We start from the raw sequence: 288,358 nt of genomic DNA, 5'->3' as shown, positions 1-288,358 counted from the left end.
TGTCTCGACAGAGGATCACAGTAGTCGCGCCAGAATGTAATGTAGAGTTTGACCGTAGCTTTGAGGTAGGAAGGAACGGTTCCTTTCACCACCCTGAGGGCCAGCACCAGTTTGCAAAAATCATATTTCATGTGGTTTTCTGCTGTCCAGACTTCCTGAAGTGCATCTGGATACAATCTGGATATGCTAAGGACCTATACTTGGTTTGGCACATTAACCCTCAAGGATTACATTTCATGTCTGGCACCTGAGGTGATCTACTTGATGAGTTTCAAACCTTTTTGTACCTGTTAGTCAGTTACACATCAAATTAATCAAAACATAGGGCACAGGTTAAAATGAGAGTCCGAATGACTGAAAGAATAATTAATTTTCATTTACACGGCAGTCCGTCTAACTGGTTGACATGCTTAGTTTACCATAATCATGTTCATGAGATTATTTTCTCATGATTAAAAGTTTAATTTTGTCTTATTATTGTGACAATGAGAATTGGAGTGAAGACACAGAGACAAAAGCTTTCTCATTTCTTCTCTCAGTTAGCAGTACGGTGGGAGATCCATCTGTGTTTGAAGCACCGCAGTGTTTTTCACACATCTTCTATTTGTGGAAATTCATATTTAGATTTGAATATTTCCCCTTTTGTCTAAAGACTGGCTCGGCTGCTGAACTTGAATACTGCCTGAGGGGAATCAAGGTCAGAGTGCTGATTTGGCACACAGCAGCCTGTCGTTTCATTTTATTTTGTTTTCTTTCTCCTGCCATTAATGTTTTATTTTTTATTGCATGATGTCATCGTCCATCCAACCTCTGTGTCATCATCCTTGTTAATATTAAACTCTGCTCACGCTGCCAATTTGGAGCTGAACAGGAAACAGCAGTCAGAAATCTGAATTTTAAGGTCCAAGTTCAAATCAGTGGCTGCTGCTGATTGGTTGCTCGAAAAGTTTTGAATCTAAATAGTGAGGTCACTGATTAGACCAGGAAGGAGCTGCAGCGTTGAAGCCTCTGATATCCTCACTCTGTTCAGTACATTTACTCCTACCCAGACCTGAATTTGGTAAGCAGTATTTTGCATTTTCTGTTCCTAATCTTTGCTGGTTCTCTGTCACTTCAGCCACCGCTGTGTGGTTTTGAAGCTACTGTATGAGCTCAAAGGGATTCGTTTCACTCCAAGGAAGCTTTTGTTCCCTGAGTATAACTGACAGCCTCTGTCTTTTTGATGGGATTTAAGAATTTGGCCACCTCTGTGCTATTTAACAAGAGCTAATTTGGGCAGTCTTTTGGATTTGTGAAAGAGGGAGTGTATTGTACATGTGTATGTTTTTTGACTTGTATTTCTTCCAGCTGTGACACTGTAACGCACTCAGTGGCGATGCTCCACTGGATGTGCTCCTTGTGCCCCACACAGATTTAATTATGTGTCCCAGGGAGGCACCATCACCCGTGGGAAAAGAGGAAATCCCAGGGGTGGGAGGGTCATCGTCATGTGAAAAGAGCAAGTGAGAAGCTAAAGCGATGGACAGTCTTTGAGGGCCTTGTCTTTTTGTCTTTTGGAACAGCACAGAGGGACTCAGACAGAGCGAATGAGAAAGGGAAAGCTTTTTTTTTGTGTCCGATCTAAATGGTCATGTCTGGACATCATCTGGGCGTTGTAACAAGCTGATTTCTCCCCCACAGCTGAGAGTGAACACTGATGAAAAAAGAGGAAAGGAAATGAAAGACCAGAGAAGTGGGAATTGAATAAATGCATAATTCAGAGGAGAGGAAGAAGAAGGCAAGGTAGAGAGATCACCTTGATCTCACCACCTCGGTACCTTTTAATGTGACGCTGATGCCTTTACTGTACTGTCACAACCAATAACAAGAGAGGGTGGCAGGCAGAGAGATGGTAGGAGAGGCACGGCAATTTTATTTATTTAGCTCACTTAGACTAAAATCAAACACTGGAGATGAGGAAGAGTACTTAAGAATACATTGAGACACATTTTCTAAACAATTTCTTTATATATATTTCTACTTTGTAGCTGTACCGTCTTCCATGATCATGTCTGATAAGGTTTTCAACATTCATATCACGACTGCTCGTCAAGTTAACAAAAAGTCTATTAAGCATCTGGCAGCGAGCTCAGGTGTCAAAAATGAATCCCACTTGGCCTGAATACTGTGGAGTGGACTGGACTAATGATACAGGAGTTATATCAAGAATTTATTATTTTGAAAAAGAGCCCATGTAGACTTTCCTAATTTGACTGGCAGTGGATATTTTATAAATTATTTCTCTGAGAGAAAAAAGGCAGTTTATGGAGCCCTAATATATCTCATCATTTGACTCATAAAAATGGTGCCTGCTTACCCTGTGAAGAATCCATAGTGCCTCAGCCCTTTGTGATTTCAGAGTTTATGTGAGATTCAACAGCTTTCACCCCAACAGTCTCTCTTTCCTGTCGGCGCCAACCACATCGAAAACTCATCCTCCTTCAACCATTTGTCATTAAACCTCATCTTGGGTCATTCCTAGCAACCCTGACTGACAATTACAAAGTGATGATGCGCAGCCAGGTGCCTACATCTGTAGCTAGTTATCATAAACGAAATGTAAAACTTATATTAATGCTGTAGTCAATCAAACAAATGCACATTATTTGAGGTTTTACTGTAGTCTACAAACCCTGGGAACCCTGTAAAAATCACTTAAATGGTTAATCGCTAATGCTTTCAGTTTTAGTTCCAACATTTTTCCATTTTGCCTCTATTTTAAAGGTTTTTGAGGGGGACCATGCCTCAAATGCTTCCGTTTTTTGAAAACTGCCTTTGATCGTCTGTATTTTGGTCATCTGTGCCAACCATCCTGCCACAGCAAATCCACTCTTGATACCTTGCTTTTTATGAAAATTACACAAATCAAAAGTAAACCATAAAACGAAAGCTTTGATGTAAGAATATTTTCTTGATAGTTCAGTAATTATACACATTTTATCTTTAATCAGTAGCTGTACTAATGTAGGCCTGTCTGATTTTGAATCAGAATGCTGTAGATTTATTTTAACTTAAAACTCAGACAGCAGACTAGACAAACGAGAAAAAACAACCTGTCATTCTGCTTCTCTGCTGATGTTTCACCGCCTGCCGTTCATACTTGGCTGCTGAAGTACCTTGGCCACCTTGTGAAAATGTCAGTCTTCACAGTAGTCAGTGGAAAGAGGGAACCTCTGTGTTCTTATTTAAGCAGACACAGCTGATGGAACATTAAAGATAATTTTATTAGAGAGCTACCTGTACCTGGAGGGGATCTGATCTCTCCCCTGTGTCCCACACCTACACATCCCACCCACACTCAGGCTGGAGGCTGTGTGTTTGTGTTTGAATTTTACATTTCTGCATATGTTGGCACAAAAGCGCATGTGCAGACGATGTCCCATGTTGGCCAAAATCGGCGGGCTGCGCCGTTGTCTCCTCTCCCACTCCTCTTGATTGGTTTTTCGGGGGTTTTCTCTTCAATTTTAGCTTTGCTGGAGGTGCAGCGTCTGTGTCTGTGTGATCTTGAATATAAATGAGTCCCCCCCCCACCTCCCAGACGCCGCTTTCCTGTCCCATTCTCCACGTTCTGGTTGCCTGGCTGGGACCCCTGGCAATGCTCATAAAAAGATTCAGCATGCAAGGCAAACTTCAAAGGTGAAAGTGTGCAACATGATGAGTGTGTCTGAGGATAGATGGGGTTCAGGGGTTGATAAAGTGAAAATGGGGGTTGCAAGCAAATTCTCAGGTGAGTTAAAGACTTTACAAATGTGTACTGGCAGTCACATTATTTCTGCCTGCTTTCCCTTTGTCTCTGTGTGTCTTCAGATGTCTTTTCGTTGCCCCATTTCATCATCTCTCTCATGTCCTCTATAAGTCATATTTGATCTTTTCAGTAAAAGGAATGACAGTCTTTTATCTCACCATGTTACCACTTCCCTTTTCTTTCCCCATGCCTCGCTTTTTTTGACATTCAGCCATCCTTGTGCTTCCCCCTGTAACCCCTACTTATTTCCCTGCTCAGACGGAAACGTCCTTTGTGCCACGCAGATGAAATAATGGACGGCATGTCTTCTTCTGCTGTCTCTATGTACTCTCTCTCTCTCTCTGGCAATCTCCCTGTCAAATGTCACAGGCTTGCCGGCTCGGCCGTTCTCTGCTTTGTGGATGCAGGCAGCAGGGAGCTGGAGCTCTCATGTGGAACAGCCTCAGGGAAACCAGGAGGAAACTGGTTTTACTTCCTGGAATGAGGAGTCCTGACACCGCTGCTCCCACATCCACCCATCATCCATCACCTTTGCTTTTATCTTCCTACTCCTTGTGTCTCTTGTGCTTCAATTCCTCCTGTCCTGGTCTCTGTAAGGACGAGAGGGTGTTACTTTTATGTGCATCGTCTTCATTTTCACCTCCAAACAAGTCGTTTATATAATCCCCATCTGTCACTTCCCTTTTGTGGTCTTGAGAATGCAAAAATTAATAATCACTACAGCTCTTCACGAAGAAATCGTCAACTGGAAGAACACTTGTCAAATTCCCCAATCACTTCAGCTTTCTACATAAAATAAAAACATTTCTGAACTAATTTTATTAAACAAAGTCAAATCCAGTCTCAGTCACAACCAACCAGCTTCCTTGAAACTGTAGTGAATAGACTTGGCCTTGAAATGGACTTTTCAGGCAGCATTTGCCCATTTGACCATTTATTTATGGAGCTTGCTTGCAGAGAAACAGGCGTTGCAGGAAGTGAGTTTACCAGTCAGTAAACTGTCAGTGGTAACTGACAGGAATGCCCATGAGCATTTCATATTTGCCAACTGAAATAACTTCTCTTACATAAATAATCGGCAATGTTTTGCATCAGTGCTTTCTTCACAATTTTCTTTCACAGTTGACTTGTAATTTCTTCACCATAAGGTGGAAAAGAACACAAATTCAAGATCTATTTCTTAAAAGCTTCAGTAAATTCAGTCATTTTTGGTCGCTATAATTACATAAAACCTCCTCAAGATCCTGAAGAGGCAGGATAATTGGTTCTTACTAGTCCTGTCTGATTGCTCTTTTGTGATGCCCCATGTATGGATTGTATTGTAAAGCTGCATTGAATATTAAGTTGCCTGGTGGGGAGAATGGGGCACACACAATCAACCAAAATTTGGATGGAAACATTTCAGAATTTTCCTGAAGTCACAGAGTGTCACTACCTGTCAGGCTCCTCGGAGCGCCTGTTGACTCTAGTTGCCCTGTAGCAGCTGTTTACAGTCGACGGGCTCTGGTGTTTACCCAGTGTACAGTCCAATTACAGGACCGAGACATGTCTGCCACTCTGTTAGCTCAGACTCCCCTCTGAGACCTGTAGAGGAAACTCCCAGTGAGTGCCATGGCGAGTTCACATGGCTTCACTAGCCGCCTCTGTAACCCTGTAATAATATCGCTGCCTTAGAAGCTGAGTGTTCGGCTTAGAGTCCATCATTAGCATCGTGGCAAGTGTGGAACCAGAAAGGGCAAGCTTGTTGGGTACTGAATATTATTTCTCCCAACAGTTGTTAGACGTTGTGCTGTGGTGTGTCTCCTGCTCCTGCAGCGTGGTGACAGTCTGTGTCTCTGCTCTCAGGGTGCAGAGGGAATAATACTGCCAGGGAGGCTTTTTTAATAAATCCTCAATATGTCCAGAGTGCCCTGTCTCTATGGTAACTGAGGCTTGCATTGTGTATTTCTGTGCTTTGTCTTTTGTGTGTATTTTCTTGATAGGCCTGTGGTTTCTATACAGCGACTGGCACACAATACTCACTTCCATTTACTTCTTTATTTGCTAAATCCTTTCAAAAGGTACAATGTATGATGTGTTATTTGCTGGTCTGCACTCAAAGCCAACCGTAAATAATAATTATATACATACAGTGTATCCTCTTGGATGTGCTTAACAATTCTGATGGACACCAGTCCCATTTAACTCTAAGCAATTTTAATTAAGTTCGTGTGTGTAGGAGCACATGGCTGTGTTCCTTTATATCTTTGATGTGAGGCCCTGTGTTTCTTATCACCTCTGTTTTTAAGTTTGAAGCAACTCTACAGGAAGAGGGGCTCCATCTTATCGCCTGGCATGAGAGGACAGTGTTTTTCTTGGTTGTAAATACTTCATATGAAGACACTTTTAATTAATTTACAACTCAAAGCCTTTGGATGAACCTCCTCTCCCTTGCAAGCACACATATCCTCTTTCACAGGTCATGGGGAGGCCTCTGTGAAGCTTACCAGGAGGGACAACTGGCCATCGGAAGGTGTCAATACAGAGTCTTTATATATGTAAATTAACTCACATCAAATGTTTTTCTTTCTTTGTTTTAGAGTATCTCTCTCTTTACCTGTGTCTCTCTCCTCACCTCTAACTTCTAAAGCACACATTAGCTTTTAAGAGAACACTGGAAACCTTCTGACTTGTTCTATGCAAACACTTCAGGTCTGAATTTATTACCCGTCTGGAGGTAATCTGGATCACATTCCACACCAAATGGTCTCTGTGTTCCTCCAGATTTCAGACCATTTCTAATTAACCATTAAGTCAGGATCTCATTCTCTTAATTCCAACAGATTAAGGGTCAGTAAGAGAAGCTCATAAAACTGATCTTTCTCCCGTTTCTCTGTGATGAAATTTGGCTAAAATCAAATTTAATGTTTAATTGTGTCATGTGTTTGGTGGAACCACAGTGCCCTCCAGTGGTGAGTCCGGGTACAAAGAAATTAAACTTTCAAGATATCTATGTTTTAATACGTTTTCCTGATTAAAAGTCTGTAATATGTTTCTTCATTTACAGGTATTAGAACTATAAGAAATGCTTATATATGTGGTCAGATTCTATCAGTTCTACTGTATCTTTAAGTGTTTTCATGTTTGATCCAGTGTTAATTTCTTTTATTCGTTCAGCGAATTTAATCAGGTCATATTATTTCATTAAGTCCATTTATTTTGCCATGGTAAGGTCCTGAGAAAGGTGAAGCACGATCGCGAAACATTAAATTGGTTTAATTTAATTTAAGTTTCGTAAGTGTCGAGTGATATGATCCACAGTGAACTCGCCTCCGCCCCTTAGGAACCGCCTGCTGATATGGACTACAAATACCAAGAGACAACTGCTCACTCGCGCTCTTGCTGTAATCTCTTGCTGTAATCTCTTGCTGTAACCTCTTTTTGTAACTCTCTTCTTCTAAATTTTTCTTAGCTTTACTTTAAACCTTTACCTTTTGTATTTTTGCGACACGCTCTTAGGCAGAAATCTCCGCACAATTGACCACGTGCGATTTTTACCTCAATCTTCTAATTTGAGGACGCACTAATTCTAAGTGCTTTCGTTTTGTTAAGTATCGTTATTTTACTCAGTAGAAGTTAATTTGACTTAATTCGTCTTGTTTTGAGTAATAACTGAGGACTCGCCAGGCCAGCGTTATTCTCTAGTTATTTTCGTCAAGAAAGTTGAATTAGTTCGATCAAAAGTTCAGAGTCACCACTTCAGGCAAGAAGAAGACTTTTTATTACAACAACCAGCTTTGTGCAGTAATTGCCTGCATCAACAAACCGTGTGACGGTTTGCAACAATAGACATTTGCCAAGCCAAGACCGGCTCGCCCCCAACGCTCACAAGCGGTGCCATCCCGCTGGGCAGTGGACCGGGACCTTCCTGCCGGGTACTGGACAGACTGCGCTCTCCCTCCGACACCTGGACGAGAGAAACCCACTGGGAGACCGGACGAGCTGCGACATCCATCCGGCTCGAGCGGTATCTTCAAGCCGCAGACGATCCGCGACTCAGCTCCTTCTCCTGGACCGACACCTCAAGCCGAGGTCAAGCTATCAGCTCCGGAGAGGTCCAAAGTGGTGAACATCTCCCAGTCTTCAGGCAAAGTAGGCTAAACACCCACGCACACTGCTGGAGTCACACGCATGTTCTTGAGTTGGTGGTGTCTCTTTTCTTTTGATTCATAGTAATCTTTAATTAATAAGAAATCCGGTTAGGTCTCGTTAGTGTCAAAATTACTATAGTAATCTTTGAATGCTTCCCAGACTCGTGACTTTACCATCCGCTCATCTCCATCCATTCATTACCATGATCATTTAGCCTCTACATTTTATGTTATCATTATTGTTTGTTTGAATCATCCTTTCATTTATTCACCTTGATTTATTTAGTAAATAAACAAAGTTAACCGTACGTCGTTGTCTGTGCAGGTTTGTTTTAATGTGGAGAACCGATGGATATGTGTAGAATCTCACTTCTTCATTTTTGAGATTGAATAAATTGTTCTGAAATTGATTAGAATTGATACAAGTTAACCTTGTTTAGTCGAATTTGATTAATTACCTCCGGATTATTCAAATAGATAAAACATCGGAGGTGGTGCCCCATTAACGAGTGTTTTATTAATCCCAGTGATTGATAAATTGTGTTTATTATTAGTGTATCTCCTACATATATTATGGTGCCGTCCGTGCGAGGCCACCTAAAACCACAGTTCTCTGCATTAAATTGATGTGTACAGACAAACATCGGTTTTAAAATCAAAACCCAAGCTGTTTAACGTTGTTTAGCTGTCCACTGAGTGATTAATGCGATACTTAACTTTATATTCTTGACTGTATATACCTTGAATCGTGTGTGAGCATAAACTCCGCCGAGCTGTGATCGCGTTGCTTAATATGAAATTAATTTGTATGGATGCTGCGTCGTAACCAGATCCGTGTATGATAAAGAAGCGTTCAACATCGCCGCATGTTGGAAATTAATGTGTAGATGCTGCGTTGTACCAGATCCATGATTTAAAGAGTTGTTAAACGCCGCCGTGCGTTAATGTTTCGTGTACAGATTCTGCGCTGTAATCACCAGATCTGTGAGTTAAAGAGTTGTTAAACGCCGCCGTGCGTTAATGTTTCGTGTACAGACGCTGTGTTGAACCAGGTCTGTGATTTATTTGCATGCATAAGTGTCGCTGCACACTTCTAAATTTAACCGGTTTGATGAATCTTAAGCTGTTGCGCTGTGCCAAAGCTTAGAAACTCATCTTGAGACAGTCTTTATTTGCCGCGATGTTCCGGAGATATTTGTAACTTGCTCAGACCCTCGTGTTTTCTGACTTAGATTAGCTACCTAAACAGAAAACAGCTGTGCAAACAGTGAGAGGTTTTTAATTGTTTTACTCCCGTAGTATCAAGATCGGTTGCTGTGGCAACCATCCGATCAAAGACAGTATATTTGGCTGTGTAAAGGAGGGCAGAAAACCTCTATCAGCTCAAATGGTGAAAACATAAGTAAATGAATGCAATGCTAGTTGCTGGTTGAATGTTTTCTGATGTGCTGAAAACTGTCTGTGATAAGAAATCAGTGCCGGCCGCTGCGCCCAGATTCTGCTTGTGTGAAAAGTGAAACCAATTGCTGCCTTTTCCCACAGCTGAGAAGTGAACGTTTCAGAGCCCAAATCACCACTGAGCTAAATCCTGCTAAAACAAGGGGGTATATCAGTGGGCGGAGCTAAAAAGTCCCTCCTCTAGACTCTTCTTCAGGTAGCCTTGTTAAAATTCAATTCCGAGACAGCGCCCCTAGTGCTCGACTCTATTAAATTTGTACTAGCGCCCTCTGTTGCTCGACTCTATTAAAACTCCTAAATTTGTAATAGTGCCCTCTGTAGGACGATTCGGTAAAAGATTTTATTTTGTGATAGCTTCCTCTAATGACCAAATCTGTGATTATCAAATTTGTGACAGCACCCATGGTGAATGATTCTGTTAACAACAAATACGACTAAACAGCATACTCTGCTGGCTAACTTGTTTAACTGAATTTGATCCTTCAGCTTTAATAAACAAAAGTTTTTTTTTTTTCACACAGATACTTGCTAAATTGTATTATTGGAAACTTGTAATACTGCAATAACTACCATAGTAAATTAACGTGTCTCATTATTCAGATAAATAAAAGTTAATTTAGCTGTAAATTACCAATTTGACAACTTTAACCAGATTCAACTATTTCAATCCAAGTTCAATTAAAATTTTTCTTTTTAGTGTATTACTTGAAATCTGACGCTGATATGCTATGCTCATGCAAGTCAAATAATTAAGCTGTTAACTACACATCCAAGTAGTTTCAATCGAAAGCCACAGTTAGATCAAATACTTTAGTTTTTGTTGTTAACACATTAGCTGTTAGATCCTTTAAAATCCAAACGCTTACTTGTTTTGAACTGCACAAGTTAATTCAAATAAAGGTGAATCCTACCTCTAATTGAAAACAATTAAACATTTAAAGCCCAAATAAAATAAATAGAAAAAAAATTTAAAATTAAATAAATACATTTTAATAAAAAATTTTTTTTTTCCCTTTCAAAACAAACTTAAACAATGACCGAATCAGGGGGTCCTGGCGGTTCACTAGCCGCAACTTTGAATCCCCTAGCCGAACAAGATGCAGTAATAAAGGAGCTCACAACAAATTTGCTGCCAGGATACGTAGACGAAATCCAGAAGGCCGACCCTAATGAACTACAAAATATAATGACCGCGCTAATATGCCAATCCCTAACCGAACCAATGCAAGGAAAAACCAGAGAGAAAATGTTAGGGAGCATGATCGTTGTTATGGCTGCGCAACAAAAACATAGAGATGGATTGCTAGACAAAGCTGTAGCTGAAATGAGGGTCAGAAAAGAAAACCACAGAGCTCTTAAAAAGCAACATGAGGAAATGGAGGAATCCTTAACTAAAGCAGAGGAGTCTTTAACTAAGACAGTGCATGCTTTAACCGAAGCAAGGGAGTCCTTAACTGAGTCAGAGGAATCTTTAGCTAGAGCAAAAGACTACAATAAACAACTGGAGTCTCAAGTCAAAGCACAAGAGCATGAACAAGCTACACTGCTCAGTGAAAACTTAGAGCTAAAACAGGTCCTAAAAGCCCAAGGGCTAGAGCTAGATAAAACAGAACATGAGCTTGGAGAAGTAACTAAAGATCTTAAAAATACTAACAAAGACTTGGAAGAAGCAACCAAAGAAAATAAGGATCTAAACTCTAAGCTCAAAGTCTGGGACAGGGCCAGAGAAAACGACAAAAAACGTCTCCAAGAAATGCAACAGGACCTAACAGAGGCCAGGGCCCAAGCTGACAAATCCCATCTTGAACAGATGAAGAAAGAGGCAGAGCTCAATGAGGTTAAAAGGGAATTAGAACATTCTCTTGAGTATAGTTCATTCCAAAGAACGCCTGCAAATGCAAGCTCCCGTGAGGAAAGGAGAGAGAGCAGATTCCACAGAGACGCTCAAATAGGCGTATCCTCGCCGCGATCTTTGTCGCCCATAGGTCCTGCTGTCCGCAATCGGACTGACAGGGACCTACATGACCAAATTAAAAGGTCTACCTCTCCTCAACCTCCCCCTCGTTCAAGCGCGCACTATTCGCGAAGTCCCTCCGACAGGGACCTAGATAAAATGGCTCGAAACATAAACCGTTTCGAACCCAAGCCTGGTGGCACTCACGACACCAGCGCTTATCTAAAAGACATAGAGTTCTATCTGAGGAGATTCCCAGATGCCACAGTAGATGACAAAATCTACCTAATTAGAGTCACCTCTAATCAGAGAGTCAGCAAATTCATCGAGCGACAACCTCGCCGTGTCAAAGAGAGCTATGAAGCCCTCAGCAAAGCATTGATGGATGAATTTAAAAGCTACACTACAAAGACAGGTCTAACTGCCGCTTTAGCTGTCAAACAGGGAAGACAAGAATCCCCTCAAGAGTACTATGAGAGGCTTCATGAAGCCTATTTTGGACCCAAGAATGAGACAGAAATGGAGGAAGAACTACACTTCAAGTCACTGTTCGTACAAAACCTCCACCCCACGACTAGCCATCATCTTGGTGTCATGGCATGTCCAGAAACCCTCACTAGTCGACAACTACGTGAACTGGCCACAAAAGGTTTTGCTAAACAAAGACAAACAATGGTCAAATCCACTGAAACAAATATCTTGAGTATTTCCACAGAGTCTTTGCCTCTGGAGTTGGAAGGAGTTCCGGGTGTCAAACCATGTGAGTCAACCACACCCCCTTCTCAACCTTACCAACCTCCAACAGAGCAGAAAAACCCTTCATTTCACCAACCTGATTCAGGTCGAAGGTATCCACAAACCTCTCGGTCTGACAGAAGTCAGTACCAACCACGATTTGGTGCAAAACGTCACTTTTCTGACTCCCACCGAAACAAATCCCAATCAGACCAACGGAAAAACCGTCAAACTTATAACGGTAGAAAACATGACAGACGTGGGTCTCAAAGCTATCCATCCAGAAATGGGCAACATGAAAACCCATCTGATGAGGAAGCAACAGACGAAAATGCTGAACCAATCAACCCTGATAAGTTGAATCAATCAGGTATGAGCAAGAAAGACCTTGACGCTATTAAACGTGTGATTGAACATGTGTACAAAGGAGATAGAGAAAAAGCTGACCTCCTCTCAGTAGTTGCTCGCTTGACAACTCCTGAGAATCCAGCAACTTACTCTCCAAAACCCTCATCCAACCAACCCAATGTGGTGGTGAAAGAGGAGTCGTACATGGATCCCACTGAACCTGAACATGCATTGCCTCAGGACCAGGTCCCAATGGCCAAGAATGGCACACCTGAGCAATCAGACCAAGGGCGTAAACAGCCAGACTCTAGTGCAATCTTAGTGGTTCAGCTAGACTCAAACAAGACTCCTCCTGATGAAGCCCCGTCAATCTTTCAGGTTGAACCACCTTTTCAACAGTTCTTAGGCAATCTTAAAGAAAGGGGGGTTGCACGCAAGCTCTACCTATCTGCTACACTTGAAAACGAGCTTGAACATGAAGCACTCCTTGACACAGGTGCAGACGTCACCCTGATGTCACCAACGCTTTTCAACAAACTGCGAACAATGGCACACCAATCCAACAGGAACTTAAAGCTGCAACACTGCTCACTTGAAGTCCAACCATATTCGCCCACAGGTACTACCTTGACCACTAGGGCATTTATTAACTTCACTATGGGATCAATGAACCTCGTCCACCCTGTGTACGTGTCCCCCTTTGATTCCATCCCTCTTCTCATCGGTAAAGATCTCCTCAACCGATTTGAGCCACTGATTGACTTCAAACGCTTGAAGATTTGGGCACAGGTCCACCAACCACTGCCTATAGATCTTCCACATCCCACTGAAACTCAGGGCTATGTACTTGAGCCAGATGTCTTGGCACCTGGTGCCTTTGATGAAACTCCCTGGCAATTCAATCCTGAATCTCTTCCCAACCCTCCCACCCTTGGGGTTGGTGTCGTCACTCAAGCTCAGGCAGTAGCCAATGCTCCTGCCAACTCTTCAGAACTGAGACGCTCTGGTCCTGACTTGAAACACTTGGATGACGCACACACTTCCCTGCGCATTGTCGAAAACCTCCTTGTACGTGTCTCCGACGCTCTCACTTCACATGCGTTCGTGGAGCCTCAGAGCCACAGGGGGGTGATGCTAATGCAGGCCCATAACTCTCCACACGCAGGACATAGAGGAGCCAAAGCAACATATCAGGCACTCCAACAAGTAGCCTATTGGCCACACATGCAGGAAGATGTAGCAAACTACATCAAAGACTGCTCGATTTGCCGTCAGGTCCAACTGTCAAACCTGCGTCCCAGAGCTTCCTTCCCACGAAGGGGCCACAGAGCCTACTATGACCAAAAAGTGTCCCATGATAAAATCCAAGTGGGGGACAAAAGGTGGTACTACACCTCTGCTCCCCTGACGAGAAAAGACAACCAAGACACCAGAAGGCTTGCCCGTAAGCTTCTGCCCCAAAAGATCAAAGTAAACAAAGGTCAGGAAGAGCAGACTCTTAAGTTGGTCCATCGCAACCAGATGAATCCGCACAAAAACCCCATGGGACTTGACAGGGATGCAAACTTCTCTATTAGGTCATAAATAAGGATAAAACCCTTAAAGCACCTGAAAGTGCCCATCGCGAGTAGAATTTTTTTTTTTTTTGTTGCCAACAAAGGTCACTGTTGTTCCAGTCGTTTATAAAAGTTGAATTGAGAAACAGGCTTTGTAAATTAACCTGCTAAATTAACCTGCTTAACTAAATACAGTCATTTGATTCACCCAAACTCATTGATTCAAAGTGGGGGTTAATCTAACACGTTTGCCCTTTAGTCCAAAGTGTATAATAAATTGATAGAGTAGAATCAAAACCAAAACTCTGAGATTTTTCGCGAGGAACAAACCAAACTGTTGATCACCAGCTGTCGTCTACACACAAAGAAAGTGTTTGTCAAGCTGACAGACTCGACTTACAGGTTGCAGCAGTTGTGGAAGTTCACTGTCACTCAATCAGAAACGAATAGTTCAGTGCAGACCTGAACAATTCATTGGGGGGCTCCTGAAAAGCTATTGTGGTAAGAATATTTTGTTTAATTTTGGATTTTCTGCAGTCCATGTTATCAGCTTATTCACAGTCAAATCGCTATAGATGTGAACTACAAGCTGAAATCCCAGACATCAGAGCACAGATCAACCAACAACAGCAGGTGCTACAAACATAAGCCAGTCGTTGTAGAGCATCATTTGGTGGTCGAAACCCACAGTGAAGCTCTGAATAAAAACTCGCCTTGCTATAGTCAGAATTAGAATCAGAAATACTTTAGTGATCCCTGAAAGGATCTTGCTTGTGTTACAGCTGCTCCCATTCAGTCTTAGAAAATAAGCAGAAATGTACATCTATATGAACAGTGTAATACATATTTACGTGAGTAATCATTCACCTTTCAGTCATGTCGGTTGATTATCCTCACACACAACCTGTCAGTTCGTTATGACAGGCACGCCGAGAGACATTGGATCCTCAGTGAACAGCTCAGCCATAGATAAGATTCTTCTGCATCTTATCCCACTGTTTCTGGTGAAGGAAATTTTACCCACCATCACCAGAGAACGTTATCCTATACATTGAAAATTTAGCTCCATCATTTGGACACAAATCAACGGGAAAGCAAAATCAAGAAATCTAAATTTCTCCACAGACACTCAGTTAGAGCAAACACTCTTACTCGAGTGCAGTGATCAGTTAGTGATAGCGACCCTTTTACAGTTAGTTGACGACAGTTACTAACTTTAGTATAGGCCCTGTAACCCTATAAGATTAGCACCTCCTATTAACCCTTAGGAAGAGTTAGGGTCGTCAGTATTATTATCGGCTTCTCTCTTTTCTTTTGATATATATACGATTTTTGTTATATAATAGACCTCAGCACATGATAAAGACAAACACCAACTCTGAACATGAAGTGTACCAGTTCAGTTTCCTCGACGATGGACATCATGACTTCATCGATCCAAAGTTCCCGCTACTACGGTCATTCAGATCGAAGTGGGGGATATGTAGGAGCACATGGCTGTGTTCCTTTATATCTTTGATGTGAGGCCCTGTGTTTCTTATCACCTCTGTTTTTAAGTTTGAAGCAACTCTACAGGAAGAGGGGCTCCATCTTATCGCCTGGCATGAGAGGACAGTGTTTTTCTTGGTTGTAAATACTTCATATGAAGACACTTTTAATTAATTTACAACTCAAAGCCTTTGGATGAACCTCCTCTCCCTTGCAAGCACACATATCCTCTTTCACAGGTCATGGGGAGGCCTCTGTGAAGCTTACCAGGAGGGACAACTGGCCATCGGAAGGTGTCAATACAGAGTCTTTATATATGTAAATTAACTCACATCAAATGTTTTTCTTTCTTTGTTTTAGAGTATCTCTCTCTTTACCTGTGTCTCTCTCCTCACCTCTAACTTCTAAAGCACACATTAGCTTTTAAGAGAACACTGGAAACCTTCTGACTTGTTCTATGCAAACACTTCAGGTCTGAATTTATTACCCGTCTGGAGGTAATCTGGATCACATTCCACACCAAATGGTCTCTGTGTTCCTCCAGATTTCAGACCATTTCTAATTAACCATTAAGTCAGGATCTCATTCTCTTAATTCCAACAGATTAAGGGTCAGTAAGAGAAGCTCATAAAACTGATCTTTCTCCCGTTTCTCTGTGATGAAATTTGGCTAAAATCAAATTTAATGTTTAATTGTGTCATGTGTTTGGTGGAACCACAGTGCCCTCCAGTGGTGAGTCCGGGTACAAAGAAATTAAACTTTCAAGATATCTATGTTTTAATACGTTTTCCTGATTAAAAGTCTGTAATATGTTTCTTCATTTACAGGTATTAGAACTATAAGAAATGCTTATATATGTGGTCAGATTCTATCAGTTCTACTGTATCTTTAAGTGTTTTCATGTTTGATCCAGTGTTAATTTCTTTTATTCGTTCAGCGAATTTAATCAGGTCATATTATTTCATTAAGTCCATTTATTTTGCCATGGTAAGGTCCTGAGAAAGGTGAAGCACGATCGCGAAACATTAAATTGGTTTAATTTAATTTAAGTTTCGTAAGTGTCGAGTGATATGATCCACAGTGAACTCGCCTCCGCCCCTTAGGAACCGCCTGCTGATATGGACTACAAATACCAAGAGACAACTGCTCACTCGCGCTCTTGCTGTAATCTCTTGCTGTAATCTCTTGCTGTAACCTCTTTTTGTAACTCTCTTCTTCTAAATTTTTCTTAGCTTTACTTTAAACCTTTACCTTTTGTATTTTTGCGACACGCTCTTAGGCAGAAATCTCCGCACAATTGACCACGTGCGATTTTTACCTCAATCTTCTAATTTGAGGACGCACTAATTCTAAGTGCTTTCGTTTTGTTAAGTATCGTTATTTTACTCAGTAGAAGTTAATTTGACTTAATTCGTCTTGTTTTGAGTAATAACTGAGGACTCGCCAGGCCAGCGTTATTCTCTAGTTATTTTCGTCAAGAAAGTTGAATTAGTTCGATCAAAAGTTCAGAGTCACCACTTCAGGCAAGAAGAAGACTTTTTATTACAACAACCAGCTTTGTGCAGTAATTGCCTGCATCAACAAACCGTGTGACGGTTTGCAACAATAGACATTTGCCAAGCCAAGACCGGCTCGCCCCCAACGCTCACAAGCGGTGCCATCCCGCTGGGCAGTGGACCGGGACCTTCCTGCCGGGTACTGGACAGACTGCGCTCTCCCTCCGACACCTGGACGAGAGAAACCCACTGGGAGACCGGACGAGCTGCGACATCCATCCGGCTCGAGCGGTATCTTCAAGCCGCAGACGATCCGCGACTCAGCTCCTTCTCCTGGACCGACACCTCAAGCCGAGGTCAAGCTATCAGCTCCGGAGAGGTCCAAAGTGGTGAACATCTCCCAGTCTTCAGGCAAAGTAGGCTAAACACCCACGCACACTGCTGGAGTCACACGCATGTTCTTGAGTTGGTGGTGTCTCTTTTCTTTTGATTCATAGTAATCTTTAATTAATAAGAAATCCGGTTAGGTCTCGTTAGTGTCAAAATTACTATAGTAATCTTTGAATGCTTCCCAGACTCGTGACTTTACCATCCGCTCATCTCCATCCATTCATTACCATGATCATTTAGCCTCTACATTTTATGTTATCATTATTGTTTGTTTGAATCATCCTTTCATTTATTCACCTTGATTTATTTAGTAAATAAACAAAGTTAACCGTACGTCGTTGTCTGTGCAGGTTTGTTTTAATGTGGAGAACCGATGGATATGTGTAGAATCTCACTTCTTCATTTTTGAGATTGAATAAATTGTTCTGAAATTGATTAGAATTGATACAAGTTAACCTTGTTTAGTCGAATTTGATTAATTACCTCCGGATTATTCAAATAGATAAAACATCGGAGGTGGTGCCCCATTAACGAGTGTTTTATTAATCCCAGTGATTGATAAATTGTGTTTATTATTAGTGTATCTCCTACATGTGGCAGTTTAGTCCTTGCAAATTAAAAGCATTCAATTTTGATTTGTGCCTACAGTAAATTGAATGTTTTCACCTGACTTATCGACAGAATACAGTTGTCTGCATGGACATAATCGTGAATGAATGACCTAATGGCAATCCAGAGATAGCCTAATACTACAACAACATATGCAAAATATAATGTCATCTTACTTTTTAATTGTTTTTATTGCAGTCGGGCTTCAAATGTTTTATAGCAGCAGGAAGGAGCATAAAGGCTAATTGCAGTTTGTATGTGGTGTTTCTAACATGCAGCGATCTGAAGCAGTGTGTGAGGCTGTGTTTGTGAGCCCCAGCATGCCTCATCATGAAAGTGTGAAATTGGGAATTTTCCCTCTAAGCCACCCTTCATGAACAGAGGAGGGAATAAAGATCACAGTATCAGCGGAGCCACGTTGCTGATGTGAGTGATGAACTTGATTGAACTGAATAACATTTTCATGCCTTTTATTGTGTGTCGGCCAGCGTGAAGAGATCTATGTCCGTGAGGCGTCTTTCCCTCTGTGATATGGAGGGACTTTCATACAGCTGTGTGGGTCGCTGTGCTCTGATCGACCGTGATCTAATCCCGTGATGCAGCGGGATACATTCTATAGTTTTCCATACAGGGACGGCACAGTAAGAGCTTCCCTTCCCTCTTTGACTAGCCCATTCACTCCTCGCTTCATTTTCTTTTACTGTTCTTTCAAACATTTAACTAAAGTTTCTGGTTTCTTTACTGTTCTATGACAATTAACTGAATATCTTTGTGTTGTGGACATTTAAGGAGGGCATATTGGGCTTTGGAAAACACTGACCATTTTCTTTTGACATTTTGTAGACCAAACACTTAATTGATTAATAACACAAAAAAATCTACAGATTAATCAACATTTAAAATAATTGCTATTTGAAAGTCGGCCAGAGGGCAACTTTATTACATGAAGAGTTCGTAGTTTGCATACATCAAGGTTGAGTCAGTCCAAATTGTCTAAAGCTTCTTCACAAAAGACCTTTGGTGGTTTGCTGGTGAAAAGGTTTTATTGTAAGGGGGCATTGAGAAGTACCCAGTACATGGCTAAGTAGAATGGTTTGAAAACCATGAGAGATATTAGATTAAAGGAACCTGTGGGGTTGAGTCCAGTTTATTTCGGATCCGGTTCCATTACAATAAAGCACCTGCGTCTCTCTTTTTTTATTACAAACATCAGTGTAGAAATCATTCAGTTTAGCTGTTCTTTGAACGTCAATCTTTGAACGTAGTACTTAAGTTATTTATAGTTTTTGGTACTTAATCGTGGTTGAAAGCTAAACCCGATTGGGTTTATTGTGGGGGGCAAAGTGATTTGGGTTTGATAAACAAAATTGGTACTGAATTAAAATTTGATAAAATGCTATTAAGCTTAAAAGAAGGACAACAACAGCTACTGAACCTCAATATTTCTTAGTTGCCTGCTTCACCACAGATGTTGAACCACTTTGTCTCCATCAGTGATGTGTACAGTTTGTGCGTGAGGTTATTCCACAGCAGGATCTTCCTCTGATGCACCGTGCTGCAGTACAGAGGAGGCACTGAAGCAATTAGAAGCCAATAAGTTCTGATGAAGAAGAGCCCGCAGTTTAATTTAAAGTAATTAGTATGTACAGGGAGAAAAAGCAGGGACACACATATAATACACACATATGCGCATATACCAGACACACACAGGGATAATAAAGTTTTATTGCAAATTGTACACACTGTCAAATAAGGGGCTACATAAATCATTATTTTACAGTAAGGCCCAGCCTGGGATTTATTTTAATGACAGCAATTAAAGGAAAGCCTGCCATTGGATAAACCATGCACTGCTGAATATAAATATCTTCAGGTGATCTTTTATGTCTATGCAAAAGGGCGGCTACAGAAACAAAACCCATATCTTCTATTCTGAGGGACAGACTCAAAAACCAGATATTTTGGATCAGTGAAACGCCAGTGTAGCTGCTATAAATATGTTGACATGATCAGTGTTCTGAGAATAGACCAAAAATAGACAACCAGACAGAAAAAGCCTAGAATCTAAGATCAATAACCAACAGATATTTTTAGATGAGCTATTTCCTTTTATATCTTGCTGGGTAGCAATTCTCTTGTGCCAGACATTAAAGTACATCTGTTTTTGCAAGAGTGCAACTCAAAAACATATTTTAAAACCTATGTTTTTGCTTCAAAATCCTGTACCACTTTGTTGCCAAACTTCACCAGCTAATATTCAAATGACTAAAAGTCCAGTAAATACAAAGAAATCCTGCACAGCAGTGACTTGCTACATGGTTCTGTTGTCACCATTCTCTTTTCTAATCTGTCTTCTCCCTGCCTCCATTTTCACCTCAACTAACACATTTCTGGCTAAAATAAGCATGTGTCTGCATTTTAATTAAAAGACAGTGCACACACGGACTGATGATGTGAGAAACCTGTCAGAAGTCCCTGGAGGTGGTACAGTGAAAGCCTTAAAGGGCTGTGTCACTTCAGTGGAATATTTGCACATATTAGCACACCTACCATCGTGTGATTCAGATGCTGAAATAGCTCCAGTTCAAACTGATGTTCAGTGTTAGTTCTTCAACTCCTTTCATCTCCATGTAAACTGTAGCTTAAGACACTGTATGTATAGTATGATTAGGCTTTAGTGTCCTGCTGTGGATCGTGGTGCCACTGTGGTATTTATTAGGGGTGAATCCTTGAATCTATCTTCTCTTCTCACTGCAGCAGGCTTCTCCGGGCTGCATGTAAGGGGATGTGGACAAGTGTTATTTGGAGATGTTTGTGTAGCTGGCTCTGTTCTCCTTGAACAAACTCTCAACCCCAAAAATCCATTATCGGTCTGGCTCTTATGGCAACAATTTAAAAAGACTGGTACAAACTGTTATGCCTACTGTATATTTATATGTATTTACAATAAAAAAGCAGCCAGACAGATGTATCTGAAGCTTATACAGAGTCACGGTGGAACACAATTTTCGATTTCAGAAAGAATACACATTGCACAGGCATCGTCTTCAGAAGTCTTCAATTTTGAAGGTTAAAATGATTATTTTGCTATTTGACACTCAGCTTTAATCACCACAGGCAATGTTCTTAAATATTCTCAGGCAAAATCTGTGTTCTCCATGTCACAAACATAACATCTTGACAGTTTGCATAACAAAATGCCAGGCGTGTCTGCAGTCATGACAGCCCTTTCCTAAATATGTCAAGGTATATGCAGAAAGATCGTGTCTTGTCTTTGTTTTGTTCTAACAATGTCAAACCTTTGCTTGAAAACTCATAAAGCATAATTGAGGGAGGAAACATGTAGGTGAACCGGAGGGATCAGCAAGATGTGACAAGACAGTTTCTGCCATTGGTCAGGGTCACTGATGGTTATTTAAAAGACCCAAATTATCAGTTAGGATGTGTCAAGTCTTCGGGCAGTCTTAAATTAATGGGATTTAGGGGAAATGGTGGCCTACAAGGTGGCCATGCCTGTAATTAAAGAATGAAAGGCCACAAAATGTCCCTCATAATTATAAGTAGCTTTTCGGCATTTCACCCTGTTCACAGTTTATTCATTGACTCATTAAAAATTCATGCCTGAATGCTGCTGTTGGTTACCACACACACCAAAGACTCTATGTCATCCTTCTGGGTGAAAAGAAAGATATTTGATCTGAAAACACAAAGGAAACGTGTCGTGAAACTATAGAGACAGGTGCTATAAAACTGTGGTATCAAACTGTACATGTTGCTGCATTAACGGTGCAATATGTAAGAATTTTAGGTAAAAAAACATTCAAAAAAATAGCTAACAATATCACCAGAATGTGAAGAAATGGAAGTGTTGATGTTATGACATCCATGGTTTCTGTTGCAGAGATATCTAATGAAGTTAGCATGCTAACCAGCTAGTAACAGCCCTTCCCAGTACAACGCCAACACTCTCCTGTCCGCACGGCTAATCCAGCCACCTAGCTAACAGTGAGAAACAGCCAACAATGTAATGTAAAGAATTAAAGAATTAAACACAAAACTATGTTCTTACCCTGGTCATAATCTCTTTACAAACTATTTCATGAGCAGTACAACCAGTGCTCCCATTGCTCCAACCCCCAACCTGTGCCGTAGCCCAGAAAGGCATGAGTTTCGTGAGATCGGTGTGGGGGCTTCATTGTAACAACAACACTGAAAATGCTCAGCTCCTGCTCTGATAGAAACACAACCAGTGTACCATGACCACTGAAACACATCACATGACAAGCTGGGTTACTTCAACCCTGTAAACAGGAATCTGTGTGTCCCACCAGTGGGAGAAGGGAGGTGAGGACAGTGACAGACTCTCTGCAGCCATGATTTTCTTACTGGTCTGTGACAGACAGGACGCACCAGACTGTATACAACCTGTCAGACAGGGAAGACAGAATTCAGTGGGGTGTTGGTACCCGACCACCTTTCTCCATACAAACACACGAACACACACAGCTTTTCTCTTTCTTGTTTGGTCTTTTAGCTCCATTATCTACCATTTGCTCTGTGTTGGTCTCATATAGCTCCCAGAGATACGAGCGGCTGAGCAGCAGCAGCAGCAGCAGCAGCAGTAATGGCTGTCTTCTTGGAGCAGAGCGGGGCTACCATATACAGTAATGACACACTGCTGTAATCACTGAGGACACCTCACTAGGCACAAACAGAGGAAGACAGCTGCTGAGTTGAGAGATTTCTGCATGCTAAGGCCTTCAGTGTACGTGTGTGAGGATAAATGGTGATACAGGAAGAATAAAACACTCATTACTAAGTAAATTTCTACCAGTGAAGAAGCCACAGGCTCCACCCAAGGTGACTCCACTGCACGCTGCTGCTGTCAGGAGCCAGGTGATTTATAACTCCTTCAGGGGAGGAGTGGAGGGGGGAGGTAGATGCTCCTGGCCTGAAGGCCTTGCCAGCTCAAGATCCAGTGATGGAGGCCCCTGTGACAGGCTCTCTGCTCCCCAGAGAGCAGTGCTGTCACCAGGGTGCTGCCAGACCGGCACTACATCTCGTCCCATTTGAGGCTAATCGCTACATTATGAGGCTGTTAGTGCTGTCGTTGCTGTACCCCTGCTCCATAAAAGCTCCATCACTGCAGCTGTGCAATCCTGTTGGAGTGCCGCCTGCATGTCTGCATGATTACTGCCAATTTTATTTCACTTATGCCAATTTCAATTGTGTTAGGGCGCTTTTTATATGCACCATCAAAGTGCATTTTGTGTATTGTTCAGATGTGAAATTACGGTAAAACAGATAAAGCAGTGCACCATCTCTGAAAGACTCAATGGTCATGACAACTTTGCTCCTGGAGTGGACAGGGGAAGTCTGAGGAATAAATTGGATCAATGTTAAGTGATGTGTCTACAACTTTATATTGATTTACGGTGAGGGAATAATGTTAAGATGGATTCTTGTAAGGATCGGCTATAATGGAGAACAGATATTGTCTATATTTGGGGTGAAGGTTGTAGTTTTGATGTTATTGTTTTGTTGTTACTATCTTACTGTTATTTAATACTTTTAATGGGAAGCGATCTGTAACTTTTGTTGTGAAAAGTGCTTTTATAAATAGATATTAACTTACATATGTAGTGCTTCAATCACAAAGTTGGTCGTCCTCCCTGCCAGTCAAACAAGCCTTTGTCCCCTTTTCAGTATACAGTTGGGGAAATTAAATTAGGGATGGGGCAATATAAGATTTTATCGTAGTTTGCAATAAAAACGCTTGTTGATCATGGTAAATTTCCATTATTTGGAATAATTAAATCCAAGTGTTTTTATAACATCCCATTAGGGGTGGGCGATATGGGCAAAAAATAATATCTCGATATTTTGGGGGATTTTGGCGATAATGATAATCAGTCGATATCCTTTAAAATTCAAGAATATTTGTGTCCAGACCGATCCACTGAAAACGACTGAAAACGCTGTAGTTCATATTCCAGGCCTATAGGTGGCGCTTGAAATTCACCAAAAACGGAGAAGAGACGGCGCGAGCACAAAAAGCTTGCGCGCTGTAAACAAACAGACAGTAGACGGAGAAACCGAACCCAACAAGAAGAAGACGAAAATGGCTAGTGCAAGGAAACCAGAATCATTTGTGTGGACCGATAATGAGGTCGAACTGATGCTGCGACTCACACTCGACTACAAGGCGAGTAAGTTGCAAGAAACACGAACACAAGCGCGTAGTCCGCCATTGTTGTTGTTGTTATGAGACGTCGCGGGGTTCAGAGGTCGAAGGCAAGAGGTCGAGGGGTGGGGCGAAGCCTGCCATGCTGTAGAGAGCGCTGCTGCACCATGTATTAAGTGGATGTGAGGAGTTTATCGAGTACTCGATAATGGAAATTTGCACATCGTCAAAAAAAAAAAGACGATATTATCGCCAACGATATATATCGCCCATCCCTACATCCCATGCCGAATCGAAAGCAGGCTTTTATACAACATATCACGTGAGGGGTGGCACAATGTATCTGAACAACAGTCTCCAGTTCTCCTTTCAGATATAAACTTCTCACACCACAATGACACAAAGACTTGAAATATCATATTCTTATTCCCCATGCTCATGTCTTCACACACAGAGAAGATATCACAACTCATTTTCCTCCTTTCACTTTTTGTTGCCGCTGCAATATTTTACAATCTGCTTCCTGTCAGTCACCAAACACACAGCATGTCACCTTACAGTGCTTATCATCACATACATGTTTCATAACTAGAGTTATTTATAGCTGAGACAGCAGTTAATTTGAAAGTAGGTTTGACACCTAAAGGTGTTGCTGCACTCTCAGTGCCTGTATGCTTCAAAGTTGGCTGTTAGGAAACTGTAGAACAGCAGCTGTGTTTAACTTGAAATTATGTTAGTTACAGTGGAATCCAACAATCACTATGAAAACCAATCAAAACATCAGTGATACTTCCTCCAGCTGATTCATGCCTCCACTGTCCATCCAAGTGCTCAGCGTGTACCTAACAGTCATTGTTTTCACAAAATATGGCCCAAATCTATTTCACGAGTACAACTTTAAATGTCTGACTTAAAAGAAATATGTAAATGAAATCTTGTGTGTTCGGCATGAATTTTAAGAAGTCAAGGTAAATGTGACATCGGCAGAAGCGAGTGGGCTGTAACTCACACACCAGTTTTCTCCTTTTGAAAACTTGCTTCATGTTGTCAGTGCACCAGGCTGAGATGGGCCTTTCATATGCAATGAAAGTGGAGGCGTTACTTTGCAGAATAGCGAGAAAAAGCCCGAGAAAGCTGCCTTATGTTAAGCTCAACTACACTTCTTTTGTGAGACCCTAGTAAATACTGTTTTTGTCATGTGTATATGACACGTCAAGTGAGTATACTGGTCTTCTGGCAGGAACAAATTGTATGCTCATCATTATTCCAAAAAGAGGTTTTTCTGCCTGGAATATTCTCTGGCTTTGTGCTCTTGGTTAGTTTTCTTTTTTTTCTTCGTGCCATGTTTTTGTGACAGTTTTTTTTTGTTTCCAATTTAGATTTCTGCTATTTATTGTTCTATGTGCAGAGCAATTTCACTTATTATGTGACCTTTATTTTTGGCTTATGTTGCATTTTTTTGTTTTATTGACAGAAAGAATAGCAACAACTTTGTCGAAGCTAATGGGCAATGAAATAAAGCATAACTGTGATCACAATACCAAGTGTACATAGAGAGCTTAGGGGAAATCAGAGGACATAACAAGCTAAATCTACTGTCATAACCTATTTCTTCTTAGAGCAACACGCTCCCACACGTCCCTTTTGATAAACATTTCAGCGGTGACTGTGCTCAACATATCGCCTGTGGACCGATGTCGGTGATGAATATCCGACACCGCTTCCAGTCTCAGTTTCACCTCTCCTTTCTCATTTAGTTGCTCAGTTCCTTCCTTTCTTTCCTCCCATCTCTTTTTGATTTGACGACACCTCACACAAAATGACGAGAGATGCTATCGAACAGCAGTTGTCACAGTTCCAAAGGAGGCTCACAAGTGAAGGGTCTTATTAAGAAGACAGCTTACGTCATCGCTTTCATCTCCTTAGGGGAGGTTGAGGATAACAAAAGTCAGCCAAGTTTATTTTTCCATCATTTGGAGATTGAGGCCTCGCTGCAGAACTGCTTACAGTGCAGATATCGTCCCGGATGAGCAAGCACATTTTCGGTATTGTGCACAATTGCTTGACCTTGTATGTTAAATATTTTACCTGCATGTGTACCTGTTGGGTCGACCTCTTCCTGCTGTTTCCGTTGGCCTGTTTCCATGCTGACACATCAGCAGGGATTTGTCTGTAGTGATTGGTTGAGCTCCAGCGGACAGTGCTGCTGTGAATGCCACTGTGACGTGAATGTTGCGTCAGAGGCTGTCTGGTCGCACTAATGTACACTCAATGACTCTGTGACTCAGATGTACATTATTCTGATGGATGGCACGGACATGGAGGATGCAGACATTACACTTGATGTTGATGCAAGAAACACAGGGCAGAGTTGGTGTGTTTATAATTTCATTTAAAGGTTAGATTTGATGTGATTGTGCCCTAACCTTTTCAAGAACATTTGTACAGCTGAGAGGTTTTTCTTACAGTTTTCAGGTGACTGTACTGTATTTACTACTGTATACTGTATTGGAGTGCAATGCTTTATTGCTGGGATACTCTTTGAAACCACTTGAACGGCAAACCATAGTGTTTCCTTGACTTATTGTGTTTAAATTACAATATAAAAAGCACAAATTTGCTATAGTTGTAAACAGGTACTTGCAATCATCCACACTTTCATGCATTTACACACAACCTCACAAACGCTAGACCTCCATGGAAAATTTCAGCCGCATAAGGTTGCAGTTGTTACGGGGGGACACAACTTTGTGGACCAATGAACTGATGGAGATGGAGTAATTAAAAAGGACAACCGGTTCTTGAGGTATGAAAGGGTACGTGGCAAAACACAAACACACACACACACACACACACACATACATACATACATACATACATACATACATACATACATACATACATACATACATACATACATACATACATACATACACACACACACACATCCTAGAGTAACAACTATGGCTGCCAAAGGGTGAAGGAATATTTGTGGACTGAGCTGCCAGTTCCAACTGAAAAATATCATATGTAAGTTCTTTTTCAAGGCAACATAACCGGCAGATGATCTCTGGGGAATGTAGTCCAAAAGCAGTGCAGAAAGCAACTAATACAGGACCATAAAAAGCTTTAAGATGATAGTCTGATGGCGGTTTGAAACGTGTTTCAGCTGAGAGAAAAGACATTACTGATTCACTTTACTCCGCCTATATTTGCCCAGCCAGTCACACTGCTCCTGCTGACATGGATGATGGATGATGATGATGGCGAGGCCGATGTAGGTGATGATGGATGGTGGATGATGATGACTGTGATAACGGTGATGATGGTGATTTTTGTCCTTTTTATTCTGGGCTGCACTGCACTCTGGTGCTGAGTATCCGAACTCTAGCCCAGCTCCCATACATCATGCCTCTCATCCAGCCCGCCGCGGCCCCTACAGGTGTACCACCCCAACTGCCTGAATGACCTCATCCGTCCTCATTATGTCCACATCATTACACACGCGTGTACTTGCACACATAAATATTCCACAGATGTATAAATAGTAAACTAGGCCAGAGTATCTCAACGGTTTTGGCTTTGGGACGAGGACATTTTAGATTTTCTTTGTTTTATTCACTTTATTACCCTTATTTTCTGCCCCTATGTCTGATTCTCCACCACCAAACCTCTGAACATTTCCCTCCACCACTCCAGCTTTCCACCCTGCTGTCCCTTCCTCTGCTGCCTGTTATCTGGCCAGGCAGGGTCATCCATCTAGGGTCACAGTCTCGGTGTGGAGGCCCCCCCATTTATTAGCTCCTCGTGTTGTTGCCGCTCAGAAAGGCCACCAAATCAATTGTGTGCATTAAAGGCCGGCTGGCTGTCAGCAAGCCGGGAGCGAAGAGGACGACGTGGAGTCGGAGAGGGCTGCCCTGTCAGCTGGAGAAATGGAATTTTATCTGGATGAATCGTCGGACCGTTCAGCAAGAATGGGGAAGAATAGGATCTGGTGTCACCAGTGGTAGAATTAATGACAAAAAGCAGCCGCAGAGAATCAATGGAGGAAGTCAGGAAGGCGGCGTTTGCTTTTGTGCTTGCCGTCATGAAGTAAAAAGGAATCCCCTGCTTCATTTGAAAGTGAAAAGAAGCCATGTTTTGGTAAAATGTGATTAAGTTCTTACACCGGTAAATGGATTAAAAAAAAATTCTCCTTGTGGATGTTGTGGTATTTCCAGGAGGGAAGCGGAGGGGATGGGAGGATGGGTGGTGGAAGGAAAAGGATTGGCAATGGGAATTTCATGTAATCCCATTTGGGATGGAGGGGATGCTCTGAGGGAAATCCTCACTGGCACAAACAGGGAGACAGCTGCAGAGACGGCAGGGAATAAGGAAGCAGCAAGTAAACACTCAGAGGGATGGATGAAAATTTGAGAATACTATGAAAATAATAGAAAAGGGGGTGAAAGGGAGAAGAAGAAAGATTCATGTTTTACTTTCATGAGCTTAAACTAACCTTGGGCGCTGCTGCTGCAGCTGCAGACATGACGGTAGACTGTATGTTTAATTTGCTCATACTCTAGATATTTGTAAATGTGGATGTCGGTGTGTTTGAGGTATGTGCATCCCTGGGTCCAACAGTCCTCCAGTTGAGTCTTTTGTTGGCAATGCCTGATGTCTGTCTGATGAATTATTCATGAAGGCCAGAGAGCGCTGCTGCCATATACAGTCGAGGAACAGATAGAGTAGCCATAACAAAAGGGGGGATAAAAGAGGAGAAAGATGCAAAGGAGTAAATGGGAAGATGAGGGAAGGGGTGAAAGGATTGATAGAGGTTAAGGGAGAGAAGTAGGAACAAGATTAGAAAGTCGGTGCTGCTTAGATCAGACGAGTGGGAGAGAGCTTTGGTTCCAGGCTCAGAGGATCAGGCTCTGATTTGTGTCCAACGAGCCACTCCTTAGGAAGGCTTAGAGCTGAAGAGCTGCACACAGCCAGGATCTGTTTGTTTCAGCTGGCTGAGATGTGCTTGATTGCAGTTACAGACTCTTGGGCATCCTCAGAGGAACAAAAAGATATTTCTTTGACAATTAATCCAGCAACTATATTTTCTAAACGAGATTCAGCAGTGTTGTTTAGAGCCAGGGAGCGAATTAAAGTGCCAAGTGTTTGAAGTGCGAGTCTGGCCTGTCTCCTGATGTGTATGATGTGAAGTTCAGTCATTTACGAGTCATACCCACAACGGATATTTAACCGCAACATTTACAGATTTGTGTTTTATACCTCAAATCAAGTCATGACAGAGCAGTGACACACTGCTTAGACCAAAATAATGTGTACTGAAAACAATAAAGGTGCAACATAAATGGCTGTGTGTGCATGTGTGTCTGAGCAGTCTAGTATTTGTTGAGAGATTTTGAACCAAAAAGTTGTTTCCTTCTTTAAGTTATGCGCCGAAACAGCAAAACAACTTCTCTCTCACTGTTCCATAAACTCATCTTTTCTTTCAGTTGAACAAACTGTTGAACAGACAGATTGTGAGTTGAGCATGCAACAGTTCATAACACACACACACACATAAAAAACTGTGAGCTTTACAGGCTGCTGCCTATTACAGCAGATTGCTGCCATCTTGATACCATCAAGAAGTCAAATTTCAAATGAGCCTCTGTGCAGCTGGAGTGTGTCTCCAAAGAAAAACTGTGAATGAACGTAGAAGGTGATGTAACTAAATATTTATGAATGGAGTGACTGTGAGTATTTGTTGGTGTGTTGTAAATATATTTTCAGCAGTACTTGTGGAGTATTCACTACTGATGTACACTCGGGCCAGTTTATTAGGTACACCTGTACAAATGAATGCAGTCGAGTACAATGTAATGTTTTTATGCCTCTGCGCTGGCAATAGCCTTGTCCAAAGGCATTGTGTTTTTGGGTTGCCCGTTATCCCATCACATTCTTGTGAAAGTCATGTCTCAAGAATGATGTTCTGGCCATTATTTAACGGCAAAGCTCAAAGACACCAACTTAACTGGTGTGCGGAGTAGTACAACTGTTGAGCGGTATTTCTGTTTTTTTCTTAGACTCTTTCAGAGGTGTTAACTACAATTTTTAGCACTGAGGTTAATAGTTAATAGTTAATGCTGTTGTTGCGCTGGCCTGCATTATAATCAGAGGTGTTTCTGCCCTCCTTGTGTATTTAAATAGGGACAACAAATTAAGCACCTCCATAAAATGTAGCCCAGTGAAACACCATCTTTGACTACGACCTCTTTAACAAACATATGATTGAACTTAAACGTGTCCAACAACGTCAACAAAATCTGGTCAGTATAAAAACACTTCACAAAGGTAGAATTTATGGCAGATGTGTTGTATTGAATTGCAATAATTTGTACAGGTGTAGGTGTAATAAAGTGACCACTGAGTTTGGATTTCCCCGTGTACATCTCTTTCCCTATTGCTGATAACCCCCAGTCCTCGTCCTCAAATGTTAACAAGAAGCCAACCTCCACACAGTAAGGTATTCTAGTCCATCAGAGAAAACTATTGAGTTCTTATATTGCTACACATCACTGGAGGTTTTCATGGGGAAATAATATTTTTTTTGGAAACATGTAGCTCAGCTTTATGCAGTTGTAGACCAGTAGATCTAAATAAATAGGCTGTAATTCTCCTGTAAGTATGAAAAATGTGTTTACTGTTTTCTCAATTCTGGCATTGTGCCTTGATGTGTATGAATACCTGGTATCACAGATGTGTGTGTGTGTGTCCCAGCTGTGTGTTCTGTGCTGGTATGGAGCTGTCATTGAGCAGCCGGAGACAGCAGACAGATGGGGAAGGAGGGAGGCGTCTGCAGAGAGCATGTCAACAGCACCAGCCAGCAGATTTCCATTAGATGCTCAGGTGCTTTATATAGTGGTGAGACCGTGTTGTCATGAAGGGGGGAAAAAAGACAACTCTGGCAACAGACACAGCAAAAAATAGAGCCAGACTACAGCCCTGAATGTTCAAACTGTGTGTGCAGATCCAGATGAGACAGATTACAGCTCAACATGTGGCTTAGATGCTTTTTGAGTTACAACTTGTGTTCATATTATGTTTCCAATTCACCTTTGATTCACCTTTTCGGGATTCTCTCACTACTGCTAAACAAAACCAATACATAATAATGCAAGCCAAAGAAGATTACAACAATTATTATTCATTATGAATATCAACTGTATGCAACTTCAGTGAGGTTTAAATGCTCTATGGATATTACAGTAGAAAGTTGTAGAGGTTGTAAAGAAAAAATGAGGCCTCAGGAGTAAAAATGATGTAATGTAGAAGTAAAAAATCTGGTGCTCTTCAAGGAATAGTTGAGTAAAAATGTGAAAAACATTTGACTGTCCAGCTCACCTATAATGGAAATCTGTAGTTTATTCATAACTTCATAAAGGATCTTTAATATTATCAGAGCCTTGGAGTCTCTGTCAGGCTGCTGCCCTATACTATGGACTTCCAATACAAGTAATAGGTTGTACTGTAAAGGTGCAATATGTAAGAATTTTTGTTTAAAACAATAAAACTATCAACAGAATATGAAATAACAGTTTTGATGTAATGTCAACGATGTTAATGTATTGTGTTGCAGATGTATGGAATGTATTGAATTTAGCATGCTAAGCTGCTAGCCTTATCTATTTTGTACCTCAAGAGGTTATAGTCTGTTAGCAATCCAACACCAGTTCTTACATATTGCACCTTTAATGTGACTAAGGATCTGTGTTTCACAAGGCGCCACTCCTGCTCACATGGTGGCCTGTCTAACTTGGAAATAAGGCTTACATGAGCTTATCTCAGGTCCATTTAGGAACTCTTGTAATTTGGTGTGTCTTATTTTCAGATCAGAATCAGGTTTGTTGTAGGTTTTCACATACAAGCAAATTGCCTTGGTGTCTTGATGCATAACAACAGACACGATTAAGTTGAAAATATTTATAAAGATAAAGGACAAATACTGCAAGTCCAGAAGCATAAACAGAAAGTGGAAAATAACAGTAAAAAATCAAAATATTTTAATGATAGAGCTATAGACTTCAATTTACATTCCACCATCTACTTTATGAGCATCCTCAATAGCCAGAGAAAACATGTGATTGCATTTCTCTTGGTTGTGCAGTGTTAGATGTTAAATGTTTTCCAACCACCAAAAACACAAGAAGATGCAGCAACTGCAGCATAATCACCAAAACTATCAACTGACCAGTACAGCACGAAAAAGACTCAAGTTTCTACTACATAGCAATCAGTTGTTGTGCCATTTACACCTTTTTTCAACATCAGACAACTATCTCATCTGCTCAAATTTTGCTTTAGTGTCACGTGAAATCAGTGCTTGCTCCTTCATTCGTCTATCATAGATCTATCAGAGCGCATGTGGCTCTGTAAGCACCATACAGTGTTTCATCCAGGGTGACCTATGTGCTGTCAAACTCTGTCAGAATCTCATCTCTTCAAATGTGAATGATTAGCTGCCATAGATCAATGTAATGCAGAAGGCTTTGAAGCAGACTGGCTAAACACTGCATTCTGTGCATTTTAATGTAAAATCCATGGCTTTACTACCGTGAGTGTGTGTATATGTGTGCGTGTGTGTTAAGGAGTATGATAAACTTTGATCAAGCAGGTGTACATAAGAAATCTGCGGTGTTGGTGCAGTCCAACAAAACCAAACAAAACAAAAACACACATGTACACACAGGTCTGATGACTCCATACAGGAGAGGAGAGAAGAAGAAGAAGAAATGATGAAATCAGAAGAAGTGAAGGAGAAAACAAGAATGGAGACTAGACAACGGAGGGGAGTAGCGGGAAAGAAAATTAGGGGAATAAATAAGAGAAGAAAAGGCGATAAAGGAAAGGTTGGTGGTGAAGGTGGAGAATAAAATGCAGGATATGAGAGGATGTTTAGTGGGTCAGACGGCAGAACAAAAGGCAGTAAAATCTTTAATCATTAAACAATAATTTAGCCACTCCTTATCCAACGGTTTGGTCCCCGTTTCTGAGGTGCAATAAAACTTAATTATCCCTGTGTATGTGCTTGTCTAGTTGTGTCGCTCTGCTAGCCTGAGGCACTGGGAGGCCAGTAATGGTCTCATTAGACCAGACCTGGGGTACCTGTTTTATTCCCAGAGGCAGCGCAGCAGTGGTCAGTTAACCTGCTGCAACACCCATATCACCCCCTATAACTGTCCATCCTGCTCTCATTCCTCAAACCCACTGACTCACTTTTAGCAGCACTGACACACAGTAAGACAGCAGGGCAGCCTTTAAAGGCACAATCCTCCCAATTGTATTGTATCCTCAATATTTAATATAACATCAAACCACATTTTTGATCAAATTTTTGGCCAACCTATTTTAACGCCGACGTGGTTATATTCTGTACTTGCTGTATAATTGTTCATTGTTACTAGACAGCTGCGTATCCCAAAAAATGAAGTCCACATCTTGCTCCTAATGGTTAACATCAAATGGCAACATTACGTAGCAATGAGGGAAGTAGAGTGCATTAGCTCTCAGCCTCAAATATACCTTTTCCACAGTTCGTTTGCCATAACCGCAAACCTTCACTTCACCATGAAAGAGTCCTCTCAGCCCACAGTTTGTTTGGCTGTACTGTAAACACACGGTAGATAAGTTGCTCTTCTTCTGTCGTGTATTTTGACATAGAGGCTGCCCCTAGTGTCTGGTACACACATCATACTGAGCATACCTCCGGGGCCTGCGCCATTAAAACTCATTCGTCATTACCAGCAGTAATCACAGGTGCTGCCAAGTCAACCAGGCGGATTATACCTTTAGGAACACTTCTCATACCCATAAACACTCTATGGCCCTGGAGCTGAGCCCCCACTGCGTCCCTGTAACTCATGACCATTGGAAAAGGAGGCTAACAAGGGTGTATAGAGAGTCACTTGAGGGTTAGGACTTCAGGAAACCCCTCTGCCCTCACTTCAGGTTTCCAAGACTACCTGGATTTTCCCTCCATATCTACTGTATCTCCCTCTTTCTCTTACCCCCTCCCCCTCCCTCTCTCCCCCTCTCTGTGTCTCTCTGTGTCACTTGCTTATCCAACCGTACTGGTACTAAAACATCACCAGGGCTCTTTAATTGGCTCTGTCCTGCAGGAGGAAAACCTGTCTATGTGTGAACACTGACATGAGAGGCAGAGGGGGCAGTGGTGGGGTTGTGTGTGTGTGTGTGTGTGTGTGTGTGTGTGTGTGTGTGTGTGTGTGTGTGTGCGTGTGCATGTGTGTCAGAATGAGGTAATGGGCTGCCTGAACAACTCTCCTCAGGAAGCCCTTTTCATTTGTTGTATTTCCCACAGACCTCCTAATGGATCGAGCTATGTTATCTTCTTTTTTTTGTGGAGTGACCTCTCTACACCGCCCCACTCCACTACACAGAAAAGGACACTTCACCCTGTGCTGGGGTCTGTGTGTGTGTATGTGTGCATGCGTGTGCGTGTGTGTGTGTGTGTGTGTGATTCGGTTTTGAGTGCCCGCTCCTCCTTCTGTCTGCTCTGCTGTCGAAGCAAGAGATGCTGATGTCTTGGGAGTGGGTGTGGGTTTAGAGACCCTCTGCTCGCTACATTATTTATCCCTTCTTACTACAAACCATTACTCCTTGTGACGTTTGTACTGGTGATGCTGGGCAGAGAAAAGATAACATACATCTGTCCTTCACCAAGGAGACATCTTTTCTCCAGTCCGTCAGTCACTGATCTCATAGTGTTCACGATGCTCCTTTTGTGACTATGTGTGGTGTCAGTTAAATACATTCATTAACTGGGATGAAGAGGTTTGTTTACATGTTCGGATTTACAAAAACAACCATCCATTCAATACAAATTCCAGGCCAAGCACTGGTCAAGTTGAGCCTCTGTCAAGTATCAGTCTATTTGCTCCCACCTAGTGGTGGTTCATGCTCAGCACAGATTGTGGTCATTTGAAGCAGGTGAAATTCATTTTTTTTTTTTTTTTTTTTTTTTGTCTTTCTGGTTTAAAATGAAAAAGAGATGTAGCCAAATGTTCCTAAAGAACTTGGCATGGTTCCTTGACTTAAAGAACTATAGCACATGTTTTATGTTTAAATGTTTAATTGTTTTTTGGAAAGAAAATGTCAAAGCACATGAAAAAGTAGATTTTTTTAAAAAGTAGTCATCTTAATTGATTGTCAGTTACTTAGATGTGGGCACATCTTTGTTGCTTTGATGGTTTTTAACAATAATTCTTGACTGCGCACTGCTCAGTGAGAACACAATACAATAACGTGGTGCCTGCCTGAAGTGGTATATTTTCGTTCTGTGCACCTTTCATTTTTTGAAAATTGAGACATTCTTAGAATATTTGATAAGTATTAACTGATTTACGCTTACATAAAGGAAATTTAGGTAAAGTGTATTTAAAAAGCTCCTGAAAGGCATCAACACATTCATGATATGTAACATTTTAAATGTATCTTTGTGTGGGATCTTCCTGTAAAGAAAGATTTGATATCATCAATTAAGAACAATTGCTGATGTGCTGTTTGGGCTCTAGATGAGTCTGTGCCAGCCTTTTTCTCAGTCCTCATCAGAGCTCTGTGTTGAATTTTCTGTCTTCACTGGGAATGTGACAGAGACGAGCCTGATTCAGTAGCGGTTAATCCTTTTTGTCTGCAAAAACAATGAGTGTGAAATCACACCGTGCACGGGTGTCTTCAGGCAGACTTTAATCGTGTTACAGCCCAACGCTCAAGGGGGAACTTGAATTTGTGCGTGTTGTGTCTGCTGTGTGCTCATGCATGTGTGTGTCTATAGCAGAAGATCATATTTAATGTCTTAATTAAGGGTATATTTATGCAAATGAGGGAATTCTATGCTATTTCCCTCCAAGGCTGTTTTTTTAATCCAATCTGGGGGTGTGTAGAGAGATTTCAGGGCATCTCCCGAAGAAAAAAGATAAATAATTGTGCACTCGCTGAGATAAGAGTTAATTGAATTAAAGTGGCTCCCAGGGCAAGATCTGCTGGAATATGATGGTTTATTTTGTGTGATTGAAATCAAAGCTAGTGCTGTTGCTCAGCTTCCTCTTCTTACATTTTTATACATATTGTCAACTTGAGCTGCTGCTTAAAGGTGCTATTTGTAAGAAAAGTTTATTTTTGAGTCTCATTCCCAACTTGTCAAATAATGACACGGCCGACTCGTCCTACAATCCTAATGTGTCAATATATGACAAGAAAAAATGCGCTTTTCTTACAAATAGCGACTTTAAGTCGTTGTCTTTGGTTCTTTTTACCTTTGCGAAGGAGGAGCTGATGAAGTTAATGAGAGGAAGGAAAAATCATAAATTGTAACACTTTTCACTGAATTCTTCCTCATACTCCTGCTGTGTTTTTTGCAGCTGCATTCATCTGCACAGTCTTTAGGTCTGAATGGTCGGAATGAGCTCACAAGTCTTAGCTCGGCCATTCTCCACCTTTTCACACGTCCTGTGTTGTTTCAGAAGCTGCTGGTTATTTGAATGGCTCGAGCTGGAAGGTGAATACACAATACATGCTTTAATATTTCAGCACTGCAGACCTTCACACAATACAGACTGTTTTGGAGCAGACTTCAATATTTACTGTCTGCAGGGGGACGTTTGTTTTGGACCGCAGCTCTCTGGCTCCGCTGTGAGTTGGATCAAACTCGCAGAAGTCAACTAAAACACCCTGAGAAAGGGGAAGAGCTCGATTCATGTTCCTGTAGAGGGTCCCCCCATGACAGAGCCTGTGTTTACACAATGTGGGTCAGGTTTTGCTGATTCTGGACGAAACAGATGTTTCAAAACTAAGTTCACATGTTTCTATACCTTATTAATTTTTCCAGTATTTTTAAATTGTTTCCTGTGTCCAGGTACAACTTTTAGTTTCTGCCTACAGACTATAGAATTTTGGAGTTAAAACTGTATTTTAGTATACATATATTTGTATTCATTGTCTGGATTATTAATGGTTGCATACATACATACATACATACATCTACTGTTAGAATTTTGTGCATTTGTTTAAATTGACCACTGGAGGCCACTGTAATCCATTTCTGTAACTGCGTTCACCTGCCTGAGTTTCCAGGAGTCAATAAAATGAACCGTTACTGTTCTAACCCTGAAAGCAATTTCTTTTTTTTTTTCAAGATATGCTACAAAGATATAAATTTTACCAGGCTAATTTCTGCATCATTAGTTCCTAAAATCCCCCAAATCGTGAACAATTTGAGATGACAACATAATCCACGAATTAAAGACATATATCCTGTATGATAGTGCAGTGATTTACTTAATTCTGCCCTTCTGAGTTTGGTTTTAAACATTTCACTAGACTGTACTTTGAACAGTTGGAGTTTAGGACTTGTTTTTAGAAAGACAAAATCTTCAAGGCTTCAGAAAATGCCAAATAATCCAATCATTTCTTCCCTGTTGTGAAATCCCTTGACCTTTACACTGGATAAATATTTACAGATTTTAGCAGGTTTACAGAAAAACTCAAATCTGCAATATCATCTCTGGTTTTGGGGGAGTTCCCCTGTCCACAGCTTGTCTTGTGAACCGCATTGTTTTGAGTTTCTTCAGTTGCCTCTCATTTGTGACTTAGGTCTTCTTCTTACTGGGTGAAACAGCATTGCAGGAGGCCAGCGACTCTCATCAAGTATAAATGAACATCTAGGTCCTGTGACTCCATGGGGTTTTATTTTGGTCATTTTGGTCCATGCAGCAATCTCTCCCTGCCTTGTGCCATATGTCCTCCCCCATCATCCTGTTATAACCCCAAACAGAGAGAGACACTTCCTAGTTGCACTTGTAAAGTTATGTTTGCTTCAGAATTTGACTTCAAAATAATTTGTCTGTATTTGTGCATGTCTGTTTAGAGAAAAAGATCTAATTTATCCCACTAACCTAATTGTAAGCTAACTGCACGTGAGGACATCACAGGGTGTAGATTAGAAACCAAAGCCTTACCATTAATCTTGGCCATCACTGAGAGCAGTTAGGTGTCCAAAAAGCTTAAGGCAACGATAAAGAGATCGAGGAAATTATATGTGTGTGTGTGTGTGTGTGTGTGTGTGTGTGTGTGTGTGTGTGTGTGTGTCCAGGCTACCCTCCGACATGCAAGCTGAATCAGCTTAATCTCAGGTAAACGTCTCTCTAAGGGAATAATCTCTGGAGTTCTTACTCTGCATCTTCAAATGTTCAGATCGTTTCTGGTTTGTTCAAAGACTGCTTGAGGTCTGCTTGAGTTCACGATGGTTTTTCAAATAGAGGGAGTCTGTGTAAATGTGTGTGTCTCTGTGTGTGTGTGTGTGGGAAACCATCCCTGTAATTGGCAGTAAGTGGCTTAGCGGTATCTCCACCCTGTTTCTACTGATAAGGCTGCGTTCTGTCTACCATTTCTTGTAAGACTGATAAGAACGTTTCTCTGTCTCACTGTGGAACAAAACTCCCGATCTGACCTGTGCAGAGCACCCAAACAAATCACAAACGTAATCGGATTAGATGAGCACACTGTATGTTTACACCTCCGCTTAGATTTTAACATGTTGATATTACAAAAGCTATTACATCACTAACTGCACAGTGGTACCTTTATCAGCCATAATCAGCATTAGGCTATTAGATATGTTGCCTGTTCTAAATTGAAGCGTGAAAGCCCTTCTAAACTGGCCAAGCCATTGGTGGTCCATCTTGTGAGGTGGTGTGATAATGTGTTGGTTACACAGCCGTCATTGAAACTGATTAAGTTTTTGTAGTGTCATATCTTAGCGACTTTTTAACAAAGATATGCTTACTATGGGTACAAGTATTGTGAAGGTGGCCCTCATAGTGACAAACAGACTTAGTAGATATTTTTCTCAGGACTTGGTGCTGAGTAACAAGAGCTGAAATAGGGTGTGAATAATGGACTTACACTCATCAGGCGGACACAAACATGATTACAGATGAATGATAATGTTCCATTTTCTGCTTAGATACTCCAGGCTCTGACATCAAATAACCTGCTTTTCTATATTAGTTGAGCATGGACTGACTGTCATCTCCACCAGTCAGCTCTTGGCTCATTTAATACTTTGCTGTCACTCCTGCTGACACTGGAGGGACGGCCGCTCTGGGCTCGAACTGAAAGGTGTTTGCATCGCAGAGGCTGTGTGCAGATGTGCAGTGTGGGAGTATAACTGCTGCAGCCTCCAATAAAAACTCTGCCTTTTATCTTAGTGTGGGACACTGGCACAAAGTCGGGCTTAATGTAAAACGCCCAGGGTGGTGACAGCTTGTGACGTCAGAGCCTGAAAATTAAAATAAATTCGCTGAACTAAATAATCACATATGCTTGTGTACTTGTCACAAGAGGATAAGAGAAGATGTCTAATGCAAGTGCAGATTTACTAGAAGGTTATGGCAAAATGATAGAAATGAATATATAGAATGTTATATGCGGGTTAAGGACTGCTATTTTTTGTTTTACTGTGTTTTTAATGTTTTTCTTCAGTTCTCACAGAGATACCCTGTTTTCATGGTGTGATTAACAAAAGAGGATTCCTCGTTTCTGTCCACTTTGGTGCAGTGTTTCAGTGCTTCTATCCTCAGTTTGATCTATGTTCTCTCTCTTACATCTTCAGTAGTTTACATCTACCTCTGAATTCTGCATCTTTCCTTGTCTCACCTTCACTGTGACCAACACTTCACCCTCTTACCCCAAATGTCAGATCTTACTATGTCATTCCTTACCCCTCTCCCTCTTCCCTTCAGCGCTTGGCTTTAAACATTGTGTGTGTTGTGTTGGTCTTTGCTGGTGGTCCCTGAAACCCTGGGAGTCCACCCACATGGCCGTCTGTTTACCCAGCAGCCCACTCTCTCCCAAACACTGCTGCTCTGCCTTTAAATCAACAGGTGATGCGTTGAAAGGTTGCGTCCACTCTTCAACTCTGTCTCTTTCTCACTGTTACAGCACTTTATTTGCATTCAGCCTCCGTGTTGGCTTATTGCTTATTGCTTTTGTTGGAAACTAAGGCTGGTACCAGAACAACCAAATAAGTCCGTCATTCACCGCAGAGCTGTGTGCACTGCAGCTGCAGCCAAGGAAAGCACTGCCCTGTGTTTTATGGCAGGACTAAGCACTTTAGAATATAGTCCGCTCAGTGTGTTCCCTTTATTTGATTTTCTCTTTTCCTGAAGAGAATGATGAGTGCTTCATTTTATTTACTGTGCACGCCACTCCCGGTGTCCTCTTGTCATGCACTTCTTGTCTCTTCTTTGCCTCTTACCCCTGACGCCTCATTACCCGCAGGTCTATTTATATACCTTGTTATCCGTGAGTGAAGCTTTCCTGGCAGGAGGCACTGAGTGGTGCCAGCCCGCGAAAGAATGCCCTTCCTGGACCTCCGCGTAGGGCACGGCTCCGGTCCCTGGAAGAAATACTCAATGCTACTCTGTCTTCCATAGTTGGTTATGTAAGCGGCTTACCTACTCAAGCTGACACAATATGATGAATCAATGTGAGAACTGTTGGCGGTAAACAGTGGAAGTCCTTGCGGAGCCCCAAAATGTCTTGTCTTATGAGTTTCAGTTTCTTGTCATATGACTTTCCTCCTTAACCAAGCTGCAGAAACCCACTCCGCAAAAGTCAAAGTACTTTCTTGCCATATTGTATTTTCATGCTCAGGAAGAGTTACATTTGTAGTGAATTAATTGACCCAAAGGTACAAAACCTGAACACTAAAGTTAAATAAGAGTGGTGCAGTGATATAAAAGTGTACTCTATGATGCGGCGAAAACAAAGTGACATCACTGTCAAAAGCTGCATTAACACATCCACTGCTTACCTGGACGAGCTGAATGTGTGAATTTGTTGAACTGGGCTTCGAACAGACCGTAAGCTGCCTGCTCCCTAGTACTAGTCCATGTAATGTCCGATTCAGCTCATGTGTGAATAGAGCAGTTCCTAGTCTGGAGAATTCACAGTGAGCGAGATGCTTCAAACTCTCTTTACTTGCATGTATATTGCATATATATTATATACTCTTTCGTTGATAATATATATATGTCCAAATACTTGTAGTGTTAATATCAAGGCAAACAGTCATCATAGTTCATATGACAGCAGGGCAGTGACACTTTTTAGCCGGATTACTCTTCAAAGGTACAGATTCAGACTATTTTCAGTTTCTCATCCCTGCAGTTGCCATCATCAACAGCCTTAAAAGAACCCACATTGATGGAAACCTACTTACAGAAGAGTAGAACTGGGTTAAGACTTCTCTCTAACAGCTGAAACTCAGTAAGCAGGTCAGACTGAGGGGCGAAGGAGAAACGAGAACCTCATGTACCGCAGTGGAAGTGATGCTGTTAGTGACATTGTGGAAGGGGGAGCAGGCTAATTGGAGGAGAAGGAGGCGGTGGAGGATGAGGGTGTTGAACACCAGATGTTTAGCTATATGGTTCAAATGGAAAATGGCCCAAGTGGAACCTAAGTTGTGACGCCGGTTGATTCCCTTTATGTGGCTTCGCTCCCTCCCACCTCACAGCTTTCCATTAGAGGTTTTGGGGACGTTTTGCATGGAAATAAGGACTCTATTTTGCGTCATTCGCTTAATATAAATAAATCACTATGTCTGGACCCTTTAAGCATGTATAGGCGTTTACTTGTGTGTGTGCGCGTGTGAGATTTTACACTTGTGTGATGCCATGGCAGGTTGCCAGGACTGTCTTCCTCTCTGCCTCAGAGCTCCTTCACCACTATTCATCGTGTCACACGTACAGTGCCAGCTGTTATAGAGAATGGCTCCCTGGTGTATGATGAATAAAACAAAACGTTAATAAAGTAGTAATCGACTTTCAATAAAATGAAATAGACGATGACTAACTGCTCGAAGAACAGCTTGCAGCTTTCTCCAGATGATTTGTGTGTTAGTCCAGGCCCCCTTGAGAGACAGGGTGACCAGTGTTGGCACTGGGATCAGCTGGTACGATCCAGCATAAGCCGTGTGGAAGTAGATGAAATGGAAATGATCTCCAGAGGGTTTTATTTCCTCTGTATCCTCATCCCTGTGTTTTCATCTGAGTGGGCTTTCTCTCTGGCATGTCCTTAACTTACCCTTCCTTGCTCACCAAGTTCCCCCTCTCTGCACTGCTGCCCTTAAAGGGAAATACCACAGTATACCACCACCACATACTAAAACAGTTAGACTCATTGTCGTGATTAGTGCAGGCAGGGCTGGATAATAATTTGATATTATCATTCATAGTTTCTCTTTGTAATCGTATTGCGATGAAAAACAACATAATGTGGATCACTCTTTTAATCTCAAAATCACTGTTTTTCATCCCGTTCCTTTGGCTTGATGACGAGCTGATCATTTCAATCAGGGAAACATCTAAAACATGCAGGGCAGGGGCCCCCTGGACCAGGATTGAAAAATACTCCTCATAGATTTTTTGGGGGCAAGAAACTAGACGAGAAAGGGAAAAAAAGAAAAATAGAATCAGGTTACGTGAGGTTCCCAATAAGTGATTTTTATCTCAAAGTTGACCTGAACGGTATTTTAAATATAAAGTTTAGTTCTCCGCTATTATGTAATTGGAACAAGATGTGTTGGTGTATGAAATCAACATGAACATGTGAGTGACTGAAGTTTTCAAACTGCTTCTAAAATAAAAGAAAAGGAATATAACCTTGTTTGTGTTTCATTCAACTCCTCTCCTCCATCCTCAGAACACATTCAAGTAATGTAATAGTGAAATAATATTATCCTTAATTTTGTAGAGGACCCCACTCAGGGCTCCTTGGTGGTCCTTGAACCCCCAGTTTGGAAACTGCTGCAGCACCTCCAACCACAACACGACCAGCACGTGCGTCACTCAGGCACTAATAAAAACACGACAGCCACTACTTTTCCTTTTTGCTGGCATGTGTCTGTTTTACTGTGAGCGTGAATTTAGCTGTTTAGACGGTTTGTAAAGAGAATAGAACTTAATAGAGTGCGAATTCTCTGCTCAGTCATTGATTTTAGGTGTGTAAGATCAAGAGTTGTACTCTGTATGTAAAATATAAATAATGTGAAGTTTATTTTTTATGTTACAATAAAAAAGATGGATATGTTCCTTTCATGTATGATCCCGCTGCATATATAGCACTGTAATAAACTTCATATTTAGTACTGCAGTTGCTGACTTCTGTGAAAGTGTCCCCGTAAATCAATACAAAATAATACAGTTTTTTGTGGCTGCAGGGTTGTAGAGGATTCCTCTTAATAACTCTGATCCTGTTGAGCGCTTGCCTCACCATAAAGGACTTTAACAGCGTTACTGTTTTATTAAAAAGCCCAATTTCCCCCACAAGGCAACATTTATTGCTGCCACTAGTCATAGTAAAGCACATTTTACTTCACATCTCACCTCATTAAGGCTTCTTCCCTGTACATTTAGAAATATAGCCATAGTTAAAATGGAAATATGCAGGTGAAATGAAATGGGAACTGTGAGAGCTGCTGTCGTGCTGCTCTTAGAGCATATTTATATTTATTAGCATATATTTCCAGTGTTGTCATTACAGTGTAAAACCATTGAAGTTATCGCCATTGAGTTTAATCACAGCATCTTTCAGATTTTTACTGTCGATGCAGGACCTGCAGTCAGGACTGAGTGTCACTGCTGACTGCAGGACTGATCTCGATTCTCAGTTTAGACTTGTGTCCATGTGTGAAAAGATATTAAGGCTCTGAGGAGCTTCTGTCTGTTGCTGCCACACTGAGCGCCTAATGAGCAGAAATAGCTCTCCCTGCTATTTTCAACGCTTTTCAGCCCGTTTCATCGATATGCTGCGTAGCGAGGCGGCACGTTGCCATGGAAACAGCAGACAAAGACTACGAACAGGGGTGTATGGGAGCGGTAGAGAGGCCTCCCTCGACTAACGGTGTGTGTGCATATTTGCATTAGGAATCTTGAGTTCCATATCACAGGTACCACTGTCACTTCCAGCAGTGCCCCTCTCATGAAACGTTTGGTGGACACTGGCCTCAGTCTTATCAGGGGACACAAGGTGGTGATATTCAGCAGTGTAGCGTTGCAGGAAAGAACTGTAGTAGCCATCTGTCAGCTTTATTTTCCCTGTGAGACATTTTCAAAGGGCATTACGAGACAGGGCCATCATTCATGTTAATGACAGCAGTGTTTCTGGGGACATGTGTCCTCCTCCTCCACTGACACCTTCTCTGTTTGTCACCTACCCATCAAACATGTGACATGATGTTTAGAGACAAATTTCAAGATGGTGACAAAGCTGTCCATTATTGTGATGGACAAGTTATAATTAGATCATATCCAATTCGCTTTTCATGAGGCCGATCTGTTGAGCTTATAGTTTGAAGATGAGCGTCATGTGAACATGTCAGAGCAGTAATCAGTTTACTTTTATGACACTAAGCTCACATTCCTCCTAATGACTGGAAAGAGATAATTTCCTGCGCATTTTCTAGATTATTACTTCAATCACTACTAATGTTTTTGCCCTCATTACTGCATTCAGAGGACCGTCTCCAGAAGACCAAGTGGGAGCTTTTTGCTCCTTTTCCAGGTCCAAATATTCAATCATTATTCTATATAACATGTTGGGAGTTTGGAGTTGACACTAAGAATTCTCTGGCTTTGTTTTCTGTATATAAGAACGTCATTCACATTAGAAGATAGAGTATAAGGAAATAGCACATTTTCTGAATATTCAATTAATAGATAATTTAATATAAAATGACAACATGGAAAGGCCAAGTTCTTATTACGTTTTGGATTATATACTCGACCAATTAAAGGTACTCACTTATATCTGATTATTTTTCTCCTTTAAAAAGAGAGGTAAAGAGATTAGTGATGTTTGAGTCTGTTGTGGGGACAAGTCTGGCATAATTTGAAAAGTACGGTTTTCAATACCAGTATAGATATTCAGTGCCAGTGCAGTATACATTATTAGAGCATATATGCAATGTCAAATGACGAAAAATCTGTAGACACACATTGGGTCTGCGAGTGTGCAGTGTGTATCTGCATGGTTATGTCTGTATGCAGTGGGGGCGGGTGGCTAAAACAAAGCTTCCTGTTTGGTGAGGTGGCTGAGGGTGGTGGCAGGGACAGTGGATTAGATCTGTTGATGAATCTGATGGCTTGAGGATAAATGAAGCTGTGCATTATGTGTTCAGTCTTCTGGTGGTGTGCATTCAAGATTGGTAGCGTGTGAGAGAAAATGGTCCTATTTCATGTTGACTGAATTCTAAGCTTGATTGGTTCCTCTGTTCAGGTTCAACAGGCTCAATCAGCCCGAGGCTACAGTACCCCCCTCCCACCCCCCGACACTTATCAGTACAGGGCCCACAGAGAGTAGGAGGAATTGCTTCATCAAGAAATAAAGAAAAAGGGAATGACAGAAAGAGAAACTGGAAGAAGTGAGAATATAGTTGATGTTGCCGTATCATGAGCTTTTTGTTGACTGGTGGAAATGTACATTTTTGCAGATGACTCTTTAACCATCTGAATTGTCGACCACGTCACCATCGTCCTCATCCCTTCAGAGCCTCCCACAGACAGAACATGTCACCTTCTGTGTGATGGTGATGCATACAGATTGGCTACATCATGTTAGTTATTCTCCATGTTGAACACACTCATTACTCCGTTATTGCTGCATGAGATGTTTGAGATGGAGATCTCAGGAGGAGGAGAGTCAAGCTGATTAAATCTGATTTGAGTCACGCCTCTCAGCTGTTATGATCACGTACCAGTTTTACTGACAGCCGCGAGGAAACATGGTGACATCTTTATCAGGGAGCTCCTCCAATTTGATTTGCTTGTTTCCAAAGAGGTCAGCCTAATTTAATTTTCCAGACAGGTTTGAATCAGAAATGCCTGTTAAATTGAATATCAGCGTTGGAGTCATGGGAGCAGATCTTGAAAGGATGGCTAATGAGAGACCAGTGAGAACATTTTTCAAGGACAAAGACGTTATACATTACCCAGTATTTCACTGATCTGCGACATAAACTTCACTGTATCTCAACTCATTTTTGAAGATCATCTGTTTTTTAAGCAGTCTTGCTGATTGTCTGCAAAGATTTATGGCATTTATGAGACATCATTACATACCAACTTTCTTACTGAAAACATTAGGTTCAATACGTGAACCTGAACGCAGTTGGAAATAATCATTTCTCAAAATCCTTGGAGAGTTTCCTGCAGCAGCTACAGATAAACCACTCAATGAGGATGGGAGCTAGATGTGCAACGGGTAACTCTGACCTGAGTCTCTCCCTTACAAAGCCTTCTGAGCATTTAAAGCATACAGTATTTGCCAAGTTGGGTTTCCTTCCAACAACCGATCCTCTCCTGGGGATAGAATGGATTAAAGGTAGCTATGAAAGCTTTGGAAAGCATTTAGTTAGCCTCCCCTGGTTTACGCCCGTCTCTGTAAGCTCTTACTGTGTACTGCACAGCTCTGCACAGTGGCTGGAGAGTCCAGTGGAGCTGTGCCAGCTAAGCAGAGGTACTGCTGGGACATAGCCAGTGGCAGCAGTCTGGGACCGGCTCCAGAGTGAGCCATCAAACCTCCTTAAATCTATATGGAAATCTCCTGGTGAGCACCGGCCCCCCCACTTAACTCCAGGAGTGGAATTATCCTCTATTTTGTGATGACGTTGTAATCTGCTCACTTCCTCTCTGTAATTTCTTATATTTCTGAGAATGCCTTTCAAAAAATTCCTCTACAAGGAGGCTACAGCTATATCCCACTATTTACTATATACAGTGCACATTAGTGTAGGGGTTCTCAAGGTTTTGATGACTCCGTGCCAATTTTGAGAGCCAGCATATAATTGAGGGCAGCACAGGAAAGCCCTTGACCATTTTGTTGTGATTTGTCTCATAATGGCGTAAAAATTAAATTCCCTGAGCACATAATTTACCTGTCTCCAGGAGAGAAAAATCACTTTATATGTCCCCTGTGGACATAGTTGTTATTGGTGAAGCTTGTTAGGGGGGCACCGTTTGCAGAGTAGTGTACTGGATGTAGTCCATTGCAAGAAAAAGTGTTGAAATGGAATGATTAAGATATAATGCCTCCATTTTATGTCACATTCAAACACCCCTACACCTGTCAATGCTAGTGTCTGTGTACAGTATATAGAATAGTGAACAAGGGAGGAGTTTGAAAACCAGCTTGCTTTTTAAATGCAGCATAGAGCAGCAGAGTTTTGTGACTGCTTATTCTATGGCTATTTTAACAAAAGGAGCAGTGCGTACGAATTTAAGTTGAAAATGCTAACGGCAGCTGCATTTAGCAGTTAACTCTGAGGATATGCTTCCACCTTTGTTTTTAATTATGACTTTGACAGGTGGACAATTACGTATTGCACCTGGTAAGTTGTAAGCAAGGAACACTATTGCAATGAAATCAATCAGTTTATTACCCAGCCCTCAAACGTCTTTGACCTAATTATATTGCTAACCTGGCATAAAATATGTTGTGAATTAGCATTAACTGTGAGAAAATTACTGAAAACCAGTAAAAATATTGAAGTATGTATTTACTTCAATATTTTTCTGGTTTTCAGTAATCTTCTCACAGTTTGCAAGCACAGATGTTTTAGAAATGAACCACTGAAAATTTTGTGATGCTAGCTCAAGTAAAATTGTTCACAAATAGTTGATTTCTTCCCTCACTGTCGACTAGTCAGGAAAACCTCCAGAGATCAGTTTGTAGAATACTGAGGGACCAGAGAACAGTCTGCTGATGCCTTGTTGCATTGTCTGGTCCTGCGAATACAGCAGATGGTCTCCCTTTCTCCTCTTCGGTGGATTTGTCTGTGTATTATTGTTAAATGTCGGTGTAAAATGTCAGCTTATGAAGAAACGCTGGTGATCTTTGATTCTGAGGGACTGATACCGAAACTTGACATTTACCATTGATGCATCAGTTAACTTGTTTACACTTTTATTCTCTCCAACAAAGCATCCACAAGAGAGCACTTGATAGAGGTGATGGCTCAGATTAAAGCCTTAATTCAGCTTTTGTGTCTGTTTAAGGGTGTTCCCCTTCCTTCCTCTTCTCTCTGGGGTCATATAAAGTCCTGAGCTCAGCAGTAGCACGGGTCACAGTGATGTCACCCTCACTTGGCTTTAGGGCAAGAGCAGAAAGATGGCCCCTCATCAGGCTGGCATTCATGTCCAGGGGGTTTCCTGGGGTTAATGCGGACCAATGACCAAGCAGGATCACAGTGAAACCACCCGTACTTTATGATCCAATATATACCTGTTATGGATTTCCCCTTGGATGCCAGGGTAAACTGAGATTATCTCCTGTCACTTTGTATTTCCTGTGATCGGGTCCCTGCTGCCCGAGGGCCGTGTAAATAATAACTCTCATAACAGCTCTGTTCCAGTGGAGCCTCCCATAAACACAGCGAACGACCGAGTGTGGTTTCTGTTGAGCCAGCTCAGTTAATTGCAAAGTACATGTTGACCACATTGGAGCTGACATTCATTCTTCCGTTTTTCTCCACACGCGTAATCCCATTCAGGGTCATAGCAGGGGGTGCTGGAGCCTGTCCCAGCATGCACTGGGCAGCAGGCAGAGTAAACTCCCCTGCACAGGTTGCCAGTTCATTGCATGTCCTCAAGTTGACATGAGAGGCTTGTACGAATAAACTGTGGCTTTCCTAAACCCACAGTTGGAATTCCACGAGGGAAACATTTGATGAGATGATTCCACTGTGTATTCAACTCATAAGATGACAGTTTCCCCATTTGTTGAATAATCAACCTTTTCACTTATAATCATCCCAACTTTCCAGAACTTGGCAAGCAGCACGATGAATATGGTGAGTCATCTATCAGGAATAGTCAGAGGAGTCCTTCCTCTCCCATCAAGCCCTCTAGGAATACTTTCCTCTTCTCCTCTGAAACCAATTATTCCAGACAGCGCTGCTCAACAAGAAAAAGAGAGGGAGGGGGGGTGGAGCGAGTCTCCGGCTTCCCCTCCGGTGAACGAACCAATCTATTATTGTCCCACGTGATTCGGCCTGGTATTGAGATAGGGAAATGTTATTGTCCAAATAAATTCATTTAGGCTGCACAGAAGCGAGCCGCTGCTCCAAGACTTCATTTAAAATCACTGCACGCTCCTCTACTGCTGCCAATGGACGGCAGCTGAATAGTTTCTGAAGAGCTGCCTCAGGGTGACTACTAGTGGATGGTGGATGGTCCCAGACCGCAGAGAGGCGTTTGACAGCGAGCAGCTCTTCCGCTGTTTCATCTAAACTGTTGTGGTGCTCATCAAAAGTTTTTCCTCGCTGCGGCTGGTCGGAGTTAATGAATTCAGCTCGCTGCCTCCTCTGCATGCTGGAAGGCACAATCAGTTTGCCTGCATAGTCATACTGCCCCGCTGTTATACTGGTTACACAGCAAAAAGGGAATAATATATATATATATATATATATATATATATATATATATATATATATATATATATATATATATATATATATATATATATTGTAGCTTTGACACCAAAGATTGAGGCTTGATTCCAAATCCTCAGAGCAAGTTTTTAGCATCAAGAGACCACTTTAACTTTAACATAATAGTTGGATTGTAATGTACATCCTCAGAGCGGAGGCTGCTGCACTGCTAATGTGCTCCTCCTCAGGAAAGTTTAGCCCTTCTTATTAGAGAGAGAGAGTAATAGTTAGAAATACACTGAGCTGAACTGGGTCACATATGATAGTGATGGAGGGAGCAGGAGAGAGAGGAATAAAAAGCAATGGGAGGACGGTAACCGAGAGTATTTGTGGCGAAATCCTCGGGGAACGGACTGCTTGTCACTCTCTGCAACACAAACGATTCAGCCACCAAACATGCTTACCTCCTCATATCCATGTTCAACACAGGGATGTAGTGTGTGTGTGTGTGTGTGCGTGCATGTGTGTGTGTGTCTCCTCTAAGTGGTTGCTGTGAAATTGGACCACAGGGGCTGCAGGATAAGGCGGGAGATAAGTTAAGGTTCAAGGAAAGCACCTCATGAAGGCATTTTTCAAGGTTCGTGTGTGTTTGTGCACAGAAGTCTATGTAGATCTTTTATGTTCTTGTATTGGTGTTTGTGTGTGTGCACGAGTGTGTATTTTTCCATGAGTGTGGAGGGCGGGAAAGTAGCTGGCAGCGACGCTGATGTGATCTGACATGGTTGAGGCTTGTAAAGGACGCTCCGGGCCTCTGTGGCTCCCAGTGCGGACCAGCAAGATCCATCCCCCCTTCCTTCTCGTTTCCTCCCTCGCCTTTCTCTCTCTGCCTTTCCATCCTCTCTTCCTTGCCCTCACAGCATTCCTCTGTCCATCTCCATCCTCTCTCCCTCTATTTATTTAGGCAGTTTGCCTTTCGGCCGTCTTGTGGGATATTTTCATAGCTATTTAGATCGGGTGTCTTCTTCGGGTATCTGTGTGTTTTCTCTCTAATTCTCCGCCCTTCTCTTTTGTATCTAACGCTGACTCTCTACTGTTTGCCTCTTTCCGTTGCAACGATCACCCGCTGTCAGCTAGTGTGACTGCTGTGTGATGATGAGAAGGTGCAGGCCTGGCCTCTTTATCTGTCACAGTCACTTCACTGTGAGTAAATCTGCTGAGGGTAAAGGCAAACCAAGGATATCCACTAGTAAAACAACCGCAGAGAAACACAACAAAGCTTCTTTTTCAACTTTTAACCTTTGCTATGCAACATTTTAGCTCCTCTCTGAAACACTCCAGTGGGACCTGGAACCAGGATCAGTATTCTAATCATGAGGAGTGCTACACAGCCTGTGAAAGCTTTTGAATAATGTCTCCTGTGGCTCTGAAGAAGCTTTACCAAGTCTGAGAAAACAACCCTGATGAAATCATCAGAGTCATCTTGGCTTATGCCATGGCATAAGATGTTCATGGCATAAGGATGATTGTATGATTGCAGATTTGGTTGTGTGAGGATTCAAATACTGTGAATTGACAATATTCCACCATATCTGTTAAATCTGGGTGTTCTTGTGAATCCACTGTCTGAAAAACACCTTAAAGGATTTTTTTTAAAATTTGGCACAAACGTCCACTCAAGGATGAACTGATTCTGGTGGTCAAAGGTCAAGGTCACTGTGACTTCATGACCTCCCATCCTCGTGAACATGAACATCTCATGAACGTCCATGGACACTTGGACATGAGGATGAAATGATTTTGGTGGTCAAGGGTCAAAGTCAAGATCAAGGTCACTGTGACCTCACAAGTCGGACATATTGGAGCTTTCAGAGAATTCAGAAGATCCCTGTTGCGAATAACGACTGGGTTGTTTGACGTAAATTGTATTTACAAATCGGAAACTGCAACTGAGAGGAGGAGTTTGTAAGGCGTGGGTATTGAACAGGCCTGAGTGTCTTACTAAAGACATTATCAAGTTGTAGGTTGAATGATTCTGGGTTTATTGAGCGTGACCCATCAAAGGTCAGGTTAAAAGTCAAGACATTTCATCAACTGTTGCATGGATTTTGTCCCCCCTACCTGTTTGCATGTTTTAAATGAACATGCAGGATCAAGTTTCACAAAACCTACAATACAGACTGGTCGATGGAAAAACAGAACAAATATGATCCAAATATTTGCATGGTTTACTTTGAACATCAGCTCACAGGTAATCATCATTGCAGCAGCTGGTAGAAACATTACTTGTATAAAATGTATAGAATACTTTCATCCAACTCATCACCTTGAAGTTGTGCCTAAATGAAAAATTAAATAAAAATGTAAAAAAAAAAGAAGTCAGGTTGAATTAAATAGAATTTTATTTCAGGCCTTGAGGCGAATAAAAGCTGCAAACCTTGAACGCCTTATTCAACCTTCTACATTTATGAAACGTTCAACATTCAGTAATCAGTGAATGCGCGCTTTAGAATATCAAGTCAGAATATAAAAAACAGACACTGCTGCTCTATGGCCTTCAGCACGCCTCTTCAGCTGAGTCCTACTCAATCCTTTACCCCTTGTTGTCATCACAAGGATAAACACACTCATCCTCTGTGTCTTTCCTTTCCCTCTCCGTGCCCTGTGCTGCTGTATCTGTGGCTGAATGTTTGGCATTGGGTTGGCATGAATTCTGTGCAGAAAACAGGATTAGCGTAGAGTGAAGAGTGGGCGACGTGGACTGGGTGCCTTCCTGACCCAGCACGCTGTCAGAGGCAGACCGGGCACACGCACTAAGCTCTTTAAAGGATTGCTTACTGATAAAGAGCACACCTTCTAATCTGATCTCCAGATTGCCACTGTCAGAAACAGTAGAGGTGCATTCAAAGTGGCACCTGCTGCAAGAAAAGCACCACTGGCTCGCTGAACAGCAAGCGAGTTGTTATTACTTTCGGTTGAATGAGTAGTCAAGGACAATGTCATTAGGATTTGAATGTGAATGATGCTGGGTTTGATTTGAAATGCAACAACTGTGTTATTCAGGTTTAGATAATTTGATTTTCCTAATCTTGTTAGGATGTTTTGTGTATTAATGAAAGTAACAAAACCAAGTAACAGCAGGTATGTGTGTGGTTTTGGTTTGATAACCAGCGAGAGAAGCGACATTTCATTTGAAAACAACAATGGCTACAGCATCTGTTGTATATGGAGTATATTTAATTAAAAGAAGAGCCCTTATGTATGGAAGCCCTGAATGGTCATTGGTTGTGTACTTCCTCCTTTTTCCCGCAATAACGAGTAAAATTTGGGTTGTTTTCTCACGAGATCACACGTTAATTAAGTCAACATCACAGAATAACAAGTGATGCTTTCCTAAGATAACAAGATAATTTGAAATATTGAATTGAAGGATTTAAGTAGATGTTGAAGTACTTTTTTAATAATTTGGTACCTTTTTAAATCCAAGTAAAGACAGTAAATTTGTAACAGTTAATGTTCCGTCACAATGCCGGTAAATCTTTTTTTTGTGGAGTTTTATGAATCAACGTTTTGGCAGGTTTTTTATTCTGAAAATAAAACACTTTTATGCTGCATATCACAAGATTATATGTTCTGTTCTTCCATCCAAACAGCATTATCATGTTCTTCCATCCAAGCATTACCACGTTCTCATGAGACACATGAAAGGAATAAGAGAATGAGCTTTCTTGTACTGAGTTTCTTGTTGCATCTGTTACACTAACTGCAGATTTCTCTGGAGTGCACCAGTGTAAAGAAGGTGGTGAAAACATCCACATTTCAACAGAGTAACCTTCGCCCACAATCTCTTACACAGTGTGAGAGCTGGGGAGGTGTATTCAGACTATCATGACTATGGGCCTCGGTGCCTCTGTGTGGAGTCAGATTCATCACGGCCAAATTGGCTCACGTTGAGCTGTGGTGAGAATGCTGCAGACCTTTTTAGCTTTATTCTGGGGAGTTTCCGCTCCCGGCCTCCATCGGTAGTTTGGCCAGTTAACGGCTCTGAATAGTGATGTTGATGCTTTAATGCCAAGTGTGTGTGTATGTGTGATTCCATCTGAGCCCTCCGCAAACTGCACTCTTTGAAACACAGAACAACATGTGCATAACTTCACACACACACACACACACAAAATGTTCATTCTATCCGTTGTGTCCGTAAATGCTTTGCTGTACAGAGCTCAGTTTTCTAGTGTTTGGGCAGGATGCTGCTCTTTGTTTCACCCAGCACCAGCTTGTGGTGCAGCTCGTCTATTAGAAACATCCCTGCCAACCTCTGCCAAATTAGAGCCTTTAATTGCCGTTCCATTTTGTGGCTTGGAGTCAATGTGTTTCCTCTTTCCAAGCTGTTAGGCTTTGAACATTTAAAAGTCCTGCTTTCAAACTTATAATGTTTTTTACAACATTTCATAAAATTCCGTTTGTAACCCTTGAGTTTCCATCAAAGCCTCGAGGCAGGAAATGAGGCCTTAGACTTGATTTCCTCTCTCCATATCCAGTATGCTTACATTAGGACTCTTATTTGTTGTTTGTGGTGGTGCTAATTTCCTGTTTGCCTGCGTATGTTTGTCCCACAACGTGTCTGTTGTTCCTCGGTATGAACGGATCATAAGTTTCTCTTTGTTAAAACAGGTGTGTGAGTACTTCACATTTAGTTTGAATTGGCCTTTTTTAGGTTTTATTGGCTTTACATCACCGTGCAAACAGCATTACCTATCAAGTGGAAGCTGTGAGTAAGTGGGGCTACGCTGGGTGGGCAGCACTTGGCAGCACATCTCAGCCTTGACACCCCGCAGGCAGAAACAGGCCGTAAACGTGAAGGGTGGCTCCCCCAATGATTTCAGCTGGTTGGGGGCCAAACACACCTCCCTGTTTACTGATACAGTTTCTCAAGTTTGACTCTCTGCTGTTGAATGATGAATTAACTTTTGACTTATTGATTTTAACGTCTTGTCTCCGCCTCAACTTTCTCTTTCCCCTCTGGATGGTAGTTCAAAGCCGTTACGTGTGCTGTTCTGCAACATCAAGCATTCCTCATAATTATTTTGCAGGATTTTTTATGTGTTTCAGTTGTTTTATGACTCGGTTGTACCTAAATCATTAAAAGCACTAGAGGTTTAACAGAGGAATGGGAAGGTGAGTCGATAAATATGTCTTTTAACCGTCTCAGGGAGTGAAATTAATGGATATTACAGATTTTGAAATCTAAAAGAAGTTTTTGGGAGAATTCCCTATTAAAATTTAAAGCATTGCTTTTGTATAACTGCCCATGACTAACATGTACTCTTTTCTCCTTTTCTCTTCCTGCTCCTGATCTGTCCTTCCTGTGTGATGCTGTGACCTTCTTGTCGCAGGTAAGAAGTGCTTTTGTTTGCTTGCTTGTTTCCCTGTCCCGTGTTATTTCCTCAGCTGCTTTTAGATTCAGCTGAGCGTGAGTTTCTGTCAAACACTGGGTCTCTCAACAGTAGCTCACATATGTGTGCCAGATGGAGGGTTGAGCACAGTAAAAGGGTGCTGTGAGATGAATCTTAAAATGTGTGTGTGTACTGTATGTGCACATTGACGCAACCCATCTGCGCTACTGTGTGTGTCAGCATGTGCTCACAAGCTTTGGAGTATTTTGTGGAGAGTACCCACCCACAGTGGTCTGTCAGGGCGGAGGAGCTTCCTGTGAGTTTAGCTCGTAGTGACAACTGCACAACTTTTTGGTTAGGTAAACAGAATAAAAGAGACTTTGTATGTTGTGGATAATGTAAAGATGAGGTAATGATAGTGTTAAAGGTTATATTATTCTTGGCTAAAAATCACAGCAACTGCAAATAACATCTCTTTTCTCCCCACATGGACTTTCCTGAACTCGATACCTTTGCTTTCCACTGTTCTATTATGTCAGCCTCCTACATTTGCTGTGTTGTATAAGCACTGACTAATGTGGAGTATGTGTGGTGAGCAACATTGTTCAGAATGCTATAATATGTACACATGGCTCTTACTTTACTATCACTTCGAGGATGTCCGTTTTGAGCTCGCCTCATGAACTTGGGATGAAAAAACACTCGACAGGTCTTCACAACTAAACAACAAAATACATTGTCTGCCTTCTAAAGCAGCTTGTAAAAGTGTTTCCTGATGTCACACGTCCATTGGCGAGACAACATGGTTTCTCAGTGTCTACCAAAAGCCCTTACAAATCACATAAAAAACATATTTTCTGACACCTTTATGATTAAGCTTTGGTTCAGTTAAGGCACAAAGTGACGTGGTTAGGAAAAGATCATGGTTAAAAGAAACCAACATTGACTTTTAGTAGAAAACATGAAGCAAAATGAAGTCTCAGGCTTGGACAACCCCATGCACCTATTCGAACGTCCTCACTGTTAACTTTTTTGTCTGTTGTAAAGTCATGCTACTTTCGCCTTTGCTCCCTGGAAGACAAACGTGGTGAGTCACACCAGAGAGAGAAATTTGAAACTGAACATATGAATGAGAAGTGGAGAATTGGATTCTGCTGCAGGACTTGTTTGCGAATTTTGTATGGACAATTACTATTATAAGACACTTTTTTCCACAGTGTAAAACTCACCATTGGGATCCGTTGTAAATTAAATGAATGCAAGCTGGACATACCTGCTTTTCTCTGCGAAGAAAACAATCATTTTACAGGCACCTGCACGCCTGCAGGGGACAAGTGTTTGATATTAGTGTGATTCTGGGTGGAGTATCACTTCAAATTTTACTGCCCTTTAAACAGCACAACTCGTATTGTGTGGTGGAGCACTTCAGTTTCCTGAGATTTACATTTGCATCTAAATATGATGCTTCTATTGAGTTTTATACATTAAGTTACCTGGAACAGATAAAAACAACGACCTACACAGCCCAGTTGCCAGAATAAAATGTTGATGTTTCTGCAAACCAGAAACGTGTAATAAGCTACGTGCCATATTGACATTTTTATGACCTGTCTTTCATATTGCGAGGTGGAGGGGGATGGTATCAGAGTTACATTACAGATAATAAGGCTGCCAAGCATTTCTAAGTGTGAAACTAGTGGACATTTTTGACGTGGGACCATGGTGTTTCAACATTTGAATGCAGTACACCGGTGGATATGTTTAAGGTGGCCTTGGGTATAATTTCCAGATGTGTTTGTGTTACAAAAACTGTTTTTTGACAGGAAGTCAGGACCAGAGTCTGTTTCTGGTGACCAAAGCAGGTAAACTGTATTAAATCACATCTTTTCCTCACCCTAACCATGTGGCTTTTGTGCCTAAATCTAACCAGACCATAAGCACAGGGTTGTCACAACTTAAGATTGAAAATTGAAACTAACGAAAGGTAAAGTTGCAACACAAAGAAATGTATAGTTTCAACACATTTGTGGTTTGCAGAAACATACAATGCCAACATTTATTCTGACGATTTGTTAGGCCTACATGGGGGATGATATGCCAGTCATGTAGATAGTTTTGAATCCTCAGTGTTGAAAATGTCTGGCCTCGAAATATGACTTTAAATGTCTTCCAGTATTTACAAATGACTTAAACTGCCTGAAGTATCCTGAGCTTCAAATAACAGAAAGGTCACATTGTACTCACACTCATTGCACTTTCACACTTGTGGTAATGGAGCCAAGTAGAAGATCATAGGAGCATTCTTATTTCTGCAGTGTTGAGGAACTACATGGCGTGCAAATGCTGACTGTTTAGTAGCCTCTGATGAATAATGCATCAGCGCAAACAATCACCTCGAAAAAACCCGAACAAAATTCCCAGCACTTTGTTTGGTGAATCCCATTAGCATTTTTTTTTTTTTTTTATCTTTCTGCAATCTACTAATCCGTGATCTCTGATCCCTTCAGTCCGTGCTTTCAGTCTGCCAGCAATGCAGTTTCCTCTAGCTGGCCCAGCCTCTCTGTAAATATGTTTGTTGATGGAAAGAAAACGTTTAGGTTGCAGAGATACATTGAAATCCCTGTTTATTCCTTTGTATACATTAGATGTTTTTATTCATTCTGTGCAGTCTGTTTTATATAGCAGTTGACATGTTTTTTAGTTGCAGGCATCAACAAGCATTCTATTAATAATGCTCTGTTGGATATACTGTGTTGGTACTGTATGTACTGCATGACTGGGCTTGATGCTTGTTTAATAGCATTGGAAGCCTGAGTTTGTGGGAAATTGTCAAATTTTTCATCCCTGCATCCAAACTGTCTGCTAATGAGCCATTAGTTGTTTACATGTGCTCTAGAAAGTTCTGTTGGATAAGGCTCGGTGTGGATGTATGGACTTGATAATGAGCTGTGTATTCTCATGTGGCCATACAGCTCAGGGAGAAGTATGTATGTAAAAAGAGTATGTTTTAAACATGCAAGTACATTCTGGGTGTCTCCTCATTACCATTTTGTCTCTTTAATGTCAGAGAAACTGCAACTTTGACTGCAAATCAGTGGTCACATGTTGCAGTTTTCTGACTTAAAATGTACATTTGCATCAATCTGCTTTCATAAACTGTTTGGATTTGTCTAAAAAAAAAGCTGAAAGAAAGCCAAAATAAGAAGTATGCTCTAATGAGGGAGAAACGTTGGTGCAAGAAAGGGCTGACAGACACATCATTCTGTGTTTTAATCCTGTTTAATATTGTTGTTTTTGTGCATCTCTTGACAAAATGAAAACATCCCATGGGGTGTGTTTGTGTGGACAGAGGAGATTAATTACTTACAAAATAGCTGTAATGGCATCTTAGTTAGGAAGTGGCAATGAAATGTAGGTGATATGTGGCTTTTGTACTTGAGGCTAATCATGCTTCTTTTAAGTTGCTTGGGACAAAAACATTTGCTGATTAAATGTCATGTAACGGGACTGCATGATGGACCAGAGTAACAGATACTCATTTAATTCACGTTAACTTGTCACATATTCACACAACACTATATTTAATAGAAACGTGAAGCGATTTGCATTATATTTTGCAAAATTCTTGGTCAGAAACATGTCTAATGTTGCCATACCTGCCATGTTTCCCCAGGTTTTATCAATCTATGTTCAGTGTCCACAATTAAAGTGATTACTAACTCCACCAATACACAGGAGAGTGTTTACAGGTCTTAGGGAGTACTACTGCACATGTGAGCACCTAATAACAAGCTGAGCTAAGCAAAAACTCATTTAAGTTTTCCGATCAGTCAAAGTATGAGGCTTCAGTGCAAATGTTCCTTAACTATTCCGCAACTTATTTTCAATTCAGGAATGATAAATCTGTGAAATTAATTAATTAATCATTTTGTCATGTTGAGCCACATGTCTTTACAGTTTGGGCTTCCACCTCTACATCAGTGTCAGGAGTTTGTTTCCCAAATCCACCTTGTCATCCTGTGTGCACCTTCAAAGTAAATCTACAAATCACGTTTATGGAATCCACTTTTTACAGCCAAAAGAAAACACATTTATTAAACCAGGACATGTGCAGATAAGAATGACTTTCCATCAGCTCTCTGTCCTTTACACTGCATCTCCTTCTCTTCTCTCTCTTCTGACCCCTCCTCAAGCTGTTCTGATCTACATCTCTATTTCCTTTCCCTCTTCTCTTTCTCTTTTCTCAGAACCATATCCGACCTCATCTGTCTCCCTTTTCTGTCCTATTTCATCAGTGAGAAAAAAGCAGTAAGTGGTTTTATGTCACAGCAGTTGGGGGGTAATTGCTATTTAAGCCTCGGGGCTCACATAACGCCGGCTGGTTTATTGCAACCGTGTTACGTGACACAATTTTTTAATCTTACCCGTATTGATTATTCTCTTTCTCCGCTTAGGAATATAATCTGATGTAGTTGAATGTGACTTGCTGGTAGAGGGGGGGTGGCTGGTGTTTTTGTGTATTTAGGCCAAGCACCAGCTTCTCAGCAGGACTTAAACTGAACACTGGAAAGCATAAAGGAGGTCAGATTAGCTAATATTGACTCATGGACATTAAATATCTCATCCCTGGCTTCCTGGCTCTAATTTATGCTCTCAGACATTAGTTGTCCTCTCCTTCACCCTCATTCATTCATAAAATATTCACTGTTGTCTCCTTTGTCGAGTAAGAGGGGCTAAAACAGTGCTTCATGTTTAGAAATGTTAACATCAAATAAGGGAGTCCTACAAGTTGTAACTGTATTAATTATTAGGGGGAAAAACATGTCCAGCATGTAACATGTCCACATGTAATTCCACCTTCAGCTAATAGGTATTAAATGAGCTATTAAATCTGATTAGTGCTGGTTAATTATGCAGACTTCATTTAGGAGAGAGTAAGGAGACAGTTTATTGTGTTTCTGCTTCATTATCTCAGGCAAAAAATGACAATTTTCTGACCGAAAGTAGGGCTTTAGACCACATGGGAATATTTCCTCCTCATGTCCACACACGCATGCAGAGACACACACACACACACACACACACACACACACACACACACACACACACACACACACACCTCGAAGCTGTGGCCATGCTGACTTCTCCCGGGTTTCCTTATCTGTCACCCCAGTTTACCGCAGAGAGTCTGTTGTTTGGGTGCTGCTGTCTCCACTGTCTCGCTTTTACCCTGTGTGTCTGACTCTGTGTGGGTGTGTGTACTGTGCATGTGTGTAATGTGTGTAATTTTATCACTATGTTCCACAGTTTCTGCTGTTGTTCACGCAACACAGGTTGTGTTGTCTTTTTGCGATGAGGTCGAGATCTTCATGCGTGTTTCTGCTCTACTTCTTCCACTTTTGTCTTTGTGGGGACCGATATGATTTTTAAACCTTGTAAGTGAGGACATTTTGTCAGCTCTTTAAAGGACCAAATCTTGATTTTTATGGCAAAGTTTAAATTCGGGTTAAGATTGAGGTTCAGGTAAGGGCTGGCGATTAGAGGCGACGGACTGCATCGTGTAAATGATGATCCTCATTAGTGTGTATCTGTGCAAATAATCTTGACTGTACTGATTGAACTATCAAGTCTCACATGTGTCCTAAAATCTTATTTTCTTTACACAAGAATGATAAGATTTTATTTCTAGAATTAATTTCATCTTATTATATCTTGGTATTCAAGTGTAGAAATAGTTTGAATGGGCCGGGGCCCTCATTTCCTGTCTTCTATTCACTGTCATTATCTAACGAAGGCATAAAACCCTGAAAAGGACCAACTTAACAAAGTGTAAAGATAGTGACACAAGAAGAGAAAACGCACTGCGAGCAAGTGCAATTACACCGTCAGTCTGTTGGCAGAATTTGTTCTCGTCTTAAAGGATGATTATGGTTCATAATGACTTGGGTTTTTTGTTTAATATTTTTGCTATCATTCCTATAGTACTTGTAATTGTATACTTACAGTTGTAACATTATCTATTGGCCATTGACCACGTTTATTGCTGGGATCTAGAAATAAGGTGTCAGAGTCAGATAATCTGATGGGTTGGAAACAAAGCTACAGGTCTGCCAAACCTACTCAGAAGAAAAAGTGGAGGTGAACAGTTAAATGATAACCCAAACTCTCTGTTGTTAACATCAGTCTTAGTTTGAATATCAACTCCCTGCTGTTCCCACTGTAGTTGTGTACACACACAGTTTTTTTCAATGCAATGAGGGATTATCTCTGACATTTCAGATATGCTCACTTTCTGTTTTCCCTCCAAATAAAGTGGTTTAGATACTCTGGCTGAACTGTTGTTTACAACCTGTCTGATTGTATGAGTGCTCGAGTTTCTTTCCCTGTTGTGATGCTGCTGTAGTCCCAGATCACAGCAACTACTTTGATGTTTAAAATGTTACAATAACTGATTATCATGACTAGGAAAGATGGCCAAAACTATGAAAATAACATCCGAGTTGGTAGAAACTGAAATTTCCCTTTGAAAATTAAAACCTGTACTTGAGATGAATTTAATTGTTAAGATGGCTGTATTTAGTGAGTGTGTGTGTGTGTGTGTGTGTGTGGTGTGCATGTGCATGTGTATGTGCGTGTGTGTGTGTCTGTGTGTGTGTGGTGTTCTGCTCTCTCTGAACAGACAGTCAGCTCACACTGATGACCTGTCTAGGTGACTTGTGACAGGAAAGTGACAGCATGTCCCCCCGTTGCCCCAGAGACCCATTTAGATCTCACACACATACGCCCACAGACACACACATGCACACACACACGCGCCACAGCTGGAACTAGGCGAGGGCAAAAACACACTCAGCAGGATCCAAACTGGCACACATACTCGCTCTCCTGTCAGCTGACTATCCTTATTCACTCACCCATGTATCGAAGTCTCATTTCATGTTTCATAAACAAACAGGTTTCGTTTCTCCTCCTCCAGCTCATCCTCCTGTGCTGATTTGTGTTGAATATGTAGTAGGTGTGTTGTTGTGGTTTCTGTGTGTGTGTGTTTGTCCTGACACTGTGCTGTGTGTGTTGTGTTACCCAGCGTCACTTGAGCCATGCCAGAGCCCTGCTGGGCTTCATGTACTCGGCTCCTCTCCCCTCTGCGATCTAGCCTTACAGCACTGCCACTGTTCATTATCGTAAATAACTTTGTCTGTGTGTTTGTGTGTGTGTATGTGTGCATAAGGAAATAGACCAGTGTGTGTAGGTCAAGTTGTAGATCCTGTGCTGTCATGGTGGAAATGTCAGGCCGTTGCTCCAGTTAGCCCTGCTCTTGTCAGTGAGAGCCCACTCGTTCTGCTCTGCTAACTCTGCTAATGAAAACAATCAGGAAAGGAAGGGACTGTGCCTGTGTGTGTGTGTGTGTGTGTGTGTGTGTGTGTGTGTGTGTGTGTGTGTGTGTGTGTGTGTGTGTACGTGTGTGTGTGTGTGTGTGGTTTCATTTCATTTGTGGTGCATAAATATATAGTGGTAGAACTGGCTGGATGAAGATATTGGAGAGGGATCTGCGACAGAAGACTGATTGAATACATACATTTTGATACTGCCCTGATATCATACAATGGAATTTGAAAAATATATTTTCATAGATAATAAATCAGACACTTCAGAGTTATTGATTTTGTACCATACTCTGTACTCTCTGTTCTCAGTTTAGATTTGGCCCTCTGAAATCTGTGGCAAAGCAAAAAATAAATAAATCTAAGAAAATTTGAGAACACTGAAGTTGTTGGAAGTCACTTTCACTTATTTATTTTTGATCCAACTGTGAAACTCAACGAGTGTACACCACCATCAAGGCTACACAGTGCTCTAAACTTGTAATCTTAATATAAAAACAAAAAAAAAGAAAGTAGCTACAAGAAACTTTCTCTTTTTTGTTGATTCTGAAGCCTCTCTGTGGAAAGAAGCTGTATGAGCAAGTCTTGGCTCATACATATCTTGTTCTGAGTAGTGCAAGCACGTATTACTTTTCTTTTTAATCACAGCTTTTTGCATGATACTTGGCAATGAGGTAATGCGTCTATTTTAGGCCTTGTAGGATTAATAACTATACTATGATTATGGTGAAACTAGGTAAACCTTGTTTAGCAAAGTTCATTAACCTAGGTTACAGCTAATAGATTTAGTTGCTTGATAATAGTAATTTTGTTGAGAAAGATGAAGTTATCAACATTCGCTGGTAATGTTAAGTGTTTGTGGGGAATCCGACCTAGTGACAGGCATTAAGAATAACTTAATAGAAATAGCCTGTCTTCTCCCTGATGTTCTCATTTTCATATGTAGGTCATATAGAGGCATCAGTATGGTTCCCTGTCTGGTTAAAACTCATTTTGGTACGTTTAATGACTACCCTATGGTGGCCACAAGGTTTTGAGATTACCTAAATCTTTGCTGAAAATGTAGGGCCATTCTAGATAAATTGTGCCAAATATCAAGTGACTCATGATCGATCAGTCATAAGCACTTTATAATGTTCCTGTAGTACTACCTGTACCGCCACCTACCAAAAATGGAGTACGTATGTGGATGTCATGTCATCTTAATTTGGTTGCAATCACAAAAAGGCCTATAAGAATTTGGTATGGACCATTCCTGCAATTATGTGGAAACTACATGGGATATAAGGGGAGTGTTAGAGGAATGGTAAAAGGATGCCTTGAAACACAGAATGAAACATTTGCTCGGGATACATATTTGCGCCATAAGGCTGTGTTTAGCAACAGTACAGGTGACACAGTAGACACAGTGGGGGTGGTGACATCACAGCAAATGCGGCAGTGAAGTTGAACCTGCAACACTTTGTAATGATATCTGTTTTTAGATTACTTTGTTGTTTGGACGGCGTATTTTTACTGTTTACATAGTGATCACTGAGAGGGAGGGTGGAATGATCGTTGTTATATGAGTTGTAATATCCTGTCTCATATATTGTAAACCTCTGTGCAGTGTTTTGGCATCTGATAAGCCTTTAAATTCATGGACGTATTACTAAAACTGGATCTCAAAGATTGTATTTCATTGCATCACCGACACCTGAAGCAACACACCTCCTCTTACGTGCCCCCTTGTATTTTCTTTAACTGCTGTTTTCAGTCTGAGTGCCCGGTAAGACCAAAACCCACGTCAGAGAGGATTTATCCAAAGCTGCCCACTATTAAATTTACAGTCCTACTATATCCCTGATGTTGATAATTCAGTACTTCATTATCTATGCAGTTCATATATAACCTCTGCTGACACTAATCTCATTCTAAAGCTACAGAGCTCACAGCAAACACCCACCACCTACCCCACATGAATGTTTATTATTCTAAGAAGAAATACAGTATAAACATAGAGCAGAGCAGGCAGTGGGTGTCCTAGTTATTACTGTCAATACCGCCCATTTACAGCCAAACTGGCTCTATTATTAGACTGCACTGTACTGTCATCAGGTATCTTCAAAGGTGGTTACATAAATCACATGTGACCGTTTTTCTTTACTGCTCTGTTAAGTTCAATGTTGTAATCTGCCAAGATCTCGAACATGTTTACCATCACAAAGGATCGTAGAAAAATAATGGAAGTTTCCCTTGTTACGCTGCGTTGTGCTGTGTATGTTTTTCTTCTTTCCATTTCATAAATGACAGATTGAGATCTGAGGCTAGCGGGGTGGAGTTAATGTATTTTCCTATATGTTTCAGCCAGCTGGCCCGTGTTTGTTTTGATGTCAGGATATGGGTGTGTTTTTGAACAGAGAGGCAGCCTGGCTTTGCACATTGGACCAGATACAGCAAGGTAGCCTAATATTGCAGAGGGGTCATTCATACCTCTTCATAAACCGATCAAGATAAAGTTTGTCCTGTGTAAATGATGTAATCAGATTATTTTCCAGCTGTGTTCTTTCTACACATGCGCACCGTCTTGAAGTAAATGCATGGTGATGTATGTTTCTTCACTTACCAAGGACGGCAGCCTTGAAGGTGGACTGGTCTACTGAGAAAAGTTTGTTTGTAATATAAAGCTTTTTCAAAAACTCCATCAAAATAAAAGTCTGATCAAACACGTGAAGAGGAATACGTGACGTAACATCACTTTTTGCACTTCACACAGCTGTTGTTGCATGTAAACACCATGTAAACACCATGTAAACAGTTGACCCAAAATCTTCAGTTTAATGACTTCAATCGGACTGAAGACTTATTGTCCATGTAAAGATACAGTAGCGATCGTCAGTAGTTTATGACAAGGTGGAATGACAAGGTCAGGCTAAAAACAGCATGTAATCTACCTTAAATGATGCTGGGACTGGAACACTGCAAAGCATCCAGAATTCATTAGCGACGTGTCCAACGCTTCAAAGTCATTGAGGTTAATTAGAAACTGATCACTGCCTAACTTGGGCAGTGATTAAAAAGAAAATAGACCTTCAAATCTATAATCACATAACATGTTTCAAATCTTTGGACCCTCAGCACCACATGTCTCTACACACACTCACACATAAACTACATTAAATCATAATCAGATATTAGAATTTACATAATTTAGGATTAATGTAACAGGATTAAGATTAACATACTAAATACATTCTCTCCTGGATTAAATCATCGCTCTTATAAAATCTATGTTAAGAGTGTGTGTGTGTGGTTAGCGTTCATGTGTGCATTTGTGTGTGCGCTACATCCATCTGTACTTTCTCTAATTGTATCTCCTCCTCTGGTCGGCTGCAGCATGATCTGAGATGATCTTTCCACATTGAACTGGAATACAGATCAGCACTCTATTTATTTAGTGACTTCCGATCTGCAATGCTGCTAATTTGTTTGGTTTGAATTGTGGAAAGCAGCCACTGTGTTTAAAGATGGTTTACGTGTCATTTCAAGAAAGTCAGGTTTTAGATTAAATTACTTGTTGAGTTGGTTTTTTTTGGCATTTCATTTCCGCAACATTCTGTGCAAACATTGGTTTTCATCTCGCAGAAGGTCATTTCTTAACCAAAACATTCCCTACTTTCTTTAATCGGAGGATACAGCTTTTTCTGACTAATATGATAGTAAACCTGATTATCTTTGGGTTTTACATTGTTAGACTGACAAAACAAGCAATTTTCAGACTTTGCCTTAGGAAATTATACTGGCATGCTTCACCATTAGGACCAAACTATCAATCAATTAATCAAACAATTAATCATCATTGAAAATTAGCATTACTTATGGCCAAATACACATGTTCATTTTGATATACAGCTGTTATATGGCTGTTATATCCTAATAAACCATGTCAAAGTTCTGTTAGAAGATGATTGAGACTTAAATTGTTGTCCCTCTGTGGATATCTGGTGTCATCCAGGCTCTATGGCTCTCACCCAGCCGAATGACCCATAATCAAATGAAATTCACACAAGTTTCATTAAACTGCACCCACTGTGTACCCACTGTGGCTTTAAATTGATCTTGGTTTGGGAGTTAACTGTTTACAAATATACATAACAAATCTGTATATAAATTCCTACATTAACTGGTGATGGAAGAGAAGAGGAGAAACAGCAAAACCTTCCCTCCCATGTCTCTTTTTCTTTGGTTCTGCAGCAGGATTTGGGTCGACACCTCGGCAGCTTCACTAAGCCTGCTGGGAGTCGGGCTGATCTGACACTAGTCCACTAATTGGCCAAACTCATACTTAAAAAAAGGGGAAGCTTAATAGAGTCAGAAAAGGGGGAGAAGACAGAGAAGAGAGTCTATTAATGCAGTATTTTCAGTGTCAGTGCCTTTTATACTGTACTTTACGAAAATGAAGAAGCAGCACTTGAAGCATGACACACTGACTATCACATCTTATAGTTAGTTAACTGAGAGTTAACTGACCAACTAACTGCCAGTTAACTAACTATGTAGCACTTGGTATTCCTAAAATACCAAGGTGTCTCTCATTAGTGGATCTGTAGGATCTCTTGTGTATTTGCCTATTTGAGCTCATGAAGCTTTTTTGGAGGGTAAAGGACTTGAGACGACCTGGTTTCGGTCTTTCCCTTTTAAATTTTGGATAATTTTTCCATCATCATGATTTCATCTATTTAGTAAACCTGGTCATTCATTTCATTGTCACAGAGTTTATTATTGAATTCATACATAGACAGTGTAAAGTGCATTTTTATTAGGACACATTTTTTAGGTACTTTGTCAGCATTCAAGTGAGGTAAAAAGTCAACAGCCATGCTAGCAGCTCTTTTATGCTGTACTAAGACACAGTGGTCAGTGGTGCTTTGAGCTAAAGGCTAACGACAGCATGCTAACATACTCACACTTGCTGTGTTTCCATCTAATTGTTAAGCGAATGTGAAGCAAACTTTTGAAATGTTGCAGAAAGGAAAATGTGAATTAGTCACATTTCCATCAACGGGTTTGGAGCAACGAGGCTACGGAAAGCATAGTTTTGTCAAAGGTTGGCAGTGTTGGCTACGTTAAGAAGAAAAATAAACTAAATCAGTTGCCTTGGCCATCCATGAGTGATTATGGGATTGGGAATTTTATGGGAATATCAGTGAAGACGCCGACAGCATAAACAGCTTGTCTTTCTACTTCCCTTCGCCATAAACCGAAGTACCTGCTGATGCCGCTAGAGGAAAAGTTAAGCAATCAGCAAGGTTATTACAGTTAATCCTGAGAGGGGCATGAATGTCTGCGCCAAATTTCATGGCAATCCATCCAATAGTTTTCATGGTATTTCACTCAAAACCTCAAACTCAAAACTTCATGGTGGTGCCATAGAAAATGTCAGGGGATCTCCAAAGTCATCCAGATACATCCTCTGGGAATCATGAATATCTGTACCAAAGGTTTTGACAACACATCCAGTAAATGTTGAATCCTTTGACCTCCTAATGCTAGATTAAAAACTAGGGAATCATCAGAGTCAGTAGGTTTCATCCTCTGGGGGACATGACATTACTGTCTTTACATGCCGCTAGCATGGCTTATTTACTGACCAAATGTAGATTATGCCCTATGTTTGGACATGTTATGCCCATGTTAGGTTTTGTACAAATCTAGGTTTTGTTAAATTACTCCTAAAATCCTTTTTTTCAAGTAGATTGATATGATTTGTTACCTGCCATGGAAATTACATTGTTGTGATGTGACACACTTGGATACTGGATGAGTGATTTGCATCATTCAAATACATTGTCAGTTCTTTCACCAGCAAATGAAATGATCACACTAAACCGGCAAACCTGAGTAACAATTTTAAGCCCGAGTCATCTTTGTATGAAAAAAAAAGTGAGATAAAAGCAGGTTGCAGGAACATACTGAGTAGATGTGTTGAGCCCTTCTCCACATATGTCAGCCCTGAGCTAAGCCACACCTGCTGCTAACCACGACTTACCCAGAGAGGGAGAGGGAGAGAGGCAGAGTACAGCGTGTTTCAGGCTGTGCAGTCACAGGCTGAGCAGTCGCTGAAGCGAGCGGTCGCAGTGTCGCTGCTGCCTTTTCTTTTTTCTCTCCATTTCTCGATCTCTGTTCCCCTTCTCTCCTCTCCACGACGGAGCTCGGTCTTTCCTCCTGTCATCCTGCAGCGATGGTCTAATTAACAGGGCTCTGTGGGAGAGGAGCTGCGCTGCTTCCTATAGGAACCTTTTGCCAAATGCTGACTGTCTGTCAGTGCTGAGAATAAATGGAGGGGAATACTCGCTCTGCCACCAGGCAACTGGGGATTCCTCTTAGTGTGAAGTGGGATTTTTGATTTTCTTTCCTGGACTTTGCAGAGTGGATTTTCTCATTTCTAGGACATTCACTCTGAACACTCTGAGGAGGATTTGCTCTTTTTTACATGATATAAAGAGCTGAAGGAAAACAGGTGGCATTGGAGGGTTTTAAACCCCTCCACTGCATGTTGGGGAGCTCAGCTCACCCCCCTGCTGAGATCCAGCAGGAGCAGCCAAGACCTGGACACCGACAAATTACACACATTACTTAAACCAGGTGAAAACTGCATGTGTGTTTCTTCAATCTGGTAACACCTTCACACTCACAGAAGTATCTGGATCATATGCGAGTCAATCCAGCTGGTAGCAGGATTTCCACCTCAGCGTAAGAGGGAGGGGAGCGTGCAGTCATCAGGTGGCCCAGGGAGAAGATGCCAGCCATCCTCGTGGCCTCAAACATGAAGTCAGGACTCCCCAAACCCAAACCGGTGCACAGTGCCCTGCCCATCCCCCAGACCCACAGCAGGCCGGCAGCTCTAGCACTTCCTCCGGCACCCGTCAAGACCCACATCCCTTCGCCGGGCAAGCAGGCGGGGTCAGGACCCCCGAAAAGCACAGCAGGGCCAGAGGCTGGAGTACACACTAAGGTCAGGATGTAAAACTATCACCTCCACGAATGCCTGCTGTGCCTATTGTTTCATTAGATCTCTGTTCACCTAAGTACTGCCACAGCCAACGATAATGAATGTAAGCACTCTTGGTGTCGGGTCATTGCAAACTAAACACATTTGTGCAGCCTTGCAAGGTATATGATGTGGTCTATAGTTCATTTTTCTTGATAAGATAATAGATGTCTCCTTAAAAATCCTCTCTCGCAAAATCCTAAGTAATGGCTTCAGTTTGTCTATGATTGATATCCATTCTGTTTTACAGGATTTTACTGTCTGACAAGATTTCAATAATGAAGGAAAATCAGTAACTCTTTTTGGCAGAAAACATTCAGTCTTGGCACCGAAAGTCACTTTGCAACAATATTGTCATTAGTCACTTCAGATTGTGTCAGTGTGTTTCTCTACCTTCTGTTTTCTCAGCCATGATGGCTCTTTGAATTTTGTGTAAATAAATACAGAGGATTGTCAGTATCACCATACTTTCTCTGGCTCAGTTTAACATAACGGAATCACAGAGCCAATTTCAGTGAGTTCCTGGAAGGAGCCGGAGCAGGCTGTGTCTCTGCTGTCCAGGATGGCAGCGTAGCAGGATATCAGGGTGGCTGTTTTGCTGTGTTTGTGAAATATTGGCTGCGCTTAGCAACCCCACACAAACGGCTGCAACGGCGAGAGGGATCGCTCTAATGCCATGTAAGGCAGTGAGGGGAAGGAGGTGTCTGTGTGTGTGTGTTTGTGTGTATTAGCGAGCCAGCAAGTGCATGCTTGGCAACCTGTCTTGACAGTAAGCGTGACTTGGAGCCACTGAAGCGTCCAGCACGCTGTTGTATATGAGACAAATGTGATGATGATCGTGTGAGGAGGAGATACGGGAGCCCAGCGCTGTCGGACACGACATGCGTCCACTGCTGGTGACGTTTGTTTTGTGGCTAATCACGTTTTCTCACTGACCTACTTTCTGTGACTTTCTCCCTCTCCTCCCTGTCCTCCTTTCTCTCCCTCTCTCCATCCCTGTGGTGCTGATGAAGCTGCCATCTTCACCCTCGGCTGGGTTAACCCTTGACCTTCCTGACCAGCAGCAGTGATGTGAATATTGCAGTCATGTACTCATATCCATCTATGCTGACTCTGTACTTGTGTGCGGGACGTTTGTGTGAGTGTTTTCTGAATGTTTAGGCAAGGGAATCATGTTACAGCTGCAGTTTTTATTGGCGCCGCAAATTGTCCTGTCTGCTTTTTTAGTCAGTGTTGGTCTTTTTTTAACTACAGTTCTGTTTAAGATGTAGCTTAGCTTGTTCTATCTGGCAGTAATCACTTAGAACTATATATAGTATTAAAGTGACAAATACTAAACAATTTCAAATGGATAGCATTTCCAAAAACATTAAACCATTTACCATTTTTTTGTAAAGAAAAAAAGTGGAAAATTCATTTTTCTGCATCCTACAGAGGGGCTTTAAGTGAACCACCTGCTGCTGAAATATGTTGTCAGAATAAGTATGATTTCTACACCAGAGTTGTTGGTATTTGTGCTTCATTGACTGCAGGCACGGAAACAGCTGTATACTACTGCTACTATGTGCATCCAACATCAAGCATCACAGTTTCCTGTACAGATGTACTACAATGTCCTTTACAAGAGATAAATAACAAACACACACAACACACACACACACACACACACACACACACACACACACACACACACATTATAGCCACATCTTTATGACGCATCTTCTTGCCCTTGCCCAACAACACTGACAGATTCTCTGGTACTCCATGATTAGGTATCCCTTCAGTACAGGACAGGAGTGTCAGTTGCAGCTCAGTTTTATCGTACTCAATTCTTGATTGCATGTGCTAGGCTTCACCCCAGAGACTGACTGAACTTGACGAAGGTCTGAGCGGCAGAATTGCTGGCTCTGACTCTGAACCCTGCGTTGCTGTCAGCATGTGTGCAACCCTCTGTGGATTTCATGCAGATTTCACCGTCACCGGTCCTCACTGTGAACCCAATCTGCTCTGAGGGCAGAGTGAGATGAGACGAGGCTCTCTGGAGATGTGGAGGCTGCTTTATGTTTTTGATGCTTTCACTCTTTTTTGTGTTGGCTGAACTGGGTTCCTTCACCGCTGTCAACCAAAATAATCCAGCATTTCATGTCAATGAAACGTCAGGTTCTCAGGACGTGAGGGCTTCTTTCTGGAGCATTTTCAACAGAAAGAAAAATCCATCATAGAGGAGGTGGAGAGACCAATTTCAGCATTCAATATTGCAGCAAATAGACCAGAATCCAGTACAGTCATAAGAGTGGGTTGATGTTTGAGTCATTTCTCAGGAAAACCTTCCCTCTTACAATCTCTATCTCTATCACCGTCAGTCTTTATTTTTATTTCACCCTAACCAGGATGGACTCTTGAGATCTAAATCCAAAACCAGAAGTTAACCCACACAGACAACACTTATGGAAGAAGAGTAAGGAAAGGAATATTCATAAAAAGTATAGAAATCAATTTCTAAATCCAGGGATGTTTTCAAGCATTACAGTGTAAGTGCAAAAACATCTTAACATGAAATGCATTGAACACAACTGAGCAACACAGATAGCTACTAGCAGCACATGGTTGCAGTTATCTGAAGGATTAGAGGAGTCATAGCAGAGGCTCTGACAAACATCCAGCTGGATGGCCCAGTTGGCACTAAACACACAAACATGTTGTGTACACCTGTAACAAAGAGTTAATCTATAATGCAACGAGAGCAGCAGGAGGCAGAGACAAACATCCGTCTTTACAGACTGGAGAGAGGACGTTACTTACTCTGTGTGTGTGTGTGTGTGTGTGTGTGTGTGTGTGTGTGTGTGTGTGTGTGTGTCTGTGTCTGTGTCTGTGTCTGTGTGTGTGTGTGTGTTTGTGCGTGTCTGTGTGTGTGTGTGTGTGTGTGTGTGTGTGTCTGTGTGTGTGTGTGTGTGTGATTGAAGTCTGGCACAATCTAATGTGTAGGTGATAGTCTGGAAATGTGTGAATGGTATTTGAAGCTGTTTGCTCTCTCTCTGCCTGTGTGTGTGTGTGTGTGTGTGTGTGTGTGTGTGTGTGTGTCTGTGTGTGTGTCTGTGTGTGTCTGTGTGTGTGTCTGTGTGTGAGACGCCATATGAAATGACAACCTCTTCTGACCTTTGACCTTCTACCATACGGTCATTACAAGGAGTTAAGCCTTGCACAGATACTCTGCTGCCCTCTAGTGGCTGTTTTTTGCTCTGCATCCCATTTCATTCACAAACACTTGCAGGAGAGAGAACGAAAGCATGTCTCTGCCTCTGTGTGTGTGTGTGTTGAAGTCATTCAAGGCCACAGTCTCTCCTATTCATCTTTAATGCCTCTGTTTTATTCCCGACCTCCTTCTCTCTCTCTGTTTTCCCTCGTTCTCTTTCTTACTCTTTCATTTTTTCGCTCATTGTAATCCAAGTGTTCATTGTTGCCAGCTCATTAATTCTTTGCTACAGCTTTGACACAAAAAAGGTTCAAACCAAGAATCTCTGAAAGCCACATGCACAGCAGGAGGCCGTGAAAATGAATTCTCAAGCTACGTGGAGCCTGCGTACGACTTTATAAGTCATGTAGAACACACACACACACATGCGAACACACACAGACACACACACATGCTTACTCACACATGAGCACACAGCACCAGAGCGAGGTTTGTCCGTGTGCTGGTGAGATAAGGAGCTCCTATCTTAATAAGTATCTCTGCAAATAAAGGTTTTAGTCAGGCTCTGTGTAAAGACTGGCTTTATTAGACTCATTATGAAAGCTCATCTCAGCCTGAGAGCTGAATCTGAGTCACATTAAAACATAGAGGGACCAGTGAAGAGGGCCATCTTTGCTAATATTTACCAAGATGATCTTGTCATAAATAAACCAAGATCCACAATATAGAAACGACCCCCATCCAGGAGAGAGGAGCTTAGTGTGGATATGTTATATTACCACTGTATGATAGATGCATCAGTGATGCAGAGCTCCATTAAATCAACATCCTTCGTTTTTGAAGATGTGTAATTGCTCAAGATTAGAATTTCCCTAATTTGAATTATTTAAATTGGGTGTAATTTCATTCAGGGAACTGGTTTGACCATGAACCTACGTACGCAGTGATATGTGTGAACTCATTTAATTATTGTGGATTCAAAGTTAATTAAATGACCTCTAATGGCATACTATGGATCAATGGCGATGGAGGGTAGAGATTAGACTCAGGCTGATATATTTAGGTTTGGTGAAAATCGTGCATGGAAAACCAGGAATGACATTATACTTTGTTTCCTGGCTATTCATTAATGTAAATTGTAATTCTAAATTTAATGTTTCCCCTCTAACATTGAAAACATATTAATAGATAAGCCTTAAACACTTGCTAACTCCAATCGAATGCCATTAGTTCAATTACATTATTGCTTTTCCAGTGTACGTTTCTGCAAACCACAGATTTGTACAAACTGTGTTGTGCCGATGCTGTACTCATGGTTTGGTTAGGTTTAGTCACAAAAACCACTTGGTTAGGTTTAGGAAAAGATCATGTTTTGGCTTACCTCGTTCTGTCGCCATAAACACGACTGGAAATTGTCCCGACATCTTGCCCAACATAATAAATTTAATATTTTTGGGTTCTGCACTGTTGGTTGGACAATACAATCTGAGGATGTCATCTAGGCTCCTGGGAAGATTTAAAGGGTAAATTTGACAAATAATTGAGCGATTATTTCATAATGACAATAACCTTTAGTTGTAGCCCCACATATAGTAAAGAGTCATGCTGTCTCATGATGGTCACAATGCTATTTCAGAATATTTTTAACCCAACATTTGAGTCTAGAGAAGCAAAAACACTACACGGAGCTTTCTGCATGATACTGTACACGCCAAGTTAAAACAATTGAATAATGATGCAAAATATTTTATATCAGCATTTCCAGCCTGTGGATGTCAGCATCAACCTTTAAAACTCATCTCACTTGACCCCTAGAAGAGATCCATGTCATGTCTTCAGCCTCTCCCCTCCTCCCCAGCATCCTGTGAAAGGCAGTAATGACTTTTTTTTACGGCTTTGACATCCAGCCTGAGTCTCCTGAAGACCCCACCCAGCAGGTGAGAGTGAAAGGCAGAGCACCATCGTGCTGCATTGGATTGCTAATGCGCTCCCACCCACCCAGTGGAGGACATATTGGGTGGGGGTTTGGGCGACTATATTGCTGGGTTTTATTATTACCATGACAAAGGGCCACAAATACACATATGTCTCTTCAGGAGGTGCTGCAAGTTAAAGTCGGATTTAATGGACGTTTTAGTGATTCTTTGTTGGAGAGAGTTCATTGTTCAAAGGAATTACCGAGGTTTTAACAGACTGCAAGAGGTCAGACAAAGAGCAGAGGAAAAAAAGACATGTCTTGTTAGGTCTTGTGAGTGATGGATTTAACACATGCGATTCATCATTTTGTGGTTGTATCTGTCACAGTTGTCGTGTCAAAACCGCATTTCCAAATCACAATGAGAAAAAGTGTCAAAAAGTCTGTTCATGTCAAGCTGAAATTGAGGCTTTTTTCCTCAGTTCCTGAAAGCTGACACTTTGGAGATAAGAGGTGTTCATTCAACAGCAACCACATGTGTTACTATCAGCATCAGGCAGGAGTTGCTGTTGATAAGAACAACAACACAACTCTGTGCCCTCTCTCAGAGAACACAGAGATGGTCACTGAAAGTACCTGACGGCTTTGATACCAGCTGAGGCTTCACACACAGGCAGACTACGTTCAGATGGTGAGATAGTCTGTGGCTTTTATTCAGGGAAAAAGAGGCAGGTTCTCTCTCCCAGTAGCTACCTGAGCAGCTTTTCAGTGAAAAATGTCACAAAAGATACAGCTTGATGCAGTGTTTCCCACAGGATTTTTATAGATGTTGAAAAAGTTTGGGTTTCTTGATCAACCTTTATTCCAGGATGTGTTTTGGCATATGTTTTAGTTTAAAGTATGGTTTGATTTAGATATTAGCTCTATACATTTATGGAATACGAATAACTGTAGTTGTGATTGTTTGTTTTATCAGTGTTTTTTCTGGTTGTATTTAACTGAGATACTTCTTCCCGTTTGGAAAGGTTTTTTTTTTACTGGCTATATGTTGAAGTCATTTTAAAATATGAAAGCTACATGTGTGTAGTGAAAGTCTCCTCCTGTGAATTGCCAGATAGAAATGTTACACTTTGATCTTTAATGTTAAATATTTTAAATTTAAACGATTGGTGCAAATTTTGTTGACCTTGAGCTTGTATCAAGAAAACCTGTACTGGTGTTGCTGGATTGGATTTGATGTTTCAGAGTATGGAGAGATCTTCCTGTGACTGGATGGCAGGAAACCCTAAAATTGCAAAACAATCCTGGGACCAGAATCATTTCAGAAATGTAAATGAAATGCGTTTTACACATTCTGTTCTATATCACCTCTAGGAATAATACCTTCAAAAATAAATATAGTTTTTTTGCATAAAGACTGTGATAAGCTCAGGTGTTTTTGAGGATATACATGATCATATGGCAGTTGGCTCCAGTTGTAATGACCTCATCTCTGCCTAATGTGTCTCGATCAGATTCCACTTCCTGTGCGGGTTGTCCCGTCGCCTTCCTGTGTGAGGTCATGGCTGAGGACATAACCATATTAATTAAGGCCGGGCATCTGCTTCTCCTGAGTCAACGTCCTTCCATTGATCTCCCCCCAAGGTGCCCTCCTCTCTTCGGTTTCTCTCTTTCTCTGCTTTCCTCGCGTTAGCTATCACAGGGAGCCCGTTGGTGCAGACAAACGGGTCATTGTGAGTGGCGCCCCCTGGGGAATCGGCGCTGAAGAGGCGGTTAGACTAACGCAATCAGTTCCATCTCTGTGAGGAAACAGAAGGCAGTGTGGAAAACGGAGGAGAGGCCAGGAGGTAGAGGTCAGCGGGACTGAAGTCATCGTCCCCAGAGGTTTGTGCCCAGGGTCAACAGGACTAAGAGTCAGGTTGGATAACTTCATGACCTCTGTGGAGCCGGCAGAGAGCCCATGATGTCTGCTTGTTGGGTTTTGATACAACAAATCAGAGTTTCAAGAATTAGAAACTGTAAATCACAGAATCTCTCGTTCAGTGTAAAAAATGAACATAGATGAAGTACAGGATATTACTTACACCTGATTGAGTAACCTACCTACCTACTACGGCTGTGCACGCACACATCATTTCAATGCAATAGATGAATGTAATGAACACAGTAAATTTTATGAGGCTTTTATCACGGACAGTAGATATACAGCAGATTGCCATATAATACCATCATTTGATACTATATATTTAGTGGTTCACGCTGTGTTTGCAGCTGCTGAGGTCGGGTTGATTCTCAGCTGTGGGTTTGATGTGAATGTTCAGAGTAAACAGGCATGAAATATGTCTTGGCTTTCTGTCAGCTGTCTGGTTGTGAAAAGATGACAGAGCGGATTTCACCTCGCTCCATTCAGCCAAGACGTTCTCACTCCCAACTCGTCAAAAATGGCAGCTTGGTCAGTGGCCCAAAGCTTCAAACTATGAGGCTTTACCTACCCTACCAGTCAGGTTTGCAATAAAATGTAATATGCAATGAATGGTAAGACTTTCAAAATCAAGCTTGCAGACACACAATTGACATATTATAACATTATGTGACTCTTAAACTGTAATTAACGTCCAACAGTTGCAGTTCGGTTAGGTTTAGGAAAGGATAATACTTGTTATTTATGCATGTTAAATTAATTACCTAACATAACTTAAAAACAAACCTCTCTTGACTCTTTGTCACAAACAGGACGTGAATCTTGGTCTCCGGAGTGAAAGTCCAGTGTATGACTCATCCAACTGCCCCCTGACTCTGACTTTTATCGCTCTTTATACTAATGCATCAAAGGGGCGCTTCAAGAAGTGAAGCTAGAGGGGTACCTACAGCATCAAACTTAGAAGCGCAGGACCCCTGACCAGGCTGCTGTTTTTGATGCGCTGGGCGGAAAAACAGGCTGGTTGAACTGTGCTCCATGCATCTTCAAGGTTTTTCTCAATCTGTTTTAGGCCTTGTCCACTCGGACACAGATATTTTCTCCACAAAAGGCATTTTAGGTCACGTAAACAGAGATTTTTTAAATACTTTCTAAACTCAGGTTTCTGTGTCTCTGTGTGTCATCGCCTCAAACTGCCTTTGCCCATTGTTGTTTTGTGTAATGAGCATGCGCCTGAAACAACAACAACAACAGTGGACTACCAGTTTATTTACATTTGGTTAGCTTTGTTAGTATTGCTACATCTAATTACAAGTTAGTGTACTGTGGTTAGAGAGCCTTTCCATTCTCTGCTACTGAAGATTGTATCTGTCCAGATGTCATATTCACTTCAGTCTGTAATGTAACTGCATTTGTTACCTGGTTAGTTAATAACATCTTTGTGACAATTTGTCATCTTTACTGTTTGACTAAATTACATGTTTCAATATAAGCATTAGGCATGTGCTGACTTTTGACATAATATCATTCTGTACCACATTATAAAAAGGTGATGTATGTGATGTAAAAGAGAAGAAGTCAATTAAAAGACAAATAAAGTAGTCGGTCCACTATTAACTCCACAGTAGACCCCCATCAGATTGCTTTTGTGCATGTCTCTTTACCCCTAGCAAGTCCATATGTCCCTCACCCCCACCCCTCTCCCAGAACGGAACAGCCAGGCAGCAGGTCCATCCCAAACCCCCACCATCACCCCAATCTTTCTCCCCAGTCACGAAAGCTCTGAGGTGGGGGTCCCCCAAAACAAAGGGCCCTTCCTTGCAGGGTTATCCCCCCATTGTGCATGACACACTGAGGTTTATCTGGGACTGTGAAAGGAACCATACTCAGCCCTTTCACTGTGGCTGCACTTAATGAGCTTGTTGAAGGCCTGTACTAAAACTGTTAAATACAAGCACTAAATGCTGACATATTCTGTTCTTGTAGAGCCAGATTGTCATTAAATCAATGCTGGTTAGGAGCAATGGGGGACTGATGTTTCTGTGATGTGGTAGGCTGAGTGGATGGGTTTCCTTTTGTGGTGTGTTACCTTGATGAAATACTGTATGGTATAGAAAAGGTACTGTTAGGTACAGTGTGAGTTGGTGATTCAAAAGTAGAGTTTGATTTCCAAAGCTGTAATGGTAACCTGCAAAATCCTCTCTTCCACTTCTGTGTTTATTGCTTAATTTTCTTTTTCGCAACGCCAGCACCGTGGTAACGTGAGTTGGTCCAGACAGTAAACATTTTATTTTATTTATCATATTTCCCAGAGGATGGATGGAGAGGACTGACTTTGATGATCCCTTGACTTTTCATGTCATGCTGAGTTCACACTACAGGATTGTAGCCTTCCTACTCGTCAACAGTTTTTTGATCGCCCAGACTAAAGCCCCAAGTCAGAGGCAAATCTGCTATAAAGTATGTGAACTGTTCAACGCAATCCAAGAGCTTACTGATGCCTCATAGATGCCTGAAAAATATCTAGCAGGCAGAATAACTGATCTGCAGTAGCTTTCTGAACCCAGTCTCATCATGCATCTATTCATATAGTGGGGTCACAATAATGTACAGTAGTCTGTATCAGAATACACACAAGCTTTTCAGTGTTTGTGACCTTGTCGTGGTTCTTGAACCACAGTACAATATGAGCAGGCAGCTATACGTTTTCATTGCAAAAACTTTTATTTATCTCCAAGTCTCCCTGATATGATTTTCTTTGTCCTCCTTGTTTTTTTCAAATGAGCTGAAAAACAACTTGAACAACTTGTTTCTCGTAACTTCTCGCATGTGTTTTTGTGACAAAATGTGGTTAGGAGACCAGACAGACTCATCAAGGGTTTCTCTTGGTGAAAAATCTTGTAATGTGTGACCCTCCGACGCTGATCAGACATGTAGTGTGCAAACCACAATGACTTCAAGATTCCCAATTACAAGACAGAAAGTTGTGTTGTGTACATCAATCTGGCGACTTTGTTGTCATGTAGTGTAACTAATTCACAGGACCATCAGCAGGTCAAAGTTTTAACTCATCCAGTGGAATATAGAATATCTACTTGGTGAATTGGCAGAAAGTTTTGTACAGAAATCCATGGTTCAATTAGCACCATGACAGGGTAAATATTTGTGGTGGAGGGAGCTGTTGACAGTTGTCGGATGGATTGCCATGATATCTGTTACAGACATTCAGGATGATCACCATCAAATCAAATTCTTAATTCATTCAATACTTTTGGTTTATGACCAAAGACCTTGGGTTTTTTAGTGACACATTTTTCATTATTTCTTTGTTTATGCTGGCTATTGCTGCTAATTGTACATGCAGACATTTGCTGTTAAAATACGCTGGAAGTCAAAGCTTCAAACCAGTGTTGACCTTCATTTGAAAAAGAAAAAATACACACACACACATGTCACACATGTGCCTTAAGCTCATCTGCTTTGACATGCGTAGTTGTCAGGTGAAATTCAGTGACAGTTGAACACTTTCACTTGTAGTTTACAGTGCATATCAGCTGTGTTTTATATTTTACTCAAGTTGTAAACATAAAATGCGTAATTACCCGGCACACAATGAGTGTAAAAGCTGCGTTTTAGTATTTCGAACTAGGGAAGCAAACCAAATAACACAGGTCATTACTTTATATTGTCTACATGACTTTAGTATTATTGTTGTTTCACGAAGCTTAAAGCATTTTTGTCCAGCCTGCTGGAAGTGATCAGGCATCCCCCTACTGTGGGAACTTTCTGTAAATCTTGGGCCTTTCCCAAAATTCAAATTCGGCTTGTAATTTGTGGTCGGTGGTGGGGTGTGTGTGTGTGCACAGGGGGTTGGAACACGCTCAAACGGACGGCATCCTGTGCTGTGGACTCTCTTACACACACACTCACACATACATAAATGCTTAGGTTATGAACTCGCCATACACATGCACATAAATACACACACGCAGCTGCTACAATGTGATGTGGGTGACGGCTGATCAGAGAGTGGACCGCTCCGTCTCTGGTTGGGGGAAAATAAAACTTGGCTTTTTTTAACGGACGGCAGAGGAGCTGGTTAAAGAAATAATAAATAGAAAAGAGACGGTTAGTGTTGAGTTCTGCGTGGTTTGGCCTCTACGCTCTGCACTTCCCACTATATGGTTTGTCTACTGTTATCAAGGCTGCACTGATTATCCTTTTTTGTCCTTTCTCCTCACTTTTTTTTGTCAAAGAGGGGGGTCGATCGGGGGAGGGGTGGTAGAAGGTTAAGAGGTCTGTCCTTTTCTCTTTCTTTTCTCCTCCCCATATGACCGATGGTCCATTGAAGAGCAAAGGCACAATGTGTTGCCGTGGGCAGGAGAGGAGGGGAAGGGGATCCACTCCTCCCCCTCCTTCTCCTCGTCCTCTTAGTGCGTTTGGTTTGGCTGCCTCTCAGAGCGGCAGCAGAGGCCGGGGAGCTCTGCTTGCCTTTCGCCTTCTGCGTTTATTTTTCCCTCCTCTGTGTCCCAAAGTGGGTGGAGTGAAGCTGGAGGCACTGATCTCTCACCTCCTCAGGCATACAGAGACCTGCTGGGGCTTGAGAAAGCAGCAGCTCTACTACAGTATATCCTCTGGATCTACATGGTGCATTCATTTAGGACATTTATCTCAAACCTGCAACTTTCTCCTTGGATTCATTTTTCTCTGTGGATTTATGTATGTTGCTGCAGCTCTGTTGGGTCCAGTTTAGTCTAGACCTGGTTCTGATTGCTTATATTTGGGCCTGGTTGGCCAACCTAAAGCCCTCCTCAATGTGAGGCAGGTGTCTCTGAGGAAGGACGCTGCAAGAGGCAAGATGAGTTTGATGCTATGCCGCTGGGAACAGAAGAATTTCACCATGAAACTGGTAGGCTTAACACTTCCAGGTCATCACACAGGTCAAACACCAGGCGGCAACTAAAAATGTATTGCGTTTCAGTTATTTACAGTGTATATAACTATAAAATCAAAGACCTATAGGCTTTATCTGTTATTGCAGTCCTTTTATCAATACAGTGTTGACATCTTTATCCAGCCTTTCTGTCCTGACGCTGCAGCTTCAGGACATGTCTCACTTAGATTTTTTTCCCTGTGAGTTTATGTATCAGTGAAAATGCTTGTCTCATCAACCCAAAGCCTTACAGTAGCTGTGGTGTTGGATTGCGGGCACGCAGTGGATTAGTGGCGGCCTTTTTAATATCAGAGGAAAATGCTGAAGGCGTGGATCCCGGTTTTCCCCTCACCTGATACCAGCTTCACTTTGATGTCTGCATGGAAAGTTAAAATAGGCTTAGTGAGGACTTTAACCAGAGTTTCGAAGCACATTTATGTGTGTGTGTGTGTGTGTGTGTGTGTGTGTGTGTGTGTGTGTGTGTGTGTGTGTGTGTGTGCTCCATTTAAGCACCTATAAGAAAGGACAGTCTTTGGTTCTGCTTTACTACCCGCTGTTTGGTGTGATAAAAGTACAATGCCACAGAGATGGTAAATATTCAACAGGATCTGGGACACTGTGATAAAATACAGAGGGGGTCAGGTGCAGATAGGTCATGTGGTGCAAACAAATGAGAAAAAAGATCTTTGTAATAGCTGATGTATGTGATAAAAGTAGGAAGCAGCAGATTTAATAGTAAGTAATTTGTTTAATGAGCACCCAATTGAGTTTACACACAACACGGACGGACGGAACGCTCTCTCTCTCTTTCTTTTTGCCCTGTCTTTCTCTGTGTCTTTCTCTTTCTTTCTGCCATGGTCCTTATCTGGATCTGCTATGAGCCCACAGAGGAAAGGGAGATGGAAGCACAGGAGGTTATTACCAGAGTCTAGAGATGAGCCGATAAGAAGGCTAGTTTAATTACACACCGCTAACCTCCACAGCGTGACTGACAGGAGGCTGGTGGGCCACAGGGTCAGCATGAGAGAGAAAGAGAGGGAGAGAGTGAGATGACAAAAGGGATCACAGGAATGCACACTTGAACATGTGCACACACTTCCAGAAATTAAAATGACCTCCCTTTTTATTATGAAGTGTAGTCGATGTCCATAATCCTCTCTGTTCTCATACCGCTCTATTGATTATCTGATTGTCATGGTTCCTTTGTCAATATATGACTTGAGCAAGATAAATCAAAATGCATGATTTATATGTTTCATCCTGGTCAGAGACATATCATAAAATAAATGAATGAATAAATAAATGGAACGGTCATTGTTTTTAGTTGAGCTAAGCAATAGCTAGGTGTAGTTGTGGTGCATTGTGGTATGTCTGCTTTCAAGACTGAAGTAGCCATACCACACATGTAACTGCTAATTTGTTTTTCAGTCTATTGATGACATTGACAGAGCAAAGTCTTCGTGGTCTGACGAGGTTCAACTGAAGAAAGCCTCTTCGACCTGTCTTGTCTTTTTTTTTTGTAGTTTTTTAGATGTTGTGTCCAGTGAGTTTCTCTCGACAACATTTTCAGTAGTTTTTGTGCAATTGAATTTTTTTTTTAGATGATTCTCTTATGGTTTATCTGATATCGCTGTGTCTGTGTTGTTCCTAGGAAATCGTAATTAATGTTGTTCCAGGACCATCATTTCAATTTAGGACAAATGTCAGCAATCAAGTCAGTCAGCGTTAAGGCTGAATGTGTTAGGAACTCACCCAGGAGATTTGTATCTCATTTGAAACATGTTGTTTTACTGTTCGTTAATTTTAACACTAATTGTACTTATTATTTCCTCTTATATTTCAGTTTTCTGTGGCTGTTTGGTTAGTTTTAGACAAAAAAATACTGGTTAGGTTTGGGAAAAGATGACTTGGGTCCAAATAGACTCTTTCGCAACATTAAACATGTGTTATAAATGATAACTTCTCCCATTTGAGGATTTTCTGGTCTTTTCCCCCAACTCCAAAAGGCTGTGATTGTGATTAGTCAGTTGCAATAACGTTCCTGGAGCAACATTAATTAGGATGTTCCAGGAACAACACAAAAGCACTGATATCAGATTACGCATTCACTTATTGCCGCATGCAACCAAGGTCTTGAGCTTGAGTCGATCCCAGGAAGTTAAAGGTACAGAACATGGCATGCACCTTTGCCTTAGTGCACCTGCAGCTTTGGCGAAATAGATGGGACAACATTCGACAAGGCCAGATTGGAAAGAGGGGATTGCAGCAGAATCCCGGATTTGCCTTTGATTACTAGGCAACAGGGAACACAGTCATTTCTGTGTGTATATATCCTTTTCAAACCTTGTTGAACAAACTCCTAAAGCAATGATATTACAGAGTTGTGAAGCTCAAAACTATGTAAGATGCTGTGATAAGGGTAAAGCCCACTATGTTTTAAGGGTTACAGTACATAGTGTGCAGACCGTCATTGCTCCTGTACTACACATGGATAGTGAGGACTTGATCTTTAAAGTGCACGAGGCAGCTGTCTGATAATTTTATCTGCAGGGAAATCATATCATTGCATATGTCTTGTGCACTCATACAGTAGGACTATGAAGCTAAGCCCTCTTTAATGACACTTCTGGGTTGCTGTGCCCTCATGTGCATCAAGCTGCATGTCTCAGGATTTATTCTGATCAGATGTTGCATGGCCGACACTGCTGTGCCATTTCAACTGTGGAACAGTCGAAGCACCAATTAAGGGGATTTAGAAGTCACGTATTCATGATTCAATATTATCATATTCTGGATTAACTTCTGAATATTTGGGCATCGTCAGGTTGTCAGGGTTATCGAGAATATCACCATTTGGTGCAAATGTAAAGTTTTTGCAATTTGTTTTTCTTTCCGCCAGCAGTTTATGTATTGCATGTAAAGATGACCACACATGTACACCCAGTCTCTTGGCTTTCCGATGGTTGACTCTGTTTCCCTTACTCTAAAACTGCAGAGCTCTGGCCAAGTCGTTTTGTCTAGCATGTGCTTGGTATGGCCTCCATGTCTCACAAAGCCACATGTCTTTCATGTGCCAAACAGAGAGCAAGCAGAGACATGAGGGCTCATTTAGAGTGGCCTGTTTCAGCTTTCTGCGGGTGAAAACCACTTGAGAGGCCTGTGTGAGTACAACAGAGAACCGATGGGGGGGAAAGAGCTTCCAGGGGCCCCATAGACCAAAAACCATCCATGGTGCATCCCGCTGGGGTCCGAGAAGGAGAAGAAGCAGCTCCAGCTGCAGTGGTGATAGAGAGGAAAGTTGTATGTTTGCTGGTTCTATGGTGGTTACTGTGTGAAGAACATGCAGCTTGTTTGTAAATGAATGAATGAATTTCTCACACTGTCACTCTTCCTGTCAGCGCCGTCTTTCTCCGTCTCATTTTAAAGTTTTTCTCTCAGTCTTGTTGTCTGTCCCTTGTAATATGACGAAGACATCTTGCAAAGCCCTTTTCCTCTACAGGAAAGTAACTTAGTCGAAGCTGTAGACATTGTCAAAGGTTCTGCTTGTGTGTCTGCTAATCTCAACCTGCATATGGGACTAGTTCCTGGATCTAAATTTTAGTTTCAGGTAATTTCAGGGGTTGTTGATAGTGCTGTGACAGTGGTGTAGCTGCTAGATGTTACGATGTTTGTAAGAACAACAACTTTAAGAAGAACAATGGCAAGAAAAAATTGGCAGAAATGGGGACGAAATGCACAGCCAAACAGTCCAGCCAAAATATTAAAAAGATTGGGAGATCTCCTATTCTTAAAATCCCAGGATTGATCTTACCAGGCTCTTTTACCAGTTCTTACTTTTTGTGCCTTTGTTCACTGAACAAATCTGGTTTTCAGACATTGTGGTAGCAGTCCTGAATTTTTCTGTAGTTTGACTTGCATTAACCATGTAAACTACTATGAGAAGTCTGTCCAACCAAACCAAGTATGATCAGATCACTGCCTGTAACTTACACTGCTTTTTGATGTGCAGAGGTGCGACTCTGAAAAGGCCCAGTTCAGCATTTTGGATACATTTTGGCGCTTTTCCCCTTATCAGACAGTTGGAAAGATGATGAGAGAGGCTGGATAACATGCATGCACCTTAGTCAAATAAGCCACCAGGATGCCTCTGTTAAGTTTGGGTGAACGTGTCTGTGTTAGCGCACATGGCTGCAGTCATTGTGTCCTATTTAAAGCATCACAGCAGCACAGCAGCTGGCAGAGCAGACTGCAGTTTTCTGTTGTCATATCATACAGACCAGGGACAACGATTTCTCAGAGGCCATCTGTCTGTGTCTCCTAGAGAGATGATGATTCCCTCCACCCAGTGTTGACTTATTTAAACAGAGGGGGGTCATGCATTCACAGTGTCTTGGGTGGACTCTTCATGTTAGGTGCGACAGAGAAAGTAACACGTACCTGGATAAGTGGCAGACCATCGCTTGCACGTATTCACCACTCTGTTCCCTCCCTGCATCCTTCTGTTAGATTACTGTGTGTGTGTATCCATCAGTACATCCATCATTCTCCCACCAGCCATCTGCTAGCCGGCACACACTGGGCCAGAGGGGATGTGCTGCCACATGTCACCCTCAGCCTGCAGAAGCATGGAGAGCTGCTGAGTCCTTATCGACGAGGCTCAGCATGGTCCGTCAGACAACAGGAATATGTATTGTTAACTGCATACAACCCTAGTGAGCTGTTATAGTGATACAGAATGACGAGGACGTTGACCACGAGATGTCAGAAGAATTGGCTAACTAGTTTATATCGTTGTCCTTGTCAGTAGTAGCCCGTTTTATCTTGTCTGTCTTGTGTTGTTTCCTTCCAAATCTTAAAAAAACTATGATATGTCTTAGCCCCAATCTGACGCCTTCTTGCTTAAATTTTGGCCTCTCTGTTAAACTCAAGTGCTACTGTAGTACAATCCTCGAGCAAAAATGAACTCTCTGACCCTTGTTGATTCGACTAGTCTTATGGCATATCCTTTTTTTCAGCGCCACACTGAACTCTTCTCAGCCTACATGAGTCTTGTGTTTTGCCCGTCAGACTCATGCCTTTCTTCATCAACAAAATGTGTGTCCTGCTCATAGTTCAGTCACAAAATCCCAGCATAACACGCAGCGTCCCTCCTGCAGGGTTACTGACAGCACTGTCAGCCAAAGAGACGATCACAGTGTATGGCAGTGGAGGAGGTTGTACCACTGCCTGGTACAAAAGTAGTTTAGCCGACTCCACTGACGGTAATCTCCGGAGCAGAGAGCGTCAGAGCAGCCAACAGACTATCCCTGCCACATGCTGTCTGCCATCATGCCGTCCTCTGTTTCTATCACTCTCCCGTCCATCACATTGAGTTTTGTGGTTCTTTAAGTTTACAGCCTGTCATGCAAAAATATGTGTTTCCATGAACAATGACAGCAGTTTCTTGGTTGTTCTGGGCTGCTTTAAGGTGTGAATTCATGTCGGTGTATGAGTATGAAGAAGGGCAGTGCACATTACTTTGCTTGTTAACGTAAAATGACCAGGTGACGTAAAACAATAGCTGAATTCACACAGTCTTACAACCCTGCAAGGGAGACCATAGACCTCCCATGTGAACTTATGTTTTATCTTTGTCAGTGTGTGTGTGTGTGGGCGCCTGCTGTAATGTACAGCACCAGTTGTGTCAGAGGAAGAAGACACAGAAATGTATGTCAGTCAGCACCAGGAGCTCCATCACATTGAGGAGAGACATCCCTCACATCTACACTGTCTGTCTTGGTCACAGGGGAGCTGTGAGCTGTGAGGAACCACGTGTATAGAAAACTTTGAAAGACTGTGCTTTCTCTCTAGTTTCCTGGATGACCTCATCATGTTGAGCCAGTGTAGCACAACACACAGCTTGGTTGAGGGAGTTATACCACTGTAGGTGAGCAGTGCTGCCTAGAAGGTAGACAATGTTGCTTGCCAGAACAGTTTTCCATCTAAATGTTCCATCTCTGGGTTTTGTTTTGCTGGCCTGTCTCTCTATCAGCAGCAGAAGAGGGAACTGAGTCAGGGTGTCTGACTCAGACAGAGTGAATGACACTCTGAGAGAGAGGTTAAAACACCATCAGGACATCTGAAGCCTCATTGTGAAGCAATGTGAAAGGGGTAGAGTGATAGAGGTAAGAGAGAGGTACATACAGTATATAGAGGAGTAAGGCATGTCATGTTCAGACACACAGAGCTGTTACAGAGAGGTGAGGGGGCCAGTTTTTAACAGCGTGGCTATATTTACCCGCTCCTTCTCAGCTTTATGACAGAGCGCCACTCGTCTTTAGGTCTCCTGGAAGTTTATGGATCTTGTGTTGTTTGCTTAGCCCACTGAAGTTGTATTTACTAATGTGACTGGCCAGCATGGCGGAGTATGGTGTCCTCAGAGTGCCGGTCAGGAGCTACAGCCACTTCTCCTGCAAAAACTACAAATTGGTAAGAAACCAGAGAGTTAGGGGAAGGGTTAAGGTTTTTTGAGTTCATGGGTTACTAGGGTGTCTTGCATCAATCTTCGCTCAGGCATGCTGATGAAGAAGAATTTTACATTGCATTTTGAGATCTGACAGCATCCATGAAGTGAGCACACAGTAACACAGAGGAATCCAGTGAAATTAAAGTGAGAGACATCGTGACAGAGGTTCAGGGAGTTATGAGAGAAAGAGACTGAAGAGGAAGGGTCAGCTTGAAATAGAAACGTCAGGGATAGAGCAAGATCTTCAAGAGCCGACCAGGAATTATTTTAGAAGCCCCCTGACAGCGGCAGGAACAAATGAAGGAATGAATGAAAGCTTTCTGTCGGGATTTGGTTCTACCTCGTAAACCTCTGGATGTCCTAAACATGGTCAGTGGAAGAGGCCTTCATCTTAACTGGCTTTGTGCTTGACGTTCAAAGGTACATTTCCTTTGAAAAGATAGAAGAAAGCACTGTTATCAGAGCATGTCTTTTGTAGACTCAGCACTCGGTTCAGTGCCATTACCTGAATTATAATGGGAGCTGTTTCAGTTCTGGCTCACTATGAAAGCTTCTCGTGAGAGATAGCACTTTATAGCAGCTTTGGTCCTGCTGCGTTCTCTTTATAGTTCTTGCTCATATCTGTAGATTAGTTCATAATGGCGTGTTAAGTGCAGCGCTTTTTAGGTTGCTTACTGAACCCTGAATGTAATAAGGCTAATAGTCCTGAAGTTATCAACATAATTGTTTTGTGGAAAGCTGTGCAGCATCAACATATGTGAGAAATGTGATCTGAGGTGTTGTGTGTTACTATTGTCACGCTGTTTTTTTTATCACGCTTGAACCTCAAAGGAGAGACTAAATGTTCCTTATCAGGTTGAGAAAATTCACAAGCCCAGAGGATGAATTAAAAATGTATCACATCATCATCAAGCTAAAAATATAAGGCTTTATTGCTGCTGTCACGTGACAAATAAGTGGCTCCTGTTTTGTGATTTTCAAGAGTTTACTAAATGAAGAGTTTAAAGGTACAGTATGCAGGAATAATGTATAGACTCATGCAAATGTAATCCCTCTCAAGACTTACAGAGTGAAAGTAAATCAAAACATATCAACATGAACCTAAAAACTTCACCTAGCAGCAATGATGCAGGTGTTTGGTCAGCATCACTATGTGATTCGCAAGCAGGTTATCACTCAACATGTCTGTGTCAGTGCAAACATTATAGAGTGAAGCAGTGTGACACGCAAACATAGCATATGTGACCACAAGAAGTACAAAAGCACAGCTGCTTAGCTGCTCAGCCTCTGTCATGATATCTCGTGACATTTTCGAGACTTAGGCCTCTGCACCTGCAGCTGAGCCATCTGACCAAATCAAAAAACTCACTTTTCACTCTTCCCTCTTTGGAAAGTCCCCTTCACTTCAAGGGCAATCACCCAGTGTGATGCCCTGGCTGCCCTTACCGTCTCCCCACCCAGGCTGACCCAGAGCTGCGGGGATGGCCTGTGTGCGTCATGCCCATCTGTAGGCATCGCACACAAGCCCGGTGACTCAGCAGACCGGGGCAGCAGGGATGCTGGATGTGAGGCAGATTTGTGTGTTTGTATGAGAAAAAAAGTCACAGCTGTCCAACTGAGTGACTCATTGCTGCTTGTCACAGGCTTTGAAGAACTGACTCTATGTCATTTTTGAAGGCTTAAATAGGACTTTATTATGTGGACGTGCACATGGGTCCAGGCTGTCATACAATGCCTATTTGTGAATTAACAAGTCATGGTGGTTGTTTTCGGGTCTTTGTCGTGAATCCGAGTTCAGATGAAATGTCACAATGTCAATTTAGTTGACATAACTTCAGCCCACGTTATGGTCCATGTTAAAGGGGATGGGCTACTGTTGTAGCTTGTAGCTGTTATATTTTTGGATCTTTTGGATTCCACAACATGTTTGCTAGTCTTCCTGAGGTCCACACAAGTTAAAATATATATATATAAATGAATAAACAGCATTTTAGAAATCATGGCATGAATTAAACAAGACGGGGCAAATTTTAAATTGTGGTATTTACATTGATAATGCTGCACTGTTCAACAATTCAAAGAAGACTATGTATTTTTAAAGGACCTTAGTTCTACACTGGCCGTCATATATGTGAACAGACTTGTACGAAAGCTGAAAGTTAGCCGAGTAATCTCATTCAAAGTCAATACAAAGTTTGTAACTGTCCAAACATGTAGAGACTGCACTGTCAAAACCAGGAGGGATGCAACATGGACCCATATCTTGTCCATAACTGTGACAATTTCCCGAAGCACAAGGTCAATATAGGCCATGTATGACATTTTCCATAAGGCCCAGACAGTGTGAATGAGTCAGTGTCATGTTGCTTTCTCTGGTGGTGGGAATGTCCCTGACACTGGTACCAATTTACAGCTCCTAAAAAAGACCCTCAATCCCATGAGAAGAGGGTCGGATTAGTGGGAGTTTCTTTGAATAGAGGGATTTTCCCTCTTGGATGATTTGTCTGTTGAACATTGCACATCAGACTGGTTGGTATGGATCATTTAGTTGCGTACTATAGTTGAAGATTGGTATTGTATGTCCTGGTGCACTATAAGGATATTATCTGTCATTTTCCAGGAGTGAGGTCTGGTCAGCCTTTGATACTTTATGAGTTTTAATACTCAATGCGTCATTAGGTAGACTAAAACCATTGATGTTCAAGAGCCAACCCTACACAGAAATGGCCTGAAATTAAACCTCACTTTGCATAAACTGTCCTGTGAGGTAATAATGCTGACCACTTAGCCTGTATGTCGCCCTCTTATCCATTCAATGAATTCAATTTCTGATGCAATGACAAAATCAATTTATCAGTCATTTACAACCCTGGTGAGTTTTGATTAAAATTCTATTCAGTATGCAGAGTGATCTCCTCTGATGTGGAGACTGGGCTGTTCTGTTCTGTCTGATAGATATTGAGTCAGTATGGAGTCAATACTTCTCCTCACTAACCAGACAGCTTATTAAAATGTCTCCAAAATCCGATGCCTGCTTCTCATCAGCCCCCAACTCGCCTTCTGTCCTTCTGTATTTTCAAGCAATATTCAGATCATAGAAGCTACAATAAAGGAGTGGTAAGACACACATGATCCAGATTAATGCATTTACGATGTTTTTTTTTAAGTTTCATTATTAACATGGTCTTTGATTCACAGGCATCTGACTGATGTTGAAAAATTTGGTCTGTGGCTAGTTGGGCTATGTATCACCGGGGATGGCTCCATTATTAATGGTTACACGTAATTAATTCCTTGTGTTTACATTTTGCATCTGCATGCGAGGCTTTCTGATGCCCCCTTCAAGTTAAAAAATCAAGTTAAAATCAGGATAAAATATGTGTTTCTGACAGTTATATTTTTTAAAATAAAAAATGTTTTGGCCACTAGAGTCAGAAAAATTCAACATCAAACAGGCAACAGCCTTATAAGGTTGTTAAGGCTAGTTAGCTAGCTATTTACACATTTAGCAAATGCCGAGCAACACAGATATTCATATGGAGCAGGGTTGCTGTTCAACTTGTAAGTTAAGTATTTGCTCTATTTTAATCTCTTTCTCTCTCCTTAGCTACTAGATAGTCAACCACTAACTTATCTAGGTTAGCTAGTTGCTAATGTTACAGTATCGGTCTAGATCACAGTGCTAACGCCTGCACGTTTCCTCTTTCAAAACTGCATCCCTGAATACCTGGGATATCACATTCAAAGTTTGGACCTGATTTTTGCTTGAGAAGAAGACACCAGAGACACAGAATGTATTTTGAAAAGTTTTCAGCACTTTAAAGTAACCTGTTGTAACTTGCCCACTTCCCCCTCTTCTTTCCTCTCACAACCTGCCCCTGCCCCTTTGTTGTCCTCAGGCTGTTTGACCCCCCTGTGGTTTTCACCTCTGTGACTGACAGCTACCCATTTCACCTCAATTTTAATTACACTCCAACCCCTCAATTTACCTACCCGAAACTACTTCAAAGAAAGCTTAGACATGCACAAAAGCTCCTGAACACTGCACTTCCTTTTCTCTATGACCAGCTGAGAGTGTGAATTGAAAGGATAGAGCCTAATCCTGCTGCTTGAAGGCTTTTTTAGCTCAGTGTGTCACTCAGGAGTCAGATTATAACTGCGCATTTGTGTTTGGGTATGCAGCCTCTGTGATTTACGCGTCCTTCAGAGGCTCTTTGTGTTTAATGTGTGGTCGTGCACTCTCATAAACCTTTCGCATCTGAGCTTGTGCGTGAAGATGGCTGTATGTATGTGCGTGGGTGCGTGTGTTTGTGTGCCTTTGAAGTGCTCACACCTGTTGTAAGGCATCATGAGAGCAGTGATTCATCCGATGAGTGGCGTAGCAGAAAACCTCCAGGTCTGTTTACAGTTCAGATACAAAGAACCAAGGGTCACAACTGTGTCACATACCTCACCGTGCAAACTGGCTATGCATGTTTGACCTTAACAATGCTGTGCACCCATTCGGTACTAATACATCCACTTGAATTTCATTGTAGTAAGAGAAAAGCTGACATTCTCTGGAAAGTTTACATGCACATAAGAAACCAGGAGAAATTATGTTACACACATTCACAAAAATTATAGAGGCAACCTGCTATCTGCTCGCTATGGTAAAATGTGTGTAAGTGGTCAGTAATCAGATTTCCTGCCTACCCTCTACTTTACTTTGATCAGCCATAGCTAACTTTTTAAAAAATTATTGTAAGAGAGTGGAGAGTTTTTTCCCTTACAGTGAAAATATAACATCATTTTTAAAAAAGTTCAGTTGTGAAAACAGACATATTCAGAAAAATACATTTTCTGCCTTTAGATTTCATTATTTTGAATGTAAGGATGCATCACTATGAGTTTTATCTCTGATTTTATATTAATAATAATTTGTTTTATTCTGTGGGCGTAGACGATATGCCAAAAAATATCATATCACAATTTTTTTCAGGCATGATCACAGTCCACAATCTTATCATGATTCTTTCAACAGTATAACCAAATTAATTTCTCTATTTAAATAACTATAGATCTACAAGGTAACAAAAAATTATGTTATGCAACTAGGTCACTTACCTCTTTCCAGTTTTGGCCGTGTAACCTTTGTCTGCATGGTTGTACTGAATGCACTCATGGTTGGATCCTCTCACTGTTGGACTGTCTGCATACTGTTTTGGGTGCTTTCTTTTGAGGTGGTTACAAGGTTTGTTGTGTGGCCACCCAGCTTGAGAACCATATCTTTGCAAGCTTTGCAAATACACTGCAAATTTGTCTAATTTCTTGTAAAAACCATCTCATTACAATTAATAGAAGACACAGTCACCTAGAAAGCATTTGACTCATTACAAGCAACAAATACCTTGTATCTATTGATTTTTACTAATTTAACTAAGTGGCATTTTTTTTCAGTGTAATTGCTTTAAGTGTCAGTCTTAGAAAATCCAAATCAATTTCATATTACTGATAACAAATTCTTTTTAAAGACCAACTTCCTCCATGTTGTCATCCTTGCCACTACGTTACCAAATAAAAACGGAGAGTAGAAGAAATCCAAGACACTGCCTATTGTTTTCTTTTACTGGTCTTTCAGTGTGTCTCTATAGGAAAGGCGACTATTTAGGATTTGGCTGAGAAAAACAACTTTTAAAGCATATTTGAGCTGTGGCACTGCAACTGACCGTACATACATACCACTAATGATCTCTCTGTGAAGGCAGATCATGGAGACATTTTAATCATTAATGATCTAGTATCACTATATAGTTCACCCCTATTTGCAGCGATGCTTTCTCTTCATACACATGAGTATATGTAAAGAAGCTGGAAATCTGGTAACAGGAAATGATGCTGAAGAGATCAGAAAAGCCGACAGTAACCCGGTTACTTAAACATACTGATTGTCTTTCCTCTGTCATCTTTTTCACCACACTGGCATCACAGTTTTTGTGTTTGTGTGAAAACAAGAGTGAGACGTAGAGGGAGAGGTGTCTTTTTTTAGCCGAGCTGTCGCAGATCGCTGTGGGGGTGAAACTGCTCTGAAGTTACACTTGTTAAACAGACTTTCTGCTGTTTACAGACAAGCCTAGTGATGCTGCAAATCAAGATAATATCTTGAGTTACCAGATTCTCAAAAATAACTTCTTCTTTATTAGGAATAAAGTTATGTGCACCTTCTCTTCAACCTTTGTGTGCCCTTTTTATTTTACCAGAAATAGAAACTCACTTCTCTTGATGAGAGAGAGAGGGAGCAAAAGAGAAAGAGTTTGGCGACTAATTATGAAGGAAGCTATTCAGATTATTCAGATGCTTGCTCTGCCCCCCTCCTCTCCTCCCCCCAGGCAGTGAAGGGTCTTTTCTGTCCCCAGAGAGTGATGTCAGCATGGCCCATTGAAAACAGCCGCCGTGCGCTCTGAGATGAATGCCCTGGCTGAGCACAATGGCCCCAATTTGAATACCACGCGGATATATGCCAGATCGGAGCCCCAACAAAAGAAAGAGGGCTACTCCGCTCCCATTCAACCATGTTGTTATTTTATTAGAGTCGTAAATTTGCTTCAACCATTTATACCTTTTGTAGTTTTCAAGTGTTTATGGAGTTTGAAACACGTGGATGACCTGACGGGGGTTTGCCCCTATTTTGGACCGGATTTTATTTTTGTTGGCTCGTAACTGAACGCCGTGTTTGTGTCTGACCGCAGATCTACACGGACTGGGCCAACCACTACCTTGCCAAGTCAGGACACAAGCGTCTCATCAAGGACCTACAAACAGACGTCACAGACGGAGTGCTGCTGGCTGAGATCATCCAGGTCGTAGGTAAGGAAAACACACGTTTGATTACAAAATTCTGCAGAAGGAAGCCAGCTCTGATCATGTGGTTGCTGAAAAAATGTGAAACATGTCACTGGCTACTTTTAAAGATAGGACTGACCTTTACCAAACACACTGAGGCAACTTTTTACAAAAGAGGCACATCATCATCAAATTGCAGCCTTTACTTTTGCTTATTTTAAATCTGTTATCTGTTGAAATAATGTCAATTTCAGTATGAGTGATGCAAACAGTTCATTTAATCAAATAGATTTCTTCCATAGTGTACTGCTAGTCAGAAAGTCTGTCATAAGTCTTTCCTTTTTCAGGTTTGCTCTGTGACTCATAAGTGAACATGAAGAAGTTGGATGCTTATTTGCTCCCAAAACCTTCTTATGCCATTCAGAAACAATAAAAAAGTTGTGTGTGGTGAGATTACAACATCTTTATTATGAGTGGATTCTTTCATTCTTACTAAAGGTTAGTGAACAGAACAGAAAAAACACACAGCAGACAGGACACACATATGTGGTTAAACACAAAAAGGGTATATAAACTCAGGGTATATTTCATGATCAGGGTCATGATATAGAGCATTTTTTTAAGTAACCTGTAAAGTGTCTTCTACTAACATGTTAATTACAGTCCTTCTTTTTTTGGTCTGTAAAAATGAGTTAATCAAGTTTTCAGGACCATCTTATTTTCACATTTACCAACATGCATTTTACAGTTGATTTACTTCTGTCTCAGGACAGGAGTTAGACAGTACAGCGTGGGCTGCTCCTCTGTGTTTTTGACCCCTCACACTCGTCTGGGTTATCGTCAGTCTTGTCATTTCGTCTGGCCGTCCTCAGCCTGTCATTTCATCTGCCGGCAGCCCCGAGGCTGACGCTGGCTGACACCAGCTGACTAGTGACTCAGCATGTCACTGACTCTCTGCTTCCAGCTCACCCTCCTTGTGTCTGACCCAGATTTATACTTCCTTCTTCCGTACAGCTCCATCCTGCACAGAGAAGAGTCTCACTGTTCTCATACTGTAGCTGTTGCTTGTGATTCTGTTTTCAGTGTTAGAGCAGGCTTGCTGACGTCAAAGGACACTTAATATACTGTATGTAATTGCATCACATGTTTTAGGGCCTCCTCTTTTTATGCCATAACTTTCCACACTAGCTCCAGCTTCCTGCTATGATGTTGGCTGCTTAGGTTATTCAGATTTTTCCAGGGGTGTAGTCGCTTTAACTACAGAATCTTTCACTCCTGCACACCTGGATTTGGACTGTAGAGGAATACTTCTTTCACACTGGACAACAAACCCCAATAACATCTGGCTTTGACTTCAGTGGGAAAGGATGCAATCGGCGTTCTGACATTAAAACAACACAGACCAGAGTCATCCATTCACCTGCTCTGCCCTGCCTCTCTGCCTGCTGCTTCCTGTCCACTGGGAAAATGGCACCACACAATCCTTGGTGAAACTGGAGCAGGCTGCTGGTGTTAGAGCAGCCATACTGGGACAGGATGTGGCACCTGTTTAACTGTTTGATCAACTCACACTCAAGGTCAGGATTATGGAAAAGGAAAATCTGCAGATCAAAGTCATCTTTAACTCTCCTTCAGGCAACTGTGAGGACAATCTGTCCAGCAAATTCCTGTGTGATCTCTGACCTTTTAAGATACTTTTCACAGTCTTCAGCTCCCAGTTGGTGTCAGATTATTGTATATTTTATTTAGCATTCCTGTGTGGGTGTCACCGCAGTGAGCAATTTTTCAGGCGGCAAACAAACCACAATCATCAATAGTTGTGTTAAACCACTGACCATTAACACATTGGTAAGGCTATTCTAATAAGCATGGGATGCTATATGACATGTTTTTACTAATATATTCATCATGAGGATTTTTTTGTTACACATATGTGTTTATTAGAAGGCAGTGGATAGAAAACATAAAAGACACTGCATATTTATTCACCTTAAAGGAAGAACAGTATTTTCTCACCAGGTAGGTGGTGCGATATGTGGTCCTGAGGTGGAGCTGCACTGTGAGCCCCACCGAGCCTCCTGATGCAGGGGCTCATGCTGTTGGCACAGTTGTCAGCTGTGAGCTGACGACCGTGTCTCAGCTGCTGTGGGCTGGGCCTCTAATAGACGGGAGGAATCCTTGACACCACACACACACGCCCAGCACACATCTCGGTCGGGCCCCCAGCGGCCCCGTTCCCATTTGCTGTGGCCAGATAGTGTTTCATGTCTCCACGGGAGGGGAGATGAGGGGGGTCACAGTCACCGGCATGAACACCTCTGCTCGCCTCAGTCAGCCAGCAACTGTCTGGGACACACACACTGGATCTCCAGTGAAAATAAAAGAGAGGATTACTTTAACCAAACACGCCTGAAAAGAGTTTTCACTCTCTTCTTTTATCTCTCTGTCTCTGCCTCCTCTTTCTCTCTCTCCTCAGCCAATGAGAAGATTGATGATATCAATGGCTGTCCCAAGAGCCGTTCTCAGATGGTAAGTGACCTTCCATGTTTGTTTTGGCGGAATGCTGTGAAATGTACCTCTGTGTGTGTGTTTGTGAAGTAATACACCTCTTTGATGTCCCATCTCACCGACTCATGTGGCCCTCGCTGGGAGCTGCGGTCTATAAGCCGCTGGTTGTAGATGGTAATGGTTAGTCTATTTATTTTTACTTTTGTGGTCTTGCGGGCTGCCGTCCGTCAAACCTCTGGCCCAGACTTCTGGCAGCTGGCACTCAGTTGAAAGCATCACAGGCTTTGGTTTTGGGGCCAGTTTTGCCTCATCTTATTACACTTGCAAAGGAGTCAGCATTCCTCTCATCTCCAGGAGTGAAAGCAGGCAGGAAGCATCAGCGCTGACGACAAAGGAAATGTTTACAGCCGGTTATTATGACGGGATTTTTTCTAAAGTGACATTTAGCAGATACATAAGTGGGATTTCCTTTGTAATGCTGCTGCTGGTGATTTCAGTGTTTTCACAGTTTTGTGTTCTCTGTGGGAAATGAGGCAACGGTGCCGTGGGCAGGGCTGCCCTCAGCTGAATGTGAAGGGTCGTAAATTGGGCCAGTGTGCCAGCTGAGGGGGCTATTTTTGGCCACCAGCCAGACTACTGAAGCATCTCAAAGCACCAGAGAGAGAGGGATACACACCCATAGTTAACAACTGAGGAGGACGTGGAAGCACAGCTGATCCCTGAACCCCTCTTCTTCAACACCAGCATGGACCCATATTACTATACGTCCTGTTTCTAGTGCTTTTTTAGTGTTTCTAGTTCCATGTTCAGCCGTATTTTACAATGTGGTGCTGATTTATCTTGGTGAGCTACAGAAAATCCATTACCTTCTTAGATATTAAAGCCCTAAAGTATATCAGTCAGGATTTTTATTAAACTCAATTCATCATCACTGAAAATAGAGCAGAGGTCTGTATCACACATCAAGCACAATGTAGTGTGGCTCTGTGTGAGTTACCTGGCTTCACTCAACATTGTTCATCTTGGATAAATGGTATAACAAAGCTTGTTATCTTCTCAGCTACAAGAGAGTTCATGTGACAGTTGCTCATTACAAGCAACATTTTCAGAACCATGAGTGAAGTAGTTATTATGAAATGAGATTAACTCACATAAATGTGGTTATTGTGACAACAAACACTGATGTTCATGATAGCAGACATTCTGAATTAAGCCCAAAGCTAGCTGGCTACCCTACTGTAACTTTGTTTACAAATATTACAAATATCATTGTAAACAAACCTTTGACATCATCAGAAAACAGTTAGTCACTATTTACCGTTCCTTCATATTTAAATACCCTCTTAGTCAATTAAGGAGAGTTTGAAGGTTCCAGTCTTTATAATGTTGGGATCCTTTCCTTTACAGTTGGATTACAAGTGCCTTTAACTTATGAAGAGCCCTGTGAAAAAAGTTTAGGATCAATACAAGTTGATTAGTCTATATACAAGCAGATTGTAAACCCAAATCCATCGATCTCTATAGATTTTAAGTTGGCATTTTTCCTACTAATTTTCCTCATTTTGAATATTAATTTGCCATAGATGTTCCTCTTTGTCACTCCAGACATGTCTAACTCACACTTAAATATGGCTCACTTCCCTCTGTGCTTCCTGTCCCACTCACTATCAATTAGGCCTTTACCATTAGCGCTGATTACGCCCCCCTCAGACGCCTGTAATTGAGCGTTTTGCACTCTTTGCACTCAGTGATCTTGGCGTCTCTTCGTGGTTTTGTCTTGCTGTTATCAACATCCTGTGTAGCCTCTCTCGCATTCAGCTCTGCTGTCATCTGCAAACACAGCATGTCATTAAATGTCTTTAAGACATTAATGACAAGATGATATCCTACAATCTTGTCTTTTTTTAATGACAAGAAGATTGCAGGATATTTCTGAGACAAATAGCGTTGTTCCAAATATAAAAAAATGTCTGATTGTTTCCTTAATCTTCATAGATGGTGTGAGTGTGCCAGTCAAGAGGGAGACAAAAGTGTTTTTTTAGTGTGCATTCATGCAATGTGATATTGTTTATTGGATAATGGCTGTCAAGATCTGCTTTTATTTTGAATTGGATAAACTGAGATGTTGAGTATTTTTGGATAGCTGCATATAATCTCAGTAGGTTTGTCAGCTTTAAAGCAAAATCTGAAGCACTCAAGCAGTGCTAAGGGCAGGTGCAACCGCAGTCATTATGCAAATGTCTGCTTTGTGTGTTGTCGTGCTGTCAAAACAAACACACGCACAAACACACACAGGTCCTGAGAGTTTATTTGGCAGCTGGGTTGAAGGAGTAAGAGAGCCCACTTTTACTGCACTTTATTTCATTGCTTTCAAACCCCCAAAAGCTTCCAAAGCTGCTGCCAATTACCACCACTTAACTTGACCTCCGTTTCTAAACGAATAAACATGGAAATAAGCTCCATGAGCGGAATAAAACCCTGAACTCTCACCTCGCACTAACACTAGCTGATTAGCATGCTGGCTATCCGGGCCATAGCCAGAGTCTGTTTTTACAACTGTCACAGCCTCGTTAAACAGACCCCCATCATCGGGTCATTTCTTTGCCACCCAGTCAGGCTGTGTGTATGTGTGTGTGTGTTTGTTTGTGTGTGTGTCTGTGTGGGTGCAGCCCAGAGCGAGCCTGTTGATTTGACACCGAGCTGTTAAAACCACACAGGATTCCACGTACACAGAGACACACAAACAAACACGCTCGTTTTCCCGTCCAAACATCCCACGTTAGAAAGTAAAATTGAGTTAATTCCAGAAGCTGTGACTCTAAGAGCTGAGAAATTAATCGCCAGCCAAACATTTCATCATCCTCATTTCATTCAGTGCAATTAAAATCCTTAATTGGATTCATTTCCTTAACTTGCTTTTTACTTCAGATACTATGTGCCAACTTTTTTTTAGGTTAAGCAGAATTTGAAGGGAGTATTCAATTGGCAGAAAGTAGTTGAAATTTAAACTGCTGGCAGCACCAGGACACTTTCCCCAAAGAAATGTTGCTGATGATCTTTGGAAATTCAATATTGTAACAACTTAAAATCCTTTCACCGCCATTGTATGGGCATTGACAGACATCTCCAAACCTGGACTTATAAAGCAAACATTTTTTTTATTTTGTAATTTGGAAGAACTGAGCCTATGAATTACATATTGTAATCCTATGGCTCTTTAGCAGATGAGATTTTAGAGACTTTATACCTGCACAAACTGGCCACTTCATTAGGTACACTTGTACAATCGATGTTGTTTATCTAAATGTGTCACTGGTGATAGTTATATACTACGTCAGTCATCATTGTGAAGAGTTTGGTGTTCCCTAACCCTAACCCAAGGTACAATAAACATTGTTTAGTCATTCGTAAACCAGTTACCGTTTTTTATTACTCCCTTACGGCATTTCTTCTCATGTAGTTCCTTGTCTAACATGCTCAAATAAATGGATTAAATTACAGATGCCAGCTACTCCTACAGAACTTGGAAACGTTTTTCTTATTGTGCACCTGCAACCTACATGCACAACAATCTTAAGCGTACCTAATTTTTATCCTTTGGCGCATTTAATTCCTTAATCGTATTTTTTATGTCACATCCAGCTGTTCTTGCTTCAGTTGATTCATCTGTTTTACACTATAATTTCTTCATTTCAGAGTTTTAATTTTTTTTTACAAATGTGGCTCTTTTGAATTTTTAATCTAATATTGCTGTGTATTTTCTTGCTGTATAGAGTCTTTTGTCTCCAATGCAGCAGCTCTACCATGAATTCTGCCTTTACGAAGATAGTAATGTCCAATTTTGATTGACTCTGTCAGAGGGGTATTAATTCAATTAACTCAGTTTTTTATTATTGTGATCGTTGTTTGCAGGTTAGTTTGAACTGGGCTGCAATATATTGAGAGATTACAACTTTCAATATAATGCACTCCAGTACAATATCACCACCCACTATGGCCTCAATAATAGATATAAAGTACAGTTATTACCTTTCTGACAATATCAACAAAAACCGTGCAATTATAAGCTTCGTAAAAATAGAATTCATGGCAGAGCTGTTGTAATGGATTGCATTAGACAGGTGTGACAAATGAAGTGGCCAGTGAGTGCATATTTACCTTAAACATAACAGATAATCAGTTAATATTTATTAATTGAGCATTGCAGTGCTTTAGGCTGTATTTAGGAATATTCAGGAAGAAACAGAGTGATAGATTCTGGGTTTGCATTCATGAAAGGGTGTTTTGTCTCATTCATAAGCTTGTTCTTGGACACCATCTTGGGTTTAATTATTACCTTTATTCTTATTAGTTTGCTGGACTGCTTTATCCTCTGCAAACTGCATATTTTCTGCTGCTGCAAAAGAGAGAGTATAGGTAGAAACCAGCAGGACCAGGTGTTTAATGAGCTCGATAAAAGACAGAGTGAAGGATACATCAGCAGCTACAGAGGACTTCACTTAATGCCACTTCATGCCAGGCTCTTTGCTGATACTCTGTGATTGTGTGTTCATGTGTAAACTGGCCAGACAATAGAGCTTTTCTTTTTCACTCACCCTGTTTTACCTTCAGGTAGGTGTCACCTAAAACACACTTTTAACACACTTAACCTGAGTGCGCACAGTTACATGCGTCTCTGTGTGGTTTTGGTCAGAAGTCAAGACCACAGCTTCAGATTGTTGGTTTTCTGACACAGATGATTTTTAGTGATTTGTTGATGGTAATGCTTTACGCAGGTAAGCAGGACAAGACCCAAAAGATGTTGTATTAATGATTCAGCAGGCTGGTTAATATTTGATCAAAGGGAGCGGTACTTTCTCTGTGTGTGAGTGAAAGAGAAATCCCCAACTGTATCAGCTGGTCAGAAATCACCTGATAAGTAAGAAACAAGCGAGCGATCACATAAACTGTTTCTACGCAACCAACCAAACTTATGACAAAAAGCTTATGATACTGAGAGACCCTGACAGAAAGCTGATCGCATGATGCACAGCAAGACATTCACATTTGTTTGTCCACCCCTTAAGGACCCCATACGTTAGTCATCTGTTGCAGTAACAGTGTGTCTATTCATATTAGATATGATACACACATCATTATATAAGAGATTATTCCAGAAACCTCAACCTTGGAAAATGCGCCCTCCTTTGAATGTTAAGAAATTCACAAATGCCTTCTGCGCAAGCAAAGACAACCCAAAGCTGTTTTTCATCAACAAATTGAAGCAGATTTCCCTTAATTATTTATTCTTTACACAGTTCAGCAGGGAAATGTTGATGTAGCTGGAGGGAATTGTTGTTTTTTTATGAAAGGAGATGTCAGCCTGAGGATGATAAAATTTTAAATTATAAATCTTTTAAGGCAGTAACAGTAAGGAACATATTTAAACATGATACATTTAAAGAGAAAATACTTACTGTGAACGTGATTAATGTTATTACAGAAATAAAGAAACACAAGTTTAAAAAAAAACAGAATATGCTGCTTGAAGTTGATTTTGCATCATGATGTGAATCATAGCAGTAGGAGCATCATTTTTTTTTAAAATCTCATAAGCAGTGAAAACCAGTGCTTCTCTGAGGTGATGAAACCTCTGCATGCAATTTTCAGTCATTAGAGAGAAATAATTATTCAGCTAGAAGTCAAAGTTCAGCAGGTGAGCTGGTAGCTGTAATCTGTGAAACCTCCACGGAGAGTGAGTGTGTGGCAGATAGTGACACACAGTGAAACACACACATATACACTGACACAACACGTTGTCTCGCAACCATATAACGTGATCAGATTCCACAAGACCCAATAGTCAGAAAATAAAATGACAGAGCGCCTTCGGCAAGGAAGCTGTCGTCACACTACAGTCAGACTGATAGATCAGTTTGACACAAATGTGAAGGAGGTTACCCCCTGATCTGAGGAGAAAAACACTGAAACGCCTTCACTGTTGGGATTTTCACATACTTTATTAATTCATACATTTGTTCATCAATGCTTTTTTGGACGTTATTGCACCATTTAAAGAGTTCTTCTTACAAGTTGGGGCTTTTTTTTGTAGTTTTGCCCATTCAGCAAGTGGGATGGAGACGTTCCCTAAAAACAAGTAAGACCGGCCAAAAACACAAGCAGTCAGATGATCAGACAGGTTTTAAATAAACTTCCAGGTTAGTAATCATTAGCCAGACTGTCCTTTGTAGATATCATCACAGTTTACAAACCCACTTCCGGATCAACTTTGACCTTCCTTATCTACCAGTGCAATTAGGGATTGTTCGCGCCTTTTTGTGTGCTTACTTTCAGTTTTGCCTTTAGATAAAGGGGTTTAGATAATCTGGCTACACTGTTGACTTGTTTGCAATCTGCTAGTACAGTGCCACCGCAACGTGCAGAGATATACACAACCCCAAAAATACGACTCACGCTGTAACAAACCAGACATTATTTCAGAGTTTAAACTCTAATATTGAATAGTTGTAGTTTGAATTTATCAGTCAAGTTTATTTTTATAGCTCAACATCACAGTCATTTTATCTGTGGGTTTCACAGACCCACAGCCACAACAATCAGTGTGTTTTGACAAAAACAAGGTTCTGGGCAAAAAAAATACTTAGTTGTCCCTGTGTTACTTATGTTTTGATGTTCAAATTAAATACAGAAAATCATTGCTGAAGATATCTTTGGTTTAAAAATATCGGCTTCAGTATCAGTCTTCAAAAAGCTCCTATCAGTCCGATCCTGCTTCAGATACGTCTTGCTCACACGCACTCCCTCCCTCCCTCCCTCCCTTTAGTGCTCACTCTCTCGCTCTTCCGTCACACACACACATACACAACAATGCCGTCCGTCAGATGGGAAGGAGTGTTTGCTCAGAGGGCTGTTGGCTGGCCAGCCCCATGCTGCTGCCGGGAGCTGGAGCAGAGCAGGGAGGTGACAGTGGCCTGGGTGGAGGTGTGAGGTCAGGCAGAGCAATCACACTGCAGGAAGAGATCACACATCCAGGCAGGTAGGAGTTAACAGCCGTGACTTTCTTTAGAGGTATTTTGTTCAGATGATCAGTAGAGTTTGAGCTGAAGACGGACAAGAATATTCTCTTCAGTATTCTCTTTATTTGGTGGTCTTTTGATTGTGTATCTGCAAACTTTCTCATTTTACTTTTACTTGAGTATGTTTTGATTCACACATCAGCCAGTTGTAACACTAAGTTTGTGGAGAACAGAAGAGTGATGAACCTTAAGAGTTGACACAAAAAGCCCCAAATGACTTCTGCAGTCTTGCGGGAAATGGATACACCTTATATTTATCCTCAGTTTGTTGTTTGGTGGGGCAATTTTCTCATTCCTATTGATGATTTGGTAAATGTGACATCAATCTTCAGTAAGCCTGCAACTAAAAATAGTTGTAATTCTTATAATGTATACAGACATCACATGGCTATTTATGAATATCTTGTGAATTGGTCAATACTGAATTATTGACTTAAACACAATGATTAATGCATAATTCTGAATATTTTGTAATTTAATGAAAAGGGCACATCAGATATTAAGTGAACCCGAAGTGGCATTTACTAAAAGCTTATTTTATTTTAGCAACTGTTCAATAATCTAAATGTTTTATTTAAATTTATATTATATTAGATAGGGGAAGCAAGGATATGTTTGCATTTGAGAAGCTGTAAATGGCAAACTTTGTACAACACAACATCACCGCTTGTTTTCTGCTCATCAGGTTAAATCATAGATAATGTGATTTCCATTTAAAATATAGACTGGTTAAGATCTCAGGCTCTTTAGCTGATGGAAGATTGTTGCATTGAATTGTGTTCCCCCTGCTTGTCTGAGCTCTGGTCTCTGCAGGTTTTAAATAGCCAGAGGTTTCAGTATTTCTACCCCCTGAGAGGCGGGGCTTTGGGAGCATCTCAGCAGGACGGGCCTGGCATTTGTGATGGGGTATACCAATGAAGTATATTTCTGCAGGCTGCTGCTATTTAAACTTCAGCTGTACCAGGGAATTTGGGGCAGTAGGGGAGTGGTTCAGTCACTCAGATGAAGTGTAGGCTGGGGGTATTAATGAAAGTCTCTGGGTATGTTGGTGAGGTTTATTTTTAAGGAGCTTGTGGTATCCCGAAAGGGCCATAGTCGACATTCCTGCTGTCCCTAAGTTTTCTGCTGTATCACCTCAAAGGACAACATAAGTCAGCCCCTCTAACAGCTGTTTCTGGGGTCAGAGGTTACGGAAATGACAGCAGGGGCAGCACTGCTGCTTCAGCTCAGCCAGTGACCTGAAGTCCACCAGCTTCTTCACACACATGGCTCAGATAGAGATTAAGAGTTTAAATTAGAAGAAGAATATATAGTTGTAAACAAGTAGTAGATTGACGAATATCAATGTTGTACCATAGTGAAGGCAGATAGTTTTATCCCATAGAATAGATGTTGCAACAAGTAGTAATCAAACAAGTACTATTTAGATCTAGTTACTAATGATCTGGTAGTGGATGAACTTGTTATAAGTGACAGTTATAAGTGATCAGATGGAGGATGAAGAAATCTCATAAGTTAGGTACATATTTAGGAGGATACCGATATCACTAATATTGATACGGTGAATGGTGTAACTATACATTTTGTGGTAGTGGATAGAAGTATTATTATGAATATAATAGGAGCTGAAGCTAATAGTAATACAGCAGTGGATGCAACTCACAGCTATATGAAAAGTTTCCACTAACTAAATATGACATTCTAGTGGATGAAAATGAGATAAATGTACTTGTGGTTGTAACTAAAAAGAAGTATGGTTGTGGATGTTGGTAGCATTAAAGTAGTAGCCACAGTGGATTTAGTATTATCATTGAAGGTGGTAACTTTGGCTCAGTTGATTTACCTTTTATCTGCAGCCAGTGGACGTTCACATATTTCAACAGAGACGGATGTAAACGAGCTCTTACTTTAGCTTCTCACCTCACAGCCGGATACTTCCTAACAGGAGAACCACAGAGCGAGCTGTAGGTCAAGCTATATTTAGTCGGTGCATATTAAGTGTAATCATGTCATTAATCTTTAGTGAGCGGGACCCTCCCGGTTGCAGCCCACACCCGGTATCGTTTACAAAGGACACACTTCATATGTATTTTAGTTTAGAAACCACTTGGAGTATCACTGCTCTATATCTGCTCTCCCTTGGCTGTGAGATTAAATTTGAGCTGTTGTTCTTTCAACAAAGTGGGTTTGTTGTAAGTACATTTGGGCAGATTAGCCTCAATGTGTTATAAATCTACCCTCACTTGTCATAAATGTCATGCTAAAAGAGATTTATCACCTCTTTAACCTTTGTGCATACTGTAAAAAGCTTTTTAAAGTCATTTTCATAGTCAATTCTTGAGTTAATTGCCTCGCCTAGAGTGCCTTAATATAGTCTGTATGTCATATGAGAGCGCAGTGGCTGTGCCATATTGATATCTCTTGCGCTGTACCTGGTGTGTTTGCTCATCGAAAACAACAGTTGGTAAACTTTGATCGCTCAGTCATCTGCGGTGACGCTGCTTGATGATTTGTTTTATGTGGTTTACTTTGTGATTACGTGGGCCAGCCAGCAGGCTTGGTGTATAATGGGGTCACATGGGCTCTAAACAAAGCCTGTCTGCCTATCAAATCCTCTCGCTGTCCAGTGACAGCTCAGCAGTCTGCTCAGGTTGCCATGGCTGCTTTCATAGCAACTTAGTGGGTGTAGATGTTTTGATTCTCTGATGCTCTGCTGACGAAAGTCTGCTTGGTTTGAATCCTCTGTTGACTGCGGTATCATATGGCCAATTTTAATATCCCATAACATTTCTGTGTAGTTGGTTGTAGCTTGTTTGACGCATCTACTACTAATTCTGCGAACAACTGATGATACAACAGCATGGAAATTTTATATGGTTTTAAGTGAGACTCAATCTTTTTACAAAGCCTTGATTTTCCCGAACAAGAATCATCAATCCCCAAAAAATCACGGCTACTATCAGTCAATCAGCATTATTGTTTGTTATGTGCATTTTGATGCAGACCTGGATCTAGCTCCAGATTAAAGGCCTTAACAGATGTATGCATTAGGACTCTCTAAGATTACAAATACATGCGTACTGGCATGAAATTTGTATTTACTGCCAAAGACAGTCCAAAAAAACATAAACAGATTTAGTTTTCCATCATAGCAGTCAACTTTTCAGTGCTCCAACCATGTCAAATCAATGAATATTGAAGGCCATATGATCTGTAATGCCAACATCTTCAGCCTTGTCAGCACCTCTCTTCTAAAAAAAATTTTCTAACAAAAAAGTTTTGTACATTTTGTACAGCCAACTTTCCTTTCTAGATAGATTTGTAGATCTTCACTTCCAGTTTTTCAATCACACTCTCAGGAAAAGCGTGCAAAACACAGACCATCATGCTTCCTCGCATTATACAAATATGCAAATTCAAATGGAAATGTGCAGGGTGCAGTGTCTTACAGCTCTGTCTGTGTTTCTCTTGTCCAGATTGAGAACATCGATGCCTGCCTCAGTTTCCTGGCAGCAAAAGGAGTCAACATCCAGGGTCTGTCTTCAGAGGGTAAGTAACTCCCGCACTTCTGCTTTCACTGGAACAAGAGACGTCGACCTAACCTTTAGGCCAGGCCAACGAATGTCCTTTGTGCGAGCAACTTGATACATTGAGGCAATTTTACTGGCAAGCCCTTTTGCCCGGACACACTACATTAATGCCAGAAAGTACACATTAAAAAATGTAGACTCAATAGGGGCTGATTACACCATGTATAGAGCTAATGTACTATACAGCTCACAATAGAGCATTGTTTCAATGTAGCCAAACAAAGATTAATGTTTCATTACTTTATTTCACCATTTTTTTCACACAGGGAACCTAGAAACAATAATACCAATGGTTCTGTTACTACTAGTATTGTCTTTGGGCTGAACAGTGACAGTAATGTCACCTCATAGCTAGAAATCGGGTCAGTTCTCTATTCTGTATGGAGAACGTATTCTCTAAGTATTTACTCGTGACCTTCCTCTTGCAGTCCAGAAACATGCAAGTCAGATATATTGGAGAGCTGAAGCCAGCAGTGAAAAACCAATTACAACCAACATAAGTGTTTCAGGCTGCTGTTGAATACCAGTGTACTTGCTGCAACTGAAATCTGTTCACTTAATAGGGTCAGTGCCAAATGAAGGAGCTAACAAGTCACTTTATAGCTTGCATGTTATTGTAAATCCTGTGTCCTAAACAGGGCATCCTCAGATTTACTGCAGGGGGCTCACCAAATTATTTTCTGAGAATATTTTGCAAGTTTTATTTTTTCAAAATATGAAAATACACATACACTTGAATCCAACACATTATTAACAAAGATAAGTTTGTAAAATTAAACAAAAACAAAAAGACATTGACCATTGTCTACCCATTTCCATAACTAACTATATTTTATTGAAACATTTTGGCGAGTTACACCTGACATTAGCCATGCTACAACTGTTGCCTACTTGTTTATACAAGGCACTCTAGGCCACCCTACTTGCTATTGTAGCACCAGTTGAATATGCAACAGAATTTGATATAGTTTATGTAGATGGGGATCCCTGCTATGTCTCTCAATCAGCCAAGGGGTCCATGGCCTGTTCTAAGCTTAGTCTGTCTTTTAAGTAAACAGTTGTGTTTAAGGTGAATTTTGTTAGATATGACCAAAACATTAGTTTAAAACACTAAAAAAATGAACTAACATTAACAATGAAATGTCTACTGAATTAGCATGCTAATCAGCTAGCCCAAGCCTGGCCTGCCTCATAATACCACTTTTCTCGAGAGGCAATAGTCTGATAGTACAGCCTTTCGTAGCTCAGCTGGGAGATATATACCAGTGGCAAATTTGCTACATTCCCCAACTCTCATTAAACAAAATAAACTTACAGAATGTTGTAAGAATTTTTACCATGGTATAACAACAATATATCAAAACAGTAACAGAATTTCTCTTCAACTTTCATCCTCATATTTGCCATCATCTGTCATATTTTCCTCTTTACCTCATCTGCCTTTACCTTCTTAATATTCTACATTGTCTCCTCTCCTTAACCCACAGAGATCCGGAATGGTAATCTGAAAGCCATCCTCGGCCTCTTCTTCAGCTTGTCCCGCTACAAACAGCAGCAGCAGCAAGCTCAGCGACAGAACTCCCAGCCCACGCTTCCATCCGCTGCCCAGTCCAAGAGCACACACCCTCCCCTGAGCCAGCAGAGCAGCGCCCCGGCACAGCTCAGCCACTCTCCGCATGGGACTCCTGCTCTTACAGCCCAGAAAGCAGCACAGGCCGAGATGCAGTCCAGGTGAGGCTCATTGGCCCAACTGGAAACGTTGTAACCTTGTGTAACCTTGAAACTGGGTGAACGAGTTTGTCTGAAATCTTCACTTTCTCGCTGGTTCTGCTGTTCTAATCCATCATTTTGTCATTTCGATCTTCTTGTTCATACTTCCTGTCATTTGTAACCGTAAACCTGACCTCTCTGTCTCTGTCCTCTTCCATATATCTCTTCTCTTTTCTTCTCCTCCAGGGATGGGTCTCAGAGTAAACTACTCAAGTTTTCCCTTGGTCAGAAAAAGACCTCTAGGTCAGCTTATTCTGCCTTTCTGTTTTCTTGCTCCTTCCTCTCTTTCCTCCACCCCTAAACCACACCTCCTTTCCTGTCCCCACTCCAGGAAATAGGAAGGTAGAAATTGCCCCTAATCAAGGATAACATTATGTTTGTACTACAATGAGTTTCATGTTGTTTCTTTGTCTGTGATTAAGGGCAATCTCTACTACAAGCACTATCTAATATGCATGAGTGGTAGTGTTGAGTAGATAGTAACTAAAGCTCTGGGATCCATTTTCGGACGTCCCTGTCTGTCTGTCAGCGTGCCTCATTTGGCAGGCCTGCTAAATGGGCTGTGAAAGACCTTTAGATAACCCTTAAGTAAGTGTGTGCGTGCTTGTGTGTGTGTGTGGATTTGCTTGACGACCACATCCCCCATATAATGTGCCATTAATAATTAACGCAGAATGAATCTATGGCGGGAGTGCACATCTATAATATAACAATGTCTCACAACTAGCTTCCATGTGTGTTTGCTGTGATGCTTTCAAGTCTTTTTGCATTTACATTTGCCTCTTTTTTAGCATGCAGTGTGGTATTATGTAATGATGCACCTTGAAATTGGATTTAGGATGAGGTTTTGCATGCTGCCTATCCCAGATTCTGATTGCATTGCACCTGCCCCCATTTAAACCCTCCTCTCCAAAGCAATGCAACGGCCCCACCTTCTGGTTAGCTTGTACAACTACAAGAGAATGAGCTAAGATTCTCCTCATCATCTCCACCGAACACTTGGCTTTCCTAATTACTTTTCCTGTCAGATGCAAACAATAAAGCACTAAGTACGTTTAATGGATGTTAAAGACATGGAAGGTTTACATTAATTGTCATTGTTTAATGAGAAATATTGCCACTGCTCTCTCTGATTTCTGATTGATTTTTTTCTACATGGACAGAAAGCAAATTATCAATCTGTAATTTTTTCCTTAAAAAAAACAACAAAGAAAATAAATGCCTTAATTAAGTAAATCTACTTTTTGAAATGTATTAAGTTTTTTTTTTTTTGTAACCATCACATCATATATTGCTTCTATACATGGCCAGTCCAGAGGGGGAAGGCGGTAGACTGACTGGCTCTGCCATAATTGAAAGCCATATGATCCTAGGCTACTCCAGGCTAAATAATGTGGTAAAACCTATTACCTTGCAATGGCCAGATAAATAATGGCCAGTCAAAGTGATTGGCATGCCGGAAATGAGAGTTCCTATAATGTATACGAGAGCTGAGAGAAAGAGCTGTAATCTGTTTATCAGCATCCGCCTCGCAGTCCCAGGATGATGATGTCGTCGCCACTGGTGAATTAGCATTTCATTAGCAGTCTGTGTGCCACAGCCTGGCTAGATTACAGTTTGGCTCACAGACCTCACCAAAAGGCAGCAAATTGACTTACAATATGGAATCAAGGTGTCATAAATTTCACGAGGCTTATCCACGGCCAGTATATCCTGTCTAATCCATGCAGGGAAATAAAGAAGCAGGACATGTAATCTGAGGCTGCCGAGCTCACAGCTCCCCTGGGACGTGCACTCCGTCAGCCTGTCTGACCCATTCACACACGTCCACGCCGCTGTGAGCTCATCTGTCTCCATGAGATTACTGTAGGTGTATGTAGGGAGGTGGGGCCAAGCTGTAATAGCTGCAAGAAAAGCAAACAATGGCTGAGTTTACATTTGTTAAACTGTGTGTATCCTCTAATCCAAACCACTTCAGACTGAAGATGACTCAGATGTTTATTAGGAACATTCACTGTTAGCAAAAGATCTAGGCAACAGAATGACTGAGTGGGTAGTTTAGTCATCAGTTTGTGGTTGACTTGACCTTGCAGCCCGGCAAGAGGGCAAGAGGAGAACTGAAGTAGTTCATTGTAGATGTTGAATTACATAAACTTCCTTAGGCATCGACAACCAACTGCAAATTCACAATGTGGAAAACAAAGCTAGATTGATGCTTGTGAGGAAAAATTTGATCACTTTTCTTAGTGACATAGTGCTTTGACAGAGCTCAGAAAATGAAAGTAAAATCAAGCCTTTTTTCTCTCTTTTTGCCATTCTTTTATACATAAAGTGAATCTGTCATTAGTAGTTGCCTCTGCATGAAACAGTAGATGTTACCATCATGTTATACATTTTGGACAACAACGACAACATCTTTGTACTTCTCCTTGCTGTATGTGTTCCTTGAGAATGCGAAAAGACGAGATGTTCTACAGTTGCTGCTTAAGCTTTGCAGTGTGTTAAAACGCTTACTGTAACAAATCTGCAGCTCTCCAGTGCTCGCATGATTCCTGTACTCCTAATAAACAGGTGCCCTCCTGTTTGAGTTTAGAAAGTGCTGGATGTGTGCTTGTCTCAACAGAACATGTTATAAACCCTGTAGTAACCAAATGTGTTCTTTTACTGTGTGAGATGAAGGCTATATATTGTACTGAAGATTTTTATGACCTTCAGTCACTCGACCATAAACAAACTTAGTGTTTTTCCTGTTTATGCCCCCGCTCCTTCCTTTCTTCCTTTCTCTTCTGTATTTCTCTCTCTCTCTCTCTCCACCAGACTTCCCGGCCCCTCAGCGAGGGTGTCCACTGCCGGCAGTGACATCCCTCCAAGAGGCTCGGTCGGTGCTGCTGGGAACCGACGCAGCCAGGGCTTCAGTGACAAGACCAAAGCCAACTTGCACCTGAACAAAGGTAGGTCTCATGTACAAACCCAAACACACACACAAACACACGAGATAGATGGAGTGATATTAGACAAATTAAAAATGTTATTGTTGCTGTGATTGTAGATCTTCTGGGTGCTTTTTGTCATCCTAGTTTAAAATGCTAGTCAGCTCAACATTCAGCAGTCAACATTGGCTGGAGTGTAAGTGAGGAAAAATCTGTGTACCTGTGTCCAGTTATGGTTTTAAGGACATTGTCTCAGTGTAGACGGCAAGGTGACATGCTGTGATTTATTGGAGTATGAGTTAAGATGTTATCCCGACCTCCATTCAGCTGCTGTAGACAGACTCCATTCGTCCCCACAGGTGGAGAGGTTACTATAGGTGCGGCCAGCTGGAGTGCGGTTTAAGCTCATCTGAACCTTTTATGGAAATGAAGCTTTTGTTTTTGTTTGAGATTTGCTCTGCAGTAAAGGCATCCAAACATCCTGAAACATCAGTTAGTTGTGATACTTTGTAGTAATTTCTACAGATCAGAGACCCACTACAAAATTGATTGGTCTCATGAAAACAGCATTTATTATTACTCCTTTGTCTGAAAATACAGAATATTTCTTATCAATCATGTCACAGTCACTTAAAATTTAGAGATTCAGTAAAAAAATCTGCTATTTCTTCATTGTTGATGAAAGTTCTCAGTCATCCAGGTCATGGTAAATCCAAGTGCTGTATCATAGACAACTGGACTTGTTTCAGTTTCTTGAAAACGTCTCACCTCTCATCCAAGATGCTTCCTCAGTTCTAACTAACTGGAGGGGAGTTGGCAGGCTTTTAAACGCTGTGTGGGAGTGTCCTTATAGAGCCGTTAGTTTCAGAATCCTTAGGGCCACTTGTTATTTCTTGTTATCTCTTCATTCCTTTATTGTTTTCTTTGTGCTTGTTCAGACGGATGAAATGTTTTACAATGCTGTCACTACAAATCCTTGAGCCTTGTCTAGTCTGTAAGAACAGCGCCCTCTTCCTGTTGGGTGAGGTCAAACAATCCAGCAGAGTTCTTCTTAGGAATTCCCACCAGGAATTCTGCTGGACTGGAATTATTCAAAAATAGTTTTTGAGAAATTGTGTTTTTTCCATCAATTTGGTATTGTGAATAGCTGTAAGTACTACAATAACCATGAACATTAGCTGTTGTTGCTATGGAGCTGTTGATCAAATTCCTGCAGAATGAGAGTTTTTTTATAGATACAGGCTTGTGGATGATTCAACCGGGAGAGCTTGCTACTCTGTTAATATGATATATATTCAATGATGTTAACACGAGAGAACATCTTTTCAGCAGAGCAGGAAAGAACAGCCAGTGTATGAGCATACGGTTCAGCCCATCTAATCAATGTTCTGTCGTAAGTTTGTATTTGAGTCGGAACTCTGACACGTTTATTCCAAACTCTTCTGACCCAGTTCAACTCATTCTGCTCAGTGTTAGTGTCCTGCAGAATACACACTTGTATTGAGTGTTTGGCAGTATATTTAGTTAGACCGGTGTTGAAATAGCTTCTGTCACAACTCAATGGGCCAAAGCTTTATATAGACTGTGTTAGTGTTCACAGTCTAAACTCATTACCCTGCATCAGACAGAGCATTCTGACCGCCCAGAGAGAGACAGTGTGTGTGTGTGTGTGTGTGTGTGTGTGTGTGTGTGTGTGTGTGTGTGCGTGTGTGTGAGAAAGAGAGACAGAGAGAGAGACAGAGAGAGTTGTTCAAATAGTGACAAATTAACTCAGACCAACACTGCAAGCAGAACTGTGGGGCACATATTCTGATGTGTGGCTCCATTGGAGATTAGGGATTTGTAGCGGACAGTTGTGTTTGCGAATGTGTGTGTATGTGCATGTGAGACATAAAGTAAAGGGATATTCCAGCATTTTGGGAAATTGCGCTTATATTTCTTGCCAAGAGTTAGATGAGAAGATTGATACCACTCTTACATGTGCATGGTAAATATTAAGCTACAGCTAGTGACCAGTTAGCTAAGCACAGCATAAAATCCAGAAACAAGGGGAAACCGGTAGCCTTACTCTGCCCTCTAAAGCTCACTAATAAACAAACAAGAAAACCTGAACTGTAAAAACAGCAATTATTGTTTTTGTTTGCAATCAGTAACTTTCTGTAGTCTTGTTGCCATTGTGAGGTTGCTAGGCAACCAGCAGAGACTTGGTGCTTTGTGCTAAGCTAACTGGCTGCTTGCTGTACCTTCATATTAATGCTCTAGGTATGAATTTAGTATCAATCATATTGATCTAACTCTCTCTCTCAAAAAAAACAAGAATTGTATTTTTCAAAAAGTTGAACTATTCCTTTAATATTAAAAGTGGTAGTAGAAAGAGCAGTAGTTGTAGCAGCAGGTATAGTAGAAGTAGTAACGACTTCATCCTGGCTGTGTGTGTGTGTGTGTCTGTGTGTGTGTGTGTGTGTGTGCGTGCTTGCGTGTGTGTGTGTGTGTGCGTTTGCATGTGTGTGCGGGTGTGTGTGTGCGTTTGCATGTGTGTGTGTGTGATTGTAGCAGGCCATATGATTGGCAGTAGGTAGGATGAGAATCGACCCCCCTCCTTCTTGTCCTGTTGTTGACATGCTGCCAAGCCCCTCCCCTCTGCCATATTCCTGCACCACACTCCTCCTCCTCCTCTTCCTCCTCTTCTTCCTCCTCCTCCTCCTCCTGCACTCTCTGGATTGCTGGCTATGGTTTGGGACTCTTTCCTCCTCTCCTGTCCATCTCCTTCTGTCCTTTCCTTCTTTCTCTGTTCCTTCTGGACGTCTGCAGCACTCATGAGGTTTGTCAGCATGCACTTGTAGATCACCTTGAGTTAGGCCTGCAGGTTATAGTTTCAGATGTAGAACTTGGGCTTTGCACTTAAGTTTTGAAAATTTGGTAGCAGATTTAGTCATTCTTACTGAAATTTGTTGATGTTGCTAAAATAAATTTGTGCTTGTTTGAAAGCAGAAAGCAGGTATTTCTTTCTGAGGGAGGATGACAGGTCAGTTGACCTGAATCTTTTTGTGAAGAAGTAATGAGGCTGTAGAAAATCTAATTGGCCAAATCCCTGCTACTTTGGTGTGAAACTGACACTCATTTATAATTTTCTTTTATTTTTTCCCCCCAAAATGCATATTTACACTTACATGCAACAGATTATGTTATTCATGCTTGTTGGGAGACAGTGTTGCTGCAGGTTCAGATGGTCAGAGAGACACCTGCAGCTTCTTTTGTGAGGCCAGATCTGCTCTGTGTCAATGGCTCTGACACCAGAATGGAGTCACGTTACTGCACGGCTGTACAGTAGGGGAACAGACCTGAATCTTCTCTTCTGCTCTGTGTTAACACAAGGTGACAGCGTCTGGGTGTCCACCAAGTGACACAGAGCAGAGAGACAGAGAGAGCAGGGGGCACCTGTGGTTGTGTGTTGGTGTATGTGCACACTCCTGTTGCCAATGTATTTCTGTGTATGTGTGTGTGTGTGTGTGTGTGTGTGTTTGTATGGCTGGTGCCCTTGCCGAATGAATAGCCTTCTGATGAGCTGTAGCGTCACTGTTTGAGTGTATTCATGTGGAGAAACTTTAAAAAGCCGGCTGTCCCTCTCACTTTTCTGAGTACAATGACTGAGGAGAGAGAGAGCGCGAGAGAGAGAGAGCGCAGGGAAATCAGAACATGATGAGTAAGCAAACACCTGCAGCCTCAAACTTTGTGTCAGTCTCGTATAATTAGTTCAGATTTTAGAAATGAAATGCCTGTCAAGGAGTATTTGAAATAAAGCTGACCAATCGGGAAGAACTGTTCGCACAATGCACCTTGGGTTTCAAGGCACAAACATGTTTTCAGTCTTGCTATATGTGAGTGAATTGTATGTAAGTAGGGCATTTTCAGGTCAGCAATTTGGTCGCTGAGTGACTGAGAAGGTTTAGCTTAATGTCTCGTGACCAGTGCCCCTATGAGAGGGGCTGAAATGCTTGTGATGTCTAAACAGTATCAGCCGAGGCTACTTCTAATGCATTTACTGCTTGTTTTTTTGTGTGCAAGTTGTGTGTGCTCGAGTCACCAGTCCTGCAAGAGGCACAGAGGTTAAAGCATTTGAAGTCGCAGAGCAGAACAAACATCCCCCTCTCTCGTAAACTTGACATGCATGCACAGACATGCACACACAGAGAGAAGAGTGTTGACACTTGTGTGAAATTACATGCCTTTCCTCAGCTGTAGACAGGCATTAACACACAGGAACACACGCACTGACACATGAGTGTGACGATCCGTGAAAGGAGCTTTGGGTCCACTTCGGCTGATTTCCCAAAATGCCTTGATGTTATCAGGAGGCTCTGAGAGGAGTAGGCAGCTGGACTGACCCTGAGACAGAGTGAGGGAGGGTGAGACAGGTTTTTTTAATGCCAGACAGGCACACTGTGGTGGTCTGTGATCCCATTCCCTTTGGCTACTCCTCGACTGTCATTTTCTGCTCTTGATTTTATTCTCTAATGACTGCTATAATTAAGCAGTTGAGTTGTAAACAGTGAAATTCTTTCAGCATGTTTCCTCAAGCAGACAGCTTGACCAGCACAGTTAAAGAGGGGTAATGGTGCAGTTTAATTCCAGAATTTGGCCCAAGGCTGCAAAGGGTCATTAGGTCAGTGACAAAGTCTTAGGACCTGGTGAAAGCAGTTAGTTTTTGAAGGAAAAGTGCTTCCATAAGTGCATTTTGTGCTGATAAGGAGGAGCTGGTGTCTTAAAATGCAGCCGGGAAACAGCCAGATTGATCCATAGTGACAAGTTATGATCTGATTATTGAACAGTATTTTTTATACCTGGTCTTTATCTATATGGTTGTGGTTGTTGTCATAAACTGGGAGGTTTTTTATTTGTCTTAAATTGAAGTTTTTCTCAGCTTGACAAAGCCTCAAAGGAAGACACAACATTAAATCTTTACCCCCAACCTGTGGTTACTTTTTTAAATGTAAAAAAAAAAATAGGTTAAAAAACAGCAGAAACACACTTGAATCTGACTTTTATTTGTGGCAAACTGATGTTTCAGAAGTGTTAAACCTTTTCTGGAAATCTTGGTTGAGTTTGTGATGCAACAGTGTCCAAGTCCATCACTCTGGTGTCACTTCTGACCCAACACGTTGAAGATTGACCACTTTCCTTCACCCTTAGCAACTTAACTGGAGCGTGTCAGTCCCGGTCACTGGGTCCAGTCATGACAATGACCAGCTGTCCCAGTGTCCAGGGCCTCTCGATGTCCTGCCTTTCTTCTTCTGTTCCTTTTCTGATCCTAAATCCAAACTGACCCCATTCACGGACAGCACAGACCGTCCTGCTGGCCCAAATCAAAGCTTCACTCATCCCAAACCTGCAGTGCCCAGTCCCCTTATTCTCTGTGCCGGCTCCATAATCACAGCAGGTCCCCCCTCTCATTCAGCCACCTCCAATAGGAAACTGGCTATTAGCAACCTGACCCACTTTTCCAATTGCTAACTGCTAGCACGGCTAATTGGGCTCTAATCACTTCCTAATGGTTGCATTGTTTCAGGCTGCTCTCACTAAATGCTAAACAGGGAGAGAAAGGAAAGGCGGCGAGCGAGTGCCTATTTTCAATTAGGGCATGAAAGGCGCTGTAAAAATGAAATAAAGTGGAGAACCAGATGAGAAAGAGGTAAACAAGCAGGTTGAGTGAAAGCACTGTGAAAGTTATATGATCATTTTCCCGTGTGCACCATCAGAGAGACAGGGAATGATTCTGTATGCACATTATTTAGTAACTTTAATATATGGTTGAGCCCCAAAAGTCTTATTTTCTCATTAAAAAGTAAAAAAGTGTGCAATAGCTGCAAGCAGATACACACAGGCATCCATGCATTCACATGTACACACCGTCACACACTTGTCCTCCATGCTAACTTTCAGCCTCCTAGGGCAAAAACCATGGCTGCCAAAGGGTGTAGAAATGTTTGTGGATTGACCAACAGAGCGACCTGTAGAGCTAATTAATTCTTTTTTTCAAATCCAAATCAAATTGGTTAAATTTTCTAAAATCAAATATCATTCATATCTTCATGCTAATGCAACCATTGCCTAATTCAAGGTTTCAAATTCTTGAAAGTTGTTTGTCTGTATTGGAAAAAGGTTGTGAAAGAACCAAGAAAGCCTGTAAACTGTCGATCACGTGACTTGTTTCAGTCTTCAGACCTTCATTAGGCAGAATTCATACAAAAAGCACTGAGATCATGCATATGTGAATGTAGGTCCAGTCCAGGAAAATTAACAAGAATGACTTCTTAAGACAAAGGAGAATTCAGTTCTATGACAGAGCACAGCAGCAGCAGTGACTTGAAGTCTGTGTGTGTGTGTGTGTGTGGGTGGGTGTGTGTGTGTACACAAAGTAAGAGGGGTATGTTTCAACGGAAATGTTATGATTAATTCCACCCAGTGCTCCTTGCACAGGCCCTCTCCCTCCCTGGCCGTTGGTGTTTGAATATTCAAATGTTACTGGTCTGAACTCTGCTGCTGGTAGCACCACACTGACAACCTCAGCAGCCCTCAGGACACTCTAGTTTTCACAGTCAGAGCAGTGACTTACAACAGGGATTTCAGCTCTTCTCTTGCTCATTCAGCTCTGGGTAAGTTTGCTTGTTGAGATGCTGCTGAGTCACTTGTTGCAGAATTACCTCGACATTTTCTTCTTGGGTGATAAATATGTAACACTAGTTTACTGGAGCATATTTACACTGCTTTCTGTTCTCTTCATCTGCAAGTTAAACTGCATTTGAATCCTGTTTATGAATCTTATCTACAAGGGACTGAGTGCATATAACCAGATGTAGCCAGACAGTGTTTCTTTGTAAAGCAGAGGGACGCTGACCAAAAGCAGTCCATATAAGTCCAAGCCTTATAAGTGCTGCAGCACAGCGTCTTGACTCGGTCTGCTTGGCAAGACTTTAAAGCAAATGAGCCTGCTCTTCATTGTTTTTATAAACAGTTTGTGATGGGCTCCTCTCATTGTTAGTGCTAAGGGGTTTTTAACAGTTTTGATGGCTAGCCCAAAGGAAAGTAATGGCAAGTTTGGCTGCATCAACACAGGCCACCTCCAGGCCCTTATAAGGTCACTTTGTGTGGGGTCAGCATCTGGTTTCTCTTCTCTCCCCCAGATCTTCCCTCTGCTTGACTTTTTCTCCTCAATCGTACCTTCCTATCTCATTGTTTAATGAAATGTCTCTTCTCTGGTGCAGATTCCTCAGAGGGCATGACCTCACAGCCTTCGGTGATGACTGAACATGCTCTGTCATCTGCAGTGACCGTCAGCTCCTCCACCAGCATCCCCGCTGCTACCTCTGCTCTGAGTCCTACCCCTTCTTCGTCATCCTCATCCTCCTCTACCACGGCCATTCCCCGGCCCAACAGCAACGGCAAGCCCTGGAGGAGCAAGTCGATGAGCTCCAAGCACACCTCCTCTCCTTCTCCCTCCTCCACCAGCACCCCCTCTTCTTCCATGCAGTCCATCAAGCAGGAGAAGGACACGTCCTGTAAGGCTGCCCTGGCAAGTGAAGCTCCTCCTAAGGTTGTCACTCAGAAGTCAATGCTGGAGAAGCTAAAGCTCTTTAACAGTAAAGGAGGCTCCAAATCCTCCACCTCTTCCAATGGCGTAGGGGCCCAGACGGACAGTGCTGCACCAGCCAGGCAGCTTGGAGCAGGGCAGGTGGAAAGAGCTGAAACAGGCTCTAACACTGACCCCCTGGAGGAAGATGATGGCAACGTCCGGCCAGGCATGAACGGGACCAGTAACGGGACGGCCTACGGAGCAGCTCCCTCAGCAGGTACGACTGTCACCACGGTCGCCAGCAGCCCGAAGATCGCCCTGAGGGGCATCGCCCAACGCACTTTCAGCAGAGCTTTGACTGCCAAGAAGGGCTCCGTCAAAGGCACAGAGAAAGACAAGGACAAGGAGAGGGGAAAGGAGAAGGAGAAAGGGAAGGAGGTGGGGAAACGCATCTCTGTCCCAGACAGGACAGAGCTCAGGGGGGAGGAGCTTAAGGAGGAAGTAGCACCTGTTTCTGTAGACACTGACAGCTCAAACAAAAGGACCTCTAAAATCACCAGCTTCATTCCCAAGGGGGGTAAAGTGGCCAAAAAGGAGAGTTCAACCCCTGCACACAGCGGAATACCAAAGCCAGGAGGCAAAGCCCCGGGAGTCGGGGGGAAAGCCTCCTCAGTGAAGGAGGCGGGGGAGAGGCCTCGGAGCATGCGGTTAGGAGGGGGTCTCGCCATGCACCGCGGGGCCCTGGACAGAGACAGGGACAGGGACAGCAGACACTCCAGCTCGACTTCCAGTCTGGCCTCCACAGAGGGAAAGAGCAGCGCCGCCCCGGTTGCAGGAGGAAGCACTACACAGAGCACAGCCAGCAACACTGTCAGCGTGCAGCTACCTCAGACTCAACAGCACCACAGCCACCCCAACATGGCCACTGTCGCACCTTTCATGTACAGGTGAGATAACACAGACTGGGGCTGTAAACACCTGTGAAAGCATCCGGAAAATTGGCTTCAAATGAAGTATTTCTGTTTCACATGGAATATTTGTGACTTAATTAGCTACAATGACAATTATTGTTGTTAGGTTTGTGGGTATATACATCAGACATTGACCACAATACAGCAAGTGAGATCAGGCTAAATTTAAACTGGTGAAACAAAGTTATTAAACCATTGGACATTGCACCTCCAAGTCTGACTCTTACTGATACACTGCACATTTTCCACAATTGGCATGGTTGAATTCTTCACTTCTATTTGAAGTTGACAAATATTTACTAGAGTGTATTTGTTCAGTTGTATAACTGATAACAGTTCTCAGTAAGTTTTTTGTATCTATCTATGCGTTTAAATAACTAAATATTAGTGTATAAGCTGGTATATAAAGTGTGTGAGATTTTTAAAAAATCATCACATAACTGACCTTTGATTCTATGACAGCATCTGAAAGTACAAAACCTAAATCTAGCCATCTGTGAGTTGTTAACCAGAAATGTCACATCTGTGTTTGTTCATGTTTGTGTGTGCTCAGTGTATTGTCTACATCTGTGTGTCCACATATCTGGGTAAATATGTGTGGATGTTGTGTGCCTCTGACCTCTGTCCCGGTCCCAGTGTGATAAGGAAGGAGTTCCCTCTCGTTCTCAATGAGTCCTTTCTACCAGCCACTCATTAGCCTCCTGACACTTCCTGCACTGCTGCCCTTCCTCCCTCTGTACATCCTGACCTGCAGCTAACCAACCCAACCTACAAAACACCCCCATCGTCAGTGCTCGGAAGAGTTCTTTTTTTGCGGTATACCTGTCATGTACCATTACCAGCAGGATTATAGCACCTCCACCTGACAGACAGAGTATGTTTGACAAAAAATGAAAGAAATGAGAAGTGAAATCAATTCAAATTCCAACCTCAAATGCTAAAAAGAAAGCACCTTGCCAGAAAAAAAAAATGGTTTGTATCAAAATAACCTGAAGTTTCAACAAATATTAAGTCACTTAACCAGGAGTGAAAGAAACATCTAGATGCTGTTAATTTGTGTTGTGCAGTGTCAGAGGCAGTCAGTGGTTTTGACTGACTCACACTCAGAGAGAGTGTACTCTAGTCAACAAGGACAAAGTCTAGGATCAGGCACCGACCAAAGGCTATGTATAACCGAGGCATTCAAACGTCATCGTCTCAAAAAGCACCAGCCTGTGCAGCGGGTGATCCGTATTGATTGATCCTTCAAAGACAACCTCTACTGGCATTTGGAGCTTAGTAGGCGTTCATTTTGGACCCCGGTCACAAGACTCGCAAAACAGCAGATTTAATTCTTAATCAGGTTTATCCCTCTTTCGTGACAATTTGCTAAATATTAGGTTCCCACTAAATGCACAATAATTCAGAATCGATGATATCCCCCTCTTTGATCCCTTGTACAATTTTTTTTTTTTTCCCCAGATCCCAAACAGACGCCGAGGGAACAGGGAACCCTGAGATCGGCTCAGGAGGAATAGGCGGAGACATTGCCTTCACCAAGACCAGCCAGCTCTCCATCGAGGACCTATCAGGTGGGTGATCAATTACAGTACAGCATCTTTCTGTTAGGAACAGATGAATTATCTCTTATTGTATTGGTAAACATATCTGAGCTTGTTTCTTTTTGTCCTGTGCAGGTGAAGACCCAGAAACACGGCGGTTGCGTACTGTCAAAAACATTGCAGACCTGCGCCAAAACCTGGAGGAGACCATGTCCAGCTTGCGAGGAACTCAGGTCTCACACAGGTAAGGAATCAAATTCTCCCAGCTGGTTATAACTGCTGCTCACAAATGGACCCATATACTCTGCTTTTGAGAAGCGTCTAGTAAAGTAATTTAACAAGCTTGGTGTTTAACTTCTTTTCTTCTTTATTTTCAGAAATATGTTTTGATTACTTTTATTTTGGTATGAGCTTGTGTACTGCAAACTTTGTAAAATGAGATTTAATCTCAGGTCACATCACATATGGTAGTTAACAGAGTAAATGCAGTATAATTATCATTATAAGCCATATTGTTCACTAAGTAATGCATTTTTTTTTAATTGGTAAAGCAAAGCTTTTGTAAAGAGACAAATTAAGAAATAGTTAATAGACAAGTGTTTGTAATTTGTCAATGTATACAAATGAAAGCAACAAAATATCTTTAAAAGTGATTAATCTAAAGGATTTCCTTTTCACCTTTTCGTAAATACAACACTTTGTTGCAGTGTAAAACAAAACTCTACTGTTTGGGGATCATCACAGTGTAGCGCCTTACAACGGCTGCTACGGCTGAGTGGTAAACAGGCCAAATCAGGCTAACTGTTGGGGATTTAAATCAGTGACTGAACTGCCTCGTGGTCAGCAGACTGTGTCTGTCTAGGCTCACAGGTATTACCTCTTTGATTGTTGCTGTCTCATCCTTCTTTTGAGGATCTTTTACTTTGATCGCTGAGCGTGTCTTTCATGTCGTCTTTGATTCAGGTTTAGCTCCAGTCACGTTCCCTCCTGCAGAATCTTGACCTCTGCTCTCAGTGCTGACCCAGCTGTCTAGAGTTAGTTTAGGCTCTGTTGTGAGGTTCATATGTCCTGTTTTCCTGTTTTAGACCATCACAAAGGTTCTCTTATCTTTTGTTTCTCTGTGTGTTCACGGAGGAGATTATGCAGTTGCCTCTTGTAGTTTGGAAGTTTAATTACCAGAACTCTACTCTGTTCTATATTGTCACTCTAAAAATCTTTGAGTAGATTTCTGTGAATTTTGGCGTGACAAATCGGTTTGATCTGGTTTTGGTGGTGATCCAAATTTGTGATCTCCACTGTTTGACAATCATAGACGATCAATAGAGAAGACTTGTTTTTATCTGTACTGTGAAAGTGAAACTACTACTACTATCCATTGAGAGGTTTAAGTTTGACAAGTGTGTCTTTGTTGGCTCACTTTATTCTCTTAGCTGTGTTATGGTTTCTTCTACTACTGCATCATACATACAGTACATCATCTGAAAACAAAAATGTCTCCATCTCTCCCTGCTCAGCACCTTGGAAACGACGTTCGACGGCAGCGTCACCACAGACATCAGCAGTGGCGGAGGTGGCAGTGGTGGCAGCAACAACAGTGGAGGGGGTCGGAGCATCCTCAGCCTCACTTCTACCCGTCCTTCACTGTCGTCATGGCGACTGGGCCAGTCCAGCCCCCGTCTGCAAGCAGGCGATGCCCCCTCTATGGGGAACAGTTATGGCAGCCGGGGAGGACGCTACCTGTACCCCGGGCACCTCCGACGGCAGCTGGCAGGCAGGGGTGGAGCCCTCTGCAGCGTGGATCTCGGAGACAGAGCTGGGGAGGACATTGACCTGGACAGCATCTCCATGGAGGTCACTGGATACATGAGCGACGGAGACGTGCTGAGCAAGAACGTTACGCGCACTGATGATGTCAATAGCGGGTAAGTGGGTTACTCTGATGGAGATTTTTAAATCTTACAGAAAGATTTTTTCTGAAAAAATTAGTTGAGGAATCGATATGTGGTCGACAGGAAATCACTCAACAGCAATTTTGTTCATTCATCAAGCAGAAATGCCAAACATTTGTGGGTTTCAGCTTCTTCAGTGTAAGAGCATTTGCAGCTTTTCTCTTTGTTTTATCAGTGTGAATGGAACGCCTTCTGTTTTTGAATCATTGGTTGGACAAAGCAACCAATTTTAAAACATTACCGTAGACTCTGGGGACTCTGACAGACATTTTCCACTGTGTGCAGATTTTGTAGACAAAACACTGAATCAAGTAATAAAAAAACAGAAATAGATCAATCAAATGAAATTAACTCTTAATTAATTGCAGCCCTAGAAATCTTGTTCTTTTCACGGAAAAGGCTCTTAATTAGCTTGGTTGTATCTTGCAGTGTGTTTGAGGAAGCCAGTTAACACAGTACCTGATTCTGTATTAAATCTAAAATCTGCAAGGAGAGCCAACATTTGTAATTTTGGACAGTAAAAGATAATTGGTCAATAATCTTTTTGTTTTGACCTCTCTTGGTATATAAACCAAAAACTGTATTTCAGACACTGTCTATGAATTTTCCCTTTATTATCATAGCAGTGTGTACAAACACAGAAAACTATGTGTGAAAGCATCAGCAGCTTAAATTTATCTAAAAATAATTTATTTAAAAATAAGCTTAAACGTCTTACATGATGTTCTAGTTAATCATTCAAAACAGAATGACTATTAATTTTTTTCGGCACACAAGAAAGGATGAAAAAGAGAAATAGTCTGACACTGTATAACTTTCATGTGATTAAACCCCAGAGGCTGTGAAAGCTTGCCAGAAGAGGGCAGTAGTCTCCCTTGCTCGCTAATCCTGCCTGTGACCCAGGTGCCAGATGATATCCCCCCTCGTTAGCCTCAGTGGCATTAGCAACATATATTCTGTATAGCTGAGATCCCACAAGTATCCCATCTCTCTGCCTGCAGATGCAGTAATACTGATAACCTGCTCTCTCAAAGCCACTGTCCATGTTGAAACAGGCCCCTTCATACCTTGGCTGACACATTGTGCAATTTAAACTCCTGCTGATATCAGCATTATCAGATGAGACTGTAAAAGGTGCCAACTGGCCTTCAGATTATTGTAAATCCAGAGAGAGAGAGAGCAGGGTCTGCTCATAGAGATGTTTCAGGGACTCGTTTGAATTCAAATTAATGCAAATATAGAGAAGAGTCTATGAGCTCAGCAAAGAAAGATGAATAAAAAACAGATCTCTTAAAGACTGGAATTACTTCCTCTTGCCCCCATGGATTTGCACTGATTCATCCCCCTGGGGCAGCTGTAGAAGTTGAGCAAGCTAAGTGCTCTTGAATTACTTGATATGTCTGTGGCTGAGCAAACAAAGACCAAGCTACAGCCAACACCTGGACAGGTGAGTGATGGATACAGGTGAGCAGAGCCATTTGCTCACTTGATATCCATGCAGGGTGAGACCTGTGAGGAGAGCCAGACTAAATATAAATCATTTCATTGAGAGCATTTTCTGATGATCTGACAGTGTTTGGGCTGCAGTTACAGGTTATTTTCAGCATCAGTTTCATCATTTTTTCTATAATATGTAATAAATGTATGTAATAAAATTTAGTCGAGGGCATTTGAAAGAAGATAGCAGCACACATGTACAATCAACCTACAGTACAGATCAATACACAACAGAAAATACACACCAAGAATTTTGCACAATACTTTACCGCAAAATGTTGCACAGATGCTAGACATCCAAAACATTGCACGAATACCCTGTATCATTAATATTTCACAGCTGCCCTAAGACATAATATTCACAAACAATGGGCTGTGATCACCAGAAGACCTGGGATCAAAAACAATTTCTTTAGTTATTTGGACGTCACAATGGGTTAACCATTTAAAGCAGACACAGACTGATGACCTGCCCCCACTCCTCTCCACATCCTCAGGCCATTTCACAGGCCTGTTAGCATCCACTAACTGGTTCTTCCACACAAGGGTGGGATATTTACCCAGAGAGGAGGAGCTGGCATTTAGATCCCTACTGTTCAGCTCTTTACCTTCACTTAAACGTCAATTAAAGAGTAGGTCTGCTTGTAACTTACAAACAAAGAATATAGATTATTCACTTCTTGTTGTATCTAGCCATTCACACAGTTCTGGTTTTATCTGTCCAGCTTTTCGCTCTATTACTTCGTACTAAAGAAATAGCAGGATGAATCTTAAGATGTCCCGATTCTATGCCGTTATCATCACAAATTCAATTAAATTCAAGTTGGAGGTAAAAATCTCAGAGACAGATGTCTAAGCAAATAATATTTGTATATTTTAACTCAGCCTTTAACTGCCAGAACAATACAGCCATGTGTTCGTGACGTTGTAAAATGTATTTTTGATCAGCTAAACAAAAAATGGAACAGAATTTGAATAACTGATCTAAAAAAATATAATTACTCTGGGAAAAAAGGGCTACTGTTTCACCTTTGTGTCTTTTTGTATACAAAACTATTAATTCAAAAACCAAAAAGAAAAACAATCAATCACAAGCATCAGCACTCAAGACATTTATAAGCAGTCTAACTGTAGACTGAGATAAACAGATCAGCTTGCATCTGTCTTGATATTTAATTTATGTAGTGCTCTCGGTCCTACAACACAGACAGCATGACTGATGACACCACATTTAGTATCTACATCCAATCTCCAACCCCCTGCTCCTTTTTTCCTGTCTGCTTCGCTGGCCCTTGGAGACAAGGAACCTCCCCCCTTCGCCAACTCCTCTGCTTGGGGGTATATTGCCCGATCTACCCCTCTGCTGCCCTCCCCCTACCCTCCCTCCCTTCCCTCCCATCCCTCCTCCACCTTTCGCAGACAAACCCAACCTCCAGCCAGGAGGGAAAAGCATGTGGAGCTGTGGAGAGAGGCTGCATACCAACACTGAGCTTTCACAGAGCAACACACACTTGCACACATTCAGGCTGCACATGGACACATAATCTATACATAGTTCATTGTTCAGTGATACTGTTCACACACTTCTGTTATCGCCATGATCAAACACGCTCTCACCTGCTAATATTATTCACATAACAGCAGATCTCACACACAGGTTCAGACCTGATAGCAGACAGTGGCCAGACGGTTGAAAACAGGCTCTTTTGCTTTGGAGATTTTTATCAACGGGGATCAACCCTCACCTGGACTTGTTTGTTTTGCTTTGGACTAACTTTGTTACCATGTTCGAGGCAGAAAGGTACGTCAGTGTTTTAAACCATCAACAGAACTCAGAAGCTCACGAGGCGAATGTTTGTTTTGTTTTACAGAGCGTGACATTTTGTGAATTTCCTCCTGTCAGTACCCCAGTGAATACATTCTTAGTAAGTTTAATATTTCTGCAGTTTCGTTTGCTTGAGAACTTTTGCTTCTGTTAGTTGCACGGCTCTGTAAATTCTACCTGACTGCACAGTTTCAGTCCATAAACTGTCTTGTTTGGACACGTTTCTCCTGCCGCAGAAGGTCACAGGTTAACAGGCATCTGAAACAGGAGGACAGGGTGGCTCAGTCACTCATTAGTGTGAAGGAGTGATGTGTGTGTGTGTGTGTGTGTGTGTGTGTGTGTGTGTGTGTGTGTGTGTGTGTGTGTGTGTGTGTGAGAGAGACTGCCCCACCATCCTCAAGGTGACTTTGCTTTGGGATGATGGATGAAGGGACAGCTAACCCCCCCTCAGAGTGGATACTCTGTCAGAGTTGAACTCTCTTCTTTGTCTGTTGTCTCTCTAAATAATAAATAAATACAGCATAAGGCATGAAAACACAAAGCAAAATGATAGAAATTACTGATGAATACTGACAGCAGAGAATGTAGAAGTTTTTCATCTGGATTTAAAGTCCAGAAAACTCTTTCTTTTGGAAGTTTGTTCCAGCTCTCTGGTGCATGGTAAAAAAAATGCTGAATGTCCATGTTTAGTTTGGACTGTTGGTAGTGGTTAGCAGGCTGCTACCAGATGAGAGAGACATCGAGTAGCCAAAGCCTTCATACTGCATTCATGTTGTGGTGAGAAAGTACATCTGTTTTATATCACCACAGTCAATTATCACCCATCACTTCAGTTTCTCCTCAGCACTACAAAGCTTTGTAGCCTCTTTAGCCTCTTTTAGCTAATTGTTTTGGTTTTCCGGCCTGCAAGCTCTTTCCCTTTTCACAAACTAATTTTGTTTACACACAAAAACAATTGGTTAGGTTTAGGAAATAATCATGGTTTGACTTTAAATGCCTGTTTTGGTCACTACAATAACAGATTAAGATGGTGTGACTTCCCAGACAAAAACATCTGAAAAATGTGCTCGGGTGTCCTTAAAAATATCCAATGGCGTGACTCAAAATGTGGGCGGCTGCTGGGCAGCCATGTTGGCTTGTAATAGTGCCACCACCATCCCATCACTCCACCTGATGTGAAAGGTGGCTAATAAGAATATGTTGTAAATTTGATATGCCACGTTTGGTAAGAATGTCAACCATGGATGTATCTGTGGTTTGCACTGCTAACATTATATCCTGATGACTGGGCTGGTAAAAACGCCCTTATAAACCCACAGACAAGTTAACAGCCAGCATTCATAGAGACCAAACCAGATCTATAACGAGAGTAAACTTTCAACTTATGTTCATCAGGCGGACACAAAAACCACTCCAAATTAATGCTAAAGTGGCCCTTCAATAACTTCTTTGGAAGGCGACAATGTCTCAACGTCATGTTTTAAGCTGGTTTTGTTTCCCTAGTTGGGGCCCAGACTGCAGTTTGTTCAACATCTGTGCAGGTTTGCTCTCTGCTGAGTGACTCCTGATTGCCGTTAAGTTTCTGTCATCTGCAGCTCAGACGATGATTCTGTTTGACTGCAGGTTCCACAAAGGAGCTCTGTCTGTAGGAAACACTGTACTCTGTGTTTACTGTATATACATGCAGGTATAAATGTGAGTTTATGTGTGTGTGCGTGGCTGCCTCTTGCTGAGATCCACATAGAGATAACACACAGAGAGTGTTTTAGTGGTCGAACTCTCGCTGGGCTTATTTTCCTACTCACTTAACTGCAGAAACAGAATCATCACACAGAGAGCACTCACCAGCCTCAACTTTAAATCAGCAAACATTTCATTAAATTACACCTGGGTTCAAATGAGTCAATATTTAGTTCCATTAGGGATCTCCTCCATGGGTAAATATTTGGGGAATTAGTTAGTGTTGTTTTAGTTTGAATGGGAATGTTTGTGTAAGTGATCGTGGCCTCAGCATCAGCTTCAGACTGTAACTGCTGCTAACGGTCAGCCTCTGACTCCAGCTACCAATAAATCAACTCCCTGTGAATGTGATTTTCCGTTATGAAATGAAGTGAATGGCCTACTTAGCCTGCCTTTACATATACAGTGTATTTTTAGCTTCTCTTAATGTTCAGCTACTCAATCATAATATCCCCGCTTGGAGTAGATGATGGACTCTGGACTCAGTAGATGAATGGCGATAGGAATAAAGAACAGACTCATCCTCGTCTGCTGAGCTGTCACTTCTTTTACAGACTGCTCTTGTTCACCGCTGGCCACATGAGAGAAATGTGTCTTCAGCTCTATAGTTTGGTTTGTGTGGGAGCTCTTTGCCAACCTATCGACCCTGATTGATGAGAATTTTGCTTTGGCCGGAAAACTAGATGGATGTCGGCTCCTCCTGCATTATTTACAACAAGAGCAGCCCTGAGAAAGAAGAGCAGAGTTTGTTAGACAACTGTGGTGCTGAACAACTTCAAATCCTTTCTGAGCCCTTTAATTGTTAATCTTACAGCTGCAATATGGTGACTATATCTTATGTGCTTTGTTGTGTTTTCACAGCTACATGACTGATGGAGGTTTGGGTCTGTACACGCGACGCCTCAACCGCCTGCCGGACAGCATGGCCGCCGTCCGAGAGACACTCCATCGAAACACGTCGTCTGGACAGGGAGATGCTGACAGGTAAGTCTGAAACATCTTAAAGGAACATTCCACGCACTCTTCCCTGTCTGCCTGTATTACTTCTAACTGAAGGTAAACCGGTCCGCCCTCAGATTAAACACAGAGTATGTAATTTCTGAAACTAATCTCAATCCAAACAAAAGACATTAAGTAAGTAGTGTGGGAACATGGGTCTTCATTGTAAAACAACCACCATTGCAGGCAAAATGTTCTCGAAAGAGATCATGGTTTGATGTTTTATTCATCTGTCATGTTTGGTCATGTTTTCTGACTTCCTTCCTCACTCTCTGACGGGATATTGCACTCCAACAAAGAAATTATATAACGTGGGTCTAGTTGTTTTTTGACATTTTAATGCAGAAACGTTAACATAATATAATAAATAATAATTTGAATTTCACATTTTCTGCAGAATTTGTACTACAGGAGAGAGACAGGTGCAAATATGTCCTTTTGAATTGTGCAGCCTGTGTGAACCTGCAAAGATACTATACAGAAAATTACATAGGACTTTTTTACTCTAAGTACAAAATGGTTGACCTCTGGTGGAGTTACACTTTTGCTATTTTAAACGTACCAGGTAAGCAAAGGTGTAGTGATCCTTCATGTATTGCCTACTACTACTACTGAGTACCTACACTGCACAGAATGCCTAGATATGCCTCTTATTGAACATGCTGAACTTGATGTGTTTGTATAGTTGTGGGACTGAGTTCGTAGACATGTTGTTGTAACATTGTAGGTGCAGTATAGAAAAATACCGTTGAGCCCTCATTTGGTGTCATCGGTCTTCGGTGAAACACTTGCAGGTAGACTTTTGAAATTTGTCCAGGAGGGAGTTTAAAACATTGTGTTTATGAGTCAAGTGAGGAAATATTGTCATTAAAAAAAGATAGCGTTGATTAAAATGTTACTTCTTCTGCTCTGTCAGATGTGCTTGAAACGGTTGAATGAAAAACAAATAGAAAACTGATAAACAGCCTTACCATCATATCCTGTCTATTGCTTAACTGGATCTCATACTCATGAAAACATCTTGCTGTTATTATTAAATAAGAAAAACAGACAAAATATTGCACAATTTTAGGGTGTATTTCTCTTTAAAAGCTTAACTGACACAGAGTGTGTCACGCAGATTTATATTGCTCAGACTTGTACCAATACACAGGATGATAATGATGATGATGTAACTCAGCTTTTGTGCAGTACACCACACAGCTGACGCACCAACTGATCCTAAATGCCGGAGGATAGCAGTATCAGCACACGTATGTTTCTGTTGAATTCATTGGCCACGGCATGTAGTAAAGAGTGTTTGTGTATCTTTGGGACTCTCCTGAGCGTCCTGTGTCAGGAGCAGTAAAGTGGTCTGGTGCTGCCGTCTTTGTCCTGTCACAGAGATGGAGAGGGATTTGCTTCCTGGCTAATTGACAGACGGAAATGGATGAAGGCCAAGCAGAGCCCCACCATGTTGCAAGAGAAGGATGGGGGTAGAAAGAAAGAGAGGGAGAGTAGAGGGGGAGGGAACAAGCTTGATATGAAGATGGACTGCAGAATGGATAGAAGTTGTCTGGAGAATAAAAGAATGAATGCAAGAGGAATCCTCAATTTATATCCAGCTTTCATTAACTTATGATCCTTTATTAAAAAGAAATATACCAGTTGCTTGTGCTTTAGGACTAGAAATATCTTACATTTTAAAGAAAAGCTTTGTTCAAGTCTTAAACTGATGTGTTACACAGACGGACAAGCTGGTGTGTCTTGAAAGTAGTCTTGAGTGCTTCAAGCAGCCTTTTTCGTAAATCCTCAGGTGTGGCTAATTTCCTGTCTTCCAGACTTTTGACCTTTGCCCTCTCGCTGCCTCTTACCCTACACGCACACACACTCACATTAAACTCCCCCAGCCCTTAGGTGGGACTTAACACAAACTGTCCCTCTACTCACCTTTCATCTCTCCCCTCTCAGCTCCTTCCTTTCTCTCCTACCGTGCAGAGCTCAGTCCTTCCTCTCACCTTTCATTTTCCTCTTGCTCGTTTTTGATTAGAGGCTGACATGAGTAGAAGAAACTGGAAAGCAATTAACTGATAAAAGTTGGGGGATTTCTTTTTTTTTTTTCTCCGTTTGATTTTGTGCTTTCATGTTTCTCTGTGAGGTTTAATTGACCGAATAGGCAGACGTTATGTTTCTCCAGAAACGTCTTTCATGATCTTCATCTTCATTGTTGCTTTTATAAGATTAGAGAGATGGGGAAGGAGAGAGTTTTAAAATTTAAGAGGGGATGAGGTGTCTCCACCCCTCCTCCTCCCCACCACACACCCCCCTGAAGGAATGTCTGATAAATGTGCTTACTGTTTTTAGTTTGGGATTAATTAGGAGAGAGGAGGAGGATAAAATGCATTAGCATAAAAAAGGAAGGCAGTGGAGCTGGAGGGTAAAGACGGGTGACTGGTTTTCTCCTGTATAAGATGAAGCTAATTTAATACATGAAAGAGGGGTTAATGGTGCATTTTGGGCAGGTGAAGGAGGCGAAGGAGGGTGCACACCTTCCTCTGCTGTTTCAACACTTTGTCACTTGTGAGATTCTTCACAGCTTAAATTCTGATCTCCGAAGTATGTGCGGTCTGTATTTGCTCACTGGGTGTGTGACCCATCTATAAACCTGCTACGGTTTAAATGGCTTTTTTTACATCCTCTGGTTTAAGATGCAGTCGAAGTGGGGGTTGGGGAAATGGTGTTGGGTGTCACCGCAGCATTGGGGCTAAAACCTTGTGACCCCTTGACGAGGAGGTCACAAGCTTCAAAGGGTCGAGGTTCACAGTTAGGAACGTTCCAAAACCTCTTAAGCTCTTCATGCTAAAACCCTCCAGATCAGACCAAACCTGCACTAATGAGGAAAGGATGCAAGTAGAAAAACATGGCATCAAACGGCTTATTCAGATAACAAGAAACCAATTAAAGTACATATCATCTAATCAGCTGAGTTTGTGACTGATGTGACAGCTGAAAGTGATCATGCTGATAACCAGCCTCTGTTGGAAGTCCAAAAACTAGTTTTACCAACTCTCAAATGGATGGAAAGCAGTGTGAAGAAGCCAACAGAGGACACGTCATCGGGCGACATGACCTGCAAGGCAGAGTAAACATGCAGAGACAATAGAGACTGGAAACTCGTTTGCGTGTCTGTGTGTGCGTGTGTGTGCGTGTGTGTGTGGGAGAGAGAGCATGCTTATCCCTGTCATTTATCTCTGCGGCAGGAGAAAGAGGAAGCAATCTGTAACCGTCTGTCTTCTGATTTGAATTCTCTTTGTTAAGCAGACAAAGAGGAGGTCTTTGTGGTGTGAAGGCGCTGTAGCACTGAGTGTTACAGAGACACACACACACACACACCCCCCCGCCCATCTTGCCAAAGCATTGAAGATATCATTTTTCTTTTCCAAATGAGAATGTGACACAAAGAAGAGTGGAGAGCACCACATAAACCCCTCAGTTTGAGGCTGGTGACAGATGCTTTCACATGAAAAAATATATAAATCTTTGTAATGAGGTTGCAGGGTGATGAAGGATCCTACTAATGTTTTAGACGTTTGTGCAAATGTCCTTCTTGCTGGTGTCTGTACACAGTCAATACTGGCAGGATCAAGATTCATTGTCCACTTTCAGAAAAAGCATGAAAAAAAAGAAAAACGTGCAAAGAGTAAGATAATCACAGACAACAGAAAGTCTTTATTTGGTTTAGTGAAAAAAAAGTTGACGTGAAAATTAACTCAGAATGATAGACCAAATTAGACTTAGACTTAGACTTAGACTTCACTTTATTGATCCCGTTGGGATGACTCCCTCAGGGAAATTGAATTTCCAGCAGCATACAGTTCACGAGAAAATAAACTCTTAGCAAAAAATAGAAAATAAAGATAGGAATAGAACAAAATACAATACAATAGAATACAATAAAAATAGATTAAAATAAAATAAGATAAAATAGGATAAATAAAATAAAATAAAATTATGTAAACACTTCCTAAAAAGTACAATTACTGTTAAAATGGTGGGTCATGTCAGGTAAAGGCTAATTTGCATCATTATCAGTAGGTCTGATGATCAGCACCTTAACATGAGAGGTTTTAAATCAACATGAGACACCTAACGGAGCTCCAAAGATTCATCTGTACCCATTTAACAAATAAATTAAACGATTAATTAAAGAAAAGAGTAAAATACTTAATGTCATGAAACATTACAGTGCTCACAAGCTGAAATAACCAACAGAGATAAAGAAAGGTGTTTTATGTTTGCATCTGCTGTTCTTCTGGCATCGTTCAACAGCAGGACACTCTTGTTCCACTGGTGGATACGCTTGACATTAGCAGGTGACTGTTACAACACTTAGACAGCTGTCATCACTTTAATGCCTTCAATTGTCCTTCCCATCATCGTCTATTTGTAAGTTTAATGCCTTTTGTAAAGTACATTGTGTTTTAAAGCTACTGTAAGAATAAACTCAAACAAACTTGCCGTGCCTCATGTTTGTGGTACTAATACCGTAAGCACTAGTCTGTTAAGTTTGTGTTCAGACAAGTGTTAACGCTGCATATAAAAACCCAGCGGCCCCATTTATTTCAATGTTCCCTTGGCAAAAAACAAACAAACAAACAAAAAAATGCACCTGCATCGGCCAATCAAATACATGCAAGCCCACATTCCTGGTAGATTACTTATTAATGTGACTTACGTAATTCTATCGTTAATCTTTCCGAAGTTGTAAAATCCTTCCTATAAAATATTGTGTTGTCTTATGCCATGTGATAAACTCAAACTGGTCTTTCTGGATTGTATTTTATTTTCTTACCTGGTACCCGAAAGATACACCCACACTTATGCAGCCCTTTGAGTTTTATAGCGTAGTTTTCTGTCTAAACGGCCAGTAACACAACAGAACAGCTGGTTACAAACTAAAATGCTCCTTTGTGAAATCAATAGATGGCAATAGAGTGGCAGATAATTTGAATCAAAGCTTTTTACTTGGCAAATGACTTTAAAGGAGACATAAAATGCTCATTTTCAGGTTCGTAATTGTATTTTGTTTACATGCTCAAAAAACACATCAGTTTTTATACTGTCCAGTGCAGCAGCAGTGTATTCCCCCTCTGTCTCTTTAAAACCCACCTCACGAATACCTAGTCTCCTCTGATTGGTTAGCTTACACTTGCCTGACCCAGTACCACTAACAACACCAGAGCAGCTGTGCTAAATCAATCCTTATGTGCCACACTAGCCACTAGACATTAATATTGGAAATGTGTGACATGGTGACGTATGTATTTCAGGAGCAATGCTTTCTGTGGAGAGAGGAGCTTATGTTGGTGCGGACTTTGAACTTCAAGATCTTTTACTTGCAAAAGAACATATATTAAACATTGAAGGAAAGAGGATAAAAAGTATAGGTCTCCTTTAATTATAAAAGTTAAATGTTTTCATCATTGTGACACATGTTCACATTGTTTTGTCTGCCTCCATTATGTGGAATCACTTGCTGAAATAGGAAAGGATGTTTTTGGTACTTCAGATGGTCTTTGATGATGGTTTATTGTCTGAAGTACAGCATGTCTGCAGGTTTGTGTGTGTGTGTGTGTGTGTGTGTGTGTGTGTGTGTGTGTGTGTGTGTGTGTGTGTGTGTGTGTTAAAAGTAGTTTTTATTTCCAGTTTCTCTTAGGAGGGTCTTATTCCCAACTGCAACAGAACTTTGTTGTTAAGAGCATCTCATACACACACACACACACACACACACACACACTACATACACTTTACAGGCACACTTCATATAACACACACATGCCCCGAGCCCCAATATGTTGTCTCTCCTGTCTGGACTTGAGCAAGTTCCCTGTTGGCCTCAGGTGGAGGAAGAGACTCTTCTGTTATCAACAACACCTGGCTCACCACCTGTCTAGCCCCTCTACCTGTCTGTCTCTCTGTCTGTCCTCTGTAACCCCCACCTGCTCCAAAGTAAACGTGGTGGTTTGCCTCCAGGCTCTCGCTGTGATAATAATCACTGGATGGGTCTCTTCCCCTCCCTCTGCTCCTGTCATTTCATGAGCCAGCGATCTTGTTCCCCATAGAACCAGGAGTCTATTTGTATGATAATCACAGACACGCAGGAACACAGCTTCATCTGCCCTTTTACCCCCTAAACCATCTACAGTCGTACTTGTACCATACAGTTGTACTTGGTTGGTGCCGACCTAAATGGAGACAACATGAAACTGTCAGTGCTGAACACAGCTGCTGTTTCAGGACTTGTGTCCAACATTAACCCCACACTGTGTGGGTCCCAGTCTGGCCTGCGTCTGTGCGAGTCAGTGTTCAGTTACAAGGATCAGTGTCACCAGGGCAGATGATTAACGCACCTAAACTGTCCATGGTTGTCAGAGTTTGCATAGTATTTCCCAATAATTTTTCCATTATGAAACATGAAAACTTTTGGATTGAAATAGCCTTATTTCAATCCAAAAGTTTTCATGTTTCATAATGGAAAAATGTGGTGTTTTCTGTGAAGACAGTTTGCCATCTTGCAGCATAGTATCCAAGTAAAGATCTACAGTTGATACAAGTCTGTAAGTGAAATTCATCCATTGTCGGGATGTGTTTTCATCAATTCAGGAGTCTTGCGTCCTTCATTTTTGTCATTTGGCAACAAATTTGTTGATAATAATAAAAATTAATAATTAAAGCAGTAAGACCTTTATCTTTTGGTAAACATTCCAATGAAAATAAGCACACTTTCACGGGACAGCAGATTGCAAACAGAGAATCGAACTACAAAAACCATGAATCAAAAATCAAAACAAGAAAATTTTGTTTGATTTGAAGTTAATTCACAACATGATGGTTTTCAGACCTTCAAAGGTTAAAATTCAATAAATTGACAATGTTTTTTCAATCGGCACACTTGTCAATAAGGCCCTCTGGTGTTTAAGAACTTAATAGTACCTGTACTATTTAGACTGCTTGATAGCTTGACAGTCATTTTGCAGTCTCACCAGGGCTGAAATCCACTTGCGTGCTGTGGACGAACCAAATCAGAGGTGTCCAATCTTCTCCTTATAGCAGGGCAAAACAGAAGCCAAAAACAGCACCTGTTGTATATAGTTGTATTAGTGTAGTGTTTAGTTGCAAAATGGTGCTTGGATCCCAAGTTTCCAACGTGCGCAGATTATGAAAAATAATTCAGAATTATGGATCCTGCATATTTACCGAGCCTTTTTTCTCCACTTACTTCTTTGGATGTTGGCTATGTTGAATTTGTCTTAGAATCAACCTTTTGTGATAGATGAGCATCAGAAAATCGTTTACATATATAAGTCAAAGAGGAAAGTAAGAAACTTGAACTCGAGTCTTACTGGAGCTAGGTATGTGTGTTGGTCATTTAAAAAAGATTGCAGTGACCACTTTGAGTCAGAGCTGACTGATGCAATCCTAGTTTTGTCAAGAAAAGCTAAAAAGAAAAGTGTCCTTTCTTTTGTACATGTATTTATCACCCTGACATTCACTGAGAGGAAAATGTGTTAAACATTTGGTCTGAGATACAGCCACACCTATCCATTGTCTGCTCTCCCCTTATCTTCTGCACTCACTCATACTCTCCACACTTTATGTAACCGAATACTATTCCACAGATATCCAGACTCTCACACAGCCTTTGACTCTGCTTGAATACTAAATACTATAAATGCCTCACAGCCATGTTCATGCTGAAAGCTGCTACGTCCCAGTGGTGTGGGAGTATGCGTGTGCATTTGTGTGTGTTTGCAATGAAGCCAGGCCGGAGAGGCGTTCTGGGGCATGCTGGAGCAGTCTGACCTGCAATCTGTAGCTATTTGATTCAAGATGTGGGGTCAGATATGCTCCCAAGGTAATGAAGCTCCCACACACACCCACATGCTCCAGCTGCTACTGCACAATGCTCTTCCACCTACACAGCAATAATCTCCATCTTTGTTAGTTTAGTCTTAATTATATTTTTTAGAATTTTTTGTAGAGAGAAACAAATTCCCTTTGCTGGGGAATCATTCTAACATGTTTTCAATGCAAATCCAAAGCAATTCTGTGTGCAAGCAGTGTCTCTTTGTAAATCCGCACAAATTTTCATTGATTCTCCTTTAGCAACGTCGCAACACACATTTTTCACCACTTTTATGAGCGAGACATCTTGACAATGCTGTCAAGCCAGAAATGCCAAAATGGAGGAGGCTATCATAACTTCCACTGTCAGTTTTTATTTAGCCATCCTCTTTGAGAGTATAAATTGTTCCACCAAAAATAGATAGGTTGCAGACATGAGTCAATGGTAAAAATACTGTATGTCTTTTGAATAAACAGTTTCAACTTATTGGCCCTTTAGTGATGGAGCAAGAAGCATGCTGTAACCGACAGTATAACTGACCATTAGCATGCCACTTCAGTAACTCTATATCAAGTGTATTGATGTGCAATCCTGTGAATGAAATTGAAAAAACTGCACAGTACAGAGAAAGTAGAGAGAAGCTCAGAGAGCTGTTGTGACTGACTTTTGCTATCATGTTCCCAGCTGACCAGCGTGTGAGTGGTTAGCTCACTAGCTAGCGCTTATGTCTCTGCGCTTCTAGATCACATCTTTAACGAAGACGTGTGGATGAACTTTATTGTGCCGCTTGTTTGTTGGTTGGGTGGATTGTCAGCAGGATTACACACAAACTACTAAACGGATTCCCACGCATCTTGGATGGAGAATGGGTCTTGGCCCAGAATAGATCCTGTTAACTTTTGGTGCTGATCCAGATAAAGGGACAGATCTGGGAATTTCTTCTCACTTTCTTTACTATTGGGAGGTTAGTAAAGGCGTGGCGTTTTTTGAACATTTAAATTTCTCAGGGAATGATTCATGGAGCTTAATGAAAAAAAAAAACAGTCGTATTTAGGTGGCTGGTCTCTGGAATTAAATAAAGATGGGCATCTTGATGTAGAGGAGAGGAAAGAAGAGACAACTGATAGGGAATAGTACGGAGGTTTGTTATGAAAAGAGAGAAATCAAGACAAAATGCTAAGAGAAATGATGCTTCAGTTGCCATGGATACTGTATCATTAGACCATCTTTCCTCCCTCTGGGCTTTTAACTAACACACCTGCCTCGCCCTAGGAAACACACACACGCACACGCACACACACACACACACACACACACACACACACACACACACACACACACACACACTCACTGAAGAGGGTGGGGCTCTCACTCAGGTAACTAAGGGTTTTTCTCCCACACGTTCTCTTTTTATGTCAAACACTGCAGCTGGAACATCCACAGCGCTCTCTTGATCTTTGTACTCGCTCTTCTCTCATTTTATTTGTTTAAGCTTGTTTGCACTTCTCTGTTTTTGTCTAGTTTCTTTGCTTTATTGCTCAGCTGAAAGCAATGAGATGTAGGATTGACCCACAGAGAGGAAAAAACCATGATATGCAATGTGGATTCAAAACCAGAACGTCTTGATTACAAAAGTATATGAGCCTCCGCCAGCTGAACTAGCCACCGAGCCAGCTGTTTTGGAAGGGAAACACAGAGGTCAGAGGCTCGGTCCAATGTCTCCGGTCCAGTCTGGAATCTGAACCAGGTCACCAGGAGGAAACTATTGGATGGAGAAAGTAGAGCAAAGGAGCTGAGCGTGTTGGACTTTAATTAATCTGCAGTGAGCACTCAGCACAGTAAGTTTTAATCCTCAATACCTCCCCTGACTGATATTTTCCGTAAGGTTGGGTGCTGGTGGGGAGTTAGCAGGTTCGTGCAGGTTGCAGCTTTAAAGTAACCGGATAAAGTTGATTATCCTCGCATCGCCATGTGAGCTGCAGGAAGAGCTCGGGGACAAAAGTCTGTGTGCAAGAGATTTCATGTCATGGACTCTTGAAGTGTAACAGGCAACAGACCCACATATTGGTAAGATTTTGTCCCCAATGAGCCCCAAATGGTGTCAGTGACATGGAGAATTTCTGACTTTAACCCTTTAAGTCACAGATTTCCCTTTTAACTTCACCTCAAGTAGCTTTAAGGTTTAAAAAATCCTCTTATCTGGTTGACTATAGTCAGTTCTGTGGGTTTGAGCTGTAATTTGGCATTGAATAGGCTAATACCTTAATGACTGCCATCACTGTCTGTAACCATTCCATTTCTGTTATTAATCAATCAGCTTGTTGTTTCTGTGTTTCAAATTGTGCAGTTTAATGATATTAAAAGAGTGTTCTGTAGTATATAAGCAAATATAAATAATATGTATTTAATAAATATTTTTCATTGCATGACTAAAAATTAAGCTCAGATGGAGAAGGAACTGAAGGCATCTGCGGACAAACAAATCAAATAGCAAAAAAAAAAAAAAAAAAACAGGTGGCTGAATGTTAACAGAGGAAACTGCTTAAAAGTTTTATTTCCTGAGAGGATCATCATCTGTCATCTGGAGACACTTTTAAAGAAGATTTCAAACCAGATGAGCGTAAAAACGGACATAAGTGAAGTGTGCCTTCATGTTGTATCTGCACCTCAATATTTTTATTATTTGGCCACAAGGAACCCCCTGAACCAATTTTGTAGACCATATGGACAGAGAAAGGACTTACAGCATTATGTTTCATTCTAGCATTGAGGCGACAATATGTTGGTTTGTGTGCTCTGTGTGTTTAAGTAGTGTGTTTGCACGCATGTGAGAAATTCCACGTTTGTCCCAGCAGTCCTTTAAATTTAGCTTTTCGCTGCATGAGTCGATGCAGCACTGTGGAGTCGTGTGCCTGCGTTCAGTCATGCGTGTCGCATGTGTGAACAGTTTCAGTGTGTTTTTGCCGTGGATCCGGGTCAGTCGGTCGAATCCAAGGGAGTGTGTGTTTACACATCAAATAGAGAGCGAGAGAGAAAGAGACGAGCCAAAGGAAATCTGTGTGAAAGAGAGGCAGCCAGAGGGATCTAAATGCTTTGATAAATTCTCTGAGTGCAGATAGCAAATGTTTTTCCAAGACAGGAGACAATGGGACCAGACACGGGAGAGAGAGAGCCAGAGAGAGAGAGAGAGAGAGAGAGAGAGAGAGAGAGAGAGAGGGACATTCCAGAGTGTGTTGTCCGGTCCAGTCCTGTCATTTCTTGTCAGTGCAGGGACAGCTGTGTCATTTTCGTACCACACGGCTCCTGGTCTCCGGCCTGGAATGTGCCGTGTCCCGTCCCGGCGGCCCCTTCACTACTTCCTGCACCTTCACACTTTGCCCATTTAGTGCTGACTATTGAAACTTCTAACAAAATACAAAAAATTAGTAGATCTTTTGATTAAAAATCACATTTAAATGTCGTTGTGTGTTTAGAATCAATAACACTGCTTCTTAAGTCTAGATTTACATATTTTTCTTTTGTGGATATTAAACGAATTACAGTATATCATAAACAAGACATTTAATTAATCCAGTGCAGGTAATAAAGACGCCTGTGATCATACCTCAGATCTAAATAGGCAGGATCTTGCCTGTATTATTACAGGTTCAAACACTGAAATAAAATGTTCTACACCCTAAGGCAAAGAGCAGCTGCAAGTACAGATACTGATGTAAAAAACCTAATGGTTCTCAAAATAACTGTCCAGAACCTGAGAGAAACATCTGCTGCCATATGTTCCTTTTTGACTTCATATTCTCACTACAAGAAGCCTTATATTTTATTTTTTCATTTCTGAACTTGTAGCGTTCTGTTTCTCACCCTTAACTGCAGTACTAAAAAACAGGTTTTGTATCTGCACATGTATACAAACAGTTCAAACTATATCAAGCCCTCATCATCAATATCTGATTTAACTGAAAATGGTTGTTAACAATCATGTTGTATTATGGCATATGAAGAAAAACTTGTTTTTCCTGTTGTGACACGCAAACTATATTTCCTGATTAGAATAAACATGTTTTGCATGTCTCTGATGGTGCTGATATGTTTGGGATGAATGATGTTGTGTCCTCAACTTTCAATTTGTCCATGATGTCCCAATCCCTGAGCGCTGTAAGTCAGAGAGCCAGTCTTCCTACCCCTGACTATCTGTCTGTCTGGACGTAGACAGAGATTTGGGGTGATATGGTCCAGCTGCAGTGTGAGGACCAGTAGTCGCCCCTCAAACACAGGAAATCCCCTTACTTCTGCTTCACAGCTCTGTTGTGGCCGCATGTCTGTGTGTATATTTCTGCGGCACAGATCCTGTGTGCATGTGCCAGAGTCGGACTGGGTTTTTCAGCAGGGGGGTTACAGTACTGCCGGGCCAACCAACCCATGGACCGACCACAGTCCCGAGGGACACGCACGAGAAAAGTTAAACAAACACAACCACAGCCTTTTTCTCAGGACACTTTCAGACACTCCTATTGGCTGACCCACAAGATAGCCTTTTTATTCATTGGTCCCTTTGCCTCCCCCACTCTGTTCCTCTCTTTAAGGAAGCTTTGGAGGTTTGTCCTCTGAACTCTGACCCCTTTGGGAAAGCAGAAAGCTTTCTAAAGGGATCCGACGAGGGACGAAGTTCCTCTGTGGAATGTCTTGTTTCGGTCACTTTTTCTTTTCCACCACTGTCCTTTCTGACTGTGTTTCAGGCTGTTTAGTCTCATCAGCAAGTAAGAGAATTAATTCTTATGTCATCTTGGTAAATGAAAGGCTTGCTCACAAAGTATTAAAGGACCAGTGTGTAGGATTAAGGGGCATCTAGTGAATACTGTACCCCTTGCCTCACCCTGTGTTGTTAGCTTCAGATGATTATACACTAGTACAAAACATAACTATGAACATTACATTTTTCATTGCAGTGAGCACCAGAAATAAGATCTCATTGGAAGCAGAAATTTGAAAATCCCCAAACTGTCCAAATAGCCAGAGTCTGCAGGAGGCCACTGAGAAAATCTGTTTTTTGTGATTTGGCTGAACTGAGCCTTTAAGATGAAGAGTAAGAAGCTTTCCCTCAGTGTGATGATCTATTAGTTTTCGGCCTTGTCAGCCTGCGTTTGGCACCACTTCCTCCCGGGGGCAGCCCGCAGTTAAGGCCTCCGTCTCCTGTGATTGGCCGTCAAGGGCTTGGTGGTTGTTAACTGGCGGGTAGCTTTGCCAGCAGGAGGCTGTGGGCAGGGCCACGCCACTTGGCCTGATCTCTAATTAGCACTGGCTTGTCAGCTAGTCAGGGTGGATCTGTCTGGGAAATTGCAGTCTTGTACACACAGACACACATACACATAAACCGTGGCTGGGAAACACACAGGAAAGCAGCAGTGGGGTGAGGATTGTCCTTCAGTTTCAGAGAGTTTGTCTGTGATCATGTGGCTTTGACTTGTGTTGCCATTTGATTCTTCTAAGGCTGAAGTGGCTTATATAGGGCTCGGGGTGTGTTTGTGTGTGTCTCAGTGTGCTCTATTAGTGGCAAGGCTGCAGCAGTGAAGTGGTTAACAGTCCCGGGGGAGGCTCATGTTACCAGCGGCAGGGCAGGTCCTTCCCTCCTCTCTCCCCCCCTAGTTTCTCTCTCAGTTAGTCCAGAGAGAGACCAACAGTGCCCGAGGGATGAAGCATCAGTGCAGCAAGCGACAAAGGAGCTCAATCTAGGAACGCTGCCAGAGCGAGAGAGAGGGTGAGAGACATTGAGAGAGCTCAGAGAGAGGGAGGCAGACAGAGAGAGAGAGGGAGAGACATTTGGCTGTGTGAACTCTCTCAGCGGCATGAAGTCATGAAGCTCTCTGTCCAGCTTGGCATTTTCCCTCAGCGCTCTGGTTCCCACGGCAACCCAGGCACCCTAACCAGGTAGATGCATATTTGTGTGTGTGCGTGTGTGTGTGGTGTGTGCAAGTGTGTCAGTGAACTTTGGCAATTGTAGTAATGATGACTGGTTTAGTCCAAGTTCAGGAAGCGAGAACTTTGTGGGTTTGTACATGTCTGTTTCTTCATGGCTGTCCACATGTCTTTATTTTATTTCTGTGCATTTGTGTGTGTATGTATGTAGGTGTGTGTGTGTGTGTGTATGTGTGTTTTGGGGGGTGTACTTTCCCCTGTGGCTGTATGGACGAGTTGAGACGGTTGTGGTCACTCTAAATCTCTCAGCACCTCTCGGCTCGTCTGCTCCACGGATGCTTTCAACTCTAAAACTGTGTCTCTGCTCTGCTGCCGTTTGATTTATTCTGCTGGTAAATCCAGAAGGAAGTAGTGGTCTCCCTCTGTCTCCGTTTGTCAGATTGTTTGCAAGGTTTGTTCACAAAGCGGCAGATGTATTTGGCTTGAAGTCTACTGAGGACCAGTTGATTAGATTTTGGTGGTGATCTGAATCTGGGATTTGAGCCATTGGACGGTCTTTGTTTTTGTTTAGTTTTTTTAAGCCATAATTATGATGTTGTGTTCGTGTTGGCGGTGGGAAAAGTTCAGGACTTTCAGGTTGGCTACTGAACAGCACTGCATTAATTTGCTGTCCTGCTTGTCTAAAAATTTGAATTCACAGGTGAATGATAAATGGAAGCTGGAAATCAACCCTCAGCACTTTTTTTGAGTGCAGAATGAAATGTTTCTGTATCTTCAAGTGTCAATACAGTATATGTCAAAGTATCAACAATTGAGTCTGAGATTTTTCCTCATTTTTTGGAAACTGCCAATTTTAGACTGAATTTGATTTAGGCAACAACTCTTTGTATGGTAGCTTGTCCTACTTCAATATTTAACACTATTCTTTCTATAAGTTTGGTTTATTTTGTTCAGTTAAAAAACAGAGAAGTATACATTTTCGAAATATTATGTAGGATGCATTGATTACTTGGTAACAAGTTGATTTGTTAATTCACAATGATTTTGCTAATCAATCAGTTGTTTAAGTCATTTATGAAGCAAAAATGTCAAATATGTCTGGTTCCTGCTACTCAAATATGAGTATTTGTTGCTTTCTTGCTTCTTTTTTCATTTTGTCACAGAGTATCTTTTGTTTGGACCTTAAAGTTTAGTAGTTTAGTTGTCATCGTGAGTAGTTTTGGATCTAAAGCTGTCTTTAACAATCTGAACATGTCATTTTTGGCTCTGAGAACTCATGATGGGTATTTTATAAACAGACTAAACAGTTAATCAAATTATTGGCACAACATAATCAACAGCTTAATAATTGATAATGAAATAAGCTGTGACTGCAGGAGTGGTTGATGTGTTAAGAAAGTAAGAGACATGGTCAATGTGCCAACTAAAGAGACAAGAAGTTGTGATACCGTACAGCTCATTCAAGCCCTGTGTGTTCATACACTGTATGTTGGTTATTTGTGATTATTGTATGCGTGTGTGTTTCACTGCTGTCATACAAAAGACTTCTGGACTGGTTTTAATGTATCATTAGTCTGAACTGAACGGATGTACGGATAGTTTGACAACACCAGCTCTGTGTGTGTGTGTGTGTGTGTGTGTGTGTGTGTGTGTGTGTGTGTGTGTGTGTGTGTGTGTGTCCACTGGTGCAGCCAACCCTGCACTGGCCGTCACCATCAGCCTCCCTCTGGTCCTTTCAGAGTGATGTTTGCCAACTGGCCGAGCTTCCTGTCCCCCACAGACTCCCAGCGAATACACACACACACACACAAACACACACACACATATTTACAAATATCCTGTATTAACTCCCGGCGTGTTTGCTCTGCTCAGATGGGTCTGTTTGAACAACTCACACACACACACACACACACACACACACACACACCATGATGTCACCCCTCCGACAAGCTTTTGTTCATATGATAGACAACCCCTTTCAGCCGGTTTGTGTGTATGTGTGTATGCGTACTCAAGTTGGAGCCAGTTTAGATGGAGAATAAAGGAAGAGAACCACCAGGCAGTCAGACACGCTTTGTATCCATCTTTGTATTTATCTTTTTATTTCCACTGCAGTTAATAGATCAAGTTTTTCTTGTCTTTCCATTTAAAGGCATGCATTTATCACATATCTACACAGAACTTCACACTTGCTGTCCTTGTTTAATTAAGTGTACAGATTATTTTTTACATGTAGACGCATGCATCATTTGCTCAAATGGAAATCTCACTGCAACTCCAAAAAGCATCTTGGTCGTCTGACTGATGCAGAGCAGTGTTGTGTTGTTGTTGTTATAATCAGCATCACACCTCCCTGCTGTGTCTCCAGGCTCTACTGACTGTCTGCTCAGTGAATTTAGTGTCTGTCTTCAAAGAGGAATAAAACATGTTCCCAAAGAGCTGCCAACTAACAAGAGCCAAGTGGACTCCCCCATCCTCTCCCCTCTGGAAGATTAATTGTTTGAAGAGTATTAAAGTGAGTCTCTCTCTGTCCTCTGCTGTGTGTGTGTGTGTGTCTGTGTGTCCAGCTGGGATGACAGCAGCTCTGTGAGCAGTGGCATTAGCGACAACATCGACACAGATGACATCAACACCAGCTCCTCCATCTCCTCCTACGCCAACACGCCTGCTGCACAGCGCAAGGGCCTCAGCACACAGGTAATAATAACACAATAATAATACACTTTATTTATATAGCACCTTTCTCAAACAAGGTTCACAAAGTGCTATACAGGGTAAAAACAATGAACAGGATTCGTGAAATGTCAAACAGAACAATATGGACAGCACCGATGAAACAAACTAATAAAACATGACAGTAAACAAAAAGAGAGGGTAAGACTATATGCACACACACACACATCCTTATTTAAGAATAATACCTGTGTGTTTTATGATTTTGCCAGGGGTTGTGATGGCTACCATTGCACAACATTAACGGTCCAAAACTTTGAAGTGAAATGTTTATTAGCAAGCTTTATAGCGAGTGTCTAAACTGCTAACATGGCCGTGGAGCCCTGCCCGTGCAAGACTGATGCTAGGTGGGAAGTAGGGCGTAATAGTTTGAAGTCTACTGACCAACACATCTGTATTAGAGGAGTTGAAGTGAGAGCATGTTGGTGATGTACAATAATGTTTTAGAAAAGTTAAAGCCAATAGATTTTTAAACATCACGTTGAAATGCAAAAAAATATTCAACTCTTCACCATTTTTCCAAGAAAAGCAACTTTTTTATTGTTGAAGAATTGTAAACGAGATGTGGTAAAGTGGTGCAAACATATTCTCCCACTTGGCCTTGTTTCCCTAAGTCCAGTCTTTCCCAGCATTCCTCTGCATTCAGAGAAGAATGTCTGAGTGGCACAGCTGTGAACTCACAAAGCTAAAGCTGATGTTGACACTGGCCTCAAACCATTAAACACTGATTAAGAGCCACTATGGTCCAGGAAAATGATCGGTGAGACGATAATATTGTCAGCTGACTCACGTGTATGTCACGCACACCGTATTGTGGCTGATGTAGAACCAGTCAGCATGTGACGTGTGTCTATTACTGCTAGAGAAAAAACAAAGGAGGGCACAAAGGAGCCTTTCTTTCAATACAGCAGCCTGACACAGTGCAGGTTGATTAAGTCTGCCTCATCTGTCTGCTGGTGATAACACACATCGGTTGGACTGTTGCTGCAGCTGCAGAATCAACTCTGAAAGCAGTAATCATCTCTCAAACAACTGTGCTGTACTGATAGAAAAATAAAGGCTATGGTGAACTTGCGAAATCATACTTTTATTTAAAACAATAAAAAGTTGTAAGAAAAATGTCAAGTGCAGCAATAACTTATCTTCAGTATGTTGTAGGTTTTCAAAAGAGTTCAGGGTTCAGCAACAGCAGCTAATTCAACACTTTGAAGGACAGCTCGGATTTAAGGGAACATGGACTCAAGACATTATTGTAAAGATTTTAATCAAATTATAACATTGACATAGTATTTAACATAGTATTTCTTTGTCCTGTCCCCTTGAAAGGATATGGTCTATAAAAGAAAATAAGCTCAGAAAACAGCTTTGCAAGTAAATTATTTTTCAATGGTCACCATTTTGCATCTTCTTGACATGCAGTATTCTTATGAAGACATGTTACGTTATTTAAAACTTGTTCCGATAGACAGTTCAAGTCTCTCTCACAAAAACACAAACTCCCCAGCACAGCAAAAATGCTTCTTTGAAATAACAAGGAGAATTTGTTCTGCTCAGGCTCCGATATGTTCAAATGGCTCCTTACAAGCTGCACAGGTGATGCTAGTGTGGATGCTGGCAGGATTACACAGCATGATGGTTGTGGTCATAAAATGGAGTGCTTTTAAGAGGCACTAGGCAACATCTCATAAAAGATGCTTTCTTCAGCAGTAATAAATCTGACCTACTGTGTGTGTGTGTGTGTTCCCAGCCTGTGACGGATGCAGAGAAGCACTCGGCCTCCACAGTGGTGCAACAGGCCTGGTCAGGAGACGAGGTGAAGAGGCCAGACGGCGGGTCAGACAGCGGGGTCAGGATGGAGTCGGGCTCCAAGTGGGGCCGCCGGAACCCCTCCGACATGTCTGATGAGTCGGACAAGGGCAGCTCAGGCAGGAAGACCTCCTCGGTGTCCCACACTGGCTCTTGGAGGAGAGGCATGAGCGCTCAGGTGGGGGTGACGTCCCCCAGGACTAAGAGCACCAGTAGCACAGGCTCCACAGGCTCTGTTGGCCTCAAGAGCCACAGTTCAGGTAACACAGACGTTGACCACCAATAATAGAAAAAAACAACAAATACATTCAAAGAATAAATAAATGAATGAACGAGTGATAAATACAATTAAATAATAAATCAAATAAAATTGAATAATCATACTTAAAAATACTTAAATATGCAAGTGGCATGTCTTGATCCTTGCTGATGCAGTTACATTCTGCAAGTCTTTCTTTATCCTCCTCCCCTCTGATGCCTCGTTCTGTTTGTCCTGCAGGTAAAACAGATGACGTGAAGGTGTCAGAAAAGGGTCGTCTCTCTCCTCGATCAAACGGTCTCCACCGTTCGCCCTCAGACACAGGGCGCAGCAGCAGTGATGAGGCAAAGAAACAATCGATCCCCACCAGTCGCACAGGGACCACAAACGCCCTCACACACACTGTTTCAGACCCCCACTCTCAGACACATACGCTCACCTCACGCACCCCTACCAGCACTTTTGGCTTCAAGAAGCAGGGAATGGTAACCATGGTTACTGCCAGTGGCGCCACCATCACAAGTGGCTCAGCCACTCTGGGGAAGATGCCCAAATCTGGGGCTCGCTCACTTGCTGGAGGGTTGAAGGCTGGTGGGCAGGATGGTGGATCAGCGATGGGTCACCACGATGACGGCTTCCTCCCCATGAGCGCCCGCTCAACGCTGCAGTACCGCAGTCTGCCGAGACCCAGCCGCTCAGGAGCAGCAGCCCGCAACGGAAACCGTTCTTCCACCAGCAGCATCGAGGCCGCCGTGCTCTCCGTCACGTCTCACGGGAAAAACTCACTGAGCATCACAAAGTCCAACGGCTCAGGAGGCCTGATGGCCAATCAGACGGATCGGGAAAAGGGCGTCTCTGAGATCGACAACCTCAGGAGCGGAGTCGTGATGCAGGGCGGAGGAGCAGCGACTGTTCCTCTGACAGGAAGACAGCAGGTTTCTTCACCTACACTGCGCAGGTGATCACACACACACACACTACTACAAAGCATTATTTGTATCCTCAGTAGTCCTGTAGACATAGAGACGGCTAACAGCTAACTGATGAGCCATACTGAGTGGGGCCCTTTTCTACAGGCTTAAATTTACCCGCATACAGCAGCTCTCACACACACACAAACACACACACGTACACAGAAGAACATTTAAAAGACAGTAATCATGAGCTCACAGTAAATGATAAACAGTGGTGAGTAAGAATCACACGTGTGGGCTTGTTTCATACACACACATAAGCTCAGTGGGGTTAAATCAGGCCATTGTGAAAGGCAGGCCTTGAGCTGGGCTGATCAGCTGCCAAGCCTCAGCCTTGGCGGTGCAGGGGGGAGGGTGAATGGGGAGGGTGTGGTGCGGTGGCTAATGGGAGTCTTACCTCAGCGCTCTGCCCTCATTAATGTGAGGGAATGATAACTCTTCAAAGAGGCTGTGTGCTGCCATTATCGCCCACCGCGGCTCCACTCATCACAGCCTGCCATTTAACTGTAACCCAGGATTAGCAGAGAACCAGGAGAGAGTTCTCTCTGTGTGTGTGTGTGTGTGTGTGTGTGTGTGTGTGTGTGTGTGTGTGTGTGTGTGTGTGTGTGTGTCTGTGTCTGCGTCTGTGTCTGCGTCCGTGTGTGCGTGTGTGCGTGTGTGCGTGCGTGTGTGTGTGTGTTGGCCTTGACTCAGATCTGTGCACTGTCTCTACCTTTTCTGGCTGCAGGCCCTCTTGATTTTATTCTTGTTACACAGAAAGTAAAGAGTAATTGTGTTTTTAACCTGTTATTAGCGGTGGGCCCTAAAAGATGGTAAACTCAGTCAGCCTGCCTCCCCACTCCACACTTTGGTCTAGAACAGCCATGAATATTTACATGAAATTTTTTGTTAAATTTGCTGTTTATATTCATAGTCCCTGGGAAATGAATCTTAATGATCACTAACCCCATGGCATTTGTATTTGTGCCAGCATCAGGTTTAATTTACATTTACACCCTTAAAAGCCTCAAGCAACTTCATCACCTACAAAGATAGTTATTTAAAAACAATGTTAAAGTATATAACATGGTCTCCTTTATATAGAAATTCAAATATCTTTGAATGCTTCTTCCTCTAACACAGTGCTCCCTTTATTGATAGGTACGATTTGTCAAAATTACAGATTTTGAGATATTTTAATTGGATGGATATTGGGAAATATCATTTGCTTTATTTTGGCTCTTTTATGAGTTCTCACCCTCCCTGATTTTCCATAGGTTGTTTGGTGGGAAGCCCAGTAAACAGGCTCCTGTCACCACAGCTGAAAACATGAAGAATTCCACTGTTATCTCTAACCCCCACGCCACCATGAACCATGTGGCCACGGTGCTGGAGTCCCCTGACGGAGGGCTGGGAGGCGTGGACAGTGAGACTAGCAGCCCCCTGTTCGGAGGCAGAGTGCATGGATCAGGAATGGGGACGCTCGGCAGTGAGCAGGTGAGCTAGAACATATAATATAAAAAAATAGATAATTGATTAGTCAGCTTACTCTTTAAAAAATAAGAGCAGAGATATCAAAATCATCCAGGAGCCCCTGGAGAATTAATGTCTGTGATTCTCAAGTCACCACAAACTCTAGTGAGTGACGGCATTCGTATGATAACGCTTTAGCATACATAATGTGGAAAATGTAAAAATGATTTTTCTTGTGTGTATTCTTGGGCTTTTAGGTTCACAAATCTTCAAAATGAAATATGTTTTCTTTGAAAACACTGAAGTACTCTGGTTCATTGTAACAACTGTGTCACAGGAACAACCACTTATTCATTAGTTATGCTGCTATTTTTAGCTGGACACATTCTCTCTCTGCAACTGCAACTCTTTCTCTGAAAAGAAGGAAGGCTTTTTGTAGTTTTTTTTTTCTTTGGTTGCATTTGAGTTTGGTCTAGTCCAGACTAAAATATCTCCACAACTTTAGTAGTAATCACCATGAAATTTTGAAAGACATTAATATCCTCCTCAGAAATCGTTGTAACAAATTATTTTATTTATTTATTTATTTATTTAAATTTATTTAGTGTATCAAATGACAATGTTGGGACAGTGTGACAACGTTACAAGGACTGTAGTGGTGAACTTATAGAGAGCTTTATGGAACTTAACAGTGGGTTTCAGCTTCATTGTTTAGCTGTCTGGCCCACAACTTAATTGTTCCACCAATCTCTGTGTTGCCTTTGGCTGCAGCAGGCATCTGTTTTCAGCCGAACAGCTCTAATAACCCACTGTACACCTACCTGCCCAGCAACAAACAGCAGACAGTCACCACCTTGTGGGTGAACAAATTGGAGCATTTACCAGCTTAAGAGTTGAATATTTCCTTCAGGGGTAGGTGGAGATCAAAAACAGAGCTGAATGTGAGAGTGAATGTTTGACTTACATTCATCAGGTGGCCAGACATGAATCCAAATGATCATTCTACTCCATAAGTGCTGGATATGTATTAACTCATATCAATTTAAAAGGTGATGATATGTCAATGGTGTGTTCACAACTTTATTCTATCCACTGCCTCCACTTTGTGGTAAGTAGTAAGCAGATGTTAACACACTAAGCTAAAATGATAACCTTGGTAAACATTAGCCCATCTGCTAAACATCAGCACGATACATTTGTCATTGTGAGCACACTAGCATTTAGCTCAAAACATCACTGTGCTGACAGAGCTATAGACTTTTATGCTGTGTTCTCGTCATCTTCTGACCCCCAAGTGCTCCAGGTGATGCCAAACGTGCTCCAGATGATGCCAAACGTTAACAAAATCTTGGCTGACCATAACAAAATGATGTCTCTTTGGCAAGTGGACACTCAGGCACAGAGTGAACCCTCATCAGTGCAGCCTCCTTGCATTATAGATTAAATTGAAGAGGGAAAAAGATGCATGAGATAACAGACACCCTTATGTACTTTATTTTACTTTTGGGTTTAAGATTAGGAATGACTCTGTACCTTCGAGCTCAAAGATGATTAAGTGTATACGTATGTGTTGAATTTGTTTTTGTGACAAGGCTTTGGCAGAGACTCAAGGATGATTTTGTTCTCATCTGACTAATGCCACAAATCTGATGAATTCCTCAGACCGCTAATGAGTGTGTTCATTGGATATTCAGCCGGGCAGTGTAGGTACTTGTTCGACTAACTGTAGGCTACATATTGTAGCAGAGCAGAAACAAGTGAGCATGCTCAGACAAGAACTCTGCATCATCTTCTCACATGATTCATATGAATTTATCAGACAAGTTCTTAATCATACAGTGACACAGCGGGCATTGTTTTTCAGCAGTGTTCACAGTAAGCAAAGGTTCAAAAGTTTAAAAAGTCAGTTATCTTAAAGCATAAAGGCCATCAGATAAAAGTGAAAAGTACATCAGAATAGCAACTGATGATTTTTTTTTCAATTATATTGACATTTATCTTCAGAAGTCAGAAAACATCTTAAAAAATCACAATTTCCAAGATCCCAGGATAAAGTCTTTAGCTTGTTTTGTCTGACCAACAGTCCATAAACTAAATATATTCCATCTACCTATCTATTATATAAAACAGACAAAAGCAGCAAATTTGTACCTTAAAAACCTGTAACCTTTTTTTCCTTATAACTTCCCAAGCACTAGAATACACAGACTGCCACTGCTTTCAAAAACAATAATGTCCACTCTGTCCCTCCACAGGCCTCCAGTCCTGGCTCAGTCTACTCCTCTACTGGCCCCTCCAACAGCCTTACGTGGGGCACCACCTTCAGCAGCTCCTCTGCCCAGAGCAGGGAGAGCACGCTGGGCGGTCATGGTGGGGCTAGCAGCATGGGGTACCCCTCCGTCAGCAGCATGCACACCAGCAGTGAGTCCATTGACATGAGCCTGGGCAGCGCGGGTCATGGGACCCACAGGGAGGACACCCTGTCCGCTCTGGGCCGCACCGGCAGTGTCAAGACCGGCATGTCTGAGAGGTGAGGACATGCAAAAGAGGGGAAACCTAAACCTCACATAAAATCTGTTAATTAGTGTGACTAACGGATTAACGTGACTTTATGAGAGTTGCATGAACTAATTAACAGACGTGTGAGTATATTTTCTAAGTTTAATTCTAGTTTATTACAACTTGGTCTTATTCTTCATAGTTTTGGCCATAATTCCTATCTGTAATAATAACTTTGTACAAATTTGCCATAGTCGTACCTTACTTGAGTAATAAAGCAACCTCATGTAACTTTTTTTACCTGTAAATAACAGCTTCAAACTAATTTTGATGGTACAGTGTCATGTAACAGGGTGAATTGTGTCTCTGTAACAACAAGTGAGAGGGTAGGGTCACAGCATTGCATACATTCAACATACAGGTTTTCAAGACATAACATTGTTATGGTGTAATGAGTTTTGTTTTAAGTTAGCACCTACATTACAGACCTGGGATTTGTATTTACAACAGTGGTTTGGCTTTAAAAGTAAAAGTCTGCTTCTTAAAGCGCTATTGTCTATAACCTTTTAAAATCAAATTAGTTGTTACAGATTAAATAACCCAACAGTTTGTAGCATTAAATAAGATTAGCTTCACTTCAACCAGCAAACACATTAAAATGCTGCTTACACTTAAATGCATCTGTAATAATAATGCAGTATTATATGTGTGATATAATGCTTAGAAAGGGTTCATACTTCCATACTTGCCAAAATGTAAGTACTTTTAGGAAAGTAAACTTTTGATTGCATGACTAACTTTACTAAAATATCAAAATAATTCCTCCATCACCGACCAGGTTTAAAATCCTGCCCAGTTCAGACATTAGTTCATTTTAAAGAATCCAGCTTCATGATGATGCACAAAGAAGGTGTCGCATCGTGTTTGCCGTTCTGTCTGCGCTCTGGCTGAGAAACAAAATCCCATGGCGTCCTCAGTCCATTATGCAGTTATTGTGGTCATTGTTGCGGATTCTGTCCTGACAGGTTCACTGTGTAATGTGGCAGGAATGTCTCGGAGGAAACTTAATAGCATTTCAAGTCAAAGCTTTGAGGCTATGACATCACCCTTTCTCACTGTGGTTTCTTATTAACTTCATTGGTGAAGAATCTCTCAGTTGACCTCTGTTCTGACGAATTTCTTCATCTACTTTATTCTCTAAAACTTCTTTCTCTGTGTCTGTTGTGCGTTTTCCTCCCTGTCTCCCATCAGTCCCCTCTCCTCCCCCTCGGCTAGCCCAATATTCAGCCGAAACACGCTACCTCGGAAGCAGGACAGGTAAACGCACCTGTGTGCAGTTTTAGGCTCCTGTTGCAACAGCTGTGGAGGTTCCTACTAAACCACCACCTGCTGCCACACAGAGAGCATCACAGAGAAGCACAGAGAGAAGCTTTGTGTGGTAGCTTGTTGTATTTCTTGGTTTGTGTGTGGAAGTGTGTCGCTCTGTGTGGTAGTTCGTGGTTATTTTTAGGACCTTCAGCTCCTGTACGAATGGGAATTTATGAGAGAGTGTAAACGTGAGGTTGTCTGTGTGGATGTTGGCAGCTTCAGTGTTTTTGTTTAGTGGTCTGCTTTAGACTGTTTACATACTGCCCCCTTGTGGTAAAGTTTATACCTGCAGATGTACCCAATAACTGCAAAAATCTCAGTCTTAAGGATTTATTTCTTTCACTATTTCTGAGCCCTAAAGTCTTGTTTACAGGAAAATAATGGAAATAATCAGCTAAAACGATGAAACAAATGAAACTGTTTCAAGGATTTTCCATACTTATGTGTCATTTGTCTTTATTCCAGTGTAGCGAGCTGCTGTTTCTTTTTCTGGAAAAATCCAGAAGATTGGAGATTTTGCAGTGTATACTTTAGGATGTGTTACTGTCGATAGGAAAAATATCTTTGCAGGTTGCAAATAGTATTAGATAGTCTTTGAGAGATGTAGCCACATGTTTCTTTGCCTCCTTGCTTCCTTTGCTTTCCTGCTCTGAAGTGTTTCTCTCCCACAGCGGGCCACACTGTGGTAGAAACACTCTGCCTAAGAAGGGACTCAGGTACTGACCTCATTTCCTGCTGGACATGTTGCACTTTTTGCACACTGGTTCACCAAATTGTCTTCTGTCTTTACTTTTTCCTGCGTCCACATTCACCCTTCGAGGCTTATGCTCACGCTTTTAAAAATGCTTTTGAATTTTTTTGTTTGGCACTTGGCACATGTGTTGTTGTGTTGTGCTTCTGTGAAAGAGGCATGTCGTACAGAGCTATCACCGTGTTTTGCTGTTGCAGCCATGATTTGGGAGGTTAAATCAATTTTCTTTAGCTTCTTTTTTCTGCTTTTTCTCACCAGTTTCTGTTGCTCACAACTGAGAATCAGTCCATGTTTATGCTGTTGTAATTCTTGGTTTCATTGTCTGATTCATCCAATGTTAGATCCTGGCTACTAATCTGGGCTGCTTAAAAGAAAAAAAAAGCCACCTCACTGATTGTAAAAAGTCATACAAATCAGAATCCAGATCAACTTGTCCTGTAAAATCGAAGAATCAACACTTTTCTGTTTTGTGTCCTCGCTTCCACTTTAACCTTTTCTTTGACTCCCTGTAGGTACGGGCCGTCGCCACAGCTGCGAGGCCATGAGGAGGCACGTGATTGGCTGCGCTCCCACTCCACCAGTGGGCTGCAGGACTCAGCCAGTAACTCCCCATTCTCCCCCAGCTCCAGCCTCACCTCCCCCTCCGGTACTCGCTTCAACTTCGGACAGCTTGGTACGCTGCACACACCAACAAAACCAGCACTCCACGCGTATTTAGTTTACATTACTTTACTTCAGTCATTAAGCAATTGATTTGTTCTCTCTGCTGGTTTAGACAAAATCAAGACAATGAAACATGTTCAAAATTAGGAACATTAATGGATTAATCGTTTAAGATGTTTATCAAGAAAAAATGGCAAATATAACCTGATTTCAGCCTCTGAAATGTAAGAATTACCTGCCTAAAAAATAAATCTTACATGACTTATATAATTTCATATGATAATTTCACAGCATCCAGTCCGACCTCAGCAGCTCAGATCAACGTCGCCGGTATACGCAACAACAGCCTGACCAATCAGGACGTCCCCTTTGACCCTTGCGGCGACAACCGACTGAGAAACTCGTGCATGTCGCTTGACGAGAAGACTCGCACCATGAGCAGATCGGGCTCCTTCCGGGACGGCTTTGAGGAAGGTAAGAGGACACAAGAGAAGGATGGGTGCATATGAGACAAGTGAATTGAATATTCAGTGACTCTGCGTGAGTCAGATCTTTGGTGAAATCTGTTATTAGGTGTAATCCGTTTCCAAGACCTACATGCCTCCATCTCTCTATGACTCTGAGGCCTCCCCTTCCTTATTCCACATCCCCGTGCCAGAAGAATTAATATTCCATTTGTTTAGAGAACATTAGGACAGATTACAACTGCTCCTCCAAGAAAAGCCCTCTATCCCCATAGAAATCCATAATCAGCTTTGGTGCAGCTTTGTTTTTTTCATAAGCTTGTTTATTGGGGAAAGTACTCGGCAGTGCTTTTCCCACCAGCAGGCAGACTCCCCGCTCAGGCGAGGTGGCTCAATCCTCAGGGCCACAGAAAGACAGTGCTTTGATTTAGAGGAACAAACTAAGACAGGGAGTGAGAAAGGCATAGCATTGTTTGGAAAATAGTTCGCATAATGGGAAAATCCAGCCTTAAACACATACTTATCGTTAAAAAGCAGCAGTTGCTAGTAAACTTGCAATAAAATAAACCACAGTGTAATGCAGTCACCAGATAAGTGCACAAGGCTAAATACTTCATGATGACAAAAACTGTTTCTAACGCAACCTGTGCCATCCAAAGGCAATTTAGAGTTTATACACCTTCTTTCAAGGTTGTGAAAAAGGTGTTGCGGGAAAAGTAATTACTCTGTGATTGAAGTTTATAGTCAAAGATAAACATCATAGACCGATGTACACCTGAAGTGTAAATAGATGCAATGGCAGACATTGTTCTAAATAAATACAGAGAAAAGTGCAACATGACGGACAAAGAGTTGGAGAGCAAATCCAGTGACACTGATACTTGTCTTGTAAATGTACCTCAGGGGAATCAGCTGTGTGTGTGTTTGTGTGTTCCTTAAGAAACCCAGTAAATCAAGACTCCATCTTGAAAACGTAGTTTTCTTTCCTCTGATGAGATGTGTACATGATTCTATACGTCACTGTTTGGTGCATCCTACCTTCCTCAGGATAAAAACTGGTTCTTGTCTGTGTATATAGTATGTAGGGCAGGCGTTTCATATTACTGATGTCACAGGTCAAATTATATGAAGGCCATAACAATAAACCCTTCAACTTGAATATGTTCACATTCTCAGAACCAGAATATACAAATTACAAAAATACAGAGTAATATCATCTAGATGCTTCCCTTCAAATTAAGCAATACCTTTTTGCAGCCCGTTGAGCAGAGTGTTTGTCTAATCATGTATGAGAGCGTTCACTTGTCTGTGAAGGAGACAGTTGTCAATCATCTGTTGTACAGCCTACGTTAAAAAAAGATCTTTTCTCGAGCAAATGCCTGTTGAGCTCTTCCTGGTATTGTGAAGCTATTATACAAATTTACCGCTAGCACACACTTAATGTGCACATGCACAATAACGCAGACACAAACTTATTATTACTGTGCCCCCCTGTAGCACATCTGTCTCACTCTTTTTCCCAGCTCCATGAGTCTGTGAGTCTGTCTTCCCTTTCAGAAGAGGAGATAATTACAGGGATCACAGTGAGAGGCGTGAGAGAGACTCGATGACACACTGGAATCCTCCAACATAACTTTCTCTCTCTTTGTGTGTGTGTGTGTGTGTGTGTGTGTGTGTGTGTGTGTGTGTGTGTGTGTGTGTGTGTGTGTGTGTGTGTGTTAGATTGCAGTGTGTAGGTTTGCAAGGACATGTGGTTTGTGTGTGTGCACATGTGTATGTTGCTGAGGTGTAGAGTTACCCGACCGTTGTTAGACTGACAGGACAAAAGTCACATCATCCACCCAACACGTTGTCCTGTGTGAGAGCAACACCACGACACACTGTCACTTCATCGCCTCCACCCAAACCCTCCCACTCACCTTTATATATGCTCACCTTCTTCTCATGTCTGAAGAAACCATTATCTTTCTGCTCCCTTTTTCTGCACAGTCAGCATGGTTGAATTCATTTGGGATATTTTTTTCTCTTAAAAGAATAAATTTCCTGCATTATTTTCGCTTTTTAATGATCAATTTTCTGAGTCTGATCTAAATTGTTTTCATCAATCCATCAATATCATCTTCCCAAGTTCCCTAATTTTTTTTTAATCTGTGAAAATAAAAATCAGGTGTGAAAACAAGTGAAAAAAACCTTATAGGAGAATTTTTTTAAGTGTGACACCTATTGAAAAAAAACTGAGTGAGCTGCAAAATGAAAATAAGCTAGAATATTAAAAAAAATACGGAACTGAGAAAGATTATCCTGGCAAAACCTTCTTTTTCCTCCAGTTCTCAAGTCATAAACACAGGAGAGAAAAACACAGTTATTATTATAATGGTATCTCAATACTCAATACAATATATTATGGGACAGTCATCTGCAATACATTGCATTATCTGCATAACTGTGGATTAAAACAAATCTGTTAATTTTAACAGGTCGAGTTCTTCACAAATCAATGTTGTACAATTGTCTTACAGAAAATGCTATAATTTTCCCAGAAAGTTATAGTCAACTGAGGTTAAAAAGAGAAAAAGATTCTGAATGCTAACACAAAAAACAGCATGTACAAATGTGAGATCAATAAAAGGTGTTAAAGAGTTAAAAATCAGAAATAATCAGAAATGTTGGTCGTCAAGACTCTACCTTAGAGCAACTCCAGTATTTACATCCTGCATGAACTGGATTTAACAAGCACATTTACAACAAAATCAACACCACCATCAACCAATAACTGTGAATCCATAAAGCCTCATGGATGACACAATTACAGGCCGGTACCTGTTTGCTGATAATATCTAACAGGATCACACAGAGAGCATATTGTCAGCTCCAACAGGAATTAATTAAAGTAATCTCTCAACAAACCTGTCATTTTAAAAGCCTCACTGATGATTCTAGGGATGCATCTGACACTTATTTCATTATTTTCTGATATAATGTCCCACACCTCAAATGTATGTTTTATGCGACAAACAATCCAAAGCCCAAACATATTCTGTGTACTGTCATATATGACATAGAAATCTCATTGGAGAAGCTGAAACTTCGATTAAACATTTAGTCAAGTAACTGTGGCAGCGCTTGCCAGTTCAGGTCAAACCAATTCGAAGTACACTTTAAAAGATCTTTTCACAAATGACCTGCTCAGTGTGATTGATGAGATCTGAACCAGACAGCACTGAATCTAAATCAATACTCTCCTTTTCATGTGGCTTCAGCACACCTCACTGTCTAGACCCAGGTCAGATAAAAGCGAGTCCCCAGTAAACTAATGTCTGAGGGGAATGAATGAATCTGCTGGGATCAGCCCAGCCTCGCTGTGTGGTTGATGACATCACGCTGCTGATCCTTTCTGATCTGCTCTCAGGCAGGAAACAGTGCTGGCGTTGTGTCCTGGCCTCTGATGTGTGATTAGTGGCTGAGTCATTAGCAGAGTAATGCTCAGGCTGTCATTAGTTGCACCACGGCCTTACTGTAACGTGGAGGAGTTTTATCTTTATGAGTGCAGAGCTGCGGTCTTTATGTTCAGGAGGAGGCGGGCTGGGGGAAATGGGAACACTGGTAGGAAGGGTGATGGGTGGGCAGGGTTGGAGCAGGGTGGGTGGCTTGTATTGGGAGACTGTGGGGGGTCTGTTTGTGTACAGATGTACTTTCTAATCCCCGCTTTTCCTTCTTGTTTTCTGTCTCTTTAGTTCATGGATCATCCCTGTCTCTGGTCTCCAGCACATCTTCAATTTACTCCACAGTAAGTACACAAAACATCAAGAGTTAATTCAGGCTGGATATCAGATGAATTATTTTTGGATCCTTGTCTTCATGATACCTGATACAGTATGGAAGCATTTGTTATACATACTTTTTTGTACATTTTCTCTCACCATTACACAGCTACTCCACTAGAGAGCACTGGCAGCTTTATCCGTCAACTGTGAAATATCCCGCTCAGGACAAATCTCAGTCACAACCCTTTAATTACCAAATTTAAGGGATCAAAACGTTTCTCAGGTCTTTGTGGTGGCCCGCTGCGTAGGGTACATACCGTGCATACACATTGTCAGCTTAGTTCCGGCCAAATCCCTGTTTCTCCTCTCATTCTCCACTGTAAACTGTGTAATAAAGGCCAAAAAACAATCATAAAGAATGTTTATGGGATTTCACACATTTAGTAAAGCTTTAGTTAGAGCTTTATTAGTCGACCCTGAGAGAGAAAAAAAAACGCTCTGGATAATTATTGTTGAGAAAACAATACTATAAAATTGCTGTGTATTAAACAATCTGTGCTCTTCTGCCATCTAAAGTGGTGCATCTCATTTGAGTAAATCTTTGCATAGCAGCTCCAAAATTCATGTAGAAACAAGAGCAACCAGTTTATGCTTTCGCCTGTGGATTTATCAATATCAAGTACTTGTGTTGGCAAATAGGCTGTTACACATTTACCCTCTAATCCATCCAGAGATCTGACTCAAACACCCTGTGAGAAAAAGCTCTGGCAGCGGTTACACAGATACACTGGGACAGCCCACATGTATACACAGTGGCCAATCAGAGCCTAGTCTTCACAGTGTAGCTCCTCCTCCCTCTGTGGGCTGGTTTACTCACCTGGGCAGGTGTAGCAGAGAAACTCTCAGACAGTAGACACCAGGTCAGCACTGGCTGGTGGCTTGAGGCTGAGATTCACAGGTATAAATTCAGAGGGGGGAAGAGAGTGGAGGCAAAATGATGGCGACTTTATCCCTGACGGGCACCGTCACGTCCTGGCAGCAAACGGTAGGGATGAGAAGGACTGTAGTTCAGGAGAAACTTATTCTGCTTTTTTTTTCAAATATAAAATTACACAGAAGATTCCACACCAACATCATGAAAAACAATTTTACCGTTACTAATTAAGTTTTTTTTCTCAACTTTTCTTCCACATCATTTTCTTCTGCTTATTTTAAGTTATTTCTAATCTTTCCACTAAATTAGCATGTAAAACTTGAAAACTCACGGGATTGTTTTTGTTTGAGCTGGTCCAGGATTTTGCATCAGAGTGAGATCTCTGTGTTTTGTCTGCGTTTCCAAGACAGACAGGCTGCACTGTTTGTGTATCTAGGATCAACCGGTCATGTGTGTGTGACTGACAGCTCTGTTTGGGTGTACAGACCATGTGTGGACAGATGCCACTTTGTAAACCATCCACTCGTGGCACAGAACACATGTATGTACACACCGCTGTACATGCACAGACATATTAGGCTGCTGAAACCTGTTTTAGTGCTTCGTGGTTGGAAGGTGGAACCACATGAAAAATCATTTATTATCAGCTGCTCTGCTTTGTTGCTGCTGTCACAGCACAACTGCAGCGTTCAGGCCTCCGACAAGCCTTAATCCTGAAAGATTGCGGTTGTGACTGCACAATAAATTTTTTTGAATAACAGAAATGTTAAGAAATGTTTTAATCTGCTTTGGAATATATGTAACATTGGATGCATTTATCAGGTTCATTAATTCAGAGGCAAGTGCAGAAGTTTATAGTGAAAATGTTGAAAAATATCCTGGAAATGCAAACACTTGTTTCACGGTCTCAAGACCTAATATTCCTCCAAGTTTGGTTTAAATCCCTTTGCAAATTTTTGGGACAAGAAGCATGACCAAGAACATCACCTCGTTAAAGAGTGTAATACAGCTGAAATTAATGGATAGGTATTCAATTTTTCTCTTTAAATAATCATAAAATCAATCCCGGAACCCATCGGCTTTCATCTGACGATGATTTAACCTCCTGGGGCAGCGGCCAGTGTTTCAGGTCTCTGAGTTTAGCCTGTGGATATCTGGATAACTGATATCATGGTCAAGATTTCCTCGGTCATTGTTTATATTCCAATTAGCAACTTGAGACACCAGAGTGGATGTGGGATGACATTTCGGCCATTGTCCATAGACAGATATCTGCATATGAATACAGATACTTTTTTTAAAAAGCTGATCAAAACATAAATTATTGTCAGAAGATTCTGGCCAATGCGTTCTGCCTTCTCCACATGGATTATTTACCTGCATGTAACCAAAACTCGCTCAAACATGATTGGTCAATACTACTCAGACTACAAATGGAAACCAAAATACTTCAAATACCAAAATCTTGTCACTTGCCTACAGGTTACGCATTCATATGCAGACATCTGTTTTTAGAGGCTACTTTCAAATTATTTCGATAAAAGATTTTGTAGAAAACTAAAATGACATACATAAAAGGCTATGAGACTGACATAAAGTTTTAGCTACAAATGTGCCAGGTTGAGTCTGTAAAGCAGCTGCAGTCAGCTGACCAATCACTACAAACTAGCTCTAAAAACATCTCTAGTCGAGTTAAGAAAAAACCTTTCTAGATATATTTTCAGTGCAGCCTGTTTACATGTAAATGTGGGTGTTGCATGTTTCACTGTTTTGGTGAAGAGCAGCAGCAACGGCAGGGTGTGTAGTGTTCGTGCGAGCGATTGTTTTGCCTGCCCTTGCTCTGTAAGCATTTTCCTACCTGTCTTTTCTTACTATTGTTCGGTGTGCACCATATGGAGACAATAGAGCTCTCACTCTCACACACACACACAAATACATACACACACACACACAGACGTACACAAACATGTACACACACAAAGAAATCTGAAATGCCTCCAGGAGGATATCTCTGCTTTCCAGACATATTACACCAGACAATCTCCTCCACAGTTTATAAAGCACGTCAGCTCGGAGCTAATAAATCAAACCGGAGTCGGTACATGTGCACGGTGCACGTTCTGACCTTCGGCAGCTGAAACTGCTCTTCTTTTTTCATTAAAGCGTGTCAGAATTCAGTCAGTATGTCCTCTAATGATTTTCTCTTCTTCTGATGTTTGTTTTGACAGAATGAGGAGAAGTCTCAGTCGGAGGTAAGCTTCATCCCCGCCCACAGCACTTCTATCCTGTGTTTTCTCAGCTCTTTAATTTTCTATGTGCAGTGGTGGAACTTGTTGGAACGTGGGGGTGTTTTCACAGTCGTGTCTAGTTACACATGTAACTGTATTGTTAGTGACCCTGTAACAGGCTCTTGTTTCTCTCTGAACACCCTTGTACACCTGTGTGTGCTCTTTTATGCATCCACCGTGTTTCATCTCTTAGCCTGAACATATCAGAGCTCCAATCTGGGTGCCTCCCACATTTGTGGCTACAGTTTTTTTTTTCTGTGTCTGGATGCGTGTGTATGTATGTGTGTGGTTGGTGTTGCATGCTTTTATGGAGCAGGAATGTACGCTTTTTGTCTCGGTGCTTTTTGATGTCGTGCATTTTGACGTCCTCAGATCCGCAAGCTGCGCAGGGAGCTGGACGCCTCCCAGGAAAAGGTTTCCGCCCTGACGACACAGCTGAGTGCCAATGTAAGGACAAGCATGCAAACTACTGAATATTTGTACATGTATACTGTTTCCTTCCAGTGTTTTATCAAGCCACAAATAATAGATGACGGTGTATATTACAGACCAAATAACAGAAAGGTTGCAGGTGGTTTTGGTATGATGAAAAGTAAAATTCTTACACTTCACCTCACCACACTTCTGATCAAACTGAGTGTATGTTCTAAAGGTCATGGCATTCGCTGGAATAGTTTTTCAAGACTTTCACTAAAATCCCCAAATCTCCATCTCATGGTGGCGCTAGAGCAAACGTTGGATCATCAAAGTTAGTACTGTAGGTTTCACCCTTTACAGACTATGCATTTTATGTATGTACATGTAGACATAAAAATGTTAGATCTAACAAGACCATGTTGTGACAGCAAAGGCTTTAATTCTTTAAAAGAGAGTTTTCTTGTGTTTTTTAACGATGAAAACAATTTAGTTATTTCAAAGATTTAAGAAAATACATGTTATCAATATGCCATGACTAGGAGACTAAAATATATGTTGTTTTGCCAACAGACAGACTCAACTTAAAAAAAAACCAGTAAATTTGGCTCGCTGTCTCCCGCAAGCACGCAAACATTTCGTGATATTCATCAAATACTGAACAGATAGCTCCCACTGAGCACTTTACTCCAGGAAGGTGTAATTTTACATCTGGCAGAACCATCAGAAGATCTCTTGAAGCGTCTCCAGACACGATCCTTTCTGCCCCCCTACCTTCTGTGTTGCACAAGTCTCGCCACGCTCCGCCTGTAATCTGCTGCCTGAGTCAGTGCACGCTGATGGTTCGACTGTGGATTAGAGATATGGAAGGAAGGCAAAGGTGTAAGATTACAGCAGAGAGTCAAGTCTCAGCACACTGCTGAGGGACTGTCCCAGATGTGGACTGAAGATTTACAGCTAATGACGCCTCGATACAAGACGGCGTGGTGCGAGTGTTGACAGAAAAACACGGACAACAAACAGTTGGTAGTGGGGGGTCATGAAGTGGGATGCAGGGTGAGGGAGGGGTTTTGTTCCAATATTTGATTACACGGCACAGGCAGATGATGAATTACCTGAACACGCCTTGAAGCCCTCAAGGCCGAGAATTCAAGAACATCTTTTGCTCAAATAGTCACGACTTGAATCACATGTCAGTCAACACTTCACTCAGCTCTCCCACACACTTCCTGCGGGCATCTGCAGATCATTTATATGTGTAATGTGTCTAAAGCCCAATGTAGTGATGGATGACCGAGCTCACCTTTGTTCAACTGACGTCTTTAAACCAGCATAGTCTGCAGTGTTGCACTCAAAAGTAAAGCTTTTAGAGGTTTATTTGTTTGATGTGTATTCTTTTACTGTTTGAATAATTTAATTCATTTAATTTTATCTTTATTATCTTCTTTTGACACGTCATGCTTAACTTTTAGGTCTGCATGTTCCTTTAAAATATGCTTGTTTCACTTGTTTTCACCCAATACCACCCACCTAGTCTGAAGATTCCCAGGAAAGCCAGGTCCATTTCGTACACAAACTCAGCCAGAAATCCATCTAATCAAGTTAGAACATAAAAATCACCCATACTGTAGTCAGAAGAGATTTTGGAAGATGACTTCAGGACTGTTTTGGGCCTTCGCATGAATGAATGGTTCTAGCTCAAAGACTGTTTTCGGTAAAGATGAGGTAACAGTTTGGCTTCAGTGTTGTCTGTAGTGTGGGAAAATGTCATAAGCTGACCTACAGGGGATAATCATTTATCACAGGGAGTTCTTATTTTGCTTGATTATTTGGAGCAGTGAGCAGCTCAAGGCTCTGGTTCCCCAGCCACAAAGCCACTGTGATGTAATCCAAACTGGATTCCTCTCAGTATGGATTCATCTTTAGAAGAGTTTTTTTAGAAAATGTTTTTGTTTCTTTTTATCTTTGTGTTTTAAAGTTGGAAGGAGGTTTTAACTTCACTCATGTCAGCGTTTGTCAGCCAGTCATCTGATATCTAAGCTATAAGTGAAATGTGGCTGAATTGTGGTGGACAGATCTCTCTGGGACAGCTGATTTGCTTTTTGGATTGTAGAATTTGCATTTAGCCATTATTCTCTTGCCACTTTATATTTTTGTTTGGAATTCTGACAATTCAAACTTTAAACATTGTTGGTATTTTATTAGCAATCAAACCTGGAAGATGAACGGGAACTTTTCCAAGGCTGAGGATCGAATTATGTGTTTAAAAGTTCTGAGCTCTACAGAGTTCTTGGTTTACATTTTCAGTTCATTTTTCTAACAGTTGCACAACTTGTTTGTTTCTCCTGCAGGCTCACCTGGTGGCAGCGTTTGAACAGAGTCTGGGCAACATGACCATTAGACTGAAGAGTCTCACCTTGACGGCAGAGCAGAAGGTAAATACAGTTCCTTGTGTTATAACAGACTGTCTGGACACTAATTAAAGTGCACATTCAGAGTCACTGCAGCTGATTTATTGGTTTGATCCTCCTGTCATGGTCTCTGTGTAGGACTCTGAGCTGAATGAGCTGAGGAAGACCATCGAGCTGCTGAAGAAGCAGAATGCTGTGGCTCAAGCTGCCATCAACGGAGTCATCAACACACCTGAACTCACGCCTAAAGTGGAACGGACAGGTACAGACACCTATTTAATAACTAATGACAAAAATATCTCCAAAATTTGGTGCTAGATTTCTGCTGTCAAAGGAAAATCTCCATCATGTCAAAAAGTAAACAATACTGACTGGATGATATTTAATGAAAGACATGTTAAGACTTATGTATGACAAACACCTACCTGTCTCTCCTCAGCTGGCAGTAACGGCAGTCAACATCAGCAGCAGAATCAGCAGCCAGACCTGCGCATCAGGAGGCAGCACTCCTCTGACAGCGTCAGCAGCATAACCAGTGCAACAAGCCACTCCAGTGTGGGCTCCAACATGGACGCTGATGCAAAAAACAAGAAGAAAAACAAGAAGAACTGGGTAAGATTCTGATTTCATATGTGATGAGTTACAAACAAGCAGGCAGCCAGGAGCCATGGTGGTTTGTTTTTGTCTTTGTCTCTTTGTGCATTTTCATGTGTGTGCTGGTGTCACATGTTTGGGTTTCTCCCCTTCAGGCATCTTTCACTGGGGAGAAGGTGAATACACTTCAGATGTTTATAGGCAGTTCTGTTGAATAGCAAGTAATAATTGATTTGGAGGTTTGCAGGTAAAAAAAAAATCATTTCAGTTAAAACTGGGCTACATTTGGTTGTAGTAATCGCCTGTAAATCACCTAATCAATGCTTACTGGGTATATCATATATAGAGCATATAGAACTACTGTAAAGTGTCTAATCCTCATTAGTTGTTTTTCATCATACAATAAAACATCTTACATTCTTTGATTCACCATTTTCCTTTTTGTTGTTGAAAGAGATTTTTGTGCACCGGAGGACAAATCAGCGATGATGACGTACGCAACTCTTTAACCTCTCTGTCATCTCGTAGACTGAGTGATGTTGTGTTAGCCACCTGTGGTTGACAGGATCTGATCCTGATGTTGAATTTTAGGCAGAGCGGTCTGGTGCTTTGTGGTAGCTGTTAAAAGACATGAGCTCGTGTCGAGTTTCCTGCTTTAGGTCACAGTGATAATAAACGACCCCTCTGTGTGTGCGTGTGGATGTGCTTCCAGCTGTCACAGTTTGTGTAGATGAGACCCCACAGGAGGCTCCTCCGTGCAGGTGCTCATACAGTGTGTGTGATGTGGAGTGTATAGGGGCTGTGTGTGTTAGAGAGTATATAATGGATCATGAAAGACCCCCTGTTTCACGGTGATTGTGTTTTAGCATTAGTTGCAGCTGCCTGGAAGTAAAATAAAATCAGCTTCAGTCCTTCCATAACACATTAACACACCCAAACCCATATGAACATGTGCTGTTTTGTCTCTCTGTCTTCCTTTGCTTCGCTTCAATGTGGCAGGTCTATGAGGTAAGAATGGTATGCTGTGTGAAATGAAAGAAACAACGCTGCCTAACACCTGCACTTTTTCTAGGTTACTCACCTCTGACCACCTCCTGTCCTCTGCTGCTACCGTAGTGCCTGTCCTCTCCTCTTCAGCACTGCTTCTCCCTGAAAACTGCTTTTATGACACTTGAGTCAGCTCTTGAAAGGAAAAATCCACCTTAAAATACTTAAACATTGTCAGAAAAAGAGTATTAGTGATATAGCTTGTGTCTGGGGATACCATTGTGCGGTGGGATTTGGTGTAACTGGCCAAACACGAAGACAAAAAAATTATGTCTAGATGTCCCTGAAAATCAAATTATTTCTAAAGTCGCATCTTAACTTTAACTGAAAAAATCCTACAATGGACCAAAGATTTTAGAGGAGGCACAGAGATCCATTTCTATCGAAATACATAAGAATGCACCAAAGCAACAGCTTCCCTTGTAGGGAATCACTAACTGAAGTGGAAGCAGACCATCTCAGTCGAGGGGAAGTAGGTTTCCCAAAGATAAGTGAATGACAATTATTATTATGAATTGAACATTATGGAATTATGATGGTAACAGTGTAAAGTATTTGAAGGTGGATCTTTCATTCAAACTCAAATAATATGAGGAAATCAAACAGATTATACATCATTTTTGTTTCTTACAGATTTTCATAAGAAATGGAGCAAAGATGAGTACAGCTTAGAAAACATTTAAAACAAATAATAATTATGTTTCTAATTTGCATCAGTCCCTCTAAGTAAGATTAGGAAAATGAAAAATGGTTCAATTAGCGAGTGACTGCAGTGCAAATTATACATTAAATGTAATTTTCTGTGTAAAAACACATCTGATGTTCAAAAATCTGAATTGAATTCTGTCTCCTAAAGAATTCTCAACATGGTCACTGCTCCCTGAGAAATTTCTCCTGTAAATTGAGAGAGATACTAATATATATAATACATATAAAAAAATAAATAAAACAAAAACAATGAGCCCCAAGTAAAGTATAAAACACTCGCTATACACTACACCTTTCTCTGGAAAACACACAATGTAAACACATTACACACACTCTGAGTTTGAATTCAGGGCTGAGCTCAAGTCATAAAACAGTCTACCCATAATTCCCTTTCTCCCTCTGACTCACTTTTTTTTCCTCACTATTTTCTCCACTTTCCCCAGCACACTCCTCTTCCTCCTCCTCCTTCAGCTGTGTTTTTGGGAGTGTGCCCCTCGCCTGCTCACCGTCTCTCTGTGTCTTTCTCTCTTGTCCACCTGCAGCTGCGAAGCTCCTTCAAACAAGCGTTCAGCAAGAAGAAATCTCCCAAATCGGCCTCTTCTCATTCAGACATCGAGGAGATGACGGACTCGTCGCTGCCATCCTCCCCCAAACTGCCCCACAACGGCACCGGAGCCTCCAGCCACATGCTCAGGAACACACACTCCAACTCGCTGTACGTAGGCCTCATCATTGGAATTGTCCAAACAGAGCAGAAGGGAAAGTATCAAACTCTGCTTAAATCACAATATATCATATCACTAAACCATGTTGTCCTGTTTGTGTGTGTACAGATTGTCTGAGTGTTTGGACAGCGAGGCGGAGACGGTGATGCAGCTGCGCAGCGAGCTCAGGGAGAAGGAGATGAAACTGACAGATATCCGCCTGGAGGCTCTCAGCTCCGCCCATCAGCTGGATCAGCTACGAGAGGCCATGAACCGCATGCAGGTCTGCACATACACAAGCACACAAATATACACACACACACATTTACAAATTAAACATTAGATGAGACAACTTCACATTAAAGGGCAAATCAGAACTGAATCATTCCTGCACAGATGTCTGTGAGATTAAAATGTCAGTCATGTTGCACTTCTGGTGATTTAATTAAGTTTCAACAGTTCTGCAGAAATATGATCACATTAGTTGGCACATAAGCTGTTTTTTGTTAGCTAACTGTATTTGTATCTGTGCTGGCAGGTGGAGATCGAGAAGCTGAAGGCGGAGAATGATCGTCTGAAGGTGGAGAATCAGGGCAGCAGGATGGGCTCCCAGGCCTCCATCTCATCCTCTCCTCCCCCTCACACACACAGCCAGGCCCAGGGAACCGGGCCGGGGCTCTCCCAGCACAGCCTCAACCTCACCACCAGCGAGTCGACCAGCCTAGGTAAGACAGAGCTGATGTCATGGGGCCTACACAGTCCCTGGTAGATCTATACAAGATACTGAATAGGCTTCGACAGTCTTTTTTTACAATTGTTTATTGTGGGGTATTTTCAGCTTCAAGACAAATTTTGGTCAGTTTGGACGGAATAAAAGAATAATTTCCTCTACTAAACAGATGACATTATACATGTCAGACACTGAATTTACATGTGCTTCAGTAGCTTTCTTACTGAAAACATGGAAAGAGTTGAGTGGTTTTAGTCACCATGAACTCAAATATTCAACATTCATGGGGGGTCATGGGAAATGTAGAAACCTTGTCTGACTTTGCTCTGCCTACCTGTCAGACATGCTGCTGGACGACACCGGTGGAGAGGGAGGGATGAGGAAGGAGGGGCGACACGTGAAGATGGTCGTCAGCCTGCACGAGGACAGCAAATGGGGAGAGGTGAGACCTGTTATGACAATATATCTCAGACCCAAAAATTGTAGGCCTTATGGCATCTAAAATCAAGCATTTTTTTCCATTGCAGGAGGGCCGTCCTCGCCATTTTCTGATCGGTTGCATCGGTGTGAGTGGTAAAACCAAGTGGGACGTCCTGGACGGAGTGGTCCGACGACTTTTCAAGGTAAACATAAACAGGGATGAACACAATACAGAATCAGGAACTCTGGCATCACTTGGTTTTGAGAAAGTTTAAATGACTTCAATCATCAGTGATCATTTAGGTCTAGTATTATAGCTGGTTTCCCTTCACAAAACATCCTCTAAATGCAGAGACTTTGTGTCTGACAGGAGTACGTCACCCATGTGGACCCGATGAGCCAGCTGGGCCTGAGCTCAGACAGCGTGGAGGGATACAAAATCGGAGAAATCCACCGGCCCAGCAACCACAGCACAGCTCTTACACCGGAGCTGCTGCCCTGTGGCTACCTGGTGGGAGACAGCAACACCATCAACATCCAACTAAAAGGTGCTGACACTGCAAATGATTACTCTGTCCCAGAGAGAAGTTATCACATATTTAACATATATTTTTTACAGAGTAAAGACTGCCAAAAAGTCATCATTAAAAATGGAATGATCCAGTTTAAAGACAGTTTAAATCAAGTTTATGCAGCTTGCTTAAACTTAAATATCCTGACCTGTGTGTTTGTGCGCCCAGGTGTGAGCAGTGAGAACGTGGACTCCCTTGTTTTCGACACCCTGATCCCAAAGCCGATGCTGCAGCGCTACGTCTCCCTGCTGAAGGAGCACAGACGCGTCATCTTGTCGGGCCCTAGCGGGACAGGAAAGACCTACCTGGCCAATCAGCTATCTCGACACCTGCTGCTGCTAGAAGGCCGACCTCTGACACCGCACGCCATTGTCACTTTCAACGTGGACCACAAGTCCAGCAAGGTAAATAACACACACATGCAGATTCTGTGTTTAGTTTTAATGGTTGTTAATCCAATTCTGCAGAGTTTAATATACAGTCGGCTAAATGTTAGGAGAATTTCTCTGTAGTGGGTCACAAAACATACTGGCAGCTACTTGATTCTGTCGGCCAAAGTCTTTAGTCTTTAGAGTCTTTTGTCATTTTTTCTAGTATCAAAAGATCCTTGGTATGTTTTAAAAGCAGTACAAATCATCTATAAGGCTAAAAATGTATGTTTTCGGACATATATTAATACAAATTAATGATGAAATCTGAAAATGGAATGTAATAGCATTTACGTATTACACAAGGTGTTGATTTAACACATCAAGGCAATAAAGATCATTATCACAAAGAACTCCAGATTGACATCGAGCTATCTAAACATTCTGGATTGTTTAGGTCAGGAGGTTTTGTATAGATATCCAATAAAAAAAAATACCAGTGGTCACACGATATAACATGCTGCTTTCTGTCTCTGTAGGAGTTGCGTCAGTACCTGTCAGGTTTGGCCGAGCAGTGTAGCGGTGTCCCGGGGGCAGACAGCCCTCTGGTGGTCATTCTGGACAACCTGCACCACGTCAGCTCCCTGGGAGAGATCTTCAATGGTGTCTTCAACTGCAACTACCAGCACTGGTCAGTTGAATAAATACATTTTGAATAAATGTCTCACTTTACTTTAACTTTTCAACTGAAAATAGAGCTCTGTTAGAACAGTTGTACAGGAGTCATTCAACACAATGCAAAGCAGAGTTAAACTATCTCATTCCTTCTACTTTAACGCAACATGTCCTGTTTTTCTCTCTCTTCAGCCCCTACATTATCGGCACTATGAGCCAAGCCACATCATCTGCCCCCAACCTGCAGCTTCACCACAACTTCAGGTAAACTGCTGCCGATATCCTCCACCCACTCCTGACTGCTGGATAAGTTGAAAGATTTCCAAGTTCTTTTTTTTTTTGGAATCATGTTTATCTAAGTCCTGATATACCCGTATGTGTTCTGATCAGATGGGTACTGTGTGCCAACCACATGGAGCCAGTGAAAGGCTTCCTCGGTCGCTATCTGAGGAGGAAGCTGATCGAGACGGAGATCAGCAGCCGAACGCGTAACATGGAGCTGGTGAAGATCATTGACTGGATCCCACGGGTTTGGCACCACCTCAACCGCTTCCTGGAAATGCACAGCTCCTCTGATGTCACCATCGGTAAGAGAACGATGCAACATTGAAGACAGATCCTTTAAGATATGTCAGTGCGTAAAAATAGTCAGTGTCTTACCTGTCTTCTCCTGTGGCCTGTAGGACCTCGTCTCTTCTTGTCCTGCCCCATGGACGTGGAGGGATCCAGGGTTTGGTTCACTGACCTCTGGAACTACTCCATCATCCCTTACATGTTGGAGGCTGTACGAGAGGGACTACAGGTAACAAACACAGTTATCTTGATATGAAAAAATATCTGAAAAAGGAAATTAATGGAGTGATAGAACAACATATTAGATTTTTCTTGGCGGTACAGGTGTAGAATTGTAATATTTTTAGCTGCAACAATAAAATGTATTAATGAAGAGACTTGATTCAAAATTCTGAGGGGATGTTTGAGGGATCCATCTCGATGAAGTCGAGGTGTAGTGAGTGTAATTATAGAATCGTTCAGATTTGCCCTCTCAGAGGACCGGGCTTATGTTCATCAAAGTGAAATGGATTCAATTTGTACTCTCAATCTGCATGTAATTAGCATCTGATTTAATTAGGCAGCAGCTAATTACCAGAATGCAACCTCTGAGTGGGAGTGAAGGGGAGCTGGAACGACAGAGTTGAGACAAATTTGTCTCTCGGCAACGTAGAAGAGAAACCACATGTAGTCAGGCTGAAATAGCACCAAAATTAGCGCCTACATGCAGTGTTTTATTAAACACAGATAAACTCACTCGCATTTGAGTTGATGATTTAAACGCTGATGCCTGGAACTCTAATACATTTCATAGCATCACACTAGAAGACAAAGATTAAGGACAAAAATTAGAAGAATTGAAGATTGACGTGGGAAGGAAAAGTACCTTTTCCCACTGAAGACAAATGCCATGTGGGTTTTTTTTTTTCCCATTTTTGGTTATAAAAATACCTTTTACTGAGGCTGCAACTCCACCAGACAAACTTTAAAACTTAGAATAATCTTTAGTTTTTAATATGTTTAACAACAAGCTACCTTTTTACCACACTGTTTTCTAAACCAAATATAGGATGAAACTAACTAATCTCTAAAGAATAATACAAAAAGGTTTTAGAAAATACAATACAAGCCACCGCAATATAAATGTCCCGTCAAAGTCAGCAGTCAGCTCAGTAGGTGTTAAATTTAAACTACAGATCATGTTTAATCGTTACATTCTGTGTCTCTCTGTAGTTGTACGGTCGCAGGGCAGCGTGGGAGGACCCTGCTGCCTGGGTGATTGACACCTACCCGTGGTCAGCCACCCCTACTCCAGCTGAATGGCCCCCGCTGCTGCAGCTCCGCCCTGAGGACGTCGGTTTCGATGGCTACTCTGCCCCCAGAGAGGGAGTCAGGAAAGAGCCGACACAGAGCGACAGTGATGCAGACCCACTGGTGAGCAAATACACATGAAGAAGAACAGACTTTATACTTGTCACTGACAGTTTAGCCAAATAAATAGTATATCTTACAACATTGATATCAAAGTCATGGTCCCATAACTTCCTCAGCTTGCTAGCTTGCTACATAGCTTGATAGTAAGTACACCTTAAGGAAGTAACTTAATCTTTGAAGGGAACAGGTTATTTTAAAGTTCAGACTGACACTTGTTTCTGCCAACAGATGAACATGCTGATGCGTCTAAAGGAGGCAGCGACATCGTCGAGCCCGCAGAGCTACGACAGCGACTCCAACAGCAACAGCCACCAGGACGACATCCTGGACTCGTCGCTGGAGTCGACCTTGTGATGCCGTTAAAAAGCATCACGGGGATCAGTTTTCAGGAGGAACTTTTTATAAGAACTGTTCTCACTGTGAGAACTTCTTGTTGAGAGTATAATTTCATGCCACAAAATCCAGCCACCTTAATTTGGGTGCAGGTAACCCAAATATTTAAAAAGAAAAAAAAAAAGTTCAAATCGCATTTCAGAAAACAGGCAACAAAAGTTTCTACTGCACTGCACTGCGCTGTTTTTTTTGTTTTTGTTTTTGTTTTTCACCGCTGTGGCCAGTGGCTCCTCTGTCAGGAGCCTGACATCTACTTCAGACAGACAGAATAAAAGCACACAGCCTGTCACTGTTGCTGGGGCGTCATCATTACCATCATCACCAGCCATCAGCATCCTTAAACACCAGCCAGGAGTCCTACACTGAGCTGCAGTGTCAGCTCCAGCTCATCAGGCTCATCATACTCCAGCTGGGCAGGACCAGCTGCAGTGCACCTGAGCTGCCTGCAGATGGCGATACAGCCCCTCATCTCAAGAGCATCAGAGAGTCTGAGTTACCAACTGCTGAAAAGAGACAAGTCTGCTGCTGGTTGGATGGATGTACGAACAGCCAGCAGCTTTCTGCTCCTCCTCCTCCTCCTCCTCCTCCTCCTCCTCCTCTAGGGCTGAAGTTGCCTGTGTGATTGCTGAAGGATAAATCGAGCCAAAGTGAATGTTAAGACAGCGTGCTTGCTCTCACTTCCAGAAACTCCTCAGACAGATTGTTAATTTTACATCCTAAACTCCAGACACAAGCCCCTGTGACACAGCCAGTTCAAGGCAGGAATGTAGCACCATTTTACCGCCTTGCCGCTCTGTATAAAAAGGTACGAACACGGTTTTGAGGGGCATTGTTGCTCTGCTGTTAAGCTGGCAGTGGAAGTAGTAACAGAGCCGAATCTACAGAGTCGGTGTAAAAGAGCAAAGCCGCATTATGAGGGATCTTTGTTCAGAAAGGGCAACTATTTGATTTTATTCAACTCTAAACTATATCAAAGTCACATTTTTGAGCTAAAAAAAAAGTAACTTTAGTTATTGAGTGCATTCAAAACCCTTAATGGACAAAACGGATGAGAATTTGTAACTGCAAATCCATGATATAACACTGTAGCAACATTATAACACCAGCACAACAATGTCAACGTCTGTGGAAGAAAATCTCAAAAACTAGGGAGGCAAGCTTGATTCAAGTTAACCAGAAACTTTCTTGTATCAGCGAAGCTTGTGGTGAGAATTTTTGGGTAATTTGATTCAAGCTTGTCTCCTTAGTTTCTTTTTGAGTTGACTCATCATATCTTTTAATCAGCATTCTCAATCCATGGTTCTACCAGAAAGTAGTTTCTTTTGAAATGGAGCAAAACAACATCCTTAATGCACAAGTTTTACTGGCCAACCATAGGACTGTTTACACAGACACCCGTCAGACAAAGTACAAAATACTTTCAGGAGGAACAGGCGCTTACTTGAAAGTCAACATTCACCATGGCTAGATTTATCCTTTTAACGTTTACTGTGTTTTGAGATAATGTCCTTTTTTATTTGTGTTGTATCTTGTCATATTATTTCACAGTTAACGCCTCAACCACTTCTAAGTTCTTGCTTGATATATCCATGCACATTGGCCCAAACAGGCTGTTGTAGCACAAATCTCTTTTGGTGCTGGACCGAACTCTAACAAAACAATGCCTTACTCTTTTCTAAAAGACTATATGTGCATTAGCTGATTTCCTTATTCGTCTAAATGGCTGTAAACTTAACAGGGCTCTGAGTCGACTCGCTCCTCGAGGGGTGGTGTTGACATCTCATCATATCAAACACCAATGCCGTGGAATTGTGAATGAGAAGCAGTACTCTGGGTTTCAAAATTAAGGTGTATGCATGTGTGACCCGGTGCTGTGAAGCTGGTGTAAATACTTGGACCACTAGCAAGAAAGATAAAATATATAAATGTGTTTTGGTGCTTGAAATCAGAACCTTTTTGCAGGTTGAATGGGTGAGGGAAGTTTAGGAAGATGTGATTTTATACCTCATCCCCATCCTTTTTAACTATACTGTCGCCATGCTCACAGTCTGATTTGATTATGTGATTTGTGATGAACAAATGTCATAACAAACATGTTGAACTAATTAAGTGACAACTAGTGTATATGCTGCTTTGTTTATAGTGATATAATTAATCTGAGGTTAAAGGTATAAAGGTACTCGTGGTTGAATGGTAACGTAAAACGGTTTGACATCATTTCTGTGGCTTAAAAAATAAAGAATATTGTACTTTTTCTTACTTTAAACCTCCCGGCCTGTCTTCTGGGAAGGGCAGGCGGACGTTTAAAGGCGGGGTCATGCATCGCTTTCAGTGTTTTTGTCACCGATCCTATGCAACATTCATTCTGATCTCCAAAAGCTGAATGTGCGTTTGTCCCCCCCGAGCGGTTCTCAGCACTGCCGAGACGTACAGCATGAAACCAGATTTGTGAAGACTTTTTGGATTTGTTGCCCACGTTCTTTGTCCATATGTGTGTCTGTGTATTTTATAGAGGCTCTCCTGCTACGGTCCTTGTAAGCACAAAGAGACTGATTCTCTGTTCGTCTCGTGTTAACGCCTGCTCTGAGAGGTGTGGATGTTGTTGAAGCATTTGACCAGTCTGTCAGTTTATTACTCACAAACTCAATGAATGTTTAGCCTTCTTTGCTATGTACATTTTTTATATGTAACATAACTTTGTAAATAGTTGATTATCTCGCAGCATTTTGATGACTTTTTTCTAGCTGATTTGTAACAGTACTTGAAATGGAGTATTTTGTGTACAGTCTCTTTACATCAGAGCAGATTGGTGCTGTTTGTCATCACTGGTCTGTCGAGGGCTCGGAGAATTAAATCTATCACTGTACTAGTCTTAAGTTATTGTGATTCAATAAAATTAATGATTATTTATGATTGAATTTTGTCAAACAGTTCTTTTATTAAAACACACACACTTGACTTGGAATTGTTTACAATTTTATTTGGTATTTGTACAAAAAGTGTGAAATAAACATATATACAGCACACGATACAACATACTTAAACACATCCATATAAATTATTAACGAAATAGCTACATTTTTCAATAAACAACTCTATTCAAGGTAAAAGTAACTCAATATTCTTGGCATAAAATTTCCATACAAAATTGTACAAAATACTGTACAATTGAACAAAGCTGTGCAAAACAGCAAATTGTGTCTCAGAAGCAGATCCTGTACAGTGCGCATGCGCTGATGAAACGAGTGAAACTTTTTCTGTTTTTTGAACATTGACATTTATGGGGTCTTGTTTCAGGGCGGCAGCTTCTTACAAATGTGGTCACAGTCTCGTATGAAAACAAAAACACGGGTTATATCTCTATATTTGCTTTTCAAAAATAAATTAAGATACTGTTATTTCTTCTTCGTCTGACTCTGAGAAGTCCGAGTGCTTGCTGGAAAGAGATGGAGAGGAGATGCTGGAGCCTGCCGCCCTTATTCTCTCTCTTCTAAACTCCTCTTCCTCATCCTCCTCTTCATCGGCTGAGGACTTCTTGCCCACGTCGCTCAGGTCCGGATGCGGATTGGCTTTGGTGGGCAGCGTCTGCTCGCGGCAGCCGCCGGACGACAGCAGCTCTCGTTCCTTGGAGTTCCTCCACTTCATCCGCCGATTCTGGAACCAGATTTTCACCTGTGAACAGGAAGAGAGCGGTGAGTGAAAAGGTCGCGACGTGGTCTTTGCGCGCAAATTACGCACGACAAGTTGACCGTTTTAAGCACATGTGAGCGCTGTTGAAGTTTTTTACCTGTGAGTCTTTGAGGCCCAGTTTGGAGGCCAGTTTCTTTCTGTCGGGCTTGCTGATGTATTTCTGTTTCTGGAACATTTTCTCCAAGGCTTTGCGCTGTACATCGGAGAACACCGCCCTCCTCAGCATCCCTCTGCGGGGTTTGCCTCTGGCGGCCAGGGGCCACGAAAACGTCCCGGGGATGGGAACAACGGATGAAGATGCTAAAATTCAAACAGAAGAGAACCTGTTAGCTTTGTTTTCTATGACACATCTCAGAAAATACGTCAGCAGAGAAGAAATTATCCACAAGACGACCATACAATTAGAACAAATGTATCTATCTGTTAATAAATCCAAACTTAAGACCCCTCAGACATCAGAGAGGCTCCATATGAATATAATGATTTCTCTATAAGGCCATACTTTTCAACGAGTTAGTATTGGAAGTTTCCCCCCTTTGGAGCTGTGCAATACGTCTCCGTTTTGAGTGAAATGGCACGAGGTGACTAATTAGCACATTGGCCGGTCCCCAACCGCATTGGTATGGTAAAGAGGTAGCATATCCTTTAAGGAACCCTGTGAGGGCGGATAGAGGAGTTAATAAACCGTGAACGGTAATTGTGTAGTAATGAACTAACGCAGAAAAGACTCTGGACAGGCGGCGAAGGCCATATATTATCGCAACAAAAGGAGATTTACACTTTCAAACTAAACACAACTGCATACCAGAATACTGATGCCCGGTGGGGGGAGTAAAGAGTGGAGGGGATTTTTTTTTTTTTTTTTTTCCTTCGTGCCTTCAAATCATTTTCATTAAATGAACACGAAAAGCTATTCAAGGCCCTGGAGTTGTTTTGTTGAGGCATTCAGCTGAGCCCATGAAAAGACTCCATCTCCATTATGATTTGGCTGAATGAAAGCACGGACTAGCTACTTTATAGACTTTTCTAAGAGATTATTCTTTATCTCAACTCGTTGATTGGCCCGCTTGGAGAATAGAGGAACGTTTAGGGGCACACAGAGAGTGAGGATTGGAGGTCAGTGGTAACCTATCCTATGAGCCGTGCAGCATGCGGGGGAGAAACTTCTCCCAGCTGACACATTTTGGATGCAGTTGGGCTTTAAAAAAAAAACCTCCCTTTACTTCAAAATCCCACCGCGCAGGACGCTTCTCCGTGCCCACTGGACGTCCGCCTGACTGTAGCTGCCCTGTGGCCGCAGCAGAATCAGGAACAACAACGCGCTATGTGGTCTTGTGAGAATATTGAAAACTCTCAATAGCGCCTAATAGGGAAATTAGTGCATGACTGGTTCACGCCTTTGGCCCCCCTGGTAAAAGTCACTCTCCGGGGTGTGTGGGTGGTTCGCCCGGTGGGAGCTGACCAAATTGGTCACGGTGCTGAAGGCTTTGTTGCCCGCCACAGCGGCCCGGTGGCCCCCCGGGCTCTGTGGGAAAACGCGGGGCGAGGGAAATGCCAAAACGCCCCCCAATGGGAAGCAGGGGGGACTATAACTCGCCACCCCGCCTCAAATTTAGAGCGTGACGATTTGGGATAATTGGTTAATTAGGGGGTGGGTGGGTCCGGGCAGGGGCCAGAGCCAGCGGTCCCCATTAATAAGACAGTGATTTCTTCTTTTCTGGTAAAAAAAAAAATCTATGACAGGGGGTGACAGTGTTTTACATTTAAATGCAATTAGTTGAGACAGAAATGTAAAGGCTAACGAGGGAACGAGCTGTAGCCCAAAGGGGGAGTGCGTAAAAGATGTGCTTACCTGGTAAATAAGGCGTCCTGAATATGGGGTGAAAGGTGCCGTCAAAGCAGGGGAAGGGAAAGGTCTTGGAGTGCAGGCTGTGGATTGTAGGGGTTAAGGACGCTGTGGAGGAACATCACACATGTTAAGAATCTTTCCTGAGTGAGAAAATGAATCTAAACAAACATCAACTCAGACTGGAGGTGGAAACATAAGAGTCTGTCTGCTCACCGGTCTTTGGTGAAGGTGCGAGGATGGCGCTCACTCCAAACTTGAGAAAAGTTGGGTCCTTGCTGCTCGGCAGTGACGTTTTCGGCGAGCACGATTCGCGCGTCATCGCTGTCGTGGCCATCGCGCGCTCTGGCACGCCGCTGAAGGACACGGTGGTGGTGGCTGTTTGCAGGGAGGCGCTCGATGAAGCGGCAGTCCGGTTAATGAAGGCGGCGGGGTGGCTTATCCGCAGCAGGTCCTCCACTAGAAAGCTGGAGTGGGTCGGGAAGACGGACGGCAGAGTCTGGTGGAGCGGCAGAGCAGCGGCGGGCCGGTACAGCCCCGGGTACAGGGCAGGAGGCGCGATGACGCTTGGGATCATCATGGTCCCGGCTTAAAAAAAACAAGTGTGTGAAATCTGAGATACTCCTTGTGGTAGCTGGGAGAGAATCAGTCGTGTGAATGGCTGCTAACTCCTCTGATTTCCTCACTCTGGGGAGAGGAGTTTTATAGCAGCCTGCCCCCGCCCGGCCCTCCGCTCAGGGCTGACAGGCTTAACAATGGGGCTCAACAAAGTTCTCCACATGGGTCGCTTTCATGCTGCATCCCCCGGCCCGCTGATTGGCCGGAGGACGCAATTTATGATTGCATTAGACTTCATAAGCAAGCAACACACAATGTCCTCACCACAAAAGAGGCTCGGTCATCAATTTTGCATGTTGACCACTTTCCTTTCAATTTGTTTTGTTTGGCAGAGGCAAGCGGCCTAATTAAAGAGCAATCTTTACAGATCCAGTCATTAAAGAGGGACTTCTAATGAGCACTTTTAAAAAGATACATTATTCTTTTCCATTCAGAGTGTCTTTCTGTGATTCAGGACATAAAAATATACTCGTTAAAATGCTAAATTATTCTTTTATTCTATTTTCAGTGCTGCGAAAATAAACTTTCTTTAAACTTTCTAAAACTATTAATATTTTTACTATTTAAAGCCTGAGGCAAATGTGTGATTTGTGATATTGGGGCTATATAAATAAAATCGACTAAACTTTATCGAATAACTGATTTATATCATCTTTACTTATCGTTAAATCTACATTAGTTGCAGACGCTGCGCAGCATCTCAAATGTAAATCAGTTTTAGGGTTTCATAGGATTCTCAACACTCAATCTGGCCCTCGTCATGGAATAATGTCTTAAACGGATTTCTGCTATCAAAACGCTTTAACAGATGTGTTAAATATCACTCTTTTTGCACAGGCTTCATTCAGAGCGCAGAGCCGCAGCTCAGTGCGCACAGGAGAAGTGTGCGGCCTGAGCCGTGCGCTCATGATCCTGTTAACCATGAACTAACTGTCACCCTCAGCTGCGGAGGAGGCGCCCCTCGGCCTTTCTCTCCTTCCCTCTCTCGGCTTTTTTTTTTTTTTTTTTAAAAAAAGCCCTGTGGAATAAAAAAGCTTTATTTCTAAAGACGGTTTTGTTCTGCTATTTTAACCGGCTGAATAAAAGTGCATCTGTGATTTGATTTAAAACGCATTCATATGAGCGGACACTGAGACCCCATATAAAACTCTTATTAAAGCGACTTGGAGCCTGATAGTCGTGTTCTGTCAGCTTTGCCACTAAAAACCCGTTAAAGCAGAGCAATCAGGCGAAAATGCATTGCGGACCCAAAGAGGAAAAAAAAATACGCTTAATTGTTGAAAATAAATGAATAAATAATAAAGGATAAATACAATAAAACAAATAGTTTGATTTAGAAAATAAAAAATGTTTATCGATTTTTTAAAATCCGTCATTTAGTTTATTTGTCATAATTCTTTATGTGTACAGTTTTTTTTCTTTAATGCATTAATTGTCTTATTGCCTCGAATTAATATTTTAATTTAGTCTAAATTTTAGTCTTCAAACTAGTTATTTTACACTCAAATGTTTTACAATTTCAATCTTTTTCCACCTAAAAACATCGCGCGTAATATCCAAACATTAAGGTCTAATGGTTAGTCTGCGAAATTACTTAATTATCTTTGAATCAAATAATATTTATATTTTTTATAAATCACATTTTTATGTTTAAATAGCCAAAACGTCTCATATCAATAAAGGAACCACCGAAAAAAAGCCTCAGTGTTTATTAAAAGGTGTGTAAACAAACTTTTACTTAATTTAAGATCTATTCACGGCACATAGTTAGTCCACATTATCCGTCTTCTTTATTCAGTCAGTGACATTTGCGGCTGAAGTAAAGCAGCCTGTCAGTTTGCATCACTTGGGATCAGCTCAAATCATGGTAAGTGGTGCAACATCAATCTAATATAAACTGGCCACAATCCGATAATTAAAAGGGAACGCCTCCGTGAAGTGATCCTTTGGAGAGAGTCAACGCTTTTATCAGAGGTGCGTCTGCTTTATGAGCGCAGGACGCACAAACAGGCGTTAACACGGCGCTCCGTCAGCGCAGCTACACCTCCAATAAGTAACGAGACCTTCAAAGCTTTTTTATGAGCCCATATTCCTTTACTTGGCTGCCCGAAATCCTCCTTTTGTGAGCGGTAAGCAGATGGTTAGCAGGAAGCATAGGCTGCTCTGGCTGACCGAGACTAATTTCTACGAGCTTTGCAAGCTTGCCACGTCCCCGCTCCTTTACCAGGCCGAGTAAAAACAGCTGGCTGCGGCTGAATTAAAGCCATTAAAAGCACATCTCTGAAATATTAGCACCGAGAACACCTCCTCCCCCCTGTTAGAGCCCGCTGAGCTCCCATCACTTTAGTACCATTACGCTATGGGACCCATGGTAAAGTTTACATGGCATTACAGAAACATGGGTCAAACATTATTTACGTTTATTACAATTCGGATCACATATTTATCTCTCTTGTGTCGGTGGTGCGCATGTGTGATGTTCTAATGCTTGACTTTTACTCTTGTGCCGGCTCACTTGTATTCAAAATTTCACTCTTACAAGATTAAATATGGTATTTTAGCGTTTTATATACGTATAACATCCATATCGCCACCATCTCATTATGTTTATGTTCCCTTATGGCAGGCTGATGTCCCCCTCGGGATCTCCAACTGATGTTTATCACTAATGGCATCGTTATCTACAAGGAGGATTACTCATATCAATCATTTATGATATAATATAATAACCCTAAAGGGATTCCCTGTAGACGACTGACACTTAAACTCATAGTATTCCTTAATTAATTGATGTTTTTCCACATATTTCCAGCTATATTTTGCACAATGTAAACTATAGAATATGATTGGATTATTACACTTTCTCCGGCGGAGCCAGTTTACCAAATAGATGAACTTAACCATTGTCTTGGCTCTCTTTCTGCTTCGTTAAGTGAAAGGGGCTGAGTAAATATGTTACCCATGCATGAGAGGCTTTCTATGGGCTGCCCCATTGTGCCGCGGGTCCGACAGGTGGTTAACTGTTTATTATTCCCTCATTATTTATCGGTGACGTGGACGCACCGAGGAAAAGGGAACTCCCCATCCTTTCACTTCACCGGGGATGAACAGATTGTGCTGACTGGTTGCAGCCTCGTGTATGACACCGGTCACCAGTCCATCCATCTCCGCCCTGCGGCCATTCAGCCTGCATCCAAATCCATCAGGGTTTGGTAAATGCAACGCTTTATTTCAGTTAACACATCCATCCTAACGAATTAGCCGTTGTGTGTTACAGCGCGTCCTCTCCAAATACAGCCAGGCAATCATGGTAATACTGTAATGTTGTGAATATTGTTATTGGAGGTGCTTAAAGGAAAGTTTAGAGAATAAAGTTACATTTGAGTGGCAGATGTTTGGTAAGTTGGATATTGTGTCCTTTTTTATGGGGATTTTTCTTTTCTTTTGATTAATTAATTTAATCAAAACATGATAGACTGTTATACATTATTTTACCCAATAATAAATAGGCTTAAAGTAGAAAAAAACAAAGTTCCACTACGACCATCTCCATTAAAAAGCCCGCTTGTATATTGATGCATCATTACAAAAAAACAAATATATAAAATTACACTAAAGAAGCACTTCTGCACAATAAAACATTATTTTTGATACTCAATCTTGGCGCTATTATGTCAAATTTGATCGATAACTGCATTTAAAGTAAAATTTGAATGGTAGCACTTCGACTTGTCATGAAGCATTGTTCAAACTTATTGCTTTTACTTAAAGTTTTTAAATACTTTTGCCACCTATTTAAGACTTGAGCCCATTGCACCTCAAAATGTCCCAGTTTGTATAAGTTTCAAATGAAGCTGAAGTGTATCCTCGCTCCTGCCATTAGCAGTTAACCAAACATCTATTTCAGTGGATTCAGTTTGTGACCGGGCTTCACCTCAGCAGCAGCTCCCACTTGGGGTGTTTTGGCCGCGGCTTCACCTCAGCTCGCCGGTGGTGCTGAAGGTCCCCGCAGCATCTGGTGCAGCACTGAGCGAATTAGCAATGCCGCAAGATTCAGAAGAGCAGTGACAAGCATTAAATCGATATTAACTTTGTATTAAACATGGGCCCCTCCTTCTTCCCCAAATGGACTGGAGCCATATCAGTGCACAAAGCGCTCTGTATGAACTCTAGCTGCACCTGTTCCCTCTCTCTTGGCCATGGGAGTTCAACTTCTTAGTTTCACCCCAGGCTCTTTTCTCATCTCCTTCACCCCACACTGAATTCTTTCAGTTGGGGCTTTTGTCATCATGTTTGATCTCATCTTCACTCCCCCCCACGTTTACAACTCATCAAATCATGTCATTAAGAACATCGATTTCACATTTACATTTTCACTAACTGTCCAAACAAGTTTCACTTTCAACAGCGGAAAGTTTTGGAGCAGAATCGCTCTTTCTGGTCCAGACTGGGACGCTTGCCTCCCCTTTTTGCTGTTCATTTATTAGCCGTTGTCAGTATGGATGTCGAGTGGTGTCCTAATCCTCTTAAAGCGCATGTTGGTACAGTTTGCATATCATTTTCTCATCTTGGAGAAAGGCCACAACCCTCTCTATTCACAGGGATTCCCTGTCCTCTTTCAGTGCAGCCACAGCCAAAGGCATTAGCATAATCTGACAACCAATACCATTGTCCGTGACCTTGTATGCAAAGTTAATTGCTCATTAATACCAGACAAAACAGAGGGGTGCAGAGGAAACACAGTAGTCCTCTAAATCCTTGTTTTAGAAGGGACAGGCAGGCAGGTGGAACACCCTCCACTGGCTCATTAAACTCTACCTGAAATCATTCGATCAATCAAATCTAAATATTTTAATTCTGGTTGCTGGAAAAAAGCATCTGTGCTCACAAATATACAGAATCAGTTCTATAGTTAGTTGCTGTGTAACCAACTTCTCTAGTTTTATCTATAAACTGGCAGTGATATTGTATCAAGTCCACACACACACACACACACACACACACACACACACACACACACACACACACACACACACACACAAAGACTTGCACACACTCCCTCAAAAGTATATACAATTTGTCACAGTGGCTCAGCGTTAATCAATTGCAAATGTATCTCTCTGCGAGTTTAATCTCATCTCTACATTAGTTTCACGGATGCGGGGCGATTTGCAAGAGGAGCCTCCGCTCCGACCCCCCCAAGCACCTGGCAGTCTTTTCGGGTAGCGTCATGTAAACACCCACTGCTTCAACGGGTGCCCCGTCTGAGGACCCAAGCGTCACAGCGCAGCACGGAAAGAAGGCCAGGCTGTGTGGTTGTCAAGACCGGTTTAGCTTAGGAGTCCCGTCGTGACATTAGCGGTGACTCTCCTGGTCGGGCCGACCTGCAGGCACTTGTTTGATATAGATATAGATATAGCGGCTAATATCTGATTATTATGGAATGAGCAGACACTAGACAGGGTTCAGGAGGCCACCACATGCAGCTGCCTAATACTGTCTTTGTGCTCTTCAGAGCTGCACAGCCGGCAAGGACAAGCTTGAGATGGATGAAAAATGCAATAAAATGCTTTTTTGCACATTTTCAGTTATGTGGACCAAAACGAGGAGGCTTGTTTTAGTCTTGAACTAGTGAAAGATAAGGAGCAACTTAAAGTTTTGCTCCACTTTTTTCCCCATTTTTCCCAGAAAGTTTTGCTCAGGCTAAAACTTGCTATTTGAGGACTCTGGCCGGGAGGTTTGTTGTTTACTGCGGCTGGAGGCTTTAAGAAGTGTGTGTGTGTGTGTGTGTGTGTGTGTGTGTGTGTGTGTAGGAGGGGTAGCTGTGCAGGGCAGTTGAAGAAGAAGAAGAAGAAGAAGAAGGTATGAATGGGGAAAGAAGGGGCTTGGGTGGAGGAGGGGATGCTTGACGGACTTCACTGCCTGTTGGCCCTGCAGCATTGATGCCGTGTTGGCCATATAATCGGATTGCCAGTGGGTGAAAGTGAGCCCGGGTGCTTATGTCAGTTTGCGTCTCGTCAAGCTGAATAATACGCATGGCCAGGGAGTGAAGCGGACGCTTGCCATTGAGAGCTCTCAGTACTTGTGGCTAAGCATTTCTAAAAGAGAGAAAAAGCCTCATTGGATTCATATATAATTCTCACTCAAGCGTTTTGATGCATTTGCATAACAGGAGGAAACCAGTGATCTTTTCAGTGCTGCTGCTGCTGCTCCTGCTGCACAAGTGTGTGTTTGCATGTGCCACTGTGTGTGTGTGTGCGCGTGTGTGTGCATGTTTGTGTGTGTGTATTTGAAAGGGCCCTAGCTGAGCCCTGCATAAACAAGGCTGGACACGGTTCTTGCACTTGGCCTCTCATGATTAATCGAAGATCAACAACAAAACGACAGAACATTTAGCTTTTTCCACTTATCTTCTTTCACGTTGAGGGAAAAAAAACAGAGCTGGGAGCAAGAGTTCAGTGTTTATGTTGTCATGAATGGACAGTGCTGACCTTCAGATTCTGTGGATTTCATTTGAAAAATGTCTTTGCTGTATTACAAACCATAGTTCTTTTGCCACATCAGCTGAGGCTCCTGTTGAATTTGGCCTGCATTTAAATGAGTGATTTTTCACTTTTAGACACCATACAGTAGAAGTATTTTAAGATTCTACAAAACTAATTTGAATATTTGGACCACTCCCTCTTTTGATCCACAAGCTGAACTCCTTTAAGCATCATTACAATGTGTTGGTTTAAGCCCACTATTACGTCGAACGTACAGTGCAGCCAGAAACGATTAAGAGAACAAAACATTTTTAATTGTCTTCTAGCCATGATAATGATGTTAAAGTGCTGATTTCTATCCTAATTTTCAACTTCTAAACCTTCAAACAAGGCACTAACAGCTTTTTAGGGTCAATGATGGGATGTTCTGAATCAGTCACCTGACCTCAATCTAACTAATCCAACTGTTTCAGCCCCCAAAACATCAAGGAAGTGAAGTTAGTTGCAGTACAGGCATAGCAAAGCGTCATCAGGGAAGAGACTGTATCTAGTGTCTACACATGATATGACATCAAATATATAAATAAGATTATGTGAATTTGTCCAATTACTTTTTGTCCCCTAAAATTCAGGGAATTATCTATAAAATGGACACAATTGCTACACTGTTCGTCTAATGTGGATGTAAACTGAAAGTAGTTCTGAAATAATTAGTAACGTCATTACCAATTATGATTGACAGACAATTCAACACCGCCAATCATGAATTGATTCACCAAGCAGAAATGCAACAAGGCTCTAAGAATTTGTTGCTTGTCTCCCTTATTTCATTGTAGACATCTTTGGGTTTTAGACTGGTTGTTGGACAAAACACGCAATTTGAAAATGTAATATTGAGCTCTGGAATCAATAGGTTTATTGAAAATTAAATAACTAGGTGCAGCCTGAGCTGAGAACGAGCATGTCAACATCATAATCATGTATGTCATACCTAATGTACTTCAGTACAGGGACAAATTTTTTTTTTTTTTTTTTTTTTTAAGTGCAACTATCCCCATAGTTTTTGACTGCACTTTATCCTTATCTAGTATCTATAATCAACTCAAGTGCTAGAATTAATGATGGCATTGTACATTGTACATTTCTTCACATTTCAGTTTGGCAATGCTGCACTTAAGGTCTGGTTGGGTTTGGCATAAGAAACACTCAGTCAGGGTTAGGAAAACATCATGTTTTCACTCAAAATGGGGTTTCGTCACTACAAACACGGCTAGAAAATGTCCCAATGTCGCGTTAAGAATTTTTTATTGCCACAAAGATAGCTGTAAAACGTCCCAACAGTGGTTAAAATGACCCAGTCTTATAGGATAAAATGGGAAGCGAAAAGTTGTCTCGAACAGTCTCTTACTCGGCAGCAGTCTCACCACGCTGTCACAGAACCACCCTGAATGAACCCCAATTCAATGTATCTGTGGTTTGCAGACACATACAATACCAACATTTTATTTTTGCATCCGGCTGCTATTCTACATTGGTGATGCAATAATCCAGTACAATACAAAGTTTGTTAGATATTTGAGTTGGAGATGGTAAATCAAATATCCACTGATAAAGCCGCAACAGCAGACACATGGTTGGAAACATCTGTGGGCCTCAGTGAGGTGGTAGTTTGCCGGCGGCCGGCAGCAGAAGCTGACAGGGCTGCCATAGTTCTCGTCAACCCGGATGTGGACCATCAGCTGGTCCATTTACCCTGTTGAAACTCTGTGAGGCATGATGACCATCAGCACGGTGATGGTCTTTGGTCATACAGACAGCAGTAATGTGGTCTGACTGACTTTCCACATAGCAGACCCCCCAGGTCTGATTCCTGGAGCAGTCAAAGTCCTGCATCTCAAAGTCACATACATCCATTTGGAGCCACTGGTCTGTGCTGGATCTTAGTCCCAGTGTGGCCTGTAATTGATCCTATCATTGCATTATGAGGCACCTAATAGGCCCTAGGTGAGGTGACCTCTGTTCCACCAGGTCTTTCACTCCCCCTTTCTGCTTGTCACTTCTCCAAACCATCACACGTCTATCCCTTTCACCATGTCCTGCAGTCCATTTCACCCTTTCTTCTTCTTCGTGCCTCCTCTCTCCTCCGATTTAGCAGCCATGTTGAGCTCAGATTCAGCTTAATGAGCAAGAAATGACACAGTTTATCCAGATCAGAGACAGTGAGACGCATGGGTACTTTCATGTTTTTTTCTCCCTGCTATCAGCTGAGTGAACAATGAGACACCAGGATCGCAAGTGGCCTTTCATGATGACCAGGATGTGGGGTTCAGTCAGTCCACCAGAAACATGGAGGAGAAAAAAGATTCAGAAACTTAATAGATGAATACAGTCTGTAAATCTTGCTCTAAATCTTCAGAATCTTCATCTTTTCCATTCGTTGTCCAATTCCCATCATTCAAAGCTGCATGAGGGTTTATCTCAAAGTACTTTTTATATTATCTGTAGCTGGAAAGTCTTCCTAGAGCGCTCTTGTACTTGTACAAAAGCCGAACGGAGCGAGCAGGGGGAAGGGTCATCTATTGCAGAATGACCTCTGCTCTGCAGGGCCAAATGATAAGACACTTAAGGTCAAGGAGAGCACAATGGCCTGAGAGAGAGTCCACTCCAAAGACAAGAAGCCGCAGAGCAGGAATTTGAAACGTCCACTTGCCTTCAGAAAATCACTTGAGGTAAAGCTTCCAGAAGAGAAGCCATCCTTTCATTCGGTAAAATCTGAGCTAAGTTAAAGATAGAAGGAGCTCAATCGGCTCTTAATCCTTGCCTTCTGTTTAGGGAATATGAAAGATGTAAAAACTTGTGACCTATTGTTTGCCATGCCACACACGTAGACAGTTTTTGGATCCACTTGTTTTACTTTCTAGTTTTCCATGAGACAGTGTGATTCCAGCTATTATCCATGGCCATGCTTCTCCTTTAACATTTTCTCATCGTCCTGCCTTTGTGTCTACAGTTTGATGGATCTTTACAGTCTTTTCTCTGAAGCAGATACAGTGGGACAAGCGGAGACTAATTGATCAAGGGAGAAGCAAATCTCAGTGTCACAGTCTGGGAGTCCAACCCTGTTAGCTTTACGACGTGTGTCCAACCAGCGCAGCCGGGCCAGAACTCCGACAATCTCAAAGATCCAAGCAGATGGATGGGAAATTACATCTACCATTTGTTGTTAAGAGGCAGACACATAGTTTCAACTGTGCTTTTCCTTGAAGTAAATCTGCAGCGATCATTCATGCCATTTGAGAAGTCTCTGAATGTTTGCTGGGAAAAATATCTGATATTCGCAAATAACTGTTAAAAGGATGTTTGCAGCTTGTGAGGAATGGTCTGTGAAAAGAGGCAAGGATGAGATGACAAGCAGGCGATCACGGTATAATGAAAGATTTACAGAATAATGACACATATGTTCCAATTTTACACCATTCATTGAACTGGGGCAATATTTCAAGGATTAGAGATGACAGGCCATGATAGGCTGTCTCCTGAGTCCAGGGATCATGGTTGCATTCACATGTAAAGAGACTTCACACTCACACACATACAAACAGACACACACACTTTGAAGTTTATGTTTTTACTCCTCTTTCATATGAAAATTACATTTTTAATGACTGGCAAGCACAAAAAATGTCCATCACACTCAGCCCTTTCCCTCCAAAAGTCCACAAGTTGGCGCAATAATGGCATTAGGGGCGTGCAAGAAAACTAATTAATAAAAGCCCTATCAATTCATTCGCTATTGCAACATCTGACAAAGAGAGCAGAATGACGAGTGCATGAGAGCAAGAGACAGTTGGCAAGGGTGGCCAGTTGAGAAAGCTCTATTCAGTCCCCCCGAAGTCCTTCATACTCACAGAGGAGATGACAAAGAGCACCAGTTAATTAGCAAGAAGTAGCATCTCAAGGAGGACCGCGAAGAAAACCTCCATTCACTCTCTCTGCTCACCTCTCGCTTATGAGAAAGACTGAAGGGTTGGAAGGAGGGGGGGAGCTAGGGACAGAGGGCTAAGCTCAGACTGAGAGCCCGGCTGCCTGCATGGGGCTGATTTGCTTGATTTAATTTGGACAGTCACTCCTTTAATTTGCAAGGTCATTGTATCTAACAGGGAGTTTCTATTAAGGCCGGCGAACAAGTGAAGGCCTTGGAGTGCAAGTCAACGATGTCCCCCTTCTGTCTGCTGGATGAGACGCGGCTGTGGAGGAGGAAAGAGGATGAGAAGAGAAGGATAAAGCTGAGAGGGGGATTTGGAGAGAGGATGAAGTTTTAATTAAGGCACTTCTGTGTTTCTAAGCAGACTAATTTAGCCATAGTTCCTCACAAGTGTATGAGACGATAGAAACAGAGGTGAGGGTGAGGGCTGGAGGGCAGCCTATATTAGATCTATTGTTGAAGAAGATTTTGAAGTGCTTGAATGTGTCATTAAAAAGAAAATAACAGTTGGAGAAAAAAAAGACAACTAACCAGTTGGCCTACTTTCCCTCAATAAAACAGAACTGAACCAAATCTTTACCTTCTATTCAGAAAATTCACTGTTACACCATGCAGAGTTTGATTTAAAACTTTACAAAAGCAGGTAAACTGGATGATTTTTTTTGGTGAGAATGCAGATTAGGAAATAATGTAAAGACCCGAGTAATTAGCATTTACCATCGGACCAAGAGCAGAAGGGCAACAGCTTGCAAATAAATCTCTGATGGAGGGAACCTCGTTGGTTTAAATGCCGTTTTTGTTTCACTTGTTTAAATGGAGGCCTGATCAGAGCAAAGAAGTCCCAGAGGTCCACAGGCTGAGGTGCAGACAAAGGTAGGCCTGCCTGTGCTAAGGTCCCCGAGGACTGAGGAATATGCAAAGCCCTGCACCTCCACACTGAGGCTGAATTTGAATGGCTTAAACCAGGCTGCACCATAAGGAGGCAACATTCAGCTCCTATAGCCACTTGGCTTTACATATAAAGGTTAGAAAATGTAAATGTATGACAGTGACTGGGAAGTCAGGGGTTTAGGAATGGAAATGCATGTTTGTATAATGTCACTGTAGGCAAAGGGGAAGGCTAATTAGTGGTCAAACAAATGAAAAATAATTATTTACTGTAAAACGTTGTTATAAATGTCCCTCACGCATAACTCTGGAGCGGCAGGAGGGTTGAAAAAAACAATGAGACAGTTGAGTTCATTGCCTGTGACAGACAGTGTCAATCAAACTGCTGTGTGGAAAGGCTCACCGCCCAGGTCTTTGAGGGCGCATTGACTCTGTTCATCTTCACTGCACAGGTCTACAGTGTTGAGGAGCGACTACACTGGAGCTGAGCTGCATTCAAAATGTCTGTTGGGTTTTTTTACTCTGTTGTAGTCTGCAGAACACATCAATCAACAGAATAAAAACTTTGGTTTGCTCTTTATTTCATTTTCTCCATTATCCCTACTTGGCTTTTCAGTCAGCTGAAGTATTGAAATAAGTAAAAGTATTCAGGAAAAGTAATAATTATTGTCAGAAAATCTTTTTAAGACTGTTTTAAAAAATTGAAATCCCCACACGAGGTACAAATACACCCAGCATATTTCAAGGTTTGGCGATTTCTCTTCTCAGATTGTTTTTTCTTGTTGAGTAAATTCGGGACTGTGACACGGCCCTCTAGAAACTGAGGGAATTATGACTCCTTTCTGTCAGGACTAAAGAAGGAAGTAGATGCTGTTATAGAGGCACAACATCGGGGTGGGTGGATGAGTCAATGAAACACCAGACATAAACAGAGGTTGCTGTTCACTTCCTGTTTCCTACCTACAGTTAATGTTGGTTTCTGTTTACCATGGATGATGTTGTTTGCTAACATAATCATGTGGTTATTACTATAATCAAGTTGACAGAAGTCACCTAACCCTGACCATGATCTTTCACTCAACCTAACCAACCTTAGCCATTGTGTTTCCAGATCATAAAACATTTAATTTTCTTGCAGTGATTTGTTACTGTTTCAGCATAGACAAACCATGTCCTGTCGATAGTGGGGTATTACGAGATCCAAAAAACTCTCAGAGATTTATTCCTAAGAACAGCAATATTTTATGAGCTTGTATCTATCAACCAAGTAAAACCATTGCATAAAGGTTTAATATTATATGATAATGGAGGAAACGTAGACTTCAGTCTCTAAAGATGGAAAGCAAAGCACCAGTACGTCGAAAAAACTGTTCCCAAAGTACTTAGTAACTAAGTAAATGTATTCAGTAACTTCCCCCCTCTGATCAGCTTGGACAAATCAGTCAGCTCATCCTGTCGTGTCAGTAAGTGTCAGTAAATGTCAGATGGATTCTTCCTGCAGCCAGGAAACTGCTGACAGGAGCCACAACAGTGCTAACTAGGGCCTTTAGAGATGCAGGCTAATGGTTAGCCTGCAAGGATAACATCGCCGTTTCAGCATCTGTGTCTTTCATGTGTCAACAGGAAGGAAGACAACCGACAGAGGGCAGAACTTCTGTTTCCTGCCACTGCTAAACTTGATCAGCTGTCAAATTTTAAAAGGCTTTAAGGAGTGCACAGCCTATGAGATGTGATTATTTCTTGTTATATTTGATTAGGTATTAGCAGCCAGTAAATACAAGAGCGATATGGATGGAGAAAGCTGACAAAATAATCCTATCCAAAAACATCTAATTGGGGAATATTGATACCAAAGCCCTTCCTTAAAGTTAAGATAAATGAACCCTAATGGTGCTTCGATGTGTCATGAATATCCAAATAAGCAGCGTCGTGCCTTCACTGGTCAATATGGAAATGTTGACTGTCCATTTTGTGACTCATGAACTTTGGGAAGCATTAAAAAGGTTGAGAGAAAAGCGAAGACCTTTTCTTGGTGAAGTGTGGAGACTTTTTGGAGGGAGGAGGGTTTCAGGGGTTGTGCTCAAATCCCCAGAAAATTCAAAGTGAGAGAGTGGAGGGGGTGGATCTGCCAGAGGAGGAGGGTGGAGGGTGATGTATGGAAGCGTAAGAGTAAGAGTTTATTCACTGGTGTCTGAGGGAACCTTTCAGAGCCACTGAGTGAGTGTCTATAGCGGGGCAATCAACCATAGGACTAGGAGGCTTTATCTCTAAAATACAACCCCACCTCCACCACCCCGCTCCACCCTTCACACACACATACACACACACTCTCTCTCTCACACACACTCACACACATACACTCTCCCCGGTACCTGTGAGAGCCTCTCATGTGCGGCTAAGGGTGCCATTGAGGGAGACAGGAGGGAGAATGGGCCGTGAGGGACAAACAATCCTGAGGAGTCTATCATTCTGTGTGGTGTTGTCTTAGGGTCTGAATAGAGCCAGTGTGACCTGCCCACCACCACCACCACCACCACCACCTCCTCCTCCTCTCTTCTCCATCAACCCCTCCTATCTGCTGCCAACCACTTCACAACTACCACCACCCAGCATCTCCAACCGTCCTGCCATTAACTGCCTTATGAACTTCATTTTCACAAACAACAGCTATCTTCTCTAGCCAGGGTTCTCATTTTTATGTGATCAAAAGTAAACTCTAGTTGTTGTTATTTTGGGGCCACGACCCTAGTCCTTTAATATTGAGTATCTTCTAATACAGAGTCCAATCCAATACTTAACTTAGAAAGTTGATTAAATGTGTCTGACACATTGAAATAACGTTTAGCATTCTGAATTCAGCACACATTAATTTTCATGAGCTACTTGATCCAAATACTAAAGATCAGCTGAAGATTCATAACAATAAAACTAATCAACTTAATCACATTTTCATTTGGAGAATACAACTCCTAAAATTGACACAGAGCAGTCCACTAGAGGGAAGACCTATCACTCTTCTGTTGGAAGTTTAATTGTTTTTGTTCCAAAGTTGTTGAGATGCTGCTAGCCGAATGCTTTGTGCGCTTTTCTGATCAAAGAGGAGAGATAACAGATTTGTTACAGTTTTTACTGAATTAAAATTACATTAAATTGAACACTTATTGCACATCAGACTCCATAGAAGTTGGCTGAAAAATTTGACTTTGAAGGTGCTAAAAGAGTGAATGGCCCTTTAAATCAGAACTTATGAACATGACGTTTCTTTTCAGAGTTTCCTGAGAAAGAGATAGTTACATATTCAGATTAACTTAAAATACAGCTTTCTTTCAGTATCAGACTCTTTCAAAAACAAACAAACAGACAAAACAAATTAAAAAATATAAACCTCACCTGAGTCATTCGAAACACCTGTATCTTATAAAATGGTCACTCATAGTCAAATACAGTATGAGAACTGAGGAGACCTACTTTAAATATTTATCACTGACAGTAATGACATTTTAATACTCATAAAAGCTGTTTCTTTGTAGTCAAACTGCAATTACACAAAAACCAAATTTATGAACAAATTTATGAAATTGCCATTATTGAAGGATCCGATTTTAGGCTCCTTATTTCCAGATATCCATCAGCTTTAAGCATTTGCTTTATAATCAAATGGAGAAAAAAATAATATTATGACAAATACTGCTTACATCTATGGAAATCATTATCTTGACATGAAAACCACAGAAAACTCCTATTTCCCAGTGACATTTTGAAAAGGTGTTCACGTGGAAAAGGACTTTCGGAGTCAATTTCGACGCTGCCTCAAATCAACAACAGCACTTCATCGAAAGATCTTACTACCATACAAAATAAGTAATATTCAAAGCCACCGTTTTTTAAAATTATTTTTTTCTGCAACATTTGCTGATGGCAACTCTTGTGTGATAGAGGTTAGGGAAGGATTGTGGTATTGGGAAATAAGGTATGGTTAAAATAAATAGGTAGTAAGTAAGGTATGGGTTAAGATAAGGCAACTAAAACTTTGCTTAAGCTTGGGAAATACTGCTTTCATAACTTGTATTTCATTATTTGTATTTTATCTTCTCACCTGTATCTGTAGCAAACACCCACACATAACCCCTTGTCCACTCCCTTTGTACCTTGAATCCTAAGAATTATGCTTACATTGGACAATTCTGCCACTGGTCAGGGCCAATGCAGGATGTAGTGGGCCCTTAATAGAGCAATGTGGAAAATCATGATATGGAGGTTGGGTTGGTGGGTGAATGTGTAACACATCCAACTTTCATGTGGGGAGACTTTAGGCTCCAATGACTGATCTTCAATTATCTATTTTTTATTTTTATTTTGCTGTAGCCAGAATATTTTACCTGAGAAAGTCTGCAAAAGCCAGTTGGAGAATTATTTTCAGTGCAGTCATTCTGGAAACCATGGAACAACCTATTTTGTCCTTCCAGTAAGGAGACTTGTTAGTGTCAATACAGTGCTCTCATTTAAAATTAATGAGAAGGCTGCATTTTTGTTTGCACTACTGTTGGTCTGAAACAGCCTTAAAGCCCTTGAAATTCTTTGTCCCTTCTTGGGTTAAATGCACCCTTTGAGTTCACATACTCAATATACTAAAAGTCCTAATTTCCGTCAGGCAGAGACTCTTCCATCAAGCTCCACTGTGTGGGAAAGGCAGGAGGACCATGTCTCATTCAAACATATGGTCCTCTGATTCCCTCTGCCTGATCTGTCTGCAGCATCTGTTGCCAAGTGCTCCACGCAGACAGACACTGTGACCAACAGCATTGTGTAGATGTGTGTGTTAGTGTAGATGACACTAGAAGAGAAGGCCAGGGGGGTACCCAGAGTTGGTGCAAGGGTACTGGGAGGGAATGGGGCTGGTGGCTGCTGGGGTAAGGTGGGGGGTACGAGGGCACCAGAAGGGCGTAAAGAGAAAGGCAGAGAATACAGTCATTACCCACCCAGGGCTATTCCTCTCTGGCCCATTAGCTGCTGGCGGCCGTGACCAATTGGGTTTTGTCACTCCTAGCAGGGTCATCCAGTGGTGGTCTGGGCCTTTTCTATAATGGACGCTCACTCAGCCGTCCTCACACAAAACCTTTAAGAAGGAAAGAAATTCTCTCCCTGACTCTCTCTCCTCTCCCTCTCAGTTTAAAAAGACCCAGTCAGGCAAGAAAGAGAAAGAGTGAAAAGTGATCATGAAAAGAGATTTGTTGCGATGTGAAGCGCGCAGGGAAGTGATCGTTTAGCCACACGTGGGGTGAAGGGACTCCATGGCGGTGGGTCTTGTTAACCCTCTTGACTCGTATGCCAGAAACCAAATCAAATTGTTCCGTGCCTCAAAGTCTGAGGACGTGGTTCCTTGTGGGAAAAGCTCACAACTTCACAACTGGCGGCGTGTGTAATTCTCAAAGTGGAAAGGAGGAATTTGAATAGGCCATGGCAGATTATCCAGTGTGTATGAACACTGATCCTTGAACTCAGATGGTTAAAACTGTGCCGCTGAAATGGCAAAGATATTTGTCTGCATTTCCAGTTTGATTCCATGTGGTGACTGAAGAGAAAAAGGTGTGAGAGAAGTGACAAACGTGACAGAGGTTAATCTTTGAAAAAGATGAGAAGTGTTGCTTTAATTTATTCCCTGAATGAAATGAAGCTCCCTCTTCCTTGCACAATTCTGTTATAAATCATTACCGTGAATCATTGAAAACATATTTGTTATTCTCATGTGAAAACCATGAATTGAATGTTCCTCTAGCGGCTGAAAGATACTCATCTTCATATTTTGGGCTCTAAACAGCCACCAGACAAGCTCAAAAACACGCCAAAAGTTCATTTTTGAGATTTGAGGTTCCCATGCAGACAAAATAATTGTGTGCACATAAATGCATATTCCATCCAATATGAGTTGTGTATGTCTGTCTGTGTGTGGGTGTGTTTTTTTGTCCAGTCCCAAGCTGAATAAAAGGCCAGTTAGCCACCTAGCGGGCTACTAATTCTCCATGTCAAATACAATGGCTGCAATTATATGGTAATCAGTGTTGGTGGCTCATACCTTTCTGCTGCTTTCTGTGAGTGTGTGTCTGGCCAAGCTGCTCCTCAGGGAGACGGTTAGTCACGGCTTATTATTGACCCATTAGACACCCGTCCCACTGCCAGAAAGAAGCCAGTCGGCTCACAGGCCGCGCTGCATTCACTGAACAACAATAACGAGAGGGAGACTGAAAATGAAGTTAATCATTTTGTTATCTGTGGACCAAATGAATAAACTCATTGGAGCCAGACCGTGATTCAGATTGTTATCTGTTAAAGGACTATTTCAGTGGTTTCACATGTTTAACATCATAGATAAACACTTATCAAAGCATGTGGCTGTGTTTCAGACAGTTGGGTGTATTTTTAACCATTGCAGGGATCCAATTATTCATCCATAAGACATGAAAATTAATGAGCCAATTCTTAAAACGCTCGTGTTGTGCAAACTATTAAAGTGAACATCAAGTCTACATTCATTTAAAATAAAATTCAATCATTGTTATGAGAAGTACATATTGTCTTTTTAAATCAATATGCACTTAACCTCAATACCGCTCAGTGACAATGTAACTGACAAAAAGAAACGTCGAGGTCATGATAGATTATGAGAGTTTGCTAATGTTTTCATACAGAAATGAATGAAAACCAATGGCTGCCTTGAACCGCAAAAAAGTATCTGAAAATCTAAAAACTGTGTCGCATTCATTCACAAAAATAGATATAAACCATTTGCAAATGCATTTCAATAGTGGCCAGATTTCATTTTACTATTAATTATATTTTATATCACTATTATTTTTGTTTAAACTTGAGGATGACCTGTTTACTACAAGTTAAAGATTATCATGCAAAGCACGCTCATAACATGACGCAAGCCCGTGAAGACATTCTCTTTCAAAACGTGTCCTCTCTTTGTTGCGTCTTCTCTTCGTCATATAATCGACAAATGTGTTGTTTTGATATAATCCCCCAGATCTGTCAACTCTGAAGCTTGCCCTCTGCTCCCCCGTCCCTCTGTCCCCCCACCCCACAACACACCCACACAGACCCCTCTGCCACCTCCTCTCCAGTCCCCACCCCTGCAAAGCAAAGCTCTCTTTGTTAACCTAATGTGCTTTTACCAGTTGCTTTCTGCCAGCGAGACATCTGCTGTGTGCAACCAGTCAATATTGTGAGGACAGTTCAAAGCGGCCAGTTCATTATCTGTGTCAGCTTAACAACCCAAAGGTAGCGGTCTAAGGGACACAAGGAGGAGGAGGAGGGGGAGGAGGAGGGGGGAGAGGAGGAGAGGAGGGGGACACAATGTGTGGGGACACAATGGACTCCTCATTAACCAGTGATTTATCATGATAGGATGCCCAGTTCAACCTTTGCCCCCCCCTCGCACACACACACCTCTAGAAAAGGATGCTATTGTTGGAAAAAGAAGAGAGGACTGTGAAAGTTGAGTTGAAAGTGGAATGATATAGTTAAAAAGTCAAATGAAAAGTAAAAGTGAAAGAAAATCATCCACAGTGAAGTGTGTCCTTTTTGAGAGTGTGTTAGAATAAAGGCAGACGAGGGCGAACACAGACAAACTTCGGTGCTTTTCAGTTTTTTTTAACAGTGAAACTAATAAAAAAAAGAATTGGTAGCTTCTCTGAAATGGTTATTGTCACTTTGATTCCATTCTGCCTCTCTCTTGGATTTGAAACGTTTTACTATGGAAGACTTGAATGCAGTTTTTACTTCTGAGATTGCTGAATTTTCCCTCTTTGTGAGAATTTGTGAGAAAGGCCAGCGGTCAGAAAAGTCAACTTTATTAAACATTACGCTCAATCTGATTCACACCGTAAAAATTAGCCTTGCAATAGACACACCCTCCCAGTCCCGAGTCAGGCTTTATGAAAGTCAAATCTCTCGGTCATGATGATATCATACATGTCAGAAGGCCTCTAAAGATGCTTCATGCATGCATATGCAGGGAGATCATAGTCCATCCTCAGCCGCTCTGCCCTCACAGAGGCGGCGCCCCCTCTTGCACATAAAGGCTGTATAATGAGCGTTTAATGTATGGCTTCTCAAAATGCAGAGAAAAGAGAATATTCAACGTGGCCCATGTGGTGGTTTTGTAAAGCTGCTGCACCGAGGAACACACCCCTTTTCACTTTCTCCTTTTCCATCCTTTCCATGCAAACCCCCCTCCTCTCCATCCCTCCCTCCCTTTCTGAATCCATTTGCCTAAATCAATCTCACAGGAGGCGGTCGTGGATAATGTACCAGCCAGGGTTTGTAAACCGTTTTGTTAACAATGCATTTTTGAAAAGAAAAGAAAAGAGGAGGAGAGGAGAGAGATAAAGCGAGACAGAGAGAGTGAGAGAAGGAGAGACGGAGAAATGGGCAGAAGGGTGTTGAAAAAGGAACAGTTGGGTGGGTGTGGTGCGTGGCGCTGTTTCGGACAGGCCCCGTCGACTGGTGACACCCCTGTCCCATCTCCTCCTCCCTCAGCTAAAGCCTGCATCCGCCCAATTCGGTCCAGTCCTCGCTTTAGTCACACCACCTGCCTTCACCATTCTTCACCACACACCCACCCGTCCGCTGACAGGACAAACAGACGGCATAAACCCCCGTAACTCAGCCTAAACGCCCCTCTCACACACATGCTACACAAGTATACACACTGACAGGGCTAGTGTTCCCTTTATAGGATTATAGTGATCAATAACGAGCAATGAGAGATGATCACACTCAATTTCCCAATCATGTCTTTCTCCTCAGTGGTGACACCTGACCGCTCTGAACAGATTCATGTAGGAATCATACAAACAGTACGTTTGTACAATTTATTTTTACGCTTTACTTTAATGTTACACTTATAATTTATATATATAAGCCTTACTACTAAACTGCCAAGAGTTGCGACTTAAAACCAGGGCTAGTAACCATGACACAGGACTGTTGGCTTTAAAGTTTCACATACCCACTGAACTTGTCCATACATTATTTTGGGTAATTTGCATCTTACTACTGAAAGTAAGTTGAGGTTAGGGATGGTCCACTTTTCATAAAAGAAGCTGTTTGCTGGTCTTTTTAATAATTTGTTTGTGTTTGATGGCTGTGGCGTCTCTTGCAAAAGAGATCTTGATTTCCTCAATGAATAAATGATAGAAAAAATGAATGAATAATAGGATAAACAACAGAATGAAAAAACTTGCAAAGCTGCAGCCTTTGTAGTTTGTGTCGTATCATGTGTTTTGCTTATTTGAGAAAATACAATGTGAAGCAACACTATTTGGCAGCAGACATGGTAGTCCTGGATGTTGGACTTTCCAAACACCACATTTATGACTGAAGACCCTGAATCTTTAAAATGCAATACATCTTAATTTTATAACAGCACCAAAATCAATTCAGCTGATAAATGACCTGACACAGATACACACACTGCAGAGTTGTACCAGTTATGTACTGTTGGCTACTGAGCAGTGGCAGTGTAACAGGCTTTGGTTCCTTGGTGATGAGAATGTGAATGATGCTGCTGATGCTGTTGAGTCGACTTTTCATTCACTTCTCACACAAATTAATTTAATATTTAGAATAAAAGCAACTTAAATGTGTACTGTACTGAAAATACTACAAAGCAAGATCATCAGTGTTAACTTCAAACCAACTTCAATCAGAGTATAGACCAAAAAATGTACCACAAAAAATCATTCACGATCACTGAACAATCTGACAGACAACTTTGTCTGTTCAGGCTGTAAAACGAGGGGGTCATCATCTTCTGTACAAGTTAGTAGTGACAGTCCTATCAGCAGGGACCTGTTCGTTCATGTTCTCAATGCCGAGCTACATTTGCCTATCAAAGCCCCTTTTAGCCTGAAGGAGGCCTGGGCCAGTTTGACACCATATTCCCATGGGGCCCTCTCAGATCTCCACCAAAGCACCCATTACTGGATCATAAGCTCCAGAATCAGGCTACACTGGACAGGAATCCCCAGTAGAGTCGCTTGGATCGGCGCTGATTTGCAACATAAGCCCCCCTGTGATTGCCCATTAGCCTCTGTCCCCATTGACAGCGGCTAGCAGGGTAGCATGTGTAGCTCTAACTAGCTACTGTGCATTCCCATTGAAGGTTTGCTACCAATACGTCCCCTAATTGGCTGTGAGGGGTATTAGGAGAGGTTGTGGCTTCAGGGAATTGATAGTGACATCTGATCTGATGTCCACTTAAAATGAAGACTGTGTTGAGTCATAGTGTGCTGACAGAAGAGTATCCCCATGGGAGAGGGGTTAAGATCTGATGATTGATGGGTCATTATAATACAGGCCGCGTGTGTCAAGACTGTTTTTACTTTTGGCTCATTTTCTTTGGTCGACACCACAGTTACAATATGTGTTTGTTCTGACCAGTTAAAAGTGAACCAGGGCCTGTTAACAAATCTGGACTGATCTAAAATCAACCTATTTGTTTGACAGCATTTCTGGTAATCCAACATCCTGTCACAATAGACACAATGGCAACAAATTCCAGCTGATTCCAGCTTCTCTTACAGTACCTGCTTTTATTTATACTCCAAATATTTTGAATTTAAGAAAAACATTTCATGTGAAACGTGACCGTGACATTTCATGGTGGCATACAATCTTAAACTGTCATACAGTCTTGATAGAATGCTCCTCTCTTATAAATACCTTAAGTGTACACAATGTGAACTTATATATATTGTACATAGTTGTCAATGCAGCTTTATCACAGTTTGCTTACTGTAAAAACACAAACATGAAAATGACCATTAAACAAGATCAAACTCTGATAACAGAGTAAATAGTTTCAGGTAGGATGCAGCCATGTATCGCTCCTCATGTATTATGTTGCAGGGAGATGGATCAGGAAAACTCAGCTGACCGATGGATGGTTAAAACTAGTGCCTGCGTGCAAGTATGTAACCGAACTGCTGTGTGCTTTCTGCAGTAATCTGATTTCTTAAACATCATGGAAACATAAATGTTGACTTCTTGGTTATGTACACAGAAGGCATAACTAGATTTATAATCAGCTTGTGTAGAAATAGTCTTGGGTAGCCATAGCCAAAGTATTGCTGTGACAACTGTGTGGGCGATGAAAGAAAAGATAATTACATATAGCTTTGCATCTCCAAATTCAAAATAATTAAATTCACAGTATGAATAAAGCAGAAACTGATACCAGTAGCCACAAGGCATTCGTGCTGTAAGTTGCTCCAAATACGGCTTCAAAGTAAGTCAGGTGAAAGTGAGACTTGAAATCTGATTACTGCCTGGCCCTTTTGATACACATATTTTATAGTATTCAGGTTGATACTGTGAATGTAAGCTCAGGTTTCTCTGAGCAAACTTTCTTGTTTCTTGTGTTCACTTTTGGTCTGAAACAAATTGGCCAGAACTTTGGATAAAATATTTAGTTAAAAAAGCCTTTAAAACATGTATGTGAAAATGGTGAAATCAATAGGAGATCAATCATTAAGAATTGTGTGGGTTTTTTTTGTTTTTGTTTTTTTTACAGCTTGAACGACTCCAGGTGTAAACATCTGACAACATTCAATGCATTTCTGCAATTTTCCTGCAGTCTTTTCTCCCTAATCCTGCATTTTTACAAACTATGTAAACTCATCATAACTATTATGTTATGGCTGACAATGATAGAGAAGCAAGGAAAACCCAATTTATCAGTTCAAAACATTTTAGATCCACCAGAGACCACAACACATTCACTCTGAGCCTCTTTAAACAGCCACAATCAGTCTGAACAGAGCAACACATGAGCCAAGCTGCATGTGGTCTGCAGATCAGAGCACACAGACACTGAGTGTGGTCCATCAACAGCTCTTCCTAATCAACCCCGGAGACCCCAGCCTTTTAGCCGCCAGCCCTCAACATGTCTTGCTGTGTTTACACACGCTGATTAGTTTGGTAAGTGTACAGAATGTCCCAAGGACGGTGATCTCTGAATCAATGTGCCCCTCAGTCCCATCCTTTATCTTCCCATCCCTCTGTCACAAAAGCCAGAGATCCTCTTGGAATCGGTGAGAGAAATTAGGGGATCAGAGTCGGCCAACTCCTGAGCAAACAGACTGAGCTAATGGACCAGCCGCTTTCTCCTCCCCTCAAATTATTAGTGGAGCGAGGGAATGTAGCCAGTCCAGTCATGATGTTAATGCTAAAGCTTGTTAATCCTTTATACACACACTGGCCTCGCACTTGCCTTGATACACACACGGCTACTGAGTAATCACTCCACCACCCAGGCAGTGGGAGAGGATGGGAGAGCAAAAGCAAAGGAATGAGACTGAAAGTGAACACATACACATGGCGGGGTTCCCAGGGGCCTGGAAAAAAGATCTGTGAGATGTGAGAAAAGATGTGAGATCTTGGGCATGGTCCAGGGTTGAGACTTGTTTCGGTTTGACATGATTTCCATCGTGTGAAACAGGTTTCAAACTCGATGTGTGGGATTTCCTTTTTTGGTGGTTAGTTTTCCATCACACCTGTTGTTTGAGATTTTTCTGGAACTGTCATGATATGTTACTGACTAAAATATCTACTTTGATTCCAACAAAATAAGAGCTTGGGAGTAATCAAAAAAGTCTTTGGACTCTCTAGGGGGGAACCTGGTGCACATATGACACGCAGGTAACCCAATACAAATCTTCCTCCTCATCTCCATCAACACATCACTGTGGAAGCCTGTCTCTACTGGGTTTAGGGTTGGCAACAGCTGGCTAAAGCAGAATATGCTAATGGCAGTTCTTGGGAGGAGTACTTTGGGCTTATGAGGGATTAGCGCTTGTTGGCCAGCCCTGGATCCCTGCTGAGCGAGCACGCTAATACAGGTGTTAGTAAACTGGCATTAGACTCCAGCTAATTAGCTTCCATTCACCAAGTGATTGTCCAGCCAGCTCTGCCATTTGTAGCGGTGTTTGCACATCGGCAGGGAGGTCTCTGTGCTGTGGTGGGTCCGTTATGATCCGACATGATCTCCCTTCTTCCTTCTTTCACTCTCCCTCTTGGCCACTGGATACCAGGGCCCATCCAGGAGACAAGCTCAACTGGTTTTATAAGAGCCAGAAGCAAAGACAGAAGGACAGAGAAGAGACAGCAGCATCACACAGAGACAGTGTCCATCATAAATTATATAAATACGGGAACGCACTTTTGTTTTTCTCAGTTTTGGCCATCCATCCACACAATGCCAACATTGACCGCCTCCCAAAACAAAAGTCTTGTATCTGACAATAAAATTTCAGAAGCCAACTTTCAGTCGACAATCAGACAGGTTGTTAACAAGGCAACAGTAATGTTTGGTCAGATCATCTCAGCCAGATTATTTGGAGATGAATCTCAAAGTGAGCACACCTAAAAAGTCAGCAATCATCTCTCATTACACAAGTACACATCCTGAACCAGGAGCCAGGAAGCTAGTCTGTAAACTAGGATGGCTGTTTACAACAGAAGGTTCAGGTGCTTGTTTTACTTTTTGCCTTTGTTTTATTCTCCAAATAAGTTTTTTTTAACCTGAAGTTTTGCCTAAGACCTGTACGATTGTCTCATTTAAGTTTCTTGCCAGGTCTGTCATCTGTTTTCCATTCTTATGTTTTACAGGAAAAAAGACTCCACAGTCGTGTCGAATAAAAAACAAAATAACTAATTACTAAATAATTAGAATTGTTCATCTGAATGACAAAACATGTGTAAAACAAAACAATAACATAATCAACATCACCATTCCAGTTAATGTCAATAAATAATAATACTGAGTTACAGCCAAAACCTCCTTTTTCATTTTTTTAAGTCTTTACCAGATGCCATGTGAGATGGAAACATGGCACTGAAGGTGTTATGGAGAACAAATAAGAAAATTGAGCATTACTTAATTATCTCGTCATGTCATCACACAACTAGAAAATTATGAAAACATTTTTGGACAAACAGAAAAGATGTCATCTTTACTATTTCAAATAATATTTTTTAGATTTACTGGCACATATTGTGGCTTGTGATGTCACACTCTTTCCCTATCTTGGACAGGCAGATCTCCTAAATCTCACTATTTTGAGAAAAAGGAAAAATAGACATGTTTTAAGCATGATCACCATGCATTCCATCTAATTTCAAAGGTGCTAGAGGTTCAAAGCCTAAAAGATCAGAAGAAGTTCCTCACTCATACGGTCATATGGGTTTTTTGCATTTTTCTTTCAGAAAAACAAAAGTTGCTGCCGAACAATAAAAATGTGGTAGGTGCGTGTTCCAGGACTATTTTGACAATGCTCTTTATTCCGATAATTGCTCTATGTTTACACTTGTGATGTGATTCACTGATTATGAAGGTAGGTGGCAGACAGGAATTAAAAGATGGGTATTACATGCCCTTCACTGTTGCTGGATGTGGGAAAGAGACTAAAGGTTAGTTGGTTGACATTCCCAAAGCCATTCTGCCGGGGATGTCGGCTGTTCAAAGGAGTCATTAAGCTTCACCCGTCCTGCCACAAAGGAGAGATTTAAGAGAGCAAATAGATCTGATAGTGAAAACTCAAAGCCAAACATAAATATCCTCTAAGAGGCTTTGGTGTATTATTCTATTATTATACCCCCATACAAGGCCATACAGATTGAACTGTTTCAAATGTAACTTTCTCCTGGGAAAGTCTGATCATAACGGATCATCGGCCCTTTTGAAAAAGAAATACTGATAACAAATCATAAATATTGACATTTAAATTCAGTTTCTAGGACCCGAAAATCATACGTCACCTAAATCAAAGAACGTATCGACTAACTCCTGAAATATTTCTAACATGTAAAAGCATCTGCCCAACACTGAGTAATGTCAACATTTGTAAGCGTGAAACCACTGAATATTGTTAAAGGGACGTCAGGACATTTACCCGCTGTGTTGTGGCAACAAAACCAGGCATTTCCAATAAGATGTTGGGACAATTTCTTAACCAAATATTAGCACAGTGTTGTCACAACATTAATTTGAAAACCGAACATAGAGAAACAAAGTTTTAACATATGCATTGTTTGCAGGAACATACATTACAAACATGTATTCTGGTGATTGGGTTGAAAAAGGAATCTGCTGTCAACTAGTTGACAGACATTATCAAAGCAATGCCAATCAAAAGGAATCACAGGCCAATACACATCCATTCAGACAAAGGTTTTCAGCTCAGCAGTGGAACAAAAGTGACAGTACACTTGCTGAAGAGGCATCCTTTAGTAGATGTGACAGGGGGACATGCCAAAAAGCATGGTTTCAGAGGTGCTGATCAAATTACATGACTGTGTGTTCTGTAATATGTTTCAGCAGGTGGTTACAGACACAAGGAGATATTTCTAAAACAACAACGCATGAGTTTGGTTTCAGACATGCTGGTACCTGATGGTGTGTGATTTTTTTTTTTTGGAGCACTATGCAGAATTGCTCCTAATTTCCTTTTCTGATGGTCATCTTTTTTATATCAATGCTTGAAAGCTCATTTTGCTAATTGTGTTTGATGATTTTTGCTTGTTGATTGCCAATATTGAATCAAACTAGTATCTTAATACAAAGTCAAAGGTGATAGTAAGCAAGAAATAGAAAGTAAGAAGGTAGAAAGTGTGCAGTTAGGTGTCAGGTAGTCTGACTCAACAGACGTGTACTGTTACAGTCAGCCTCCATTGGCCAACTATTGTTTTCTCTGCTTCCTTCGTCCCTCTCTTCCTGTTTTGCATCTCTGTCACAAATATTCACTCATCCAATCAAGTGTCTGTACATACAATTAATAGACAACTTTGACCTTCACTGAACTATAACAAAGTATACGATTAATCAGCCATGTGCAGAGTAACACTATTTACAAAGTACACCTGATCTTAAGGTAGGTTAAGCTGAATATACACTAAACAGATGTTAGCTCAGACAGTGGATGTATACGTTATAGTGTTTATACATCACTGCATGGACCTCTTAGCATACAGTGCAGTGTTCACACATTTGTTAGTGCAGACCCTAAACATGCACAAGTATAAAGTGTAATACAGGCTTCAGAGATTCTAACTGGTTTAATTAATTTTAAAAACCCCACTTACCTCAGAATGATAATGAGTTGTTGCAGACTTATTCCAGCGCTGGCACAGTGCAAATATGCTGTCGTGAGACTTTAAGTTAAGTTGCTCTCTCCTTTCCACTCTTCACACATCTCCACTCTCCTGCATAGTCGGCACAGTTGTAGATAATGTACGAAGACTTGTAGAAACATGTAACTCTTCCTATAAAAAAGAATAAACAAACATTTGTTGTCATTTGTTTTTGTACCTCATGAATGACTTAATCACAGTAAACATAAAGCTTTCTTTTTGATTGGTCACTGGATGTCTTCACAAGGAAATCATCCTTCAAAAACATCTTTTATAGAATTTTTAAAATCTAAATCTGTTTATTTCAAGCTAATTTTAACACTGTGAAGCTTGTGTTTTCTAAATTATGACAATTTTTATTTCTTAAATAAATGCACAACAGAAACATTACTAAACGTAGACAAATTTAAGGAAGAGTAACTGCCACGATCACTGAATGAAATCAGCAGAAATACTGACGGACGCAGAAGTTAGCAGCAGGCTGGCCAGATGTGCAAGTGAAGTCTTATCTCTACCTGCTGGGAGCTGCCAGGTCCCCCAGACTCTTTTTAGGCTCTTCTATTGAAAAACAGTGATAATCTGTTTGCTCATTTAATGAGCCCATTGTTCCTCAGAGGAGGAAAAGCAGGTCTCATTGCTGCTTAGCTGTGGCTCTTTGAGCAGGAAAGCTCCTCTGAGCATCACTGATACTCTCCTTCGCCTCGAACATATTGTGAAGGTCTGAGCCTCCAGTCTGAGCCTGTAACAAAGCCAAGCTTGAGGAAGAGCCTGAGCCTCTGTCCTACTGTGGAGTTACTTTATTGTACCGCTTTTTTCACAGCTGATCAGAGGATCTGGCAGCTGGCATGGCCTTTTTAACTTGTATTTTCCCTTTAAATTATCTCTGAAGTCCCTTTAAATTGAGGAAAAAGGCTTCCACAATATATGACGATTTAACATACTACATAGGGCAAATGTTGTTTAATATCTGAAAATGAGCCAGGACTTCTTTTATGTTGTATGTAACTGTACAACAAAAAATACATTAATTAATGTAAAAATATTTTTTAAACCACAGTAAAAAGAGGGTGATATGATAGATAAGATAATGACTTTATTAAGCACACAAAAAGGTCCAAAGCAACACTAAAAACAGAATAAGTACGAAAATATAAAGGCCAAGGCCAGAATAATGCCATTTCCTGAAACAGAGCCTGCACACAAGATTTCAGATTATGGCAGAGCAGGTAAGTACACCAACGTTGACAACCATTCGGCTGACACCAGACCATCATAGAAGTTTAAGAAGCAGCGTCATGCATACACTATAGGTCACATGAAGTGTCTGCATGTTGCTTTTTCTATACGAACGCCACAGGTGGGCAGTATATAATGGAGGACAAAATTCTCTAAATAAATATTCACAGCAACCAAACACAAGCTGAATTTACAAGCAGACATCTCAGCTTGCACATTACACTTGCGACACTATGGACATCTTTATCATCATCACCCAATAAAAAAAAATCAATGAAAATTAGATGTCGATTTAGTTGAGTTTTTAAAGATTATTTCGAGGGTATTTTCTGATAGCAGCAGCAGCAAACTTTTAAAACTGCTTCCATTAAAAGAGGTCCATATCTATACATTTCAGCAATCAGTGTCTTTTGACAGGATGAAATAAAATATTTTTTCTGTGCATATGGACATGTTTGAACTGATCTGGATCTCAGTGAAAATCTGGAAAAATAAAAATCATTAACCTATGTATATTCTGTATCTGCTTGTTCTGACACTTCACTGAAGCTAACAAATTAAGCCTATAACTCTAACCTCCCCAAAAAGGAAAATGCTAAACACTTTAAAGTAATAATCTTAAAACGGTCATGTTGCTTTGAAAGAAGCTGACTTTTACCACACTGAAATATTCATGGTTCTGTTATAATTTGGACGATAAAACACATTGGAGATTAATTACCATTGAAATGTATGACAATAAATGGATATCTGAGCAGAGGGTCACAGGAAAGCAAAAGGCATCATCTTGACTATTGTTCACGCCAGCTGCATCAGCCGACACAGCAACAAATAATGGCAACAGTCGGCTCTGATAATGGAGGCCCCTGTCATAATACACGTATGCACACACGCACACACACATTCACACATCATAGGTACCATCGAACCCCGCATCTTGATCAGACAGTGCCTCTCTAATTGAGCTAATCCCCACTTCAGGATCAGTGCTGTCCCCTGAGGTCTGACCCTCCACCCTGCCTGTCTCCTGTCTCAGCCCTCAGCTTAAACCTCCCGTCCCCTCTGTGGCTCATGTGGACTGTAAAGCTGTTTATTGGGAGACAATGGGCAGCAGATTGTGCTGTCAGGCTCCATTAATTTCCATCATTAGCATCACACTCCAGAGTCTGTGGAACCGGGCTCCTAAGCCTTAAGCTGTGTTTGTGTTCAGCATGCGTGTGTGTGTGTGTGTGTGTGTGTGTATGTGTCCGTTTGTGTATCTGTGTTTGGGTTTAATATGTATATACATGAAGGCATGCTTGTATATATGTGCCTTTAATTTGGAATGACTTAAAATCACATTCATAAGTGTTTTAAGATTATTTCTCTGTCCTAATCTTTATACGAGTAATTTTTACAGAATGTCAACATCTGATTCAAGTAAAAAATATACAAACAATATGTCGCAATATAAAATTTGTCCATAGAGATAAAAAAAAACTTTGAAAGGGGATACCAACTAAATCTGATCAATTTTAGTCCAGAATGTGTTCATTTTTGTTAAATGCCAGAGGGTGCCATCAAATGTCATCAATTAACACTGTCAGAGGTCTTATCTGCTGCCTGAAAAAGCTAACATGCTTCCAGTCTTAAAACAATGCCCTGCAGCAAGAAAATCTATAGTCTAAGTTGTATTCTTCAGTTAAGTTTGAGATAAAGCAGCTTTATCATTTACATTTTGCACTAAGAAAGAAAATGCAAAACAATTTGAAAAAAGTAAAAATGGTAGAACTTAGATGCAGTTATATGCACATTAAAGGAGGAATAAATCCGTTTTGTACTGTCATAAATTGTTTAGTTATAAATATCTTGAACTTGCAGCCCACCAGAATAAAATGTTGGCATTTTACATTTCTACAGACCACAGATACATTCAATCTTGTACAAGCCATATGTATTGTATCAAAATGTCTACAGGAACCGTCTAACAACACTTATGTTAATCATATATGAGCTGACTTTCATGTCAGGGAGTGGAGTGCATGGTGGTTGCGATACAGCTGGGCGAGACGGCCGCCTAGCCAGGGACCACAGTTCAAGATGGCATTTCAACCACTGGATATTTTTTAAGGAGAGACTGGGACATTTCCAGCTGTGTTAGTGGCAGCACGATGGATATCTTTGAAGAGCCTTGATTGTAAAGACAGAACTAGTTGAGTTTGATCTTTCCCTAATCATAATGAAGTGTTTTTTGTGTCTAAACCTAACCAGACCATAAGCACAGCGTTGTCACAACATAACACTGAAAATTTAACCTATCCCCTGTTTGCAGAAACATACCCTATCCCCTGTTTGCAGAAACATACAACACTAACATTTATTCTGCCGACTGGGTTGAAATGTGTCAATCTGTAGAACCTGTATTGTGCACAGCTTTGAACTGTAAGTTGACAATAATACACACCAGAGATCGTTTTTGAAGCTGTCACAGTAAAAACTTTGGTATTTTACTTTACTGACAATAAGGACTTTTGAAATTAAACCAAAAATCCGCCTGATTTAGCTTTGACTTTTCTTTGCTCTAACATCCAGGTTGACATTTCAGTCTCAACTGTGTTGTCTGTGACACATGGTACATTTTTGGTTTGAAGAAGCAGTCTTACAATATCTGATTTTGTGCCCAGACTGCCAATCAGGTGCACATTTCCGTTAATATTAGCAAATATCTTGCACTTAGTATTATGTATTATTTATTATGATTTTACATTTTTTTTTTTTTTTTTTAGGATTACTGGCATATTTTTTTGAAATACTTATTCCTATTCTTTTTAACCTCCCAGGGCATGTGTAAAATTTTAATTAATGTGTATGTATGCAGCTAAGTACTTTGTTTCAAGTGTTTCACCGCCTTGGATACCACTGCAATGTCTACACTGTACTGTCTTGACAGTTACGTATTGTTGATTGAAACTGTATGCAGCACTATTGCAATACAGTAACTTAGTATATCTGATCTTATCTTACCTAATCAAATTAGCATACAATTGGCATTAGCCAGTACCATAATTAAAGAACTTTATCAGTTATGCTCTAATTGTTTTTCAACTGCATCTGCAGTAAAAGTCTCACAAAGACTTCAGACGGAACAGCAGTGAAAGAAACATCAAGCATATGCAATTATAAAGAAAGGCAGGAGGGACTGTGATTGAGGTATAGAGAATGGGAACAAGCCAATAAAAAACAACTCTTTATGATCCATATGTCCTTTAAGCGCAAGATAATCGATAGACGAACGCAATTGACCACTGACCACCAATGGCATTTCCACCTCCAGCGGCGGAGCTCTAAAAGGAAATTGAACCACGTTTCTGCCACGCACCCACTGAGGCATAAGCCTTCTTACTCCAACTTCCTGTCTGATCAATGTGAGAGACAATGACTCAACAGGTGTGACAGACAGGAGCCCAGCAGCAGATTTCCTCCCTGCAGTTAGGCCCAATTAGCACCCGCGGCTAAGGAACAAAGAGGCGACATTTCATTTCAGCAGAGTGCCAGTTTAAGGCCTCTTCTCTCAACCTCAGCCTCTTTTCTTTCTGTCTCTTACTGCTGACATCTTTAAAGGATCATCCCTGGCTCCATCATATTCTATTAAATTGGGTCGATGCCTTGTGTTCCAAGTGGCAGGGGTGTTAAAAACATGGGGTGTTGATGAATTCATTGCATGTGACTGGACTTGCTTTCTTTGTGTGGAGGTTTTGGCTAATGAAACCCCCTGAAGGTCTGACAAAAGGCAAAGACATTTTTCAGGGTTTGCTTCGCACTCTGGATTTCCTGACCAAACTACACATAATTGCTGCCATCCCAGACAACTTTTCAACTTGGAAAGAAGCAATCCATTGTATCCTCAAGTAGATTGAAAAGCAATTCATTATGACTATTACACAGTGCCTGACGTACAAGTAGCTTTTATCAGTGTGAGGAAAGACATTAATAATCAAAATTATCAGGAGAGCTGTTCTCGTTGTCCTTCTCTTTGTGACTGCAAAACACTGTTTGCTGCACAGCTACTGTATTTGTACAATATTAGATGCCAATTTCAAACATATTTTCTTTTTTATTTGAAATGATGCCATCACACACATATTTTGAAAGTGTATTTCTTATGGAAAGCTTTTTCAAGAGTGTGAACTGAGCAGTTTAACGAGAAACCGCCCTGGCTGAACAGCAGCGTGCATTCAACAATTTGAGACGAAACAATGGTAGAGTTTTATATTATTTTTAGGGTCAAGGATTTCTTTTGGTTATGAATTTTAAGAGAAATGTATGCAATAATGGAGTCAAATATTTGTATATTAACCTGGGCGTTATTAGATCTCTGCTCTATTAGAATTGGTTTATTATAATGAAATCTACAAACTCCTGACAGGTCGAGTTGGGCCTATAGACCAATAAGACATATAGCAGAACATCCTACATAAATGAAGAAGGCTTTTATTTTACCACTTAAAATCCCTTAACTTTCACGTTCCCTCTTTGAAATTATGCCATCACGAGTGCAAGGGCAATGCTTTGGAATATTGTTAATCTCTTAATAGACGTATTATCCCTATTGCCATGCCAAGCACAACAACCAAAATGCTTTTGAATGTTTTAATATTACTTTAGTGGTGGATATAAGTATATTTTTGAGGTTGGCCTTCTTGGCCTTTATATGACTATTTCAATTTTCTGCAACTTATACTAAATCGATGTATTTGTAATTGACTTTAGTTGCAGATTAATAATAGGCTAATTAAAACATATAATCAATAGTTGAAGTCCACGTTATAGGAACCAGAGTGGGGGGTAAATTAATATAGAGTGTAGTAGGGTTCTCATGGGTTCTTTCAAACGAGGATGGAAACAGGGAAGTTGAAAGTCTCTTCCTTGCTGTGGGTTTACTACCATATCATACCAAACACATATAAAATGTACAATTAAAAGGCTTGCTCTCATGTCTTTCAGGCGACATAATGACGGTAAGTAACGAGCATTTCTGATTTGTTTTCCCCTCAGCTCATCACCAAAGCAGGAAGAGGGCACGGGCAGCAGCAGCAGGGCTCGGCCGGGTGTTGCCCATGATGTGACGCCAAGATAATCCTAATAACACACCAGGAAGTGTCCTGGTATTAAACGTTTACCCAGAGGAAAACTAATGGACACCACTCTGCGAAACGCGACCTGTTTACCGTCGTAGTTCTCGTCGTTGCAGCGGGTTTGAATTCTGTCTACGGTCCTGATCCGGCTGAATACACCAGGTGAAGAACAGCGCAGGTATACGTACAACTCGTAATATAGCTCCTCGTAACGTAGATAAATGCGAACTAATGGTTCGTGTTAATTATAATGGTGACAACCCTTTGGACAGCCAGTGTAAACGTCAGAGAGGCAGAGCTTTTGGTTGTTCATGGAAGGAACTCACCTCTAGTGATAACTTGGGGTGTTGGAAGAAAAAAGGCACACGTCAAGCCAAACTCCTTTAAGAAATCTGTCAATTTAAAGTTTAAAACGTATGTACGACTTCAAACTAAACTAGGACTGAATTTTGATTTATATGCATCTTGTCATTAATTCGTCTCAAATTGCACCCATTACATAACAGTGTTGATAATGTATAACAGGGGTCGACGACAGTCTAAATTCAGACAGGAAAAATGACTGCAATTTCCAGTCTCCAGTATAGCAAACCATTGTTGCACAACATGTTTAACACTTTCATACATTAATATGAATTACATGTTTATTTTACTGTTAGCTGAACTTACACACACAGCATGGCTGAGGACATGAAGACTCTGGAGGAAAACTTCAGGCAGCAAAATAAAAGCTGTTTCATCCTCGGTGCCTCTGGAGAGACGGGCAAGGTGTTGCTTCAAGAGCTGCTGGAGCGCAACATCTTCTCCAAGATTACTCTCATAGGAAGGAGACCGCTCACCTTTGAGGGCAAGGAATATGAAAAGCTGGTTAGTCGCTTTGTTTTCTCAGTTGACTTGATCACCTGAGATGTTGTCCAGAGTAAATTAATGCTTGACTTTGTGTTTTCTATGCCTCCAGGTACAAGAGGTGGTGGACTTTGAGAAGCTTGATGACCATGCTGCTGCTTTCCAAGGTCATGATGTTGGCTACTGCTGCCTGGGAACAACCAGAGCAAAAGCAGGGGCTGTGAGTTAACTCATTGAGATTTTAATGTTGTACTGAAGCACACAATAACCAATACAATATATATCTGCTGGGATTCAGTGGGGTTGATAGTTGTTGGCAATGACTCAGCAACTTCTTTGCCATATGCAGTACCAAAAGAAATCATGTGTTGTCCTCTTGTTTGTCCCCTGTGACAACAAATATATTGGTACCGCCATAGATGTAGGCCAGTAAGTGAGCAGGAAATTGCAGGTCAGAATGCTCAAGACTTGTTTGAGACAGCAGTGTTATCACATAGTTTGTCTATTCAAGTGGTCTTAAAAAAAGAAAAATTAAGGGATCAACTTTATGCATTTATGTAAAAATATTAATATTGGCTGTGCTGTACTGTGAATGAGCAATTACTACTATTAGTAGCTAACTTTATTCTCAAGCCAGAGATTAAAACAGAGGTGTTATCACAGTTCTGGGTGAACCTGTATGGAAAAAAAAACTATCACTTATAATCACAAATAATTGCAGCAATAGTTCACTGACTTTAATATAAACATGTGGATTTTTGAATCAAAGCTTTTGCACTTCTCAGTGTTGTCAAAATACCATCAAAGTGGTTTATTTTTTTCTGTCACTCCTGTCTTTTATTGAAGGAAGGATTTGTCCGTGTCGATCATGACTATGTTCTGAAATCAGCTGAGCTCGCCAAGTCTGGAGGCTGCACGCAGTACCATCTGTTGTCCTCCAGAGGAGCTGATAAAACCAGCAGCTTCCTCTACCTGAAAGTCAAGGTATCCATTTCCTTTCTCCAATGCTTGCAGATACTGGAGTCTTCTTTTTATCAACTAAACTTATGTGTGTGTGTCTCATTAAATGATGATATTGGAAAACCACTGCAAGATCAACATGAAATTGATTTTCTTCCAGGGACAAGTGGAAGCAGATATTGAGGTGCTGGGTTTTGACAAGTATGCCATTTACAGACCAGGGTGAGTGATCTGATTTACTTAATTCAAGGTTGTTTATTTGTCATTATACAACACAGGGTTGCATAATGAAATGAAAGAGACAAACAGAGAACATATGTACAGTTATTTATAAACCTATACGACCAGGAAATAATTCTGTAGGACATTTTTTAAATCTGGGTGAATGGTGAAGGTGGTTGAGACCTTCACGTAACAAGTTTGATATCAGGTAAACACTGTTCATCAACTTTGACGAGGTGTGAGCACCAAGCTCTGGCGGCTCTGTACAAGGTCTGCCTGTCAAGTGGAAGAGCTCTGTCCAGGATGTTGTGGTGGAGACAAGTCTCTGTAAAGATATGGGCACAACAGTCACTGATTTCCTATTGCTTGGCCAGCCTGAGTCCCATTTCCTCCATTGCATTTTCCTGCGATCATTAGCGATTACATTAGCCAGGACCAGCCTTAAATCCTAGCTGGATTAGCACAGCTCTCATCCGGACTCTCTTCCTCTCCTCGTTGGGACAGTTGGGCTGGTCAGGTTAGATGGTTGAAAGATGCCATGGGCAGTGGACTTATCAGAGTTAGCTGCTCTTAATCCAAAACCAAAGCTTTTTTCTCCAATGCTGATTAATGTATTTCTGCCATTGGCAATACGTGTTTCAGTGGCAAAAATAACAGTTCATTTAAAAAAAGCAATCATTTCGTAAGACACTCTTCCACATTCACCCATCAGATTGGAAAGTGTATCCAACACTAAAAGGTCTCGACATGAATTCATTTTGTACAACAGAGGCATTGTGTTGAGAAAGATCCCCCTGTCAACTTGGCCAACACCAAATATTTGCACAGATATACCTACAATATGCATCCTCTTGCAACTGAATTGCAGTAAGTTGTGTTTGGCCTGTGAACATTATCTCAACCCACTACAGGAAATGACCCCAAAACAAATTGTGTTATGGTAGTATGGAGGTGGTTTATGACATCTGATAGCTGCCATTAGTTCATGATGCATAGGGAAGTGGAGCAGAACAAAATTAAATCGGGGCTTGACAGGTTATCAAAACTCCACATAGCAAACAAGTCAGGGATGAATCATAATAGTGTAGTGTGACATGAGTCATACGATTAGGATATCATCAATACCTTTGCGTTTTCCTCCAACAGGGTTTTGCTGGTAGATAGGCAGGAGAGTCGGCCTGGCGAGTGGCTGACCAGGAAATTCTTCGGTGCCTTTTCTTCTGTCTGTTCTACGTCCATGGCCATCCCAATCGAAACGGTGGCAAAAGCAATGGTGTCAAACACTCTGATTCAACCTGAGCAGAAGATGGAGATCCTGGAGAACAAAAACATCACCAGTCTGGGAAAGAGTGCAGGAAAATAAGAAGAGGGAGAGAGCAAGAAATATACTGAGGTGAGTAAAATATTAACAACTTACATTAATGAAGTGGCAGCTTGCACTTTAATATTACACACAAACATAACAAATGTCTATTAACAATAAGCAGTACATTGCTTAGCTTCCATAACAAAGCTCTTCTTAAGATTGCAGGTTGGTAATATTGATAGTTCTAAACTTAAGACCAATTTTGCTATAAAGTGAGATTAAAGCATCTGCCACTAAAGCTTTTTAGCTTTCATCTGAAGATAACAACTCATGATCTGGCAAAGACCTCTAATGGCTGTGCTAAATATTTACAGGATGAAATCCCCAGAGAAACTTGACAGACAGATTTCAGGAAGACTTTCTGTGTGACCACTGGCTCCAAACTATTATTTTCATTTTCTCTTTTCAGATCATTTCAGGAGATACAGAGAAGGCTACACACAGCATGTACTAATCACTTCATCATCATCATCATCATGATAAAGGGATTTCACATTAGGCCTACTTAAAAATATACATTAATTTATCCGTGAATTTGGTTGTTGTCAGAAAAAGTGTGTTTCTATGAAAGTATATCTTGTAGTGGGTCTGCTTGAATGTTTATGGAGAAAACATCCTGTGAAGCTAGCAAAATATTTAGCTAATCCTTAAATTGTTTTTGATTTTCATTTCTTCCATCTTGAGTGATACATCTAATATTTTCATCAGGGAACTAATGCCAGGCTTTCATATGTTTCCTAGTGCTCTGAGAATATGCACTGAACAACTGCCTTAATGTTAAAAGTATACTCTACGTTAGATAAAAATATTGGATGTTTTAATATGTTTTCGTTGCATTATTATACATATTTAACTTTGTGTGTTTGTGTGTGTGCGTGGGTGTTTGATTTATGAAAAAAATTCCATAATGTCTGTGTCAACATTAATATCTCATCTGTATCTGTGTAGTGTATATTGCTTGTATATACACTAAATCTGTGCGATGATATATTTCAGGTAATATTCAGTATTTGTTACCTTTAGATTTAACAGTTTCTTTAACATGCAGATACAGTGCCACCAATTGAAGATATTAATTTCTGTTTCTCCAGTGATACTAGTAATGTAACACGATTAAATAACTTTGTTGATAATGAATTGTGTCTATGTTTCTTAAAAAATGACTTTGGCAGGTTGGAATAACCAGTGGGGCTCAGTTGGTAAAGTGGGCACCCCATGTATAGAGGCTGTGTCCTCGAGGCAGCGACCCCGGGTTCGATTCTACCCTGTGGCCCTTTGCTGCATGTCATCCCCTCTCACTCTCCCCTCATTTCCTGTCCAATACTTCAGCTGTCATCAAAAAAGTTGGTCTGTGGAAGAAGCTTGTTGGGCTTTAAAAGGTGCCATTTGCAAGAAAGTTGATTTTTGAGTCTCATTCCCAACTCGTCAAATAATGATGCTCCGGGATTCCCCAATTTATCAAAAACTGAATCTTTGGGATTGTAGGACCACCATCCCAAAATGTCAGTTTTGGATGAGTTGGGAGTGAGACTCAAAAAACAACTTTTCTTCCAAATAGCACATTTAATTCTGTACCTTCGGAATGCAAAATTGCCACGAAGCTATTAGGGATGCAACGGTAGAGTTTTCCCACAGTTCGGTATGCATCACAGTTTTTGGACCACGGTAACGGTACGGTTTCAATATCTTAATATAAAACTACTCACACTAGCAAAGGCAATATTGCATGTAAAAATAATTAAAAGCAGATATAGTCAAACCACAAACCTTATTATAAAAATTTAACACTTATCTTAATTGCCTTCCATAAAAAACATATGCAGTATCCAATCAAGTTAAACAGCAAACATTATTGTAGTATTGTACTGTATTGTATTGTATTGCTTGCCTTTGTGTATTGAACCTAACAAAGTAATGACCCTATGGTATAGGGGCCAGTTTGGCTAAAAAACTGCTCTGGATTACAGTAGAGGCTGCACAGATGAACACGAGGGATTCTCATGGCTCAGGGGTCCTTCAAATTGCAAGTGCGCATGCGCTGTCTATAAATCGTTGTCTATGGTGGAAAACGAGGATGACAACAGCGCTTTTTGAAGTTCATAGTCCCTCTCGCTGTTTAATTCACTACAATATTATACAATTAATTATCTTTAAGTTAACTTGTGCCGTCTGCCAAGCCACAAAGTGACGGTGACGATCATTTCTGATATTTCCCAGCCTATCACCGAAGCAGGAAGAGAGCACCGTCCGCAAAGATGAAGCAACCAGGAAGTGTCCTAGCAATCTAACCGTTGCTCCCAGCGACGGGTCCATGGCTGCTCCTGCAAATGTCTCTTATGAAACTACTGGGCACCACTCTGGGAAAAGCTACCGGGCTCCTAGCTGTCCTAGTTGTTGTCATTGCAGCGGTTTTGACTTACTTCGACGACCCTGATCCGGTTAAATACACCAGGTAAAGAGCAGCGGAGGTTCAAGCTAGTTGTCTGCCAGCCAGATGCTGCACGTTAAGTTAGCTGCTGTCTTACATTAAAAACATGTAAAATGTAACTAACGTAAATGGGAAGTGTTAGCTTTAATGGTTTCTGACCTGTGGACCACCAATGTAAACGTCAGAGAGAAGCAAAGCTTATATCTCTCCATGGCTTACGAACGTTAAGCCAAACCCCTTTTAAGAAATCCGTCAATTTAAAGTCTCGTTTCTTTATGGAGAAAGTACTTACTATGTAATACAAAACTAGTACTGGCTTTTGAGTTAAATGCATCTTCTCATTAATTCGGCACCTATTGCAGCCATTACTTATCAGTTTTTAATAATTAAGATATTAGTTAAAGTTATTGTCGTCCACCGAGGTCGACGACAGTTGAGCTTGTGACAGAGGGAACATAGCATTTCTTGTCATGAATACTATACAGTGACAGTCTGTAACTTACTTGACTTGCTCAGTCAATCTCCTGTCAATTGCCCAAATGAGTATGTGAAAACATGCCTAATGCAGCTATAGTAAACACTGTTTGCACAATTTGTTTTACGTTTGCACACATTGCCTACATAAATCCATTTGTTTGATTTTTGCCTTTGATCTGAGCTTATACAGGCGCTAAGAGAGCAGTCAATTTGTTTCTGCACACACAGCATGGCTGAGGACATGAAGACTCTGGAGGAAAACTTCAGGCAGCAAAATAAAAGCTGTTTCATCCTCGGTGCCTCTGGAGAGACAGGCAAGGTGTTGCTTCAAGAGCTGCTGGAGCGCAACATCTTCTCCAAGATTACTCTCATAGGAAGGAGGCAGCTCACCTTTGAGGGCAAGGAATATGAAAAGCTGGTTAGTGGGTTTGTTTTCTCAGTTGACTCGATCACCTGAGATGTTGTCCAGAGTAAATGTATGCTTGACTTTGTGTTTTCTATGCCTCCAGGTACAAGAGGTGGTGGACTTTGAGAAGCTTGATGACCATGCTGCTGCTTTCCAAGGTCATGATGTTGGCTACTGCTGCCTGGGAACAACCAGAGCAAAAGCAGGGGCTGTGAGTTAACTCATTAAGATTTTACTGTAAATGGAAAGCTGTTAACAACAATTTTGAATTATTGTCCAGTCATGATTATAATACATCACTTATTAACAACATGATCTCATTGATTCTTTGTTCTGATCAGCTAATTTGCTGATTTTAATATGAACATGTAGATTTTTACATTTTGTCAAGGACATGCAAGCTTTGGCAGACAGCTGTCAGTGTTGTCAAAATGCCATCAAAATAATTGTTTTCCTGTTACTCGTCCGTTTTATTTCAGGAAATATTCATCCGTGTCGATCATGACTACGTTCTAAAATCAGCAGAGCTCGCCAAGTCAGGAGGCTGCACACAGTTCCACCTGGAGTCCTCTAGAGGAGCTGAGAAAAACAGCAACTTCCTCTACCTCAAAGTCAAGGTACCTATTTCCTTTCTTGAATACATGCCACATGCTGGAGTTTTCTTCTCAACTAAACCTTACCTGTGGGCCTCATTAAATGATGACATTGGACAGTCAGTGAAAGGTCAACGTGAAATTGATTTTCTTCCAGGGACAAGTGGAAGCAGATATTGAGGTGCTGGGTTTTGACAGATATGCCATTTACAGACCAGGGTGAGTGATCCAATTTGCTTAATTCAGTCATTTCATAAGACACTCTTCCACATTTCCCATATGAGATAAGAAAACCTAAAACAAAAACCTGCTACAGGAAATTACTCAAACAAATTGGATTGGAGGAATATGGAAATGGATGTTGGATGCGATTAGTTTATAATGCATAGGGAAGCTGAGCAGAACAAAGCTAAATCTGGGCTGATGCTCACATTCATCCAGTCTTCATGGGTTCTTAGTTGATACAACACTAAAGAAGAGGATATCCCTGATTGATTTCTGGCAGAAAACTTTATTTATAACGCAATATTATATTTTACTCCAGTGTCTCCATGAATTTTGTCGTCTACCAGGGTTTTTTCACAGCACACTTTGTCAAAGGAGGAAAGATACTAATATCAGTGACGGCTATGCGTAATATTCCAGTGTCCTAGTAAGCCTTTGGCAGTGAGGCAGCAAGTGCAGTACTAGGACCACGAAACTAGAAAATATGTAGAAATATTACGCTTTACTTATGTTTCATGGACTGCAATCTTATTTGTTAACAGGTTACCAAAACTCCATCCAGTAAACAAGGCACTTGTGACACCATGTGCTTTTTGTCATGAATGGATCTTAATAGTTTAGTGTGAAATTAGAATGAACCAAATACAAAATTGTAACTAGGTCAACTTTTTCCACTGTGGTGCAGACCATAGAAAACATGTGATCGCACCCTTTTACATGATACAAATGTTGATTGTACCCGATTGTTGATCTACTAAAGTATTGCTAGTATGACCTATTGAGAAGTGAATTTTTTTAATTGCCATGCTAGAGAAACATCTGCTCTGCCTGCAGTCTGAACAAAGCCTGACAAAGTCATCAATACCTTTGTGTTTTCCTCCAACAGGGTTTTGTTGGTAGATAGGCAGGAGAGTCGACCTGCCGAGTGGATGGCCAGGAAATTCCTTGGTGCCTTTTCTTCTGTCTGTTCTACATCCATGGCCATCCCAATCCAAGTAGTGGCAAAAGCGATGGTGTCAAACACTCTGATTCAACCTGAGCAGAAGACGGAGATCCTGGAGAACAAAGACATCGCCAGTCTGGGAAAGATTGAAGGGAAATAAGAGAGGAGGAGGAAATACAGTGAGGTGAGAAAAATATTAACTGTTTTCACTGATGACATCACTGACAGCTTGGCCTCGTATAATACACACAAACAGAACAAATAAGTATTAATAATAAACAAGCAGTACATTAAGTTAGTTTTCGTAACAAAAGTCTTCTTGAGATTGCAGGTTGGTGAATATTGGGAATTTTAAATTTCAACCACCTTTGCTACAAAGTCAGATTAAGGCGTCTGCCACTAAAGGCTTTTATCTTTCATCTCAAGATAATAATTCATGATTCAAATTTTTGTTTTGGCAAAGCCCACTTACGGCTGTGGCAAAGATTTACAGGATGATCTTACCAAAGAAACCCTAAGGCATGTTGCTTTTGCTCTAAAGCTGTACCTGTACAAAGTTAAGGCTCAAAACTAATAGTTTCTTTTTCTCTTTTCAGATAATGCAGCAGATATAAAGACGACTGCACGCTAAAAATAATAACCACGTCGTCATCATCATCATCATATTATCAGAATTTTCTCATTATGCCTATTTGAAAATTTACATTAATGTATCCATGATTTTTTCTGTTTTCAGGAAACCAAAGTGTGTTTCTATGAAAGTGCTTCTTGTAGTCGGTCTGCTAGATTCTATAAAGAGGAAACATCCTGTGAAGCTAGCAAAATATTTATTCTTGAAATTGTATTTGGGTTTAACTTCTTTGGTCTTGAATGATGTATGTAGTGAATGTAATATTTTCAGCCAGGCTTTTTGATGTTTATTATTTGTGCTTTGACACAGCACATTGAAAAACTGCCTTAATGTGGTTTTATGGTTTATTCTACACTTGATTAAAAACATAATTTTCATATCATTGTTATACATATTTAACTGTGTGTGTGTTTGATTTATGAAAATGATTCCATAAAAACTGTGTCAATAATAATATCTGGTGTATATATCTGTGCTATACATCTGTGTAGTATGTAGTATACAATGCCATAAATTAAAGATTTTAATTTTTACAGTGATACCAGTAATGGTATCAATGGTAACAATTTTGAATAAACTTTGTTGATACTGACTTCTTAATGCATTTTTCTGACGCTAAATGATGGTCCTACAAGTTCAGTAACCAATTTAAGGTCTTAACTGCTGTATTTGATAAATGATAATGAATTTTAACCCATATTCCCTTATTTCAACAATCATTTTAGAACCATGTTAATATTTGACATTGCTCGCACATGCATAGTTTAAGAGTATTGTGTTCATGCAAAAATCTAAAAGATTTTTCCAACTTCTTTTTTCTTTTACAACACTCTTCTACTTTAATTCTATTTGTCTATTTTTGTGTTTCAGAGACAATATTTAAATAAACTTGCATTTTTTTCCTCCTTGATCTTGCAGCGCCCCCCTGTGACTTAATGTGGTAACACCCATTATACTCTAAAGGCTTATGTGTTGTGGCCTGGCTCTCAGTTACAGCTAAATGTGCCTTAAGTGTCTAAAGTTGCAATTTATTTGTTTTAATTCTCCAGAAATGATAAAATACATTTGTGTACATTAGAGCCGCATGAAAACATCATCACCAAATGTGGTAAAATATTAAGTTATGAATAAAGTTTTCTGCCAGAAGTCAATCAGGGATATCATTCATTCTATTAAAAGATGATGACCTCAGGTACACACAAATAAAGTCCCATACCTTTCAAGTGAAGACTAGGTTTAGTTTCAGATACATACAATGCAAAAATAAATAAATAAAATAGTAAAAAGACACCAGCTGAATAACAGAATCATTCCTTCCAAGAAGTAATTTGTATTTTTCTTTACTCCTAATCTTACTAGCTGGCAAGAGGTTTATATTAGATGACACAGTTCATCCAAACTATTTTTTTTTTTAACTAAGCTTCAAGTAATGGGTGGTTCAAACAATAAACCCATCTAAAGTTATCTTTGTACTGCAACAAGAAAGTCAAAGCTTCAACTGAAATGCAGTTTTATCCACAATAGACTAAAAACAAAAGTTTGAGTACTAATAACTGACAGTCACGTTCTTTTTTGACGCAAAATATTAAAACATTTGCCCAAACATGTCTACAGCTCGTTCAGCAAACAACAAATGATGTACTCCCCAGAAGTGACATTGAACAGGAGAATTTACCTCAAACTGACATTGTTTGGGGGAGAACATACAGCCTCCTCTTCCTCCTGCAGCTTTGGGTGTTGCCATCTTGGCCATGCAGCAATTAGTCCAAAATGAGGAGCAGCTGAGTTGATCTGCCTCTCACAGCTTGGAGTTTATAAACTTTGGTGTGGATCTGCGCTACCTGTTCCATCAGGGTAGCCACAGCTTGATCTACTGTTGGGTATGGTGCTGCTGAAACAGGCTTTACAATGAGCCCTACAGGATATTTTAGGTAACAGGTGTTCAACATACTGTAGGTTTCACTTGAAGTGACTTCAGTGGTCATCTAAAGAGGCACTGGAAACTGTTGATCTTACCTGTGTTGTCCTTCACTCTGCAGGCTGTTTGTTCTTTGTCTTTGGCTGCTGGACCGTGGCATAAATTGTGAGGATACACAGAAAGGTATTGGAAGTTTGCAATTTTAACAGAAATGTTAAATGTTCAATATGCTTTTAAAAATGACAGGATTAGTTGCCTATTGTTTGGAAAAATCCAGTGTTGTAAAAAGTACCCAAAAGTTGTACTTGAATAAAAGTAAAGATATTGTGTTAACATATTTCTCTGGTAAAAGTGAAAGTCTCCCATTCAAATACTACTTGAGGAAAGTATCTGAAATCAAATGTACCGAAGTATTAAAAGTAACTTTCTTTCAATAAATGTACTTAAGTATCAAAAGTACAGGTAAAAGTAAATCACATATAGATTTACAGACTGTATACCATGAGTCAACTGATTATCAGATCTGATATTCTTAATGATGATTGAAATCTGATGATTGAAATTGGTGTTTTGTATTTTAATCCAATTGCAGATAAAATAAATTAATTTAAATATGCACAACGTTGGCTCTGATTTAGCATCCAACATGCAAAGTAACTCGTAATTTAAGTTATCAAAGTGAGGTAAAAAGTACAATACTGGCCTCTAAAATGTAGTTTGGAAGTATAAAGTGGCAGAAAATTGAAATACTCACCACACACAACTTTACTTGTGAAGTACAGTACTTGGGTAAATATACCTCAGTTACATTCCATCACTGGAGAAGTCTGTATGATATCTGTCAATGTGTTTTGTTTCAATAGGTTACGTTCTACGTGTCCAGGCAGGGCAGACACCAGAGGGAGTCCACAATGATGAAAGAAACTACAAAAGATGGAGTGAGCTACCTGTTGTAAGAATCCCTACAGCTGGTTTCAAGACTTCAAGTGTGGCCAGAGGGCAAAGTGGCAGCCAACCTGCTCAAGAAGATCACACCACCGACTCTACATCATCACAAATTCAAAGCCGGTATCCTTATGCTGTATATAGAAATGTTCCAAAAAGCCAAGTCAACCTTTTAAAAAAAGGCTTCAACTCTGCCACAGTTGCACAAGGACGAAGTGCTGGGGTGTACGACCGCTCTGGAACCGAAGCATTCGCTTTTCCCGAAGGCAAGAAGATTCATCAAGCAAACTCTGATTCTGTATTCTCCACAGGTGCAGTTCAGGTCCCGCCCCATATCTTTCATCTATCAAGAACCAAGCTGACGGGAGGTTTTTCACCTCGGGTAGAGAAAGCACCAGTGGGCTTTGGACCAAGCAGAGGGGCCCCCATCCATTCACACGGCAGCACAGAAAGTCCAGATATCCAAGCTATCAAGTCCAGTCTGAAGTCTGAGTCTCACAAGATGCATATAAACCCATCCAGACCCAACATATTTTCCATACACCCACATGGCTCGCATCTCCCAAGTAGGCCTGAGGTGAGTGGAAATCCTGGCAGTAATTCAGCAGGAAAAGGGAAGACTCCAACATGGAGTCCCAGGATGTTCAGCAGTGATGTGATGTCTGAAGCAAGAGGATACGCCCAGGTTCGCCACATCAAGCCTAGCATTGACAAAACACAGCCACAAGCTAGTTCTGCAGCAGGTAGAAAGTTCTTGGAAAAGGGGTTTCCATCTGTAAAACAGAATCAGGGAAGATATAGCCATGATTCAACAAAACTAGGGTTTGGTCTTGGTGTTCCAGCATCAAGTGAAAGGCGGCTAAATCTTAATTACGGTACCAGAGGAAAACAACCCAGCAGCTGGCATCCTCCACCACCGGATAGAGCACTAAGCCATGTCCAAGGCAAATTCAAACCTTTCCAAAGACTTCCCACAATTGATCTCCCTCCTCACAACCTCTCATCAGACGAAGAAACGGCTCCCACTCAGACATCATATATCACTTCATCAGTTGTTCCTTCAGTTGATGGAGAGTTGAGCACCAAGTCTGCTTCACCCATGCAGACGGAGAGCCAAGATGGAGAGTTAAGCACCAAGTCTGCTTCACCCATGCAGACGGAGAGCCAAGATGCAAAGCTTGTACCTCAAACATCAAACCATGATGACCAGTCTGAGAGTTCAGCAGAAGTTGGACCTGCCTTGGAAAAGAATGAACAAGTTACAGTTATTCCTCTGACTGTACAACCAGCACAAAAAGAAGGAGAAGGTGACACGGTTGTCTCAAGTCCTTTGGAAAAGGATCAGTCTGAAGTTTGACTTCACCTGACTGATGCCGTTTCGGCAAATGCCAATATTGGTGGCAACACCAGCAAGAGGTACGCCTTTGTGGTTAAACCGATGCATTTTTAGCAACTTCTCTGTATTTCGAGCTATGTCTGTTTTGCAATAATGCAAATTGGTACCAGCTGTCAAGGTCTCAGTGGTGAAATAACTTGTTGTTAAAGATGTGATCTGTTTTTCCCTGACAGATTTTAAACCTGCTCTGAGCTCTGTTGCCTGTCCACAAAGTGTCTGACTCTGAAGAAAATATCATCATTAAAAGCTTTTGCTCTTTTTGGTCTTCACAAACTTGCTTTGCTGGGGTAAATAAAGAAATCAGAATTAATCAGAAATCAGTTTGGAGGTTAAACAGAAGTCTGGAGTATATTTTTGAAATGTTATTTATTGTATTCACAATTATTATTTTGTTATTAAACATTAACTGTTAATACACATTACTGGCATTTTTCCCACATTTTGACATTGTGATAAAGCTGTTATCACAGCAGCTGTTAAACTAGCCCTGTTTTGTTTTGTTTTTACATAGTGTTTGTCGGCTTAATACCATACAGTGAAAATATTCTTGTACGAGTGAAAGTCCTGCACACAAAATCACAAGTATTATCAGTAAACTTTACTATCCAACTTTTAACTTTAGTATCAAAAGCACTCCACATGCAGAAAAATGGTCCCTGTCAGTGTTTTACTATGAAATAAAATGTTTTAGGATATTACTGGTGCATAATGTGTATGATGCATTTTACTGCTGCTGATCATCACTACTCAAAATTAGTTAGGGATATTGTTGTGTTTCACTTTTCTTTATTCTGTGACATATCTGACTTTTTGTTTTGTGAACGTTTTTGTTCCCCAAAAATAATGCGACACATTTAAATGGACTTTTATTGCATATCAATGCACATACATATATGCACCTATGTCGCAATATCCCTAACTAATTTTGAGTGGTATGTATGTGTGTATTTGTGTATGTAGACTGCACTTTATTGATCCCGTTGGGATGACTCCCTCAGGGAAATTGAATTTCCAGCAGCATACAGTTCACAATAAACTCTTGGCTAAAAATAGAAAATAAAGATAGGAATAGAACAAAATACAATAGAATACAATAAAAATAAAATAAAATAAAATAAAATAAAATAAAATAAAATAGGATAAATAAAATAAAATAAAATAAATATAAATGTAGAGGACTGTATATGTGTTATTGTACAGAAATTATTGCACGAAAGTAAGAGTGTCCAGGTATGTATGTGAATAAATAGGTAAATAGATAAATAAGTTATTGCACAGTGACACAGTATTGCAGTATTGCCGGCTATCTATTTCCTCCTCCCCCCAAGTGAGGAGTTGTACAGCCTGATGGCATGAGGGACAAAGGAGTTCTTAAGTCTATGTATATATAATGTATGCCTCAAAACGAATAATTATTTGAGCGTCTTCAAATAAGAAAAACTTACCTAATTTTATTGGCATTTGTCCTTCATCAAACTCCTATCCAAGCAGCCAGGTTTGTGTTTGTGTCACATTTATACTCTTCACCTGCACCTGTGTGTCGGACCAGCGGTGTCCGAGTTGCAGTACACAGGTGTCATAAATTAAATAAAGCTTTGGCGACATCTGGTGGCGTCTACCTGGTAGTGCCTCTTGTGACTCGGCCCTTCTTTACGTCACCTGACGTCACCAGGAAGTCCACTGAAACCAAGGCGACATCATGGCAGAGTACACAGACACACGTGAGTGCAGTAAATAGCTAATTTAAACCCCCAAAACTTACACTTTTTAAAAATGCAAGCTGATGTTTTGGCTGGCGATAATGTCTGTTGCGTATATTGCGACTGAACTGTGTCTTTGTTTGCGTTCACGACGCGTTAGCAGCCGTTTGCTCGGTTGAAACGTTAAAGCTAATTTATCTTAGCTTGCTTCAACTAAGCTATGTGGTTTAGTGTCTCTAACGTGCAACTGTAATGAGGTTTCGTTTTGATAGACTGTGATGGAGATGCTGAGGAGATGCCCGAGCTCTCTGACGGTGACGAAGATGATGACGAAGAGCAGTGGCAGTGGCTGGAGGAGGACAGTCAGCAGGTTAAGGTTACCTGTCTCTTCTGTGACAGGTGAGATGCTGCTGCTGGAGGAAAGACTGCAGACTTTGTGCAACATCTACCTACAGCAGGCGTTTGGATGAGTCTAGGTTGACATGTTAAATGCACTGATTTTCTTAAAGGCGCACTGTGTTGTTTTGGGGAGGAAATTGTAATCAGAAGAGAAAGTGATTTTTTTTTTTTATGCCTCAACAAACACTTTGTTTTCACGACTGAATAAACAAACTGACCTTAAATGTGTTGCTGGAGAAGGCATTGTTTTTCAAGTTCAGAAGAAGACAACACAGTTGTAACTTGCAATATGTGTTCCACAAGTGTTTGGAGAGGAGGGAAAAAGTCTTGAGTTTAACCCAATAAATGTTATTCGAGCTGTGAATAATAAATCATCCATCTTTTCCCGCAACATCTGCATAAACTACAGGTTATGAACTTATTTTTAAAATACAAAAATGTGAAATGCTGCGAGAGGCAGGTAATCATGGGTTATCGGTATCAGTTGGAAAAAAATCCATATCCTGCATCCCTCATTATTACCTCATTAATTTTGTAAATAGTGAAATTCTTCTCCAAAACTACAGAGTGCCCCTTTAAAGGGAACTGTGCTGTAGAACACCACATTTTCTTACTTTTTTTTAGAATTAATTTTTTTAATTTTTCCAATTTAAAAGCTCAAAATCAGTCTCAGTTTGTTGTTTATTTTTCATGTAGTCTGCACAACCAAAACCAAGTCAGACCTCATTATTGTTTCCTCCCTGCCGGAGGACTGTGACATGCAGCAAATTGATACAGTAATTGCAAATCTAAACTCGAACCACAACAAGTATTTCAGCAGGGTGCAACTGTTCATAAAATTTGAAGTTTGTATGTTACGATCCAGTTTATTCTCTCATAAATCTGAGAAATCTGTTACTAATTTACAAAGATTAATATGTGAGTTTATAATATTTTAGATGTTGTAATGAAACTGATTTTCCTGTAAACTCTGTGTTCGAGGTTGCTGAGCTCTGTGCCTGCCACCCTGCAGCACTGCACAGCTGAGCACCAGGTCAACCTCGTAGACGTGATAAGAAAACACAGTAAGTAAACTCTTAAACTCTCTGTGTCTCTGAAGAACCAGAGGATTATTCAAATTTGTGCAAATGGCTTAACCTTCTTTTCCCCTTTTTAGAATTAGATGACTACGGTTACATAAAGATGATCAACTTCATACGGTCAAAAGTAAGTACTGTATGAAAGAAAAAAATGTATTTATTGTTGAAATTCAGTCTAAGAAGATATGAGAAAACATCTGATGGAAAATAATCTAGTTATGGCATAACAACGTGAAAGTGCAATAAAATAGATAGATTTTCTTTCTAAACAAATCTGTGTTTATAGAAATGTGATGCATCCAGTCTGACGGGGCTGCCAGATGCTCCCTTACCCTGGGAGAGCGAAGACTTCCTGCGACCAGTCCTACAGGACGACCCCTTGCTGCAGACAGGTACAGCAATTTTAAAGTTTTATAGTAACAAGATGATCAATAATCCAACAAGCATTTATTTTTAATCATAGTGGTGGCTCGGCTTAATATGATTCTGATGACATTTGTCATGTTACCTGACTGTACTTACTGAACCGAGGTTAACTACAGAAGCAAATATGCTGATATGACTGCTCACACTACAAGATAACCAACAAATGCATAAAACATGTTCAATCACAGTTGGGACCCCATGATCGTGCAGCCTATGAGGTGGACAGTGAGGCTACTGAAAACTTCTGTTATGCAGTACTCGTCTGGCCTAAATTCACTGTAAATGTGTAAAGCAAATAGTGACTATAAATGTACAACTTTCACAACATTAACACATCTTGATTCAGTCCTCTGGTTCCCATCCTGATTGTCTCATTAACATATTGATAATTAGTTATTTTGTCTCTTGATTAGATCCTGATAGGCCAAAAGCAGTTTTCTCAGATCACTCACAGGGGGAACAGCTGCTTCAGATTGCTGTTCTGCCTGATTGTCAGATCCCTCAACTCAAACACAAACATGATTGTTTAGTATTTCACAAAATAATTTGTCATGGATTTTTGTAGTTGTCATTTTTCTGGTGTTGCTATTTTCTCTCAAGCAGCCCAGTTGCCCAGTTGCCCAGAATCCCCTTGAAAAATCCTCAGCGAAGGAGCTGGATTTAGTTTTGCGTGCAGGTGCAGAGAGCATTAGTGAAGGTAAATGGAGTGACAGATTTTCTGGTTGAGAAAAAGAGAGAGTGACGTACTTTATTCAACCCCAGGCCTGTCTTTTAGCTGCATTGCCCTGGCAGTAGAAAATGGTCTCTCTCACTGGTGTATTTCTCCCTGTATGATTGTTGAATTACTGTGCAAAATGACAGCTTTAGAAATAGGCTTTGCCGATGATGGTTATAATTGATATTTGAGTTAGTGCTACATTTGTAGCTGCTAAAAAGGAGCAGCTGTAATATAATTTCATATTTTGCCAAATCTCGTCAGGCATAAAATGAACACACCAAACAAAAGCTACACCCATTTCTTGTACAGAGGTTTTACATCCACTCAGTTCAGTTTACTTCACTTCACTGTAGTGTCACTTCAAGGAAAACTTTTCATGCAGCAGCCATTTAAAATCCAATGAATACAAAATGAATAATTAAAATTAACAAAAGAAATGGGAAGCAAACATTAAAGTAAATAAATCTGAGGTTAGAGGCAGGAGTTAGTCACTTTGTTTAGTCTTTCCCCCCTCTCTGTATTTCTGGCAGACCCTGAGGAGCTCTGTGACAGCGAGAGGCCGGGCCTGTCGACATGCCAGTCGTCTGGGGCTGAGTCCCATGATGCACTATTCCGGAGGGCACAGGCCGCTGAGGAGAGAGCCTGCCGCTCAGAGGAGGCGCTTGCCAGGGCCATGGATGACCTGCACAAACTCAAGTCAGTGACGTTTCTCTGCCTTTTTTTTAAATAACCACTAAGGTTGACCTGTTACTAGTTAATTTGTTGTCAATTTTTGGTAGATTTTTTTTTTCCTTTTTTTTTTCTCTTGCAGAGTAGTTGCCTTAAATACAATATAGACACTTTAAGCCAGTGTATAGTCACTGCAGCTGTGCTTCAGTCATTTAACACTCCAGTGTGTTCCTGTACTTCTGCACTACCCACCTGAGGCCAGCAGGGGGACACAGTGAACCCAGTTTTGTTGAAACATCAACTACAGTACCTTGTGGAAGAAGTTTGGAGGAAGGGGAAAGATAAAAAAGGGAAGGGAAAATTCCACTGCAGCATGGAGGTTAAAGTGAGGAGGGGAGGTAGGAAGGGGGGCAATAAGGGAAAATTACAGAAAGAGGGGGGTGGGGGTTTGAGGTGAGGAGGGGTGGAAGAGAGTTAGAAAGATGAATGCCTCCCATCTCCTCCATTTACTGCTACGTCCTGCATGAAGGTTGTGTGTGCTTTCTGCTTTCAGGCTGCTACTTTTGTCCCGCGCTAATATATGAGAAGTTAAATGCAGATCTACCCATTCTTCTTTCAGGCTTCTGGCTCAGGGTTTGGTACTGAACGCAGAAACCAGCAAATCTGGCAACCTGGGCACTGTGGCCGAGCTCCGAGAGGACGAGGACGAGGCTTACTTCAGTTCCTACGGCCATTATGGCATCCATGAGGAGATGCTGAAGGTCTGAGTTGTACACACACATACACACACACACACACACACACACACACACTGACCAGGCCTGCAGGTCTCATTACAGTCTTGTGAGTCACCCCCCCCAGGCGCAGCAGTCTCTGCAGAGGAAAAGTGGGTTCATCAGCGTACGTCTTGGCTGAAAGATTTCGATGTAGCACGTAAATGAAAATGATCATCTTTATGCACACATTGATAGTGAGGACAAGACATTTTCTCAAAAGTGACAAATCAGCAATAAGCGCTGAGCTCTCATGTGAGACGCCAGCCTGCACGGTGGATGCTCGAAACGTGGAAATTAATTTTTACACTGCTCAAACGCCGAAAGCTGAAAGTGTCAGCAGGCTGAGGGGTGTGTACGTATGAGGGTGGGGGTCAGCTCTGTCTCCTCCTTTCCTGTTCTACTTACCGCAGTGCCTAGACATATTCCTGTTGGCAGTCCTGATTGGTGCTAAGCACTGTTAAGTTTTGCGTCATGTGAGTGCGTCAGGCTGTAAACTCCATCAGAGCCTCAGGAGGGGCCGAGAACACGTGACGGGGGGCTTTGCGGTAGAATGTGGTCAACTCTTTCACAGGTCGACGTCAAGTATATCACCTATGACGCACTGTGTGTGTGTGTGTGTGTGTGTGTGTGTGTGTGTGTCTGAGAGACTGTATGAAAGAGGATGTCACGTTTTCTAAGTTAGATGTCTAGTTGTAGCCTTCATTTTAATGGACAGGTTAACTTTTTTTTTTTTTTTTTTACATGTCACTGTAAAACAAGACCCACATCACAACATATTCAAGAAAAAAGTTATTGGTTGCAACCTTTTTCAATCCTAATGTAAGTGATGGGAGACAAAATCTTCATTTCTGTTATTTGCAAAATAACAATTTCAAGTTTAGCTCATGTTAATGTGAGGCATCAGCTATCTGAGCTGGCCAAATTAAGTGGCATCTTCTAAGAATATGGTCTTTAAGTATGAAATTCCCTGATTGTGTTGTTGCCTCTGCCGCAGCTCAGCGAGGAAACGCTGTCAGCAAAACACAAAGAGGGAATGAGCAGAACAATAAGAGCGACCAGTAGCTTTTTTATGTACATATGGATATGTAATTAAGTACCCTATTAAGATAAATTTGAAGACATTTTTCTGCCAGTCTTACAAAGTTGAATTACATCCAAATATGCATGAAGACTCTGTAGACAAGTTAACAAATCTGTTTTTTACATCATAGCACAAAAACAAACTTGCAACAGCATGTGATTTACATCTGCAAAATAACAATTAGATGTTTCCCAAATCATTCAGCCCTCAGTCTGAATGTTGTTTGACATTTTTTTACAACATAGACTTCTGGGAGCATTTCGAGCTTAAAGATAGATGGACTACAATGTAAATATTTTGTTACGATGTTTCGTACCAGCATGGACTTGCAATTGCAACATTTTGATATAGCATCAATTTGTGTTTTGCTGGTGTTTACAGCTACGTCATAATTAAATGACACAAATATCAGAGCCTATGTCACTCTTCTAGCCGAGAGCAATAAACACTGAATGACTCTTTGGGCATCATATTCACATTACAAATGATTTGCTAAATGAAAGCTTTCCTTATTGTAAATTTCTTCCAAGAAAAACAACTATTGAATAGAACCTACTCTACTCTACCTTGGATTAATGCATGTTACGGTCGTGTCAGTAGATTCTGTCATTCTGACTCCAGAGAGGAAGTGATGTAGTTTGTGGTCAGATTTGAGTGGCAGGTTAATTAGCGAGTCCTGACCTGACCTCCACTTGTGTAATATCAGAGTCCCCTCCCAGGACTCCCAGTTGTTCCAGAGATTTGCTCTGAAATTTTCCCTGCAGTCTGTTTTGATCTGCTGTTATCTGCATGCTCTTGAGATTGTTGATTGTTGTGCTGAATTCAAATTTATAACATAAGCATCCTAACACAAGAAGTCGTAGAACACTTAAATGCAATTGCAATCTGCAGAAGGTTACATTTATAAACCTCCCTTAAACCCTCGAAATCCTGAAGTAAATTTCAATGTTCGCTGTACACATTAACATTTTATATTCTTTTTTCTCTCTGTGTTTATGTTTGAACATTCTCTCTGCAGGACAAAGTGCGCACGGAGAGTTACCGTGACTTCATGTATCGCAACCCTGAAGTGTTCAGAGACAAGGTGAGCCAGATGAACAAATGCAAACAGATATGTATGTATTAAATGTGTGTATACAGTACGTGCAGGGTAGCTGATTTAATGTACAGCCAAGCCTATTAACAAGAAATAGGTGTGTGCATTTTGCAGGACAGACATTAATAAGGTGATGGTGTCTGATTTAAAACACAGTGTGATTTTATTAGCACCTCGAATGTCGACTGCAGAGTGCTGATAACAGACACGTGCAATCCACCACCGAACCCATAACAACCCCCCCCCCCCCCCCCCAAAAAAAAAAAAAAAAAAAAGCCTGCCCCCCCCCCAATCCCTTTTTTTCCCATTGCCTTTAGTTGCAGGAAGCAGTGGCCTGTATCATGACCATCCATTATATGGGCGGCTGCTGGTTAGTGCTCGGATGAGGCTGTAGAGAAGGGAGGCAGGGTGTGTTGATGGGAACGTACATTATCCCTGTCAGAGCGAAACATTCGGCAGAGAGGAGAGTGTCACCTTCTACAGCAAGCGTTAGATAGAAAACAAAACAGGATATTCTTGTTGCAGTCCTCTTGAGATGGGGGAGTACAGAAAGATGGAGAAAGGAGTGAGGAGTTGTTTGTTGTGTCGAGTCAGCAGTGTGTTGGCGACCCTCTGTGAACCCATAAAGGCAGCGGGATGCCCGCAGAGAAGTTGCCTTAAATATAGACACATAAACCCAGTGTTACGTATAGATGTGTGTATAGTCACTGCAGATGTGCTTCAGTCATTTAACACCAGTCGGGGGTGAAAGATGAACAAATTAGCTGGAACCTATAGGAACCTGAAATAGAGGTGATTAAAAACTTGTCCGACAATAACGATGGCTAGGTTTAAAAGTTGCGAGGGGAACCAGAGGAACAGAATTACTCAGAGTTCATTATGTCGAACATACAATTAATTTAGATGACCTGACCTCCAGATGTTAGTGCAGTTGTGGAAGCCAAATCAGCTAAACAGCTCATCCTAGTTGAGCAGATCACCGCTACAATCTTATATTCTATCATTTTTAGGGCTACATAATTTTGATAAAGCTAAAACGAATGGAAAAAAAGGATCATAATGAAGCACTGTAGTTCTGCAGAGATGCCTTGGTCTACAAATATTGTTCTCTAGATGTAAAAACAAAAAACATGTTTATATGAGACAGACCCCGACACAAGTCACATGATTTTAATAGTTTTTTAGTGAAAATAAAAATTGTGATGCAGAAATGATCATTTCCACTAAACCAATCGTATCACAATCATAATATCTGTCGAAATTATTGCAGTATAATTTTGTTTTTACCAAATCGTGCAGCCCTAATTATTTTTTAGCACAAACTGCAACGGCTGTAATCTGCAAACAGATGAACCGTTGGATGGCAATGTACCCTCCATCCAACTGTAAAAACCAACTGTGGACAATGTGGGAAGAGTCCAACCAGCAACCTTGTTCACACTGCAACATCTACAGCTTTATTATTTATAAAAGTTTTCTTTTATCCTGATGAAGCCTTTCACAGCAGTCCTTCTTCTTCTCCTCCTCACCCTCTCCTTCTCTCGTCTTGCAGGTGGTGCTCGATGTTGGTTGTGGGACTGGCATACTGTCCATGTTCGCTGCCAGATCTGGGGCCAAGAAGGTCATAGCAGTCGACCAATCAGAAATCATCTATCAGGCCATGGACATAGTCAGGTGAGACACACACCTGCCTCAACAAAAAAGGATTCACATTTATGGTACTCACAGCAGTGAAACATTTTAAAATTCACCATGCTAGCAGATTAGCTCCCTTACGATAGAGCTAGCTCACGTCAGTCATGTGATTCTCATCAAAGCATTCCTTCAACAGCTGACAGTGTAGAAGGGTCATCTTACCTTAATGTGCAACCAAGAATTGTGTGAGTAGAGGTCTGTGTGACCTCCAGCCACCTTTTATTTGTTGCAGCTGGTTGACTTCAATAGAGCTGCTGTCAGTCGCATGGCCATAATGCACATAATTTACACCTTCAGTCTGACTCAATCACATCTCGCCTCTCCTCCCCTGCAGTGGCTTCAGTCCGAGGCCCGCAGTCTCAGACACACAAACGCACACATGTAGATGACCCCCTGATGGTATGTTTTAATACAGTCCTCAGTCCAATTTCAGGTGCTGTTTGTTTCCAGATTTCCACCCGCTTGTTCTCCTCAGTGGAGCCATTTACCTCCACCAGAGCCTCCGCTGTCCCTTTGTCTACCTGCAGCCACTTCCTCCATCATGCCCATGCCTCTAAAATGCATTTTTGAGTTAGGGGCCATTATGACTGCCATTATTACCGTTATGTAAGAGAGTGTCGTATAAGCAAAACAACGGGGTTTGCTGAAGGAAAAGGACGTTTTAATTTTACAGCCCACTGACTCGCTGTTGGAGTGTGTGTGTTGGCATGCAAGCTGCGTCGCAGGTTCGCCAGTGGTGAAGATTCAACTAAAGAAAGATGTGTAACCCCATCCTACACACTCGTACATGTATGCACACAAACACACACAGCCCGTGGGTCCATTTAAGGCTACTGTTTTCCCGAGTTGTGATTCAAAAGCTCTTACTTCTGCATGTGCATGTGTGTGTGCATGCTGCTGGCCTTTGTGTGTCCATCACTTCCTCTTGATGTTAATATCAGGTTTGTAATTAAAGTGGCTCCTGTTGGTTAGGCAGGAGCATCCATCTCCTGTCTCGACTCCGTCGCCGAAGTTTAAATGAAAAGCTAGATGTGACTTCCCTCCTTCACAGTCACTTCCTTAATGGATAGTGTCTAAATACGTTTTTTAAATGGCTTGAATTGATGGATTATCCAATAGAAAGCTTTGAATTGTGACAACACAGTGGAAAAACACTAGGTAATATTTTAGGTAGACCAGTTAAATTCAAATTTGAATGGTGATATGGGCTCAGCAGTTTGTTGATGTCTGTCAGCCAATACTTGATACTGGTTGAAGAATGCTGATCAGCGTTTTACCAGCCAGTAACACACATTACGAATGCATAGGGACACTGGCCAGTGTTGTGCAAGTTCACACTTCACAAAAACGAATTCAAAGTTAAGTTCACTCGTTTATTGTTCACAATTTTGACATTAGAAGTTCAAAATGAACTAGTACACATGAATGTCTTCAGTATTCTTCTTTATTTTTCCTATATTATTGGTAGCAGTAACAAAGTGATATAACACATTACTAATAGGATTTCAGTGATATTATTGCTGTTACTATGTCAGGTAATGCATTTTTTCCTCTGCCAAGGAGGTTATGTTTTTGGCCATGTCAGTTTGTCTGTTGTTGGTTGGTTTGTCAGCAAGATTACACAACTACTTAACGGATTTCCACAAAACTTGGATGGAGGATGGGTCTCGGTCCAGAATAGACCCCATTAACTTTTGGTGCAGATCTGGATAAGGGGGCAGATCCAGGATTTTTTTCTTACTTTCCTTAGCATTGCTAGATAGGGCATTTTTTCCACGTAATGTCTCAGAAAATAATGCATGGATCTTGCATTGAGGTGGCTGGTATCTTGGCTGTAGGGCCTTGGAAGAGGTATGCACTCCCCTGAGTGCCATTCCAGTTAAATATTTTTTTTCTTTATTGCTTTTTCATTCTTAATGTGAAAGTCCTAAACGAAACAACAACGAAACAAACAATTATAATTGTATCGAAAAGTTTGTATCCTCAGTAACAACACACACATCTAAATTATGAGGAAAAGGCTACTTTGTATGACAAAAGGATAGCTTCAACATCAAAAGACCGCAATTATTTGCAAACACTGGTTTCCTATGATGAAATGTACAATCTCTTTCCCCTCTTTCTCACAGACACACAGGCCGCACACACGTACACACACACCCACACACACACCTACAAAGCCACACAGATACTGACTCTCTCCCCAGAGTCCTGACATTGTCCTCTAAATTACCCCAATAATGAGATTACAGTGTTTCCCTCTTGTGAAAGGTGGAGGAGGTGGGGGGATGTGGGTGAGGGGTGTGGGGGGCTGTTGGATTCTGGGAGGAGGTGATAGCGGCGGTAGCAGAGCAGCAGAGAGGGGAGAGACAGTTCAAGATAAGGATCGCTGCCACAGAAATGCACTCTGGGCCGCTGTGAGTAATTGTTCTGTCCTCGGTAACATTAGCTGTCATGATAATGGAATATTCACAGAGATTGATACCCAGACTGGCCGGTCTGAAAGGAAGGATCATTTAAACAGCAGCACTGATCTTACAGTCCCTACCTGAGCATGACACCTTTACAGGCCCACAGTTATCCCACCTTCCACAGTCAATACACGACTAAGGAAAGGCTGGAAATATACTGTACTTGGAAAACAATATGGTGACTTATTGACGAGATATTGACAAGTTTGAAAAAATGCCCAAAATGATGTTCTTGACTCAGACTCAGTTGACTATTTATTCTATTACTAAAAAGGATTCATATGACTGCATGTGATGTGAAAGGGTCGCACTAGTGATGGACCTATGAAGACTCATCATCACCTGACTCTAGAGTTCTCAAAACTACAAAGCCCTTTCTTGAGTCATTGGTTTATTGGGCACTGCGTAAATTTGAATTGAGTTGTTTGTCGAAGTCCTCTGACTCTTGCATGTTACGCACAGGTCCAACCAGTTGGAGGACAAGATCACTCTGATCAAAGGCCGCATCGAAGACATCAACCTCCCTGTGGAGAAGGTGGACATCATCATCTCAGAATGGATGGTCAGTACATATCTCGTGTATTGAAAAAAGCAATGCAGCTTAAACATTATATTAATTCATATTATTGGCTGAGGATGTGAATCAGTAAATGCGAGACTTCATCGCTTTTCCAAATAATGTTCCTGTGTGATTTCCATGAATTCAAACAAAATCCAGAAAAACATGGAGGTAACAGGTCTCTATGTAGAATTCAGTTTAGGAAATGGAGAATAAATCAGTTCAGTCAGAACATCCATAGAAGATGATTGAATCTATTAATCTGCAGTGCATGCACATGAGGGGTCAACCGACTCCATGTATGTCTTTTGCTTTTGTGATACTGTCGCCTGATTAAACACATTTCAGGCATGACTGGTGAGCTCAGGTCAGACTCGAACTACCTCCCTGTTGTTAATCACATTATGGCATTTTATGACATTGTTGGAGTATTAACTCAGGACTAAAACAGCACAGATGGATGAATGAATATGACTGGTTTAGAAGAGGAGGTGTGTATAAATGGTGTAGTAATTAAAGATGGTATTTTGTCTTCAAATGGCCTTTGAAAAATGCAGTAAGGCAACTTTAACTTTTATTAATGCTGTGGTAAGTCAGAGTAAGTGACAACTTCAAACAAGTCATTTCTCAAATTCAGCTTCAGTAGGTCTCTACAAATAACACTTAATGAAGCTTGATAAAAAATGTGCTGCTCTGTGTCATAGCACTGTTATATATACTGAGCATCCTCAATATACTGTTCGAGCCAACGAACTGGTTTTATGAGTCATGAAATATCAATAAAAAAGTTTGCTTATATGTGAACTGTGGAAATATCTTTGAAGCTTGTCTTCCATCTTACTGTAGAACTCTTCAAACACGTACAGTAGAAGAAAAAGCAATGTATTTGCTCAGCCTAACCTCAACCAGCCAATGACCATGCAGAATCCAAGGTGCCAGTAGTAGTGACGCATGTTTTAAACATGGCTGAAACGTGGCTAAACTCGACCATGAGCTCCTCTGAATACCTAACCAAGAAGAGCAGTCTTCCTTCCCCTTGATGCCCATTTATCAGGGAGATTCTCTGTGGCGATACAGGCAGGACGGCCAAAGTTGAACGCACTGCTGAAGTCATCCCTAATTCATGAGCATCCCGTATCTGTCCCCCCTCCACCTCCCCCATCCATCGTGAAACCCCAGGGTCACAAGCAGGGGTCGCCAGCCAGAGCCTTCCCATCCTCTCACTGGGGAAATTGAAATTCGGCAGTTGACATGCCGGCGGAGCGGTGAAGGATAGGGGGCGTAATCTCTGATGACACCAGCTCAGAGAGCGCTAATAAATCTAAGAATTCTCCAGTCACTTCCCATCACGGCAGCGATGGCAGACATTTCTCAGAGTGGCCTGAACCTCAAAAGCTGCTCTCCAATCTGCCGGTATAAAATGGAAAAATGACAGTTGTCACTGGAGGAGACTTTTTACTCTGTGTAAATGGTGTTAGACTGTATTAAACTTTAATGACTTTGTCTTATAGCCAGGTAGTATCTTACCTGAGAGAAAATCTGGAGCCATCATCGCTCTAGCATGTAATCTTTTTTGCATGCAGTGAGTATTTCATTTTAATCATGTTTTTAAGGGTTTTTAAGGGTTGTTCAAAGTCAGGTATTTTACCCTCTATTTAACCCCTCGCTGAATTTTCCACATCAATTATTTATTTGTTTTGAAAATAAATCCCCTAAACCTCTTATAAAGTGTCAATTTTTTTCAAATTTCCCATTTGGGGTTGCAAGATAGATCCCTTGGGTGTAAGGGTTAACCACTGACTCTAAAATAAATAAAAAATAAGTAAATACAAATATAAAAAATCCCTCACCTAATTTCAAATGTGTTACAAAAATATCATTTGACCTCTCTTGTTGGTTAAAGGAATAATTGTTAAATTAACATCCTGTCCAAACCTTTTCTTTTTCCACAAATAGCCATTTAATGTATTTACATTCTGTAATTACTTTGCCATATAGTATTCATCATTGTCAATGGTGGAGTCCGCCATTCCCGAGCTGGGTTCACAACATTACTGTTTGTAATTGTATCTTATTAATGTCAGCCTCACTGTTGGAGCTTGTATAGTTGTGTCAGAGATGTATTAAATTACTGCTAATGCAAACCAGACATTTCCTACTGCTGCTAGTTCACATTAAAAAACGCTAAATTGGATTTAAATCTGAAACAGTAACACAGAATGCAACGCATTTGTCACTGAGGTTACCGCTGACAGCCGTTCATCTTAGATGTGTCAATAAGGCAATGGTCATTTTCAGTATTTTATTTATTCTTTTATTTAGCAACCAGGGTCATCTCATCTCTCTGTAATATAGGATTTCCCAAAGTCTCCTGTCTTTTGTTTGTCTTGCTGCATTCACCCTTGTCAGATACAAAGTTTTTCTGCTTGGTGTGACAAAGGGCCATCCCTTTGATGTCCTCCATTGTTACTGTGTTTGTGTTGCCTTGAAGATGATGTCTCAGCAGCTTCACTCATTGCTACGACAACAGAGCTAAGAATTAATCCGAGTTGAGTTGGTACTATCCTAAGTTGAAAACGAAATCGAGAAAAGTTAAGTGAATCGAGTAGAGCTGAGCATTTGATCTTTCTTGTCTCACTCTGTTTTTCCAGTTTCAATGTGCATTAAGCCCAAACATCTGGTTACAACTGTATGGCAAATGATGGCAGCTATACAACATCAAAATGCTGCGTCTTTGTGACTTTGAGCATGGTTGAATTTCTTGGCTTGCCATGGCTTCAATGCATGCCTCACCAGAGCCTGCCCAAATTGCACACACACATTACACACACACTAATGCAGAATAGAGGTTTGCTAAGGCCCCCAACAGAGAAGCCAAATTGGGTCAAAACAGTGGCGGAGATGTACAGGAGGGAATTCTGTAACTAAGAATAGATTAGCATCAAGCATTTTCTCTGTGAAGAGAAGCTGCACAATAAAAGGAAAGGGATGAAGGAAAAAACTGACTTTGAAGACCAGAACTGAAGTACCTTTCACACAGCTACACCTCGGTTGGTCTAGGTAGAAATAATGATGTAATAGTCAAGTGACTCTGTACACCAAAGAGTGTAATTAATCTGAAATTTGCAGAATTAATAGGCCTACATATCCATGATCTGTGTATCGAGAGAGAGCTTTGGTCTCACTGTGGCAAAGAATAGCATCACTCCTCAAAAAAGCAAAACAAGAACTACATTCATCTATCATCACATGTGCTGTGATTGAAAATGTTGTTCTCTGGCCTGGAAAGTAGTCTATATTGAGTGGAAGGCAGGCAATAAAAAATGTTCAGGACTTTGTACAGGTATTAATTCCAGAGAGATTGTCAACTAATGCCTTGGTCGGACTTTGAAAGTCATCAGATCATTGTGCTGTTCACACTACACAATTTTCTCTCTTGAGTCTTGTGGAGACTCACACACAAGATGTGACACAAGAATGATGTGGTACAAGCAATCCAAGTTGATTGCGTGCGATATGGAGTAAAAAAATCTTCTCTGATCCCAGAAGTCCTTATTGTCCTTAAGTCCCTGTTGTAAATGTTTTGTTTTTAATTTGCTAGCTGAAAGAGACAGTGTGTAAACATGACAGTTTTGGTGCTGTTGGAAGGTTTTAGTTTGTAACTTTGAAAGTAGGCTAATTATTTCTCCTCTCTCTCTATTCTTTGTGCTACACTAGGCTAACATGTCAAAAAAGCTACTCGTTACCACTGGGTTGGATGCATAGAGATGAAAGCTCTCTTGCAAACAAGATCTAGATCTCAGTGACACTTACTGAGTTAATAAAAGCTGAACTATCCAACAAATTAACTGAACTAATTGATGGTGCCATCTAACTCTTATACAGAAAATAATTCATCTAGATTTAGCAGCCATCTTTACAGATTCTCACACAGCAGTAGAAGTTTTATAATAGTATCTTGTTAAGTATTGGCATCTGTATTACTCACATTTTTATGGTGGCCTATAATTGACCATCAGTTATTTATTTGTATACCAAATGTCATCATAACTAAAAGAAATGGTATCAAAAACAACAAAGAAATTATAAGGGATTACTTTATCCATGTACCGGCAAGTTTTATTGTGAAGTAATAAGTTACTTGGCGGTTAAGGCTGTTCTCTGGAAGAGAAACAAAGGATTATATCACTGAAGTCCAGCTGTCAGACTCGTTGGACCGAGCAGATGGACAGTGGTTACAGGGCTAATAGACAGAGATGGGTGATGAATGTGGTGTATCTATGGTGTTGGTGATGGTGGTGGAGAAGGGGGCAAATGAGAGTCTGTCTGCTCTGGCAGTGTTTGAGAGACTGCCTTTAGCAGCACTGCTGTCATTTCATAACTCACGACATTGATCGGTCCTCTTTCTCAGCACACAGAAAAACAAACAGTCCAGAGCAGATAAGAGACTGGGGGGCTGATGGGGAGGAGGAGAGCTCAGTTCCCCAAAGGCTAAATAAAGAGTGTCACTCCAAGATCAATCACAGGTGATGGGCCTGCTAGCTTGAGAGTGTTTAATGACACGGACGCACAAATGTGGACATGAGAGAAGACTGTTAGAGGAGAGTTGGCGTTAACAAACTTTTGTTACATAATGTTAGATTCAGCACGTCAGTGTGTCTTAGATATGCTTAGCAGTTACAATGAAATTTAGAAATTTGGAAATGATTGAAGGTTTCACACTGGCTCAGTCCTGGTGGGCATCATAGCAGGTTCATGCGTGTTAACTCCTCTGCATACATCATTGTTGTATTTTAAAACTTTCCCATTCAACTCAGAAAAACAGCTTTTTATCACATTTCCTCCCAGGATCGACCCACTCCTGCTATAGTGCCTTGACTACTTCTTCTGTCTATAGAGTACATCCACTGTATGATGACAAATGATGTGACGCTACATGAGGCATCCGATTTCTGTTGCACTTAAAAGTATCCAGTCTGATGCCAGTCCCTCAGACTACCAGTTCTTTGTTTTTTTACAAGTTCACCAATCGTTGAGGGAGAAATCAGAAAAGAGAAAACCCAGACAGAGAACTCGCTCTACACCAAAGGTCTCAGGTTATCTGAAAGCAAAAATCTAAGCCACTCTTGAAATCAAGTTGATTTCTCAGTAAATTAGTAAATGAGTTACTTTATGGTACCACATACAAAAGCTCTCTTTTCTTTTTTAAATTTATGTCACGTGGAAGCTAGCAGGCACTCCTGCATTCGTGTACATAGAAAGTAAAAAATCCTGCTCCAGTCCCCCTGCCAAACAGCTGAAGAAACACACCTGGATCTTTATTACAAAATAACACAAACGGATGATTCAAAAAAACTATGATAGTAGAAACTAAGTGTTGACTTTTCCTTGAAGAAATATGTAGTCTTTTACTGTGGATGCTGAACCTGTATCATATATCGTCTTGTGGATTACAGTTTGTGTACAGAGGCAAAGGCCAGTGTCCCTGAATAGTGAGCTTATTCAGGTATGTGCTAACTCACCTTGGAGAAACTCTCCCAGAATGTCAAATCAGTCTTCAGCACCAGTGAGTGTTCAGTGTGTTTCATTAAAATGTGAAAGGAACCCTGAACAAGAAAAGTGTCAAAGAGCCCTGTGTAACTTCTCTGCCATGGAGGAGTTCTTTGCGCCCACAACTCTGGTAGTTTACCTTGAGGTGAACATAGTTTGACTACAAAACAAGTATCTCTGGCACACACAAGCACACAAAGTCCGAATCCTTGTGTGCGGTAGAGGTGTGAAGTCAAATTAATGGCAGCTCTTCCTCTTTAGCCTCATTATCAGTGCTGGGAGCCTCACATGCCAAGGAAGAGGCCGGTAGTCATCAGTCATCCTGTCCTTCAGTCTGACTGACTATCAGTCACACACACACACACACACACACACACACACACACACACACACACACACACTCACACACTCACACACTCACACATTCACACACACTCACACATTCACAAATAGACAAAGATACAGCAAAGAACACGCTCACAAACAGACACACACACTGACTGTGCCACAGGTGTGTCCATTTTCTAATGAGGATTTATTGGCTGTATTTACTTCCACAAGACCTTCAGGAAGTAGTTTTCAGCCAGCTGCCTGTGTAACAAAAAGTCTAATCACACAAACCCATCCCATTTGAAGTGTATTTGGAAGCTTTCTGGCTCTGGTGTAGATAATTTTGACTTTCACCAATAATACCGAGTTTTTTTTTTTTTTTTAATGCAGCAGAATTTAAACAAATTCTCGCTCTGATTTCATGTCCAGACACACCTAAAAGTTAGCGTTTCCTGCTGCAAGAAAATACCAGCCACTGTTGTTTACAGTCAGTTATGTCCATCTCATGAACGCAACTCAGAACATCTTCTGATTAGGTGCAACGTGGAAGGAAGAAAATGCTAATGAGCTGCTGATCATACATCTTTAGTAAATGAAAATTCAAGAAATCTTTAAAGCAAAAAGTCCTTGTTTTGCATTTCGTATGGCACAGGCTCATCATTTACAGTATTTTGTGATTTTCATTTAAAAATGCCTGTCCGTGTCAGTACACTGACCTTTTTTTAACTATTTTTCCCTCTTTGTGCCCATTGAAAGCATAGGCACATGACTATATAGGCAGCCATTTAGTATGAGCAGGGTGGTATATAAAGACCCACAATGCAATTCAATGAAATAATATACTCTGTGTGGATCTAAAATGCAATGTTGCATTTCTGACATATGGTCAAAACATCCATAGGAAAGGAGTAACTGCAGTCTAGTTTGATTAACACTGCTCCATGCAGAACACGAACCTGACTACTTGATGTATCCCTCAAACAGACATCCTCATAAACCCAAAACCATAATCCTGCATCACTCAGTTGACATTGTTTTGTGGAGAGAAATGGCCTCCTTGTTCCTTCAAAATGATGTATTTAATAACGGCCTGTAAATGGATGGACAAGTACACCGTCCAGTACAAGATTATTAGGATTTTTATAGTGTATGTGTGAAATCACAGCTATAACTTTTTATTTCTCAAAGGCAAAGTCACACAAAGGCAAACATTGTTTTACTTTTATGTTGCTGACTTAGATTTTGCCCTTAAGAGCAAATGAGTTCCCATGTAAAGGTGCCTTTCCCAAAATCCAAACAGTAGATTCGTGCCTTGGGACGCGATGCGTGCTTGCTCTAGTCTGTTTGTACTTGCACATGTAGCCACACTTGTGATACTGCAGTGTCATTGAATAAATCAATGCATCACTGCAGCAGGTTGATAAGTTCAGTGTAGTTAGTAAGTTAAGTAACTTTTACAAGGAGTCTTGTCTTTATTTGGAAAGTTTTAGCATTCAATAATGTTCTACATGCGGTTCAGATGGAATGTGAAGCTAATTTTGGATGAAGCATGATTGCTCATACTGTTAAGTCAATGCAATGGCAGGGGTAAACATAAGGTAGACACAAAACACTGATGGGGCAGACTGAGACAAAGAGCATGAGCTCAATAAATCACAACATATGCATAACTGAGCAAGACTCAAGACTTAAAAGTACAAAACCTATTGAAGAAAATTACAAAGTTCCTGGTGGGTTGTGCAGGCACAGAAACACCCACAAAGACATTCTCCACACACAAGATCAGTGCATTCATTGCTAGCTACTTTACAACTAATGTCTGTATACTGTAATTTGTATGTTCTGTACAAATAAAGAAGGAAAAACAATCCAGAGATCAAGTTTGTGGTAAAAGTTCACTTAGCATACACTCCTAAGACTATTCCACCCTGACGAGATACAATTCTGTAAATAAAAATTTGGTAGTGTAACACTGGACAAAAGAAAAAGATTGTGGATACATGCACATTGTTTAAACCACATTTTGCTTTAAAGTCCAATGAGTAGGAATTTACTGGCATCTTGCGATGAGGTGGTGGATTGCGCCCTATCAAGAGCCAGTGTTTGGTTTGTCCATTCAGGGCTGCTGTAGAAACATGGTGGTGCAACACAGCGGATAAGTCTTTAGAAGAGGAAAAACACAGCAATTCTTAGTTCCAGGTGATTATAAACTAATGAAAACATAATTATATTTTAATTGTTATTCATAATTTTATACACCGTATTTCAGTTCTGCTGTTGATCCCCGTAAAGCCTGCACACTTACTTGCCATGTAAATTAACATTACATCTTTTAATAACACACGATTTCAGAAGAGCCACTGCTTCTAATAACCTTGTAGCTATACTGCAAATTACTTTGCTGGTAGACTGTCTTTCACCTTTATCTCTCATTTGCATGCCTTTTAAATGGAAATTACGCTGATACTGGGTCCTGCACGATATACAATCACCAAGCGTTAACACACTGAAATCTATTACACGGATGTGTGTGATATGTTTATGCTAATTTGGTGTCATCTGATCAGGGACTAGTATAGAAGAGGCTTGTAGATGTAGGGGTGCTGCCTTCAGCATTCAGCGAAGCATGGAAGTACTCTCACACACATTCATGCATGCACAACATCTCCTTTATTTTGCCTTGGCCCTTCTGGGACTGGGAGTGATGATGATCTGCAGTAATTGAGGAAGACGTATGATGAATACGGAAGCAGAGAGGAGGTACTGGAGGGCGGAGGAAAGTGTAAACTGCTGATGCAGATTTTGTACCAAAACGCCTCTTGGTACCTACAGTGTAATTGACAGCCACTCAGTCTCCCGAGGGATGATGGACACACAAATCTGTGAAGTATAGTACACCAAGCCTTTTCTTCCCACTCCTCCTCCAGCAACTAACGACAGGACAACATTACAGGAGTAATTATAAAGTAATCTCTGCAGAGTTTATAAGAAATACTCAAGTTTAATAGCCTTTGTGTAAAGTTAAGGGCAGTGACAACTCAATGAAAAGGCGAAAATTCTTGACACAAGTAACACAGCTGTAAAAGTGTATTTGCCATTTTTCTTTTGTGTGTGTGTATCGATGCATACGTAGATGTGTATGCGAGTGTGTGTGATAGCCCACTCAGGGGAATGTGTTTTATATGCTAATTTTGTTAATGTGTATAAGCTGCTCCAGCCCATTCTCATTAGGTTTTCATTAGTCTCTTTTATGGAAATGCACAGTGACTATACTGCAGAGCATCGCCTGCACCAGCCGGGCTGCCTGACAGTAAACGGAGCTGTTTCCTCACACTAACACCTCGGCCCGTCTGTGTCACTGAGCCCGTAGACAGACAGATCGATTGGTGGAAAAGGTATTAAAAAGTTCGCAAAACTGTCTGCTGTTGAGATTTAATCTTGTTTTGCTGAACACGAATGAGCAAAGACAAAGTATAGTGTGATAAAAGAGAAAGTTAAGGAGCTGTAGTCTTCTTTTTTTCTTGATGTAGTTTTCACCTGTAAATATTCAACTACTAACACCTTTTAAACCAGGTGGATCACACTCGTTTGATTTACTGGTGTTGATCAACCAACATGTCGGCAAGATACTTTTGTGATAGAGAGCATTAAAATCGCGCAGGCCTTAACCCTTAAAGGAATACTTCATGATTTTGAAAATTTTAATTTTTCATATTTTACTTAGAGATCTGAAGATAGATACCAATTTCATCTCTGTACGTTCAATAAAGAGGCCCATGGGACCTGTTTAAACTGGCCTAGATTGTAAACTGGAAGCCAGCTAGTAGCTTTCTTGCCAACAAATCCAAAGGTGTCGTACGTGTTTTAAGTGTGTAGTTGAAATATGTGAAAATATGTCAAAAATTGTGGTAGTGTGGTTTTCTCTTTGACTTAGGCTAGCTAGTTACCCATTCTTCCACTTTTTGTGCTAAGCTAGGCTAAACATGTGACAATGTCCGTTTTGGACACAACCTAAACAACCTCCTATCCGACTTTCAGTAGCAATTAAGCAGCAATTTCCAAAATGTCTGAGCATTCTTTTTATGACTTGAAGCCAAATTAAATCAGGACAGAGACCACAAAGAGGCTGTAAATAGGATGGATATAGCTTGAAGTGTAACAGGCCCGGTTGTTTACTCTCAGGTTGTGCTTTCGCCCTCGTAAATGGTTCATCCCTCCTGCATTGAAGGCCTGCAAACTGCCTGTTTTAATATAATTTCTGAAACACTGGTGGCTTGAATTTGATGGTGAGGGATGTTACAGTTTACCAGTGTTAATGATGATTAAACTATCAACACTGACTGGCCTGAAGGATGCCTTAATGTCATTAAAACTGTGCTTTACTTGTAATACCATCCAGACAGTGTGACTGAAACAACATGTAGATACCTACTGTAGCCGTCAGATGCATTGATCGTCTAAAAATTGAACAGTGTTGCACCCCAAAACCGCAACATCATCCAGTTCCGATTAAACGTTTCGGGATGACACATTGCACAGGATTACAGGCGTCATTCAGGAGTGACATCATGTTTGCTGATGAATTGTTAGAGGTTGAAGTTTCCTTGTTTCTGTGTTTTTGGTAATTAACATTGCAGATGTATAAATTAGGGGGGTGTGGTACATACCACTGGGAGGACGTGGAAGGTAGCAGGTGGGGCAGTACTCCTGCATTGTTGATGATAAAAGTAAGGTGTGACTCTGCTTTCAGGCATCCCGCGCTCTCATATCCTCTTTCCTTCAAGTGAAGCAGTGTCCCGTGAAATTGGGATCTAAATTACGAGGCCAGCGTACTCTGTGTGAGGATTTTAAAAATGACCTGCTCTGCCGTTAAGGACATCGGCTGGACCACAACAGGCAACAGCGGACGATCCGCCGGCCTGACTTTGGTTCGAGACCAGTCCACTGTCGATAAACGGAGAGAATGTTTCCCTTTATCGCCTCGCGGAGGATGAGTCGGTTATATCAGCTTCATCGCTGTCATCATTATCAGCTCAGGCCCATGACAGAGATGGTGACGATTTTGGAGTAAGAGTTATAAATCAGGGCTGCTTCTCCTGTTTGTCTGCCGCTTGCTCTCCTCTCCTCTCTCCAATAAAAGGTTGTCTTTATTTGAATAATAAGGCTCTTATCTCAGTGAATTACTATTCCTCTGGCCACTGCATTTTCTCTGTATCACTCTTTCGCTCGTCCTCTATCCTCCTCTCCTCTTTCTCTCCATCATACCTCCACCCCAATCCCTCTTTATCTTCTGTCCTGGCTCTCACCTCTCCTTGTCCTTTTTCCCCCACAGGAGAGAAAGTAGAGATGTTTCTGTCTCAGACAAAACTCTTTCTTTCTTTCTTGTTCTTCTTTTAACATCTACCGATGAGTTCACCTTACAAATGTCATCAATTGTGTCACTTTAGAGCTGCCTATATCTTACACAGTCTAATCAGGTCGAAAATGTAGTGGCAGCAATCCATTTCACAAATATACCCAAATGTCTGTTGTATGTATAAAGTTTACAGACCAACTTCCTCGATCAATTTTAACATGCCGTACGTGGTGTATTTGTTTGTTTTTCCTGTTCAATGGGGCATTATTAGCAACATTATTATTGCACTTACTTTGGTTTTAACTCCAAATAAAGTGGTTTTGAATATAAAGCTAAACTGTCAGCTTGTTTTTGTCCTCAGTGATGATCTGCCTGCTCGTGTTTGTTGCCCCATTGGACCTATTTTTTGGAAGTATGTTCCCATAGAATCAGTGGTCCAGGCATAGAAAGAAAATCCAGCTTGTAATGATTTGTTTTCCCCTGAGCACATCTTCTTCCCCCCATGAAAACTTCCCTTTCTCTCCCTTTGTTGAACAGAATAATGATCATTGTTGGCTCATAGGTAAACTAAGATTAAGTATTAATGTGATTATTGTGAGAATAATGTCTGTATGGTTAAAAATATTCACCCTAAAAGGTTCCAAAACAGTTGTTTAGGTATCACATTGCCAGTCAGAATTGCACCAGAAATCAAAATTAAGGCGTATAAGGCTTCAAAACTCTACAGTGATCATTTGGACAAACTCATGGATGTGATGGAAATTGATGGAAACCAAATATACAGGTTGAAAACTGCAAGGTTGTGCTTTTGATATTCTTTTCCTTGTGCTCTTGCTTTGATCCTAAAACACTGATCTGAAAGCATCAGTGGGTGTTTTTGTTCCTGTAGGAGCCAGTCAGTGTTGTCCAGACTCTGAAAAGACTGATATGGGTCATCAGTTACAGTAAAAAGCACATGTACTGTTTTTGCTCCGCCTCCTTGTCCCAGATGGAGATATTCCCTCCCATATGTTGGGACCCGCCCAAATGTCTTGCGCACAAATGCCATATTGAAGGGGCCAGCGTTGCAGCTCGGGCTTGTAGGATTGGTTGATCTGCTGGTTGGAGGGGTAGCTGGTAGAAAAAGCCATTTGTCAGCAGTATCTGCCACTCAGGCCGAAGCCAACAAGATGTGGACAAAACTCAATTTCAGCATTAATGGAATAATACCACGGTTAATGTGCCGTCTACTGGAGCAGAACACGAGGTCAACCCAGGGTCAAACCTCTGGATGCTGGGTGACAGGCCACGTGGGCACATCACTCGTTTCACAGTCACGGTTAATTCAGATTCCCATGTGATGTTGAATTAAAAAATAATTGATTTGCTCAGCGGTGCTGAAATCTCCTTGCATGCAGTTTTTACCTGCCTTAAACTGTCAAAGACACGCTGCTGCTGTTGTCCTTTGTTCAGTAAACTTGTTCCAGAGGATGCCAGGATCATAATGTGTATTTCCTCTCTTTCCAGGGTTACTTCTTGCTGTTTGAGTCCATGTTGGATTCTGTTCTGTACGCCAGAGACCTCTACCTGGCTGATAATGGCTCCGGTAGGTCACATCTTCTCCTCACCATGAAATTAAGGATTTCACAAAGGATTTAAAAATATCAGCTCTCAGTTACATGACATGCCACGTAAAAACTGATCTTTCTCCAGGCATTGTAATTTCATTTCTCCATCACGTAGTTTGTGAATTAATGTGTAATTTAAGACTGATGAAACATTTGTTTCTAGGCTGTCCCTGTGTCCCACACATATTTGAAAATCAACCAAAGTGGCATGGGGAAGTGGGGGAGTGTCAGGGGGCGTTGCTATGCTTTGTTAACACTGTAGTGACACAGTCAGCCATACCCGTCTTCCACCAATGGTGGGTGGAACATTTTTTGTGTAGCAGCACTCTGAAACCGACTCTTTGCGACTGAATCAAAGGATCAGTGCAGTAAGTAAACAAAATATCACATAATGAAACTAATACAGATAATAAAATTCATAGCTTAAGTTAAATGGAAGATATGCTGTACTGTCTGAAAAGACTTAACTAAGGTTCACCTCAGTATCTCCACTACCTGCTGCTGTTTAATTATCAGCTGATAGAGAGATTCAATGTCAGATCTGCTGCCTCATTGCAGCGGTTAAATTGCCAAGTGAGGGAAGATTAATTATTAAACATGTTTACCACTGATGCAATCCTCCGCATACAGTGTATATGAATATGTTAACAACTTGAAAGAATCATTTTTGCATTTTATTACTCAATAACGTGTGCAGTGTGATACTGAAGTCTGGTTACTCTAGATTTGATCTGTCAGCAGGGAGAACATGTTCACTTCAGCCCCCTGTGGTTATTACAAATAACACATGGGACTGACTGGGTATGTCAAATTGTACACATGTCAAGCAGCAAACACTGCAGTACTCAGTATATCTTCTCGTGCGTGCGTGCGTGTGTGCGTGCGTGCGTGTGTGTGTGTGTCAGTCTCTTGGGTAGCCCCATCTCTGCCATTGACCAGGTTTAATGGTTTGTGCCAAATGTGACCCAACTAAGGGACGGTTCCACCACGCTGCCTTTAGTGGCTCCTTGGGACATGTGTGGGAGGTCACACTCTCACACACACACACAGACAGACACACACACACAGACACTGATGGACAGTGAGAATGGCTGCACCTATAGAGACAGATCTGTTAGCAAGGGAGATTGGACAGGCGAAGGTGTGACCAGAGAGAGGCAGGATATGACAGGTCAGAGGACACGTATGGTTCGTCATGAGCCTTTAACCGTGACGCTCCCAACATGCTCCCAACAGGCTCTCAGTGGATCTTCTGTCAGCCACACTGCAGGAAGTAAAAAAAGAAGAAGAAAGTCTGTTCCTAAACTCTGTTTTCCTTTTATTAATTGAAGTAGTTAAGTAGCATTTTTAAGTTTGATGACCGTAGTTCCAATATTTCTATTTAGTTTCTGTTTAAATAGACTGTGTAGTCTTAAATTGTCCTAATATGCATGCTTTTATTTTGATTACCTGCATGTCACAGGGGTGTAGCCTACTTTATTTTTCATAACTGCACATCTTGATGTGTACTCCGCTTACAGGACGATCAAGTGTCTCAAAATCTCTAACTATAAATTACTTTCTCAAAATTTTAAAACTATTTTGTCAGGATGGTGTACTTATGTATTTATTTTCTCATGTTGGCTCACTTCTGATAAACTACGGTCTGACCAGTTTAAGATTCTGGACTTCTGGACTGGACTGTAAGCTGATTGGTTGGTTGGATTCCTGGGTTCATGTCATTGGTTGATGCAGCTATCCTCTGCAAAATTCACAATCATGCTAATTTGATAAATTCAGTTTATTTTTCACACCCAAGTCAGCATGCATGGTGCCAGGCACTGAAAAGAGGTTAGTTGTCTGTGTCAATATGAAGAGTGGAGTCTCCTTTATGTTGTTGTTTTGGTTCAGAGGTAAACATGCCCAAGGCAAATCTCTGAAAAAAATGCTCCTGCTTTTCAGCACAGCCAGACTGCACCTTAATGCAATAAACAAAACAAGCATCCGTATCACAACTTTTTAATTTATTGAACGTTGATCCTAAAACGGTCATTGTGTCACTTTAGATTTGTCAACTTCTATTCTTAAATTTATTTTCAGAGTTTGAGTGTGTGTGCCGTGCTGAGTTATTAGTCGGGCCCTGCAGCACTGCTGCTGTATGTGTGTTTAAGCTACATTAGTAGAGAGTTACAGCAGCTCCCTCATTCTCCCCACTACATTAACCTCCCCTTCATCCTTAAATGTGTCCCCGCATGCCTGGCACAGCACAGCGTCCAGGGAAAAGGGATTTGTTTTGTCCCCCTCCCGCACCGTCTTTCCTACTTTTACAGCTGACCAATGGGGGAGATGGAGAGAGCAAGAGAAGAAGGTGGAGGGTGAGGGGGGGCATGACAAACGGGCTGTGAGCAGCGAGTCGAGAAGGACGCAGATGTCAAAGCCATGAATCTGGGGACGCCCATGTTACCCCCCTTCTTCCTCTTCGTCTTTCTCCCTCTCCATCCACACCACAGCACCCCCTCCTTCGCCTATTCGTCTCTCTGTCTCCATTTCTTTCTCAGTGTGTCTCTCAGACAGGCCCGTCCCGTTTCTGCCCAATCAGCAGCCCTCCCCCCTCCTCTCACCTGGCCCTCGTAATTACTCACTCGGTTCAGTAATCAGAGTAAAATGAAGTGACAAATCTGCTGTTTGCGTGTGTATGTGTGTGTGTAAATTTGCGTGTGCAAAGTCATTAGGTATAGTGACACTCACAGGGTCACAAGCAGCCTTTAGCTAATAATGAGAGGCCATGAGTTGCCCATCAGTGAGCTGTCACCATCTATTCACACACTTTATGGTTCATGTGTCGAAGGTTATGTGAGACTATCATACATGCCAGGCAAACGGAAAGCTTATATTTTTAAAATTATTGCTTATATTTTTAAAATTATTACTTATATTTTTAAAATTATTAAATTATTTAAATTATTTAAAAAGTTTTTACAGTGGATTCCGATTCTCTGGATGATTGTTTGTCTCTTCTGTCATCCTTTTTACCCTTTTCTTCTTGATGTAAAGCACTTGGTAACTTCTGTTTTCAAAAGTGCTGTATAAATGAAGTTAGTTAAGTTGTGTTTTTACAAAAAAGAAAACTTCCATAGAAACTTCTCCTATATCATAATCCGTTTCTCTTCTACTGTCAAGTACTTTCTGTAGCTTAAAGGAGACATATTATTCTCATGTCTCATATTTGTTATTTTGGCTTGCTGCTAGAATAGGTTTACATACTCTAATGCCCAAAAAGCTCAGTCTGCTCTGATTGGTCAGCTCACGCATGCCTGAACCAGCACAGCTAACCGTTTCTCCTGTCAGCTCTGTCAGTGTATTTAGCTTCCAGTTAGATGCACTACTAAAGTGAATATCACCAAAAGAACCACTTTGACCATTTCTGTTTCACACATACCTATATTGTTATCTTCAGGGCGTGTCTATCAAGTAAATTTACACACAGCAGCACACACAAACATTCTGGTGAGGATCTTGGAGCAATATAAAAACATACCTAACGCTAGCTGAGCTAGTGCTGCAGTAACGTTACAATTTGTCATCTGTCCCCTTTATTGCTTGTCCCTGATGTCTTTACCTTACATTGCTCCCTCTTTCCTGTAAGTTGTTTTGTATTTTTTTACAACTTGATAAAAACACATTGAAAAAGGGCTGTCGCTGCTGGTAATGCTTATGCTAACTGCCATATGTTGCTATCTGCTAAAGCCCTAGCTAGCTGTCTGCTGACTCTACGTGCTATTACAGTAACTAACAGCAGGGATCACACTTAACAGTATTGTGGTCCGGCTGTATTCCTGTTGTAAACATCTTAAAGACGTCTTTCTGTCTTACAGACAGATACGGACACTAGTGTCGAGTTGCAGTAAGTTGTATGTTAAAATATTAACTTTGATATGTCCTCATGAGTGTATTCTAAACTCTAGTTTAGGCCCTAGGCCTCTGTGTTGGCTAATGTTACTTCACAGTAGGGATACCAGTGGCTTCAAGCATCTCAGCTCTGGCTTAATCGCCAAGCATATTAACTATACAAAAGGAATCTATTCAGATGTGAAAGCACAATGAAAGGACATTAGGGCTCCTGTTTAATGCTCATTTTAAGACACAGATAATGTTCATTCAATCAACGGTGTTATGTAACATGAGGGGTGACCATAATCACTGCCCATACTCTGTCTCCAAAGGTTTGAAAAATGAAACTAGAGGCACGGTTTCCTAGTAACTGACCAACATCTTCCATCTTCTAAGAAGAAAAATTGTTTTTCTGAGGCTGCAGGTTCAATCAGCTTAGAAATAAAATCAGAAGCTTGTTTGACCAAAATACAACCGGGGTGATTTTCAGCAGTGGTCATTTCTTTAAGCTGATAGAGATACTGTCAGCTTTGAAACCATGTGTTCAACAGGCCACTAGCACAACCTTCAAAGTCTTCAAAATTATTCTAAATCACATGATTCTCCAACAGTTTAGAATCCATCTCACCCCAAGTGATGAATCTGTGTTAGGCCAAAATTACCTCCTTTTTGTTGGTGGTGAAGATTCTCAGTCATCAGGTTCATGGTATATCTAAGTGCTTCGCCTCGTATAACACCTGAGTGTTATAGCTCATCCTTTTGTTGTTTCTTCTATTCATATTCATTTCTGCATAGCATACTTGCCAGTGTTGGTGGTAAATAAGAGGGAGAGCCTGAGTGCCGAGTACAGGCAAAGTAACATTATTATCAATGCTGTGCAACTTTCATTAGCACGCCTACCTGAAGTAATGAAGGGGATAATGGATAAAAGGATGGTGATTGTTGCATTTGTCCTGTAAATTGTAATGTAATGTCAATTGCACAGCATAGAAGTTTGACTAAGTAAACTTTGAATGCTCAAAATGTCCACGATTTAAGGCTCAAAGTATTAAGGAGATCCACACCTGCCTGCTGTGATCATCCCACTGATCACAGCCTCAGTTCTCAGCTCTATCCATCAGACATAACAATTTTCATATTTCCATATGTGAACGCAACCAGTCGATTTTCGTGAGTCGACCCATTTTTGGGGTGGTGAAAAGACACTGAAGATGTTTTCATAGAGTTACATTTAAGACAATAGCTTGCCTCCAACTTTGTGCAACAGTTTGTTGAGTTTCAGTGTCCACATGCTTTGGAGATTTTAGCCATCTAGTGTGCAGAATTTCAATTATAAAAGTAGGACAAAATTGTCATCAGGCCATGTTTTGTGCACACGTGATGGATACAGTCATTAAAGAAGCGAATGAAATTGATGCAAACATCCACACCCACAAGATGTTAAGGCGTTCTCTGATTAAATTTGTTGGATGGTTTTAAGCCACTAAATTCATTGATATTAAGCACGTCTCTGCACTGAGAGTAGAAGTTTATGGCACAGGAATTTGCCAACCCTTTGCTTTAGTTATGATTAATGATCTTTTGTTTAGAGAAATAGCAATCCCTGGAGGGATTCACTCACCGCTGACCAGGCAGCCTCACAATAGTTGAGAACATTCTAACTGTATTTTCAGATGCGGAAATATGGAGTGTGATACATTACTTTTGTTTAGATGTGTAGTGCATTGTTTGGAGGTTTAATTGAAATTCAGATTAAATTTAAGTGCATTGTCAATAGATCTTGGTTAGGCTACAGGTCATACAACACACAACTCAGACACTAACAACAAAAATTTAAAAAAATCAATATTTTGATTGGACTAGTAAATGGAACCCAATGCAGACAGACTACAGTCAAATGCAGAAACAAATAAGTCAACTACAATGTACGACTAGAAAACAGAAATGTCTCCAAAAAGTTGAATCTTTACTGACAAAATGCTCCAGCCAGCAGTCCAGCTCCTCCCAGATCTGAATGAAGCCTCCCCGCTGCTTGTGGATTTTTTGCAGAGGTACTTATTCACTGCTGGGTGACGGGCTCCTTTTTCTGGCTGCAGCCCGGCTAACATCACTCACAGCGCTGCCTGGAGTGAACAGCACCAGAGGAGCGACTGTAGCATGTCACAGGTGGTTTCCCCCTGCTGAACTAGTTAATTCAACTAATTCAAAGACTTTTACTGGCATCAAAAATAAATGTTTACAATGCCATAAGAACATGTGAAATAAAAGAAAAACAACAAAATATATAAACACAAATAGGTATAAAGAGAAGAACAGAATAGTAACGTGGACCTGTAATTTAAAAAATACAAATAAGAGAGAACTACATAAACACTGCACCTATTTTTAAATAAATGTGTGGTCTGATTCTTCTTATTAAGATGATTTAATAGCGAAATGAAGCATTTTTGTCACACTGCTAGCATGACAAGGAAAACAGTTTATTTCAGTGTATATATATATATATACATATATATATATATATGTATAAATATATATGTATATATATATATGTATAAATATATATGTATATATATATATGTATATATATATGTATATATATATGTATATATATATATATATATATACTGTGTATATATATATATATATATATATATATATATATACTGTATATATATATATATATATATATATATATATATATATATATATACTGTATATATATATAGTATTTATGTATATATTTACCTATGTTATTCCTCTGCCCCTCTCTTTTCTCCATAGTCTATCCAGACCTTTGTAACATTAGCCTGGCAGCAGTCGGAGACACACAGAGGCACCAAGACCGCATTGCATTCTGGGATGATGTATATGGCTTCAACATGGCTTGTATGAAGAAGGCTGTGGTGCCCGAGGCTGTGGTGGAAGTTGTGAAAGAAGACACACTCATCTCTGAACCCACAGTCATCCAGGTAAGCTTGCTTATATACTGCAGCATTCATCCTACAGTGCTGTGGCTTTGGAAGTTCAATAATAATTTAAAACTGATAGGAGTCAGTATGTTTGTTCTAAAAGGGGTCGCAAGAAAAAGTTGACGGGATAACTGGGGTAGGAGATAATGGAGATAATGTTGTCAAGAAACAGGAATTTTAATCTTTGAAACAATACCAGTGTAAAAAAAACTAGATACCTTTTGATGAAATGCACCTTCACACAGTGCTGGTAAGGAAAAAGTCACTGAACATATACCAACACATATTTAATAGTGTTAATATCCTCACAGGCTTTGGTTGAAAATTCGACTGTAGCTCTGTGTTTTGGTCCTTGAATGCAGATATCATTTTGAACAAGTGGTATCCAAAAAGTATCCAAGTATCGATACTTTTGACAACCTTAACTAAAAATGGTTCAAATCAAACAACCAGATGAGACTTAATCTCTCTTGTATGCTTACAAATCACAGACATACAACCTATGTAGAGGGATCCATCCTTCCTTAAGGATGACTTTGACAGTCTACACCTGGATTTGCAAGGCACAGCATTCGTTGCTTGACGATGTCACACAGATGATGTTATTAAAATAAACAAAATATAAAAAACAAGTATCAAATGTTTCTGACGAAGGCCGCCCTGAGGCTAAACCTTTAGAACAAACTTTTTTTTTCATCCATGGGTGACACTGACAAACCATATTTGATATTTAAAATCAGATATTTTATATCAGCTAGATGTATTGGCAAACCAATATGTCAGTCTGATCCTAATGCACAAGGACCTTGGAAGCTACAAATAGGAGAAATTGAGTTTACGGGGCACAAGCTGTTAGGTTATAGACAGAGAATGAGAACTGGAGTTGGCTGTGGAGAGAGAGATGGGGCCCTGAAGGTAGGTGTGTGTGTGTGTGTGTGTGTGTGTGTGTGTGTGCGTGTGCACGTGCGCGTGCTGATGCTGTAGCTCTGGGTGATTGATCTGTCTAATCCTTGTTTAAGTTCCTCTTAAGGAAACTTCATTACTCTCAGCCCCCTGTGGATAGAGCGGTTTTCACTGGGCTGATCTGAGAACACACGCATTACGCTAGAGATAAAACAAACACACACACACCAACACAGTACATCTAAAAGCACAGATACCTCTTCTGAATCTTTCTGTCTATGGATGCTCTTTCCTCTTGTCTCCAATACCATCGTGTGTTTCTTTGCTGGTTGGCCTGCTTGTTAAGTAGCATGTCCTCCACCCGTCTGTGGATGTGATGAATGAGTGGCGAACTTGATATAATGGAATTTGAATCCTCTAATCGATAGTTTCTCCCCTCCAGTGACAAATAGACAGCCCCTCTGCCCAAATTACATGGACTCTCATCTATTGCCTCCCGTTGATACGATCCAATAACATTCCATTAAGGCTGGCTGCTATTCCGTAAAATTGAGAGCCCTTTCAAGGAATTATAAATTCCTGCAAAACAAATGAGTTTTTTTTCTCAGTGAGAACAGATGGGAATGCTCAACTTGTGAGGAATGTTAACTTGCCACAATTTGGGGCTGCTTTAAACGTGCCTTACTTAATGTGTGTATCATCATCAGTCATAGTTTCAGATTAGATTGACAGCTTAGATAGTGTGTTGCTCTAAATTGTGTCTTATACCCCTTTCACACTGGACAAAAAAACCACTAACACCTGCTAAACATCTGGCTTTTGTTTTCAATGTGAATGTGTACAACCGGCATTTACTCCCATGTCAAGTGACTCTGCAGTAACCACAGGTGTTTATCGGCTCCAGGTCCATTTGGCTGTGATGAAAACACTACACCTGGGTCGACACGCACATTTTCACCCACTTTCAGGCCGCAATGCTCCGACGTGTGTTGAAATTGGAAGACGTTGCTTTGCTAATAACTTTCCATCCGTCTCGAACATCTTTCAGTCATTGCCGAGTTTAAAAGAGAGACTAAAGTAAAATATATCAAAGAGTAACCCTGTTACATTGTCAGTGGCTTTCTTGTCAGTACCAGATCCTTGCCACCTGATCGGTACTTTGCATGTGCAACTCAAAACAGAGATGAGAAAGAAGCGAGACGTCTCACTCCTTTGCAACTTCGTTATCAGATTTGGAAAAAAACGATGCGTCTAATTCAGAATGCTATTGATTAAGACTTTATAAACAAGTTTAATATCTTCTGGATGTAGTTTGAGGAGATATATATGATCTGCTGCTTTCTACTGTTCCATGTCTTTCCAGCGTGTTTCTTATGATGAACGTAACACAAAAGGAAAACAATTAAACAGAAAGGCAAACTTGTTCACTGGCGCTGTGAAAGGAGTCAATTGCCTATTTGTAGTGGGCTTACCAGTGTTTGAAGACACTAATTTGGATGTAAAAATGATATTAAGGTCACAATCTGTGATCCACATGTTTATCTGCCATTGCTTATACATATACATTGGGTCAAAGTGCTTGTTCTGATGATGTCAATGGGCTTTTTTTTTATGTATAAACCAACCTCTCAAACTTCAACAGGCTAAGAATGGCAAACAAACCAAACTGGCCAAACAGAGAGCTGCAACTTGCTACTCAGACTCATTCTTTAACAACTACATGTTTGTTCTTATTGTTCCTTTTTGTTTCACTGGATCATAGTTCATATTGTTATCACTATTTGTTTTAAGTTGCGCATCATATTATGTGTGTGTTTTTGACTTTCAACAGACGATTGACTGTAACAGAGTGTGTCTGTCTGAGCTGGAGTTTGCATCAGATTTCTGCTTGAAGATGACACACACCACAGACTGCACGGTAAGTACACATGTGAAGACACTACTAACTCGCACACTGAGACTTCTGCTAATGCTACTGCTGTGCAGAAGTTTGTAATGATTGTATTTAAAGTATTTTTGTCTGATAGCATTCAGTTTCACTGCAGTCACTAAGTACTGCCCTTGTGATAATTGGGTTTTTGTCAGCATGTCACACTGGTATTTTTCCAGAAAGTTTCCTAGGTGAGACCTTTTTCCGTTTCTAATTTAGCCCAAGTGTAAAACGTTAAGGGCTTCAAAAACATTACCTGAAACAAAAGTTTGCACATCCACTGTTACCCTCTGTCATTTATCAGAGATATTGTGTGAAAGGAATGAGGCAGTACAAACAGCAGAGACATCAGTCAGCTCATGTTGATGGATTATGTTTCTGTTTTTAAGAGGATGTCTGTCAGGTGGATGTTTAATAGAGTTCCAAATCGAATCAGAGCAGAAAGGCTAATGTGACTCTGAATTACATGTCATACAATATAGTGAATGTTCACAGTCTGCTTGCCATGTCATTCTCTCCAATGCCAAAACACACTCACACCGTCACAACTCACCTCTCACACTGTGTTAAAACACTACCTTGCCAGCAGATAGTTAATACCTCAGCCAAGTAGGTTATGTTTTTGCCCTTGTCCGTTTTTTTTGTTGGTTGGTTGGTTTGTCAGTAGTATTACACAAAAACTACTGAACAGATTTCCGTGGAACTTGGATGGAGGATGGGTCTCGGCTCAGAATAGACCCCATTAACTTTGGCTGCGGATCCAGAAAAAGTGACGGCTCCCCAAATTTTTTCTCACTTTCTTTAACATTGCAAAATAGGGAGCTTTTCAACATTTACATTAATTTCTCAGTGAATAATGCTTCTCCACTTGTACATACTTGTCTTACATGTTTACATAATGATGAACTTTGGTAAAGTCGTCAGATAAATAGGTAGCCATGATTGTTTGTTTATTCAACAGATTTTTTGTGAACTCAAGGCTTAAATGTTTCAACCATTTGGGAGCACACTTATGAGAAAAGCTAATGAATAGCTTTCTCCAAGATATACTTTCTCTCCTGTTGGGCTGAAAAATGAGTCGAAACACTATAAAAATCACAATAAGTGTTGGACATTGTTACCGGATTGTGTTTTCTGATTGTGAAGAAAACATGTAGGACGTTGAAAATACCTTTTCTCATTTTCTGATGCTTAAACAGTCAACCAGAATTATTTTACTAAAATTAACGTAGCATAGCATTAAAACTAGGGCTGTCAAAGTTAACACGTTGATAACCCGTTAACGCAAATTCCTCTTAACGGTGTTCATTTTTTTGACACAAGATTAACGTGCGCACGTTATGACCCTCAGCCCGCCCCGTAGTATGCAGCAATAATGTTGTGGATGGCAAGCAGAAACAAACCTCCTTGAGCAGAAATGAATTGAGAAAAGGGTCTTTTGAATGGCAAGTTTAGCCTAAAAGTCCTGCCAGATGGTTCTCTCGACAAGAACAAAGTTATTTGCATTTACTGTTAATGTAAACCAGTTACCACGAGTACGTCGAGTCTCAGATACCACTTGCTGGCCAAGCACACAGCTGATGCAGAGAGCTCTCCTCCCCCCTCACCAAAGGCAGACCACAGTGTATAGTTTGCAACAGAGACGCCTGGACAACTCTACATGTCACAAACTTTCAACAGCCATAGCTAAATGGGTCGCTACAGCTTGCAGGTCGATTAACAATGTTTAGTTAACATTTACAAGTGTAAAGTTGGACGCTACATTGTGTCAGTATTACTAAGGAATGTTACATTCAGGTCAATATGCTCATCTGTTGTTGCTTGTTGGGCCTGAGTTTGCCATGTTATGCTTTCAGCATATTCTTTGAGCATTTAGTACCTTTGAGGTTATTCTGGAGAATATTCTGGACAGTATTTGTTGTTGTTTTGGCTTGTTGCAATAATAATAAACAATAACGCAAGCATATTTGTCCACTCCTATGTTTAGAGCAGATAAAAAATGTGCGACTAGCTTGTGATTAATCACGAGTTAACTATGGACAATTATACGATTAATCACAATTAAATATTTTAATCGATTGACAGCCACAGTTAAAACAGTATTTTTATACAATTACACATTTTATCATATGTTTAAAAGATTTCAAAGATAATTCAACTATGACAACTGGTAACACCCAACCATATTTATGTGTCTCTGACAAAATCAGAACCATTTGTTTTCATCACTTAAAGTAAACACAGTTAATCAATCTCCTTTTTTAGTGAAGGGTAAAATTAATGAGTCATAAGACATGACATGACTCATCTGAAATCCAGCTGAACCTTTGAGTTGTGGTTTGTAGGTCAAGTTGACCAACGACTTTGGAGTGTGTGTGTTTTTCTTAGCGAGGGTCAGCTACAATCACCAAAGCATGGAGAATAGTTTATGAGTCTATTTGGTGAGGTGCTGGCAGCCACCAGCAACTCCCCCAACCATCCCCACCCACTACCCCTGAACTTCCTCCAGTGTCCGAGCTACATTTCTCTTCGTGGTACCAGCAGCGACCTGCCGACTACAGAACAGCCTCACTACTGCAGGCTCTGACGCTTTGCACTGTGACAAGTGATCTGTCTTTAAAAAAGCTCATTGTGTTGGAGCAGCTTTGTGTTGTGCTGCAGTGTTACTGCACTGTCTGGTGTATTGGTTTAATGGATAATCAATAGGTGGTTATTATCTGGCCTGTGCTCCCTGGGTGAGGCCGGCGAATTTAATGGGATTTGTAAACATCCTCTCATTTTTCCTGTCTTTTCTGCTCTGTAATTGAAAACATCCAGTTCTATTTTTAGGATGCAAGTCCAGTCATGTTAGTGGTCCACTGCAGCAAAACAGATGATGGGATCATATAATTTTCCTGTTTCCTGTTTTTATTTTCTTTGGGTGCACTGCTGCCTTTCCTTGCTTTCTCCAGGCTATTTCTCACATCTGACCATCCTTAGTTGGCATACTGATATGAAGGAATATACATACTGTATGTGTCTTTGTATCTCATGCATAACATTTATCATTCAGTCATGCTATCTGATTCGATTTATCCCGGTGCTTCTGGCTTTAATAATGCAGGTGCAGAAGGTATCACTTGTTCACATTGTAGATACTCACCTCCTGCATCCAGGCTGCTTGTCCCAAGATTTACAGATGGATTATTGACCTGCAGGAGTAGGGTGATGTTACCTTAAAGATACTGATCTGCAGTCAGTATGGGCTGCAGCCTCTCAGTAGTAGTTAAGGTTAGGATGTGTGAAGGGTAAACCGCTCCTGGACCAGTGCTCTGGGATCGGAGAGAGAGAGCGCTGCGCCTCCTGTCCTGTGATGGAGCGCCTGCTTTTGTTCTCCTGTCGACAGTCCATTCATCAGCTCAGCCTGCCTAACCTTGCATTAAATGAACAGCACAACCCCTGCGTCTGCGCCGTTCAGGCGCAAGACAAATCCTCTCACTCTTGCTTTTTTTATTACTCCTTTCCTTGCCTCCCTTTTACATCTCACATGCTCCGTGCCATGTATACATTGTGTGTGCCTTGCAAACATTGAAGTCACGTACAGGATATATACTGTATATGCTGGATCTACTTTAAAGCTTGGATCAGAAATCCTCCCTGGCTCTCTATATCCTTGCCTTTTTTGTTTTAGCTCTTTACCCAAACTGTAGAAAAGGTAGCAAAAATGCCTCCTTCCCCCACGAAAGGCTGAAAATGATGTATGCAGATGGTGTGGCAGGACAGGACAGAATAAGTTTCTGTCTGTAATTAATTTTAACGCTGCTGTCTCACTGCTGCTGATGTAGCTACTGTAGCGCTTCAGAGAAAAATGTCTCTGCAATCCATCTCGTACCTGCTTTCCATCAAATTTAAATTGTGTGTAGGGGGGGGTGGCCTTCTGGACTGACAGGGAAGGCACTCATCAACTTCAAGGACTATTTTCAGCACATTAAGAAGGGAATTGTTAATGGAAAAATCCACTCTGTAACTCTGAACAGTGTATCAGTACATATCATTCAGAGTTGGAGTATCAGCTGACTGTCAACAAGAATAGTGTCGGCAGGTTTCCAGCTACAGTAACTGACAGCGCATATTCAATAAACTGAGTTATGCCGACATCCTACAAGTTAAAGGGGAAGTGCGCTGATTTCACATCAAAGTCTGTTGACAGGTCTTTGTTGGATTATATTTTATAGTGGTTTTTCATTTGTAAGGCGAAACATGCTACTTAAACTGTATTATTATTTTTTGTGAAAACATGTGTGGCATCAGAAAGAGCTGTGTATAAGCTGATGAACTTCCTCGAGTGATGTCACCTGAGGCTGAAGACTACAAGTTCAAAGGTCCAGTCCGAAGAATTGAGGGAGATGTTTTGGCAGAAATGGAATATGATATTTCTAATTTTTCATTTGTTTTTGTTATGTTAGAATGAGCCTTTATATCTACGGGGGAGAAGGTCCTCTTCCACACGGAGTCTGTCCTGTTCACCACTATGTTTCAAGAGTAGCCCAGAATGGACAAACCAAAAAGTGACCAAGAGAAGGGTGTTTTTTTGCATTTTTAGCAGCCACTGTTTGGGAGGGTAGGAGTATTTGTTTTTTGCAATCTGCAACCACACCGCAAGATGCCACTAAATTGTACACACTGGTAAAAATTAGTGTGGCTCGAGGTCACACTACAAACTGGTGTAAACTGGTATAATTGCAGTGTGGGTAATGTAAACATCAGATTTTGAAATAAGATCCCTCTCCATCCTTTTTTTAAGCCGTCCATTGTGAGTTTGACAATGTTATATAAGTGCAATGCTAAATCAGTGGAGTATTCTTTAATTGTCAAGTTCACCCTCTAAATTTTATCAAAAGACAGCTTTGGTTCACCTTCATCAGCTCCAGGTCCATGAAGAAGCAGGCTAGGTTGGATACTTATGTTAAGAGTTATGTTGTATGTTGTATGGCACACAGCAACACAGTTGGTTGAGTGGTAACGGTACTGTCACCACACCAGAGACCTGCACTTAATCTCAGAATACACTTCTACCAGGTTTTAAACCACAGAGGCCTAGGCTTCCAACATGGGAAAATCCTCTTAATTTAAAGGATTTTAGGATTATCTTGCTTCTTTTGAACAAGGAGGTGAAATTTTTCTCAACTAGAAAAACTTCCAGTCTTTTGTTATCTCCCTCTGATCCAACATGAGCCAGATGCATCATTTTCAGGCACACTGAGGGTTATCTATCTAATCTTTGTGAAAATGGCATTGTGAAAAATTATCTTATGGCACACCTTTGTATCTTCCTTTTCAACATGCAGTGGTGATATACAACATCTTAACTGCGCACATAGTGATCTCTGACTTTAAGGCAAATTATACTTAACATATGTTTCACATCTAGACTCTTTCTCAGTTTTGGCTTGCTCCTGATTTCCTCAGCCCATGAGTAAAACGGTGTTTTACATAACCAAAGCAAATGTCACACTAAACAGATGAATAGAGGAGCTTTTCATGTGATTGGTGAAGGAGTGAGTAAAGCTCCCTCTCTCTCTGTTGAAGAGATGTTGGAAACAGACTTCAGGAGAGTGACATTTGTCTTTGAGTCTAACTAAAGGTAAAAGGGCAATTCGCCAGAGTAGTAGATAATAGAGTGGTAGTAGACCACACATTGTGTACCTTGTGTCTACCTGTTACCATACAGTTTACAATAGAAGGAAGAGCGACAAGTCTCTAATGGTTGATCCTACAGGTGCTCTTTAATGTGGCAGGTAAAAGGTCCGGTCAGTCATCCGAGCCATGCAGTGCTGCCTTTCTCCGTTGTAAGCCAAGCAAGTCTTTCTGGATTCAGTTTTTTGTTACAGTACAATATGTGTTTGTGTGAGAGGCATCCTGAGAGAGGAGCACCAACTGGAGCTGCACTGCAGCCAAGACTGATTTGTGCTCCCCCTCACTGGAGTGGCAGCAGTCTGGTGTAGAGGCTGAGAGAGTTGGTGGAGGGGGGGGGATTCACACCAACCAGCCCGTGAGGTGGTCGTGCTTGAAGCCTCCACGCCTGGATAAACCCCATCAAAAGCGCATTAGCCCGCTTTTCTCCCACTCCCTCCCTGCCTCCCCCTCAGCGCCCCTCCCTTTCCCTCCCCTTAACCCACCCCCCCTCCTTACGTCCCCCAACCGTTGTATAATAGTATCTGGCCAGGCCACGCGGCTAGCTGACACACAGCCGGGCGAAAGGGGAGCGATGATGAATTGCTCCCTGTTGGTGTTATCCATGATGATAATTATTAATTTTCCCCCCGCTCTTCCTGGCGAATGGGGGCCGGAGAGCTTCAGTGTTGCGGAGCCTCTTCCGTGGGCCGTCAGGGAGCCCACTATCATCACTTACCACAGACAGAGCTGGGGCCCAAGGCTAAATGCTGATGAAAATGAAAGCGCCCATTCTGATTTGTCCTGTTTTTAGTGTGTGGGTGTGCGTATGTGCCTCGTTGTTTTAAGTTCACACTTTCTTTTCCTTGGCCTTCTCTCTCTCTCTGTCTTTCTGTCTCCTTATCCCTCCTTTCTTTCCCCATATGCTTTGATACAGTGGCCTTAATCGGTCAGGAATTACATTTTATAATAATGAATACAAGGGAGCTGTTAAAATTATCTTAAATGAATTGAGCATGAGTTTTCATATTAAACATCAATATTTTTGATAATGACATTAAATCCAATGAGTTTGTATAATGTTTTCACATTATACTTCTGATCGAAGCGCAGGACTGAGAAAATTATCACCAACCCTTTCTTTTTTTGAGATCTTTAGCCTCTTTTAGCTCAATTTTTGGTTATACAGCACGTTTGCTGTCAGCAAACAACCTCTGATAACCCACTGGCAAAATTAGCAAATAGCTGATGAAGAAAGTAGAGCATAAAGCATATAGCATATATATAGCATATATTTCGTAGGAGTTGTGAAAGACTGAAGCAGGGCTAAAAGAAGATTCAGTATCAGACTTCATTAGTGGACAGAAACATGACTTAACTAGCAATAACAACTTTATAAGATGTGATACGTTGAAGGTTGTGTGTCTGTCAGCTTGCGGCCAAAAATCAATTAACGCTGTTTTAAGGATATTAAGTATCGGCCCCTGCAGTAATGATCACCTTCTATGATTGTTGATGAAGCCAACATATTAGGGATAGACAGATAATCGGCCTGGCAGATTATTGGGGCACATAATCAGCATTTTCCCCATTATCTTTGACTTTTGTTTCTGCTTGCCGATAAAATGATTAAAAAATGCGATTCTTCGGCTCTGATGCAGCATTCTTTCTCTATAGACACCAGACACTCAGTGGTCTCACTCAATGCTCCGCCCACTACACGATCTGATTGGTTAAATGTCACTGGTAATATCCTATCAATACCAAATAAAATGAATCTGCAAAGTAACTAGTAACTTAAGTTCTGAAATCAATGTAGTGAAGTGGAGGTGTAAAGTTGCTGAAACTGGAAATATTCAAGTAAATTACCTAAAATTGTACTTAAGTACAGTACTTGAGTAAATTGTAATTCCGTTCCATCAGTGGTTATTGTAAATTTTGACGGTAAGCTTGTTATTTTTACTGCAGATGTATACCGGTGCAAGATATCCCTTGATTATGAATAATCCATATTGGTTTTGGCCATGAAAAAACATATTGGTCAATCTCTACAACAGAGAGTAGAAAGGCAACCGGTGGGAAACAAAATACAGCAGTAGATACATTTAAAGGTGTATTAATTCTTATCAAGTGAAGATAGCTTCAGGTGAACATGAACAGAAGCTCCTTCTACTGTTTAATAACAGTTCCCATCTGGAAGTTTGAATCTTGCTGTAGCATTTATTAGGAGTCATAAAAGCTATCATTAAGTCCATTCGAAGGGCCCCAAGCAGTTTGATAAATTCTCTTCCCTTCAGCCCAGTTTAAATCAAAAAGCATTAACAGCCTGTGATCAGCTGGGCTTCATGCAGTCCATATCAGGTGTGAGTCATCAAGGTCTTTATTGCTTATCTTAACACTTTCTTTTGTGTTATATGTGTGCAGCAGTTACATTCCTTTCCTTTCTTTCAACTGTGATTTTAATGGGGCAGCGAGGCACAAGTTTCACTCTGTGGCCTAAATTTTAATCGCCCGTCTCGCTGCAGTGTGAAAGTTGCACGATGCAGAAGTGACAATCAATCTCGCTTACGAGGCGTTGTCATCAGCGAGGCGCGATGAGGATGATCTCTGCCTCTCCGGCTGAGAGAGGTGAATCTGCTCTGCCTGACGAGTAATTACGGCTAATTTCCTAATTACCTCAGCACCGAGCGTCTCTGTAGCGTTCATTAAAAGCCATAATTGCATTGGGTTGACATGCTCTTTTATCCACTTTGGGTTCTTTTCTGGCAGTTTAGCTGTGAGCTAGTGGTGCCGCCCCTGCCTGTCTGAGTCGATGAAGGTTGATTGAAGCCTCGATGCGGGGGAGTGTGTTGAACACAGCTTCTGATGGCGTCATGATTATCAGGTCTGCCTGTGTTTATCTTTGTGTGTGTACTGTATGTAGTCGCAATATGAGCCAAAGAACTCTGAGCCAGTTTCACTTGCAAAAATGATTTAAATACAATTTGGGAGATGTTTTACAGAAGCTATGAACAGATGGTGTTGTATTTAGCTTCTCCAAGTGATATAACCTATAAAAATCCCTGTTATAAAGAAACCTCACCCCCAGCTTTTACATTATGTTACAGCCACTCTCCCTCCCCTGCTCCTTATCCTCCTTACAGCTTCCTCTATAACTTCCTTCTCTCTGTTTTCCTGTCTTAACACCTCTTTCCTCTTTTCCCCTTCTCTGTCCTTCTCTTTTCCCCCTTCCCTCTCTTGCATTGATTCGGCTCTTCTTTGTCTCAGAGAGCTGGCCTCCAAGTTGTCAGCTGCGTCAGGATTAAAAGCTATTAGTTCTGCATCATTGCCACTACAAGTGCGGGCTTGAGATTGATAGAGTGCCTCTCTTCCTCCAGTGGGGGGAGAAATGGGAGGAAAACAAGCCTGGGGGGTGGTTTTTACCTCACATATCTAACGGTCACCTACAGGCACTGTGGCCCTGGACTTAGCCTCAGTTTGTTTTAGCTGTGTGAATTGGTTTTCACTCAATTGTATTTATTGCTCTGTATATCCTTACCAGACAGGCAGCATATTTTAAAAGACAGACTACATATCCAAGCAGGCTTTTAGTGAGTTGAAAATCCAATCTGAATGAAAAGAAATCTGTCATTTCTGGTCACATCTTAAACCTAAAAAAGCCTAAATGAAGCTTCTGACTGGCTTTTTTCTTCTTCTTTGGTTTGTCTTATCAGCATAATAATGATCTCCATGAGAACAGAGATTTGTCAGTTGTTCTTTCTTTCCCTTGGTGGAAATTATTCAGATGATCACACATTTATATCCAGTCCTTTAACTGATTCCTCCTCTGTGCTTTCACATTGCTGCAACACTGTCACCAAAATAGCCACCTTTGCTAATTTTATGTTCCAAGCTGGATTTCTTTTTTTTTATTATTATTGTCAGCAAAATTGCCTCAACGTTGTTGGCGACTGCCTCATAATTTATTTCTTTTGTCCAGTGACAAGTCTCCCAGATGAGGTGAGAGGGAGCACATGGGAACTGTTGTTGACTCAGCCTAAACGGGAAACCCAGCTAGTTTTGAGTGGAAGGAGGGTTGAAGGAAATACATTGATATTGATACAGACTGAATCTGTAACATGGACACAGCACAGTTCTCCAGACCATACACACACACACACGCACACACACACACACACACACAAACACACACACCAATGACATGGTAAGCATGGCAAGCAAAATAATCAGAATCCTCATGCTTCCCTCAAGGTAACACTGTAAAGAAGAGGTACTGTAAAGATAACTGTAAATACTTGAACGATAAATTTTGCTCCCCTTTTGTTTTTACTGCTTTATTCCTAAACACAGCAGCTCATTTAGCTTATTTTGCTCATTAAAACCCTGAGACTTGTTCTGCCTCCTGCCTCTCTCAGCTCTGCTTGTCAGAGTTGCAGTGTAGTCAAACAAATCCAGGGGTTTATTGTACTGTCACATTCTAACACGCCCCTCATATTTCATTGCAGGCAATTGTCGGCTACTTTGACATTTTCTTTGACAAAGGCTGCAGCAACAAGGTAAGCAGCAGCGGCAACAGCCAAGCCATTTAACGGAAACTCAATTATGTTCACGCTTTAGCGTGTTCCTCCTCCCTGAGGCGTTCGCTGGCAATCGACGGGCGTCCTAGCCGACTGCTGATATAAGCACTTACCCAGCAGAGCCGGCCAGTTGGAACAGCCGATACCAAGCTCTGTGAGCAACACAGACATGCCTTTTGATTGCACTTCCTATTGTACCTGAGACTCAAACTGCATGCTATAGATGGTCCAGTAAATTTTCATCTCTGTGAACCAAAGCTAGAAGAATATAACATGGAATTATCTATTTGTTTTGTAAATACAGTACAGTTAGGTTTCATTTTTGATACAGACTAAGCTATAACTGATTTTTGAAGAGTGAATTCACTGTAACAGAAACCATGAAATAGAAGATTGGTTCCAAGTTTCTGTGCAGCACTGGTTTGTGCTGTCCTTGATCTTTTTTTCTGTCATGTATTATCACTCCAGGTGATGTTCTCCACGGGTCCTCAGGTCACAAAGACACACTGGAAGCAGACTGTCTTCCTACTGGAGAGGCCTGTCCCTGTTCAAGCAGGTCAGTAAACCACACACACAACTGCCACATGGCTAGACAAACTTCGGCAACACTGTAGTATTGTACTTACATGCACTGTAAGATTTTATACTTTTGAGATGATCATGTACATATCCTCAGGCCAAGAGGTGATTACATGTGTGCTTATGTTCAGTTTTGTGTTTTCATCTAGATTTGCGTTATATGGGTTTACTTTTCTTTCATTATTTTATTTTCCTCTCGTGGACTTGGGCGGTGCGTCATAGCGAGCTGCGGCAGGTAATCTGTCTGTGGTGGAGATGTAGTCAGGCTGGTTGACACCTGTTATCAGTCACCCACAGAGACAGCGAGGGATCAAAACAAATCACATTCAGCCATCTGAGACAGCATGTAAAACTTCATCTGATAGTCTGTTGCAGGCATCTGATTCATGACAAGTTACAAGAGGAGCGCTTTGTAACTGACCAGTGAAATATTTATAGAATCACTGAATCAGCAGATTAAAGTTGTATTCACGGAGACAGATTGCTTTGAGGCATAGTTGAATTAATTTTCTCTGAAATAATTTTCTACAAGGTCAAACTCCAGTAAACATGACAGCATATATATAATATATATATCTATATATCTATATATATATAGAGATATTTATGTATATATATATATATATATATATATATATATATATATATATATATATATATATATATATATATATACATACATACATACATACATACATAGGGTTAGGGACATTTATTTACAACCCAACAAATCCACATCAATTTATCAGAAAGCATACATAGTCTCCAACCTAAATGTGCGGTTTTAAAATTTTCACCACACCCCCTCAAACAAATGGATAAAATCACAACTTTTTTGTGGTGGTGAGCATTTTACTTTACAATAGAAATGAAGTCAAACACAGTGTGAGAGTCGTATGACTGTACATGTTGAATACTGTATGTGCAGACACCAAAGAAAGTATGTGCAGAGACATGTGTGGATCTATGTTTAGGTCTGTTGTGGTGTATATCAGGAGTCTTACACTTTAAAGAATCACCTGTATGCGTCTTTCACACTCCACGCTGTCACGAGACTGTCAACAGCAACCAAACTCTCCTACAACCAAGCAGGATGAAGTCAGATAACTTTGAAATGAAGTCAGTTACTGAATACAAATAACCAGTACATAGACATTTTGTTAGTTAGTAAAGTAATTCATTCGGTTACCAAAAAATTGAATCCTATCTGAATACTTTTGGATAGCATAAAATCAAATATTGAAAATATCGCACCTTATACTGAAAAAATGGCCACAGCCTTACAAAAGCAGTCACGCAATATTTAAAGACATATTCAAAAAATGAATCAAGAAGTCCTTGGTACTGTAAATGAAATCCAATCTACATTTTATTTATATTTTTATTTTATATGTAATCTGGGCTAATTATAGTAGGTAGGTATATATTAAGTATTTTTTGTAATCTGATTAAGTAATCCTGATTACTTGAAATCCGTTACTACCCAACCATGCAAACAAGTACACTCTAAAGTTGTGCCATAGGAAAATTTAAATATCACAGTAGCCAGACACACTTTACAAGTCTGTAAAATCACCAGTGAAGTTGATGTCCAACATTGTTTCTACTCAAACTCATCGATTAGATCAGTAAATGTTAAAGCTTTAATTAACTAAATACAGGATAAATCTGTGCTGTTGTAACTCAAATTATTACCTCTGGTCGTCCCCTTCACACTCCATCAATATAAATGTTGTGTAAATGATCCTGTGTTTACTGCTGTAAGCTTTCGCCCTCTGCGAGCTTTATCATAATGGGAATCTGGGATGTGTCTGCTGATGTGGGGATGAATGAACCTCGGGAGCGGCTGTCCACTTGCTGACCAGATATTAGATGGAGTCTACTGTAATAAATGACCTGCGGAGAGGAGGAGGCGCGAGATGTCAGACAGCCCTTAACCATGCTCAGCCCCAGCCGGCGGCAGCCAGGACGATAAGAACGTCAAAACCTCTGACGCTGCTCAAACGCTATCGCAGGCTTTGTGCTCCACTGGGTCAGATAAACACAGCGGAGTCTGAGATGACAGTATACTAATACAGTACGAGGTGGGAAATGGCAAAGCGAAACAGAGACAGATTTCGTTTGACTAAACAGCGTAAAATGTCGACCTCTGTTCCTCTCTTCTTGTATATGTATTTGTGTACATGCATGCACATACATGCAGAGGGCCAGTGAAAAAATTAAATGAAAAACCAGAATCAAAGAGCAAAGAAACATAATGAAAGCACGTTTTCATACTAGGGTTGGGCGATGTCTGCCGAATTGCCATATGACGTATGTCTACAGTGAAACATTGTGATGGATGATGACATTGTTGTTTATGAATTTGAGCCATTGGTCCCCTCAGTGTTGTCGTGAGGCAGCAGTTGCGTATTAGCTCACCACTGTAGCTGCCGCTGTTTCCCACCATTGCTCTGACATGATTCTCCAACTGTCTCACCCTGCAGAGGAAACTATCTCCCATTACAACCGACGTAAATCCCTGTGCCAGGTTTAAAAGCGTCCTCGTCTCCGCAGCACACGTCCGTAACTTAGCTTTGTTCAGCCTCATATGCATAAAACAACGTTGGTCGACTAGCTAAGGAAGCTTAGCTAAGAAAACTGTATAAAAACGGCATGACTGAGAGAAACAGCGGCCTGCGGGAAAAGAGAAACACTGCTGCCACAAATTTAACCGAGTGTCTTGGGTTCAACTAACTGAGCTGGTTTAATAAAAAATAATAAACGGGACATGGAGACGTAATGTTAGTGCACTGAGCAGCAACATACTTCTATCATTTCCTCTCCCCACAGATCACAAACAAAAACTCTTGCCCTTGTGCTCTCCGGTGGGGAGCCTTTTGAATCACGATGTTACGATGGTCAGTGATTAGTAGTCGATGGCTGACGGCAATCGGCGATGGATGATGACATCGTTAATAAGCCCAACCCTATTTCATACAGGACATGAGGGGTCACTGAATGGTTTGATGAAAATCATGTGAATCATTTGTTTTGGCCTTCACAACACAAAGTCAAAGCAGGTGAACACCTATAAACCAAACACTATCACCATAAAACCAAATCAGGGAATAGCTTTGAGAAGAACGACATCATCCCTCCAGACAAAGATACACAGAAAACTAAACTGGACTGGATTTCCATTACATTCGCTGCCAGTAGTCATGATCCTGATTGGAGGAATCATCCAGTTTTCAAGATCCCACTTAACTTTTCTCCTGTGCCAACATCAGGCCCATTTCCATTTTAACATATGAAAAGAACATAACAACAGAAATATCCAAATCTTACACTTTTACATTTACTGAGCACATTAATGCTCCCAGAAGATGAACCTTTTCCATTTTGACACTCCATTAGCACAACATTAAAGCCAAACTGTCAAAGGTTCAAATCCACAGGCTGGCAGAGTTTGCATTTCCTCTTTGCACTTAGAGCCCCATTATTGAGAAAGGACTGCTGATTGCCATTTTATTAGTTTGCTCCTTGTGCAGTTTGATTAACATGGCTGCCTCTAGGCTCCACTTGACTTAAGTCTTAAAACTAATCTTGTTCCTGTACAGGATGTATGTCTGTTGAAAGTTCATCAAATGCTGTCTTCGATAATTTGAAAAGAAAAAAACGACAACTTTTCCTTCACTCCCTTCGACACTCTCTGTCTTTTTTTCAACCTTGTGCCTGATTTTTACAGCCAGCAGAGCATCTGGGCTCTTGGGCTTATTCGAGGGCACGCACACACATGTTCACAGCTTGAGTTCAGAACCAGCCAGCTTCGATTTAGCTGAGTCAAGCCTAATCTGATGCCTAGGCGATAAAGATCCATCAGTCTGGGTGTGTGCTTGTATATGTGAGCCGAGCAGAGTGAGGAGGAAAAGTTTAAGGGAAGAACAAAATGAAGGCAGGGGTGTGCGAGTGAGTGAGAGAGTGAGCGGCAGATTATTGATGTGCTCGCTTCACCCCGGCACCCTGACAGTCCCCAGCCTCCTCCAGGGGCCGTAAACCAGAAATTGAGTTTTTAACAGCATTCACCAGCTTCCTACGAGGCTCCTTTAGTGTACTTTACAACACACACATACACACACAGCTCCTTTAATTCACAAGAGTACTTGCATACTTCTATACTACTAAAATCCCTCTGGCTGTAAGAGAAAACTTCCTAAAGTCACCTTGAAGAATTCGAACTCTCTTTTACACACACACACACACACACACACAGACACACGCACACTCAGTGGCCTCTCCTCCTGGGTGTTGACTGAGAAGCACCTTCAGCTCTGATCGGCTGTAGTGAGGGCCGGGCATAAACATCCAGTGGTTTGTTTTAATACCGACTCTGTCTGTGGTGATTTATCGTGGCGGAGACCGAATCCTATTTGATGTGTTTGTACGAGTGCAGCAGTAATTAACTCTGAGGCTGCGCTTCTGTGGGAGGTGCCGGCAGAAGAGAGAGAAGGCACGCAGCAGGCTGGAACAAAACATCCCTGCAAATCCTCCCGGCTGGCAGCGTAATAAATTAAACAGCGAATCATTTGTCATGCTCTGGTGTGTTTGTGTAGCTCCAGTATTGAAGAGGAGGGTCCTTTTTTTCCACAGTTTTACCTACTTCATTTTTACCGGCGAAAGGAGGTCACACTTTGCCGGTAAGTCCCATGATCCTTGAGGAGAGGCAGTGGCCTGGTTACCTGTGCCGCGGGCCACTCACACCAGCTGAAACGCGGGCATTTGTTCTTGTGCTTTCATTGGAGAGTTAGGTGGTCTTTATTCCCACCCACTTTCATGACTCACCTCCTCTGTCCCGAGTAGCGCTGTAGCTCTTCCAAATCTCCTGTCTCCCCCGCCCTCACCTGTCCAGGCTCAGTTTAAACAACTCTTCCCCTCCTCACCCCCTCCTAAGTTGACCTCCGAAGATCCTTGAGCTGTCGAAGAGCAGCGGTCGAGCCAAGCTGTAATTCAACACACGGGCTGGTTTTGTGTCTACAAACTTGCTCAGGATATACAGCCCATCAGCTCTGCTTCTTAGCTCTGCACTGAACAGGAAAGGTCTGAGGCCTGAAAAAAACGGATTGAATGGAGGTAGATAGGAGCAAGAGGGAGGATGTCAAAGAGATACGGCTGAAATGTGACTATGAGCATCACTGCATTGGCGAAGGGGCAAGTCACCACAAAGTCATTTTGGTATTTACATCACTGATAAAGATATCCCAAGAGCATTGTATTCAACTTTGTGTATGAAGTGAACCTTTCTGTTCCCATCTTTCATATTACTGACAGTGAATTCATCTCTCTCTCTCTTCTTTTCCTTAAACTTTTAGAAACATTGGTATGATTTGTTAAATGCACCATTTGTCTTGTTATAACACTGGCACAGGATGAGTTGTACCAACCAATGTCTAGCAAATTTCCTCCATGTCCCCTCTCATGGGCACATAAAATCTAGGTAAAACTCTCTGCTCCATTACAGAAAATCCTGGTATTTTTCAGTGAAAATTAGTAAACGATGAGCCCTGGTGTTGAAGCACTTCAGCTCAGCCTACTCTTGCTCTCACTGTACGGAGTTACAGATACTGTAGGATTGTGAGCTGAATGGTTTAAGTGTAAATGACAATAGTTTAAATGAATCACTAATGCAAGCCGTGTATTTCCAGTGTAATTTCATGGAGAAAGGCTGCGTTGGGCTGAGAGAGGCTCTTTCTGTGGGCCTGCTTGTGCTTAATGACACTGGCATGTTGATGTACGACATCGCAGCTTCATTCCCCAACTCATTTCCACACATGGTTAACTCTTTCTCCCAGCAACTGAGTGGCCAGTTTACAGAAGGCAGTGAGGCCCTCTTCCATGGGGAGTTTGGTGTGACTGATTACAGCAGAGCTGCTGGAGTCGCACCACGACAGAACAGACATTCAGTTGGCGCTTCTGTTTGTATGTTTAAAGACTTTGACATGAAACATGAGGGATTGGTTGGACAGTTTTCTATAAAGTTGCTTTAAGGGTGAAAGTTTTGGTCCCATTCCTCTTTTTTTCTTTTGGTTGAGGTTTAATAGAAGGTCACCAAAGGTCAAGCAATTATTTCTTTGACCTTTATCAGCCTTTTGCCAACTTGAGTTTGACTGCAGCTGTCCGCTGCCTCCCATGAGCACCAGGCCCTGTTGCGGTTACCAGAAATTCAGGCTCCTTGTGTGATTTTCTATTAAATAAGTGACAGCAAAGATGGTTCATTTTTTTGTTTTGTTTTTTTAATCTTTATAGGCATCGAAGGAAATGCATCCAGATATAGAACATGGCTATAATGTTGTTACTCTAATGTTTGAGTCACACCTAACATGGAAACAGATGCCCAGCAGTCAAACTGATGCACTTACATGGATTACTTGGATGGCTGTTTGTGTACAATACATTGTGGAGATCTTCTTCATTGTGGGGATATGTTTTTTGTGGAGATGTGAATTTTCTTTCATCAAACATCAGCAGTGTTTAGCCACACAGAAAAACACAAACCAGGCGTGTTTGTCAGCGACCTTTTCTGTTACAGTTCAGTTGTCTTCTGTCCATAGTGTCGACCACTGACCCAGTTCATTAAGTTGGTGATGGAGCGCCGGCTGAACAGCGTCTTTTATATTCATATCACGAGCTGCATCTTTTTCTAGCCTGCAACATTCCTACACTAAAAAGCTGCTGGTCATGGCTCAGTGTTTTGCTAGTAAAACATGAAAGCTTCAACTTAGTCAACAAGTTTAAGTTAGTTAATGCTGCAGCAAGGCTCCTTAGTACAACGAGGAAGAGAGGACACACTAGCCCCATTTTAGCATCTTTACACTGAATATTGTACTTTAGGATCAATTAGCTTTAGGATACTTTTTTAATTACCCTCAAGGTATGCTGTGGCTTCTCTCCTGGTTATTTTTCGAAAATAGAGGCAGATCACAGCCTGAGATCTCGAGATAGGTCCCTCTTAACAGTTCTATTGTCCAGAATGAGGACTCAGGCCTGTGATCTGCCCAGGACATAAGAGAAAGAGAGTTACATAAATTATTACCCAAATGGAACTGCTGGGCTACAGACCGCACTGAAATCAGAAAATGGAATATCTATTACAATATTGAATTTTTTTTAATTTAACCTGCTATCCCCGTCCTCCCCCATATTTTCTTCCATTCTTAAGATTTTTTACTGAAGTCCTGGTAGGAGCGGCGAGTAATATCTCTGAGTCTGGAGTCTGTTTGTTGTTTGCGTGTAACTTTTTTGGTTACTTGCTTTAAAAGCTGCACAGCACTTTGAAACAGTATTTAGAAAAGTGCTTCATCAAAAAATGTTTACTTGTATGTATTGTTTGTAAAGTTTACCCCTATACAACAGAGGAGAGAACGTAGCACCTCACTCACAAAATGTCCTTATATTTAGCACCCACATCCGAAACGTGCTGAAGTTCCTTTACAATCACCGCATTTAGCTGCCGTTCATTTGTTACACTCTGCTTCCTGCATTTGGAAAAGCACCCACAGTGTAAACACTGCGTCCGTCTGCCCTCTCTGCAGTGGACTGACAGACCCAGAGTGCGGCGCCAGCAGCAAAGACTCGGTGACAGCGTTGTTGGCATGGTAACGAGTGAGACGTGACAGCAGTGATGGCGGACGCTTCACTAGAGAAAGCGCCACAGTCAGCGTTTTCTCTCCTCGTCCTCCTCTAACCTCCAGCGATGAAGAGTGCGAAGCACAGAGAGGAGGTTTGGGTGTGTGTGTGGGGTGGGGGTGAGAGGATGCTTGTTTGCCGTGTGGATAAACATTCATTTACCTCCAGCAGTCAAACGTGAAGTTAATCAGAGTGATTATGCGTCATACTCATCGGCCTCGCGGTTGCTCGTGCGTCAGACTGTAAATGCACTTCCTTCTCGCTGCCATCTGGAAATTTCAGCGAGTCTGCATTCATACACACTCACACACAATCTTGCAAATTAACATACATAAAACCCACATTGCCTATACACACATCATCATTTCTATAAGTGCCAGTGTGTCTCCGCTCATGCTGCAGAGGCCTGAGCTCAGCAGCACTGTACTGCTGCAGGGCGTCAGAAAGGTTTCTTTTTATGAGCAGTTATTCAATTCTCTTTTATTATGAACAAACTGATCGATGTCTGACTGAGTGAAATTGTTTATTGCCTTTTGATGTTGTTTTTTTTCCCCGAGTCTGATATAAATGGTCATGATACACTGAGGATGGCAAGTTTTATTTACTTAACTACCTCTCAGGTGAACACAAACTGAATCCACATACTTGTTCTTAGGTTTCCAAGGAGAAAACCAAATCAAAAACTGAATTTTATTAATGTTATAATTATAGTGGCATCAGTGAGTCAGACCTTTGCTTTTGTGTGACATGTTCCTTTATTACCATGAACAATATAACACATAGAATCAGATTGTATGCACTTGGGACATGAAAACAGCTACAGTTTGCCTTTTTATGGCCTCTTAGAGAATTTTCAATTCTAGTGTAATTTTCAGTAATGTTATCTCATGCTGTTAACATGGACTGCTTCTATAAAAAAAAGATCAGTTAGTTTAGAGTTTGTTTTCTGATGTGTCCCTGTGCTTCCAGGCTCTCCACCTTACTCGAACCCTTTAAGACAAAACATGGAGTAAAAACCAGCTCCATTTGGACATTTGGTTATTGTTTTATTGTCAATCAATTTTGATCTTGAGTATTACTACAGCAGAAAACCATGTATAACTTATAAAACTTTATTTTGACATTGAATTGATCGTATCCCTAAGCAAAGTCTAGACTAGAAGGAAGTAATTTCCTGCTCGTTATGTAGGGGTATTGCAGTTCAGGGCACATGTGCGTCTAAGCCTGTGGTGAAGTTTGGATGAGCTTTATGAACACTGTCCAGCGGTGACACACCTCCAAGCTGTGTGTGTGTGTCAACCCACAATTTAGGCCACTGTATAATAAGTGTTGCCTGGCTTCAATTTTCCTCTACCATCGCCATGATCTCGTCTTCTATGGTTATTCCTGACTAAACCGTCATTTGTGCTGGCATGTGTCTTCAAAGTGAAATAAATTGTGCACTGATATTGGTGTTTCTCTCTCCTTTCTTCAGGAGAGGAGCTCCAAGGAAAGATCACAGTGCGTAAAAACAAGAAGGACCCTCGCTCACTGTTGGTCACCTTTGACCTCCGAGACAGGAAGCTGACGTACAGCCTGCAGTAACATCAGCCATCACATGCTGCAACATCCATCAAATATCCCACTTCTTTTATTGACCATTCATGTATTTACAACTTGTGGGAGAAGGACAGAATTAAACACTTGATTTGAACATTTCACGTTAGGACTGTTTCTGTGCCTTTAAATAAAAGACAATGTTGTGTGAGATTCTTTCCTTGCAAGTGTTTTTTGTTAAACATATGATTAAACTCAAGTACCATTGTTTGGTTATTGTTTATTGTACATTTACATTGCTCTGTTATATATTAGCAGTCATGTGTAACCTAGATGTATTTAGACCTGCAGATAATCAAAACCACACTTGCTGGAAGTGGTTCAGAGAACTCGTTCTCCTGTCAGATCTATCTAACAAAAGAAAAAAGCACTAAGAACTGGCTACCCACTCTTTGTTAAAAAGCCAACTATTTCTCTTAATTTCCCTCCATACTCTCCTCCTTATTGTCCTACTTTGAGCTGTGTGAGATCTCACCGGGAGCATCATCCATCTTCCGTGAGTTTACTGGGACAATGTGAAATGAATTTAAGCTTTAAAAAGGCTGACTGAAGCCTCTTTACATACTTCATTGAGCAGCTCTGCTTACAATTAAAGATTTTTCCTTCCTTCTCTGCACTTCAGATGATGAATCCTGAACTCTGAGAAAGTGTAGTCATCTGTGAGGAGGAGGAGCAGACTGTGGGGCTGGCTGCCTGTCTTATTGGTGATTTGACAGTCACCTCTTCTGATGTATTTCTACCGCTTCTGTGTCCTCTCTGCCATTTTATTAAAACAGTCTGGTCCGCGGGCTGACATCAAATAGGGCATATGCTCAAAAGATCTGTGCCGGAAAAGATGCCTGCATGTTTTTGAACGATGGGTCGAAGGAAACTTTCCACTGGACTGTTCTTGCATTTAAAATGTCTTGTCAACTCGTCAACCACAGTCCATTGAATAGATTCTACCTGATGATGAGTGAGGTGAATCTACACAAATCTGCCAATTTTACACATTAAAGTGTGTTTACAGGTCTTGGAGAGTACATCTGCGTTTGTGTAGTAGTATAAAGCCTTTTGTCTCTCCAGATTAAGCTGCATGTATCTGATAAATTTATTAATAAGAAAGGTTTGTTTTTTTTTTTTGCTGGTTCTGCTGTATTAATTTTGATCATTTGTTTTCAAACTGTCCATGATGAGCCCAACAGTGTTATAGCAATGGTGTCACCCACAGTGCAACTTAGCCACTGAGTGACATGACCGGAGGCAATTTATCAGATTACATGCAGCTTCCTCTGGAGCCACAAAAGGCTTTATACTACCATTTTCCACATATGCAGAAGTACTCTCCAAGACCTGTGAACACACTTTAATGTGTGAAATTGGTGGAGTTACCCTTTAACGTGTTGAATTCCTTCAGCACCATGATTTTTGGCGTTTGCTGTTGTTCTACTTGCTAAATGAACAAGCACGTCGATGTGTCCTCTGATAAAACTGACAAGAATTTAATTCAGACAGCTCAAACTATAATAAGTCAATTTTCGTTCATCATTCATAAAGAAAAATACTCTTATTTCTTATATAAAAAGTCAACATTTCTGAAGCTTTGTTGTCTAACTTCGATTACAGTTTCCAAACAGTCGAGTCAATTGTCCCAAGTCTTTGAATTTAAGGCATTATTTGGTGTGGCCTACTCCTTGAACACCTTTTGAAAACCGACTTGTCACTTAATAATGACTATTGTCTCTTCCGTTCATGCTGCTACTTCATTTTTAACAATAAAGAAGAAAAAAGTACATTTCTATAACATATTTTTCTCAAATTAACACCTACACAAGACGTTTTAACTGATTTTCTTAAATTGAATTGTTAAGCCAGGACTCATGATGATGATGATGATGATGATGGTGATGATGATGGGAGCCGTGGGGGCCTCTGGATGACCTCCTCCGCTGAATCACTGCTTTCCAGGCGCTTCAGATGGATGCGGCTTCTTATCACTCAGGCGACAGTGGGAGTGATCAATTAATTACACGGGCTCGTGTAATTAACGAGCACGAGGGGGGTAGTTCAGCTCCTCCATCAAGACATAGTCTGGGCCAAATAAAGTCAGAAATGAATATAGGCTACAGTAGAGCCAAGCTTAAAATGTAAGATATGAACGATGCTTTGTTAGTTCGAGTCTCTTTTAAACAACCAACAAAAAAAAGATAGGCTAATCAAAAGTGTGAGCCCAGTAGAACCTCTAAAAATAACTTCAAGCTGTTTCTTGATAGGATCTAAATGTCCCCTCGATACACGTGGTCTTCATTTTGCTGCATGTGTGTAACGCTCTGCAAACACCCTCTGCAAGCCTGCTTTGAATGAAACACCGGCATGGTGTGTGTGTGTGTGTGTGTGTGTGTGTGTGTGTGTGTGTGTGTGTGTGTGTGTGTGTGTGTGTGTGTGTGTGTTTTCAGCCAGCGGACTCCGGAAGACGAGCAGAAATCAATTACAATTATTCTCTGTTGACAATGTAATTAAACTCAAGGCGGCGGCTAATACACCCGCCCCAGTCTCTTATCTGGAGCGGACGGAGATTTACAAGCGGAGGGAGCGCAGCGTGCATAGCAAGTGAACGGCCCCGAGTGGGACTGCGATGGTCCCGGTGTAACCACAGTGACGGTCCCGGCGGGGACACTGCCTCAAACCCCCTCAGGTGTCGTGAAATTAGCGCAGGTAAAAATCGTCAGAAAACTGCATTGGCCACATTATGTTAATGAACCTGTGTAAAAACAGAATGAGGAGTTGTAGGGCCTGTATTAATAATAGTTTGTAGTTTCCTAAAACAGTTGGGTTGTTTTCTCAGGGTAATGTGCTAGAAATACTTTAGAATAGCCTAACTGTGTAGTTATTTTATGTTGGCCAGTTCTCCTGCATTGTACTGTAAACAGTTAAGCTAGGCTAAAATTAGCTTACCGATTTTAGCTAGCTAGCTTTACTTATTGTAAAGTAAAAACGTAAATTAAAAAGGCCATTTCTTTAGGTTTTTTTGGGGTCTATTATTATTATTATTATTATTATTATTATTATTATTATTATTATTATTATTATTATTATTATTATTATATTACCTGTCCTGTGTTCCGTTTAGCTTTGTCGCCTGTTCGGAACAAGCTAACCAACCTGGTTGCTAAGCAACGACGCACAGGCCTAAGTGGTTATTTTCGTGAACACGGTAACATCGGTTGACAACGGCTGGATCGTCAGGTTTGAGATTAGCATCCAAATTACAACTAGTTTGACTCAGTCAATGAAAGGAGAGGGCCGCAGCTAATTTTGCTCTATTTAGAAAAAGAAAAAAAAGCTAAATGTTATGAGTGAATCAATTTCCCTCCCTCCTGTTAGTGCGTTTGTGTATTTTATGTATAGCCTAAAGGCCCTTTGTATGCTTGTGTGTTTTACCATCAGCACTCACTGATTGACTTAAAGTATGGAAGCCTAAAGATACAACTGTTTTTAATTAACAAGTTAGCCTTAATTGCTGAGACAAAAGGGTTCGCTTGTGTCTTTTCAGTTTATGGATATATCCCCACACACACAACCTGCATATACATTATCCCCTTATAGGGAGCCTTGGATAGTGCTATGCGCAATGCAGTGTTTTAGAGTCTCCAGCATGGCACCTTTTTCCCCCCTCCGCTGTCACTGCTTCCATAGTCCAGGCTCCAGTGGTTGGCTCCGGTTCCTCCTCACACACGTGATTTAAGAAAAAAAAAAAAGAGGCCTCCTTCTTGCGTAAGACTTTAACAAATGAGTAGCTTCATGAAGACCTCGCCCACATTTTTTTTTTAAACTTGATCAATGCTCATATCGGTGACGCACGAAGGAACGTATAGAGCCTGGAGCGCGCCGTGCGTAAAACCCGTCAAGTGGAAAAACTATTTATAGTTCAGACCATTTTTAGCACATAGTCTTCAACAGTCTTTTTGACTTTTACAACTTCTCAAAATTACAGTATTTATGTATTTTGATGGTATGTCTATGTATAATCATATATTTAAAGAATACCAGTCTCGTCTTTTTTATATAAAACTAAAATAAACACTTGTACAACTAATCCCTTTGCTTTTAAAGTCCAGTTTCTGCATTGTGCAGGCCTAAATGTAAAAAAAAAGAACAGTTTCTCTGTAAAACTTATCATCTTGTTGACTGAAAAAGCCTCTTTCCCACGAGTGGCTACTGTAATTGTAACTGTACCAGAGAATCACGACTCAGCACACTGCAGACA

At 41.3% G+C, this 288,358-nt stretch overlaps 6 protein-coding genes across 11 annotated transcripts; 5 read left to right on the top strand and 1 right to left on the bottom strand.

Annotated features, from left to right (window-relative positions):
* Positions 1 to 94,698: 94,698 nt before the first annotated feature.
* On the top strand, positions 94,699 to 178,362 carry nav2a (neuron navigator 2a). 3 transcript variants are annotated; one of them, XM_073465089.1, is made up of 38 exons: positions 94,699 to 94,727; positions 97,180 to 97,232; positions 107,764 to 107,836; positions 109,365 to 109,608; positions 112,465 to 112,598; positions 119,840 to 121,094; positions 122,580 to 122,689; positions 122,795 to 122,903; positions 124,174 to 124,581; positions 130,532 to 130,654; positions 147,035 to 147,164; positions 148,948 to 149,266; positions 149,506 to 150,223; positions 151,496 to 151,715; positions 153,947 to 154,221; positions 155,442 to 155,507; positions 156,230 to 156,274; positions 156,822 to 156,982; positions 157,264 to 157,446; positions 161,171 to 161,223; positions 164,363 to 164,386; positions 164,795 to 164,869; positions 167,188 to 167,271; positions 167,386 to 167,509; positions 167,687 to 167,859; positions 170,139 to 170,311; positions 170,430 to 170,583; positions 170,839 to 171,025; positions 171,372 to 171,472; positions 171,558 to 171,653; positions 171,821 to 171,998; positions 172,191 to 172,426; positions 172,930 to 173,081; positions 173,258 to 173,329; positions 173,456 to 173,652; positions 173,749 to 173,867; positions 174,851 to 175,051; positions 175,280 to 178,362. In XM_073465089.1, exons 2-38 carry the CDS (start codon positions 97,230 to 97,232, stop codon positions 175,403 to 175,405), a joined length of 7,101 nt encoding a protein of 2,366 aa, XP_073321190.1. In that variant the 5' UTR covers positions 94,699 to 94,727; positions 97,180 to 97,229; the 3' UTR covers positions 175,406 to 178,362. The 3 variants fall into 3 exon arrangements, with proteins under 3 accessions (XP_073321190.1, XP_073321191.1, XP_073321192.1); XM_073465090.1 differs by lacking the exon at positions 155,442 to 155,507; XM_073465091.1 differs by lacking the exons at positions 155,442 to 155,507; positions 156,230 to 156,274.
* Positions 178,363 to 178,828: 466 nt separating this feature from the next.
* Positions 178,829 to 218,735, bottom strand: dbx1a (developing brain homeobox 1a). Of its 3 annotated transcripts, none has more exons than XM_073464945.1 (6): positions 218,654 to 218,735; positions 209,103 to 209,282; positions 181,197 to 181,568; positions 180,987 to 181,088; positions 179,232 to 179,434; positions 178,829 to 179,116 (listed from the first exon to the last, which is right to left on the bottom strand). In XM_073464945.1, the coding sequence occupies exons 3-6, from the start codon at positions 181,558 to 181,560 to the stop codon at positions 178,829 to 178,831; spliced, it is 957 nt and encodes a 318-aa protein (XP_073321046.1). In that variant the 5' UTR covers positions 181,561 to 181,568; positions 209,103 to 209,282; positions 218,654 to 218,735. The 3 variants fall into 3 exon arrangements, with proteins under 3 accessions (XP_073321046.1, XP_073321045.1, XP_073321047.1); XM_073464944.1 differs by lacking the exon at positions 218,654 to 218,735 and adding an exon at positions 216,170 to 216,259; XM_073464946.1 differs by lacking the exon at positions 218,654 to 218,735 and adding an exon at positions 216,170 to 216,244 and having other exon boundaries at positions 209,103 to 209,222.
* On the top strand, positions 215,596 to 219,611 carry LOC140995052 (oxidoreductase HTATIP2-like). Its single transcript, XM_073464949.1, has 7 exons — positions 215,596 to 215,678; positions 216,178 to 216,367; positions 216,459 to 216,566; positions 217,193 to 217,330; positions 217,467 to 217,528; positions 218,675 to 218,921; positions 219,304 to 219,611. Exons 2-6 carry the CDS (start codon positions 216,179 to 216,181, stop codon positions 218,889 to 218,891), a joined length of 714 nt encoding a protein of 237 aa, XP_073321050.1. The 5' UTR covers positions 215,596 to 215,678; position 216,178; the 3' UTR covers positions 218,892 to 218,921; positions 219,304 to 219,611.
* A 1,548-nt stretch (positions 219,612 to 221,159) lies between these two features.
* Positions 221,160 to 225,189, top strand: LOC140995051 (oxidoreductase HTATIP2-like). The gene is made up of 7 exons (XM_073464947.1): positions 221,160 to 221,346; positions 222,028 to 222,217; positions 222,309 to 222,416; positions 222,685 to 222,822; positions 222,956 to 223,017; positions 223,910 to 224,150; positions 224,563 to 225,189. Exons 1-6 carry the CDS (start codon positions 221,222 to 221,224, stop codon positions 224,124 to 224,126), a joined length of 840 nt encoding a protein of 279 aa, XP_073321048.1. The 5' UTR covers positions 221,160 to 221,221; the 3' UTR covers positions 224,127 to 224,150; positions 224,563 to 225,189.
* A 1,231-nt stretch (positions 225,190 to 226,420) lies between these two features.
* LOC140994979 (uncharacterized) lies at positions 226,421 to 229,275 on the top strand. 2 transcript variants are annotated; one of them, XR_012178749.1, is made up of 4 exons: positions 226,421 to 226,528; positions 226,637 to 226,698; positions 227,379 to 228,876; positions 229,030 to 229,275. XR_012178749.1 is itself a non-coding variant. In XM_073464850.1 (3 exons), exons 1-3 carry the CDS (start codon positions 226,506 to 226,508, stop codon positions 228,815 to 228,817), a joined length of 1,524 nt encoding a protein of 507 aa, XP_073320951.1. In that variant the 5' UTR covers positions 226,421 to 226,505; the 3' UTR covers positions 228,818 to 229,275. The 2 variants fall into 2 exon arrangements, 1 of the variants encoding a protein (XP_073320951.1); XM_073464850.1 differs by having other exon boundaries at positions 227,379 to 229,275.
* Positions 229,276 to 230,494: 1,219 nt separating this feature from the next.
* prmt3 (protein arginine methyltransferase 3) lies at positions 230,495 to 284,265 on the top strand. The gene is made up of 16 exons (XM_073464249.1): positions 230,495 to 230,577; positions 230,829 to 230,955; positions 231,937 to 232,019; positions 232,112 to 232,161; positions 232,321 to 232,426; positions 233,709 to 233,874; positions 234,467 to 234,608; positions 236,723 to 236,788; positions 238,353 to 238,474; positions 241,429 to 241,528; positions 254,268 to 254,346; positions 261,023 to 261,210; positions 263,945 to 264,031; positions 274,201 to 274,251; positions 274,741 to 274,828; positions 283,991 to 284,265. The coding sequence occupies exons 1-16, from the start codon at positions 230,556 to 230,558 to the stop codon at positions 284,098 to 284,100; spliced, it is 1,587 nt and encodes a 528-aa protein (XP_073320350.1). The 5' UTR covers positions 230,495 to 230,555; the 3' UTR covers positions 284,101 to 284,265.
* Positions 284,266 to 288,358: the final 4,093 nt, after the last annotated feature.

The sequence above is a fragment of the Pagrus major genome, chromosome 4 (assembly GCF_040436345.1).
Source record: "Pagrus major chromosome 4, Pma_NU_1.0".
In the NCBI taxonomy this organism is placed as follows: Eukaryota; Metazoa; Chordata; class Actinopteri; order Spariformes; family Sparidae; genus Pagrus; species Pagrus major.
The sequence above is the reverse complement of the archived record's forward strand: the minus strand, read 5'-3'. Positions and strand labels throughout refer to the sequence as shown.

Excerpts from the sequence above, each read along its gene's own strand:
- nav2a (XM_073465089.1), top strand. Across the intron at positions 164,387-164,794 it reads AGGAGAAGTCTCAGTCGGAG|ATCCGCAAGCTGCGCAGGGA; the intron begins GTAAGCTTCATC and ends TGACGTCCTCAG. Across the intron at positions 171,654-171,820 it reads TGGTCCGACGACTTTTCAAG|GAGTACGTCACCCATGTGGA; the intron begins GTAAACATAAAC and ends TGTGTCTGACAG.
- dbx1a (XM_073464945.1), bottom strand. The coding sequence starts at position 181,560 with ATGATGATCCCAAGCGTCATCGCGCCTCCTGCCCTGTACCCGGGGCTG. Across the intron at positions 181,089-181,196 it reads CGCACCTTCACCAAAGACCG|CGTCCTTAACCCCTACAATC; the intron begins GTGAGCAGACAG and ends GTTCCTCCACAG. Across the intron at positions 179,117-179,231 it reads TGGGCCTCAAAGACTCACAG|GTGAAAATCTGGTTCCAGAA; the intron begins GTAAAAAACTTC and ends TCCTGTTCACAG.
- LOC140995052 (XM_073464949.1), top strand. The coding sequence starts at position 216,179 with ATGGCTGAGGACATGAAGACTCTGGAGGAAAACTTCAGGCAGCAAAAT. Across the intron at positions 216,368-216,458 it reads GCAAGGAATATGAAAAGCTG|GTACAAGAGGTGGTGGACTT; the intron begins GTTAGTCGCTTT and ends CTATGCCTCCAG. Across the intron at positions 217,529-218,674 it reads TATGCCATTTACAGACCAGG|GGTTTTGCTGGTAGATAGGC; the intron begins GTGAGTGATCTG and ends TTCCTCCAACAG.
- LOC140995051 (XM_073464947.1), top strand. The coding sequence starts at position 221,222 with ATGTCTCTTATGAAACTACTGGGCACCACTCTGGGAAAAGCTACCGGG. Across the intron at positions 222,218-222,308 it reads GCAAGGAATATGAAAAGCTG|GTACAAGAGGTGGTGGACTT; the intron begins GTTAGTGGGTTT and ends CTATGCCTCCAG. Across the intron at positions 223,018-223,909 it reads TATGCCATTTACAGACCAGG|GGTTTTGTTGGTAGATAGGC; the intron begins GTGAGTGATCCA and ends TTCCTCCAACAG.
- LOC140994979 (XM_073464850.1), top strand. The coding sequence starts at position 226,506 with ATGAGCCCTACAGGATATTTTAG. Across the intron at positions 226,529-226,636 it reads AGCCCTACAGGATATTTTAG|GCTGTTTGTTCTTTGTCTTT; the intron begins GTAACAGGTGTT and ends TTCACTCTGCAG. Across the intron at positions 226,699-227,378 it reads TTGTGAGGATACACAGAAAG|GTTACGTTCTACGTGTCCAG; the intron begins GTATTGGAAGTT and ends TTGTTTCAATAG.
- prmt3 (XM_073464249.1), top strand. The coding sequence starts at position 230,556 with ATGGCAGAGTACACAGACACAC. Across the intron at positions 233,875-234,466 it reads GATGACCTGCACAAACTCAA|GCTTCTGGCTCAGGGTTTGG; the intron begins GTCAGTGACGTT and ends TTCTTCTTTCAG. Across the intron at positions 274,252-274,740 it reads ACAAAGGCTGCAGCAACAAG|GTGATGTTCTCCACGGGTCC; the intron begins GTAAGCAGCAGC and ends TTATCACTCCAG.